This window comes from Hemibagrus wyckioides, linkage group LG25 (genome assembly GCF_019097595.1).
Source record: "Hemibagrus wyckioides isolate EC202008001 linkage group LG25, SWU_Hwy_1.0, whole genome shotgun sequence".
Taxonomy (NCBI): Eukaryota; Metazoa; Chordata; class Actinopteri; order Siluriformes; family Bagridae; genus Hemibagrus; species Hemibagrus wyckioides.
In genome coordinates, this window is record NC_080734.1 from 7714420 (window position 1) to 8002777 (window position 288358).

Genomic DNA, 288358 nt, shown 5'->3' on the forward strand with positions numbered 1-288358 from the left:
ACACAGATCAGGCATAACATTATGACCACCTGCCTAATATTGTATTGGTCCCCCTTTTGCTGCCAAAACAGCCCTGACCCATTGAGGCCTTAACTCCACTAGATCCCTGAAGGTGTGCTGTGGTATCTGGAACATCCAAGATGTTAGCAACAGATCTGTTAAGTCCTGTAAGTTGCAAGGTAGAGCCTCCATGGGTCAATCCTCGCAATTTACAGGATATTTTTGACAGATACTGACCACTGCAGTCCGGGAACACCCCACAAGAGCTGCAGTTTTGGAGATGCCCTGATCCAGTCGTCTATACGCCATCACAATTTGGGCATTCATCAAACTTGCTTAAATCCTTATGCTTGCCTATTTTTCCTGCTTCTAACACATCAACTTTGAGGACAAAATGTTCACTTGCTGCCTAATATATCCCACCTACTAACAGGTGCCATGATGAGGAGATCATCAGTGTTATTCACTTCACCTCTCACTGCTCATAATGTTATACCTGATCGGTGTAGATATAGAATGATCTTGAGTAAAGTAAATTGATGGACTAGATTGATAAATATCAATAATTCATAAAATACTTTTGTAGAAACTGAAAAACTGTGAAACAGATTCCATGATTTGTGTAATTTTAAGGGATTTTTTTTAGGTACCAAATAAAACCTTAGTAGAAACAGAAACCGTTTCTAAAGGATCTCTTGAGGGACCACATTGCTGAAAGTGTGCATGCTCTCAAAACAAGTTTCAATTTAAAGTCCTAGAGGCTTCATGGTTTGTTACCTACATGGAATATTTTGTTTTCCTTTCCCAAAAGATTACATGTCATATCTCTGGAGAGATCTAGAACTAAAAACAAAAGGTAAGAATAAAAAAGATAAGAATGATAAAGAACCCGTTTCTTAGTGTATTGTGGTGATTTTAATTCAAAATCATCATCATCAAATCCAGCAGCTGGTGTGTTGATGATCTGCTGGAGTGGAGTGGGTAAAACGTGGTCTGGATGAATCAGGAACGGTTTCTGTCAAGTCGAGATCAGTCGGGTGTGTAAATGGAGTGTATTTGCCGCTCCGTTGCTCCACAGAGGGGGGGAGACGGAGCCTCATAGGGAGCAGCGATGCCCCCGGCTCACTGAGGCGCCTCGTACCATACAGGTCCACAGCTTTAACGATCCGTTTTCTTTCGAAATGTGCATGCTGAATTTTATTTATCTTTAGAAATCTAAATTACTATCATCATGTCCTCAATGACATTCATTCATCAACAGTCAGACAATCCAAAAGAAAGACAAAGACACATGTGTACAGGCTTGCTCTTTAATCGGTACTGAGAAAAAGACAGGTGCTCTTGAACCACAGAAGATATTAATCCACAGAAAATGATTTATTATGCATACCTTTGTTCATATATGCATTCCCTGATCTGTGCCATGAAGGAAAATAAAAACCTTAATAAAACATCGACTGCTATTAACCTATCAGCCTGAAGGATCTCGTTTATGATGAACACGCAGAGGTTCGCCGTTAGGCATCATTTTATTTCGTGCCCACATGCAGAGTGAAGTGAGAGGACAAAGGACACAAAGTCAGTTCAAGTTCTATGAGCAAGATTCTCCTCACTGAGGAGAGGTTTCCCTGCTTTTTTTTGTTGAATTGTTTATTTTCTGTCCAGCAAAGTGAAGGAGGTGTGCTTGCAAAAGTGAACAGTACATTACAAACCAACAGCAGAATGAGAGCAGCGTCATAAATGAAGACCAGCTCGAGAAATTCCATCACCAGATAATATAATATATAAGGAGTAAAACATCTCAAAGCACTTTTTTGACACCAAAACAGTTTGGAAACAAGCTATCCTGTTATCGCTTATGTTCTAGCAGCTATAAACAGCCGTTTCTTACATTGACATTTCTGCCACCCTTATCCAGAGTGACTTACAATCTGTTTCATTTTATACAACTGAACAATTCAAGGTTTAGGGCCTTGCTCAGGGGCCCAGCAGTGGGAGCTTGGTGGAGCTGGGATTCAATCCTTCTTATTAGTAATCTAAATACCTTAACCATGAAGCTACCACATACCCCGTTTCTTCCCCAGCTTCTTTTCACAGCAAATAATCACAACAAAAAATACTGAAAAGCCAAAAGAACTGACACTGGAGATTCCTTCCTTAAAGGCTAACAACCAGAGTGGAGAACTCAAAGCACTGTGGTTTATAATAAAACTTAAAATGGCATCACTGCACTGGTCAGCAGTCCAGTATCTGAGGAAAAGTTTTTTCATAAAGAGCTTACAGGTTAAAACTGAGACGAATTTTAACAGAATGGCTAATAGATCGTTACTTTAGCTAAACAATTTAGCCACAATCGAATTTTCTACAGCTTCCTCCTCACTGGAAGTGTAATGAAATCGATCAGATGAGACGTTTCTGGTGCTGCTTCGTCTTTTCATTGGAGGCTAAGATTGCTGAAACAAAGTCTGGTTGTATCATATAATACTTTCTGTAATACTCAAATATTTTCAAACAACAATCATCAATCTAAATAATCTCTATTAAAATATATTTAATTATTAGCAGGGAGAATCCATCAACTAAAACATTGTTCCATTTTATTGATTCATTTTTTTTTTTATATCTTGATTATAGTATATTTTGTTACCCAAATTATATTTTATTACAAAAAAGTGAATTTTTAAATGTGATCTAATGTCTACACATTAATCAGAAATGTTATCTATATTTTTTGGGCTTAAAACAATATCTGTAAAGATTTTTATGTATTTTTTTTTTTTATTTTTGTAGTGCTTTTAAATCACCAGTAATGTCGATTTGACCCGAACAACACCAAAGGGTCCGAGAAATGAACGTAACACAAGGGTTATGTTTAAGGTGGGACTACATTAACGTTTGATTCGCCTTCAGCTTTTTATGAATAAAGCCATTTTTTTCTAAGATGGCCGCCACATGAAGTTCCTTTAAAAACGTTTACTTACATGTTTCATGCTTATCGATTACAGCAAGTCTGAGCGACATCACTGAGAAACTGGACGAGATTTATTTTTTTTAAAATTCTATGAGATATGATATGACTTCTTTAGCTACCTCAGCCTCCAAAGAAACAAACATCACACACTGACAACAATCGTCTCAAAACATAATAAATCAAGTCTGTAGCTGAAACTCATCTAGTCCTTCTTTAGATTCTGTTCTAAAAATACGTCGTTTCTCTCTGTAAAGCATGACCTGTGGCGAAGAATGTTTTGCCAAACCTATTAAAGGGTTCAGACATGGCTAAAGGGAATCTTTTCTCTACGGTCCATGAGGGACAGAACACGGTACAGCGATGTCAGCGTCCCTCAGAACAGCCTCTGCTGCATTTCCTGCACCAATGACAGGCGGTCACACACGGTAAAAATGATTGGGTGCAAGACCCCATTACCCCTGCAGCAAGAGAGTGTGTGTATATATATGTGTGTGTGTGTGTGGAGGAGGAGGAGGAGAGCTGGATTGTGTGTGTGTATGTGTACACACTCTCGCATCTGTGCGTATGTGCAATAAATGAGCAGCGTGCACCCATCCAGAGCGAAGCTAATGGGAAAGCAAAGAGCATCATTACCTCAAATGATGTGCGCTTCAATATGTTTCACCTCCACCAGACACTTTGGAAAATACAGACAGGACAATGTGCTGTTTCTACGCCGGGGTTTAGACATTGTATTCTGCCATACTGACCATGGTGTTACATGCTTCTGCGTGATGTGTTTTCTCATATCTGCTAAGCGTTCTGCAGTGAAATCAAGCTATAAAACAGCAAGAATGGCTTATTTGAATAAAAGCTTATTTCTTAAAAGCCGCTTTCATCTTGTGAAATGAAATGATTTCAGCCATCAGTCACATGCAGACTTCAAAGTTCAAAGCTTTGGCATGTAGCAGCGTTATCTCTAACAACCCAAACACAGTCAGAACTTTTTCATGCCCGCGTTTTTAACGTTCGTTGCGGCAGTACGTGTTTCACCTGAGGATTTACAGTTCTTGGTATGGTTCTGGAAACACCTCCACTTACGATAATGGTTGCGGTACATGAAAGAACTGACGAACGGGGGTGAAAAGCGTCGCCGGCGTCATCACTCCTCCCTTTTTCCTCCTCTCATCGCTTCTGACAGCCGCGTGTACAACCTGAGCCTCTTTCCCTGAGACCGTTTAGGATTTTTAGACGTAGTCCTGCAGGCTGTAGAGGGCCTTGGTGTCCTGAGGTCGCTTGCGAGATGGGGAGTAGTACTGCTGCTGCTGCTGTTCCAGCTGGAGTTTCTCCTGCATCTCTTTCTCTTTGTGCTCCAGCTCCGGCTCCGGTGGCTCCGTCTGGCTCTGTTGTTCTCTCTGCTCTTTTTTCTGCTGCTCCTGCCTTATTAACTTGTCAGGGTTGGATACCCCGTAATTTGTGGCTCCGTCCCGTTTTCTGGGGCATGAAAGACAAAAAATGACTCCTCCGGCTAAGAAAAACCCAGCCGATACAAACGCCACGTAAACGGCTCCCCCCGGCTCGTACTTTCCACTCTGGGGTACTTTCGAGTCCATAAAGCTGGTGATGACTTCATTGGTGAACCAGGACGCTGGCACGAGGCACAAGAAGCCTGCAAGGACAAAGCATGTTCCGGCAGCAATCGCAGTTTGTACCTTGGAGCTTTGACTACCACCCCAGTGAGTGCATTTAAGCCCCAGGGCTGCCAGCCAGAGCCCGAGAGTCGCCAGCAGGCAGGAGAGGACCATGGTGGTGCGGGCGGTCTGAAGGTAAGCAGGCAGCGCCAGTACGGAGTACTTGAGCGTGCAGCTGAAGATACCCGTGCTGTACCAGGTGCAGTCCATCCACAGGCCCTGCATCTGTGAGATTGCAGTCATGATGTTGGAGCCCATGGCGACACTTACTTTCCAGTTGGGCAGCAACGTGGCCATGGTGGCGCCCAGAACCCCGAGCAGCGCCAGGATGAAGGCGAAGATCTGCATAGTGGACGAGGGCATGATGTCATTGACGTCCTTCCCCTTTTCTTTCTGTCTTACTTCCTTTCACCTTGCGGCGGCGGCGGCCCCCGTCCTCGCTCTGCGCCTCCCTATCTCCACTGCTCAGGCCAGATAATTTCCTCAGCACGGGCTCCAGCGGGCTGCGATAAAGAGCGAAATGAGAATTGAACTGAGCAAGCAAGCGTGACGTCCTGACAGATGAGGCGCATGAGGCTGCTGCCTGGGATGGGAGACTGTATTTTTTCTTTTTTTGCTCTCATTCCCTCCCTCCTTCCTCTTTTTGCTTTTTAGGACATTAACAGCCTGCGTTTTAACTCTGCATTTCAGCATTGTGGAAGTGATGTTGTGCTTTTTGAAAGGCTAATTATTCTTTCTGCTTGTCCGACTGCGAGAGTAGCCCCTCTGGCAATGGGCGCTGAGGTGACTACGACAATCTGCTTGTCAAAAATAAATGGCAGGTAAAATACTAGCTTCGAAAAATCCAGCCTACTATTTGGACAAGCATGCCTATTTTGTGAGAGTTAATTGATTTTGCTCTTATCTCTGCCAGCCAGCATGAAAATGCGAAATCGCCCGTATCCTTTGTTCGTCTTGCTATTGTGGTTGGTGTAATTCTTAGATAAGGGTGTGCAATGCCGATAAAGTGAATCGCACATCAGTCATGTCGTATAAGCTGCGATCGTAATACTTACTTTCTTGATGGGGTCCGTAGTGCGGTATAGGTGCGTCACGGCATCTCGGGAAGATTTAACCTTAAAAAACAAAAGGAATCCAAAGCTTAATACATGCCAGTCAACGTGCCAGCTTACAGTTTTAATGTGTCCTGTTAATATAATAATTTGTTCTGTAAGTAAGTAAGTAAGTAAATAAATAAATCCTTCAGCCCTGTCCTTGGCGTGGGCTCGATGTGGAACTGATGGCAATCTAAGTGCACTAACCCTGAACACTGAATAAATGCATCCTCACCTGAAGGTCATTCAGTCGCTCATGTCAAGACAATGTACCACATTTATTTTCTCACAGCGACAAAGAACATCTGCCAAATCAGCTTCCATTAAAAACATAAAAGAACCCACGTAAAATACACCAGGAACCCTCCAACCTTCTAAAGTTCTTCTTTTGCCCCCTCAAGATGTAAAAGAAATTATAAGCCAGACGAACAGAAAGCACTGTTTAATGAGAAAATTGTCCTGTAAACCTGTGATTAAAATAATCCACAGTAAACATCTATATCGCTAATTACTGCAGTCAGTGTGGACCTCCCACATGACCACCTGCATCGAGACGCATGAGCGGAGGACGTAAATGTACAAAATTACTGTCTCTTTGTCACCCCACCTATTCTCCCAAACCTCCCGCTGGATTAAAGTACCGTTTACCCCCTCCTCCGGTCTGGATAAGGTAGAAAATCTAAGCTGTAACCTTGTGATGTCCTTGTGAATTAAATTATTTTTGTCATTTTGCTTTTACTGAGTTTTGATTCTGCACTCCATCATTTTTCCAATCAAATAAAACAAATACAAATAAGAAGAAGCACTTTCACCGGTGTCAGACCTCTGAGCTCTACTGTAAGGGCTGTGTGATGGGATCATATAATTATATATGATCATATAATTTCATATGAATAAAGTCGCAGTAAAATGTTTAAATACTCAATCCACCCCAAACTCTCCTCAAAAGATTTGTGGGTATATATGGCTATACATAGTTTACATGGATTATATGGATGTCCTTAAGAAAAAAATAATTTCTTGCTCTGTCAAATTTTTTAAATATATAAGAAATATGAAATTAAGTAACAATCGGAAACTTCCGGAGTTCTCATAGCCACAGATATGAACTCATCCATGATCATGTCTATTAAAAGAATGGAAATAAAATGCTGCAAAAGTGTGTGTGTGTGTGCGTGCTGGTCGCACGGTACTGCAGCGGTGGACATAGTAATATTAAATGCTAGTAATACGTAGTAATATTACTGCAGCTTGTTTATTCAACCTGAAAATTAGTTTGAGAAACATTTATAGTCTTATCTCAATTGCTACAGTATTTACTAATAAGCCATGCTCATAAATAGTATTAATTTTCACTTCTGCTATTGAGCAAGCTAACCTAAACTAGCATTACAGGCTATCTGCTAAGATAGCCTCTACAGCTAAATCTCTCCAGCTAGCTTACATTAGCTAAACTGACTCCATTTTTCTTTGTTTTTTGGGGCATTTTCCATTTCTAAAACTGAATCATTTTCCTAGTAAAGTTAATCAGCTAACTACCAGGTTTAAAAACAATGCTTTTTATAATGTTTACTACTAATACTGGCTTACTAACTAGCATGACAGGATTTCCAGGAGGATTTTGAAGTCATGTTCATGAATCTTGAAATGATAGAAAACATATCAGTCATGAAACAGCCTTGAAAAAGGGCCATGTAGACAGCCACATGTAAAAAACCTCTCGAAAACTGTGAAAACAATGTACACCTATTCTGCGCAGGCTTCCTGTTATTACTCATTGTTCCCGCTAGACTTTAGCGCTCTGCTAACTGCATTCTTTACAAGCCACTCCAGCAAAGGTCATCACAATATTTAATGAGTAAATATTCTGTACAGAAGTAGCAGAAATGTCACAGGCAAAAATAACACACTGTGGGAAAAAAACACTGAAACTGTGCCTTCGGTTAGAGTTTTTGTAACTGAAACAAAACCATCTTTAACAGTGTAGATGTTAAATGCCCTTCTCAGGCTGTTTTGCCTTCTCTGTATGAGAAAGGGGCAGGTTTGAGTTGCTATAAAGCCTGGGTCTGTGTGTTTGCCGCACATAAAGCCCTGGATTTTTTTTAAGGGAGCGTGGGAAAAAGAGCTTCTCATAGTTTCCTTTCTCATAGAGCTGTTTCTTCCCCCAACTCTGACTCCAGCTCTTTCTGCCTCTGCATGTCGTTTCTCTAATCCTGCTTTCTTGTCGTGTAATCCCAAAAGTCAAAACGTTTCTTTATTATTTCTCCAGGTTATTCAGTAATGACCAGTATTATTGGAAATGATATATTCTTAAAAGCTGATGAAAATCTGAGCACCTTGAGCACCTGGTTATACGTCTTATACCGAATAAAATCAGAGCTGTTTAATTATGTATTGGCCTTGGTGCCTTCTTTTATTAAAGCTGCTATAGTGCAAAGAAAGTAGGACTCTAATTACAGCCTGTGATGGGACACTGGTTATTAATTCTGCATTGGTTCGAAAAATCCTGAAGCCTGAAGCTGAGGGCATGAAGCCTTTATGATCGCCGCACATACATTACAGCACAGTGGAATTCTTTTCTTCGCATATCCCAGCTGAGGAAGTTGGGGTCAGAGGTCTATGATCCAGCGCCCCTGGAGCAGAGAGGGTTAAGGGCCTTGCTCAATTGCCCAACAGTGGAGCTTGAACCCCAATCCTCCGATCAACAACCCACAGCCTTAACCACTTGAGCCACCACTGCCCTTAATGGAGTGTCCAGTGATTGTATATGCACTGGTAGCACTTCACATTAAGTGTTGATTATTAATCAGTTGTTATACTGTTATTACATCATGGATTACCTATAATTATGAACATCAGCCTCTTTATTATGCCTAAATGACTAATACTGAGTGACAGATTCAACAGGCTGTATAATATTCAGTGCTATTTTATGTATCTGTCTTGTATCAGTATCTGTGTACTGTCTCTTGTCTTGCACTGCTTACACACATGTACTTTATTCGGATAGATTCATTTAGTTTTTAGCCTTAAGTTCTTGTATTATGTAACTCTGTGTCTTTATGTAGCACCAGGGTCCTGGAGGAACGTTGCTTCATTTCACTGTGTACTGCATCAGATAGGGATGCTCATAATGACAATAAAAACGTCTTGGCTTGACTCTTGACTTGACAATAGAGTATGAATGCATTAATTTAACCTCTGCGTAATAATATTAATTTAATATTAATATAATAATTTTGAACTATATTTATCTCAATCTAATCTTTAGTTAAAACTAAGTATTACGGTAATGTAACTATAACACATCAATTAACTGTAATAAATGATTTATTAACAGCATAAGTCATCATTTTTTCTTAAACATTAAAGTATCCTAAAGGTTAAGTCTATAATTATTTGGTTTGTCCCTTTTAGGAAGCTAAGAATAGTAAAAGAAACCTTTTTTTCCCTTTCCTCTCTAGAGTGCAAACACATTAGGAGGGGCGTATTAACAACACTGTTAATTTATTTTTATTCTTTTATAAATATTTATCACGTAATGCATTTGGTAGTTTCTAAGCACTGCTTCAGTTACTGTGAAATACAAAGTCATTAGAAATCAGGAATTCTGAGCGATATCACTGAAGAGATAAACATTTCCAGGACAAAGAACATTTCAAAACATTTGAGATGGCGTTTCATTACTTGTTTATTACATTTCTATTGAGTACAACTGAAGAGGGAATGTCAGACACCTGGTTAGTCGGTACACTGAGTGCTGTGTGTTTTCTTATCAGTGTAGGTTTATAATGTATCTAATGTAGGTTTATAATGGTTTCTTATTAATGTAGGTTCATAATGTACTTAATGTAGGTTTATAATGTATGTAATGTGGATTTATAATGTAATGTTATGTAGGTTTATAATGTTTTCTTAATAATGTAGGTTTATAATGTAAGTAATAATGTTTTCTTAATAATGTAGGTTTATAATGTATGTAATGTGGATTTATAATGTAATGTTATGTAGGTTTATAATGTTTTCTTAATAATGTAGGTTTATAATGTAAGTAATAATGTTTTCTTAATAATGTAGGTTTATAATGTATGTAATGTGGATTTATAATGTAATGTTATGTAGGTTTATAATGTTTTCTTAATAATGTAGGTTTATAATGTAAGTAATAATGTTTTCTTATTAATGTAGGTTTATTATGTAATGTAGGTTTAACATGCATGTAATGCAGGTTTATAATGTTTTCTTATTAATGTAGATTAATAATGTATCTAATGTAGGTTTATAATGGTTTCTTATTAATGTAGGTTCATAATGTACTTAATGTAAGTTTATAATGTATGTAATGTGGATTTATAATGTAGATTCATAATGTTTTTTTAATAATGTAGGTATAATAATGTATGTAATGTACATTTATTATGTAAGTAATAATGTTTTCTTATTAATGTAGACTGATAATATATGTAATGCAGGTTTATAATATTTTCTTATTAATGTAGGTTTATAATGTTTTCTTATTAATATAGGTTTATACAGAGATATGAGCTGGCTTTTACCCGGTTGAAGAATATCACTTAAACCATCAAACAAAAAAAGCCATATAGTTGTCCAGCACAATGAGAAACGACAATCACAGATCAGTTCACTGATTTTGGCTCAACTGGTGCCATTCATGTGAAAATCCACCACCTTCTCCATAAACATTAGACATGAATCTGCACCACAGCAGGACAGGGCGTTGTGTCACCTGCCATCAAAAGAGTACTCTGTGTGTTTATTGTGTTTAATGACTACAGCACTTTCTCATTATGATGGGACACGACTGATTATAAACAGTGTATTACATTCTACAGATAAACACTGTCACAGGGAACATGTTCAATGCTACTGAGAAACCCTTGAACATCAAATGTAAAGATTTCATTCAGAAATCATTTTTAAGGACGGCATCTGTGCCATGCTCATTGATATTCATATTAGAAAAGATTCCGGAGAGATAAATATGAGGACGCCATGTTGTTGTTATTCACATTCTTATCTATGAATATAATAGAATTACAATTGCGTATCTCCAAATACTCTAATACAGATACGATATATAGTGCAGAAATAATGAAAAGGCTGAGGTGAGTCATGACATAAAAACCTAACAGAAGCGATGTGTTAAAATATTTTATGTTGATTTTTATGTCCATATCAAAATTGGATTCTATTACTATTAAGAGTACGGAGAACTGATATTAGTGCATTGTGTATTTGTTCCAGCTAAATTCGCTAGTTAGTTTTCTCAAGAAATTAGCTAGCTATGTTAGCTTTCTACACTAGGCTAGTTTTTTTTTTTTTTTTTAATTCAGTTAAATTCAGTTAAGGGAGTAATCTGATTTTGTCAAAAGAAACATTATTACCTAGCTAGGTTACTTAGTCGGGTGTTTCTACTAACATTAAGTTAGCGTGGCAAATTGACATATTTATTCAGTTATTGTATAAGTTAAGTTCAGGTAAATAAATCGTTCAGCTCTGTGACCAAGTTGTTTAACCAAGTATTAAATTTGTAGTCAGAAAAAAAATATTTTTTTAAGTTAGATTTTTTTAAATGTAATATATATTTTTAAATATTTTATTTTATTTTTTATTTTTAATAAATATTTGTTTATTAAATGCCAGTTTATCATGTAAGCCTTAGTGAAATGACAGTGTAGACTGACCGGATCATGAGGATAGGAAAATGCTATATTGGATTCTGCAGGAAACACTGTAGCATTGGTCCAGATTGTAATAAACCTTTAATATTTATCATTTTAATATCTAAAACTTTCATATAAACCTACTATATAAGGCTTATGATGTGCAATATTACCGTAGTAGATCTGGCTTTTTATTCAGGTTTTAATTTATATTTTTCCAGCCAGGAAATGTTCTCTGTCCCGGGCCAATGAAGTTCTGCTCGTCTCAGCTGCTCAAAAGTTCCCGACAAAGGTGGGGTCAGTTTGGGCAGAAGGTAAAGTTTTATCGCAGTTTTCAGTGCAATTAAAATTCAACTCACAGACAGCAGAGTGTTCCTAACATAACAAAATTTATTAATGAAACTTAATCAGGACTATTTGACTTATCTGTGCTTGGGTGATGTAAAGAAAGCACTCCTGCACTACTGGATTGCATAAATTAGTTTAATTTAGTTAGTAAGCTTAAGTTAGTGCTTTAGTGCTGTTAACTAGAGGTCTGATTTACATATCAGTGTGTGTATTTGAAGTATGAGGGACAGATTTGTTTTTGTTATGTACAGTAACTCAGAAAGTGGATATACTGTGTGTGTGCTGTGTTTCCTGGAAAACCCATTAGCTCAGTGGTCTGATTTGGACGAGGATTTTCTGCCAATCATATATTCTGACACCTCAACTGTAAGGAAACATGAAGAGTAAACAGATTTATTTACTTTGTAAGCTTGCCTTGGCATATTTCTGTGATTTTATGTAAGAAGCAAATAGTAAAACAGTTCATTTGTCTAAATATGACTAAACTATGCTAGATAAGTGTGTTTAATGAAGTTCCAGGATAGCTATGACATAATTAAAAGGAGATAAAATGAATCTAATCCATTCAGTTTGCAATCAGAAAATGTCTTAAAAGTTTCTCTTTTTTCACATCCACTGTAATCAGACTTTAAAATGAAGGAACCGGACTAAAATGGAAAGATATTTCTGTATTTTCCAGAACCATATATAGCCTAAAATGTGAAACTCCCACCATGTGAATTGTTTTCCCAGGAAGCCACACATTCTGTAACTCAAGTCTACTTTTACAGATAAAACATTTAATAATAGCAATAATCTACTTGTAGAAATTCTTCTGTCATTTTATTAGGGAAGAGAAAGAGTAGCATAAGTGTACAAACCTGGACGCATTACCCCAGCTTCCACAGCAAGACCCAGTCCTGACAGTCTGTTCATCAGTGAGGTGTGTGTGAGGTCTTACACATCCAGCCACGTGTGAAGTCAGAAAGACTTGTGTCCAAAGATAGAATAAAAAATGATGCTACAATATCAGTGACTTGAGACTCCAGGTTCCAGCATGTTAAGATGTGTGTGTGTGTGTGTCCATGTGTGAATCCCAAGTACGAGAACAGAGCACAGAGTTGATCTTTATTCCCCCTTTATCCTCACACTCTCATCAGTGTTCAGGGCGCCCCTTCCTGCAATAGAGAGGGAGTGTGTGTCGTGGCTGGAGCCTCACACACTGTTAGTGTGCGAGTGAAGTGGGCCGGACTTGCACTCCTCCACAAAGGTGTTACTGTGGCAACGCTGGCTTCTCATCACACATCACATTCAGTCTTTCATTCCTTCTTGAATTTCTCCACTGAAATCTCGCCCCTCTCTATATTTCAGATGAGCTCAAAAAAAAAAAAAACCAACAACAAAAAAAACATGTCTCAGTGCATTCCTTCGGGAGCCAGGAACAGGAAATAAAGAGAGAGAGTGGGAGAGAGAGAGAGAGATTTAGATTTAGGTAACTTCTAGTTTCTCTGAGAAACATTATTTCAGTTCTATAATGGATAGCAATCACTCCCCCTCTCCTCCAATTGAAAAGGTGACCGCGATCATGTGGCACTCAGAGGTGGTACGAAAGCTCCTCCTCCCACACACTCATGATTATCATCGCCCACTTAAGTCCCGCACAAAGCAAGCACTCGAGAAAAGAGCTGTCATTATGACTCATTTGAGCGCTATTCTTTTTCTCTGTAGGCCACATGAGCAGCGTGAAGCGGAGCGTGTTTCAGTCTCCGTTTTATATAAAAAATAAAACTTACAAAAAAAAACAACTTGAACTTAAAATGGACTGGAGCCTTTTGAAAGAATATGCAAAACATAATGCTTCAAATTGTTCACTTACACAACTGTCATGCTGCAGAAGTAGTATTAAAAACAGTATAACAGGGAGTCAACTGAATAAACACAGATGAACAAAAGAGACTAAAAAGTGCCACGTAGGAAAATGCTGCCAGAGAATAAGATCCATGTGCAGGATAAAAAGTACTTGTTTTTATTAACATCACCTGCTGCAGACCAGTCAGGGTGCCCATGCTGAAACCTGTGCACCACCGAAAGCACCAACACTGGGCATGTGAGCATCAGAACTGGACCACGGAGCAATGGAAGATGGTGGCCTGGTCTGATGAATCACGTTTTCTTTTACATCTCGTGGATGGCCGGGTGCGTGTGCGTTGCTTACCTGGGGAACACATGACACCAGGATGCACTATGGGAAGAAGATAAGCCGGCAGAGACAGTGTCATGCTTTGGGCAATGTTCTGTTGGGAAACCTTGGGTCCTGCAATCCATGTGGATGTTACTTTGACACATACCACCTACCTAAGCATTGTTGCAGACCATGTTCACCTTTTCATGGAAACTGTATTCCCTGATGGCTGTAGCCTCTTTCAGCAGGATAATGTGTTGTGCCACAAAGCAAAAATGGTTCAGGAATGGTTTGATGACCACAACAACGAGTTTGAGGTGTTGACTTGGCCTCCAAATTCCCCAGATCTCAATCCAATCGAGCGTCTGTGGGATGTGCTGGACAAACAAGTCTGATCCATGGAGGCCGCACCTCACAACTTTCCAGATACCACAGCACACCTTCAGGGATCTAGTGGAGTCCATGCCTCGACGATTAGGGCTGTTTTGGCAGCAAAAAGGGGAGCAAGACAATATTAGGCTGGTGGTCATAATGCTATGCCTGATCGGTGTAATTTAGACATGACACGAAAACTAAACATAGATACCTGGAGACATGAAAGCATCACCGAAACAAATGGTATATATGTTAGTGGTGCCAAAACTCGAGACTTGGACAGGGCAACATGGATACATTTAACAGAGAACTTGAAAACCAAACATGACATTAACAATGACTTGACAAAGACAGATATAAAAAGGGCAGGTAAAAAGAGGGCAAAACATTAGGAATAATAGGAAACAGGTGACAAGGTGGAAAACTGACCAATAGAAGGGACGTGGCACAACATATGGAGAAACACATGACATAAAACAAACCCTCTGGTGGTCTGGCAGGGAACTGCCCCAAAATCACATGTATTCAAGAGCCAGGAATAAAGGGTCAAAACCAGAGAGTAACATCACAAACAAAAGGCTAATGTTTGATACAACTGTAAACTGAACCAATGCCATGGGTAGAAAGAATGAGAATGAGAGAGTGAGGCTGATTGAGCTGGGCGACTATGAGAGACGATATGATACCTTTAATGAATCGTGTCTAGAACAATGTCAGAAGGAATATTTTTTAAAAATGTTCTCTGTCTAATGTTCTTTCCTCAAGGAGTGTATTCCTGTATCTTAAAGTTGATGTTAAATCCTCTGTTCTGATTGGTCAGAAGGTGTTAATATAATTTGTTCTTTTGTTTTTGATGTACAGTGTGTAACTGGGTGGATGGTGTGTGTACATATTTGCTTTGTGTGTGTGTCTGTGTGTGTGTGTGTGTGTGTATGTAGTCTTTGGTGTCCATGTTAATATTCTGTAAGGAATAAAAGTTTGTGACTGCAGGAGATGCGACACTGTGACTTGAATTGATGCTAGAAATCCACATGCACATAAAAACATCTTAAGATTATGACAGAGCTTTATGTTCTGTATCGGAGGATTTATCCAAGATTCTCGACCAGTGTCTGCAAACTTGTTAGACGTTACTGGAGAACAATACTGGAGATTTCAAAACTATGAAATAACACACATGGACTTCAGTAATCCATATGTAACGACAACAAAAAACAGTCAGTTGTTATTTTAAGACACGAAGGTCAGGTGTTCTGGAACAGTTCTTGCAAGAACAGTATTGTCAAGTGCATTTACAAAACCCATCAAGCACCATGATGAAACTGGCTCACATGAAGACCATCCCAGTAAAGCAAGACCACAACTTACCTCTGCTGCAGAGGAGAAGTTCATTTAGAGTTACCAGCCTCAGAAATCACCAATTAACAGCACCTCAGATTAGAATGAAGGCTTTACAGAGCATCAGTAGCAGACATATCTCAATATCAACTGATCAAACGAGATTATTGTGTATTTCGGCCGCCTTCAGCATTGAAATAAATAAACATCAGGAAAGACCATGGAATTAGAAGATGTGTCCAAACTTTTGACTGGTAATGTATATATATATATATATATATATATATATATAGTTACTCTTTTATCCCTAGGTCACCAGAGGTTTAAGCGTAAATATATTTTTCATTTCATTATTCATTTTCAAAATCTTTTATTCATTTTATCCATTCATTTTTGAAAGGTGCCAATAATTTTGGAGGATCCCAATCAATAGAAGTTACAAATAAAACAATGAAATAGGACATATGTAAAACGAATAGCAGGAAAACTAGAACTGGTAAATGCATGTGGAACTCGAAAAGGGTCACACAGTATGAGAAGACAGTATGGTAAGCCATTTGGGTCAGAACGAGGTTTGGCTTTGTGAGCTTTCATTATTAGTGTCCATCTGATAAAAAATGCCAGACGATTAACACGAATTTCAAATCAAAGCAGAAGAGCAATTTTATTAAATATTACAACATAAGCTTCATATTTTTTCTTTACAAAAAGAGCTGCTCAGGTAGTGAATATATCATAATTTACAAATAAATTACATCAGACTACAAAAGACATTTCCAGAGGTACTTTAAATACAGTAAATTCATATGAACCACAAAGACATGTATTGCAATCGTTTTAATTTAAGAAAATATTTTAGGATTTTTTTTATTTTATTTACCTTGTTCAAGTTCATTAAAAAAAAACGTCAAGTCAAGCTGTTCTTGTACTGAACTGAGAAAAGCTTTTGTCAAAAAGAGGTACGAATATAAAACAACAATATCCACAAACAGGGGGACACAAACGCAGGTGGTCCGAGTATCAGTCCAGGAGGAGCGTTAATGAGAGAAGGCAACGTGTGACTGCAGTGTTTAGAACCAGAGGCTTCAAGTTCACACACAGTCTGTGTTTCAGGCATTATACAGTCAGCCAAAGGTCTGAGTCCACTAGCAAGAAGACCTTGTTTTAAATTTCATCACTGATCTAAAGCTTATCCAATATGAAAGACACAATGATTTTAAACTGAATGAAATATTAAACTGAATGAAATATTATTATGGATATTTACTCCATCTGAAGACACACCCCCAAACCACACTGGATGTGTTTGCTCTGTATGGTGTTTTAACTTTCAGGAATAATAAGGAAATTAAAGAATTCTTGTACAAAGCCTTTTAACAATACATTTACTAGCAGCTGCTTGTTTCTTTGTACAAGTCAGCTAGCTATATTTAGTAAGTAGCTGTAAATATCTAGGAGTCTTGAAACGACTTCACTGATTAGCTCAAGCGACTTGTGAGCTTCAGAGATACAAACAAGGAACATTCATTGAAGTGCATTCCAAAAAATAATCCAAATGGATGACTTTTAATTCTTTACTTAATAAATAAGTTTTAAATGTTGGCAAAGTGCTACTGTATAAAAGGAATAAAACACTTTGGGACGTCATGTTGTTGTAAAATAAGCAGGATAAAGGCGTCACACCCTTCCATCCTGAACACTACACCAGGTCATGTTTCATTCATTGTTTTATACCGACTTTGCTATGTGCTATCGTTTTTACTGCTTTTTGTCAAAAAGCGCATATGCTACTAGACTTTATCCATTACATGTGCAAATTCTGTTTTAGGGGACGACATCTTTTCCATGTAACTGATGAAATAAGTAAGCTTTAGTACACCCAGACCTTTAAACCCATCCAAGACACAAATTCCTCTAAAGCGTGGGAATAGCAGCCTTCTGGACCCCCATGACTGCGTCAAAGAAACTGCCTTCATTAACAGCAGACTTCAGACTCTGCACACTGTAGTCCCTTACCAGCAGGGAGTTGACATCCATGTTGGAAGTGTTCTCCATCATGGGTATGTGGCTGGAGGTTCTGCCCCTGGGTTCCTGTGGCACTTCCTCCATGAAGCTCAGTCTCTGAAGCTGGGCTTCCAGTGAGCTGGTGAGGGATCCTAGCCGGGCGCCTGAGCCCAGAGACGGACATGTGTTTTTGGGAATGCCAGGTTCTGAATGCGTGTCTCCTCCAAGCAGAGGGCCTTCTTCGGGTTGACGAGTCTTAGTCCAGGATCTACTTCTCGCTGTGGCTTGTTGGCTCCTTCTAGGGAAAGTCAGATTGTCTCTGAAGCCTCTTTCAGCTGGAGCGCTTCTTTTGGCATTTTCTCTCAGCACACAGCGGATGGCCTTCACCACGTCCGTCTTGCTCTCTAGACTACTGTATAGAACACAAATAAACAACAGGTTGAAATGAACAGAACTGAATAAGCTCATTTTTATATTCTTAGCTTGCAAGATGGCTCAATTTGTGACTAAACTGTTCAGTTTTTATTCTCCATCTATGGCACTAGTTATCAGTTTTAGCTTAGCAAAACATTTTCAGATGATATAGTTCTAGTCCTGTTTTCCTAGAGGCCAAAAAATGGAATTTGCGCCTGTTTTGTTGTGTCCATGTTTTTTTTCCACACAAATCTTTCTATCTTCAAAGTACATGGTGATATCAAACCTCTTTCTTCTCTCTGAAATGCCCAGTGTGCTTGTTCATAACCGTCTAAAACTTGAAGGCATTATCTTATCTCTAACATTTGAAGTTGTTAATCAACCACTAAAATTCTATGTAAGTTTATCCCAACAGAGATAAAAATATTTCACACTGACAGCCAACAGTATCCTGACTAATTTTATATCATACCTGCGGCCATATAATAATTCATTTGTTTATACTGATTCAAAATGTCTGATGAGGCAATTTCTATTAAACCAGTCAAATGGAACACCAGTGTACTGGTAAAACGAGTTCATTCGATTTTTTGTTGTCTTATGAGAATGTTTCTAGGCATTTCTACAATGATTCAACAATATTTTAGTTGTACTCTGTGATGGTTATATAATTTCAGCACATGGTCAAAGCTCATCAGCAGCTGAGGTTGAATTGATATTAACATTAATGTAGTTTTATGAACCAGGTAGAAGAACGTCAAGCCTTTTTGTCACGACCAAAATAATCATGGTGGGAATATTTTGTGTTGGATGTTGTGTCATCCTACTTGATATACTGATATATTACTATACAGATATAGGTGTAATACTATACAGGTGTAGCAGTACCACCCACTATAGTGCAGGAACTAAAATGAGTCCAGGTTTCTCTAAATTCCTCGATTTCCTAAAATACTTTCTGTTGTGTTAATGCATCCTACTGTATCGGTTTTCTTCCTTCATCTCAATCACCATCTCACCTGCTGCAGAGCTGAAAAACCGTCTCTGGTCTTCCTTCCACCTCAGACTTAGTGTGAACTAATTCCCAAACACAGGGGTTCTCAGATCCTAGTAGACAGAATGAAAGGCTTAAGCACCGTTCTGCTAATTGCACTTTGGCTTTATATTGTATTGTATGTTGCACCGTTCGAGACATACCTGCTGAGTTTCCAGGTCGCAGATGTAGAGATGTAGCCGGTATGAGCCAGCGGAATTTGAAAGGATCCAGATCTCCAGAGCGGGATGATGTCTATGGGAGCAAACAAAAAGCATTAGCACTGCATTGTTTTTTTTTCCATTTACAGCATGAAGCAATATGTAGTACAACTATTAGATCTAATCATTTTGCAAATTTGTCAAATATAATTTACAGGGATCTGATTGGGTTTAGTGATATTTTACTCTGGTCTGTTTGGTCAAATTAGCGTTTTGGGTGGAAACCTTCAATCTAAATGATTATAGTGGCACTTTGGGGTGGGGTAGGGGGTATGTTGGGTTGGTTGGGGGCTATGTTCTGATCTGATGGGTCATGGGGCGAGTAAATAGGCTCTATGATTTGTTACAACTGAGTCTGAGCAGGAACTGCAGTCTAATTATCGATGTAAGGAATGAATCGCTTGAAGGCATAAACATGAGAAGTAGGGGGCTGCCAAGGCTGCAGCTGGGGACCCTTTAAGTTAACTCTTAAATTAATAGGACAAACAATGCAGTGGGTCATGTTACTAAAGATGCCCCAAGCCCCAAGCCCTCTATCATGAAGTCTCATGGGTCATAAAGTGGGGTCTGATTATTCAGACACAGAAACTGTGGTCTGATCTTTAAAGTAATACCAGGACAGTAGAACTAGTGGCAGGATATGTGGTCTAATTTATAATCTGATTTTATTTAATGGCATTATGGGGAAACTGTGGACCACTTGATTGCAGTGGTGTTTCAGCCATGAACTGTGGTCTGATTAGTCACAGTAGTAGAATCACTAGAATTTAAACAGTACAGAAACAGCATTTGCTAGCTGGAAAAAAACTATTTACAACATAAACATTATAAAAAAATCTATGAAAACCAGACTCACCATCCTTTTCTTCAGCTTGATGCTCTCTCGATACACCAAAATAACCGCTCTTTTGAAGACTGTGGTGAAGAATATCGGTGGTGTTATTACTGTTACGGTTCCATGATCTGTACTTATCTGCTGCTATTAAACAGCAGGGAACGGCACACTCATCTATTGATCCATTAAAATGGTGAAAATGTTGTGTAAAGAAGATATTTAAACATATTTTCATTCTATACATTGATGTGAGTCATACTTACTGAAAATTGTAAGTTCTGGCTCTTTCCTCATACGGCCCAGTGAGGTCATGGGGTTCAGCCAGTGCGCAGAGCCGTGGACGATAAACTCTCCCATGGAGATCTCTGTTACCTGAGACAAACACATTACAGATATTTCAGATACTTCTTCAGTTATGCATGTGTCCTCTACATCTTTTTAATTTTTATTCCAAATTGCCAATTCACTCATACAAACCTCCTTCTTGGTGCTGCACTGTTCTGCCACCAGCTGATCAAACACAGTGCCGTAATCTTCATAGATCTTCTGCATTTCATTGATGTGGCTGGCCACCTTCTCCATGGCCCTCAACGCATCTGCAAGAATTAAGACATTTAGACTTTCCATGTTGCTGTATCAACCAATGAAAGACCACAAAGACCAACATTTATGTAGCTCTGGGAGGAAGAATGTGCATGTGGTACCTGTGAGATGGCAGTGCTCTTCACTCTCAGGGTCTGTGAGTGACACAAGCTCTCTGAGCAGCAGTGGATATTTGAGGACCCTCTGCACAGGCTTGATGAGGTAGGATTCCAGCGTAGATGAGTGCTGTTTGGTGGGGTTCCTCTCCTCCAGGAACTCTTTAAATGCCCTGTCTGTCTTTGCTGCAGACAAACAAGAAGAAAACAAATGAAACTTTTTTTTGTCTCTTAGTGTTCTACTTGTGTAGGTGTAATCAAATCCACAAGATGAAGAGGATGTTCTGAGGTGTTCTGATGCTTACCTCGTTCCAGAACTTTCTGGACTTTGATATGGTTGGCGCAGAAGCCACTGTAGAGCTTAAAGTGGTCGGCGTAGTACAGAAAGGATCCGCCCAGTGAGGAAAGCAGCTTCTGTATTTGCAAAATTGTAGAAAAAAGTATTTAAAAACATGAATAAACCAACATAAAGATTGTATGGGCTTGTTTGCCTGTTCAAGGTTCAGGCACTCAAGGTTACCTTGAGCTCCTCTGTCGTCTGGAGTGTCATGAAGTCTGGAGATGAGCTGGTTTTCTCTTCCAGCGTCTGCAGAAACACCCTCTGGAAGTCCAGCATCTCTGGCAGGCTGCCAAACAGGGACTCCATCTAATAAAAAATGAGAAATGGCCGGTGAAGATAACAAAAAAACAAACCTAAAGCTGTTTGCGTCGTCATGTGAAATAAAAAGTGAAATAAAAGGGCGTTTATTTCACACCATAAAAGACAAGACTTATTATGGCTGTTGTCATAGAAGTCTGGTGAGACTAAGACATGGACATTCATTCATTCTTCCACTGATTGATCGATTGAACGATTGATTAAATGATTCGTTTATTCATTCACTCATCTTCAGTCCTGGTTAAGCTTGTGACTGATCTACAGCCTATGAGCCTATAAAAGCAACCTGCAGTGTTGAAAACACAACACAATCTACATGTGACGGCTTGCCACAGACACTCAACAGCTTGGTCAGTGTGTCAGTGTGTGAAGAGGAGCTCTGCAGGGTGGCTGGCACTCACCTCTCCCCTGCTGAGGAAAGTCTCTCGCTCTAAAGGCTTCAGGTAGATCTCAAACAGACAGCCAAGGTCCTGATTAACACACAGTGCAACAAAGCATTAATGATTTAATAACAACATCCCAATAGGCAAAAGTATTAATGCTCATAAAAAAAATTGTCTATTTTCAAATCTGATTGGTCCAAAGTTGTTAATAAGGTGTTAATCTTCTTGTTCTTACGGTTTTTCCATTCAGGGGTCGCCACAGCGAATCATCTCTCTCCACCTATCCCTTCTGCATCCTCAACACTTGCACCCACTAGCTTCATATCCTTATTTATTACATCCATATACCTCCTCTTTGACCTCCTGCCTGGCAGCTCCATGTCCAACATTCTCCTACCAATATACTCACTAAAAGAATTTATATCTAATCTATAAGATTCCATTCTAATCTTATAGACATTTCATCTATAATTCTTCAAGACTGAATGAACCACATGTCCAACTGCTCTGTCTTTCTACCACTAGACATTTCAAGATAAACATTCACAGGTCTATAAGAAGCTGAGTCAGAAAGACGTACCTTCACGTAGGACTTCTCTGTGTCAACGAGCTCCTGAATGACCTTCCGCAGTCTCTCTGTGATGGTCATGTGGCGTGGGCTGCCCCTTGCAGTGCCGCTCTCAGTGGAGTACGGGTTCCTGTAGCCTTCTGCGGCGAGGTTTTCGTCCTCGGGGTAGGTCTGGTACAGCGGGCACGCTCGCTCTACTTTCTGTAAATGAAATGGAGGACATTCAGACTAACTACAAATTCCTGATGGTTTTGATTAAGCAACAAAGCTGTTCATTATTGCTGAGAAATAGACAGAGATACATATAATATTGCAAATTGTAATAATAAGAATAAGAAGAAGAATGCTATAACAATTTTTTTGAGGTAACATGAATTTGTAGTGTCCTTAAGTGTCCTTTAGTATCCTTTTTCTGTCTCAGTTTGTTTTATAAATGCAGTTTGGCACATAACTGAGAATCCACAGAATGTAAATGTGCCACTGGAGCTTTATCTCACACACACACACACACACACACACACACACACTCCACCTTCAATGCCATATTGAGAATTCCAGCCATTTATCATCATAATCTGTCCTGCCACAGAGTAATAAAGTGCTGACAAACTGATAAATTCCCCTGGGGAGGCCACTGTGCTGTGATTTAAAGCTGTTCTCTATACTAGAGGAAAAAAAACAGACCCAGAAAAGACAAAATGTCCAATCTATAGAAGAGATTTTTATTTATTTTTTTCAGAAAAATGTACAAACCTCTTAGCATAAAGCAGCTTCATTATGTACATGGTGTATTGATAAACTGAACCAAGTAAGGTTAAAGTGTGTGTGTGTGTGTGTGTGTACGTGTTCTGCCTGCAGTGAATCATCCTACAGCACAATCTTTTCTTTTCACTGCTGACAGGATAATTACAGCCATTAGAAAAAAAATAGAAATGGGAAAGTGAACAGTCATTTCTCAAAAGCATCAATTTTATAAATCCAGAGGCTCGCTCAGAGAAAAGGTCATGCTAACATGCTGGCACTTAAACACTCAAGTACACACACACACACATATGCACACAAGGACAGATACACATACATACACGTGTACATATGTGTATTCACATGCATATATACACGCACCTCACAGACACACACACACACACACACGCATGCAAATGTACACACATGCAGACACACACCTACACACACATTTGTATACACAATGTATTAATAAAGTATTCTCTGTGAAACTCTACTCTACTCAGCTAATCCCGCCCACTCCTGCAGTTATTACTGTTTGTACCTGTGATATCTATATAAATATTTATATATTTTCTGCTGTATAAGCATCATGCATGCCAAGTACTGAAAGTCTATCAAATCTTTAATAAATAAATGAAACAAAAAATTTGAATTAATTGAATTAAATATATATATTTTTTCAATAAATGGTCAATAATTAATTATGAATTCTATTATAATCCACTGCAGCAGAGCCTTGAGACCAGAGTGAAGAGGAAAAAACTTTTGCAATACTGTTAAGGATGAAGGCCACGATAATATTACAACTAAACAATAGACAGTGAAGTTTAGCTCTTGTTTACAGATAAAACTAAGCCACACTGTGTCTTAAACCAAAGTCTTGGTGTCATCACTGAACAAATGGATAAGCAGCCATTAAACCCCACTAGAGAAAAAGCTAAATTATGCACACTTGGATTTTCTCCAGAAGATTCCTTTAAAAGCTGAATAAGTCTAAAGCTTCACAGAATGTAAAATAAGACTAATTCTACTGTCTCAAGCTGCCAAACATGCAGTAAGGAGACTGGAATTTCTCTTGGCACGCTTCACCCGGCTTTTACGACTAAAAATAATCCTGACTTCAGCAGGCACGCTTTCAGCCCTCGCTCCTCCTCCCACACCTTCCACTCCTCTATCTTACCTTTCTGCACCGCTCGGCCTTATCGCAGACGTCTCCTGCCAGAGGCACTGCTGCATCCCCGGGAACTTCCAGGAACTGACAGCCATCTGTGAGAAAAAACAGGGAAACATTCGCAATGGTGAGTGAGACAGAGAAACTTCAGGTAGGGCAGACAGAGCAGTTAGCTTGTTAAAGACCGTATTACTCTGAAAATGCCCTAGGGAGGGAGCCTACAGCCAGCTGGAAAGTAAGTGCACTTGAGTGGTATTAACTCGCATTGATCTGATTTCTCTAATGGTCTTGTTTGCAGAAGCAGGTCATTTAAGTCTTTTTCTTTTCCCAGAACTGCTCCAAATGTACAGAGCTACAGAGCTGCTGAGGTAATATGGTGGTTTATTATATTAATAATATTATGTGGCCATAAGTGAATAGAGTTAGGTCAGGTTACATTCATTCATAGCAGTTATTGTATTTTTAAACTGAATGAGACAGCAAGAAATGAATGAAATGAATTGTGGGTACAGGAACCAGCATCACCATGCTGCCACTGTTGGGTCCCTGAGCAAGGCCCTTAATCCTCCCTGCATCATGTCTGACTCTGTGCATTGACCTCAACTTTCATATGCGAAAGAATATCACTGTGCTGTGAAAATAATAAAGGCTTCTTCATCTTCTTTTAAGCATACAGATGACACTTTAGTTCAATAGGGAAACCTGCCCACTCTCCAAGATTCACCTGCCCACTCTCCAAGATTCACCTGCCCACTCTCCAAGATTCACCTGCCCACTCTCCAAGATTCACCTGCCCACTCTCCAAGATTCACCTGCCCACTCTACAAGATTCACCTGCCCACTCTCCAAGATTCACCTGCCCACTCTACAAGATTCACCTGCCCACTCTCCAAGATTCACCTGCCCACTCTACAAGATTCACCTGCCCACTCTACAAGATTCACCTGCCCACTCTCCAAGATTCACCTGCCCACTCTACAAGATTCACCTGCCCACTCTACAAGATTCACCTGCCCACTCTACAAGAACTTTACACATCCAGAATGAGGAAACGTGTAGGTAGAATCACTCTGGACCCCACACACCCGGCCCACCCCCTCTTTGAACTTTTACCCTCTGGATGGTGCTACAGAGCAGTAAACGCTAGGACATCCAGACACAAGAACAGCTTCTTCCCTCAGGCCATTCATTTCCTGAACAATTAATCTGTCTGCTATCTCCCCCGCTGCAATAATAATCTTTATGTACATGTATGTACTGTATATAGGCACAAATGCAATATTGTACATAAGTACCCATAAGTACCCTATTTATATTTCCATCCTACTTATATCTGTACTGCTATATTTTTCAAAATTATAATTTATGTCTGTGTATTCTCCAGCACCAAAAAAATTCCTTATATGTGTGAGCATACTTGGCAATAAAGCACATTCGGATTCGGATTCTGACAATAGGAAAAGAGATACAAAGACATACTGGAGTCACTGGTTTTGTGATACGGTCCCCACCAACATATCATGGGCTCAACTTACATAATTCTTTTCTATAAAGGCAGCAAGAGAACATTTTGTCCTCAAAGTTGATGTGTTAGAAGCAGGAAAAATGGACAAGTGTAAGGATTTGAGCAAGTTTGACAAGGGACAGATTGTGATGGCTAGACAACTGGATCAGAGCATCTCCAAAACTGCAGCTCTTGTGGGGTGTTCCCGGTCTGCAGTGGTCAGTATCTATCAAAAGTGGTCCAAGGGAGGAACAGTGGTGAACCGGTGACAGTGTCATGGGCGGCCAAGGCTCATTGATGCATGTGGGGAGCGAAGGCTGGCCCCTGTGATCCGATCCAACAGACGAGCTACTGTTGCTCAAATTGCTAAAGAAGTTAATGCTGGTTCTGACAGAAAGGTGTCAGAATACACAGGGCATCGCAGTTTGCTGTGTTTTGGACCGACACAATATTAGGCAGGTGGTCATAATGTTATCCCTGATTGGTGTAATTCAAATGGCATCAAAGTATCCCGTGGAACAGCATAAAACCTCAGCAAATGAACACGATTTTTAAACGATAAAGCACTTCCATTAGATGAAGCTTGCGCGGTCGTACCTGATGAGCCGAACTGCATCTGCATGCTGTGTGAAGGTGGAGGGGGGCAGTAAGGAGCGCTGGAGGGTGGAGCAGGTTCGTATGGGTCACTGGGGTTACACCCTGGCCACACACTTCCCTGCTCATCCGACACGTTTTCCTCACGCCGAAGGACGAGACGCAGCGTCTGCTCGCTGAACAAGGTGTGTATGAGGCCCAAGTCCAGAGAGGATACGCTCGCACTGTTCACAGCCAAGATCTCATCACCTGCTTTCAGCCCTACACACACACACAGAGTTAAAAGAGAGATTAATCAGATCCACCTGCACTATAAACCAATGTGCACACAGAATTCATTAGATCATCAAATCCATCAACATATAATTCAAGTGTCTTTGTCTATCTTATGTACAGTAGATGCTAAATGCTTATGCTAAACCGGTAGCTCTAACTCCCATTACTTGTTAGCTACATAATAAACTATAGTCAAACAGAACTTGACTACATTTTTGTTAAGAAGAAAATTGTTTTTGGTTAAACTAGCTCTTTAATTGCTTTAGAACTATATTAGTTTAGAATTTTTCTTCGGCTTGAATTTTGATTTCCTTACATAAACCATGGTGAGATTTTAACCAAAACAAATTCTATTATTGTCTTATAATCATCATTGTAAATGAGTTTTATTATGATGATTTACCCTCAGTAAACGCCAGGCCTTCTGGATTCACCTCACTCACATAGATGTGACTCCTCCTCAAACCATCCACATGGCCTGTCACTGCAAATCCTACACACACACACACATACACACACACACACACACGTTAGAACCTTATGTACCACTCACACTTTGTGATAAGTCATTCTCACAACAGTATCTAAGATCTTGCACATCATATATACTGAAATGAGTAAACACACACACTCCTAAATAACAAATCGAACGCTAACCACTCACCAAAATCGCTGACGGTATCTGGACGTGAAAGGGTTAAAGTGAACACGTTGAGAGGCCAAATGTCAAGTTCGTCATAAACCTGTTTAGACAACAGAAGCAGAGAATAAAGTTACATGTAGGACATACAGGACACACCCATATTTACATGTACACACTAGGAGTGAATATCAATATCAGGCATAACATTATGAGCAGTGAGAGGTGAAGTGAATAACACTGATGATCTCCTCATCATGGCACCTGTTAGTGGGTGGAATATTTGACAGCAAGTCAACATTTTGATTTTCAAAGTTGATGTGTTAGAAGCAGGAAAAATGGGCAAGCGTAAGGATTTGAGCGAGTTTGACAAGGGCCAAATTATGATGGCTAGACCACTGGATCAGAGCATCTCCAAAACTGCAGCTCTTGTGCAGTGGTCAGTATCTATCAAAAGTGATCCAAGGAAGGAACAGTGGTGAACCGGCGACAGGGTCATGGGCAGCCAAGGCTCATTGATGCACATAGGGAATGAAAGCTGGCCCGTGTGATCCGATCCAACAGGCGAGCTACTGTTGATCAGACTGCTGAAGAAGTTAATGCTGGTTCTGAGCATCAGTGCATGACAGGTCAGGGCTGTTTCGGCGGCAATATTTGGCAGGTGGTCATAATGTTATGCTTGATCGGTGTAGACACACAACATAGACAGGTGTGAAGAGACCGAGTCATCATCTGTAAACAGCAGCTGCATCCGAACGTAGCAGCTCATGAATAAAACAGATGTTCCAGATGTGTATTACAGAAAAAATCATGGGTCTGAGTGTGTCGTAAAGCTTACCAGGTCTCTCAGTAAGTCTGAGTTTGAAGGAGTGCTGATCTCAACATCTGGACCTGAACGTCTCTTCACACGCAGATAATACTGCGTCGGGTCCAGCTGCTTCAACTACGCACACACACACGCACAGAAATGTTATTTTTGTATAACCTCTTTCTCTCTCTCCACACCTCACCTCACTTCACCTCACCTCATCAAACCTAACTACACACACCTCACCTCACTTCACTACACCTCAGCACACAGCACCGCACAACACCTCTACACACTATTGTGATAAAGAGTGTAGGCGTGTTGTGAGTCTTGGTATGAGTGTAGTGGTGCTGAGAGGTGTGGTGAAGTGAGTGTCAACACATGCACTCATAAAAATGAAAGACAATGAAAGAAATTAAAATTAAATGATATATAATTAAATAAATGATATATTATCAGTATATACGTATATATTGAAATGACATTAATATTACATTCAGTTGTTTTTCTCATGCAATAAAAATAACATCAATTATCATCTCTTATTTACATTTTCTCTCTCTCTCTCTCTTTCTTTCTGTCTGTCTCTTTCTCTCTCTCTCTCTCTCTCTGTCTTTCTCTCTCTTTCTCTCTCTCTCTCTGTCTTTCTCTCTCTCTCTCTCTCTCTCTCTCTCACACACACACACACACACACACACACCTCCAGTCTATGAAGAGGATCACTAAGCAGAGAAATTTTTTTATAGATCTATTCCTAACAAAATGTATTATATTATTAATTACTGTGACAAGGATAAAATAAATGTTCCAGTCACATTGCTAGAACGTCTGAAGAGACGTCCTGCGGCCTGCTAGCTAACCGACCAGCAAAAAAGATAAGAGGGACGTTATAAAAACAGGACACATAATTAAATATTGAAAGCTCTGGTGTAATTAAAACAGCTTAAGCTAATTTTATTCTTCTCAGCCATCCTCCTCGCAGCCTGGTTCACTTCAGCACAGATTCCGAACACGGCTGATTCGTTCAGAAGCTTTAAACCTTTCTGAAAGTTAATCAGATGATGGAGTACCTTGCAGGCTGAGGCGAGCACATCAGCTACGATGTAATCCTGTCTGACTGGAACACTGAGGACCTGCCTGTCAGGCATGCACACACACTGCAGGCTCTCAACGCTGCAGTCCCACACTCTGCCTTCAGGTGGCGCTGTAGGATGCAGTTTAGGAAAAGCGTCCAGTTGCTGCTGAACATGCAAGATAAGGAAACAAAAAAAAACATTTTTACAACTTTATATACCATTTTAATATTTTGACTTTTGATAAATGTATTTTGTAAAACATGCTGTGGATCAGGTGAGACAGGAAAATAAACAGATATAAAGAAAAAAATTAAAAGTGATGGCACATTTCATGCATTATTATTCTCCATGTATATTTACTGCATGAAAATGTTCCTATGAAACTTGGAATATAACTTATAATAAGAAATGAAGTTAATATATTACACTTATACTACACAAATGCTGTACTATCATATCCCCACTGCCACTGTGATTTCTCTGTATATTCATAATTTATAAAAATTTGTCAACAACAGTTGCCTTAATATTTATGGATTTTTTCCTTTCCATTCTTTATCTACATATACAGGCATGTGTTCAAAATATTCTACACTGAATTAAAATATCTACGAAAATCTGGAGCGTAGTAAAAGGCAATTGAAGAAAAAGAAAATAAAGGTCTTTTATATTTATTTATTTATTCTTTTACGTGACCTTTTTCTAAATGCATATCTAAAGTGAACATGACAGAAATAAAATTCTAGTTGACACAGACGATCAATTAAATAATCAATAATCAATATTATAAATATTATATATTTTTAAAAAGTAGTTAATGATATTGTTAGGCTTTCCGTTAAAAACAAATGCTTATTTTAGCATGTATGGAAAGGGATTTTTATGCATCAGCTTTGTATCTATCAAGTTTAAAGCTATTTTATTTCATTTTATTTTATTTTTTAAAGACTTTTTTGCACTTTATGAATTTGTTAGATTGTTAACAAGCTGCATTGCATCATTTTTGCTCTAAGTCAGAGAAATCAAAGAGAAATGAGGGGCTGGAAAAGGGTTTTTTAATTGTTATAAGCGAAAAGATAAATTTATTGTACTATAACTATAAATGTATAAAAACGAAAAAACCTACAAGCCTTTGTCCTTTAATAAAGAAAACATTGTGATCATTGGCGAATAGCTGTGGTATAAGAGGGAGGAATAAAGCTGTTTGGAATGTGCTGTTATAGGAAAATAATCATCTGGGTAGCAAGAGTAGCTGAGCTTCATGTTGCGCCGTCTCATTACGGCATTTCGGAAATTTCAAAGTATTCATGTGAAGGAGAATTGCCAATCAAAAGCCAATTGTTGCTCAGAGCAGCTTGGATTATATCCCAAATGAGTATGTTAAAATGGCTATATAGATGTAACGTGTCGAGCTGGTATCATGAGAATCCCTGTCTGTGAGCTTCATTATATTCACTAACAATAGGATTGTGATGAAATGAAAGCTAACTCCACCTCTATAGAGGTCTACACACACAGCCTGCAGCTTGTTTGCAAAGTAAAGTGTCAACAGATCAGCAGGCTTTTGGGACAGCTGTGCAAGCTCCGAAAGGGCGAAAAAGTCCTCCCCCACTGTTACCCACCCTCTCGTCTTCCCAGTTTCAGGGGATTAAAGGGGGTGGGAACCTCCCCTCACACATTATGAAGGAGCATTAGCATGTCAGATGGTGTAGGCTGGCACCTGGGCCTGGCACAGCATGGGCCTTCTTTAAAAGAATGTATAAAAAATGAATGAAAGATGAAAAAATTCAACTCCATCTGCTAGAAAGTCTACTGAGGGCAGCTGTAGACTTAGACAATGAATAAAAGTGAAAACACAACATCACTATGGTGCATGTAATACCTCTGAACTGCTCGGTGTTGGTGCACAACCAAGAGTTCCGCTGGAATGCCCTTCAAATACCTACAATATAAAAAGACAAACACATATCAAAATATATCCAAGGTAACATTCAGGCTCAAAAAAGTAACATGGCCTCTAGAGTTGCATTTAATTAAAAACCATAGAGCTGAGCCAGCTGCTTTTGATACTATTTAGATCCTGGATCGGAACAGAAAAGGCCTCTGAGGTTTGCAGAGAAATAATCAAAGGTCTGGGCGATGCTGTAATTACAGCTTAGAGAGGGTAGGCTAATGTGCCAGCCTCTGTCAGCCTACAAGCGAGAGCCACAGTCTCCCCTCGACCCAGACGCCCGCCGGGACGGCTCTGACTCGACCGTCATCTTCCACAAGGCTTCAACCAGAGACACGTTCTAACCACACACTGATCTACCACAGCCAGAATCAGAGCAGCATCAACAACTGATACACAAACTGAAACCTGCTTCTGGAAATACTGAAGAGTGGAACACAGAGCTTTAGATGTCCTGTATTTACACAATAAAGAAAGATGGAAGGATAGGTAGAGTAGATAGATCTTGTAGGCTAATAAATGAATGGGTAAATAAATGAAGATTAGGTCAATAGGGGATGGATAGAGGAGTGATAGAGGATGCATAAATAAATGATGGCTGGGTGGCTGTCTGTCTGGCTGAATGGATGGATAGATGGATGGATGGAGAGATAAATGGATGGATGGATGGACAGACGGATAGATAGATGGATGACTGGATGAATGAATGGATTGTTAGATTAACTAGTGAGATTTTTGGGGCTGATTTATGGATGAACTAATAGATGAATTGATGAATAAATGGAAAAGCTTGGATGGCTGGATGGATGGATGGATAAATAGATAGATAAATGGATGGATAAATAGATGGATTGGATGGATGGATTAACAACTAGAAAAACAATGAATGGTTAGACAGATGGACAGAGAGATAGATTAGATATATATGTGATGGGGGAAGAGGATAAGTGTGTATTGATTAGTGATTGTGTAAAAGGGCATTAGCCATTCAGAGTGATGCAGCATTTCATTTAAAACCATTGCACTGCTGGGAGGTCAGTGACACTGACTCACCTCAGCTCCATCCTCATGGCCTTCTGGAAATAATCAGCCTAACTCCCCCAGCCCCCATTCCTCTGTCTGTTACTGAAGCTGAGTGAAGTAGACTTCAGACGACAGGAGCGTTTTCCAGCTGTCTGATATTTAAGCGGACAGTGCGGTTTTACACAAACCTTTTGTTTCTCTGCTGCTCTCCAGCTTGCAGCAATTAAGCACGTGGTTTATGGTAACTCCGCGCCAGAGGGGTGCATTATTAGGGGTCGTTTGGCCGAGATTATGCAGCTTTGGGTCATTAGACGGCTGGAAGACCTGAGCAGTCTCCTCTGATCACATGTGATTCAGGCAGTGAGAACTGTGTATGTGGATTTAGAGCCACTGATTTGCGTTAAGCTAAAGTAAACAGCAGAGGCTTGCCTGCCATTTGACGTCCATGTGAGTGTTGATGAGAGCAGGAACAGCAGTTTGTTTTGACCGCTGGGATGAACATAATAGCTTTTCCTCACCTGACAGCTCAGCAAAAGTAGCAATTGTTCTGTGCGAAGGATCAGCAAGTGGACAAAACAGCTGTAACGTGATACACAAACACTGTTTTTTCTCTAAAGCTGGGTTTTGGATTTTGGTTTATGTTTGAACCATTTACTTGCATAATCCCTGCAGAAGTCCTGTGTAAAACTGGTTGAAAAAGGAATAGTTTGTCCTGCCCTGGAGGTGCATTGCTTACTCTTTTGAACATAGATCAGTTTTAACTGATCTATTAACCTTAACTGATGAAGGTAATACTTACAAGATTTCACCAAGGTTAGCCCTGTCCAATTTACATTAAAAGACCAAATCAAACGAAAGTCTAAACGAAAAAACAAAAACATTAACAAAAAGAAAAATTTGAAAACATTTAGATTAAATCCCCAGTCACAGTCCCACTGGGAAATGAAGCAGTAGTTTCCCAAAACTCTACTACAGTCCAAAATCTGCAATGCCCCAACACACACATTAGCAATGCCTTAGTAATTATCCAGATGAAATTCTGGAAGCTAAACAGTGAGAGAAAAACTAGTAGGGAGAGAAGTCTGTAGGTCACGCCTTCTAACCAGTGTTAATGTGCATTCCAAGAACCAGCATTTTTGAACAGATTTACTAACCGGTATTAAAACAAAGGGGCTTCAGAAACGTGCCACTGGGGCATGGGCCAAGCAGTCAGTCCTAAAGATCTGTTTATACAGGTGATGAAGAAAAAAAGGCAAATGCCAAATGTTTTTTCCATAGTCGGAATCAGTGGTTGTGTGCATGCGGTGCAAGCAGTGATACTGCACTGGCATCAGAGAAACATCAGGATGCTCTCGCTCTCTGTATATATAGCTTTTCTGTAGATGTGAACGTGTTTAGAAACGAATGGGTGATTTTGCCTTACCTGGGACAGAGACTGTCTCTTTTCATGATTGCGTCTACTCAGGCTGTCCAGGCCTTTCTGAGAGGAAAAGATTCCTCGCTTGCTCCGTGCGGCCCGAGACTGAGAACGTGAACGCCTCTTCAAACTGGCCTCATCACGAGTACACATCTTACACACAAAAACATACTTTTAGACCATGTGAAAACAACTTTCTAAATTGTAGGTTATATCCCATCTAGACTACTCACCAAAGCATGAAAAGATGAGACAGAGAAAATCCCCAGACGTCCGAGTGCTATCTTTGACTGACGTGAAGCTACGGCTAACAGGTTCTTGGGATTGGGCTGCTCTGAACCCTGCAGGCTAGCCAGGTAGCATCTCATGCGGAAAAGCTCCATGTTGAACTTCTCCAGATTTTGCTCCCACTGCTGGATCTGCAAAAAATATCTAGGTTAAATGTGGCTTTTGATGACCACTTAAAGGAAAAAGCATTGACAAACTGACTTCGAGAGCAGTGCCTGGTGTCATTTTGATGGTATAATACACAGTCATTAATTTAGCAAAGATAAATTGCATTTATGAGTCTCAAACACTCAGATCTGCAGCAGATATTTATTCTATCATATATTACCTTTTAATACACTTCTTAGTAATAGTTCAAATGTTAAATGGCTTGCAAGTAAATATAGAAACCATGCCTGTACACCCAATGATTAAACACTTACATTAAGTATTATTAGACACCTAGCTGGACATCATTCCAAGTTCCTGACTTCCTTCTGATTATACTGTATACCTACTAAATCTATAGCAAAGATGCAGGAGCTAAAAAAAATCTTCCAAGATCCTAACCTGTCCCTCCACAGCCTTCCTGTTCTTCTGGTCAGTAATGACGGACAGCTGCAGCTCAGCCATTTTCTTCATTTTGCTATCCATGTCGATCTTCTGCAATAGGGTTCTGCTCTGGTTCCTCAACAGCCGCAAAGTGTCCTCTTTGCCCTGACGCTTGGCCAAGTGTGAGGCGCTTGCTGAGTGGATGGCTGTTACCCAGTTCTCCACATCTGTCTGATTTGAAGCCTGAAGGAGGAGAAACACAGCCGAGCGGGTTATGGACAGCCATGTGGGCTCCGTATATAAACCATTATAGTCAGATCGCTTTCAGAATAAGGGAACAACATCCAACTCTGGCACCCCTTTGACTCTGACTCCAACCCTGTGGTCCAATATTATTTTAACATCTCCCTCTGTTGGAATCCTTAATCCAATCTTTAAGCAGTTTTCTCCTTTACCCCAAAGGAACCTTTCAAGTTTCAATTAGCAAATTCAGGCCACGTAACACTGATTCATCAAGAGAAGGGGGTTGGACACATGGACATGGGGGAATATCTAAATGGATTTGGATTTCTTGATGAAGGTTAGCCTTATCTTCTGTTATGAAATGATCTTTCCATTGTAGAACATCTACGTCAAGCAATTAATTATCTACCAGTGAAGCAAATTTTATGGACTTATGGACTAGCTTCGGGTGTCTTTAAACAGAAAGCTGAAATGGTTAGCACAATAGAGCTTTCTTTTCCACACATGGAAAAAAAACAAAAGTTATTCAGCCAAATGAAAAAAACAAAACAAACAGACGAATATACATAACCCTCCGGTTCAGACATGTGCTGCCAATTTTTCATTACCATGCAGTTTACCAAGATATAGTTATGAAACTGGCAATGAGGGAACATATTATGTAGACCAACATGGTCATTATGAGCTAGAACAGCAACACATAAAATGCATTCCTGGGCATAATGTGGTTTCTGCACACAGCACTGCTACAAGTTAGCACACAATCTGATCTATTATAAGACACGAGAATACTTCATGAGTGTTCTATGGTATGTGCTGACTACAAATACAAACATGTATCATCATATGTGTTGCTTTTGGATATGTGCATCTGCCAAATGCCGTAAATGTAAATGCAAACCTGAAAAAGGTAGACGTCGCCGTAAGCATTGCTCAAACAGAACACATTTTCCTTCTTTGGATGTTCAGGCACGGCCTGCACAATGCTGTCCTCGGCAAGCAGGACATAGCGTGGAGACATTTCCTGCTCTGGGCCGCTTTTCCCATCAGCCTCACTAAGTAGGAGCATGCAGCCTGTTGGAGGACAAAGTGTTACAGGAAATGATGGTACTGTTCTGACTGTAATATAATCAAACGTTTCCACAGTTTTTATCCAGTTTGCCTGTCAAAGCGACTACCTGGCTCTTCCTAACTTATGAGAGCTACCAACTATGGAGAGTAAAGACTAGCATGTTCTTACTCTTCATGGGGAGAGTAAAATGCCTTCCCTTCCACCCTGAGTACTCTTAGACTCCAGGACATGAATAGCTGTAGCAACCTCATGATTTTGCTCATGACCTTACGGTGAACATGTTTCTGTTGTACTAAACTGGAGGTGGTTTAAACCTGTAACAATAACATTCTAGTCAGGGCTGCAGGCTCACCTTTAAGCGTAACCCAATATTGCCTCCACCTGCGGCGTGCCACCAGCTCCAGCTTGCGCTCTTTATGCAGGCTGAGAAGTGGTTTGAAGGCAAGTCGTCCTGCCCTCCGCACCACCCCCTGTTCCTTCTCAAACAGCAGCTCCATCTGCTCCAGAGAGCTCAGAGACCCACTGCTGCTCTCAGCCTGCTCACCCTCGACCTCTTCCCACTCCTGGAAAGCATCACCCATTTCCAGTTCCTGCATGAAGTTCTCGTAGACGTTCTGGTTCTGCTGCGTATATGGCTCTGTTAGAGAGCAGGCTGAGCGTGTCTGGCTGTTCAAGAGATTCCAGCATGGGTCACCAGCCATCAGCTGGACACTGGAATCACCCACCAGGACATCACCACTGCTGAAGGTTTCTGAAGGCTCCTGAGAAGAGGATGATGAAAAACACACTGGATTACATGATGAAGTGCTAAAGAGAAGTGTAAACATCAATACACACTTTTAGGACAAGTTCAGCGCTACACAGGGTTGGCTTTCAAACATTCTGGTCGTGTTTAAAAGGGGTCAGTTACAAAAGTGTTAAATATGTCATGAAAAATATGAATATGAAGGTCAGTCTCATCTGTGAATATCCACTCATGCATCCCATCAGTTAGAAATTACAAAACTAATCTTAAAAGCGCTTTTACCCCCACCCAAGGTAGCCTGAGCTTGTGCCAAAATTGCATGCAGATGTGAAACCTTCATTCATCTTAAGCCATGTATGCACAAACTGTTATTATTGAGCAGATAAAAGCACAAGGGGCAAGCCCGCACTGTGTTTTACCTTTGCCCATATCAGCCTTTTAGAGTCTTTTATTCTCACCTGCAGTCTCCGTTTCTTCCTGCTTAAACTTCCAGTCCAGTCGCTAATTCGGCGGATCCGGCTCTTGAGCGAGTCCTTTCTAGAATTAACATCACCACCACCTGATTTTCTGCATGGCAGTGTAAGGGAGGTAAAGGGTTGGTTTTCTTGGCTCACTTCTTTAGTAGTGGAATTGAGGTGAGGAGGATTCTGGACCTGGTCTTCAGGAAGGATGCCAATCGTTGGAAAAGGTCCGGTCAAGTTTGGGTTAACGTAAACGTTACTGAAAGAGTTTGATGCAATGTCTTTCTGCTCTATGTGAAGTAAAACTGAGTCTCCGATACCACTGTCTTCCTCTGTGCATCCAGGAGAACAGGTGGTATAGCCAGTGGTTCTGTTTCCTGTCACCTGACACAGGATCTCATCGGCATGGCATTCCATAGCAGAAGGTGGGCAGCTTATATCCTCTGTACGGGTGGAGGAGAGTGTAGTGTAGCCACTGCTGTCATCCGAAGGCTGGTTACCGGTGAAAACATTGTCACAGAGCTCTGTGGCAGCACCCCATGGAGAGTCATACCAGGATTCCTCCGAACTTATAGATGAACCTTTACTGTCCCTCAAGGTTGAGTCCATAGGTGCAGCACAGAGCTCATTGTCCACACCTCTCCTTCCATTGGTAAATTCCACCCTCAAGCTACCATCCCCACTTAAGAGCACCTTGGGACTGCTCTTTTTTGGAGGAACTTCAGAGTCTGAGCATCTTATAGAAGTATGAGTGTATCGACAATTCCCACTTGCCATGAGTGGCCCATGGTCCCAGTTGTTGCTCTGCGGAGAACTGGGATGCTGTGCATCAATGTAGTCATAGTGGTAGGAGACATAAGGCTGGCTACCTTTGTGCTGGTTAAGGCAGTTTCTGGAGGATGCACGAGTCTTAGAGGCTGAAGCTCCTCCTGTGTTCCTCCACCAGCTATGGGGGGAGACGACTTCCTCTTTGGACGAGTGCAACTTCAACGAGCACGGCCGTGACTTGCCAGGAATGATGAAGCCGCTGTGCTGACTGTCTGTATTTCCCATTATGATCTGTAAGACTAAACAGAATGGCAATGTTGAGGAACTGGATGTGCTAGGGATGTGATTGTCTTTTTCCAGATTACATAACACACAACAATTAGAGAATTTCTCTTTTCTAGTACTGACACTTAGAATATTGGCCAATATGAACAATACTTTGCTCCCTACTAAGCTTACACTGAATGGGTTTTAATTCAAACACTACACTTAAGATGAACAAACAGTTCAAACACTTGTCTACTCTACAGGAAGAAATGGACAGACATTAACATTTAGTGATGCACACAAAACTGCAGTTTTGTCTTTATTCAAACTCGTACAAATGTGCACAAATGCATGCAAAGTAATATCATTTTAAATACAACACTTCCAGTAATACATAATTATGCCAAGCTGTTCTCAGTTAAAACCAAAAAAACCCACAACTTAGAAAATAGACTAACATATACAATAATTAGCATGTTATGATAGCATCATATCAGATTCAGTCTTTTTTACCTCCAGTATTCCACTTTAGTCTGTTAGTGATACTGGATATAACAGATAGATGTACAAGTAACAAGTTTCTATTACCAGTTGTGATGCTGCTCCTCAGGATAAACAAGAATAATCCTTCATATTCCTTAAATGCTATTTCCTTTTCGTCCTCCTAGCAGTCCTCTTGTCATTACCATTCCCTATAATCCTTTGTGCAATTCTCCGCTCATTCAGTTCTCCGTTCTGGGTCTCTTCTTTCTTCCTCCCTGTTTCTCCCTCCGACGTTCTGTGTCTCTCTACTCCAGCTGTCCTGCGGTCTCGCTTGCTCATCTGTGGGGAAACAGATGAGGGTGGAGCGTGTGTCAGAAACACAGCCAGCCCTTGTGTGTGTGTGTGTGTGTGTGTGTGTGCCGTGCGGTGGGAACCCCCTCCTCCTCCTCCTCATCCCAAATCCAAACAGCCCTCATGCTTTCCTCTGGCTGTGCCGCGTTCCATGACGTACCGCTACAAGGCTTTACAAGAACAGACTTCATTTTGACCCACTGTTTATTTTTGGTCATGGAAATTCCAAACAATTTTCATTCATTTTCTGGCGACTGTAACCATAATGGCTGCAGGGTAATGGGATACTTCCAAACAAGGCTGCATGTGATGCTGTCATGAAAACACTGGATATCCAAGATGTACTTTTGTCCTCTGAATTGAATTGGAATCTATTTAGCTTTTGTCACTTTGGTATTAATAAGTGAAGGACATGTCTGTGGCTGCTGGGGGTTGTTCTTGTATCTTGTAGAGTGCAGCTGCAGCCAAGCACACCAACACCCATCCTTCCTCTGAACACATCCGCGACCTCTGACCCCCAAGTGAGCTTGTGTGAATGGAAGTGTCCTGCGCCATACACACAGACTGCTCAATGAAACAGACGACTGGTTACAACTCAAAGGAGGCGTATTGGTGCTTCGTATTATATTAAAGTAGTGTGATGCAATGGAGCACGGAGACCTTTTCAGATAGCGGCTGCCAGAAAGCGACCAGTGAGATGACCTGGTTTCAGACGTCAGGGATCGCAGAAAGGCGGAACGGGAGCATTGTGGGATGTCTGTTCCTTCCCCTCACAGACCAGATGATCTGAATATTCTGAATGGCTACGTGCCACTTGCTGAATCCTTTGTGTGTGTCTTGGCCTCAGTGGCCATCTGCTGCCTCGATGAGGCACTCAATCACCTCCGACCCCCAACAACCTCAGAGCCCTGAGACTGCATTGGAATGCAGAAAGGCTGACACGATAAGCGACATTTGGACAGATGATGCTGTCTGATGGGTCAAATGCACTTGTTGAGCTTCTATGCAAGAATTCCATCTGCTCTTGACATTGTGAATACAAGAGATGTTACCGAGAGCAGCAAAGGCATAGATGTGTTATGTAAGGAACAGAACGCTTTGAGGGGCATGTGGTAATGTGATGAAGCCCGGTTCATAAACAATTCATAAATAAACTTTCTATAAATTCATTTGGTTTAGATTAAAGTGGAGTTTTATACAAGTCTACTATAGAAACAACAATGCATTAGAGTGAGCCCATTAATATAACCCGTGATTTGCTTTGCAGCCAGAACTATTGTCAGAGCTGCTGTTTTAAAACACTAATCAATACCTTCCAACCAATCAGATTCAAGAATTTAAAAGCTGTTGAATAATACTAAAACTACATATCTGATGAGATTTATCTTGGAAAGTGATTTTCCATATGCTGGTCCCTTTTTATAGAACAAGTTTAGGGGAAAACATGGCCCAAATGGAAAAGGACACGCGCTGGAAAGTTTATGATTTAGTGCACGATCTAAAAGAATGGAAGGAACAATTAAAATCGTGATGCATCTCCTCGAGTGGAACAGGAAGTTGGAAGTTGGAAGTTGGAGTTACGTTGTGGATTGGGGAAAAACAGAAGCACCTCGCTTCCCATGAGACTGTAAATCTTTCAAAGGACGCACACACTCATAAACGTCAATACACACTTTCCGAAACCTATTCCCACTTGCATGGTGTGCGTAACGAGTTCTGCAGTCTGAGCCTCAAAGACAACTCAAAATGAATATATGTATTTTCCTTAAAAAAAAACCCAAAATACTTAGCAGCAACTATTGCTGAAACTTGGATTGTTTTTGGTGGTGGCAGAAGGATGAAAAAGTGGGGGGATCAGCACTGGTGGTTATGGCAGCTGGTCACCTGGGAACCATCATATGACTAGGCCTCTTGTTTGGATCAGCATACCACAGCTAGCAGCTCCACACCGCTGCCTTTATTCAACCATAGCAAGATGGAGAGATGGAGGGAGATGAGAACAATACAGAGCACTTGTTGCTGGCTCTGAGTGTTGAGGTGCGATTACTTGATAAAAGCGCTGGTTTGGATCAAAGTGGAAAAGGAGAATGAAAAGAGCATTCCTGAGAACAGTGCTGCACAATTTGTTTTTTGTATTTGACAATAGTTTCAGTGTCAACCACAGAGCAGTAAAAATTCTGGCTGCAAATCTGTTTAGATGAAAACTAGTGATGAAATGTGACTGGGCTATGTTCTGTCAGAAGCAGCCAAAATACTGAAACTAGCCAGACCATCAGACCTAAAAAACACAACAGCCCTGGAGTCAGTAGGGCACATCAGGTTTCTAACAAACATTGTGGCCTAGCACTGGTATAAGTCTGTGGCGTCAAACATAATGTTGAATGTCACCAAAGATGGAAAGTGAGGCTACTGGTTTTAAATACAAATATACCACATCACTGACTCCAATGTAAAAGAAAGACTCAACTGGTTTAAAGGCAACCTACTGGCAGTTACTTTAGATCTTATTTGGTGTACATCACACTGACATCCCCATGCATCAGTCTGAATGAATTCCGATTGATTTGTTTGTGTATAAATATTTCTTTTCGGCTCTGCACTTGGTTTACGTGTACATTACACGTAATCTTAGCTTAATTGATATGAATGCAAGTATACCCATTAATCAACTGTCAGTGTCAGTGCTACCATAAACAAAAATCCTGTGAATGAGTTCTGTTAAATGTAACAAGCAGCTACTGTTAGAGAGTAGTGTTTTCAATACCTTTGCTTAATTTTTTTTTTCTGTTTCCTTAACTGCTTTATCCAGGTTTGGGGTGTGGTAGATCCAACGCCTATCCCAGGAACCAGGGGTGCAGGAGAACGATTAACACACTACTCACACCTTGAGGAAATTTAGTATAGCCAATACCACTCCCAGTAATTTTAGGTGATGGAGGAAACTGGAGAAACCAGAGGAAGCCAATACAGCTGGATTAATGATGGATTATTGGGTTGCCATTACAACCCTATTGACAGAAGATTAACCAGCACAGAGGTTACACAGCGAGCAAACTACACTATAAAAGCAGAACAAAAAGACATACAAGTCAGCAACATGATACCTGACACCATCCGCTTCTTCAGCAATATCATGACAGGAAAGTGGCCGTATTGTCACAGAACAATCTGGAGAGGAAGGAAAGAGCTGCGCATTGGGGGGAGTCTGGATCAGACTCACAGGAAAGACTGCTTTTTGGGGCAAAGGACTGAGTCTAAATGCACCGCACTGCTTCCAATGGAGATAGAAATGGAATGATAAAGCACAGCTCAAGTAAGGGTAATGGTTTTGGGGCACAGGAAGTCAGACTGTGCCTGTTTCCTCCTGCTGCCTGAGAGGAGCCGTTATAGTCCGTCTATGCGGGTAGACGGGTGGAGCTCTGCTTCGTCCAGGTGGGGAGGAGAACAGGACTGGGTGGGTCCCTACAGCTGCTTCCTTTTAGTCATATAAGCTATTTTTTTTCCTTTTCCTCCATAAACATGAACGCATAGCAAAGTGAGCACCTTGAAAGGTCTTTTGTTTCTCCTTGACCCAGTTCGTCTACACATCAGGTTTGGAGAGCATGAGAAAGCACAACACTCATCTTGTACAGTGTGGTAGTGTTCTAGTAATACGTTTAACCTCTATGAACTCTCTGAGTGTGTTTTAGGCTGCCATTTCCCAGAATGGTAATCTTCATGATTGAAGACCTGCTGATTTTTCAATTAGGTGTGGCATTTAATAAAATATTTGCATGTCTCCTCCCTGATTAAACGGTCCCAACTTACCTCCGTCACTCATTTAACTCCATACCATTCTCACTACGTTATGTCTAATAGATGAAGTATACATACAGAAGATTACACCATATTTTATCTACTATAAAACAAGGACAGAGGTAATACAATACATCTATATTGTACATTTACGATACATAGACATGGAATTGCTTATCCAGTGTGAATCACATAGACGAGACATAGACAAGGTCTGGAATTTCACCTTTTGGTCAAATGACTCCTTTGAAACAAGATAATGTAATGAGTCATTTATCTCCTCTGCCTGCCTCTGGTGTAAGTTAGGTTTATTAAGTTGAACCGTGGGACATTATCAAGTTAGATCATGCGACAGTTTCTAATCTTAGGCCTCTCTGTGAATCAAATTGACCTCTGAATTAAACTCCTGTGTCTGAATGATGTTCACAGTTCATTATGTGCCTCATTACAGATTCACACCTGGTGAGATTTAGACATTAGTGCCTCAGCTCCTATTGCTTTCCCAACTTTCCCTTCACACTGCATGGTGGGAAATCCTCCTTTATTCATTTCTCTTTGTTCTTAAGGAAAGCGGGAAGGGAAAGCGCAATACCGAGGCGAGTGCCTGGCGCAGGTCAAACCATTCAGCCTGCAGATGCAACGGCACCACGCAGACCCCTTGGCACAGCCGCCATCCATCAACGCCAACTAAGATTAAACGCCAATGGAGATCATCATGCACCACCGCTGTGTTCTGGGCATGATAGGTCATGGCGCTGAGCAGACACAGAGCTGTTTATACAGTCTCGCTCTACCACCAACAACCATCCTCATTACTCATCACTAACTCATCACAGGACATTTCTATTAAAAAAATACATTACTATTTAAAACTCAGATGACTAATAAAACCCTCACAACTCTGACACTGATCATGTTTCAGAGAGAGTGTGAAAAAGTAAACGCACCCTGGCATCAGCACTCAGCGAAAAGTGGCACATTGCTCTGAAATTCACTGTGATAAAGTGCAGTGAGGAAGTGAGCGTCTTTTAACTTCCTCACACTTTTTAAAATTAAGTCTGCGCTCATTTACACACACGTGTGCACACATGTACACACACTCTAACACACACGGCTAAACACAAACTACAAGCTAAATTCTACAAGCTAAATACAAGCTAAACACACGGCTAAATACTAAATACAAAAGGCCTTACATGAGGCTTACGTTTCCACTGATTCTGAATGAAAACTGACTTGCACTTGACATAGGATAAGAAAACAGTTATAACGACTTAAAAGACAGCACAAATATAAGCCACGTTTTTTCTTATAACTATGTAATTACACATGCACTACATATGTAATTACAGCTAACGTCAATACTGTCACAGATGGATTACAGCCATACTCATGTATCAATATCAGTGGCTTATAAATAAAGAAATATATGACAGCGGCTGTAATAGTTTTATTTAAATGATCATATTATTTCCTCCCATACAGCTGATGAATTCTTACTCCTGATTACTAAATAATCAGAAGGTATTCATTCGTTTTTTCACAGATTTGGCTGTAATCTATATCGCCTGTTTACATAAATGTGCTCCTTCAAATACTTTATCGGTTCTATAATAAATATGATTAGATGGTTCACATAATCTAAGCCGAATATTAAAACACACTAAAAATGTGTATAGCTGTTACTATGGTGAAGTTTATTTAGCATTTTTGTTTCATGTGGTACTACGTAGCATTGTTTTACATTTACAATTACATTGTTCCTACGTAGCTAAGATAAGGTACAAAGACGATCAAAAATAAAAACCAGCACGTCAAACCGTCATGTAACACCTGCCAATAAACCTTTATGTACTAACACGAGCGGAAGCCGTAACATGGGTGTATTTACAGAAGGTGTGCTCCTGTGATCCTGTGCACACACATATAAAAGATAGCTGTTTGTATATTTCTGCATTTATAACTTTGCAGGCATTAGAATATTATGCATAATATAAATAAAGTGGCTCTGTTTGGTCTGACTGATGATTTATACTCCATAAAGAGTGCAGTGGAATAACACACAATTATTTACACAATATCACACGAGCAGGAGCAGTTACATGAACATCGTCACAGCTGGGATTTGGTATAGAGTCCTATGAACGAAAAAATGAATATTGAGCGACTTTAATATTGAGTAAAAAAAATATAATATAGCCAAATGTTTGTTTATCCTAAATGTTTGGCCGTCCTTTCTTCCTTTAGCAGTATTAAAGGAAGGTGGATGTAAATGCAGGCTATTTATTACATAAGGTTGAAACCTACAACCAAAAACATGAAAACTAGACCCATTAACATGAACTGTGGATGTGAGGCAAAAAAAATTCAGAACAATACTGTGGCACATATGACAACGAACGACAATAAAACAGAAGCTTGAGGACAATAATCTGAAATGCTAGAACTTAGATAGTGATGCTAATAACGTTGGAACAGGAAGCGATAGCGATATGTGACGTGATGAGGATGATGGGTAGTGTAGCTCTGTGGAACTACCACGACATTAGAGACTCCTTTAATAAATGTTCCAAATATACCTCTCCTGACTGAAAACTTTTTCAGTTATATGCCATGTCCCAACAAATCCCTGTCAATGAGCCGTTACTAGAGAAACTAGACTGTATTAAAGCAAGTGCATTAATATATGTTACAGCTAGTTAACCCTAACCCGAGAATTAATCAGCACCTTTGGATTTGAGAATTCAGTTGTACTGGGGTATAAGTAATGCATAAAAGTCAAAGTTTAAAGCTGAGCAATCAATCAACTGTTTATATAACTAAACCTACCCAGTGGAGCCCAGGCCATATCCACCAATTGTGCTGTGTGTATGTGTGTGTGTGTTTTACTCCTTGTGTATATGTCTTCAATTTACTCCCTGTGTCTTTCCGTGTGTGTGTGTGTGTGTGTGTGTGTGATGTACCAGAACCATTTTCCTTTCACTCTAAACTGTGTATTTTTGTACATTTCTCACTTTCATGCCTCTCACACTCTCGTTGTGTGTGTGTGTTTATCGCTATGTTTGTCCCCCTATGTTTCTCACTCTTCTTTTTTCACTTTCTATTTCTCTCTCTTTCTCTGTTTCCGTGTCTCTTTCTGTAACGTCTTCCTCTGTTTCTGGCTGAAATCCTTTCTCTTGCGGATGTCTCTCTCTCCCTTTCTCTCTCTCTCTTTGTGTGTCTTTCTCTTTCTGAGTCCCTCTCTGTCTTCCTCGTATAAAAATTCACATGAAACACACACTTCCTTTGGCACCACTCTGTGCTTTCCTTCCAGGAAACTCGGTGCCTTTCTTTAAGCTTGCAATGCTCCTACAAGCATCAGAAAAGTCTACACAAAGACCTGACAGCATATACACACACATAAAACACAGAGGATGACAGCATTATACCTCAAACATCCACGTCAAACTTTCAGTTGGAAATAGATTCTGCAGACACACCCTGGCCTGCCCCGTCCGCCCGCCCACTTCTAACTTTCAGCTGTTTTGATGTCCAGCCATTCTCCTCCCTGCACTTTCTCCTCCCTGTGCGTTCTTCTGCAAGTCAGAGGAACATGTAAACAGGACAGAAACAGATCAAAACATGGCCCTCGTGCTCTTGCGTAACTGTGAGTGAGGACGGAACTTGAGCTCTTCACCACAAAAACCTGACCTCAGCTTTGGGAATTTAAGAGCCGTGCCTCTTATGTAACAGCTGAGGCGGAGTACTGCAGGAAAACAATGATGGATGAAGCAGAAGCAGTGCGATACTTTATTATAAGTTACATTTTATGAGGCTCTGTATATGACACTGTAAAGGAAATGAACAGAGCATGTCTGAAAACCCGTGCTGGATTTCCTTAGAAGGCAATGACGACTTTCTGGGAAAGGATATGACATGATAACTGTATCATCTTCACACGGATGTGTTTTGTACAGTTCGGATTTATATAATGCCTCTTGGTGCATCTTTATATCTTTTCTCTTGTACAACACTTGCAGCTGACCTGATGCTACGCATTTCCTTTTCCTTTTCTTCCCTATCATCTGACTAGAGACTGAAGCCTAACACATGCTCTGACTTAGCCATGTTCATGCTTTGTAACTGCTGCTCATTCTGCATCACAGGGTAGTGTAACACTCACCCTTCACATGCATGAGCTCACAGACACCCACGACTGTCTACTGTCACTGTGAGTGACTAAGCAGAGAATATGCCATCCTTCTTACACAGGGAATACAGCCAATTTTTGCTCTCCGGAGTCTTGGCAGTGGATGTCTGTGGCACCATCAGGACCCAAACTCTCAGTGCTGTGGCAAACTTTTTTCTGTTTCTAATTAATGTTAAATTAATTGAAAGCTTTGCCAGTTTTTCAAGAGTTCTCTGTTGCTGGACTATCATTTTTCCTCCAACTGAATTGAAAACTTGTGTTATCATTTGGCTGTTTGTTGCCTTTCCTATGCACAAGTTTATTTTGCTCTACAATATGCTCAAACAGTTGCATGTGAATCTGAGGGTGCAGGTCTGAGCTCAAATCTACAAAACTGTACTAGGTTTAGCTTCTTTCACTGTGAACACTGTGAACTATACCTATGTATTAGTAGACAGGTGACAAAAATCTATAGGTTGCTACAAACTAATTTAATTTTCATTATAAAATGATGACATTGTATTTGAATTGCTTTATTTCTTCAAATCTGGAATCAAGATGCATGTAAAGGCATTTTTGTTCCTCATCTCAAATGTTCAGGCGGATTAAATAGTTAAAACAACCAAATCTCTATCCATAATAAAGACTTGGTTTCTGCACTTGGTGCTTTAGGGGGATACTTCATCCAGTATGAGTTGAGGGGTGCCAATAATTTTGCAAACAGTGATTTGCAGAGAGTTACTTAACTTAATAAATATTTCATGTCTCGCTGCACATGTAATTCATTTGTAGTTATTTCTACAAATCATTCTGGAGTTGATGTTAGCACTACATGACTCCTCCATTCATTTTAAAGCTGGTCTTAAAGGTGAAGTTCATGCACAGTCTAGACAAACTCAGATATAACGGTGTAGTTTTAGCCAATACTGTGGTACGCATGGTTGAAATACTTCTACCATGATACTCTACAGCATATAATATCAATTTGAGAATATAAGTCTGTATGCAGATTAACATTAAACTAAAAACTTAGCAAAAAGCAGAATAATAAGCATACGTTTGGCATTTCCCCTCCCTCTAGCCTGCTATGCTTGTAAAGTAAAACATCTGCATTAATACCTGGCTTTACAGCTCTGCTGGTGCAAATCAGAGAAACATTCAGATCCCATTAGCTCCCAGTGGCCAAATACAGCAGTGAAACGCATTATGGGTCAAAGAAGTTCAGACAAAGCCTCAGGGAAGGAGGGTCCTGTGATTTCAGCACGTTAAACCCTTAATCTAGAGGGATTTCGGTGCTAGCAGCTTACCGTTTACCCCGTAAAGCTCCGTCCCCTAAAGACACAGGCTGGGCAATGGTACCTTATTATTGTAGACACGCAAAGCACAAACACTGAGGCACACACTGTGAGATAAATGACTCCCTCCAGGGTAAGCAGAGAATTGTGTTAGTCTGTGTGAAAGTTCCAGTGTGTCACACACTCAACCATGCCAGTCTTGTCTATGTCTTGTGTAAGGTCTGGAGTATGTACTTTAAAGGAGTGTTTCCGGGGTGAAAAATGACACAAATTCTGCAATCATTCGTAGTCAGGAACCCAAAGAGTTAAATAAAAACTGGTACAACTGGCTGTGAGGGAGAAAACATCCTTCTCTCCCCTGTCAATGTCACATAAGAGAGCAGTTTGCATCTCCTCCGCTAACAGTGCATTCAGCTACCCTGAGACGTCTCGAGAGCAGCAGTTTAAAGAGATATGATACCAGATAAAGCACGTGGTCAGCCTCGTCTTTGACTGATTGTGTGCTATTGTGTGTTAAGGGAGAACAAGCTAGTGGGTGGAAACTGGCAATCAACAAAATGAAATGAAATATAGCTGTTGTTCTTTCGGCTGCTCCCTGTTTGGGGTCACCACAGCGGATCATTTGGTAGAGTAAAAATAAAAATAAAACTGGACACAAATTTCCTTCACTCCAAAAAAAGGCCCAAATCTGGTGCTGTGCCACTGTGACACTCGTAATGGAAGTCTTTTTCAACCAAATTCGGAGTCATGTTACACTATTAAACACTGGTGAAGTATAGTTGTGTAAATAGTCACTAGTGTAGATGCATTCGCGACTGAATTTAATATTATTAGACTTTCTGTTGATTATTTGAGTCATATGGAACTTGTTGACCTTCTTACCTGTAGACTATGGTAGCTTACTGTGCATCTGCTGTGAACTGCTACGTTTTCTGAATACGAGCTAACAGAAGAAGTGCTAGCGTGTCAAATTTGACTCTTGTTACTTTATCAGCTATTAAAAAAGTGAAAAAAATTAACATTGCAGGGCACCAAACATGCCTTCGGTGATTGATTACATCTGGGGCGAAAGGGAAACTGTGTAAATGTGATTTTCACCAAACCATTACTTTAAATGCCCAAAGTAACTGATTACAGTGATGAAAGACAGCAACCAAGCCCTCTCTCTCTCTCTGTCTCTCTCTCTCTCTCTCTCTCTCTCTCTCACTCTCTCTCTTTTCTTTGGTAAAATGAGACAGGGAAACAGAGGACTATCTGCAATTAAACCTAGCTGTGGTGTAAAGCCTCTCATTAGTGGAGGGAAATGCCTGGCAAAAACACCATGATGTGTTAAGAGCACTGGATTTCTAACTGTAATAGCCACGCTCAAAGAAACAGGAAGATGTTTTGTTTGTCCCAACAAAGCTTAAGCCACTAAACCAAAAGTGTTGGCACTGTAAGGGTCTCTGACTGTGGCAGACCTCTCACGACATGTGGGCAAAAGCGAGTAATTAAAACAGCATGAACCTTTTGCTCCTGTTATAAAAGATTTGCTGGAACATTGGCATTACATTCTTAGACAAAAAAAAAAATCTTTCATCTAGCATTTTAAAGGTTTTTTGGTTTGTCTCTCTAAGGGAGACAAAAGATTTCATGAAGGATCTCACTATAGAGGGTTCCTCTTTCAGAATAAATACTAGAGGAATCCGGCATGCAAGAAAAGTGACAGGCAATCAGTCAGAAGTTTGCACACGGATTTACAAGTCCAGCAACAGCAACAAGCACCATAGCGCTAATTTATGACACAATGACGTGACAAATCCAAACAAATGGCGCCGAAAGATTCCCACAATCTTATGGTGCTGGTTATTCAATTTTCCTGACACATTTACTCACTTAACTTCCTCAGTGCCTATTTCCTACATGCTTTTCGTCTATATACAACCACAAATGGAAGAAAAGCCACAGTCTGATATTTTCCTGGACTGCATTTACTTCCAATATAAAATATCGATTTAATTTGTTTGTTTTGTCTGTTGAGAATTCAAGCTGTGAAAATGACTAAACTGTATATTTTACCAGGAAGTAAGCGCTCTATTAAAAGGAGGTGACTCAAAAGTTTTAATCACATGTCTAACGTCTGTGTCTTCGGGATTTATTTTGCTTGTATAAACCAAAAATACTTTAAACATCATGAAACAGGAAAACACAAATGTGTCAAGGCTGCTAACTGGAATCATACTGGTACTCTAATGGAGCTACCCTGACCCTGGGGCATTTATTTGTGGTTTTGTACATGTGGAGTGCAGGCCACTGTTGGCGAAACATCTGGTTCAACTCATGACCAGATCCAGTAGGTGTGTCAGGAAAATAATCACCAAACTATGTTGAACTGGATATACAGGACCAGAGCTGGGCTGGACTGGCCTCTTTTTTTGAGGCATACTTAGGTAACTTAACTTCATCCTGAGCATCTCTAATGCCAAAACCATGGTCATTTGTAAATCTTGGATGGGATGACTGGAAAAAAGTGAGTCTTCATTATAACACTGGAAGCAATGTGTTCCTGCTACCAAAGCAGTGAAGTTGTGTGGTGAGGACACATACAGCTGATTCAAGGTTAAACAGAAAAGTGATATGAAATAAGGCTATGTCCAAAACCACACTCCAGTCACTGTATAGCTTAGAGCAAATCATTTTGTAGAAAGTCTAAAAAATACAGTAGCGAATATTCAGAGCACTAATAAACCATTATATATAAAGACAACATGGGATGATAGACCTTTCACACCTTTTGAACTATCCATCCATCCTCTATACCTGCTTTATTCCTAATTAGGGTCACATGGTTCTGCTAGAGCCTATTCCAGCACACATTAGGTGAAAGGCAGGGGTACATCCTGGACGAGTCACCAGTCCATCACAGGGCCACATACAGACAGACAACCACACACTCACTTCTATGGACAATTTAGAATGATCAAACAACCTTATGTGCATGTTTTTGGACTGTGGGAGGAAACCGGAGTAAACCCACACAGGCATGGGGAGAACATGCAAACTCCACACAGAAAGGCCCCTACCTGTTCGAACCCAGGATCTTCTTGCTGTGAGGCAACAGTGCTAACCACTAAGCCACCGTGCTGCACCCTTTTGCACTGAAATAATGTAAAAATAATGTAAAATAGGCCAAGAACTGATAAATACTGTATTCCAGTCAGCTTTCTACTGTTAATAATTAGCATTTATAAGGCACTTACCCATACCCAGATGTAAGTAATTTCATGTTAAATACACTTGCCAGTTAATATGGACAAATTTTATGGTTGCATAGCCTTTAGGTAATTTTCATTCCATGACTGTTTCTCCAAATATTGGGTGAAAATTAAACCACAATTGGAAAGTTTGATTACAAATAAAGGTGTTTGCTTGTCTCGTAGGTAGGAGTCACACTTCTGACCATATTTTTGTCCAGAGGTTGGCAAAAATCATTCTATGGGCTGCATTAGCAAGCTAATACACCATGGACTCAGAGCTTCTAGCTAGCTTATGTGACTAACTTTCAATCCCTTATTGATATCTTACTAGCTAGATATTGTTTCCTGGTTATCTAGTAACTAGTAATTTAGTTGTGTTTAGCACCAGAAAATAGTTTCAGATCAATCCTCAGGTTATATAGTAGAGCAACAGCAAATCAACACATGGTGCTAAAAAAAAGGCATTCTAATGGTCAAGCCTGCCAATTGTGTATCTGATTGAACTGCTTAGCAACAAGCCAGGTAACTTTCAAGTACATTGGCTACATGGCTTTGGTTCCTGTGTATAATTTCATTAAGGTATTTTGAATTTCATCTGTTTGAAGGCTTATGGAGAGAGCAGGGTGTGGTCTAAGGAACATTCACAGCAGCCTGGTAATGGTGACACATTTGTGATGATGCATCATTGCAGAAGGATGAGCGAATCTTGATTCTCCAGAGTTGGGAATAATGAGTGGGGTGGCCTTGGAGCATGTAGAGAATAGGCAGAGTGGGAGTTCTAATGAAGCCGGAGCATTTCCAACATGGCAGCACACACTTTTTCCACACACAACCCCAAATGAACAGTCCAGACCACTCGCCTGGGGCTAAGCCGACGCCACACAGAGCTATGATCTCCAAATTACGGCTGTGGCCACCTTGTAGTCCTTATTCTCATCTGCTGTATGTTTAAGGGTTCCTGTTTCCTGGAACCATGCGTGAGACAGCGATATTCTAACAAGACAGCAGATTATATAGATATGAGTGAGGGGCAGTCGGGTATTAGCTGTTAGTGGGGAAACTTTGTCTTTCATATAACGGCTGGGGGAAGGAGGAACATTCCTGCTGTATCTTATTAAAGACAGAAAGCAAGACTAAGTGCTTTTGAATGCAGTGGTGCCTCAGAGAGGAAAATAAATACATATGTGTTAGGGGGGTTTAGCGTCTTAACCAGTGACAGTAGCACCTTTTGAATTGATGCTTAGCTGCTGCCATAAACCGGGTCTCCATCTCTGCACATTCAGCTGAGTCCACATTTGCTTTTCCTCACGTGTTATAAAATGGAGATGAGGGTGGTGGTGTTGGGTTCGCCAAGGACAGTGCTGGCTCTGTTTACATTGGCTCGATTTCTGCTCTCAGTCAGGAACGCTCCCTTCTTCTCCAGTCTGACTCGCAGCAGCAGGTTCTCGCTGAACCTCAATGACTCTTTGCTTTCCAAACCTGCAGCATTCCAGCTCAGCCAAGGGGCACGTGCCAGGCCGTGCCAAGTTTCACATACTCTCCTAGGTGTAACCAGAGACGGTGGTTTGTTTTTGGGAGTGTGGGGTCCTGAAGTCTCCGTTCATTATTACTGTTTTCATTCACAGTGCCAGTTAGTCCCGTAAGAAAAAAGAGGATAAATCAATATTGCAATAAATTACATACGGTGTACTTTTTCTTTTTGAGCACATTGTGGATAAATTACGGTATCGAAAATTGTACTTAATAGGTGTTCATATAAATTTTCATGTTTTTCTGACATCTTTATTAGCCCATTACTGAAAGATTACCAAATTTTCACCCATCAGTCTTGTAGTAATGTCTTGAATCTTGAAACATTTCCACCATCACATTTTTTTATACAAAGGGTCTCTTTTTTCCTATATAGGAATGTGATATGGCTTTAGCGCTTCTCGGGTTTGGTTATTTTTCTGTAATCTAGGTTCACGCTCTACATTAGCCTGCTTGTTTGGACCCAGTAGAAGCGTGTAATTCCACCAGGACAGCTCCGAGTCTCCAGCACAGCAGCAGTGATAACATCTTCACAGCTTATTTTATTCAAACTCAACTCGATTAGTTGCACCACATGCCTACAGCCCACACCCTCGCTTAAAGTCTCGCTAGCTAAAACAGTAGCGAGTATGTTTTAATATATATATATATATATATATATATATATACACATCCCATTCCTAATCCATAGGGTTCAATATGACGTCGGTCCACCCTTTGCAGCTATAACAGCTTCAACTCTTCTGGGAAGGCTGTCCACAAGGTTTAGGAGTGTGTTTATGGGAATTTTTGACCATTCTTCCAGAAGCGCATTTGTGAGGTCACACACTGATGTTGGACGAGAAGGCCTGGCTCTCAGTCTCCGCTCTAATTCATCCCAAAAGTGTTCTATCGGGTTGAGGTCAGGACTCTGTGCAGGCCAGTCAAGTTCATCCACACCAGACTCTGTCATCCATGTCTTTATGGACCTTGCTTTGGTCACTGGTGCACAGTCATGTTGGAAGAGGAAGGGGCCAGCTCCAAACTGTTCCCACAAAGTTGGGAGCATGGAATTGTCCAAAATGTCTTGGTATGCTGAAGCATTCAGAGTTCCTTTCACTGGAACTAAGGGGCCAAGCCCAGCTCCTGAAAAACAACCCCACACCATAATCCCCCCTCCACCAAACTTTACACTTGGCACAATGCAGTCAGACAAGTACCGTTCTCCTGGCAACCGCCAAACCCAGACTCGTCCATCAGATTGCCAGATGGAGAAGCGCGATTCGTCACTCCAGAGAACGCGTCTCCACTGCTCTAGAGTCCAGTGGCGGCGTGCTTTACACCACTGCATCCGACGCTTTGCATTGCACTTGGTGATGTATGGCTTGGATGCAGCTGCTCGGCCATGGAAACCCATTCCATGAAGCTCTCTGTGCACTGTTCTTGAGCTAATCTGAAGGCCACATGAAGTTTGGAGGTCTGTAGCGATTGACTCTGCAGAAAGTTGGCGACCTCTTCGCACTATGCGCCTCAGCATCCGCTGACCCCGCTCCGTCAGTTTACGTGGCCTACCACTTCGTGGCTGAGTTGCTGTCGTTCCCAAACACTTCCACGTTCTTATAATACAGCTGACAGTTGACTGTGGAATATTTAGGAGCGAGGAAATTTCACGACTGGATTTGTTGCACAGGCGGCATCCTATCACAGTTCCACGCTGGAATTCACTGAGCTCCTGAGAGCGACCCATTCTTTCACAAATGTTTGTAAAAACAGTCTGCATGCCTAGGTGCTTGATTTTATACACCTGTGGCCATGGAAGTGATTGGAACACCTGATTCTGATTATTTGGATGGGTGAGCGAATACTTTTGGCAATATAGTGTATATATATATATATAATTTCTTTTACATTTGTAGAAAAAACTGAGCTTGTCCAGCTGCTTGTTGTGCTCTTTGGTTCATTACTTGGTCTATAGATGAGATTTTGCCTCTTGGATTTTTCAGTGTAATTCAATTCTATTTGTATCACACATTTAACAATGGATAATTACATAGATTATAGAGTATCTTTAATCATAATGTCTTATTTATTCATTCTTCTCCAGTAAGCACCGTCAGGCTTCCCATGGATGCAGAAAACTAGATGTGAGGCAAGAATACACCCACTATTTCTCTAATTCTCAGAGCATCAAACACACTAAGGGCAATTTGCACTCATCAATCTACTGCTATTTAGGAGGAGGAAGGAAACTATCGAGCAAATCGAACCAGGACCCTGGAGCAAAGAGGTGGCAATACAGTGTCTTATTCAGAAGTCTGAAAATATTTCAAGTAAATCAAAGTGTCTTTATGCTGGTCTCAAATATAACAAACGTCAGACTCAGGCACTCTGAATAAGCTTTTATTAACAGGTCAAACTGTTCTATTCACTTCGTAGTACCAAACTTTTTTCAAGCATACGTATATTAAAGCATAACCCATGTTACTGTTCCAGGTAGGGAGACTTTGAGGGTGCAGGCCGTAGGCATGTGGTGCAACTAATTGAGTTGAGTTTGAATAAAATAAGCTGTGAAGATCTTATCTCTGCTGCTGTGCTGGAGACTCGGAGCTGTCCTGGTGGAATTACATGCTTCTGCTGGGCCCAAACAAGCAGGCTAATGTAGAGCGTGAGCCTAGCTTAGAGAAAAATAACCAAACCCGAGGAGCGCTAAAGCCATATCACATTCCTTCATAAGAAAAAAAAGCGTCCCTTTGCAGAAGAAAATGGAGGGTAATTAGGTAGAAAATCCACCACGAATTCCACACGGCAGCAGTTCACACAGCTGGAAACAGAAGACCCTTCTTCTGCCTTTGCCCACAAAAGACCTAAAGGCCCTGTCGAAATGAGATTAGAGGCTGTGGACCAGCAATGGAAAAAATGAAAGCAAAGAGAAGATGCTGAGTCTTCTCTCTCTCTCTCTCTCTCTCTCTCTCTCTCTCTCGCTGGTTTAATGCATGACTGTAAGGATGAGCACCAAAACTTGCAAGAAAGAAGACGGAGATTAAAGACATACACATGAAGCTTAACACCAAAAGAGCATGATTCATGCAGAGGTGGGCAATATGACTCGAGTCCTTCCCTGTCCCAATATTTCATGTTTTCCATTTCGAAGGCCAAATACCAAACCGTATGAGTTTTATAAGAAAGATCTTCATGCCATTATTTAAGCTCTTCACCCAGAAAGTATTAAACAACAAGCTTCCATTTTGGGGTAAAACAGAATTGCATAATCAGAACTAAAGCCAAGAACAGACACGTATTATTCAATTACAGTGTTGAAATCAGATGGTCTTTTATATGTAAGGAATAAAACATAGTTGTGTTGTTATAGGAAAATAATCAACAATGGAGTGATCTGATGCACCTTGAAACAAGCCTGAATTTCTGTTCCCATCCTGAAGGTGATTATTTTTCAATATAAAACTATTTTGATTAGATGCTCCAAGTGTGCTTATATATTTTTTTAACCTCACTGAGATGTTTCACTGTGTGTATCACTGGACCAGGGTTTTTCGGCTTCTTAAATTCAACCTCTCAACCAGCGATTTAGAAACTTCATCAGCAGCAACCATATACTGGTTAGTTGTTTGTACTGTGAATTGTAAAAATATATAATACACGGTCAATCAATGCATCAACAATCAGTGTAACATACCAGCTGATACTCTATTTAAATGTAGTGAAGTGAATAACACTGAATAACACCTGTTAGTGGGTGGGATATATTAGGCAGCAAGTCAACATTTTGTCCTCAAAGTTGATGTGTTAGAAGCAGGAAAAATGGGCAAGCATAAGGATTTGAGCGAGTTTGACAAGGAGCAAATTGTGATGGCTAGACCACTGGATCAGAGAATCTCCAAAACTGCAGCTCTTGTGGAGTGTTCCCGGTCTGCAGTGGTCAGTATCTCACGTGAGCTCACGTGAGGAGCAAAGGCTGGCCCGTGAGATCCGATACAACAGACGAGCTTCTGTTGCTGAAATTTGCTGAAGAGGTTAATGCTGGTTCTGATAGAAAGGTGTCAGAATACACAGTGCATGATGGGTCAGGGCTGTTTTGGCAGCAAAAGTGGGACCAACTCAAAATTAGTAACTTCTGACTTAAAAACAAAAGTTTGTTCGATGATGAAAACAGGAGAAGGGATGCCAATTTTATGGGAAATACCTTTAACAGGAATGTACAAAATAAACAGAAAATTTGGGCATACTATGTCAGAAATGTCAGTTGCTCAATATTAATTCCTCACTGTGTGGGCTCATGCTTACTCCAAATCACAGCTCTGCTGATATTCAGTCTAAAAAATGCAGCTTTCACGTCACTAAGAACCCAGAATGCAGAAATCCCTCCATCCTGAAGAAATATCTGAAGAGATAAAGGATTATCTCTGACTGTTACAACACACAGACACTGGAGACTCCTTAAACTGGCTAATACCTACTGAGGCTTTAACCATGTGTTCTTCACAGATAAGACAGATAAGTCTACCAATTTGCCATTGAAGTAAAAACTAGACCATAGAACATGTCTTTTTTATTAGTCCCTGATTTACTGAGTGTTTTTGGATACAACTATTAAAATGTTAAGCTTTAACACTAAGGGGCCGATGAGGCTTATGATCGCCTGCCTATATGTTGACACCAACTAACCCTTTTTCATCATGAATCCCATATTTGTGATAAACTGATAAACTGAGCTAAATTGGGACAATTAAATTAGATGTAATCTATACCATTCACCCAATTTTGGGTCTCAAATTGACCACATTTAAGAACGTATCGCTGCCGTCCTCCACCCTTAAGGAAAAAGCCCTTTTCAAACAAAGCTTAACGAGGTGTATAGTCTGTAGGCCTAATCAGCTCCAACAATAACCGCGCTGACCACTAGCCATATGGTGACCTTTAGAACGCAGGGAGGCCACCTCATCTAGCGTCTCTGGAGGAAGGGAGTTTCTTGAGGTCAGCTAAGGACAATGAAGCATGTCATTTGGTTTCCAAGGGACCTGCGGTCAACACAAGTAATTGCTATGGTGCTCAACATGCATTATGCAACTACAGCACATAATTAGCTTAAACACTAATATATTATATACTGTGTTAGACCAAAAAAATCAAGTCTAGTTTGTCCATATTTATTGTCAGTATGGAGTGGTATACAGCATTTTAAACCAAGCGACAATCATTTCTTAAAATTAACACACAGAATCATGGACAATTTTATGCACCCAAAACCATTAAAAACAAATAAACTCTCATATGCAGACTGCACGTTTTACCTCCTTAATCATGTATCTAAACAGGACCAGAACCAGATATATATATATATAGTTGGAGAGGGAGATATATAAGATACAGTGACTTGCATAAATATTCACCCCCTTCAAACTCTTTCTATATTTTGTGGTGTTGAACTTAACTTTACCATTTGACAAAATCACTACCATCTGAATGTGCGATTTCCATTGTGACAGAAAGATGAATTAAACAAAAGAATTAAACATATATTTATTTGCATAAGTATTCACCCCCAGGATCTAAACCTGATAGAACCACCTTTCGCTGTAAGTCTTCTGAAATATGTCTCTACCAGCTTTGCACATCTGATATACTGTGCCTATGTTTTTTTCAGCAAAATTGTTTAAGTTCTGTGTCAGGAGACCTTTGGTGAACTAGACTTGCTACAGAGTCTCAATCAGATTAAGATCCGGTCATTCATTGTAGAATTATGCACGCATTGTATATAAACCAAGCTTTTGGTGCTATTACAAATTCTCACTGCACTACACAAATGTCTCAAATAATTTCTTAAATCTACCCAAAAACCCCTTAAAGCTTTCTCTGCTGTAAGGATTGATGGATGTCCAGTCTGCTGAGCGCTTAGAAAGAACACTGTGAGGGCTCTTTGACGTTTGGTTGGTATGGACCACTCAAGCATTTCCTTGAGTTTGGTTTGTTTTCACAAATGTGAACGCTCCATCTCCAACAGCTTAACCCTGGATGACCAGAAAGCAATTGTCTCAGACCTCGTCCAGGTGCTTGCAGTACTTGTAGTGTCACTGAGGAAGTTAACTTCAATTTGGCATCTGTCTTTTTTTTTTTGCATTAATAATGTTTGAACTCTCTGTGTGGTAACCAGCGGAAAAACCTCTAACAGTTCAAAAAAAAAAAAAAAAACTCTCTATAAATGGTCAAACTTTTGGCTGGACAGGTAAACAAAGGCATTTGCATTGTTTTTGTCTTTGTTTTTATTTGGCTGTATAAATACTTTTTCAAATATTTTCATCCCAATGTGTTAAGATATATCCTTCAGCTTGAACAGTGCTAGTGCTAGAACGTTTCCAAACAAATCTGGTGTGAAACCCCAAGAGCTGCTGAGGCCAATACCTCAAAATTCATATTCTTACTGCTCTTAACAATGTTACACAATAATACCATTAATATTTTACATCCATATTGTTAGCTACACAACTGCTTTCTGTTCTCTCAAGCTAGCTAACAACATTTTTCTGTCTTAGGCCTGTTTTTAGGGGCTTATTAGCACTGTTTCTTCATTTATTTTCCAAACCCAGGTACTGCTTGAAGGCTCATGTGTTTGAAATCGGAGGTCTTGATTATGACGTGGTGTGTGTTTAAGTGGTTATGGTTGAGGAAATCATGGATAGTGTGAGAAAACATCTTCGGTTTATATTATTTAGGTGTTGTGTCACTGATGATAAGGAGTTTATTTTGCTAGGTAGTTAGCAAAATAGCTGTTCTTCATGGACATTAGTGCAGATTTGTGCACTAAATGTACAATTAACTTGCAAAATTACCACTTAGATCCTACTGTGTGCTTGAGGCGAAACATTTATATTGGACTTTTTTTTACTAGCTTGGAAAGTCTTATAGCCGAAGCTGTAATTACGACATTGTGGGGCTGATCACCTATGATAATTATGATAATTACAATAATTCAGATTTAAAGTCAGCAGCAGAAACCGGAGGAAGAACACATTAGGCAGGCAGATCCACATTATGGTTTATTTTTGCCCTTTTATATGTACTTCATATATTTGTACTTATTTTGATCAACTCATTTTACTTAAAGTTTGCCCCCTCCCATCCCCTTCAAGCCCTTCCCCCAAAGCCACCTACTGCTTAAACCCTTTAAAATTCATAGCATACTATGAAGATGCCCAAGAGACTCTGATGATGCTGTACAGAAGTCAGATTTAGAGACATCTGCTCCATGTGCTTGCAATCTACCCATTCATTAGATGGAGCGACATTTACCTGCTGTCCAAACCACCCACTTGGCACATTTAAACACCCTGCACTTGCTTGTGTCCCATTAAAACTAAGCAGCAATGCTGATTTATTACAAACACGGAATTCGGTTAATGTGCTTTCCCATTACATCACTACCTGGAGAAAATACACCACTGGTGGTCTTTATTATCACAATGAACATCCCATAGACAAACAAGTACAGTGCTTCTGCTCTGCCCTGAAACCAATTTCCTAAACATAGCACATCAAATGTACGCAGTCATAGGCATGACTCCAAGAACAGCTAAAGAAATCCAGCAACGATGGCATTCCTACACGATGTGGCCATCCGGATCAAAAGGCACAGCACAGTGACAGACCGGTGATTATAGGCTCGTGTTTCCAACAACAGAGCACTCTTTGTGCCATGTGCAGTAGCTCATGGTGAAGTGAAGTCGTGTGCTGGATCTGATCTATGAGCTTTTCCTTCTTAGAACCTAGCCTTCAACTGTTTAGGCGTATCTGAAGCTGATGCCTGCTGTGGACCCTTTTCTTTGAAGTCACACTCCAAGCTTTTGTATTGTTCTCAGCGACCTGTAGCCTCACCCCAACACACACACACAGACATATACACACACACACACACACACACACACGTACACAGAAAAATGACTTGGGGGGAGAAACTACGCTGAGACACAATGGATGGGCATGATGACCCAGTGTGGGCAACATGCAGTGAAATTTTCACGCTTTGTAAATCAAAGAAGTGATTGTGTGTGTGTGTGTGTGTGTGTATGTGTGTAGTGCTGCATCTATAAATCCCTATCGATAGATCAGTGGATGGATGGATAGATGGATGGATGGATGGAGGGATGGATGGAGGGATGGATGGATGGATGGATGGATAGGTAGGTAGGTAGACAGACAGATAGATAGACAGATAGATAGATAGATAGATAGATAGATAGATAGATAGATAGATAGATAGATGTATAGATAGATAGATAGATAGATAGATAGATAGATAGATAGATAGATAGAAGGATGGATTCATGACACAGTGTGTAAATCTACACATACTGCAGATAAGCATGATCAAGTGCCTGAAATCAAGATTTTTTTCAAAAAGTGACATATTTTTCCAAGAAAATCACTGGCACTGGTTGCTTCATTTTCTTCATTTTTAATAGGAGATTAAAAGATTTAGAAACAGGCAAAATACTTTATTTGCATGTAGATTAAAGTTAATAAAAAGATGAGCATAACAGATTCTCTTGAGCCGGGCACCATATGAGACCTTTGCAGAAAACACTGTATAAACGGCGGTGACATTTATACATCATAAATGTGTGTGTGTGTGTGTGTGTGTGTGTGAAACTCCATAAATATCACACTGCTGTGTGGTTAGTTGTATAAAATAGGAACGAATACACAAGAAAAACTAATAATGATAATAATAAAGCCCTTTACTTGAGTGTTAACAGGTTCAGGGTCAAGTCAAACACTAGTATAAGGAATTGTCTGGATCATTCAGTCATTTCCTGACCACTCATGACTCTCAACCATTTCATCCAGCAATAAACCCAAGCTCCAACAAGCAAATTCATAAATAATAACCACATTCCATAGACCTTTTAATCCAATCATTAAAATTACACCATGACAACGTGAGAGTTTGTGTATTTAGCCAGAAGATAGTCTACTACAGGCTACAGGTCCTTGCTGCTGGGTTTAATATTCATACATCAGCATGATGTTTATATATCAGAATGTTAAATAAAACAGTTTAACTTCTATAGAATATCATGGTTTCCGTTATATTCCTTTGTATCTAAGATTTCTTGGGCTTAAACTCCCGACTATAGTGTGTGTACCAGCATTAAAACACCAACATTCAGCATTATTTTATTCCATCTCAAGTCTATAATGAGTTTAGTAACCTGCAAGACCGCAAAGTTGTTGCCATAGCGACCAAACCCTGTCCAAAAGGTAATCGCGACATCTTGGAGATTTTTTTCATGCAGCTAAAAGTTTCAGACTCGTCTGAAACATCTCAACACGGCGACGATGGAAACATACAGATTATGTACTCACCAAACAAAGAAACAGATTAAAAAGCGGAATGATGAAGCCTTTTCTTATTAGTCCATATTGTATTCAACGAGGACTGACTTTCTCCGCCGCTCTTCGCTCTTCTTCGGAAATAGCGATGAGAGATTCGGAAACGATTCGGCTCTTTTTAGAAACGACACGTAAAAGTGACTCGTTCGAGTGAATCGATTCGTAGGCATAGACTGTATTAGTCATGTACACGTACTGGGGAGTTTAGACTTGCTTTTAATTTAGTTTCTGTTTATTTTTATAGGTAGTGTTTTATTTAGATACACCTACCTTGTAAAGAGCATCGTGTGTGTGTGTGTGTGTGTGTTCATTCTTGTTCATTAAATAGCTATAAACAAGGTGACAGTATTAAACTACTATCTGTTATTCCGGGTTTCCATACCAGTACAAATAATATTTCAATTATTTCAATATTATTTCAAAATATTTCAATTTAATCTGTTCCGATTAAACAATCAAATTAGCAAGTTTACTCTAAATAATCGATTCATTAAGAGTGAATGAATGAAATGAAGTCTTCACTGGAATTACAGTATACACACCCCAAACAAAGAACTGACCATTCACGTCCTGAAAAGCGTGTTTTGTTTTGTTTTCATTGTTTTCTGTCTAAAATTAAAAATAAAATAAACATTGCACTGTTCATAGAGATTGTAATTATAATTTCATTGCATGATGTAATGCATCTGTTGCACATTATTCACATATGTTAATTATTATAAACACATAATGCTTATAATTCTCAATATTCTAATTCTTATATTTATTCTAAATATAAGTTTCAATGCTGAACGACTGCTAAACAGTTATTTTCCAGTGACCCTGACCCCTGTGGTGATAAAAAAAAACCTCATACTCTCCTCATTACCCTGCATGCTAAACCTAATCCAGTTCAGTTATCAATGGATGCCACCATCTTCCATGTCCTACACATCTTATCTTATCTCAACAAGGGACAGGAGGGCTATGTTCAGCCTTTAATGTCATATTCCCTGTCAGTCTGTTCTGTAACCTCCGGGATCTCACTCATGCGTCTGAGGTCTGTACTTTTTAACTGGACAACCAAAAGTACACAGCTTCACCTCCAATGCCCTCACTCTCAATACTTAACCTCCCCAAGGCCATGTTTTCAGCCCTCTACTGTATTCTCTGTAAACAACAACTGTGTATTCATACACAAATCCAAAACCATTGTGAGGGTTGTACCAGAGGTGCCAGGCCAGCAACCTGTTCCTAAATATCAGCAAGCCTAAGGAACCACTTGTGGACTTCAGAAGGGAACAATGGATGACAGAGCTCTTCCAAACAAAGAGTCTCCAGGGTAGAAAGTAAACAGCTTCAGGTACTTCAGAGGACCTTTAATGGGTACTTTTCAGCATTTACAGCATCAAGAGTGACTTTAATACAGAATGCAAGACACGTCTAACAAAGAAAGTTTTGCATCTCCTCAGGTATCCAGAAGAACTTTTACACTGCACCTATACTGAGCATCTTCATCACCATCGTGTTTGTGATCTTCATTCTTGAGGACTGTAGATGGTACTGAGGTCTACTGAAAGGATCACCAACTCAGCATCTACACTAGGTGGTGCAGGACCAGAGTAGGAATGGTCAAAGATCAACCCACCCCAATAACGGTCTGTTCTGGTCTGGAAATTGCCTCTGCATCCAGCTTCTTCTTCTAATCCATCAGAAACTTGAACTCCTGAACTCTACTCCAGCTCCTAAGACTACCACACACTCAGTACCCAGTACATGTCACATATGGTATACGTGCACTGGAGATTTTAGTATATATACATTCATACATATATACATGTGTGTTTTTTGTATGCTCTTTCCTGTGTCACCTCACAGGCTGATTGTATATTGTCTATATTGTCTATTTCCCATTTGTTATGCAGTCTTTAGAGTCATCTCATTTCACTACCATACCACCAATGAATGCACATGTGACAAATAAAGGCTTGAAACCAGGAGCTCGACATTCACAACACCAACATTATAGAAATCCAGTGTCATTCGAACCAGCTGTTTCTCAGTAAAGGGCCTTGAGCATGTTTCAGGTTTCAAGCAAACTTTTTCATATGTATAACTTCTTCACCATGTCTGAAATGTCTGCTTTCATGTAGGTGATGTGTTGAACTATGACCTCAAAAGCCACAGGCCATGTCATATGATGTTATACTCTAAGGTAACGTTGTTGATATGTTACATCACGTCATGTCACAATCTATGGAGTCAGTTTTATTTCTGTACCTGATGTGGTGTTAAATAGATTCTGTCTATTTATGATAGGATGATAATGATTCAGCTCATATCTATTAAGGCTCATGCTTAGAGTTGTTCTGTGAGAACCTAAATGGAGGATAGCATACAATAGTTGAGTGTGATCTCAGTATATAGTAATACACCCAAAATAATGGGTAAAAATGAATAATTCAGTGTTGTGAATAATCACTGGAGCACTTACTTACCTTTAACTGGTGTCAACAATCAAAATACCTTGAATGGATTACAGAACTCCAAGAATTTTGCAAGTTTTACCATTAAAATAGATTAGTTTGTCAAAACTGAGCCTATTTAAAGAAAGAAAACTCTGTTTTTCCTTGTAAACCCAAATTATCCTATTCTCTTCTACAACCACATCAGCCTGATCCCAATTTACTCTTAGAGAGCTTGTTTTGTTCCTCCAAAGCAGTTTTTAACAACAGCATTGCTTGGCTGTTTCTAATAAATGCTCGTAGCTCTTTATTAGATCATGCTGTCACGCCTTGAATATTTGGGAATTACGTAAAAGAATATAGTTACACCTAAACAATAGTATTGAGCATTTAATATAATTGAAATTGAATATACTCAAATTTAAATATTGATAAAAAAAATATTATTATGAAAATAATATAAAATATTTGTAGCTGTTAAATGTGATTTTGTGTGTATGTAGAGTTATTAAAATAAGTGGAGCTTTAGTTAGAGGCTATAGACACTGGCATATACAGGGTATAAAATAACATTAAAATAATAAAGAAGGCAGGTAAATATTGTTAAACAAGAATTCATCAGAAAGAGAAATATTACAATGTCATTCACAATTTATTTGCTTTTCTTTTTACTTCAAATAAGGATACCAATATATATTTTATTTTATTTTTATTTTTATTTTTTTAAAGTCCTCAGTCTTTATATTTAGCATCGTTTTGAAAAGATGGTGAATTCTGCCAGAACAGTGCGGCAGAGAGATAAAACAATGTGCTACTAAATACCCTATTCTTTCATATGATGCCGTTTTTATCAGCACAGATTTCATGTGTGTCTCTAAATGGATACCTTTCGCTTTAGCTCCAGGGCCTACTCGCAAACATCACAACCAACACTATTAACATCTCAGTCCCAGAGCACATTACACCCCCTTTACCATCATCATTTCTCTCACAACCTTGTTAATGATGAGCAACGACTCACGCCGGATAATCGTAGCCGAGGGCCATCGGCATTGGAGTTATACACTGGGGGGGAAATCTAATCACCTGACACTTTGTGAAACTGGTAAGTGATTGCTCTGGGAGGCAGATTATAGACAACAATGAACATTATTGTTATTATTCAAGCAGAGAAAATCCATTAGGAGGAAAACGTGAGATGTGAGGATAAAGCCAGACTGAAGTTTGGCACACTGGGAAATGGAGTAGAGTTCAAGGATACTGAAATGAGAGTACATGGCTTTTCGGTTGTTCCCGGAGGTTTAGACCTAGAGACAAAGTACACTGTGAGATTCAGAAGTATCCTGCTGAAGGTTTTGCTGTCAGACAAACAGATGCCTGAAACAAACACACATGTTGGGATAATTACATGTACACAAAGCACGATTTCAGTTTCATTTAGTTCATTTGTCAGGTGTAAGTGTCTAACAAGGTATTTAGACTGGAAAAGATTAAGATCAACATGTTAGTGTTTATCCATTCCAATAAGTCCTTGGAGAAAAGTACAGTTTTTCTTCAAGGTACAGAAGTTAACAGAAAAGAACAGAGTTAGCATACTAGCATGTCTAAGTATACTTGAGGAGAAATTACACTTTTAGCTACACTTGCATTTCTAAGCATGCATGAACATAAGTAACTAATAGATCTATCAGACGAATTAGTCAATAATTCTTTCCCGAATATATAGAATTAAATATATTTCTTGAGAAAAGATTTTAAACCCACTTGACTCATATTCACTGATTTTAATGGGTGCCTGATGCAATGCCAGGCTCTCTGGCCGGATCCTGAGCTCAGGCTACAATGGTGAAGGCTATGGGTTACTGATTGGAAAGTCAGTGTTAAACACCCAGTACTGCCAAGCTGCCACTGTTGGACCCTTGAGCAAGTCCCTTAACCCTCTCTGCTCTAGGAGCACTGCATCATCGCTGACTCTGAGCTCTGGAGCTCTGACTCCCGTATCCTAAGCTGGGGTATTTATTTCACTGTGTTGACAAATAAAGGCTTCTGCTTCTTCTCTTGAACCAGTGTTCCCAGGATAGGCTCTGGATAGTTTCCTCCTGACTCCTAAAAACTACACCAGGAGGTGGATTGGATACCACAGCCATGTAAATATGTTTGTGTGTATGATGGCATGTGATGGGTCTGGATAATCATCTAATCTAAACATGAATAAATGGTTTAGAAACTAACTTAAAAAAATGCAAGTACTAGAATTTTTCAGTTAATACGATGTGACTAACATTCAGGCCAAGTTTACTTGAGGGTTGCATAGTTACAGTTTCTTTGCTTCCATTAGAGGTTCTACATGGATTTAGAATATATTATTATTCGTATTGGCATTTTATTACTAATTATATTCATGAATACATTAATTGTATGTATTAAGTGTTAATATATTAAGTTTATTACAAGTTATGTGTTTTTTATATCTTAATTTAGTCGAAAACTTTCACTTTATTCCATTCTGCGAATTTAACACATTTATAACACAATTAAAAAGTACTTAAGCGCGCTGTAGTGTTGTAAACGTTATCTGCTGGATTTGGTGCACATTGTTTCTGTTTCATTTTTCTATTCCAATGAAGTGCAATTAGAGCGCAGATAATATTCAGATAATGAAGCAGTAGCGCAGTAGATACGCTATCTAATCTTACGCGAGTCAGCTTCTCCACCATATAAATGTCTTTATATAATTACATAGCAAAGCAGAAACAGGTCTTTAGAGCTTCATGACCCAGTTATAACCCCTTTATTTTTAATGGGAGTAAACACAGGGCTGTCTCTTTGTTCTGAAGTTGAGATAAGGCTGAAGAGATGAGATAAGGAGTCCTTCCTTTGTTGATTTCTTTCTTTCTTTCTTTCTTTCTTTCTTTCTTTCTTTCTTTCTTTTTCTTCCTCTGTTTTCTTTTCTTTTCTTTTTTCTTTCCTTTGCAAGCTGTCCTTGCACAGCTCTAAACCACTGTGAGGAATGTGTGTGTGTGTGTGTGTGTGTTTGGGGGCTTGGGTTCAGGCCCAGGCACACATTTCTGCAGGCCCAAAGACTCCACAGCTGAATTATGTGACTGAGGTTAGTCAGAGGAAGGCTACAGGATTTGTCCCAGGCTGGTTATCATTGCTAAAGTGCTAAATTTAGAAAATCCCATGGCTGTCTGAAGCTGGTAATAAACACAAAGTTATATCATTTTGAGTTTGAAGCTTTCTCACTGTAGCACTATTTATAACATAACAGACGGGACACAAATTAAAATGAAAATCAACATAAAATGTCCTAGTAAGGTGCTGGGCCACTTCCAACTGCTAGAATAGCTTCAGTGTGCTTTGGCATTGAGTGTACAAGTCTCTGGAACTGTATTTGAGGGATGAAGACTCAAGATATCCTTTAGGTGGTGTGATGGTGTTGAAGAGAGCAGACTAACACTCCCATCCAAACTCTCATGGGTGTTTAATTGGGTTGAGATGTGGTAAAGGGGGAGGCCATAACATATGATTTATATCATTTCCATCCTCAACAAACCATTCATTAAAGCCCCTAAATAACATCAGAGTGTTTGTAAGTGTGAATCCTGATGATGCCACAGACATCTATGACCAGTAGTCTAGAGCATGACTGGGGCAAGTTGACCATGCTCACTCTGTGGGATGGATGACATCATCTCTCACATGTCAATCACAAAGACACTAATAAATCGTGGGTGTCTGTGAGTGTTACACTTCCCTGTGAAGCAGCATGAGCAACAGCATGAAATAGTGCAGCTGGCTGACTTAAAATATCTCAGAAGAAGCATGTCTTTACCCTCCCTGAGCCCTTACCCTGTCTGAGCCCTTACCCTGCCTGAGCCTTTACCCTGCCTGAGCCCTTACCCTGCCTGAGCCTTTACCCTGCCTGAGCCCTTACCCTGCCTGAGCCTTTACCCTGCCTGAGCCCTTACCCTGCCTGAGCCTTTACCCTGCCTGAGCCCTTACCCTGCCTGAGCCTTTACCCTGCCTGAGCCTTTACCCTGCCTGAGCCTTTACCCTGCCTGAGCCCTCACCCTGTCTGAGCCCTTACCCTGCCTGAGCCCTTACCCTGCCTGAGCCCTTACCCTGTCTGAGCCCTTACCCTGCCTGAGTCTTTACCCTGCCTGAGCCCTTACCCTGTCTGAGCCCTTACCCTGCCTGAGCCCTTACCCTGCCTGAGCCTTTACCCTGCCTGAGCCCTTACCCTGCCTGAGTCCTTACCCTGTCTGAGTCCTTACCCTGCCTGATAATTACCCTGCCAGAGCCCTTACCCTGCCTGAGCCCTTACCCTGTCTGAGTCCTTACCCTGCCTGATAATTACCCTGCCTGAGCCCTTACCCTGCCTGAGCCCTTACCCTGTCTGAGCCCTTACCCTGCCTGAGCCCTTACCCTGTCTGAGCCCTTACCCTGCCTGAGTCCTTACCCTGCCAGAGCCCTTACCCTGCCTGAGCCCTTACCCTATCTGAGCCCTTACCCTGCCAGAGCCCTTACCCTGCCTGAGCCCTTACCCTGCCTGAGTCCTTACCCTGTCTGAGTCCTTACCCTGCCTGATAATTACCCTGCCTGAGTCCTTACCCTGCCAGAGCCCTTACCCTGCCTGATAATTACCCTGCCTGAGCCCTTACCCTGCCTGAGCCCTTACCCTGTCTGAGCCCTTACCCTGCCTGAGCCCTTACCCTGCCTGAGCCCTTACCCTGCCAGAGCCCTTACCCTGTCTGAGCCCTTACCCTGTCTGAGTCCTTACCCTGCCTGATAATTACCCTGCCTGAGCCCTTACCCTGCCTGAGCCCTTACCCTGTCTGAGCCCTTACCCTGCCTGAGCCCTTACCCTGCCAGAGCCCTTACCCTGTCTGAGCCCTTACCCTGTCTGAGTCCTTACCCTGCCTGATAATTACCCTGCCTGAGTCCTTACCCTGCCAGAGCCCTTACCCTGCCTGAGCCCTTACCCTGTCTGAGCCCTTACCCTGCCTGAGCCCTTACCCTGTCTGAGCCCTTACCCTGCCAGAGCCCTTACCCTGTCTGAGTCCTTACCCTATCTGAGCCCTTACCCTGTCTGAGCCCTTACCCTGCCTGAGCCCTTACCCTGCCTGAGTCCTTACCCTGTCTGAGTCCTTACCCTGCCTGATAATTACCCTGCCTGAGTCCTTACCCTGCCAGAGCCCTTACCCTGTCTGAGCCCTTACCCTGCCAGAGCCCTTACCCTGTCTGAGCCCTTACCCTGTCTGAGCCCTTACCCTGCCTGAGTCCTTACCCTGCCAGAGCCCTTACCCTGCCTGAGCCCTTACCCTATCTGAGCCCTTACCCTGTCTGAGCCCTTACCCTGCCTGAGCCCTTACCCTGCCTGAGCCCTTACCCTGCCTGAGTCCTTACCCTGTCTGAGTCCTTACCCTGCCTGATAATTACCCTGCCTGAGTCCTTACCCTGCCAGAGCCCTTACCCTGCCTGAGCCCTTACCCTGTCTGAGCCCTTACCCTGTCTGAGCCCTTACCCTGCCTGAGCCCTTACCCTGTCTGAGCCCTTACCCTGCCAGAGCCCTTACCCTGTCTGAGTCCTTACCCTGCCTGAGCCCTTACCGTGCCATGAAGCAGCCCTTACCCTGCCTGATAATTACTCTGCCATGAAGCAGCCCTTACCCTGCCTAATAGTTGTCAGGGCAGAGCACATGGTTCCGACCCTGATCCTGGAGTACTCCCTGAGCTGCATATTTGTGTGTTTTCCTTCCTGAATTGAAGTGGATGTGTTCGATCTGGGAAAACACTCAAATGTGCAGGACAGCAGGATCTTCACGACCAGGATTGGGAATCTAAAGGGTCAAAATAGCAAAAAGGTGTGAAACTTGGGGAAAACAAATTGTGAAAATGCTTTAAAAAAATAAAATAAAAATAAAAACAGCTTTCAATTATGATAGAAATGTTTCTTCATAGGGTAAAGAAGCTTTTTTGTATTGACTTGCAGTGACACTTGCGGACAAGCTCTTAAAAAAAAACAAACACTGAACAGATGTGTGTGTCTATGGGTCCATCTCAGGGGAGCATCCAAATCCATGAACTAAAGCCAAAACGCAAGCCATGAAAACATACAGTTATGAGTTTGAATCCAAAAACCTTCTAAAAATAGGCTAAAGCATTCCACATTTAAGTCCTCGAGCTTAAAAATGACTGAGTGTTATTGAGAGCAACCATACCCAAAATGCTAAGTACAGCTGAGGAGGATTCACATGATCATCCTTCCTCTGCTATCTGTACGTATATTTAAAGCACACGTGAGGCCAAGTGGAGGAATTGCTTCAGCACAGAGCTCACATTTATCTAGTTGTTCCTAGAGAGGCTAGAAGGTGCTCAAAGAATTATGGATGAGACTGACGTGGATTGCTCAGGGTGGTCTGAAAAAGCCATTAGCTAGAAGTTGCCTAATTCAGTACAGAATGTGAATATACACTCAGTATATATTCACACTCAGTACTGAATTATACACACACACACACAGTTGTTTAATTTGTATCTGATGAATTGAATTAAATATATGGATTTTGGTGATGTACTTTGGGCTGAATTTTTCTTAGATGAGTGACTATGTGGCTCACTCACACACACACACACAGATTTATAGTGTTTATAACATAACCGAGTGAAGCGCCATTATCTGGCTGTAGATATAAAATCAGTCACACACACTTAGACATGCAGACATGCTTCTGTTTACACTGTATAGCTCTCTTGTCTTCTGCCTGACCTTTCCTCTTTCAGATGCCTCAGGTAATTTTACCAGAGCAAATAAAAGCACTATATTTTTCTGCATGCCAGTAAGGTTACAATTCTGCTTTCTGTACTCATATATATGTCAAATCGCACAGCCAGCTGTTTATTAACCTTGACTAGCCTTAACCATTTACAGTCATTTATCTTTTTCATGTGCTCCAGAGTGAATAAATAGTGAGGCAGTCTGTTCTCGGACTAAATCCTGCCTCACTTTCTGAATTTTTCTAAAGGCATGAAGTCCTCGGGGTTGATCTAGTGTCATATCGCTTAATCATAATTTCTGATCCAATAGCACATATTAGTATGAGATGATAATTTTATGATTGGGTGCCATTTATGTCTTAACTGACTTTACACTTACACAAATATATGCAACCTTTGCGTGTGTCATAATAATCTATTTAAAATCTATTTACAGAGCTTAGAAAACAGCATTTTGTCTCTCCCAGCTTGATATAAATGCACTCTGAAATCCAGCCAGAAGCTGAATTGGCTACTTTAGATTACCTCTAGGTGTGAACACTGTATATACACTATGTTGCCAAAAGTATTGGGACATCTGCCTTTCCATGCACATGAATTTAATATGGAGTTGGCCCGCCCTTTGCAGCTAGAACAGGCTTCAACTCTTATGGGAAGGCTTTCCACAATGTTTAGGAGTGTGTTTATGGGAATTTCTGACCATTCCTCTAGAATCGCATTTGTGAGGTCAGGCACTGATCTTGGATGAGAAGGTCCAACTCACAGTCTCCGCTCTAATTCATCCTAAAGGTGTTCTATCTGGTTGAGGTCAGGACTCTGTGAAGTTCCTCCACACCAAACTCCCTCATCCATGTTTTAAGGACCTTGCTTTGTGCACTGGTGTGCAGTCATGTTGGAAGAGGAAGGGCTCATCCCCAAACTGTTCCCACAAAGTTGGGAGCATGAAAACATCTTAGTATGCTGAAGCATTAAGAGTTCCTTTCACTGGAACTAACCCTGAAAAACAACACCTGAATTCAATGATTTGGTGAGGTGTCCCAAAACTTTTGGCAATATAGCGTATATTTTGCACAACATTAACTACCCCAATATGTAATATATAAATAGATATGCACACACATCCATATACTGTATATAATATTACTATTCTTAAATTTTTTTTTACTTTAGGTTTTTGCTGAAATTATTGCTCTAGTTTGCCTGATCCTTATCTAAGCATTCCATTGTACAAACTGTCACTGACATCTGTACATATGACAAATAAACTTGAACTTAAATGTGTGTGCATTGTACACTGTCGACTCATGCTGGGTATATTCCCACCTCACACAAAGCATTATGTGATAGCAGTGGTGGCTCAAGTGGTTAAGCCTCAGGGTTGAGGATCGGGGTTCAGGCCCCAGCACCACCAAGCTCCACTGCTGGGGAATTGAGCAAGGCCCTTAACCCTTTCTGCTCCGGGGGCGCTGTATCATGACTGCCCCTGCGCTCTGACCCCAACTTTCTCAACTGGGATAGCAAAGAAGAAGCAAAGAATTCCACTGTGCTGTAATGTACAGTATGTGTGCCAATAATAAAGGCTTCTTGACCTTAGTTCAGTGGTTACTGAAACTGTGTGCATGGTGCATGTTTCTATTATACAGATCCAGGGTCTGGGTTTGAGCTTTGTGTAGAGTTTGTGTCTTCTCTGGGTTTCCCCCATTTTGGAGAAAACACACCAGTAGGTGGATTGGAAACACTAAATTGCCCCTAGGTGTGATTGAACATGTGACTGTGTGTGTGTTTGTTTGTGGTGCCCTATGTAGTCTCATTCAATAGACAGTAGTCTTGAGATTGACCCTGAAGTTGGATAGTCGGATGGATCGATGAAGCATAACTAATTACACCTTAGATTTCAGGCATTGGAAGTTCAGCAGATAAGGTAGTGCACTTCTGACCAGCATGTTGTCAGACTGCCAACATGCCCAAGAGCCTTAACTCTTCCCTGTTCCATCTCTATGCTCACATTAGTTTCATCTTCACATCCAAAGTCAGATGAATGACTGAATATCACTAATACCCATTTATGGCACTCTTCGGGATGCTCCACAATGACATCTAGTGTCCAGACGGTGCTCGATTCTCATTCAAATCAGTGTCAGAGCCAAGGCCGAGGCATGGCAGTCGGATTAGCTCCCTTTATACTCGGATACAAAGACAGCAACAGATGGCTGCATATGATCTGCATGTCACCACTGTGTTCTTCAGCGGCTCATTGATGAATCTGTCGGGGAGCCGATCGCAGATGGTACACCAGAAGACTAAGCGGCTTTGTGTAAAAGACTGCAAAAGTCTCATTTTCTGTTGGTTGACTTTTTGGAAGTCTACAGATTGCTGGTTTATGGAGACAGATTTCTTACTGGTGCATCGTGTGAGAAGATTATTTCATAATATCTACTGCAATAAGAATTTCCAGACGCAATAAGTGACATACAAGAGATTTATTTACAGTAAATACATACATATTAAAAAAAACTTAAAATAATCAAGAGACATTTTACTAGTGACTTGATGGTGGTTGTGGGTTAAAATCCAGTAGCTTTCATTCTAAACATCCTTCAAAATGTTCTTTGAAAGAATGAGAGCAACAGGTTAGTGTCCAAATACGGTGTTACTGAGACTGATATTTGGCATAAAATACACAATTTTCTATTCAGAAAAGTCAGGATGAGTTTAAAATAATCTGCAAAGTTGTCCATTTTACACTCTAAATCATATCTGTATCATGTCTAACTTCAACAAATACACACATTTTCCTCAGGTGAAACAGAACATACAGTATTCGCTGTGTGATAAAGAGTGATGACTGAACTCTGCATGGGTTTTGCGATCATCTAGTGACAGGACCACTAGTGCAATTCCAAAACAAGTTCATAGCCAGTTAGTACTTTCATTACTAAATCTGCATGGCAAAGGGTAAATGTTTCTAGATGACAGTTTTCAACATTCCTGCTTAACACACATTTAAAAGCCGATTAAATAGACAACAGAACTATGATCGTAGGTGATAAACATCCTAAATTATATATGTTCATGCTCACAGACTGGTCTCTGTAAACACAACCGGTGTGGAGGATGGCCTCTGTTCGGGCTGAGCCCTCGGTTGTGTTTCTACTGTACTCATTTTCTGGTTGATTTCTTCCAGTAGGAGAACATTCGCACTCTTCCACCGTCTGTACTTATTGCCATCTAATGCTGAATCAGCTAGAACCTGCTCAAGAGCCAGGAGGTCAGTCTCTTTAGCCTGTAACACACACACACACACAGGTCAGAATAGTGACACACTACATAAGACTAACAACGTACATACAACGTGTGTATACACCAGTCAGGCATAACATTATAACCACCTGCCTAATATTGTGTTCAGAACTTACAGGACACTTTGATAGAAACTGACCACTGCAGACCGGGAACACTCCACAAGAGCTGCAGTTTTGGAGATGCTCTGATCCAGTGGTCTAGCCATCACAATTTGGCCCTTGTCAAACTCGCTCAAATCCTTACACTTGTCCATTTTTCCTGCTTCTAACATCAACATTTGAGGACAAAATGTTGACTTGCTGCCTAATATATCCCACCCACTAACAGGTGCCATGATGAGGAGATCATCAGTGTTATTCACTTCACCTCTCACTGCTCATAATGTTATGCCTGATCGGTGTATTTGCAGGTCTTGTCTTTTAGTAAATGAAAATTGAGAAACACCGACACCTTCTGGTCGATTTTAGAATTGCAGTTTTAATTAGTGGGTTAATGGTTGATAAATAAATTATGGCAAAAGTTTGCATGGTCCATGTGGTGTGGACTGGAATAAACTTCAAGTAAAAGATTTTTAACACTTTTTTTTAACACCTTTTTATAATTTTGAATAGAAACTGATTCAAAAAGTAAAAACAACCATAGATTATTATTAAGCTCTCATCGAATTCCTTCTGGACCACACCCCATACATGGATGACTGAAAACCTTGAAACATGTCCTACCTTTAAAGTACTGTTGAGAGCTCGGACCAGATGCAGCTTCTCGTTAATGGTGTCGTTTTTGCAGCGTCGGATGAAGGAGGATCTGTAGTCCAGCTTAGACACAGGCTGCAGTTCTCCACATGGGGACAGATTGGCCTGTTTGAGGTGCAGGTACAGCATCTCCAGCTCGTCAGACGGTGGCTCTGGTGGAACAACACTGTGACTGTTAGGAAGATGGTAACTCAGTGGATAAACTACTAATTGAAAGGTTGTGAGATCAAAATCCCAGGACCACCAAGCTAGGGCCCTTAACCTTCAACTGTATAAAAGTGAGATCACATGTAAATCACAGGGGATAAGGGTGACTACCAAATGCCATAAAGGTGTAATCCTGTTACACATGAGCACTGTGTCAGAGTAGTACACAGTATTAGGTTCAGTGATGCTCAAAGGGAGTGGATTACATGTGATCCTTGCCACAAAAAAAAAGTGTGAAATGATTGCTCAACCTGCAGGGGCAACAAAACCTAAAACTGAACAACTGTGTGTACATGTGTATATTTATAGGATGACCTTTATAACACCATTTTGGTTTACAGCACCTCTGCTGCACTCATACTTCAGTACTTCAACGACTTTTTCCCCCTAACGCTACAAAACTCATCCCCTTATCCAAAGGAGTCTGGGTATCTTTTCTATAGACCCAGACTCCGCCCCTTTTTAGGTGATACCAACATAAAGGAAAAAGAAAAGTAAAATTGAAGGATATAAAAGTGTAGGGAACTAAAGATTATAACAGTTAGATGAAAAATGTTTCTGTATAGTAGAAAGTAGAAAAGTAGAGCAAAATGTAATGTACAGAATAAACGATATTCAACAGGTATTAAATAAAAGGGAATAAAGATGCAACATGCAAAATTGTACTAATTACTACAAATATAGGGACCAAAATATATGGCTATTAAATGGAGCAAGGTGTAAAAACATTAAATAATACTAAAATAGAAGATAAACATAGGGAAGATGTAGAATGTAGAAGTGTTTAATAAAGGTATAGCATTAAATCTACAGGGTGTAGGGAAGCATTGAGATTAAAGCTACACATAATTCATTTTGTATGTATTATTTATAACATATGTTCTACATGCCCTCTCCATTATGCTCTCGGGCACTGGTTCCTAGGTTATTAGGTGTATTAAATGTATTAAAAATGAATTGCAGGTGTAGTCCTGTTGCTTTGGTTGAGCTGGGGAAAATGTCATGTTGGTATCAGGTTGCACTGCGACATTAAGGCAGATGTTCACTTACGCTCATCGCCATGGTAATCCTGCAGCCGGCCGATGTCACTGTGGTCACTGACGCACACCGGACCCTGAGAGTCGGAGCTGAGCTCCAGCCACGACTCGCTGTCTGAACTCACACACTCCGAGGTGTTACACACCGGAGACACGAGGGGGAGCATGTCCTGGCATGGGGATGAGCTGGAGCATGGTGGAGCAAGACAACCCTGTATAACACACACACACACACACACAATAAATATGCACTGGCAAAAATGCAAAACCCGAGGACACAAAAAGTCGTTATAACTACTCACATTGATGGAGCTGGCGGTTAGTTGCTCTGTACAGTGGGCTCCGATTTCTTCAACATCATCCTCATCATCACTATCTTCACTGTAACATTCTAGATATACACACACACACACACACAGACAGAATGAAATGAGAAAGAAATGACCAGAAACACCAGTGTGTGGAAACTCTGGCCTTATCTGGGTGGCATATTTAGTGCACATGTGGCCACGTTCTATATAAAGGCACAGAAATAGGTCACAATTATGATTAACTGTGTGTGTGTGTTGGTAAAAATAGGGGGTACCTGCAGTACCAACTTCTAGAAGGTCTTTCTTGTTAGAGGCTGCAGTGAGCTTACTCAACCACCTAGTATCACAGAAAATAAACAAATAAACATCATATTGAATTATATTATACATCTCATTCAATAGCTGCATGTGTGCAATTCTGTGTGTGTGTGTGTGAGAAGGACTCTAGTTATTACTGTACATTAAATAAAATGATCATCTCTAGTCTGTCTATTAGTGGAAAAGAACAAAAAAAAAAAAAACACAAGATGCGCACCACATGCCAACACGTGCTCATTTGGTTTTGCTTTTCTAAAAGATACGGCAAAGTGTCACTTTAGGTGTGAGCCAAACATACACACTTTTTTTGACACTCACTTGTACATATCTTGTGAGTTCTCAGTGGCAAAGAACAGCGTCACGACCTGTGGGTGGCTGGCCTTTATAGCGCTAAAGAAAAGAGAGAAAAGAAAAAAAACAGGAGGCAATGATTGCTTACATGCAGCACACTCATGACCCATGCTGATTTAAAGACATATCTGTGCAGAGGCTGAGACTCTGTGTGTGTGTGTATGTGGTCATGTTAAGACAGCGAATGTGTCACAGATGTAGTATAAAGTCACAGTGCCATCAGCGGAAGTGAGGGAGCAGGCTCTGAGCACTGTAGTTAAGTTGTGTTTAGCAGACTATTTCCTGTTCCTGAGAAGGTGACAGCATGCTATTAGTGCAGACGTTTAACCACTCTGAGATTACTGTAGTGTCTTTGAGAAGGGCTTCAGCTACAATTAGAGGTTGAAGTGCATCAACATGAGTGAAGAAAAACTCGGTCATCATCCAGGATAAAACTATTTTAAGAATGCTTACAAAAATGTACTGATCATGTCAAAATGGAGCTTTATTCTCGTTTTAAAAAAGGATATTTTTATCAGAGAGAGAGAAACTGAAGTGTTAACAAATAATTAGTACTTGTAAAAAAAATGTTTTTAAATGGATTGTATATATGGGTTATGGTTGCTGTGATCTGGCACAGACTGGGCTGAGGTTTGGTTTTTGAGATATATATATATATATATATATATATATATATATATATATATATATATATATATATATATATATATATATATATAAAGAACAAAAAACACTCAAAGGCATGCTGCTACAGTGTAAATAAAGGCATGCTGCTACAGTGTATTATATTATATATTATATTAACAAGCTAATGATATGATAGGAGTTATGGCTACCATCTAAACCTGATTGGTTTGCATAACAGCACATTTTCCACCCATTAATATTAATAATGACACATCATACACTTAATCCTTTTATGGTTACATTTAATAGTGTGAGAAACCTGCAGAGTAAAATAGTTCCTCTTATCACTTACATAATGGTTGCCATACACTGGGTTGTTACCTCACCAGCTTTTTTGTGTTCCTTGTTTAATGCGACAAAGCAGTATAAATAAAGCAGTATGTGATGTTAACTAGAAGCAGCAAAGCCCTTGTTCCGGATCAATATTTTCCTTACAAAATGCACCACTCAATCAATGAATATAATACATTTCTCTCTGTTTAGGTTAACGTTATGTATTTAAAATAAAGGTAAAGTATGTTTAGCTTAGCTATGAAACCTAGAGCCTAGGCTAGTGAGAAAACTGCTACTAAATAGTGTCACTGAGCTGCATACTGACAAACATTCTGTGGTTGCTGTGGAGGTGATATTTTGCTGATTTCATACCCACCAGATGACTACACTAAAAAAAAAAGCACTCACAACTTCCTCTTGCACTCGTTCGCCTGATCCAGAGTGAAGCCCCTCAGGTTGATGTATCCCTCCGCTTTCAGAGCCTGTTAGAAGATGAAGATGTGATCCAAACGATTCATGCAGGATGTCTGAGACTGAGCAGAGTTCTGCAGCTGGCTTTTCAACAGCAGCCTGATTGGATTTCAGCTTTTGAATTGGATTAAAACTCCTAAAATAATGTGGCCATTATGCTCCTCAAATCTAATGTATAGCCAAAGCCTTAATCACCTGTGATCAACAGCACTGAGAGGAGAGGCGGAGACTATCATTCTTGTGCTAATGATCTATTGTTCTTGACCACTTGAAGCAAATTATGGCCTGGGCTGGACATTAGGATGGAAAAACCTTCTGAAAAGCTCTATTTAAAACTACACAAGTTTTTTTTTCTCAGTATAAATGTAGTCAGGTTCAGCTTCTGCATGTCTGATGTCTGAAGTTTGCTTCATTTCTTAAATCATGCAACTACAAGATGAGGGCAATGTAACCAATAAGAGGAACTAAAAGGAAGCATCCCAACTGCATGTCATTTCAAGCTGAGTCAAATTAAATAAACATGCCTGATGATGTGAAGTGTGACCGTGTCTGAGTCAAGTCAAGTCAAAAAGCTTTTATTGTCATTTCAACCACATATAGCTGACGCAGTACACAGTGAAATGAAACAACGTTTCTTCAGGACCCTGAGACACAAATAGCTGCGATCGTGAAGTAGCTGATAACACAAGCCCGGCCCATTCATATGTCACTTAAAGAGCTGCTTTAGTGCTGTGACAAAGCGCTGACACGAGATAAATCTGTATGCAAGTGGCTACTATGGAAATGAGAATAGATTTGAAGCAACACTACGACTTCCTGTCACGATCATCGTCATATTCAGACTACTCAGAATACAGAACTCAACGGAACTGTGATATATAAAATATTTAGAATCTAAAAGATTAGAAATTACTCGGGGATCAAGATGAAAGAAGGATTAAATGAAATGGAAAATTGTAAAAGAAGTGAAAATGATTGCTGTGTACATGAAATGGTCAATCTAGTCACATCTTATATCATAGGGGAAACATTTTGGGCATCTGTCCTGTACTGTTTTGTTTTGCTCTGTCTTTTTTCTCTTGCACTGTTTGCACATGATGCACTTTATGTGGCCAGGACAACTTACTTTTAGTTCTTAGCTCTATGTTGTTTTATGCAGAACCTCTTGGAGGAACTTCGTTTCATTTCACTGTGTACTGAGTCAGATATATATGGTGGAAATGACAATAAAAGCTTCTTGACTTGATCTGCTGTAGCACTTATCCTACACACGGTCATCTGGTGCCTCGGGGGACTCAGTCAAGGTGGAGGACACCCTGAAAGGGGTGTTACACAACCACAGGGAACAATCTCCACACAAACACGTGCGACAATCAATCAAGAGACGGCCATTAGCCGACAGCCTTTTGAGCTGACAAAGTACCTGGAAAAAAACCCCTAAAGACATGCAAATCAAAGGAGAATCAACTGCAGAAGTGCAGAAGAGAAACATCTAACCATTAAACCACTTGCCAACTTCGCCACAGCTCGCCAACCTCAAAAATCCAAGGCGCGACATTTGAGAGGTGAGAGATGAATGGCCAAAGTAGTTCAAGCTACCAGGAAAGCTCAATATAGTAGCTTGATTTACCATTTTTTATAAACACAGTTAGCAAAAAGCGCAGTGGTTTACACATGTGTGAGCCAAGACCTGTGATCTGGAGCTACCACAGGCACAGACTGGGCTGAGGTTTGGTTTTTGATAACATCAAAAAATTTGGTGACATTTCTCAAATAAGTGTGTGTGTGTGTGTGTGTGTGTGTGTGAGAGAGAGAGAGAGAGGCTAATGGTAAGTGATGCTTGACATTCTGATAGGTTGCTGAAGATTAGAAAAACCTTCATCAGCCCAAATACATATATATTAAGACCATTTCGTGCAGATGGTTTAACCGGAACAAAAACACAGTGACATTTAGTAAGCTAGTAAGTGTTTTTTACTCAACAAGAAAAAAAAGATAAGAAGTAAAATTGGCTTGGCTGATGCATTACACGTTTGGCTTAAGTGTTCCTTTAAAGAATCTTTAAATATTGAAATTGCTCTAGCTGTATAAAATGTAAACCCCACACACTTACCGAAATACTTGTGTACCAGTACAGAGAGCATTCCTTCAACACAAACCAGTATTTCTTCCATTTAGCTCTCAGGAAAGCTCGACTCTCTCTCTTTTTGTAAAGCCAGCCGTGACAGTCCACCTCTCCCAGCTCCTTCACCGAGACCCTCCTCCGACTCATCACGGCATTACCTGTAAGCCGTACACACACACACACACACACAATTCTGGTACTTAATACACATACAAACATCATAGTTAAATCACAAGACACCTGAGGTTTTAGACACTATTGAAAGAATTCTGTATGACTGCTTGTCCTTTTTGCGAAGCTGAGCGTCAGGTAAAATTGCTTACCTTGACAAGTTGCAGTTGCAAAGTCTTGTAGTGGAAACTTGAAGCAAGAGCAAAGAAGATCAGAGGTATGAGAGGCTGCTATAATGTGCACAGTGCGACACTGCCATCAGCCCACACAGCTCATACACAGACAGGGTATAGTTTCAAGATCTCTCGATCTCTCTCTCTCTCTCTCTCTCACACCCCACTTCCCCTCCCACAGACCTCACACCCGAATGCACACCAAGAGTGTTCCTGTTTGACCATCTCTGCTCTGCTTTTGCATGCAACTGGCACCTCTATATGAACATTCAGAGACTGTGAACACTTACTGACTCCGGGATGTCACTCACTCCTGCAGGACTAACATTAGTGGACAACAGGCTCTGCAAAGGACCACCACTATTCAAGTCCACTGCAATTAAGTGCATTAAACTCTACACGTTTCAAGCTGTAACTCAAAAAGCTCTGAACAAAACAATCAAAATAATATTTAATTATAGTTTTCTTTGGCAATCTACACATAGAAACCACTAAACTGCTGTATTGATTGATATTATATGATGATATGTCCAATAATAATACTACTAATAATAATTATAATAATAATAGAACTGGTTACTGATTCAGATTACCTGAAGCCAACAGTGGAATATGTGCAGCTTCCAGGCAGTGTATAAAATGGCTTCGAGAAACACGTTATTGCTCATTTTTGGGTAACAAACACATGAAACTGGTCAAACTTTGACGAACCGAGCACCACTTCACCAATAGCGTTTGGTGATTCACTAAAGAGTCGATTCCGCGTAAACGGAAGTTTTAAGCGAGTCGAATCGGTGAACCGACACGTCATCAAGAGTAATGAATCTTTTAACCCCCTCAATATATAGGTTTGTTTTCTGTCAAATATTTTCAGGAAAACCATTTATAGTAGAGAAATGTGTACTCTGAGGGCAATGTAGGGTAGTTTGCAAGGCAATAAATGGTTGCTTGGAACATTTAATATATGATCTGTGTTTTGAAGGTTGCTCTCTGTGTGATGTTTTGCATGTTCTCACCATGATTAAGTGGGTTTCCTGGTCGTACCAAACTAATCGTGGATGTGAATAAGTGTGTGTGTGTGTGTGTGTGTGTGTGGCGCCCTGCAACAGAGTTCAGGGGTGAATTCTCCCTCAAAAGCTTTTTATCAGAATGTACTGATTTATAAGATTTATAAAGCTTATTTTATTTAAAAAAAAAAAGTATTTATAAAAACTATTTTTTATTTCTAAACTAATGTTTTGAGTATCCAAAGTTATAATCTAGCTTCACTATTTTGTATCTATACAATATTTTGCATTTTTTTCTCACATGTATTATAATATTTTGTTACTTCACTAATGCAAACAGTGCTCCTGACCCTGCAATGAATCTTTACATACAAGAAGAAGTTCTAAAGCTCAGTGTATGAACTGTGCATGCTGTAGTTTACTGGCACTGAAGCTCAGTCCACTCAGCCTGTGTACAGTTTAACTATTCACCTGATTGAACACTAGATGTCGCCGCTGAGCTATAAAAAATGCGCATCATCTATTTTACACCAAGTGTGAGAGGAAAATAGCGAGAATCAGGGGGAAGGGCCATGCTGTATGGTTTAGAGGCAGTGTCACTGAGGAAGAGACAGGAGTCTGGAGGTAGCAGAGCTGAAGATGTTGAGGTTCTCTTTGGGAGTGACACGGTTGGACAGGATTAGGAACGAGTACATCAGAGGGACGGCTCATGTTGGACGTTTGGGGGACAAAGTTAGGGAGGCCAGATTAAGATGGTTTGGACATGTTCAGAGGAGGGAGAGTGAGTATATTGGTAGGAGAATGTTGGACATGGAGCTGCCAGGAAGGAGACAAAGAGGAAGGCCAAAGAGGAGGTATATGGATGTAATAAATGAGGATATGAAACTAGTGGGTGTAAGTGTTGAGGATGCAGAAGATAGGGATAGGTGGAGAGAGATGATTCGCTGTGGCGACCCCTGAAGGGAAAAGCCGTAAGAAGAAGAAGATCTATTTTACACCATGTGTCTTTCTCTGAGTTGACAAATACACCAAAAGTCCAGTTTATATAACGTTTTAGTCTTTATTAAATTGTATGGCCATGTAAACTAATGCACCATGTTTTCTCAGTAGTTTACTGGATTAGTCCTTTTTGCATAGAAGAATTGCAGCACTTTTCTGAAAAACAAAAATGGTCAAAGCAAGTTCATATTAAAAGCTTTTAAATTATTACATATCCATCAAAAGGGATGTGGCAAGTGTTGACATTTGACAAACTTTACAATAATTTTACAGGACTGACAGAGTTCAGTTTCTTTCTTTCTTTTTCTTTCTTCCTTCCTTCCTTCCTTCCTTCCTTCCTTCCTTCCTTCCTTCCTTCCTTCCTTCCTTCCTTCCTTCCTTCCTTCCTTCCTTCCTTCCTTCCTTCCTTCCTTCCTTCCTTCCTTCCTTCCTTCCTTCCTTCCTTCCTTCCTTCCTTCCTTCCTTCCTTTCTTTCTTTCTTCTGCTATATATTTTTATGTCATTAATTGTGTTGGCTCAAAGCCCTTAATACATAAATCAATATTTCAGCCAAAAACAAATCAATGTACACAAACTCTCATGTGTAAATGTCAGTCAGTTAAGACATGTTTGGTGCCTGAGGTTATATCTTTAGTTTTGTACTGAAGCTATGAGGATGATGAAGCAAAAAAAAACAAAAAAACAAACAACAACAACAACCTGACCTACTTTGTGTACATCCATTTCATTTTTGTCTGAATTATTGTTTTAACATTAAAAAATGAATTTTCCTAGAGCTAAAACCATTGCATTTCTTGGAGCTGCTTCGTTTGGAAACAGCACAGCAGTCACTTATTAAAAAAAAATCTATAATTAAAACTATTTACATGTTCAGACACCTTCTGGCATGCTGAGTACACTCTCTATAACTTATTATACATGACCAGTGGCAAGACATTTTTAGAAATGAGGTACATGAAGATGCATGAAGGATGCACAAAATATGTTTTTTGAGGGGAACCACGAGCAATACAGGAAACATGCTCAGTGAATACAAACAAAACAATAAAAGTGAAATCATTTATAAATTAAAAGCAACACACTCCACCTACATAGGGTACGAGGAAATGAATTTAACACCTGACTCATGGAAATGACTTTTCTTTTCTTATTAACCAAGGCTCCTGTGCATGTTGATAAGATAATAAAGATCCACATGGCGTTAAAGACAGCAGATAAAACGGTGGAATGATGTTTTTAAAGGAACGGTTCACAGAAAAGTCTGATTCACTCAGTATACCCCCTTCTGTAGCGGATCAGTCTAGACATGTTTATTTTGTCTGAAAGCTAACAAATAATGGACGTCTGTCTCACTCAGAATCTTTCCTGTAAATATCTGATACAATCAAACCACATCCACTTCTTCAGTGACATCACACCCACGGACTTGCTTATGTGGTTAAAGATACAGTGTGACTTCCTGTGACCTAGAAATATCAATAAAACCTGGCTGTCTAGCTGAAGACTGTAACGTATTCGGTGGAGAACCGGAATATGTTTTTCTTTAGTGCAGACTGGTATCACTCTGCCCTCTGGGTTTCACCTGTTAATGTCTGGTGATGAAAAGCTGTATGTGATAAAAATGACTATATGAAGGTTGAAGCATGTGTTTGTGTAAAACTTTTAGGTCCAACTGGCAAAAGTCAACAAAGTTTAAAAGTCAGTCACCAAATAAATCTTAGATCTGTATCTGTGCATCAGATACACTATGTTGCCAAAAGTTTTGGGACGTCTGCCTTTAAATGCACATGAATGGAGTTTACAGAGTTTATGGAGTTTTAACCCTTTACAGTTATAACAGCTTCAACTCTTCTTGGAAGGCTTTCCACAAGGTTTAGGAGTGTGTTTATGGGAATTGTTGACCATTCCTCTAGAAGCACATTTCTGAGGTCAGGCACTGATGTTGGACGAGAAGGTCTGTCTCACCGTCTCCACTCTAATTCATCCCAAAGGTGTTCTATCAGGTTGAGGTCAGGACTCTGTGTGGGCCAGTCCACGACATCATCCATGTCTTTATGGACCTTGCTTTGTGCACTGGTGTGCAGTCATGTTGGAACAGCAAGGGGTCATCCCAATCTAAAAAATTTGCAATTTGTTCAAAATGTCTTGGTATGCTGAAGCATTAAGAGTTCCTTTTACTGGACCTTAGAGGCCAAGCCCAACCCCTGAAAAACAACACCTGAATTCAATGATTTGGAGGGGTGTCCCAAAACTTTTGGCAATATAGTGTATTTTGTAAAATCCCAATGTCCACACAGTATTTTGCTTAATTTAGTTGGGTAAATATTTTCTACTGTAAGCAACCTAGCAAAATTTGACCAGGCAGTTACTAAAAATTTATAAATGAATGAAAGCTTTAAACACATCACTGTAAATGTATCGATCGTCCACACCTGGATGATTCACTGTTCTTGGCTTAGGGTAAACATTGTCCGTCTTTTTTTACCGTTCCTTTAACACTTAACCATAAATATAAAAATATAACATTTCCTTTTTATGAGCTAATAATACTGAGCGTAGACGAATGAATCGAAGTGATGAGGCACAGCAGAGAGACACACTCCTCCACACAGCGTTCATCAGTGTGTGAAGAGCTTCAGTCGAGCGAACCAGGCGCTGAGAGGTGAAGGCTCTGAGGACCTCTTGGACGAGCGCGTGGTCCTGCTCTTGCGGCGTGTGGTGTCTCGGTACAGCACGGTGGCGCTGTTGTGCAAGTCGGCGTTGATGAAGCACTGGCTGCCGCGGATGTGATCGACACCACGTAGGAGCTGCTTCTCGCTCGCCGGCCGGTACGGTACGGGAAAACACGGGGCTTCTTCAGCGATGGGGGGAATTCGCTCATTACTCATGTACATGCGTAACATGTCTTCACCTGAGACAGATATGACAGAACTATTACATAGAGTCAAGTAGGACAGTACAGTACAATAAAATCACAATTATGTCACAGAGCTGTCAAAATCATATATTAATTATCTAAATATGTTCATTCTAATATATATTTTCAGTTAAATAGTAACTTAGACAGGGACTATTTGGTGTAAAAACACCACATAATCTACAGCTAATAATAAACGATTCTGTAAAAACACACAAAATTTATTTCCATTTTATGGAAGGAGTCTCCAGTGACAGCAGCACTATGACAGCACTTTGCACTCTCCAGTTTTTTAGGAATCATGACAAGTGATCTTTTTTGTTTTATTAATGTAAGAGAGAAAAAAAGCACAGCTGTTGACGTGAATACAAACCTTCCCTAGCATTATCTTTCTTGATAGCTAGCTGGTTAGATAGTACAGTACTTAGCTAGTTAGCTTACACAGGATTTTTCTGTGTAGACCAGGGGTGCCCAATCTTATCCACAAAGGTCTGGTGTGGGTTCAGGTTTCCATTCCAACCGAGCAGACCCTTTGTGGATAAGATTGGACATCCCTGGTGTAGACAATCAAGTAAGTAGGGCAGGAGAGCTCTACTTGATCAACTGATAACATGATCAAATAAGATGAATGTTGCTTATGCTTATGATGAGTGCAAGGCTTATGTTAAAAACCAAGATTAGATCAAAACAAACCTTAGACCAAGAGATAAATCGTGATGATCAGGCCACACTGGCAGTGAAAAACATCCAAATAAATGTTCTATACAGTACCATGGGCTTTTCCATTAGAATCATTCCATTCATGTTTTCATTCAAATATAATTCATGTTTTGAGGTGTGTTAAAATAAATAAATAATTTAAAAATGGCTATAATATCCTTTTTAAATAATAATAATAATAATAATAATAATAATAATAATAATAATAATAATAATAATAGTACAAAGTATTATTATTATTATTATTATTATTATTATTATTATTATTATTATCAAGTCTGGGCAATTAAGTCCAATTATGTGGTATTTGCAGTAGAGGAAAGTGTGGGGTACATGTTATATAGCTGCTGAGGTTTATATATTAGTTACAGGACATTAAAGCTGAACAAGATCCCCAACATCGGTCACTGCACATCACTAACAATAACCATATACCAAAAGGTCAAATGTAATCCCATACTACCTACGTTATCCTATGTTGTATTGTATGTTCAGCACTTCTGTTCAGTGCTAACTGATCTGGATTGTTGGACATTGTTAGCTTTAATGGTGCAGTATGGAAAGTGTTTCTAGATCTCAATCAATTATACACAGTAATATTTTCCAAAATGTATAACATCCACCTGCTTAGACTCACGTAGACTGGATTTGACCTGAGTTTCATGTTGCTTCGGGTGAAAGTATTTTTTCCAAATGATTTCATGGAGAAATGGAGGGTAGGTGCTCCGTGTAGAAGAGCGCTGTGTGCTGTTTGCTCTTACCTTTCCTTCCTAAAGCCCAGGGGGAATCAGACAGGCCCACGCACGTGTCTGCAGGCATAGACACGGGTCGCGGCTTCCCTGCAGCACACACATACACACACACATACACACACACACACACACACAGCTCTAATTAGACCCGATTAGTACTTTTGCAAACACATAAATCTCACAATGTTATCACTGTGCTGATATCAGGCCCACTTTTCCAAGCACATTAAGACACAAGCAAACGCTTTCAGCAGTCACGTTATCATGTAAGCTTGATATTTAATGAGAAAATGCGCTAGCACCTGGCATATTTTTTGTGTTTGCCTTCTGTTTGAATACATTAGACTATTAGACCATTAATAAAAGTCAAATTTATTTGTAAAATTGATTTTTAACAGCTTGCTCCGAAAAGGTGTGTGAAAATGAGTAAAATGCAGAAAAAAGAAACAAATAAGCAAAAAAAAATCTTACATATAAATACATTTTTGTACACAATGTAAAGATAATTAATAATAATGTAAAGATAATTAATAAAAAAATATATATTAATAATAATGAGTAAATGAATTAATTAATTCTTTTCAATGAGTATATAAAAACCAAACAAAGCACTTAAATAAATAATTTATATCCCTTTATTATTATTATTATTATTATTATTATTAATTAAGGCATATGGTATTTACAGTAGAGGAAGGTATGGCGTACATGTTATATTGGGCTAAGGTATATGTTAGTTACAGGACATTAAAGCTGAACAGGTGTTCATGTGTTTGTGGCTCTGACCTCTGGAGGGCGTGCGCTGGCGGAGTTGGGCCTGTGGGATGACGGGCTCTGGAGGAGAGATGCAGACGTTGGGTTTGCTGACGTAGTCTATGAGATTAGAGCGTCGTCTAGCAGCTCGGTCCAGAGACGAGTTCGGGGATTCGGGAGCTTTTTGCCTCATTCTGACCTGTGGACATGCGCCGTCCTTCACATCCCTGTTCAGACATGATGTAATATTAGATCTGATCATTTATATCACAGCACTGTTGAAGGTGTTGATTGAAGAACTAACCTTGCTCATGGATGTTCCACAACAATAAATGTAATAGATTAAATGTATCTTGTAATTCTTTAAGAACTAAAAGATATTATTAGAATTGTCAAAGGGCTGTGGTATAAGAGGAATGAAACATTTTGGGATGTGCCGGTAAATACACATCCTAATGTAATGTAAGGTCGTGTCAGGCTGCATCACGCCACCTTGTCATCCTATAACCTATAAGTCAATCAAGCAGACACTCACCGTGGTGTGTAAGGCACAGCTGGAGGTGGAGGTAAGTACAGGTCCAAAATGGCTGGCTTCTCTTTCTTAGCCAAGCTTTCTACATTGGACGAGTGAGCAGTATGACCAGGAGGAGCACTCTACAATTAACACAAAACATAAATTAGACTCATTAAGAGCTCTTTCAGTGCTGTTTCAGCTTAAAAGCTTTCTTCCATTCTACTCTAAATTTAGTCGATCAGTCAGGACATGTTTGCTATCCAAAGTTTCTAATAAAGCTTATAGCTGCAAGGCTTCATGTAATTGAACCATTGTGTAAACCATTACACACTTATTTGCTTTGGCAGTGATGCCAAACAATAGAACAGAATATTCTGAATATTAAAGATATTATTGCTATAAATGGATTAGGAGCACAGTGTGTTGTGGTATAAGAGGAATAAAAATTCTTTTATACTCCAGTGGGATTTGTATCATGGAAATAATGAATTCTGGGATGGTATCAGGAATTCTGCTGACATCAGGCCACATCACACCACCTTGTTGTTTGATTATTTTCCTGTAACACTGAACCCTGCCCTGTGATATTGGTTTACTGGGAGATGACAATAGTGTTTGTCATCCAGTGCCATCCATGTTTGTGTGGAGGCAGCATGGAGAAATTAAGAGTGTGTGTGTGTGTGTTTGGATATTCTGAGAATCTTGTTTCTCAGTACAATTTTATCCCCTCATCAGATGTGTCCTATCCGCACCTCTGATTAACAAATACATCAACAACTCACTCTTTCCAAACCTAAAACAGAAATGCTTGTGATAAAAACCCATATTAAACTTAAATGGGATGTGATGCACAGTGTGACCTTTCAAAAAAAGGCGCGTGAGGAGCGAAGTGCGTATAGAAAGCACTAAAGCCAGCTTAACAAAATCAATAGACTCCTGACATTTAGAGCCGAAACTTAATCAGGGATAAACACACATCCTGAAGTGTAGGAACCCGCCATCACTCCAACACACACTCCCATTGTGCACGCACATCGTGAGTCATGTGTAAAGTGGGTTTGTGTGTGTGTGTGTGAGACAAGGAGACTGTATGAGGGCGAGTTCATGGTGTTAAGGGTCTCATTGTCTTCTGTGTGGCATGTAGAAAGCCCCTAGTTAGCATCTATCCTGGGTGGTAAAGGGGATTTCTGTTCTCGTGCCAAATCAAAACAATGACATGACAGCCACAAAATGTGTGTATCAATACATCACAGGATGAAAGACTTTCAAATATAGTGCAGACTAATTCCCTAAGGCGTGTGTGTGTGTGTGTGTGTATCAAATCACATGGAATACACATGGATATTTGATTCAGCAATTCCTACCCTATGTCATGTAGTGTAAGGATTGGAGCCATCAGAGGCTGCTTGTGGTTTATAATTTTCACACAAAATGTATTTAATGGTTTTTTTTTTTTTCAAATTAGCATTCGTTCCTGTAGAGGTTATCCTGTTGCACCATCAATGACGTGAAGTACCTCACAATGACCTGGCACTTTAGGTTCCTTTTGTTAGGAAAAGGGAACTATTTAAAGCATTTACAGATACTGTTTCTTAGTTAAACTTTAATTCGAAGTCTAATGTGACCAGACTCTTAAACCCGTGTATGACCTCGCAAGCAGTAAAGTGACAAGTTGAGCCTTCACTGTCTTACAAGAATAGAAAAATTCACAATGTAAATGATAAAATTTTAATCTGTACCTAATGAGCAAGCCAGGGGCAACAGTGGCAAGGGAAACTCCCTGAGACGATATGAGGAAGAAACTACTTGAGTTAGATAATGAGTTGTTATAATGCACTCCAGTAAATTTCCCACACAAATCCAACCGCAATGATAACCTGATATTCCGCGCAGGTATTTGCTACTCTCGCGTCTAACTTCCTACTTGGGTTTAGTTCCATTTAGTTGTTTTTTTAAAACCAATGAAAAACATGTCTTGTTTCCTTGTCTTTACTGTAATATTAAAACACAATGAACAACAGCAATGAGGTGAAATGTATAAATTTATACAGTTTAACTGCCGATTGTCAGTTATCGAAACAGCTAAGCAAGACACGCCCACAAGAGACGACAATAACATTCAGTACTCCGGGTACAAGGGTAAAGCAGCAGACACTGTAGACATGCTGTACATTGGAGTGGAATGCTCAGCATCCTGTAAACTAACCTGGCAACCCGGAGGAAACCCACATGGAGTTTAGGATTGAATCAGAGATCCTTATTTAAATAAATAAATAAATAAATAAATAAATAAATAAATAAATAAACAAACCATGCCGAGTATTACATTTCAGGTGCAAGATCTATTTAAAATCAACATCACAAACTCTCTTTAATGTATAACACACCAGTAGACTGGACTGGGAAATATAAAACTCTAACCTATAACTGGTCCAGATATGATTAGTAATACTGACCTGCACAGCCGGAGGTTTCCAGCGCAGGTTCTTCAGTGGAGCGGGAGTGAAGTTTCCCGTTCCCGAAGGCCTCTTCTTCAGCGTAAGCACCACACTATGGGGATTCTCCTTCATTTTAGAAACGAGGTTCTTCAGATGCCAGCCCACCTGAAATACACCACAAAACCTGCTGAGTCTCACAGAATAACAACAAAAACCAGAGCTATTCATTCATCAACTTTTTAACTGAGAAGCTGGACTGGTGCAGACCATCAATATGAAACAGTAGGGGTTTTATTTTTTTTCTCATTCATATCCGGTGTGACAAAATATTAAGTGAACTTAATATTGTTGGATCCAGAAGATTTGTTTTCTTTAGGTTTTTAGAGCTACAAGGCTAACATGGCTTACAAATAAAGGAAGTCGTTCAATATTTCAAGCAGATTTGCTTATTGAGTTTTTGATATAACAGAGCAGAGGACACAATGGATAAATGGTTAGCACAGTTGCTTTGCACCTTTGCCTTGCAGTAAGGGTTCCTGCTTTGACCCTGTGTGTGCAGAGTTTTGTTCTTTCTACAACTAAGCAATTTGTGGCCTTGCTCAAGGGCCCAGTCGTGGCAGCTTGGTGGACCTGGGATTCAAACTCACAACCTTCCAGTCAGTAGGCCAACACCTTAATCACTAAGCTACTACTTCCCCATATGGGAACTTCATGTGGGGAAAACAATATAGTGTACACTAATTTTAAACCAACCGGTTCCTTTAACTGCACTTTGATAAAACAATAGTGATAAAACAGAAATTCACAGAATTATCTTATCAGTTCCAAGCACTACACTTTTTCTTTCTTCCTCTTTTGTTTATCAGCATGAGAACGTCCGAGGGACTGACCACTGTCTGCCGGTTGACCTGCACCACTTCGTCTCCGGCGTGGATGTGCTGAGTTCTGTCTGCTGGAGACTGCATAGAGAGAACCAGGCTTGAGATAAGATTCAGATGCAGATGGATGACAGTAAAAAAGGCTCCAATGTAAAGGATCGACATGTCACTTACATTTTCTGTGGTTCCCGTGATCACATGCAGCCCGTCGTATGTGGACTTGATGTACATTCCCTTATAGAAAAAACCACAATTAATCCATTAAACTGCTGGAGCAATAAGAGCAATGCTCTCTGTAATATCTGTAACATATGGAATATGTGGGTTGTGTTAGCTTACTAGTCCCTCTTCAGGTTTGACATCAGTGATGTGAACCTCCTCCAGACAGGTAGTGCGGCTCTTCAAGGGGTCAAAGGTCGTCCTCCTGGTCGCCTCACAGACTCCGGTTAAAACACGAGCCTGAGAGAAACAGCCTTCTTTATAATCAACCAGAAAATATGGATAAATACAAGCCTGCTCCATAACACAGATTACAGAAGTTACAGAAGTACTCTTAACCATCTTCACCATGATTACAAGAAGATTCTTGTTCTCCACGTTACAAGTAGAAATGTTCTGTTAGTTCAGTGATCAGGATTTATGTCACAATGGTGATGTTTCAAAACCTTGCAGAAGCCATAAAAATTGATGTTACTTCAGTGTAACTTTAGTTATTTTCCAACACATCTAAAATAGATTTGTTTTCAATGTCTTAAGCTTGATAAAGACTTTATAACCGGACTGCTATGTGCTAGCTAGCTATTTAGTTGGCCTCAGTCATTAGCTTGCTTAGTATATTAGTGGAAAAGGGTGAGGAAGGTAATGACAGTAGAGAATGGTGTGATTTGGCCTAACACAAACCAGACTTAGAGTGTTAGATACAGATTACAGAGATTACAGTCCCCCCAGGCTTCCTCATTAGAGATAAATATAAATATTAATTTAAATATAAATCTAATAGTAAACCTTGGAATTTTTGTTCTATTTTTTTTTCATGAGACAATGTCCATTGTTTAAAGTGCTGAATTCAACTGAATTGTGTTGAATTATTTGTTTCTGTTTATTGGTATGAAAACATTAGGCAGTCAAAAATCATCAATCAAGGATGTGACATGTAATTATGTTTTAAATCTAATACAAAAACCTTTACAACGGAGACACATCTGTGGCTTGGCCATGAGAGTAAGAGTGGGGAAAAGTGGGGTGGGAATCACACTGCCCCTTTGTTTGGGGTAGGCGCAGAAAATTTTGGGTTAGTTTAAAATTCCTTGCATAGCAAAATCTTTATTTATAGAAAATAATCTGAATGAAGTCTAATAAATTTCTGCAAACTTGCAGAAATTGCAAACAGTATCTCAGAATGTATCTTTTCCATTGCCTGAATTTATTATAATCTCCATTCAAGAAATTTGTGTGAATTTTGATAAGGCCTGACCTGGCAACCCCGTTTAATGATATCAACTCTTCTGTGTGATTCTTGTTGTGAACAGGAAAAATACCTGAGGTACTGAACACAGCTGAACAAACTTCAAGCACTCAAAACAAGCTGCTAGACTGCATGCTGTACATTATGGACTTCCTCTGTTATGGCTGTTTTTCTCAAATAATTCACTAGACACAAGCCTATAGCATAAACCAAGTGTGATAGGTTCTCAACCTAATTTTGTTTGATGTCATTAGCAATGTTCTCCTGCACAACCCAAATCTCTGGTCACGAGCCACTGCTGAGACGCATTGTTACGGGAAGCTGACATTGCTTTGTTTGACTCCATGGGACACTGCCGCTAGGGTTCGTCCGAACAATGGTCTGCAATTCTCCACCTTTCTGGATCTATTTAAACACGCACAATCAGTCAGACGTGTAAAAATTTTGTGGACCTGGAATCCCTGGAATTTCGGGGTGGGATCAAAGGTTATCTACGGTGGGAACCACAAACTCAATCCGAATCGTGAGTTGGGGACTAAATCTGAATCGAGGACGTGAGGGACTTCAGAGGCTGCGTTATATAACACAGGATACTCAGGCACAAGCCAGAGGAAAACATCCTACTGCTCTGCTGATTAAACAATAGAGCCGGACACACCTTCCTGTTCGGCTTCACCTTTTCAAGAACAGAGGATGATTCTTTTAATATGGATCCGTTATGATTTATTCAGTATACGCTATGGATGTGATGGATACAGATTACTGAAAATCCCTTTAAAAAAAAGAGACTCACCACTTCCAGTATCTTCTCTTCCATTTCATACACAGCACAGTCCTGCAATTAAAGACAGAATACGTAATGAGACTCCACATCGCTGCATCTTTTCCACAGGAAGGAAATGAGGAACGATAAACACAGTCGAATCATCAGAAGCAAACAAACAGATATCAGCATCTTTCATGCGCATTTAAAGGTGGAATAGCTGATTTTTCCTTACTGTTCCTACTATTCATTTTACAGACCACTTAAGATCCTGGTGGTGGAGCTTCATGAACATGAGCAGGAATTATTCAATTGTTGAATCTACCATTAGAAACATAATCTGTAAAAAAAAAAAAAAAAAAAGCTAATCATACCTACTGCACCTTTAAATCTTTATGGCGTGTCTTAATATTGAATCATTAGGTACAATTAGGCGGCATTATAAATGTTACTTATACTAGAGGTCAGCTTGCATTGTTTGGAAAACAGTAGTCCAGGATAGTTGCAGGGAAGACTCAGAGGGAAACTTTTAGAATATTGACTAGTTCATCGAGTGGTTCATGAAGTATTGCTCTTAACTTGCTCTCTAAATTGTGTCTTCTGTGCTCTAATAGGCTGGTAATCCTGTGTTAAAAGATTTGTTAAATATACTGTAAAACTACACGGCAAAAAGTTTGTGGGCACCTGATCATCACACCCCAATATGTGCATTTTGAAAATCCCATTCCATGTTCATCCTCCTGTGCTTTTAATAACCTCCACAGTTCTGGAAAGACTTTTTACTACTGTAGATGTTGTAGTGTGGCTGTGGAGATTCGCTCCAGCATTAGTGAGGTCATGCGCTGCTGTTGGGTGTAGAGGCCTGGGATGCAGTTGATGTTCCATTTCATCCCAAAAGTGTTCAGTGGGGTTGTGGACAAGCCTCTGAACAGGCTACTTGAGTTCTTCCACTCTAACCATGGCAAACTATGTATTTATGGACCTCACTGTGTAAATTGCAGTGAAGGTGCTACAGCAGACTAATAAATCTTATGTAACTGTGCGATTCCAGCATTGTGGAAGGATAACATATGCACGTGATTATCTACAAACCTTTAGCCAAATTGTTGTTACAGAGTGTTTGAGATATCCTCATGTATACAGTATGTATTGAGAGAGTTCAGGCTGCAGACCTTCTGCACAGTGGTGGTGAGCTCCAAGCACAGCTGGATGATCCTGTTCTTGATGGAGTTGAAGTCACTGATGCCTGTCAGAGGTGTCCTGACAGAGGAGAATACATACAAGGTTTAATCAGTACAGAGGAGGAACATTCCTGTTTTAGCTTCAGCTTATGGAATGCGTCGTCTCAAGTCTGAGCAAGCAGCATTAGAGTCTGTATTGGAATAATCTTTATAACAGAATATCAGGATTATGTTAAGGACAGCAAAGGAGGATCTCTCCCTGTCTGTCTTAGTAAAGGAGGGGTGGCCTCTTTTACTGTTTATCTTAGTGGACAAGGTGAGGCCTTTCTGGCTGTCTTTCTTAGTAAAGGAGGTGTGGCCTCTGTTCCTGTCTGTCTTAGTAAAGGAGGCGTGGCCTCTGTTCTGTTAGTTTTAGTAAAGGAGGCGTGGCCTCTGTTTCTGTCTGTCTTAGTAAAAGAGGGGTGGCCTCTCTCCCTGTCTGTCTTAGTAAAGGAGGTGTGGCCTCTCTCCCTGTCTGTCTTAGTAAAGGAGGTGTGGCCTCTCTCCTTGTCTGTCTTAGTAAAGGAAGCGTGGCCTCTTTTACTGTTTATCTTAGTGGACGAGGTGAGGCCTCTGTTCCTGTGAAAATCATAAAAATCAACATGTATTTCTCATGTACCTGTCCAGCCAGGCCAGCATACACTTGGCTGCTCCTATAAGCTCCACCACTGCTGTCAGGAACTCGTTGGGTGGTTTGTTTGAAGTACTGCTGTCATGTGACGGGCTTCTCCTCCTCTCTGAAGCGCAGTTCTGCAGGTTATTAGAAGCAGCTCTCATCCGGCCAACTAAGGTCTTCAGATTTTCAGTCTCAATGCCATAGTTCTATAAAGAGTGCATCCATTCTTACAATAAGATCAAACAAATTATGACTAATAATTACATAATCTCCTCACTATCACATACCGGACTTATCAGTGTCTGAAACCTTTGAAATGAAATTCCTTTGGGCACTCAAGTGCACATTAGCAGACTAAAGCAAACACGGTGGCTGGTTAATAATGCTCTGAGACAGAGTCAAGAACGGGTCATTCACATGACCTTCAACCTAAAAACTCAACCAGCTCAAATCACATGATTTAAAATATGTCTCTACTTGAACTATGTGATGGACTTTGAAACTGTAGCAAGAATGCATTATGTTTGCTCACTGTGTTTTATTACTATATCAAGCAGCAATAATGAAAGAAATAACACTTTAGAGAGTTTAGGAATGTTATGAAAAGCTAATTTACAATATTTTGGTTCAAGTCATGATCAGAAGCAAAAATGGAACATGGAACAGCTGTTCAGTACAATACCACTGATATAATCTGAGCCCGGCTTCTTGCGTGTGAATTTCCAGTCAGCATTTTCATGATAAGCAATTTCAAATGAAATCTACTGTATCTCAATTGTTCAGTCATGAACAGGCAACAAACATGGATCTATTCAGAGTAATTCATGCTGACTGATTCATGCCTCACACTAATGAATGTATAACCAACAAAAAAGGACCATTTTAAATATCAGTGTGTCCTCAGCATGCCAGGAATTTCAGTGTTGATAAACAGCAGCAACCAAATCAGCATCTGGCAGAAAACAGCAAAACAACAACCTTGGCTGTAATACTGAAGGAATTCAGAGTAAAGTAAACAAGGACTGAATACGGTCAGCACAGAAGGTATGCCCGAGATTTAATCCATGGAACCATGGAATTTCCTTCAGGATCGATCTATCTATCTATCTATCTATCTATCTATCTATCTATCTATCTATCTATCTATCTATCTATCTATCTATCTATCTATCTATCTATCTATCTATCTATCTATCTATCTATCTAATGAAATGAGAGTCTATGTATGTTAAGTAGAAAGAGATTTGCGGACATTTAATTATGTACAGTGATTTCTTTTTAAAGATGGCTTTCGTCTCTTTTAACTGTTCCATCGTGAAGCTTGTTATTACTGTAAATATTCAAGTGTGTAATTAGGAAGCCGAGCAAAGAGTATAATAAACTTCTTCACTACTGGACTACTTGTCTTCAGGTGAAACTGGATATTAGTTTCTAAACACAAACAATAATTTATTACATTTGATATTCTTTGACACTTTATCACATCAGTGTCATCAGTAGACATCGGTTTGTTCATCCTTTAGCGCTCACATCTCCTTCCCTATTAATCTGAATCAGCTCTTTTTCACCAGTCACATTTTGCTTGCGTTATTCTGACCGCTGCTTTACGTCGCTGCAAAAATAGAGATGATTATTGACTTCAGAAGGACCTTGTTTCTTGGTGCACACAATGCAAAGGATGTCACCTGGACCTTCAAGACTATCTTCTTTTCCAAGAAGTAGCAGCAGCATCATTTCCTGCAGAGAGGCAAGAGATCAAATGTGTCCTCTAAGTTATAGTAGCACTATATTTTACAGACAATGTCTGGGAGGGAAACGGCAATATATCAGGAACATAAGACCCATCCAGTGTAGAATATAACTGAGGTCACTCTTTCCTCCATCCAGGACTGCACAATGTTTCTGCTGAACTTTTGCACATTATGAAACCAAGTTTATCCTAATGATGCTCTTGTCCCATTCACTATGTGCTGTATTATAAAGCATCTTAGCTCCATGTAATCCTATCTATTGTGAGTTGTTTTTTTTGCACCATGCTCCTTCCAGAACAATATCTGATGCACACAGTATAATAACGTCCTGAAAGCGTACATACATCATGGAGGGAATATGATGAGTGAGCTGTTTGTTCAAGATTTATAGACAGTCCTTTATTCCGACGTTTATTTCATCGAGCTGCTCTTGAAACGTTATCTGCAATAAAATTCGATCTGTATGCCGTAATTGACGGTGTAATGCTTTAAAGCTGAATTCATTTCGAAGCTCAACATTTATTATTCATCATTTGATTTTTACATTAATACAAAGCTGTGTCCTGATACATGGGAAAGACAAACATGCACAGGTTAAACTGCTGTATTTTAATTAAGCAGTAGTTGATAAATAATAGAAATCAATTTAAAAATGTATAGAAAACTGAAATTTATTTCCTAGTTGCACAAACATGAATTTACATGATTTGATCATGATTATTGTTTATATGCGGGTTACATTTCTGGTTAACTCATCAGTTCAGCTTTAGCGAAACTTTTATACAGAACAAAAGAATAATATCTCTGCACAGAAAGGTTTATCAGCGTCTGAGTGAATGAACTGACAGATGTGTAGATCTGAGAATGAGTCTCTCAACACACTGTCAGAAGACAGAAAAGAGATTTCTGCTCCGTCTGGCTGCTGTAATCACTGTTTGGGGAAAGGCACACACACACACACACAAACAAACATTTACATTTATGGCATTTGACATCCTTATCCAGAGCGAGTGCTTTGAAGTGTCACGAAGAGGACTCATGAGGATGAACAAGAGAGTCTGTGTGTCAGATGAGGACTAATTAGACTGATCTAGAGGCATGGAGCTCCTCAGTTATGGCCACAAGTTTCTATACTTTCACGTTTCTTGCAGTTTCTATAGAATGGGCCACTTTGAAGCCAGAGATTTTAGGATCCTAAGGTTGTTTGGGGTGAGATAGTGAGACAGCTGATTGTCGACAGTGCAGTCAATTGATGTCTGAAGTATCTAGTCTGGGTTTCCTCATAATGGGAATAACACATACACACACACACTGCAAGCCAAAGTGATGGTCGAAGTTAGAAGACAAAGTAAGTGGTTGGCAGTTTAACATTTATGTACAGTAGGTAATAAATAACATTCTTTTTGTTTACTTCCTGTTGTCCTTACTCTGTTTACTGGCTAATACTCTCTGCTGGCTGCCGTTACCTGTGTAGAGTTTCACATGTTTTCCCTATGTCAGGTTCCCCACACAAAGATGCTGGTAGATGGAGTGGCTAACAAGTGACAAACATGCCTCTGGGATTAAAAGAGCGTGAGTTGGGTGTCCTGCAATAGAGTGACGTTCTATCCTAGGTGTTTTCCAGCCTAGTGCCCAAGATTAAGTGATTACTGAAGAAGAATGAATGTAGAAATGACCGAATAAATTTAGTAACTGATTCTCATTTACAGGACATAGCTCAAAACTAGGACATAGCATGGATTTACCCCTAAAATATCCTATAGATGCCAAGTCTGAGCACAAAGACAAAGCTGACTTAATTGCTTTGTTTCCCTGCTTCTCAAGAACTGCCTAAATAAAAAGAAACAAACAAAAAAAAAAAAGAAAAGGCAAAGAGGTATAGGTCCTAATGATTCTGAAGTGCAAATGCAGCTATATTTAGGCAGTAGTTGTATAGAAACGGTGCAGTTTTCCCACTTGCACATGAGCAACAAGCAGAAAAAGTCATCTGACGCCAGCAGAAGGAAACTGCCGAAACAATGGCATGACACGCTTTCCTGCCTATGCACAGTGTGTTTGTGCCTATATATATGTGTTTGTGTGAGAGCAGGGTGGAGGTCTGCCTGACAGGTGGGTGGGTCACATCTGTTTCCTGCTCTCCAACAGTTATCTTTCAGAACGTTCCTCCACCTCGTTCCCGTCCCTGTTCTAGCCGGAGTGTGCAATCTCTATTTCAGCTCCATATGTAGTGCTATCAGCTCATTTCCTTCAGTCTCATGGACACTTACTGACCTATTGGAAATGGTTATTCATGTGATGAACACTGCTGTCAAGGCAACTGATGACTTCACTACACTGGTACAACAATGTCAGTTTAATTGTTAGAGTCCACACTAGAATACGCACATTACTCCATCGCCATGTTCAAAAGTCTGATGTCTCACGTTCTGCGCTGTTCTTTTTTACACACTATACACAACACAACATGATACAGGTCAGTCTGGCAAACAAAATTTAATCAGCACAAATGCCAAGGAATTATGACAATCATTGAATTGTGGTCCTTGGTGCAGCGGGAGTCCCCTAGTTATCTTCAAAATCAGACCAATGGGGATATATTCTGTCCAACATTAGGAAATGTGGTCAGTAAGCCATAACTACTGGAAATAATCAGTAACAACTACTGATTTAAAGTCATAAGCTTTGATGAAGTTTTGAAGTCAAAACTACTAATGACAGAAAGGCATAACCACTGGTTTGACATCATAACTATTTGTTTTAAGTCAACACTACGTACTTAAAGACACAGCCTCTGATTTAGAGTCAAAACTACTGGTTTAAAGTCATAGCTGTTGGTTTAAAGTCATAACCAGAGATGACAGAAACACATAACTAATGATTTATCGTCATAACTTTTGGTTTAAAGTCATAATTATTGGTTTAATGTCATATCTACTGGTTTAAAGTTATTACAATTGGTTTAAAATCACAACTACTGATTACTGAGTTAAAACTACTGATTTAAAGTCATAACTACAATAGAGGAACATTAGCCATCTAGTCTAACCTCATTAATCTGCCTAGACACTGAGAGCAAAATGGGCTTTATTCCCAGTTTAAGTAACTGCTCCCAGAAATTCCTACCCACAAGCCAGTTCTACCTCATCACAGCACAACTACCAACCTGGAGCCAACCTGAGAAGACGAATATTTTTTTGTGAACCATCACCGACATGCTGGACCTGCCCAGAGGATATTCTGTCATATACTGTACACATGAGTTAACAGAAATCCTTACATTATTCTGATTGAGAAGAGAGAGATGAGCACTGTCCTTCCCACATAATTGACAAATTTTTTGATATTTATTTAAAATTGTCCGCCAGTAATAGAGGCCAGCCTACAATTTTATCCTGAATAATAAAACCAATGAAATACTAGAGCACCTGGGGATTTTTTTTTATAGATCCTGGGTTAATATAGTCTGGACAAAAGGCATGTGGTCACTCTAATCCTGTCTATTTGCTTAAATATTATTATTATAAATAATAATATTTTATTATTATTATTTATTATTATTTATTATTTATTATTTAATTATTGTAAATATTTGAATTAGTAACCGGTTTATAATTATGATCTGATATTGATTTCAGTATACAGTGGAAACACTGTATGGCATATGGATTTAATTCGTTCTGGAAGTGAGTTTTTAAGGCAAAATGCGAAATTAATTTTCTCATAAGAAATAATGTAAATGCAGATAATCCGTTCCAGCCACCCAAAAATATTACCAATATTACCAATACGAAGCGTATATAAACTGTATGACTGCTTACAAAGAACTGACCCAAGCCAAGCATCCCATGAACGGCTCCCGGACGTATGCACAACTTAGCCAGCGTTTGGTTCATTCGTATTACAAAAATGCTTCGTATACTGATGCAAATTTCTTGCAAAATTTCAATTCTTAATTCGTAATGAAAGGGCATTCATATGCCGAGGTTCCACTGTAATTCAAATACTGCACTTTTTCCATTATAGCAAGTCTTGTGTCAAACCTACACTTACTACACATATAAAGCAATGTCAATATCAATTCATATCAATTACAAGAATATCAACTACACAGAGTGCACATGGTTTAAATAAAGCAGTAAAAAAAAACTTCACATGGTCGATGTGAGTCATTTTCCATAAATCCTGAACCTCTAGAAAGCAACAGAGCTCCAGTAAACTAGAGAGAACGAGTGTGCTGAGTGGAAGATGTGTCAGGGAAATCCCTTCTTTCCTGTCAACCTTCTCCACCTACCAATTAGACCCCACAGCTGGCACAGAGCTCACTTTAACAGTCAGAAAACAGTGTTTGTGTTTATGTTTCAGGCTGCCGTGCTTCTAATTCAGCCACAGTGCCGCACATTAGTCTATATTTTAGTCGCTAATGCTGTAAAAGTACCTTAATTACGAGGTGTTCAACTCCACAAAGCTTTCCTTCTCCTACAAATATACTGGAGACTGTATAGTATAAAGACCTGATGTGAACACGGCGTGTTACAGGCACCACTAGATAGACTCACTCTGGTTTTATCTCTCGACAGGTGTCCCTGGGTCAATAAGGGTGGAGCTGACATTACATTTGGTCAGCCATGTGTAAACTTGATCACATGGCACCATCACAAGTCTTTCATTTGGCTCCTCTGTTTTGATGAGAATACTGCTTGTTAGCTAAGCTAGCTAGTAAAATAGCTTAGATTAAACAGTTTGCTAGCAAGCTCAGCTCCTGGTTTTAATTACAAAAGACAATATAGTTTATCTTAAGATACTTAGCTTGCTAGTGGACTTGGCTCATGGATTTATTTATGCAATAAAAGAATTTAGTTAGTTTGCTAGCAAAATATTAGTTTTATTTATGCAGCCTATTTAATGTTAGTTACAACTTGCAAGTTAATCAGGATACTGCTTTTAATTACACATTAAGTTAGTTTATCTAACATTAGCAATAGCCTACTATTTAACTTCGATGTTTTTATTGCACAGTATATTACTTCACCTAACATTAGCGATTATCTAGTTTTTAACTGCACAATAAATTAGTTTACCTAATATTAGTCAGCTAAGTTGTTTGGTTATCTAACACTGATTAAGTGTATCTAACATTAGATATCGCTTGCTAATCACCCTGGCTAAAATGTTTAATTACACAGTAAATTAGTTCATTTAACATTAGCAATCAGTTCATAAACAGAGCTAGTTTTTTAGACAAAAATGTGTACCTCATTTCTCTCTCATAAGAAGTTTGGATAACTAATGATAACTAGGATAACTGGTGTTAACCTTCTAACAATAGCTAGCCAAATTTGTTTAGAAGCTAGTTAATGTTAGATAAACAATGGATACTTTTGTGTAATTAAAAATAGTATTTACTTAATTGCTTAATGGCTTAAATTTAACATAATTTGCATAAACTGTTTTAAGCTAGTTAATGAGTGATGCTAACAATTCAACTCTCAGCACTCAACCTTTATGTCCTTTACACAGCCAGTGTAAAGACGGCATAATGGTGGAAGCGAGAATAAAATGATCAAGCTCTCAATAGACGAGAAAAGACAAATGGTGAGTCTCTGAAATTTTGACGGCTAAAGTCATACCACAAGAGTTTGGGCTTTCATGTGGAATTCGCCCCTAAATGCAGTACAAACACATGACCCTGTTTAAACACTTCATCTGACAGGACAGGGGGCCCTAGCAGCATGACTGATTGACCGCACAGATCAGATTTTCCTGAGTTAAAACATGTGGTTATGATACGAACCAAAGCACAGAGAAGATCCACCGCTTCTAGGATGAGCTCCTGGTGCCCAACACGGCTAACAGAAAGCTCCTCCAGGTCCTGGTGGGAGATCTTCAACAGCTGCTGGCCATCAATCTTCTCCTTTTCAAAGCTGGTGATGTACTGCTGGAGACTGTCATCCAGTCCTGAGAGAGACAGAGAGGGAGACGTTACACAAAGAGTATCTTTCAGCGACGGCGCTAAAGGACTTGCCTATTTCGACAGCGTAAGAGTGTTAAAGCAAACACAGAGGCGATGAGTCAATAGAAGATATTTGCTTTGGAACGTTGAGCTCCTCGCTGAAATATTTTTTACCCTACTGAGAACAGCGTTGGGCTAAAATCCTTCAAAATGCAGCGGTTGACAGTTATGAGGTCATTCACTTACATAGAGAGACAGACGGAGAAGTGCAGATAAACATGAGGGTGCTAGAACTACTGCTATACACACAATATACAAGTGCTGAGAACTACAAATAAAAAATTTATCATGGAAGAAGGTTAGCTTCTTAAGAGGGTTATAATTAACACTTCTTACCAAAGAATGTCTCTGTTTTGTTGTGTCCATGTTCACCACTGGATTTCACTCCACAGTGGTGGTTAATATGAAGCTCATATGAAAGTAGACACTCTGCTTTAAGAATTTGTAGTTTTTCTGTTTTTACCCAGCCTACAAGGGCCAATACTTTCATAAAAAATTTACAAAACAATTTTTTTCACACAAATGCTTCTGTCTTTGAAGTAAATGGTGGATATCAAACCCATTTCTGCTTTCTGAGATTGCTTGTTCATAAGCATGTAATGGTGTCACACTGAAAGCCAACATCATCCTGAATAATTTTATATCAGACTTGTGACTTGTGTGATAAACAACCCTGCCAACATTTGTCTACCTAATCCTGGCTCAAAACTGCCAAGGTGCATTAAATGATGGTTAAAATCTTTCAGTCCTGGAGGTCCAGCATTGACCCAATGGACAAAATTAAATCGGGCCAACAATGGCACCAAAGATTGTCCCAACAGAATGTCTGATTTTAGCCCAATTTCAGTTTGCTATCTTGGATCAATATAAATTTTACCCAACAGGTTTACATTCACATTCCTCACAGAACTGCCTCTAATAAAGATTTGTTAATGCTACTAGGAATTATTGGTTTCTTTCCATTTATTTGTAATTCCTTTATTCGGCTTTTTACTCTACTGTTTTTAAGTGCCATCTAAATACCAAGCAGATCAGGTGAACAACAGCTTGACCGTCGCAATCTCTGGAAAAACAGGTACCACACTGTACCAAGCAGGGTACAAATGATGTTACATATTTCTTTCATATGAAGAATTACTTTTTAACTTTGTATGAAAGTATGAAATTAATTTTAATATATTTGTAAAACAACTTAAGCAGGCAGTGTAACCTCACGCTTTTGAGTGAAAAAAAAAAAAACACACTTCAGACTTTCCTTTTTGTTAACAGGGGAGGGGAGGTTTCACTACTCGTCATGCCTCACCAGCTCTGACCTAAAACAAAGCTTTACTAATTGCCTCATGGCTGAACAAAGGTTCATAAAAACGTTAAAGAAAAGGTCAGAGAATTCCAGTTTAGTCATAATCCACCTTAGCAGAAAAGTAACCACTTTGTAGAAAATAAATGAAAATTTCCCCTGGTGGAAAAGAGAAATTTCTAGAAATTTCACGTTCTCCAGAAAAAGTTTCTTGAGTTAAAAGTTCCTGATGATGTAAATTCTCTCTCTCTCTCTCTCGCTCTTTTCCAGGGAATCTTCCTTAATACGTCTTTATTCTGTCTCCTTCTCTTTCTTCTCAGCTTGTGAAAAAAAGATTGATGTGATGCTCACAGTGAGACACTTTAAATGCCCTTTTTATCGACTCTCACATCTGTTCACCGCTCTTGTTTTTGTGTGTTGGGGGAGGGGGACGGAGTAAATATTCGCTCCGTTGACCCTGAAGCTTGCGGCCAAACTCCACTTATTGGCTCCATTTATTCGGTCTAGACAGCGGCATGCACGTGGCCTGTGGTGATGCACTGAGCGAGATCTCCTCTCAGCTACTGACTGAAATAACGGTGAATGGTGGTGCAAAGTTTCACACAATGACCACAATGAACGATTAAGAGTAACAGTGTCTCTCTGCCATAATCAGGACACGTAGTTAAAGTGATCTTCCAGTTACGGGTTTTAATTCCCTCTCTTATATACTACACTGGTGAACATTCAAGCATGAACTCAAGCAGCATTTTTATACATTAAAGAAATGTTTTTATTAAAAGTCCCAAAGAATTTCGATTTGTAGCTTCTTTAATTTTGGAGCTATGAGTATAAAAGGGTTGAATATCAGCATAGCAAAAAAATTAAAAGATTCAAGAATTGTACAATTCGGCTTTATTACACACCACTAAAAATGAATGTCTAGCTTTCATTGTTATTATAAAAATCTCGCCATTAAATAGAACGGCTACTGATTTGTGATTGGATGTAGAATTTAAATGCATCAAGGAAAATACAGCATGTTTTGCTTTTTTAAATTAAAGGGGCAAAACCTCTTTACTAAAACTCATACACTGTATTGGCAAAAGTTTTGGGACATGCACATGAATGTAATATGGAGTTTGCCTGCCCTTTGCAGCTATAACAGCTTCAACTCTTCTGGAAAGGATTTCCACAAGGTTTAGGAGTGTGTTTATGGGAATTTTTGACCATTCCTCTAGAAGCACATTTGTAAGGTCAGGCACTGATGTTGGACGAGAAGGTCACAGTCTCTGCTCTAATTTATCCTAAAGGTGTTCTATCAGGTTGAGGTCAGGACTCTGTGCAGGCCAGTCAAGTCCCTCCACACCAAACTCACTCATCCATGTCTTTATGGACCTTGCATTGTGCACTGGTGTGCAGTCATGTTGGAACAGGAAGGGGCCATACCCTTGTAAACACATGCGATCTGCTCTACCCTCATGCCTGTCTTTTGCAGAGACAGTAATCCAGGGGAGAGAGATGTGGTAGCTCAGTGGTTAAGATGTTATACTACTGATTGATATGTTGTGAGTTCAAATCCCAGGATTGCCACTGCTGGACCATTGAGCAAGGCCCTTATCCCTTAAATAGTCAGTTGTATAAAATGAGATAAATATAAGTCAGTCTGGATTAACAGTGTCTTTTAAATGCCATGAATGTAAATGATCCAGCCAGTGGGATGAAACTGGAAAACCCAGAGGAAACCCATGTGAACACGACCTGCTCTAACACTGTCATGTTATGTTCAGCATTACTCCAGTTTTGCTTTGGAATTGATTCAAAGCACCTAGAACCACATGTAACTAGTGACGAATCCTGACTAAATTTATATCAGACTTGTGGCAATAAACAACCCTGCCAACGCTGACCTAATTCTGGCCCAACAATGGCAAGGCGCTTCGAATGATGGCTGAAATATGTCTGGCCCTTTGGACAAAATTAAATCAGGCCAACAATGGCACCAAACGTTGTCCCAAAAGAATGGCTGTATAAATTTTAACCAACAGGTTTACATTTACATTTTTTGCAGAACTGCCAATCCATACAAAGGGAAAATCAGTAAAAAATTGACAGATTTTCTGAATAATAAAAAGGTATTGTTGAACTGGATTATTTGTCACTTTTGTCACAATGTAATTCCTTTATTCAGCTTTTTTACCCTACTGTTTTTATGCGCCATCTAAATACCAAGCAGGCCAGGTGAATAACAGCCTGAATGTTGCAATCTCTGGAAAAACAGGTACCACATTTACAAAGTACAAAAGTACTGTCACTGGCTTTGATACAAATTTCTTTCACATGAAGACTTATATACTGTATGTTACATATGAAGATTAAAAAACCATGTGACTAGTGTCAGTGTATCATTTATCCTTGTGCATATTGTATGTGAACTAAAAATATACTAAAACACCATAAATAGCACTGTAGCACATTTTTAATCATTTCAAATATATGGGAATATAAATTATGTTTTATTAATACTAAATACAGCAGTTGGATAGTGTACATGTTGGTTTTCTCCTCTTCGTAAATGATTAACATGATGTTTTTCATGGCAGTATTAAGGTAGCTATTAAAGATATTGTTTCTTTCAAGAATGGGATACTTTACTCCTTTATAATCCCGTCTATCTATAAGACACAAATGATGTCATGCACCCAAATATTAGATTTAGCTAAACTTTAACTAATCTCATGAAAGTCTGTGTGTGTGTGTGTGTGTGTTCAGGACTACCCTGAAATCTTGGAACCTTTTCAATCCTTTGAAAGGAACAATAAACATTCTCCAGGACCGGAAAAGCTCTAGAGAGACAGAGCTAGTGCTCTTTTGTACTCACTGATTTTCCCATTGACTGACTAAGAGACAAACTACGCTCATCTCGAAAATCCAGTGCCAGTAACAAAGATCCATGTGCAATATTATTCTAATGCACGTTTTCAATTCATTCTCTTTATTTGTACAGAGCTTTTAACAATAAACATTGTCACAAAGCAGCTTTAGAGAAATCCGGATGTATATTCTAATCCATAATGAGCATGCCGGAGGCGGTAGATGTCATGTCAGTAGATGTCATTGTGAGGACACGAAGAAGAAGAAACCTTGAGAGGAACCAATCCAAACAAATAGTCTCCAGTGTGAGAGCTTTATAGGAGTATGAGGGAAAGCTGTTCCTTTACGTTTTCTGCCACAGGAGAGCCTGCAGGCTGTATTTTTTTGTTTGATTAATTTTAAGTGAGAGAAAATAAAAATGTGGGTAAGGAAATGACTTTTTATACTTACTGTAACGTGAGACATAGTAGGAGCATACTTGTTTCCTGAATGTTGTACAATACTGAAGTAGTTAAAAGGTTCAATAGTCATTCTTTAATTAAATAATAAGAATTAATCATTGGTTAATTGCTGCAAAAACAGGAATATATCACTTTGGGCCATGCTGTTAAAGGAAATTAATCAACAGTAAGTGATTCTGAAAGACTTATTTTTTGTCCATTATTATCAGAACTGCATGCAAGTCATCTTTTATTAACGTTTATTTATTCCTGACTGATGCTGACACGCAACTAAAAGCCCCATATTAAACAGTTTATGTGCTGATACTATAACGGTCAGACCTCGTGTCACTGCCTGAACTCTGCCACCATATTTGAAGGAATGTTCCCAAGCGAGCAGGATCAACGGCATGACATAGCTGTGCATATTTTCTCATGCTCTGACAGGCTTTGATGTCTAATCCAAGCTCGAGAGACCAATCCAAACTGAGCGGCGCAGAGAATCCAGAGACGGACAAACACGTTGTGATTGTGCTCTGGCCCTGATCTCTTGGGAAAGTATGAAGCACAAGTCAAGCACACTTTGTTGAACCCATGAATCTGGATACAGGTACAGTGGAACTACAGCATACAAAGTTCTTAAGGTGAAAATTTGTGTTGCGAAATGAATTTTCCCATAAGAAATAATGTAAATGCAGATGATCCGTTCCAGCCACCTAAAAATATGACCAATATGACCAATATGAAGCGTATGTAAACTGTACGGCTGCTTACAAAGAACTGACCCAAGTCAAGTGTTCCATGTCAAGGGAATGGGCTTGGGTTAAAAATTCAACAGACCACCCACACCACCAATCTGTCAATCAAAATCACCTAGCTTTTAATCACATTCCAAAGGCAACATCAGTGTCATGGATTGACTCTTTCAAAACAGCTTTCACCGACCTAAAAATTGTAAAATCGCTTCAGTTGGCTTTCCACTGACGCAATCATGTTTTGAACGGATTAGCCGACATCCGGTTTGCTCGTATGACGAAAATGCTTTGTATGCTGATGCGAATTTCTTGCAAAAATTCAATTCTTAAGGCAAAAATTCGTAAGGGAGGGCATTCGTATACAGAGGTTCCACTGTACAGGTGATGGCACCAAATTTAAAGCTAACACCAGAAAAAACGCTTCAAATCCTGCTTCAGAGCAGGGTTTCCTAGCCCCAGGTAAAAAGCAGTGTTCACCCTGCTTCTAAATTGCAAGTGTGAAACATTCCTGCAGCCATCTTAGCTTTATATTAGCTTAGCTGAGCTTTATGAATCTATAAATTTATAAATCGATGTGATGTGATTCAACCAGAGGTGGAAAGTACAAAATACAATTACTATAATACTAAAATTAAGCTTTATATCCAACTCATACTATTGACTCACTACACTTTCAGCCATCACTTCATCTCTCTATAATCACACATTGGTTAAATCATATCGTAACACGTTAGCATCAGACTTTAGCTTTAAATAACAATTAAATTGCTAGAAATTTAACTTTAACATATATGATAGTGAGAACAAAGTATAATATTTATCACTGTAATCTGTTTTTTGCTAGGTTTACTTTGTATTTATGAAAGCAAGTTGTATTGGCGATAGCTAGCTATTAGCTAGTTTGTATGATCAGACTCATGAAGCTGTTGTTGTTAGCCTTAGCTTATGTTTCCTGGCATTCTTCGGTTCCCTTGTGAAAGGAATTTACCATCAGGAATCAGTGTGTGACTGAGGCAGGTCTCTTTTGTGAAAATTTCTTCTTCATTTAGTTTTACTTGCTTGAATGTACTAATGGTAATGCGAGCCACACACGATATCTGTTATTGAAACTAAACTCGCTCAAATTCATTTGTTTTGGCTAATTATACTGCTAAAATGAAGGTATTTAAAGCGCACTAAGACAGTTGTGAAGCAGTTCTAATGGTTCCACAGCTCGTGTCTTTCCCTTTCATAGAATGGAGAATTCAGCTGTTGTACCATGGGCTGAAAAGAGGGGCTGACATTGCCCTTTGCCCTCTCTTTCGCCCCCATCTCTTTCTGTCCCTTTGATTTGGAGAAAGCGAATCCACCCCACACATAGAGGCTCTATTCACTCGGCCGTCTCTGCAGCAGAGGACAGAATTTAACAGCGAACAATGTTAAGAATCCTGTCCCCGTATGACCACATTACTCACAGTCAATAGTTTATAGGCTCAAGTTTATTTCCAGCATGAAAATAGCATCGTTAATATTTTAGCTAGTGCTGATTAGCATTTTAAAGTGATGAGAACACAGAATGAGACAAAAGACACCTCCACTTAGGAAACACAAAAGCCATCTGTCACCCTGCACCGCAAACAAACACAATTCATGCATATTAGTGTGGACGTGTGTTTAGTTGTAACATGGCATGCTAGTTTCCAGAGGGATGACTGAAATAATCTCAGTGTCAACTGTTACAGCAACTAAAGCTTGGATAAATTACAATCAGCAAATTTCTGATCTGATAAATGGTTTATTTATTCACCATTTTTTTGTCCCATAAATGGAAATCCTGCTCTGCCTCTAAACTTAAATGATTTTTCAGATTTCTGCTGATTGTTGAAAAAAAAATCTGTTAAGCAGATTGTTAACAATCTGCTGATTGTTAAAAAAAAAATCAGCAAAATTTCTGCTGATTGTTATAAAAATGATCATAAAAGCCAAAAAAATACTTTTCAGGAATGAAAATGACGAAAAATGATGAATGGACGACACAATTGTTCAATTCAATTCAATTTTATTTGTATAGCACCTTTAACAATGAACACTGTCACTGTTCAGCTGTGCAGAAAAATAAAAATTTAGAATATAAATTACAAAATTTACATTTGTATTTATCCCTAATGGGAGAGCCAGTGGTGAGGAAAAACTTCCTAAGAGGATATTAGGGAAGGAACCTCGAGAGGAGCCAGACTCAGGAGGAAGCCTATCCTCACCTGGGCGACAGAAATCATTTCCTTTTCCATAACTCTACACTATATAAAGTGCTAGAATGCAGACTAGTCTGTATATTTAAAAAAGATTTAGTGTATATGGTGTTGTATGTGAAGCTGAATGAGAACGAATGAAAAAATAAAAAACACAATACAGGTTTAGTGTAAAAATTAACTGTACTACAGATTAAAAAACAAAGTTCCTTCTTGTGATTATCTGACTGCTCACCTTGGGCAAAAACTCTGAGCTGTGACGAAACAAATACAATATTTAATAATAACATCATTATGACATCACTATGACATGATCAGGTATTGTTGAAAAAGCAAAGGTATGTACGTAGATGTCGAATCTTCCTAAGCTGCAGTGGGTCAAATAATGCTGTCAGCTTGGAAATGATGTGAAATTTGTACATGTAAAAGTCTAATATCTTACATAAAGCAGCTTCAGATATTGCATATAATAACTGTAATGGATGCATTATGTTTTCATGATGTCTGTGCATCTGTCTGAAATTCTTGTTTAGAGAAATATCAGAAGAATGAGATTAGATCTAATCAGGGTGAAGGTCATAGCAAGATCAAATGTCTGACTTGTTGGCTGTGATTTCTACTTGTTTTTATTCTACGTCACATACGGGGTATACCGATGCTCCTAGCCGTACCCCTGTGTACCATTTATTAGTACATGTTGCCAGGTAGCAAAAACAGCTGAAGCCTAAGCAGTCCCTTCAGGATTTCACAACTTTGCAATCACAGAGATGAACGCAAAAACAAGCAGACCTCAATATCTGTAGAACGTGCAGTTTTTACAAATTACTGCCAAGAGTTGGGCCAAGAAGTGTCTTGTGACATCATATATCTTGGTATGCTGAAGCATTAAGAGGTCCTTTCACTGGAACTAAGGGATCAAGCCCAACCCCTGAAAAACAACACATGAGTTCAATGATTTGGAGGGGCGTCCCAAAACTTTTGGCAATATAGTGTATGTGTAGGAGTTTAAAAGAAGATTCCTGTGCAGGCAATTTCATCAGAAATTTTGAAAAAAAAAAAAGTCAAAGAATTTTTGGCTGCAAAATTCACAAAAAAAACGCAGTTTGTTTGGTGCCAACCATTCCGGCAAATTCTGCAGTGGATAAAATCATCTACCAAATGAGAACATTTAATAGAAAAGATGTGATAAGAAAATGATAAGTAAATGTAATCTCTATCATTTAATCAGCATTTATCCGGAATAAGGCAAATCCCTTCAAACAATCTGGGGAACAAATGCGAGTTTAAATGAAGGGAAAATAAAGGAGCACCTCCATGGTTTAAAAATAGCAGCCAGGACTCCTGTAACACATTAGCAGCAGACAAGCGGAGTTGTTCTTCCTTTTCTAATGGCTGGTGACATGAACAGGACTCAGAAATCCCAAACATGAGCTTAGCATTTATTACTACACGACCTTCTGACCTCATTTAAGGCCACGAGGGAGGAAAGCACTGTAGCTAACAAATCATCCAGCACCTGCTGTAAAAACTACTGCAGTCTGAGCTTCAGACAGGCTAAGCTTTCTGAAGAAATGTAAACAACTTAAGACAAAGCTATGAACGGCTAGCTTTAGCAACCTGCAAGTAAAGACGTTGAGTTGCACGCTAAAGAGAAAAATAGCATACCCAGAAAACAGTTTACACAGGCCTCAGGTTAAACCCTAATGAGAAAAACTTTGGTCCAGGTACATCCTTTTCAATACGGTTTAGAAAGTTGGGAAGGTTTTATAACAAAGTCTGGGATCAACACATCACCAAGCAGTTTTATTGGTTTCTGTTTGCATTAGTGCTAGGATGGAGCGTGTGTTTTGGCTCCAGGCCCTTTTTTTACTGAGCCAAACGAAACTGACAGTTTTCACTGTTGGTCCTTCAACCCAACATGATGTTTGGAATGTCGGCATACTTGAATCTACAACAGTTGTTTGTTTTAGGCGTGCAGGATTCGTTGCTGTAGTGCTATCGTATTTATACGTCTAATTATGGGACGAGACGTATAATGAAATAAAGCAATAAAGTGCAAAGGATTACGATTAAGCTCATTAAAAATCCATATAAAAACAAAGCTTTAGTTTTTTTCCTTGTGCTCTTTGGAACACTATTCCAGAGATTAGTGCAATATAAGGAAAATCTCTTTCGTCGGCTAAGCTGAGTCTGATCATCAGCATTAACAGTAAAGAGATTTAAAAACAAGAGATTTAAGAATTCACAGCTCACACAAAGCCACTTCCCCAAAATACAGTGACTGAGATGAAGCTCCAAAACTGCATAATAAATGACATATAACACACTATTTATTTACATGTACTGTACCATCTAGTGTATGAATTTGTGTCATTTCACACAACATGCGATAAATTAAAAAAGAACACTTGTAAGATGCCTGGTGCAACGAAGTGTCTTTGGCCATCTTGAATATTTGAGTCAACTTGAGTCAGTGCTTGATAGCTCCGGCCCTTTTTAGCTACATAAGCAAAGCTGTGAGTGTTGAGTGTCCAACATTCCTAAGTGCACCATCCGGATACTTGAAGTGTACTTGTTGGTAATTTCAGTGTGAACGTTACTCGCATTATTGATACTACACAATGGAATAGAATAGTGAATAGGTCTAGATGGAAAGGAAGAGATGGAGCTTTGTAAATTGACAGATAACAGGAAGCGTCTGATTGATTACACTGATCGGTTTGATGCGGGTGATCTTTTGTGTCTTCTCCAAATGTACAGTCTGAGGTCCCACAGAGACCAGATTTTCTCCAAGCAGACATTTTATTAAAGCTTCTAGAAAATGATGAACACTTACAAAATGTCTGACTAAAATTACTGACCCCACCTTTAATGCCTTCCAATGCTAATGGAATCAGACTATGGTAATTTGCTTTGACTTAAAATCACCGATACCACCATTATTGGCCACCAATGTTAACAGAATCAGACTGTGCTAATAAGCCATAATTTAAAATCACTGACCCCACCTTTACTGGCCACCAATGCCAATGGAATCAGACTATGGTAATAAGCTATGACTTAAAATCACTGACGGCACCTTTAATGGCCACCAATGCCAATGGAATCTGACTGGTAATAATCTATTACTTAAAGTCACTGACCTCACCTTTAATGGCCACCAATGCCAACAGAATCAGACTTTGGTAATAATCTATGACTTAAAATCACTGACCTCACCTTTAATGGCCACCAATGCCAACAGAATCAGACTATGGTAATAAGCTATGACTTAAAATCACTGACCTCACCTTTGATGGCCACCAATGCTAACGGAATCAGACTATGGTAATAATCTATGACTTAAAATCACTGACCTCACTTTTGATGGCCACCAATGCTAACGGAATCAGACTATGGTAATAATCTATGACTTAAAATCACTGACCTCACCTTTACTGGCCACCAATGCCAATGGAATCAGACTTTGGTAATAATCTATGACTTAAAATCACTGACGGCACCTTTAATGGCCACCAATGCTAACGGAATCAGACTATGGTAATAATCTATGACTTAAAATCACTGACCTCACCTTTAATGGCCACCAATGCTAACGGAATCAGACTATGGTAATAATCTATGACTTAAAATCACTGATCCCACCCACTGATCTCACTATGGTAATAATCTGTGTTTATTTATTTTTCTGGTAAAGATGCTAGATTTTTTTTATGATTGCTTTTTTAAGAAATCCTAGGTATCAAAGCACTTCTTGTCTGCGGTTTGAAACAGACCACTCACTTAGTTCAAACACCTGCAGAGAGGCCTTTTTTCAGCACGTTGGTTACTCGCTTCCTACAATTCCACACCATGACAATGCGTTTGATGTGTTGCGGTGAACTTGAGGTCTCTTCAACTTTGAAGTCACAGTTGCAGGCAAAACTTTGAACTCAACTACTCATTGAACATCCTCCAGAAGTGCTCTAACGTGCTGAGAGTGTACTTAGTAATCGTTAGGATGGCAGATCAGACATGTGAAAGGCTCCTGAAAGAGTGGAGTAGCAGGGGAAAAAGAACAAAATCACACAATTGTGCACAGGATCAGATAAAAGCATTAGTTATAGTAATCTTGTAACCAACCAGAACTTTCCAGCCAGTAATAACAACCAGTATGAGGATGAGCCGTGTCTATATAGCTCCCTTAGCGTTTCTTCTTGAGTGCAAGCTACTAATACTTACATTTAAAGTATAGGGGTGATTTCTGTATACTGCAGATGAGACACAATTTCACACAGTTTCTGTTCTTCTCTCTAAAGTTCAAGTCAATGCCTAATAATCAAATATACATACGTACACCCTGTGGGTTTTTATTGTCGTTTCTCGATCAGTTCCTCCAGGATTTTGTGAGTTAGAAACTAACTCAAAATGAAGCAAACCCCACAACGTTGCTTGCAGCTTTTCAAAATTATCGCAGATTTTCAGTAGATTCGGACCAAAATGCATCATCTTCACGACACACACTCAGCCAAAGCTCTCTTCAGTTCATGTGCATCAAACATTACAGCGAAAGTAATTACATATGTGTCTTCATCAGTAGGAGTTTAAAAGAAGAGTCATGTGCTTGCAGTTTCAGTAAACTGAGCACAAAAATCAAGTTGCATTACAAATGATCAAGCATTTTGGGCTGCAACTCTAGACAGACTGCTGTCTGTGGTTTATATACATTGGAACACATGTTGCAACACAACAGTCAGTACACAAGACTACATGAAGTGCAAATACACAATGGTGTAAAACAAGTGCAGGACAACGAATACACAGAACAACAGAACAGTGTTGTGCAGGAAAGTTAGCACACAATGGAGTGTGAATTATGTGTAGATGATCAGCAACACTGGCAGATAAAAATGATTCAGAATGCAGTCCTACTGTTTCTGCCACCAATCTGTATATATATACATATATATATATATATATTATTATTATAGAATATAATTAACCCATTATACGTACCCCTACAGGTAAAAAAAAAAATTTTTATTGTAAATTCTAGTTTCATTTTATTTTTGTCAAAAATAGTGTTTTGCTGCATGTCGTATGTTTGTGAATATGAGAGGTAACATTTGCATCTGAATTTAAGAAAAGACTCATGACCGAAAAGTATCTGAAGCAGTTGTGTGAAATGATTTCTAAATCAAAATGGCCTCTATGTGTTACAGTGCCATTGTGTTGGTCTTCGACTTGTTGTCAGTTGTCAGTTTTCAACCTCATTTTCGTATCTTCTTTTGTTAACCCTTTTTGCCAGCACACTGGCTTTCCATTCTGCCAGGAGAACAGTAACAGAAATCGAACGACTTTATCAGAAATCTTCTATCACTATATGAATACACTGAACAAAGTCTAGGTTAAAAATCACTGGAATATTCCTTTAAGGTTGCTCAGCTGTTTTAACTCTTTCTCCTAGAGGCCAAAAATGGAATTTGTGCCTGTTTTGATTGTGTCCATATTCAGCATTGAATTTCTTTATCATGTCACACTCCACAGTGATGATTAATGGCAAAGTAGACGGGGTTTTAAGAATTTGTAGTTTTCAGAAGTATTTCTGTTTTATCTAGCACACTAGGGCTAGCTTACTAGGGCTAGCTTACAAGCTTACAAAAAATGCAAATCTTCAAGGAAAAACCCATTCCTACTCTCTGAGGTGCTTCTTGTTCATAAGTGTCTAAAATTTAAAAAGTGTTATCTTCAACAGAGATAAAAATGTCTCCCACTGACAGAAACATTGAGACGATAAAATAATTCATTTGTTTACACTTATTGAAAATAACCTATAAGACAACAGCATACTGTTGAATTCAATAACTGCCCTTAGACTTGACATGATTTTTGTTCTCTTTTACTACAGTGAAGTTGAAATTCCTGTTTATGAAAATCAAGACGTTCACGTCGGACGCAGACCGGAATTTAAAAAACCCTGGAGTACTTCTTTAATTGTATAAACAGGAATATAAATGAAAAATAGAATAAAACAAATGTAAATAAATAAAGTTATAATGATGATGATGATGATGATGATGATTATTATTATTATTATTATAGAGAATAATAATAGAACAGCCGCCTTAGGCTATTCAGCAGCTTTGATTTGAACCTTAATGGGTAATTTTCTTAACTGCACCTGTCAGGTGAAACGTGTAGACATGCCTGCACATGATCAGTGTGACCTGTACTGCAGGATAACACACTCCACTGCAGTCTTTTCCCATCAGGCTGTAGAACATCCTTGTGTGAAACTAGCATTCGTGACTAACTGCATACCATAGACAAATCACTAAAAGACTTGTGGTTAAAGATCACCAAGCCTATAGTGCACCACATTAAAGGAGACTCCCCATAAAATCTTCATTTCTCTCAAGACATTTCTCAGACATTTTTTCACTCGTGTTGCCCTCTGGCTTATATGTTAGGAGTCTAGACTTGGATTTCTGTAAACCTGCTTCATTACAATGTTATTAAAAGCACCTTAAAGATAAACAGAAATTAAAATCAAATGACCAAACTTGTTGGCCCCTGACTGCAACCCCTGCACCTCTAACAAACCAGACCAAAGTTCGGTGAAACTGCTGATTATCTGATGATTACCCAAAGCTTCAGCTCATGGGCAAACAACCCGTTTTGAAAGATAACACAGCGGAAATGTCTAAAAAATCAAACAAAAAAACTGCTGTAAATCATCATGTACTGGCTAACCATAGAGTTTATGAAAGCATTAAAAAAAGAAGAGAAAATTTTAACAGCAAAAGATGATATTACACTGTCATAATAACATCATATAATAATATAATAAGCTGAGTTCATGTGTACATAAGGAGGCTATGTAATTATCTTGATGGCTTGCTAATGTTTGCTGTCACTATTTACAATTACTGAGTCATTTATAATCTAGAATGCGTTCTTCCACCTTCTAAATGCAAGTGTTGAATTTTATGATATTTCTTTTTAATGACTGTTGGCTTGGAGTTGTTGGAGAAACTATATGTTGCATGTTGCATCTTGTTAATGTTACAGACCTGAGGGTGCAGCTAGCTTTTAAACCTTTTCACAGTTAGCGTGATGTCAAGTGGTTAGATGTCTTGCAAAATAATAATAAAGAGTCTTACTTCTCATATATGCCTTTGTGTTTTTTTATGTTGGGATAAAATGTGGTGTTTTTTTTTGTCCTAGAGAGCCAGAGATACACTAGCTTGCTATCTAGGTTTCTAGCTACTGCAATGGTGGCTTCTACACCAGCATATTCATTACCTTATTTAATAAAGTGGCCAAATTACCTAGCTATATATATATATGATTAGCTAAGTGACAGTTCCTCACTACAAAGTAGTTTAGGTAACTGTATGCTAATACTAGTTTGTTAGTTTTATCAACTCCCTATTTCTGATAGAAAATCTGCATGTTGGGGAAGACCAACACAGTAATATAAATTAGCTCTGACTGTAAACGTCTCACATCAGAATATACACTATATGGCCAAATGTTTGTGGACACCACACCAATATGTTCTTGTTGAACATCCCAGTCGAGATTTATTCCCGCTTTGCCTTTATAATAACCTCCATCTTCAAGGAAACTCTGTGGATAAGAACCACCTACATGAGGGTATGATGGACACATGTCCAAATAGTGCATAAACAGTTTTATCTGCTCCGTCTGTTAAACTTTGCAGTGGATCAGACTCATTGTTGGTTGCCTTTGCTAAACAATGCACAGTGTTGACTGTGAAGGCGGTGGATATATCAGATATACCAGATGACTCTGTTCATCACATCAGAGAGACAGTAAGGATGAGTAGTGTTTATGGTTGAATAAAAATCTATACACAGTATACCACATCATAATAAAGCACTAAAACACTTTAAGGGATAATAATGTGTTTTTTCCACAGACAGAAAGCTACACAGACTGAATTTAATCGACATTGGGACTAAAACAAAGAGTATATGGCATCCACACAGTGGTACATTCACTAATTAGAGGGTGTTTCTTATTAATGCTGTATTGTTTTTGCAGAAACTGAATATTGTACTGGCAGCAACAGGTCATGCTTATGCCATACTCTTATTGTTATAATTATTACGAGTATGCCCATGACAGAATATGAGTTTGGTAGAAAAGTCTAACAGCCAAAGAGATTACACCAAATATATACTGAATTCTTTACAGCTAAGTAAATAAATAAATAAAAACACTGAGCACCTGCTGACATTAAAGGACAGATCTAGTCAAAAATGCTAATGTTGCTAACAGTGACTGAAAACTCCTACCTAATGTCAACCTTATGACATTTCCATCCTGCCAAGAGCCAACTATTCGCTCTAAGTTTTTCCAAAACTGTTTTTATTGAACTGAAGCATTCATTTAACTAACTTTCCCACATAATAGGTCACTCATTAAAAATATTTTATTTATAAAGTCCAGGAAAATGATTTTGAATGCATAAAATATATATTTTAAATTATTTTAGCAAGACAGAACCCCAATTTACTTAAACTATAACTTTGCTATTCCTTTGTTTTTTCTTTTTTATATAGAAAGTTTCCTTACTTTATAATGTATTATTTATTGTTTATCATGATTAGTTTTTCTTATGTAAAGCATACTGATATTATTATTATTATTATTATTACTATTATTATTATTATTATTGGAAACTTGTATATATATATATATATATATATATATATATATATATATATATGTTGAGTTTTGGAAACGTAAAAGTAACGTGCTGAGAAAGTTTCCTTACTTTATAATTTATTATTTATTGTTTCGCTATTATTTTAGCGTGATTAGTTTTTCTTTTGTAAACCATACTGATATTATTATAATTATTATTATTGGAAACTGACTGACTGAACACTGCGCATGCGCACTGTTCTCATGCTTGTGCGGAGCGGGTTTGTAAAACAGCCTGTTGCGCTCGCGCACAGTTTCTTCCGAAAATAAACATCTGTTGAGTTTTAGAAACGTAGAAGTAACGCACCAAGTAAGCAACCTAGTTCATAAAACCAGACTTGTGTTTTTTTTAGCTTATTTTTAAAGAGTAATATTTCAGATCTCAGTAGTCGGAAAAGTAACTCTTACCTCTCATCCAATCGACAACCTGAGTTGGAGTCCACTTTGTTATCGGTTCCATCGTTTGCTTGGGTTGTTATTTTCGTTCTCAGGCAAAAAAAGGTGATCACTTAAAAGTGTATTCCTTAAGCAAGTTTTCTAATGTCATTGTAAAAATGAAGAAGAGATTGGTGTGTGTGTGTGTGTGTGAGCTGCAGAAGTGTGTGAGAGCGCGTGCTGTGCAGTGCAGCCTGCGGGGTCTGACTCTGAGGCTCAGGAGCAGTGAAACAGCAGGAGTGATGGGCGGAGGATCGCTTTACACTCTCAAATGCGCCCAAAACCGCTATTTGGGACACGACCCAGAAGTCATACTGAAACCTGCTTACTCCAGATATGAGTGGACACCATCAGACTTGCAGTTTTCATACTGTACCTTGTTTGATTCTTAACCATAATGATTACATTTGTTCTATTTTAAATACTAGTTCAAACATTTCCACACAGTTTCACTAGAAAGCAATTTGGACTTAACCCAGATAAAAAAAGAGCAGTGAAATTTTGCATGCATGTGAAATCCCCTAAACACTCACAATACAGATAATTCAGGCATTAGAGCCACACAAAACTTTTTTTTCTCTTAAATCTTGATTGAAGTTGGCGTTTGTATTTGTATATACACCGATCAGGCGTAACATTATGAGCACTGAGAGGTGAAGTGAATAACACTGATTATCTCTTCATCATGGCACCTGTTAGTGGGTGGGATAAATTATGCAGCAAGTACACATTTTGTCCTCAAAGTTGATGTGTTAGAAGCAGGAAAAATGGACAAGCGTAAGGATTTGAGCGAGTTTGACCAGGGACAAATTGTGATGGCTAGACCACTGGATCAGAGCATCTCCAAAACTGCAGCTCTTGTGGGGTGTTCCCAGTCTGCAGTGGTCAGTATCTACCAAAAGTGGTCCAAAGAAGGGACAGTGGTGAACCGGTGACAGGGTCATGGGCGGCCAAGGCTCATTGATGCACGTAGGGAATGAAGGCTGGCCCGTGTGATCCGATCCAACAAACAAGCTACTGTTGCTCAAATTGCTGAAAAGGTTATTGCTGGTTCTGATAGAAAGGTGTCAGAATACACAGTGCATGGTGGGTCTGTTTTGGCAGCAAAAGGGGGACCAACACAATATTAGACAGGTGGTCATAATGTTATGACTGATTAGTGGTGACACACAATATAGCCAAAAGTATGTGGACATGTGACCGTCATACTCATACCTGGTTCTTTCCCAAACTCTTGCCACAAAGTTGAAGCACATAATGGTACAGAATGTCTCTGTATGCTGCAGCATTACAATTAAGCGGTGCAAAAAGTGAGCCTTATGAAGGCATGGTTTGCCAATAATACTTTTTTCTGTCCCCAGATCTCTTTATTTGACAAGTAATCTATGTATCCACTTAAAAAACTAGTAGAAAGGGGGTTAGATGCCCACATACTTTTGGCTAATTATAACGCAGAACAAGCACAACAAACAGTCAGTTAGCTAATATGAAGTGAAAAGAGAAATGCTCACAATCTGCAGAACGAAAAAGGTTTACACTGAAGCACATACGCCCCTGAAGAACTACATTTTAAAGTGTCTCTAAAATGTAATAAATAAAACACAAATGTTTCCAGAAAACGTTTATCCTACACGTTTATCCCAGAGGACTTGGGACACAAGACGAGGGACACTGGAGACAGGGTGCCAACCTATTGCAGGGAACAACACAAACACTCTCTCACACACTATGGACAATTTAGAGATTCAAATCAGCCTACGATGCATGTCTCTGGACTAGGAGAGGAAGCCAGAGTACCCAGAGGAAATCCCCAAGGCCTGAAGCGAACCACCAACCCTGGTGGTGCAAGACAAACATGAGACATACCCACAAAGTCACTGGCCACCTCCTATCACCCAAAAAAACTTTCCAGTCAATTAATAACTTATAAAATATTTTTTATTCAATTAGAAAATGTTCACAGACATAGTGATATTCACATTATTCAAGAAATAACAGTCCTGTTTTAACCCATTATTACTTTATCTATTAATAGCCTACATTCCTAATGCTGCTAGCTATAATTTTTTCCTAGTCATGCTGTATTGTATATTTTTACTAAGATTTCTTGATTATGCATGCAAACCGAAGAAAAGTAAAGCGACAGAGAAGAAGTTGAGCAAAAACTTTGAAGCAGATTGTCACGTTTTATTAAACACTGCCCTCTGTGGGTGTGTAATGGAAATTAAATCTTAAAGTCTATAATCATTGCAAACTGTGTAGGTGGATAAATTGCACAAAAAGCTATAAATATTACGCAATCTCTATGGTTTTACTTTTAGAATTGTATTTTCCCATATCCATATGTATGTTCAGTGTGTGATACTGATCAGGTGATGTTGATTAGTTTTCTGACAGTAGTTTTAGATTCAATTCACAAATCAGTTTTTATATTAAAACACTCAGTCTAATATGTTATTGTTTCTGTAGAAATGACTTATAGAATATATATAGAATTTATAGGGCTGATGCTCCCAAAATTATGAAGAATAAGCTGATTTTCACAAACAAAAAATCCACAATAAAAAGGACAGGGGTTATAACACAGGTGTAAATTTTAAATTGTGGTTCAATTAAAATTTTTGGTGTATACACTGATCAGCCATAACATTATGACCACCTGCCTAATATTGTGTTGGTCCCCCTTTTGCTGCCAAAACAGCCCTGACCCGTCGAGGCATGGACTCCACTAGATCCCTGAAGGGGTGCTGTGGTATCTGGCACCAAAATGCTAGCAGCAGATCCATTAGGTACTGTAAGTTGCGAGGTGGGGCCTTCATGTGCTCCAACAGGACTTAAAGGATAGTTTTCATAGATGCTGACCACTGTTGACCGGTAACACCCCACAAGAGCTGCAGTTTTGGAGATGCACTGGTCCAGTCGTCTAGCCATCACAATTTGGCCCTTCGTCAAACTCGCTCTAATCCTTAAGCATGTCCATTTTTCCTGCTTCTAACACATCAACTTTGAGGACAAAATGTTCACTTCCTGCCTAATATATCCAACCCACTAACAGGTGCCATGATGAGGAGATCATCAGTGTTATTCACTTCACCTCTTACTGCTCATAATGTTATGTCTTATCGGTGCAACAGCAAAACAATATTAATAATGTTAATAATGTCAGTTGTTTTAATAAACCTGTAATAATGCAAAGGTATGATTTAGGTAAATCAGTCTATTTACATATTAGCTGTCTGAGAGTTCTTTATGATAGAGGGGTTTCTCGTTAACCAATCAGCTTCAAGAAAGACAGAAAAATGAGAGTCTGATGAGGGGACTGTTATAACTGTTATTACATAAGTGATTACAGAAACTAACTTACTGAAAGGGTGTTCCACAACATGAAATGCCATTAAATAGATAAAAAAAAAAAGTATGTCATTCTTTAATTTATACAAAATTATTATGATGGCACATTTCCCTGGTATGTGTGGAGTAAATCCCTTCTGGATGTGCCATTACTGGTACTGGTAACAGTCTGACACCATGCTAGTCTGATTAGAGTTTAATTCTTTATGTATAAAATTCACAATACAAATAACCCACTGCTTTGGTTTGCTTATGGCTTCAGTAGTGATGTAATAAAATGTGAAAATATGTTGTTATGACAATATTATTACACACAAGACCTACTACTGCACCACACAGGCATTTGAAGCATGCTCTCCAGAGTTCATCTGCGCTTCACAAATAGCAACCATCCACTGCTGCTGCTCCTCAGCTGATCCAGCACGAAGGAAAAAGGTCCTTTTACTTCCCTGTGGCCTTATAGTCCAGTCAAAACATCCGTCCTGCTCCAGGGCCTCAATGTCTGCCCCAATCAGACTGATGGACTTACCAGGCTTCTGCAAGATAAAAACTTCTTAGTGAGTTCACCTTCACTATGCCATAATCTATGCTGTTTTAATGCACAGCTGAAAGATGTTTCAAGATGAGTGAAAACAGGCCCTCCTAGAGTAAATAACTGTAATATTTCCCATATAAAGAAGGCATTGTTATGACCACGCCATGTAAAGCAACAGCGTCTGGTTGCCATAGTAACCCATGACTACAGCGTCTGAGAAATCGGTCCTAGTGTACGTTTGTAAGCTCAAAAGTTAATTTTATCAATACTTTATTTCATAATATGTCTACCTGGTCATGTAATGGTGTGTCCAAATGTTAATTAATCTGTTAATCCTTCTTAAGATCCTTAAAAGCCAGGAGTAAGCTCGAGCACAAGCAACACCGATCTCCACTAATGTACCTTATCGTCTCCGCCGTAGTAAAGTTTGGAATCTTTTATCTGAAACCACGCTGGCTTCCAGCGACGTGTGAAATGAGTTTTTTTGGACAGCCATCCCTTTTTAGCCTCTTCTGCGTCCTCTGAGCGCTTTTCGCTCGCACCGTTAGAGGTCGCAGACGTTCCGGCCATCACTGTAGCCCGTTAGAACTTTATCCGAACTGCGCATGCGCCCGAGAGATCGTTTACATTTCTTTGAAATAAAGTTTCACAGTATTTTTTTTTTCTCGGTATTAAACTTGTCGTCTTAATATATTTTCCTTGTTGAATATCTCTGTCTTGACCGTCATGCGCGTTCACATGAAAACATCTGAATTTTAAGTCTATAATATTTCACTATATATAGGAAGCGCAAATTAGAACTGCGCATGCGCAGAAAACATTTACATTGTAGGGGAAATACATTTACACTCGTCTGTTCCCTTCGCGTTTATCTGAATTTAGTGCACAGCTTAATTTTTTTTATTACAAACACTGCAGGGTGTTTGTTTAATATTTATTTGCTTTTTAATTTTTACGTTAAACGATATTTCTATACTAGGGGAAAACATAAAACTCGTAGTGCGTGTGTATTGAAAAGGCGCATGCGCAGAAGACATCCGCTTTCCTCGCTTGACGGAAAATGTAGTTTTACCAGCATTACGCCTTGAGACAAAAAAACGGGCGGACTCATAATCCCAGAAGCGTTTAGTTGTGCGTCGTTTAGCCGTATTATCCACACTGGTCTGGAGAGAGAGAGAGAGAGAGAGAGAGAGAGAGAGAGATAGAGAGAGAGACTCTGGTATAATGGGATACGCATGAACGGGATGGAAAAGTTTTCGGGCTGAGAAGTTGGAAAACCTGAGTGCATAGACTTGAAAGAAAAACTTTTGAAGACAACCTTGCAGAAGAGCTTCAAGACCCTGAGAGCGTGCTGCTGGTAGGAGCTTTACATGGCACGCTGGGGGGAATGGACATAGATAAAAGTGGCCCATGGTGGAATTTTGCATCTCAAGGAAGGAAACCCGCCCTTTGGAGAAGAAAGGTAACGGAGAACTTTCCTTTACCCCTTGGTCTTTATAAATCCATTACTGAGTCTAATAAGAGCCTACCGTGCTCAATTATAATTACACATGATATTTTATTAGGCTACAGTACAGCGTTAATAGGGTGCAGATGTTTGCCCAGATGTGCATTAACCTCGGATGTTTCTTTTGTAAATACAGCATGGTATTAGGAGGATGGCTGGACTAGTTTGGGTAACGAATATAACACATGTACATAAATGTCAGTTTCTGTTTCCAGTGTTCAGGTTACTCGACTGTGTTTGTGTAACTGCCTTTGTTTCATAATGTTTACAGTTCTTAATTCATCACCAGCACACGCATTTGTTGGAGAATTCTGTTTGGTTGTAACATTTTCGTGCACTTGTTTTGCAGTGATCCTGGATGTTGTCGGAGCTCGCGCGCTGGATTTACATTTCCACTCAAAGTGCTCCAAAAAATCCTTTCTAAATCAAAGAACAATGTGGATGTATAAAAAAATAATAAAGTAAGTGGGGGGCATTAAAATGAGTTGTTATCAACTCTGAAAGCAGGACCTGAGACATGCTGGACGTTATCCGTGGTGATAAGTGTTGAAAAAAACAAGGCGAAAGAGTGCAAATGTCCTCGTTGGGCAGTTCGTCCCCTCCGTCCTTCCCGAGACCGTTTCCCGTCCCCGCGCATCCCGCCGCCCCGCTCGCGCCCTCGCCTTCCGCGAGCCCCCCTGCCACACTATATGGCCGACTGTCTAACGGCAGCACGAGCGCCCCGAGCCCGACCCACTCCCGCGAGTCCTTCCACGGCGTGTCCTTCCTGCTCCAGATCGGCCTCACCAGAGAAACGGTGAATCTGGACCCCGCTGATGTGTCCCTATCGGCGGTCAAAGAGCTCGTGTGCTCCATCGTGGATCAGAAGGTAAACACACAAGTCTGCTGGTGTTAAATTACCCACACACCCTCAGTGTTACACCAACACCTCCACTGTTATGACCCAGAGTGTCGCGTTACAGTCATTCATCGGGCAGATATTCTGTATTATAACTGAGGCGCATAGAAATGAGAAGGAGAGGGGATCTGACCTCACAGTCTTTGTGACACTAGAAGTTCAGAACCTTTAAGGAAGTGCAATGGAGACCTGATTTCACCAGAGAATGATTTCAATCACAGAATTCATTCTTCACACACACACATGATGATGAAAGCTTGTTTATCAAAATTAAGTTTCACAAAATCCTCAGTGAGTTGCGCTGCACTTGTACAATTGTCAATGGATCTATTGTAACACAACTCAAATCCTTGACTCAAAATAAAAGGATCAACTTACTTATTTAGGAATGATCAAATAAAGCGTTTATACATTCATAGCCTGTGTGAGATCCCTTTGAGGGAGGCTTTACACTCCTTATGAAGTAATTCCAGCAGATCATCAGAGGTCATTTATGCACACATGGAACAATCACAGATTTAAAGATTGCTCAGAGCTTCATATTGCAGAGCTCAGAAAGAAGTTTTTGTTATTTATATGCTATAGTTACATGCATGTTTGTTGTTTATGACATACTGTTTCTATGGTCTAACAAGTCATGGATAGCATATTTTTTGAGAGCTTTTTTTAGATGTACTCAATTTCTGCTGCTCTTTTCTGTAAATCTCATGCTGCTGGTTGCACTTGTGATTTCTCGCAATCTTGCAAAAGTATTAGCATGCACAAGCTCTGAAAGCAATGCTAGCAGCGAAGGTAGAGGTAAGTTCACACAACTAACTGCATGGATTTAAAGGAAAAAAACAATATGAGAAAAATACTTTTTGGAGGTATCTCTGGAAAAAAATGAATCTGTCCTGCTGTTTTTGTTTTTATTTTTCTTTTCAGATGGACACAGTCAAGTGACCATGTAATGAAGTCCCAGTTGCACGGTGCACTTAGAGAAAACAAACGGTTTTTGTACAGGGTTACAATAATGCCAGCTCTCCCCTACAGCCAAAAAAATACACAGTTTTCCATTTAGCTTAAACCAAGTCGTTCAGCCACATTGGGTTTTCAAGTTTGTACAGTCAAGTGCAAAAGTTTGTACCCCCCCTTCCCTCCCCTAATGTTTGGGACTTTCATTTCAGACGGAATTCTATTGAGCAGATTACGGTTGTTATTCCTCAGGATCTAGACAGCTTGGTATGTGTGGGATTTGAACTTGTAATTCCTCTGATCGGAAGCTCCAAACCTTTAACCTCTCAGCCATAACTTGTGCCATGAATTATTTTTTTAGCGCCACACAACGTTGGTGAAAGAACCATTCGGTAATAACCAATAAACGATGAAGCGCAGGAGAAGACGACTAGACACTAGAGAGACTGCGTATAGTGTATTTGAGAAAATTGCAAGCATTACAAGTTAAATGTAACAAAAAAATAGCAATAATGAGTCAGAGAGTGCAACTTCAGCAGAGGAGTTTGTGCAAAAGTTGCAAGCTGTAGCTGCAGAACTGATTGAATAGACATGTAACAGTAATGACTGTACGTTACTACTATCAGAATTATCACTCCGTTTTTTCCCCCCTTTTAGAAAGGATACGGAAAAACTCATTTCTAAAAAATTCTTTTACATGTAATTACTTTGTAATTATATACATCATTTCTGCATCAGTTCTGCTGCTTGGGACAAAGTAGAAAAAACCCCATCATGCTAAATATTATATTGCTGATATTGTTTCCTTTATTTTGTCCTGAAGGCACGCAAATGTTATGGCACTCTTTTCCAAAATCTTTTCCATCCTTCAACCCGCATCCAGTTACTCAGTAATGTCACACAACTGGGGATGTGTGTGTGTGTGTGTGTGTGTGCTGGGAAGCAAAGCTTCGCTAACTTCGGTTTATGTCATTGCACAATACAAATATCGGCTGCATATAATATATGTAAATTGTGGTGATAGCTCATACTGATGATGTAATACGATTGTATAATAGAGAAATGCTTTCTTTAACTAAACACGAAAACATTTCCATCAGCTGCTAGGTTTATATATTTCCTATGGCACAATGGGGAAAGAATCGAAAAAGGTTTTAGCCACTTTCTCATGATGTCAGTGTTGAGACATTTAAAAAAGACCATGCTATGATTTCCGTTCACTGTAGAGGCTTGATGTCTTATTGTCTCATAATTTCGACATATTATCTTGTCGTTGCAATATATTATCATACTAACCCAATATATTATCTTATTATTTTTTACTTTTAATTTTGATTCATTGTCTTGTTATCATGACAAATGATCTGGTAGACTTGTTTGACTTTAACACTTTAACAACCTGCAATCTATCAGTAACCAGTAACACTAATATATTTCATTTTAGCTTGGATTTTTCTGGAAATTATTCTGTATGCAGTTTCCCAAGCTAAGTGTGTTTGCCAGACATTGCTTAAGTTGATATTTACTGTATGTATAATCATGGTTATTCACCATCATCCACCAAATTTAAATGTGTTAAGGTTTGGTCAATGGTTTGAGCATAAATTGCTAATATAACTAACGTAATACCACAAAATAAAATGATAATATTCTATGAATATATATTTACATAATGGTGGTTAGTGGTTAGCACGGTTGTCTTGCACCTCTGTGGTCTGAAGCTCAATTCCCACGTCCAATGTGTGTGTGTGGAGTTTGCATGAACTTCCCATTCTACGGGGGTTTACCCCGGGTATTCCGGTTTTCTCCCCCAGTACAAAGACATGCGTGGCAGGCTGATTGATGTCTCTTAATTGTCCGTAGTGTGAATGGGTGATTAAGTGTGTGCATGATTGTGGCCTGCGATAGACCACCACCCATTAAATAGGATAAAAGACTAGCTAGCTAGCATTTAAATAAAGAGCTGACCGTGCTACCTAGTTCCTATCACTCTATAAAATAGTGTATTATATGAAATCCCATTTAAGCAGTTAGTACTGAGAGAGCCTGTCATTTCAGTACCTATATAAACCGAGGCAGCTAGGAGGTAATAAGGATGATTTTTATGTAAAACAGTGTGGGTAAGCTGGTTTAGTTTCAGCTTGGAGGTTCAGTTTTGAGCAGCTAAGGCTTTACTGAAAATCTCCTTAGCGACAGGACAGGAAAACATGGAGACTATTGGAATGATGTCATTCGTGGGTCGGCACATGACCTGCATCCTGTGTTGTTGTGACTGAAAGTGTGCTTCTGAGCTCCTTCTGACGTTTGTGTTGGCAGTTAACATTTTAAGACCTTTCAGAAGAGCATCCATAGAAACACAGGTTCTTAATGACCACATTGTTATGGGTTCAACTCTCAGGACTGCCAGAGAGCCAGTGCTGGTGCACTTTTGTTCAGCTCTATGGTTACGTGCATCGCTTTTGTAAATTCAAGCTGGTGTAATGTAAAGAGGTAGACATGCTTCAGTTGGACGAGCCAGTGTGTTAGCCTCCCCATCCCAGTGCATGTGAGACTGAGAGTGTGTTTGTGAAGGGGAGGGAGGGGGCAGCCCCTCAGGTCGACAGGAAGTCAGTGGGTGGGGGGACGAGGGGGAGTTTCCCTCCCCTGCCGGTCGCCATTCTGTCCCGCTGGGTATCCGAGTGTGTGTGGAGGAGGAAGAGTGGAGGATTGTGTGTGGTGAGGAGGAAGAGGAGGAGGTGGTTTGTTCGCAACTCATGCTTATTTGGTGTGGGACATCACGAGGCTTGCTTAATCAGCGCCGTGCTTCAGGAGCGGAGAAAATATCACATGAGCTTTTTCAGAATGGACACTCTAGAAATCTTTACAAATAAATAAGCAGATGAACACAATGAGCTGAAACACTTAAACGTTAGACATTCAGACATTAGAATGATCCAAAATCCTAAAATGCTATGTATGTGCTCTGCTTCTTAGGTTTTATAAGAGGCGCTTGAATCCTCCAATCTAACTTGATGCGAAAGTATTCAATACCAAATAATAAATAAATATCCTGCTTGACATTTGAATTTCTTCTCATATACAATTCAGCTATCACTTCCTGTCACATACTGTTTCCTTCACAGAGCGACATCATACGCTGTTCTAATCTACGACTGTTTTTCTCTCTGCAAAGTTGTTGTCATTAGTTTCAATAAATTATGTCAGAAATCAGCGTAAGAAACCACAGAAGCGTGTTTGAGACACAGATATGCAGTTTGAGTTTCAGATACGTATCAATATGGTCTGAGGTGAGCGTGAGATGGTTTAGACATGCTAAACACCAGTTTAGATACCATCAGAGGATGTACGTTCCAGTGTAGTTCCACTGAAGAACTAGGGAAGCAGACTTTACACACCAGACATGTCATAGCTGATTGCCTACTTTTGAGGTAAGAGGCATGTTGTGTACATTTCATTTATGACTGAAATATTGATTTAACGTTCTATGACTTTATGGCTGCTGAGCCGGATGATAGTGAATGATCATGAATCTGAGTCAGCATGTGATCCCTGACATGTCTGTAAACACTTTTGCACTAACACTGCTCTTATAAAAGGCACAAGCCATGGATGGATTTATAATTCCAGGGATGTGAAGAATCTATTCCCGACATGCTTTTACATCATTTACTGGCTATGCAAGAATGCAGGGATTTCACTGTTTACTTTAAAGAGGGCTTTGAATCCTAATTTGTCTTGGTCAAGCGAGTGTGTGAGGCCCTGTTTCCCTCATTGTAATGTACAAGTGCTTTCAGGCTGGCAGTAAAACTGTCTGTTGTTGTGCTGCTGATGTGAGCGGATGAGCATCATTATTTCTCATTTATTTTTTAAAGCTCTTTCACAAGATATTCCAAAATATGTAAATGTATTCAACTAATTGTTACACTTTTTGTAGCTGGCACATTGTGCTGTGATCTAACACAGGAAGGAAATGATCAGTTATCAATAAGCTCCTCTAATTTGGTGGAAAACCTGAGAGAAGTAGTCAAGCTCAACTTACAATAAAAAGAAATTAGTGTGTGTCACTGGCACCAAATGCCATCCAACAGGACAGCATGTAGTCTTGGAATATTTTAAAAACTTTTGTCACACATTTCCTCAGAGCACCTTAAAGCATCCTCAGTCCTTTCCCATTTACTGCATGCCTTGTACGTGGTAATTTACCAGCTGTAATAATGTCTTTTCCCACCTCGGAATGTTCAAGGTGCGAATTAGAAAAAAACATGGCCGCCTCCATGAAAGCATGTCGTTTGATTGCTCTGTCAGAGAATGTAACACTCATAATATCCTACTATAGCTTCACCTTTACAGTTACAGGCCTGAGTGGCTTATGGTTCTGGTCTGTAATAGTGATCTTGAAACATTTATGCAGGACACAACAGCAGACACTAACGAGTAGCCAGCAGACAATAGCAACAAGCTAATTGGGAAATGCTAATGATAACTCTAATGTTGATTTGTCAGAGCATCAATTAGGATGGTCATTGTTATAGATTTAGTCAACTACTGTGTCTGTATATGAACTGATCTAAAGCCAATGCTGTTATAAACTCACTTAAAAGTTGAGAGAAGGGACTTTACGCCATTCAGAGTATGAGCGGATGTTGATTTGACTTCACTCTGTAAATTGTGAAGGAACCGGTAGTTGAAAAGACTGATGAAATTTCAGTGAGTTAAAATTTCAAGTTAAGGGGGTGTTTTCAGGGGATTTTGCTGATGCTAGACTCCCAATTACAAGTTGCCTTAAACACAGAAGAAGAAGAAGCCTTTATTATCGCCACACATACATTATAGCACAGTGGAATTCTTTTCTTCACATATTTCAGCTGAGGAAGTTGGGATCAGAGTGCAGGGGCAGTTATGATCCAGCGCTCCTGGAGCAGAGAGGGTTAATGATCAATTGTCCGACAGTGGAGCTTGGTAATGCTGGGGCTTGAACCCAGACCTTCTGATCAACAAACCTTAACAACTTGAAGCATTATTATTATAAACACATTATTATTGTGACATTTGTTTGTTTTCACTTCTTGGTCCTGTCTCCGCCCCTGTTCTACCATTGGTTGATTTCTCCATTGTGTTCATCCTTTGATAAGTTTGCCTCTTTAGCCTTTGATTAGGTTGCCTGTTTATATCTCCAGGTGTCTTTGTTTCATTGTGACATCTCATTCATATTTACTTGAGTGTACCTATTTTCCTTTTGCCATTATGGATTTGCTTAAGGCTTTTTTGATGTTGCCCAACTGTGTTTCGAACTGCTATAATGATGATTTAATTGCACCTGTTAAAACACACCCTGAGGTTATGTACTTCTGTGCTGCTTTTTAACATATGTTACCGTATGAGCGTGTGTGATGCTCCAAAAATGCACCAAGAAACCAGAAACGCAATGTCCTTTATCGTGAAGTCTGTCCTGAGGCAGAAATCTTAAAAGGAACAACTCTATTGCGATTGGTATGAAGCACTGACACTGGAGACTCCTTCCAAAAATAAAGGTCCTCTCACAGAAAACATTACCATATAAGCTGTTCAGGCTGAACTCGCTAAGCCAATCAGATCAGAGAATTCGTCAGCGCAGCACTATAGGCACAGGTCAGACTTTATGTTGTGTGGGTTGCAATAAGGAAGGATGGGTAAAGTCACTGTTTCTAAAAACAAACTATATGTCAAGCAAAGTTGATGATCTGAAAGCAGAACAGAAAGGAATTCCCCTTTAAATACATCAATGTGTGTGATTAAGCAGTGCAGTCCAGCAGAGCAGTCATCCTTAAACTAAGTGCCTGACATCAGGCTGTGTGTATGTGAGCTTAGTGTACACAGTTCAGGGTCATTACCTGTTTAATGCATAAACCACTCTGCTGGAGTTTGAATTCCATTAAGAGGGTGTCACAGGAAGTGTGTTTTCACAGCTAAACAAGGCTGTCCAGTATGACGTTAATCGTTACTGCTATACTGGCTCTAACGATACACACCAAAATTTTGTAGCAATTATATTTCCGGTATTTGGCAGACACCCTTAACTAGAGCGACTTACAACTTATCTCATTTTGTACAACTGAGAGTGAAGGGTCTTGCTCAGGGGCCCAGCAGTAGCAACTTGGTGGACTTGGGATTCTAACTCACAACCTTCTGATCAGTAGGCCAACACTGTAACCACTAAGCTACCACATCCCCAAGTAGGAGACTACAGTATTTTTCTCACCAGATACAGAACTGTGTTGCTCAATTCAAGTTTGTTCCTAAAAATAAGCAGTAATTTTGCCCAGAAAATTGTCACACATTATGAATGAATGAACTTCTTTATTGTCATTGGGTGTATACAGTGCCACAAAACAATGAAATGGGGTTATCAGCTCTAAGACGCCTAATATTAAAAACAATGTGGAATTAAATAGCCAAAATAACGGAAGTAAAGGCAGAATAAACAGTGGGGTAGTGACAGCATAGTGTTATAAGTGATATAGTGCAAGAGGCAGTACCTTGTAGCTGCCTCAGTATTGCACGTATGTGATGTGTGTTGAAATGTCTACAATTTTAACAGTGTAAACATTATTGATTAACGTAATATGATTGCCGTAACTAAATAAACTGTAAGTACAGCATGTTATACTATTATAAAGTCCAAAAGACAGTACCTTATAGACAACAGTATTGCACATGTGTTCTTGATGTGGTAGCTTAGGAGTTAAGGTGTTGGACTCCTTAGCAGAAGGTTGTGAGTTTGAATCCCTGGTCTACCAAGCTGCCACTGCTGGGCCTCTGAGCAATGCCCTCAACCCTCATTTGTATAAAAAATGAAATAAAATGTAAGCCGCTCTGGATAAGGGTGTCTGCTAAATGCCAGAAATGTAAGTGAATTGAGCAGTGTTCACTGTTATGTATAATAGACTGTATGTAAATAGTACACACTGGCAGATAGCGTGTATGGATAAATGGGTTCAAATGGGGAGATCACTTGAAAATGACCTGTTTTCCAGTCTATTTTCTCCCAGTCCCTTTTCTGTTCTGGTTAGAGCCAGTTTGTGATGTTCTATGAAGGGAGCAGTTCACAGCATGGTGAGATAAATTCTTACCATGAAAAATAAAGATTTTTCTTTCTGGCCATTTTGAGCCTGTAAACAACCCCAAAACTCCTGATACTCCAGATATTACACTAACCTAAAGAAGGCCACTTTAATAAGTACAACAGTTTTAATTAGCGAAAATGGATTGGTTTAGCAAAAAAATAAAATAAAATGAGATTGAACCAGAGGATCGATGGTTGCTGATAATGGGCCTCGGTTTTTTGTATTTGAAATGGATAAAAGTGTTTTTCTTTGAAAAACGTCTGAATGGTAGTGTATAGTGTGAGGTTTTCGGGTTGATTCAGAGCAGTCAGAGCTCTGGGGAAGAATCTGTTCTTAAATCTGATGGCGCTAGATTAGATGGTTTTATAACACCTGCCTGACTGTCACATGTTAGTGTGAATGACTAGCAAGTGCATCAGTATAATCACAATATTCTATTTTCATCCATTACACTCATACAGTGGAATCCCGAGTTGTGTTGCGCTGAAGGTAAACACACGTCTCAGAGAAGGTCATCGTCGCCTTTCATTTAAGATGCCGCTCGCCAAGTTAATTAAAACGGTGTACAGAAACAGAAGGTGTTATCTGGAGTTTAGACTTTTCACGAGTCACTTCATGAATCACAGATGTTACACAATCTCTTCATGCAAACCGAGGCTCTGAAATTCCTTTCGAAGTTAAAACCTTTTAAATATTTACTGCTTCAGTGTGATCTACTGAGTCTGTAATAGTATCCTTCCACATTAGCAGTAACACAGCATGTTTTTATCACGCAACCCATGGAATGTGGAAATATTATGTATCTTCAGTGTTGTTTTCTTATCACTGGTATTTGCAGTGCATTCAGAAATATTCACACACACACGTACACACACACACACACACACCCCTTCAGTTTTTCCTCATGTTTTGCATCAGCTTTTTAAAAAAAAAAAATTGATTCTGTTTGTTACCTATTTTAATTGCAGAGACATTGATTTATTTATTAGGCTCTTTCTATGGTTTCTTTGCACATATTCTTGTGTAACTTTGCACATTTGAGTTTGTAGATCATCTCCCTTTCGTCTCTCAGGTTCTGTCAAGGTGGATGAAGAGTGGCACAATATTTTCAGGTCTCTTTCGTTTAATGACAGTCGAGTCCGGACTCTACCTGGGTCACTCAAGGACATTCACACAAGGAGTAGCTCTCATCACAATTTTCTGACTGTTTTGCAATCCACTTTCCTGTTGTGTCAGAGGTGGAGGTCATGAGCAATTTTGAAACAGATGTTTCTGTTCAACTTTCCCATAGTCCAGTAAAACATTTGCAAAGCATCGTGCTACCACCATCATGGGGTGGATTTGTATTCCTCCAGATATAACAATGCGGTTACTATCTTAGTTTCATCCGAACTTACAATTTTGTTTGTCATATATTGAGGAGTTGCTTCTATCTTGGCAATTCATCACAAAAATCGAAATGGTCAAGGGCTACAGAGGTGGTCGTACCTGCAGAACTGTTTCTGTGTCTATCCCTAAATTTTCTGCCTTTATTTGGGGTCAATTCCTCAATTACCTCAACTAAACTGTCTGTGTAAATGTGTAAGGCTTTATGCTGTCCAAGGTATGCCTATATCCAGTTTACCTCAGGTGAACATCAATCAAGGTGAAGTAATCAGCAGAAACCACATGTACCTGAGCTCAGTTTCAAGTGTTGAAATGTCTGAATAGTTCTGTTCATAGGTGTAACTTACACTGTGTCTCTGTGATTCACAAAGAGGGCGGCAACCTCTAGGTCACGCAAATCATAACATCTTGCAGTATTTCCTGTATTTTTCATTCCTTTTTTCCTTTTCGATAGGAGCCGGTTAAAATGGAAGCGTTATATTACGAAACACCTCATGCTAACAAATAAACTCTTTGTTCAAATCTGCTAACTTTAACTTGTCTTCAGAAAAGAATCAAAAAAGATAAAACTGGTTCTGAGTAGCAGTGTTTGTACACGGATTGATTTCATCCAGAATTAAGCACTGAGCTGCCAATAGTCTAATCTTCAGATTGAATTAGAGGTGACATTTTATTGTTAAGTAATCTTTATTTGTCACATATACATTACTGCAGAGTGAAATTCTTTCCTTACATATCCCCTTCCTTGGGGGTTGCGGTCAGAGCACAGGGTCAGCCATGATGCAGTGCCCTTGAAGCAGGGGGCCTTACTCAAGGGCCCAACAGTGGCAGCTTGAACCCCGATCTTCCTGTCAAGGACCCCAGCACCTTAACCACTTGAGCTACCGCCACCCATACCATTTCACGATGACATGCTCTATGAGCTTATTTTGTTGCTCTATAATGAGATAGTTTCCTGTAATTAAACCTTGTCTGAATTTCTAGAGACTGGTTGTAGACTACATGGAGACTCCAGGAGTTGGAGGTGGCGTCTGTACTGAATGGACGTAAGACGGTAGACGGGTGGACTGTCCATTTCAGCCTGTGTGTTATGATCAGACTGTCTGGACTTTGTGTTTTTGTCTTGCTTTGGCTCTTTCCAGCCTGGTTAAAGTTTGCCGTGTGGGGGCCACCACCTTCACAAGCATCAATATTGACTACAGAGGAGTTTGTTTAACTTGGGTTATTTTAATGAGTCAACACATCCGGAGATCACTGCTATGGCATGCAGGCATTTAGTCCAGAGTTGAACAACAACTAGCTGTACTAAAAGTGTAATTATTAAGTCATATTATTGATCTAATTTAAATGTAGTATAAGCTTGCTATACATTATGTACATTTTTAATAATCTAATAATAATTGCACATTTTCACAAATGTATCTAGTTTACATTTGCCTTGCCTAATGGAAATAATTGGTAGCTGGGACCAAGCAAATCCAATAAACCAAGCTAGACCAGTACAAATTAAAATATTACCTGGTCTTGAAATAAATAAATATTGACATCTAAATACTTGAATTTGAATACTGTCACGACTGGGTTTGTACATACAGCTGGACAGTTGAAGGTCAGAGATCTGTGGCTTTATGGCAGTCCAGTGATTTGAACTCAGGACCTTCTCGTCACTAGCGTAGAACATTCAACAGGATTCAGGATTGTTGCAATTCCTGTGCCGTCGAAATGCTCATACATCTGAATAAACGCTTAAGAGCTTGTGGTAGACCAAAAGGTCCAATAAGAAAACAAGACTAAAGGAGAACGAGTGAATGGAAGGACATTGTGGAGGGTGTGTCAGAAAGAAATATCATGTTTCTGTGTATTTCAAACCCAGCAACACGCACCGACAAAAATATATACATCTGAAAGACGAGGTACCAAAAGGCATGTGGAGCAGACAGTAAGAACAAACAGATCTGTATGTTGCTAAAAACCAATCAATGCCTTAGATGAATATCTTAACAAGAGACACTTCTTTTAATATGAACAGAGAAGACTATTTCATAAAAGGAAAATGAAGAAGCCTTTCTGCGTCACACTGACACCATCTCCCAACCTCACTGGTATTTTAGTCTTGTGATGTCACAGATCACGCAATCATGCTGTATGTGTAAATAATAGCGTTTTCCTCACCATTCATTAGAACTCATGAGGCAAAACATTTCCTGGACTGATGTCCAGTGAGCATGCTGGGCCTGCTGGAAGGATCATTTGTTTTGCAGAAGTGTAAAGGAATCTTTTATTTAATAGAGAATATACACAATTTTATCCTTACACAACATGTCGTTGATCAGCGAAGACGTGCTGGATGTTATATGAATATTAGACATGAGAGTGAATATTAGAAAAGTCTGTCCTGAAGACTTTCTCATGGTGGAAAGCATACTGACTGTAACAAAGAGCTGAGATGCCTTCCAGAAATGTTAATTTCTCTGTATCCTGAACCATTGTCAGAGTTGTCCTTATAGAAAATGTCAACACTGATAGATTTTGAGTCACAACAGTACTGTGGTATAAGTAGCTCTTATATAATTATACCATATATTTCAGGCTGAATTTGTGCTGTCAGTGAAAAATCATTCATTTAGAAATGCATCTGCGTAATTAAATAATGAAATCTGGAAGTATATATCACAGAAAGAGTATATAGGAGAAGATAAACTTCTATCTCTATTGACATTAACCTCACATATTGTCTATGTGTGGGGTGAAACGGCGGCATGGATTTCCTGCGAAACCGAGTATGTTGCAGCTCATGACATTCAACCTAAACATCGCGCTGCTTTTATAGTCCCTTCAAAATATCACTCCATTCCATGTTGAAACCAGAACAAGGACAGAAAGTTATGGTTGCTTATTTTGGCTAGATTTTAAAAGTGTATAAAGCAATCCCATAATCCTATTCACCTCTGCGATGGAAATGACACTTAGACAATTAGGCAATTATCCTGAATACTGGCTCATACCCAGAGGAAAGGACTGTTAAAGAGCATGAATGCACAATGGCTATTGCATTAGAACTATTTTGCATGTTATCTAGATCTGATAAATGGCAGCAACATGTAGATTTCTTCATCTTTCCATAGATAAGCAGCTGTGTGTATCAAAGTAAAACAATTATTCCTCACAGGCATGTTTCCGATTGTCGCTGCCTCAGACACGATGCTTTTGTCCTTCTGGATGGCCACGAGGCATGGAAACAGCAGCAGGAAACACCCTCTGCCTGCTTGTGTTAATCCCATCATGCACTGCTTTCCTGTTCACAGCAGGCTGTACGAAACGTTTAAATAAACACAAGCTTGTGCAGATATCAGACACATCTTTATTAACAGTCCTGGGTGATCACAGGTCGATCCTCCTGAGTCGAACAAGGTGAACTGGAAACGTAATGGTTACATTTATCAGGAGGTTTTATAGAAAGAGATGTTTCATGAGTCATGATGTTAACTAGAAATTTTCCGACACTGATACTGAAACCGTGTTGACTGATACCAATAAAATACTTGTATCCATAAACTAGAAAGCTTTAAAGCTTTAATTTTTAACTGGCGCACCGCTCTTAAGATGGCCACGTAAAATGTTTATTTTGTTTTTTAGATAAACAAACCATTTTGTGCAAAATAATTAGAAAATTTCTAAATAAAACCCAAATTACAGTACAATATTAATTCATGCCAAATATATATGAAGATGGTGCTATTTAAAAAAAGCAATAAAAAAAGTAAAAATAATCTCTGTATAATGAAGTTTATCATATCGTCATAGCATTCTTCTAATCTAATCATTCTTTATTTCCTTTAAAAAAAGGGATAAAAAAGCCTTTTAACAGCCGTTAAGATCAGTCAAATATTTGCTGGTGACCCAGTTGTCTCATTGGTTTGATTGTACAAACCAAACTGAGTAATCCAGTGATACTGCCGCAGCACACAAGGTGGACTTGCTAGGAAATTTTCCAGAAGCTTGGCTGGAGTGTAATTCACTGAGGTCAGTTGTTTTGATGGAAATTTATACAAAAGGGGTCATGCTGACTCTCTTATAGTGGCACATTTACTTAGGACCGGTTTTGGTTCAGTAGCTTTAACCCTTCCGAGTCCTTCGGCTTCTACAAGTTAATATTAACTTAAGTTAATGACAGAATGATTGTCATGTACGTGACTCACACCGGGGGGACATTGCAAGGACAAAGTGGGTGTGCAGAAAGTAGATTTGGAACACATGGTGTGTGAGAGACAACATGCAAAGTGGAAATGTTTTGGGTTTTATATAGTAATGCTAGAATCTTTGAATTAATTGCACTGGTGAAGATCTTAAACCATACTTCAAGGCTTAAAAACTAAGGCTGGAAGATGATCATGTTGATGTTCATTTATTTCATATTACAATTTTTTTGTAATAATAATGTAATGTAATTTTTTCTATAAAGATTATAGAAATTGTTATATCATTTGACTACATTAAAAAATTTTTTTTAAGAAATTACAAACTGACTAAGCAGATGTATGATGTTAAAATTTGCCTTTAAAACTGCAAAATATTTTTAAAAATTTAACTTTCATTTCAGTTTTATTTTTTTATTATTTTGTATTTTTATATATTTTTAAAAAATAATTTTAAATGTTATTTTTAAACATAAAAACTAAACACATTTTTGTAGATAAATAGATAATAAAAAATATTGAATATTTTGTTGATTTGGATGGATGTTTTGGGTCAGAGGTGAAATTCCTAGCGGTTGTATGATATAATGTGAAATACAGTGTCTGCAACATCAATAATTTATATATTTTAAAATCTTAATTCAAAGCCAGAGCTTCTAAAGAAGGTAGCAAAAAGGAAAACTGGCTGAATGTGTTGTTTTAATGTGTGACGTAGGCCAGTTTCCTTCTTTGTCTTATTTAATTACTTCATTTATTTACATGTTTGGGGATCCACAGCATGATCCACACGTCCGGCTTTCTGTTCACTGTGAACTTCTGTACGAGATTCTGTACAGCATTCCTACTCATTAATGCTCATTACATCAACATAACAGAAAAGAAATAAACTGTTTCACATGAACTATGCTGTAAATACAGCTGCTTTAAATTCGACTGGCCAAACGTCAGGTTTATTCGACCCTCTGGTACATGTGAGAATTCGATAACTTGATATAAACTGAAGCCCGTCGTCACGCCGGTTTGTGTGGATTGGACAGATGGTTGCTTACTCTTCACAGACGTGTTGCTTACGTGTCGCGTCCATTGTGCACCGATGATGATGTAATACGATAATCTAAGCACACAATAACAGGATATATTTTGTTAAGTAGTATGTTTCAGGACTCTGGTGTTTTTCCCTGTACATTTACATTCACATTTACATTTCTGGCATTTGGCGGATGTTCTTATCCAAAGCAGACTGCTTTGAAGTCTCTATCACAGGGGTGTCCAATCTTATCCAGAAAGGGCCGGTGTGAGTGCAGGTTTTCATTCCAACCAAGCACAAGCTACACTTGATTCCAACTGGCTAATCAACTGATCTTGGCTTTCAGTAGACTCAAGTGTGGCTTCTGCTCGGTTGGAATGAAAGCCTGCACCCACACCGGCCCTTTGCGGATAAGATTGGACACCCCTGATCTATCACATCAACACTTGTTCAATAGGTCACAGATACCATCAGCCCAACTCTGGTGGATAAAACAAACAGGGAAATAAGAGGTAGTTTAAGTGTTTCAGGAAAAGGTTCACCTGTTGTTTGAAGAGAGCCAGTGACTCAGCTGCTCGGATGTCTAGGGGAAGTTTATTCCACCACCTCGATGCCAGAACAGAGAAGAGTCTTGATGTGTAACTACCTCTTACCCTGAGAGATGGTGGGACCAGTCGAGCAGTTCTAAAAAAAAAAGTAACTGATTGGACATTGGTCCAATCTGATTGGATATTAGATCAAAACTATGGGTGTGTCTGAATGAGTCTCAATCTCATGAGTCAGTATATCGTTTACCCAAGCGCTGGTAAAGACCCTGGCTCACTCCATGTTTGGGTACTGACTTAATTTCCAGTGACATTTCAATTTCTTGTAAAAACCCAATCATATGAAACATTTACGTTTTATATCTTATATAAATTTGTTAGCTAGTGGATTAATCACTTAAAAGTCATTAGACTCAAACAAACCCTGCATACTGTAGAACAAGATAGTTAAGTAAGTTAAATATCACTAAACTGTCTTTTGAGCGCTATAAATATATATATATATATATATATATATATATATATATATATATATATATATATATATATATAATGTACTATTATATATTTATAAGATTGAATTAGGAAACATAGTGAGCATTGATGTGCTGGTCAGTAGTCCAACCACTTCCTGTCTACTCTATTAGTTCAGCACCTGACCCACGCCTATATTTTGTCCTTATGACATTTTGGATTCTGTGAATTTCCCTTTACTAAAAGTGTTGAACCGCATTTGCACCTGACTCCACTCTGTGTTTGTGACATCAGAAATAGATAAAATAGAGAAAATAGAGCTTTATAAATGTTAAAGGTTTTTGTGGTGCACTGGTGGATTTTATTATTGACGGAGCAATTGTTTCAGTGCTTGAGATTGAGAGAGAGAGAGCCAGAGAGACAGAGAATGAGCGACAGCCCGTAAAATGGCCGACTCTCTGATCAGTGCCCTCACTACTGAACTCGTGAGCTGATTGAGACACACCTTTTGTACCAGCTGCTTTATCTTCTTTTTTTTTTCTTTTTTTTTTTGTAAAATACTTACATTTCCTGAATACATAACATGTCTCTTGTATCTATAAAAATCATTTATTGCTGTTTTGTTAGCAGCAAAATTATGGATCTTGTCTATAATTTATCTATAGAGCCATATCTTCAAGTTTCACCTCAAAAATTTCTTTTTTATTCTGTGTTTTTTCTTCTTTTTTGTTTGAGGAAGCAACTGCACACTGTGGCACAAGAATGCAAACGACATGCTCTACATAAACAGCTCATAAAGCACACATCCTCTTTACCGTTTGTTTCTCCATCATGTGCACTGTCGAATATTTTCTCAGGTCAGTGATGGTATTCACAGGCTGGTTGCTTGCTTTGATGGACACACTCATCCCTTGTTCACTTTGTACACACTTAAGCTTTAAATATCTACGGCCCAGCATAGAACCTTGCGTAAACCCGCAGCGGATTATTCAGCATCAGCAGTGCAAGAAAACTGTTGCCGTAAATGAAATACCAGCGAAACACCATGACAGGGAGTCTATTTTAAGCCGGTGTGTGAATGACGACAGTTCCTCACTGTACCACATGCAAGTTCTCTGAGCTGAGGTCTGAGCTATCCTGCCGAGATGTTAACATATGGACGTTATCAGTAACTGGTTCTTTCCTTCGTTTTGTTTTGTTTTGTTATCTGGAGACAAAAGTACAGCTTTGATTTGGAATAAAATTTAATTTTTCCAGCATTTATTGACTGATGAACATGAACCGTCACTACAACTATTAATAAAGCACAAAAGGTATGTTGACAAAAAAAGTACAGTCTCTGGAGACAACATTCTACTGCACTACCCAGAGAACTACACAACCGCTACAGACTTCAACGCCCAGTCCCTGATTACACACACCTTTTAACAATTACACACCACAGCACTCTCAATTCACACTCAGTGTTCCTGTGTCTAACTTGTCCAACTGATTATTGTTGTTCTGGTTTACGGATTATTGCCCGTTTCTTAAATCACAACATTTTTTTCTACCTTACCATTCATGGCATTCAGCAGACATATATTATATATAAACTTATATTTATTTCATATATACAACTGAGCAATTAAGGGTAAAGGGCCTTGCTCAAGGGCCAAGCAGTGGCTGCATGGTGATCTTCTGGTCAGCAGTCCAACAGCTTAACCACTTCCTGTGTTTGCTCAGCACCTGACCCATGCCTGTATTTTGACTTTTTGGAATTCTGTGAATTACCCTTTATTAAAAGTGTTGAACTGCATTTGCACCTGTCACCGCTCTCCGTTTGTGACATCATTCATCATAAATTGAGAAAATATGGATTTATAATCGTGATGATATTGATGTAGCTGTCCATGTTCACATATGTGTGTACATACACTGATCAGGCATAACATTATGACCAGCTGACTAATATTGTGTTGGTCCCCATTTTGCTTCCAAAACAGCCCTGACCCGTCATGCACTGTGTATTCTGACACCTTTCTATCAGGGAAATCGACCACATGGGCCAGTTTTCACTCCCCAAGTGCATCAGTGAGCCTTGGCCATCCCTGACCCTGTCACCGGTTCACCATTATTCCTTCCTTGGAGCACTTGTGATAGATACTGACCACTGCAGACCGGGAACACCCCACAAGAGCTGCAGTTTTGGAGATGCTCTGATCCAGTCGTCTAGCCATCACAATCTGGCCCTTGTCAAACTCGCTCAAATCCTTACGCTTGTCCATTTTTCCTGCTTCTAACACATCAACTTTGACGACAAATTGTTCACTTGCTGCCTAATATATCCCACCCACTAACAGGTGCCATGATGAGGAGATAATCAGTGTTATCCACATCACCTGTCAGTGCTCATAAAGTTATGCCTGATCAGTGTATATATTTATTTCAAGGAAATACAAAAAAAACTACCAAACTATTGAATTACTTTTAAAACATTAGTCATTGTCATTAAATTACTTTTCTTAGGAATTGTCAATGACTCTGTATTTATATATTTGATGCCAGTCCTGTCAGGCTCAGCTTCCCTTTTTTTCTGATTGTATTGTATTTCACAATTTTCAGTCTACATTCAAGCTTTGAAATGAGATTCCTCACGCAGATCTACAGTGGGAAATCATATCCCGTCAACACACTATTTAAATCTACAGTATCACCGTGTTCCAGCAGTAACATGTTAGCTGACAACATTTGCTTTTTCCTTAATCCTTTATTTGGTAATCATATTACAGGAAGCTGAGGATGGTTGAGTGTTATTGGATGTTATGATCAGGTGTCTGTGCTGTTGACTTGATGTGATGTGTTGCTCCTGTCTCGGTTGTGCGATATGACGGTGTTCGTACATTCACTGTAACCATGAGAGATGAGTTGGGAAACTGAGCTGTGACCTGTCGGGGATCCTGCTGCTCTTTTAAAAGCCAGTAGGCGTGTATTTGTTTTGTGATATCAGTACTATTATTACACTATATTGGCAAAAGTTTTGGGACACCCATCCAAAGCATTGAATTCAGGTGTTGTTTTTCAGGGATTATACTTGGCTCCTTAGTTCCAGTGAAAGGAACTCTTCAGCATACCAAGACATTGTGGACAATTTCATGCTCCCAACTTTGTGGGAACAGTTTGGGGATGCCCCCTTCCTCTACCTCTAATTCATCCCAAAGGAGTTCTGTGGGGTTGAGGTCAGGACTCTGTGGGTCAGTTCCTCCAAACCAAACTCACTCATCCATGTCTTTATGGACCTTGCTTTGTGCACTGGTGTGCAGTCATGTTGGAACAGGAAGGGGTCATCCCCAAACTGTTCCCACCAAGTTGGGAGCATGAAATTGTCCAAAATGTCTTGGTATGCTGAAGCATTAAGAGTTCACTGGAACTGAGGGGCCAAGTCCAACCCCTGAAAAACAACACCTGAATTCAATGATTTGGAGGGGTGTCCCAAAACTTTTGGCAATACAGTGTATCTAATTGATGTGAATGCATCAGGAGCTCTTTATTTTGACACATTCTAAGCAAGAAGACTAACTAGGAAACTAGCTAATCAAAGTTGTATGAAATTATTTTCAGTATCTAATGGATTTTATTGTATAATATACTGCTTTAATTATTTTATTGTTTCTGTAACAGCTCATTTTTTTAGGGTGTATATTTTTGTCACTCCATGTAATCTAAGCCCTAATGTTCTTGTTATCATCTTGTTATTGAATCCTTCCACAATTTTGCAGAGGTTTTTTTTTTTTTTTGTGGTTGTTGTGGGCAAAAAATGCTTGATCTTGCATTTCTTGATCGAAATTGGCGATGCAACTTGCAGAGATTGTTGTGTGTTTTTTCCGGAAGATTGCTTCAGTTGGCGAAATTGCAAGCACAGGATTCTTCCTTGTTAACTCATTTGAAGACCCATATGTAATTACTTTCTATGAGAGCTGTACTAATGTTTGACTCGCATAAATTTGACTTGGGCTTAGGCTGAATGCTTGTTGTAATGATGTTACATGATGCCCAAATCTTTTAACAATTGCAAACTTGTCTGAATATTTTTAAAAATTGCAAAATCCTGAAGGATATTTAACAAGTAAATGTGACCTACAAGACTTACCAGATATACAAATTTTCGACGTGGAGAAAAATGACTACTTCGGCTGTTTCAGTGCTTTGTTACCGTCAGGGATAAAACAGTACATAGAAGTTTTCCACCATGGGAAAGTCCCCAGGGCTGAATATGTGATGCTTATCAGTCTTTCTGTAACAGCTGTTTTGTCTTATTAATTCAGGAGATAGATAGAAAGAAAAAAAACATCTGGTGAGGGAATGACTGTTCATAGCTGTTAATGAGCGATACAGAACATTAAATGTAAGTAAAAAGCATACAGGAACAAGTAGCTAGTAAAATCTTGCCATTTTTTTTATGGAGAAAAATTGTTAGTGTTAGCAATTTGATGTCGTATGACAGGAAGTAACACTTCAAGATGTTCTATAATACTCCAGCACGTGTCTCGCCACATTATTTTCTTATAACGACACACCTCGAACTCTCGCTCGTTTATTCCGGTACTTGCGCTATGATTCAGTAAATACTCAATAACAGTTGTTACTTAATTCGTTTTTTTGCTTCCCCAGCAGCAGTGATTTGATCCCACAGTCCTTCTTTAATATTCATCCATTCATGACCTCAAGACATGTTAGGTAATACAATTCCAGACTCCGCCTCTCGCCTAGCGTTCCCGGGATAGGCTCTGCTCCTGCTTACTGAAGAGGAATACTTGATTGAATGACAGAATACATGTTTATTTCTTCTGCTTTGTATCTGTGATTTATGTTCAACATGATTTGCTAGCACATGTTTTCTGTCTTATGGGAATCTCTTGTAAGGAAGAGAAAACTAGCATTGCTAGTAGGGATGTGCTTTCAGAAGCTCGAGTACTTTGTAGAGAAAACAAAGGAGCACTCATGCGCTCGTATTGTCGAGGGTCGGTGATGTGAGGTGATCTGGAAACGACTCATTATAGCGTTTTGTAGCTTTCTGAGTCACTCGTCTAGAGCGATTAGAAATAATGGACATCTTGACGATCTGAGCTACTGATTTGTCCACCATTGTTTTAGTATTTTACATAAGGACTACTCTTTTTTTTTTACTCATATTCATTCCTTATGATAACATTTGCATAGAAGTCTAATAAGTCTTTCCTGTGTTTTTTAATTTTTAATTAATTACTATATCATTTCACACTCCTGTTGCCAAAAAAATACCGGACCTGTACTGCAAATCCCAAAACAAGATGCATGGTCAGGTTTTTTCTGCATGATAGCGGGCACACACACACACAAGCGTCTTGTCAGGCCTGCTTGCGCACACACACGCATATGCACGACTTTGTGCCCTTTATCCATTAGCCAGGTTTAATGCTTTGAGCACCCTCATGTCTAAGCAGTGGAGTTTTAGTCAGCTGTTAATGGATTTAATGACCCCGTTATTTTCAAACCCTGGCTCAAAAGCTTGATGATTATTATCAAGAGTGGAAAAAGCTGGCCTGTTCTCTGCAGCAATATGTAACTCCTTTTGGCTGTGTGTGTGTGTGTGTGTGTGTGTGCATGCTGCAACACTACCATGGTTACACAGGCCAAAGATCAGGTAAAGCTCTCCCGGGTATCCAAGGAGATGCTTCTGCAGCTGTGTGCACGAGTTTGGGTAACGATGGACACACATCAGCTTCCAGGGCTTTTGGCCTTCAGAATTGGAGCAGATTGAGCACTGACTTTATTTTTCAATGTTTCACTGTGAAACTGGCACTTAATGTGAGTAAAAGGTTAATGTGAATTTTGACCTTTACCTAAATTAGTCCCAGGCTTTTAGATTAATAATATTTTTGATGCAGTAGAGTTCAGGCAATTGTGAAAGAAAACAAAACTAAAAGGTATTAATGAGTTCTAAAGAGTGGGTCATTACCACATGTGGGGTCATTGACAGTGTTTTGCAAATGGGGTCATGAGAGAAACTCGCATCTCTTATTTTGTTTCATTTATTCATGTTACAAATGAATATTAGACTTTCTGTAATAATATTTTGAATATTATACGAATATATACAGGTTATATACTAATATACACAGATTTTTGTTAAAACAGTTCATTATTACTCTATTATAGTTGCTGTTATCACAATATTTGACTATTGTATATAGTTATAGAAAAGAAATTATGTAGTCACACTATCATAATAAAATTGAATTAAACACTAACCAGTTGTCCTATTGCACTTAGTGTTTGAGTTGTAAAAACCTTAAAGCTAGCCAAAATGTCTGATCTGTGCACAAGCCTTCTGGATATTCTAGATTACTAAATACGTTTGAATTTTATAATTCATGTATATAATTCAATGCTGGAAGATTTTTATTGGAACTGACAGGTAGAGAGGCCACTCCTCCATTGTAGGGACTGAAAGATACACAGAGAACTCGACCCTTATCTAGAACCACTTGCATTTTTATCTCATTTTACACAACTGAGCAATTTAGGGTTAAGGGCCTTGCTCAGGGGTCCAGCAGTGGCAGCTTGGTGGACCTGGGAATCAGCTTAAATCAGTAGCTTCTGATCAGTAGCTAAAAGCAGTTGAAAAAGTGTTTCCTTTAGGTGTTAGATGTTATGTCTGTTGTTAGGTTTGTACAATATGTTTCCACAAATCTATTACGTTTTAAACCGACACTCAAACTGCTGAAAACGCAAGTTTAAAGAGTTTCCCTGGAGAACAGAACCACTACTGACCCCTTGTTAGCAGGAAAAGGCGTAACAAAGTACTGTTCTAGGATTCGCCTCAAGAAAACAAAATGGTGAAGCCGAACCGATTTTTTCCCATGTTACTCAGGACATGCTAGCTAAACACACACACACAATCGTCTTTGTAGTGTAGGTGCTAGATTAACTCAAGGGAAAAGCCCTAATCCCTGAAGGACATTAGTGTATTTGACAATGAGAGGGTGGGAGTCATTGTATCTCACGCTGGGCCTCCTCCTTCCTGGTGACGGTGCTCGGCGTCACGGTGGCTCACATCCAGTCAGCCGTGCTTCCTGTTGTGTTTTCCTGATTACTGGAGCGAGGTGAAAGATTTGTGAGCTGCCACAGCATTAGCTGAATCACTTTCTAAACCTTTGTTTCCTCTTTTGCCTTTGTGACAAATACCACTTGAGGTGTGTGTGTGTATGTGTGTGTGTGTGTTTGTATGCAAGCAGACACTTGCTTAATTTAGAGAAGTGAAAATATAATGATTCAGCTGGAGGATTTTTTTAAAAATCGATTTGTATATTGGTTATCTTAATATGTGCAACATCCTCAGAACATGTATCCAAATGTGACAGACCGAATCTCTGGGGAAGAAGGTATTTTGCAAGCGCTTGTTTCTCGTCCGTCCTGGCTGATGTGGCAGACCAGTTCCTCAGTATTCAACTCCCTACAACAAATTGAAACTGGAAGAGTTACACAACAGATGCTCTGACTCCCACTGTGTCTAGTTTTATAGCCGCTTTTTTAGAATGGGGGAAAAAAATGATTTTCTAACCTGACTTTTTATTTAAACCTGATTTATACCTCATCACACATGTCACTGACTTCTGAAAACCTGGAACGTTAGTGGTTTTTTCTGAACAGTGGAAGGTTTTAGCAATCTCCATGCTGTCCATCAAACCAGGGGAGCAAGACAACAATAGAGAAATGAGATGAGATTGAAACTGAGACATGAGAACATGATGATACAGAATTACACTCGTCTAAAAATATAATGCAATAACTCAAAAGATACACATAAAAACGTTAAACGTTATTGACACCATAGGAAGCAGCTATAAGAGTTGTTGAACATACTGTAGGTGGTAACTTAAATGCTGTTTCATTCCTCATTCTAGAAAACTGTTTACAAGCCTAAAAGAGAAACAAATCCACAAGGAAATTAAGCTAAGGACAATTAAATTAAGGACACTGCTCTCTGAATTGTGTTCTTCTGTGCTCATCATTCAGCAGCTGAAGAGATGAAGCACCTGCCAATCATCAGCTCTTCATACATCGGTACTGAAGAGCTGCTGCACAGTTTAGTATACGTTGATTAGTATTAGTTTGTGTGTTGCTCACACCCTTTTTATGGGTGTTAACCAGTTGTGGTGGGGTGGGGAGGGCTTTGAGGTGGGAATGGTGTGAAATGGGCGGTGCAGACATGGGCAGAGACTCAGAAGGGGTGAACGCCATGAGCTAACAGTTAACTTGCTAGTTATGTTGTACATATCTTCACCTGCAGAATAGTTAACTGGCTGATTTAGGGTTCTTTTGTTGACGATTACACCTTAATCCTTTAATACAGCCGATGCTGTTAATGTAACCTGTGTTGGTTTATTTGTAAAGCTGCTTTGAGACAATGTTCATTGTAAAAGGCGCTATACAAAATAAATTGAATTGAATTGAAGTTTACTGACTAGGCTGATAAGCTCAAGTTAACCCGGTTTCCACTGCCATTTTTACTGACCAAAGGTGGTGACTATGGGTAGCCCATGTCTCCAGCAGTCTTTTAACTGCCTATGTCTGTTACCACACCGTTACAGTTGTCTTAAGGTTATCTTAACATTTATAAAAAAAACATTTTCAATATTAAACTTCATGGGCTTGTTCTAACTTAAGGAACTTTTGGTTGCTTTGAGATGGTTTGCGAATAATACACCGTCCATTTAGGATCAGGTTTTGTTCATTTGGACATCTTATAAATCAAGAAGAAATTGTAAGAAATTTCAAGACACAGTTGTATGTCCACATTTTTAATTTAAATCAATTTTTATTTTATTATTTTATTTCAAGTAATTTATTTTATTTTAGTTATTTTATTAGTATATTTTAAGTTATTTATTTATTTATTTGTTAGTAATTTTTAAACAAATTTAATAAATATTTCAGGAAACTAAGAAATCCATAACAATTCAAAACAGCACCCAGTGGCACTAACACTGGAAAAGGCATGCTAGTGGAAATTTATTTTTAAATATATAGCATTTAAAGGTGACCGGACAAACCGCAAGGCTGTGAGGTTTTTTTTTGTAAGGATCAACATTTTGTAGAGATATTTTCCAAACCTGGCAGAGGGCTTTAGATCAGGACTGTAGCAAAGACTTGCAGCAGTACAGCGCTAGACCATGACAGCACAAATAGGACAAAACAAATAAACCAGACTAGACAATAAAATCAGTGACGTGCTGTTTTGGGGCAGTGCTTTTTAGATGAGTGACAACTGCACAACTGACTTATTGTCCAGACAATATGATCAGATGTGTACACTGAGTCACTCTCTTGATGCTTTACCTTCTTTTTGAATGCGACACCTGAGACACCGTTCATTTGTTTTCAGCTGAGTAAATTGCGTTATTTTATTTTGTCTAAGCTGCTACCTGCACTTCTGCCTTTCATTATCTAAAGCCAGGGGCATCAACACGGCAGGCTGGTCAGGAGAGGCAGAGTGTGACCTGGATTGAGGCACTGATAACATATTCAGACAGCGTGAGAAAAATCAATGGTTTGTCCTGTACTATTTGTGACAGCTTTATGAGTCAGTAGGCGGTTTGGTGCAAAGAAGCCACATGCGTGTTTGCAATCAGTGGTAGATGAAGATAATGTACATTTACAGCATTTGGCAGATGCCCTTATCCAGGGTGACTTACATTTTATCACATCTTTTTTTATACAGTTTCTTTTCTTAAACATTCAGAATGTTTTTCAGTGTCCGATAAGATAATCAATTCCATATGTCAATGCTAATACATTTACCTGTTTAGCTTTCATAGTTTTCTTAACATTTCCAAACAAATTGCTCAGTTAACAGCCTCCATTTTGGCTAATTAGCAACAGTACGAAGCACATACTACTGTCCTAAATATTAGCAGTAATGCTCCGTATATTTTGGCTGTGGGGGAGCATAAAATATTTACGTTGCTCTCTGGAGCGCGACGTATAGCATGTCTGCTAACAGTCCGGCTGCATCCTGAGAGAGCGCCGTTCATTGTCCTGTCAGCCGGTAGCCTTTGTTCTTTTATTCAAATTCACGGGATCATATGGTTAACATTGTTTCAGCTTCATATCATTCCATCGTTCTCCAACATAATGCAGTATTGTTGAGGCTGTGCTCCACTGGAGGGATTACCCCGGGTTTCCGAGATGGTTGTGTCAATGCCTCATGCTGATTGTAGGGTGTCATTTGCTGAGCCTCAGGCATTATTGATGATGATGGGCAGATGAATGAATGACTGGGCTGCTCTGTGAGGTTCGGGTTTCCAACTCACCCTATTTCAGTTGCTCATGAAAAGAATACAAAGTACAAAATACACAATACACACACACAACAGGCATGACACTGACCTACTTCACATGAACACAGACATTTATGCGTATTGTGCCTTGTATTTAATTCCAGGAACAACATAGAGGATGTCAATTATTTATTTATTATGCAGACATTTGTAATGTACTTGTGGAAAATTTGAAGTGAGATAAACATTACTTGGCTATAATAGCAGACACCAGTTATTTGGCTGTATTTTTGGATAAACTGTGTAATGCTTTTTCCTGTAAAGCATTAAAACCTGTGTTGGTTGCAGATACAGTGAGCAGTGTGCCAGGCAGCAGCACAAACTATCCATTATCCACAAATTTACTCTGTAGTTTCCAGTCACGGTCAACCAAGCTAAAGAACTGTTTTTATGGCTGTCCTTTTCCTAAATAGCCTCAAGTCCAGTTCATTCCTTATTCCTACTGAGGCACTGAGTCACTTTATAGTGCACTCTAGCACAATGCAATACTTTGTCTTGTTTGTATTTGTTCATATTGTTTTTCCACCTGCAATATTGTGTATATTACATTCATAATGCGCTAATTTCATTATTAATCATTTGTTGAAATGTCGTCTAGCATCATTGGTGTTTGAACTACATGGCTGTCTGCTAACTATGCAATGGACCATTGTAAGCAATTGAAAAAAACTTGTCACAGAGACTTCTTGTTGTGTTTAGCGCATAGCTATCAGAGGTATCGTGGATATAATTGCACCCATTTTTTCCCCTGTTTTTCTGCTGTTCCCTCAGGCCAACTAGCCAACAAACTCACCAAAGAAAATCAAAACAGAAAGGCTAGCAAAGTAGTCCAACACTGGCTAAGGTAGCTAGAGCCTAAACAGACGTTTGTGCTGTAGTTGCTTACTTCCGGCAGCTTTAACACTGAGGGGACAAGCTAGTCAATGATAGCTAACTTGCTAAAAGACACACACACTTTTGCTTCTTCTGAGTGGATTTTTATTATTATTATTATTATTATTATTATTATTATTATTATTATTATTATTATTTGCATTTTCTGTGTTTTATCATCCAGTTCAGTTAGTGTTTTAAGCTAATTTGCTTCTTTAGCTTTAACACTCTATCCTGCTATCATCTGGCCTGTGTGAATTTTTTTTTTTGTACATAAGTTGCTATTTTACTATATATTTTCCTTTTAAATTAAGATTACTGAGCTTCGAAATCGGAATGTATTCATGAGACTATTTGGATGAGGTAGATATCACTTCTATCATCTTCAGTGCAAAACTTCAAAAACAACAAAAAGAAGCTAAACCCCCAACACGAACTAGCTGACAGCCTGCACTTGGGGTAACTTGGGGTAACAGGAAAAGGTATCTTCCGTTCCTGTAAAGCAAGTTGCAGATAGACTGAGGCATGTGCCACGCAGCAGGAAAAATCCACTCTGTAGCTTCCTGATATAAGGAATAGCTTATATTAACATCCAGGGTTTGCTAGTTAGCCCGAAATCTCTAATTTAACAGGAAACTCTTATTTAAGAAATAGACAATTCCATAAGAATTCCATAAGTTCAACTCGTGCAATACTGTTGAGCTGGAAGGACTAGTCTAGTTAACATGTACACACTGTTTTATAGACTCGGCGTAGTCTTGCAGACTGTAAACCTTTATTAAATAACATTTTGTTCCAATGTATACAGACTGTAAAGAGGAGTGATAATAAAGCCCACATGCCTTGACCTGACTTGACAGACTGCCTGCTTGCCTTTCAATGGATGTTGTTTATATCTTATAATTTCATATAGAAGCAGTTTTATGATTTGTTTTACAGGCAGTCTGATGAGGTAAACTAACCAAGCCTCTCTGTATTGTCCTTATCTGGTTACAGTTTCCAGAATGTGGCTTTTTCGGCATGTACGACAAGATCATGCTCTTCCGCCATGACCTGAACTCGGAGAACATCCTGCAGCGGCTCACCTCTGCCGACGACATCCATGAGGGAGATCTGATCGAGGTGGTGCTTTCAGGTGAGCGGCCGATTGGAGCAGCGGTTATTCTCAGGCGTTTCTGATTGGCTTCTTGAGCTGTCATTCTCTCTTCACAGCATGCATGTGTATTACATTATTATATATATAATAATTTTAGATTAATTAATCACAAAATCCACAAAAAAAACAGAGAGCCATGTGTTATTGCAGCTATGATTTATTATATATAGTAATTTATATAAATCTCCATATTCAAGTTATTTTTAAGTCTATTCATTTGGTCATAACCAGACGAATAAATAAGCTTAGATTTAATAGGATAAGTTTTGTATATTCAGAGAAAACATATTATAACAGTATATATATAGTATAGAACAGTATTACTCTGTGAGGTAGGATGCGTGTGCAAGAAAACAGATTCCAGGATACAGGTCAAAGGTCAAAAGCCCATACAAACAGGATGCTGTAGACTCGAATTAGACCGGGATCAGGAAACCACATAAACAATCAGTGGTGGATACACAGGCTACTACAGGCTCAGCACACGATATAAACAAGAGAATGGCGATACCAAGATAAACATGTCATGACTGTGAAGAATTATCTCAGGCTCAGGACTTCAGTCAGTGATAGAGATAAGTGATTATAAAGAAACGTGTTTAAGTAAGATAAGGTAGAAGAAGGACTAATAAAGAAGCACGTGGGCAGTGAATATACAATTACAGATTTATTTCATTATTATTTTTTCTAAATACCATTTTGTTTTATTTACTATGTCAGAAATCAGAAATCAGAAGTGTTAATGAACAGATATTCTTGGAAACACAATCTATCACATCTAAATACAATAGAAAGTATGAGGAAAGATGTGCATGTCAGCTCAATATTTCAATCTTTAGATAAAATTCAATTTTTAAAGGCTAGTTTAAAGTTTTATGTTAAAAGGCTACAACTATATTGATATTTCTATCTATCTATCTATCTATCTATCTATCTATCTATCTATCTATCTATATATATATATATATATATATATATATATATATATATATATATATACATTTCATTAGAGCAGCAAACATTAAGGGAATATGTATGTAAAGATATTTAAATGTTGTATAGGTTGCTAGTTTATAGGCTAATTAGTGGTTAATGAGATTATCAGCAAATAAAAGAGACTAACGGATAGGACAAGATCAAGGGTACATAATGGAAAATGTATCTGAAAAATTGTCAATTCAAAGAATCATAATTTTTAAGACATTGCGCTAAAAAAGGTGACATCTGCACCAGTTTAGTTTAAGACACATTGCTTATTTTGGTCTAGAAATGTTATGGTTAGAGCAATTTTATGTTATATGTTATATTTCTCCACTCAGAGGTATAATCATGGTGCCATTACACCTCGAACGGATATATTTGACAACAATTCCTTGGACTCACTCTATATTTAATATACCTCCGACCTCTAGTACAGTATAATCCATCTTTTTAGATGTAGAGTTCCCCTAGACCTCATGTGTGTGTGTGTGTGTGTGTGTGTGTGTGTGTGTGTGTGTGTTGCACCTGAGGCTGCTGGTTAGATGCTTGTTTCCTCCTGCTGTGCGCGCTGTGGTTGCATGTTGACAGAGTTTTATGAAACTCAGCATAACACCTGAGCAGCTGTGGCTTTCGTTCGTATCCTTCTCGTACAATGTTCTTATGGCTGAGAACTGACAACACACACACACACACACACACACACATAACACCACTTCCTCTCCCTGCAGGCTTCTGGTGCACAGCTCTGTTGCCGTGCTTGGTTTGTGCATGCACCACATCAAACTTTTGTTTTTAAATTTCTCTCTCTCTCTTTCAATTTTTTTTCCTCAACTTTTTTAAAAGTATGTGTGCGCCTGGATGTGTCTCCTGCTATGAAATGTTTTGGCAATTCTGAGTAAACCAGTGTCTCGCAACAGAGCGATTCTGTTTAAACCAGACACACATACACACACACACACACACAGAGAGAGAGAGAGAGACTGACATTGAGACCACACCTCCTTCACTGGTAAAGACAGAGATAGAGGCCATGCCTCCTTCACTGAGACTCACAGATACAGAGGCCACACCTTCTTCACTGAGACTCACAGATACAGAGGCCACACCTCCTTCACTGAGTCTAACAGATACAGAGGCCACACCTCCTTCACTGAGACTGACAGATACAGAGGCCACACCTCCTTCACTGAGTCTAACAGATACAGAGGCCACACCTCCTTCACTGAGACTGACAGATACAGAAGCCACATCTCCTTTATTGAGACTCACAGATACAGAGGCCGCACCTCTTTCACTGAGACTTACAGATACAGAAGCCACACCTCCTTCACTGAGACTCACAGATACAGAGGCCACACCTCCTTCACTGAGACTGACAGATACAGAAGCCACATCTCCATTATTGAGACTCACAGATACAGAGGCCGCACCTCTTTCACTGAGACTTACAGATACAGAAGCCACACCTCCTTCACTGAGACTCACAGATACAGAGGCCACACCTCCTTCACTGAGACTGACAGATATAGAGAACACACCTCTTCCATGAGACTCACAGATACAGAGGCCACATCTCCTTTCACTGAGACTTACAGATACAGAGGCCACGCCTCCTTCACTGAGACTGACAGACACAGAGGCCACACCTCCTTCACTGAGATTAAAGATACAGAGACCACACCTCCTTTACTGAGACTGGCAGACACAGAGGCCACACCTCCTTCACTGAGATTAAAGATACAGAGGCTAGTTGACAGATTAGAATTAATATCCTTGAGACACTCATTGACCTCCTCACAACCCAGAAGGTCTTCAGAAGTTATGCTAGTGATGAAATTTCCTGTCACAATGCTTTCTTTTCACATAACAACAAACTGACTTTCTGACACTGTTTCCAAATGCGTGATGTGAAAGCTCACAGCTCTTTACCTCCTCAGTCCTGCGTGCTTGAGCTCGTGACATGGAGCTCGATCAAGGATACACAGGTGTTTCCTTTGTGGAAATCTTTTGTTGTGCACGACGTAAGGCGAATGACGTAATGATACTTTAGAACCACAAATTCAAATTAATCATCTTCATTAAGGAAATTAAGAAACAATGCGGAAAATATATAAACGTTAAAGAAGCTAAAAGATGACCGTTGTAAGTGTGTAGACAAAACTGACAGGCGATAGAATCGTGTAACAAGCCAACAATTAGTGACGCTGCTTTAAAGTGAAACTTGAGTGAGCAAAAATGACTTGCCCTTACATTTGCCCTCAGTTCCTCTTGTCCTTGTTTATGTTCCTTGCATCACTTCCTTTGATCCTCTGCGGGAGGAGCTAAGACACAAGGAAAGGAAACAAGCAAGAGGCACAATGGAAGCAAAAAGCATTTCTCACTGGGTTACAACAATCCAAAGATTCGGGAAGTTGATTTAGCAAAAACAAAAGTTAATAGTAACTATAACATTAAACAAAAGAACACTGAGATAAGATTATGCTAAACTAATATATTTATGAAAGATTTTTTTGTCACATACACAGTTAAACACAGTAAAGTAAAAATCTGACCCAGTCTTCCTAGACTGTGCATGTAAATAAACTACATTTAAGAATTAGATTAAAAAATAATGAATAGAAATAAGAAGAAATAAGACAGAGGTAGTAGAATGAGGTAAGGAGAGGTAATAGAGGTAAAATATAAGAAGAGGTAAAAGAATGAAGGAAGTATAGGTCATATAGGTAAAATATGAACTGGTAATAGTATGAGGTGAGAAGAGGTGATAGAAGTAAAATAAGAAGAGATAATAGAATGAGGTAAGGTGGTGTGATAGATGCAGAATAGAAGTGGTAATAGATTGGGGTAAGAATAGCACATCATGGTAAAATTAAGTGGTAAATACATTGAGGTAAAAAGAGGTCATATAGGTAAAATAGGAAGAGGTAATAGAGTGCGGTAAGGAGAGATAATAGAGGTAAAATAAGAAGAGGTAATAATGAGGTAAGAAGAGTTCATTTAGGTAAAATAAGAAGAGGTGAGAATGAGGTAAGAAGAGGTCATATAGGTAAAATAAGAAGCGGTAATAGAATGAGGTGCAATAGAGGTAAAATCGAAGAGCTAATAGAATGAGGTAAGAAGGAATAATAGTGGTAAAATAAGAAGAGGTCATAGAGTGAGTTAAGAAGAGGTCATATAGATAAAATAAGATAGAGGTAATAGAATGAGGCAAGAAGGTGTAATAGAGGTAGAATAGAAGAGGTCATAGAGTGAGGTAAGAAGAGGTAATAAAGGGTAAAATTAGAAGAGGTAACAATGAGGTAAGTAGAGGTTAGATAGGTCAAATAAGAAGAGGTAATAGAATGAAGTAAGAAGGGATAATAGAGGTAAAATAGAAGAGATCATAGAGTGAGGTAAGAAGAGGTAATAGAGGTAAAATTAGAAGAGGTAATAGAATTGAGGTAAGATGGTGTAATAGATGTAAAATAGAAAAGGTAATAGAATGAGGTAAGGAGAGGTAATAGAAGTAATATAAGAAGAGGTAATAGAATGAATTAAGAAGGGATAATAGATGTAAAATAATAAAATGTAACAAAAAATAGGTACGAATAGCACATAACGGTAAAATTAAGAGGTAAGAAGAGGTCATATAGGTAAAATAAGAAGAGGTAATAGAATGAGGTAAGAAAGAACAAGAGAGGTAAACTAAGAGGTAATAGAATGAGGAAAGAAGAGTTTATATAAGTAAAATAAGAGGTAATAGAGTGAGGAAGGAAAAGGTAATAAAAGGTAAAATAAGAAGCGGTAAAGAGTGAGGTAAGAAGGTGTAATAGAGGTAAAATAGAAGAGTTAATAGAATTAGGTAAGAAAAGGTAATAGAGGTAAAAATAGTAGATGCAATAGAGCTAATCGATATGTTAATAACATTTGGTACAGTCTTAGGATGGTTACAGAATTTTATTTTTAAGTTCTTATGATCTAAAAATGAGTATGAATCTGAAAATAAAATAAAAATAAATATAATCTCTCAGAAAGATTTTAATGTAAAAGACAGGTAGTAAACAAAATACCAGATAAAAATATTATATAAATAAATATTGTATAAATGACCAGTTTTACCACTTTTACTGTTACACTGGGAGCTAGGATCCTGTCGATGTGTGTGTGTGTGTGTGTGTGTGTGTGCGTTTCTTCACATCTTTTGATACTCCTCTGAATAGTTTCCCTCCTCCAAGCGTGTTCCTCTCTGTCGATGCGTCAGGAATGTTGTTACCATGGAGGTGTTTTGCTGTGTGGATGTGAAGACGTTCTTTGTGTGTTGATCTGCTGATTGCATGGAAATGACTGTTGTGATTTGAATCGTTCACGGCTCCTTACAAAGCAGAAAGGAATTTGGATAAACGAAGTAGACAGTGTTTCAATCCTGGTCTGCTGGAAGCAAACTTTGAAGTCATTATTTCTGACCCACATTTATGATAAGAACCTGGTAGCATAATAATCAAACCAACAAACAAGCAAACAAATATCCTATAGATTTGTAGCATGTGTTTATCATGCATTTATTCAATCAGCCAATCATATGACAGCAGCGGCGGAGTACAGATACAGAAAGTAACAAAATCTTCTGTTAAAGTTAATATCAAACTTCCAAATCAGGATAAATGTGCAGTGGCTTGGTTGTTTTTTGGTTTTTTTTTGTATTTTCACACACAACAGCTTCTAGATGCAATGTTGTGAGAAAAAACACTCAGTAAGCAGCAGTTCTGTAGATAAACCCAGCTTGCTCATGAGAGAGGTCAGAGGAGAAAGACCTTGAGGTTCAGACTTTAACTCAAATAATCACTCTTAACAAACATGCTGAGCAGAAAAGCATGTCAAAATGAGCGTCATCACAAGCCTTGAGGCAGATGGAAGACCACATCAGGTTCCACTCATTCAGCCGAAAGCAGGAATCTGTGGCTGCAGTGGACAGCTGAAAAAAAACCAAGCGATGTTTTTCCCGTCTGTCCAAATTTCATTTCCTGGTTATTTTTTTTTTTGTTACAGTGAATTTCCTTGTGTTTGTCTTGCAGCTCTTGCCACCGTTGAAGACTTCCAGATCCGTCCTCATGCTCTGTATGTGCACTCCTACAAAGCCCCGGCGTTCTGCGACGACTGCGGCGAGATGCTGTGGGGTCTCGTGCGTCAGGGTCTCAAGTGTGAAGGTGAGCACTGGCACCTCGAACATCATCAGACCTCTGATGTCATCTAACCAGATTCACAGGTTGTTCATGTACATTTCTGGCATTTGGCAGACGCGCTTATCAAGAGCGACTTACATCTCTCTCATTTTTTATACAACTGAGCAATTGAGGTTAAGGGCCTTGCGTAAGGACCCAACAGCAGCAGTGTGGTGGACCTCAGATTAACACTCAAATTTCCGATCATTAGTCCAACACCATAACCACTGAGCTACCACTTCCCAAAAGTGGCCTTGTGCATCTAAAGCACACAGCAATGTCACAGAAAACATTTCAGATTTGTTGTTTCATGCATTTCTGCCCTCACCTTTTATCTGATATTTTTTAAAATCACTTTTTTTCCACCATGTACATCTTTAAGATATCATATCACCCTCCCACTCTTCAAATCTGATCAGTGATGAGAAGAATTTTAGCTTTCTAACTCTGATACATAAAGTATCTGCAGTCGGAATAAACTACTAGTTCCTCTAGTATATCCTTTCAAGTCCCCCATAAAGCTTCTATCCTCAACCTTAAAATTTGTATTCTTGTATATCATGTTTAAGAATCTCACAGAAAAATAAATACTTGTAGATGCTCATAGACATAAATGGGACTGAATCTGTATTTTGTAGTCAGTGGTAAATGCAGTTGTTTTAATTTTTTCCTGCAGCTTCTAAAAACAAAAGTTAATAGCAACTATATTATTAAACATGTTTTGATAAATGACATAAATAATATTTCTATTACATCTTTAATCAGTTCAGAAGAAGACTGAGATAGGATTATGGCAAACCAGTATATTTATACAAGATTCTTTTAGTTGTCACATACGCAGTTATATACAGTAAACTTGCCGTAAAATGAAAATCTGACCCAGTCTTCCTAAACTACATTTAAGAATGAAGTTAAAAAAGAATTACTAGAAATAGGAAGAAATATGAGGAGGTAATATAATGAGGTAAGAAGAGGTAACAGATGTAAAATAGAAGAGGTAATATAGTGAGGTAAGAAGAGGTAACAGAGGTAAAATAAGAGGAGGTAATATAATGAGGTAAGAAGAGGTAACAGAGGTAAAATAAGAGGAGGTAATATAATGAGGTAAGAAGAGGTAACAGATGTAAAATAGAAGAGGTAATAGAGTGAGGTAAGGAGAGGTAACAGGTGAAATAAGAGGTGGTAATATGAGATAAGAAGAGGCAACAGAGGTAAAATAGAAGATGTAATATAATGAAGTAAGAAGAGGTAACAGATGTAAAATAAGAGGAGGTAATATAATGAGGTAAGAAGACAACAGGTAAAATAAGAGGAGGTAATATAATGAGGTAAGAAGAGGCAACAGAGGTAAAATAGAAGAGGTAATATAATGAGGAAAGAAGAGGTAACAGGTAAAATATGAGGAGGTAATATAATGAGGTAAGAAGAGGTAACAGATGTAAAATAGAAGAGGTAATATAATGAGGTAAGAAGAGGTAACAGATGTAAAATAGAAGAGGTAATATAATGAGGTAAGAAGAGGTAACAGATGTAAAATAGAAGAGGTAATATAGTGAGGTAAGAAGAGGTAACAGATGTAAAATAGACAAGGTAATATAATGAGGTAAGAAGACAACAGGCAAAATAAGAGGAGGTAATATAATGAGGTAAGAAGAGGCAACAGATGTAAAATAAGAGGAGATAATATAATGAGGTAAGAGGAGGCAACAGATATAAAATAAGAGGAGGTAGTAGAATGAGGTCAGAAGAGGTAACAGATGTAGAATAAGAAGTGCTAATATGAGGTAAGAAGAGACAACAGAGGTAAAATAAGAGGAGATAATATAATGAGGTAAGAAGAGGTAACAGGTAAAATAAGAGGAGGTCATTTAATGAAGTAAGAAGAGGCAACAGATGTAGAATAAGAGGTTCTAATATGAGGTAAGAAGAGGCAACAGAGGTAAAATAGAAAAGGTAATATAAAGAGGTAAGAAGAGGTAACAGACATCAAATAAAAGCTGGTAATATAATGAGGTAAGAAGAGGCAAAAGAGGTAAAATCAGAGGAGGTAATATAATGAGGTAAGAAGAGGTAACAGAGGTAAAATAGGAATCTCATAGAATGAGGTAAGAAGAGAACAATGTCAGAGGAAAGATTCCAGATTTGTTGTTTCATGCGTTTCTGCCTGTCTGTGATGACAGACGACACGTCTCGGCCCAAATCTTTGGATATTCAGCAGAGTTTGCTTGAATTTTGCGTTAATTTCTGTGATCACAAAATCCTGGAGGGACTGAAATACCTCACACAGACATGCACCAGAAGCTTTATCCTCTTTGGTTGCCCTTTATTGGAAAGTTTCCTAATCAGAACCCTTAGCTATACAAAGAACTAAATGAATATCCCTTAAAGCACGTCTGTTTTCTGAGAATCTCCAGAGAGATTTATTAAGAGTCAGTAATGCATGTTGTTGTATTGTCTGTTCATAAAAAAAAAATTCTAAAAATTACCCATCAGGAAAAGATCATGGATTCTGAGAAGTTATTCAGTAATGTGTTCATGACTGAAAAACAACAGAAACAGAAAAAACAAAGAACTTGCAGAAGCAACAGAACTTGAAAGCAAAGACTGATGCTTTGCTGCATTGGGAAGGAGCAGACAATGCACACACACACACACACACACTCTGCAGCATTATCATGATTGCACAGCCCTGATGAACTAACCAAAGTAGGACATGAAATACGATGGAATGTAACAGCGAAAAGCTTTTGTCGGAACACGGGTGGAACAAAAAACAACATTCAGTGCTTCACACGTTCCACTGTTTTGCTGCAGTTGCTATGGAGGGTTGAATGACATTTCGAATGGCCAGTCTGCTTGTGAATATAAACAAGCTATCTAGCCAATCAAAGCCCGGGAGGTGGAACGTGCCACTCTGGCACTGGGGTGAGTCCTGCAATAAGGACATCTTCGATATTTATTTCTCTCACTTCATAGTACCTTAAAGTACTCATCTGATCTGTTAATGTCACACTGCTGTACTGAGTACAGTACATACAAATTCTCCAAGTACATGAGATATACCATTAAGGTGAAATGCATATATTGAAAATCTATCATTTTCAATAAGTTTTTAAATAAAAAAATAAATACTATGTGAGCTTTACATTGAGATGTTTCTAAAGTACCACTGAAAACGATTTGATCCGGAGTGTGTGAGGAAGCGTAAAAACCTGGCTGTGTGAAAAGGTCGCATTGCAGTGATGCCGTTCCTGTGCTGGGATCAAAGCGAGAGCACTCTGGGACGCTTTCCCCGTGTAGGCGGCTTCCTGCCTGTGTTGCTTTGGAATGGACAAAGCTTTCATGTCCTGCAGATGTCACACTCATTTAGAGCTCGGTGCAAATTCGACTGAGGGGATATTGCATATGGCTGGTCGCTGTGCTTTTTTTAAATGTGTGTTCTGTTATGAGGTCATGGATTATTTTAGAATGGAGGTAATTACCATACGGGAAGTGTATGAAATTAATGCTTCACATTCACAGGGTGCTTGACCTGATTATGTATGAAAGTTGACTGAAGGCCACTAGTGGGCGCTGAGGAGTTTCTGCATTGCTCTGTGGAAATAGTAACACTCTTACATGAATACTACATATGAGTTATATATTTATACTGTTTATGAATAGAGAACTAACAGAGAATAAGGACATGCATATTGAATGTTTTAACTGTATGTGTTTGTGTGTGTGTGTGTGTGTGTATGTGTGTGTGTGTGTGTGTGTGAAGGATGTGGGCTTAATTACCACAAGCGCTGCGCTTTTAAGATCCCCAACAACTGCACCGGAGTGCGAAAGAGACGCCTGTCCAATGTGTCCCTGCCTGGACCCTCTCTATCTGTCCCTCGTCCTGTGGCCATTGAGAGTGTTGTCACGTCACCCGAGGAGGTACTTTCTCTTCTCTCTCTCTCTCTCTCTCTCTCTCTCTCTCTCTCTCTCTCTCTCGCTCTTACTGTCTCTCTTGCTTTAATTTTCAGTTCCTTAGTAGCATGAACATTACACACCACATTACCAAACGTTTGGTCTACCTAAAAAAATGTATCCTGAGTCCAAATGCATGTTTAAGTATTTCTTAGCACATACCCAATGCAAAAACACCTCTTGTTAAAATAGCTGGTTTTTGTGATGTAAAAAAATTAAATCAAGATAAATAATCTCAGAACTTTTTTCACTCTTATTTTGAAATAAACGCCTACATCAGAAATTTTTATATATATATATATATATATATATATATATATATATATATATATATATATATAATATTTATATAATAATATAATATATAAAATACCCCTATAATATGCACCTTTTTTTATTTTTAATGATATTTTTAAAATGTCTTCTAAAATGTTTCTGATTGTTTTTCACTTCATTTTTAAATCAAAGTTGAATTTTACCAAAAAGTTTTAGATTTTTTTTAAATTCTTTAAAATTAAACATATCCTAAAATTTTTGATGTTTTTTAATCTATTTTTTTTAAATAAATTTTTAGAAGCTTCCTAAAATGTTTCTGATTGTTTTTCACTTCGTGTTCATTTTTTTCATTATACACTTCCTAAAATGTTTGATTGTTTTTCACTTCATTTTTTTTAATCAAGTTTCCAAAAAAATGTTTTTAATTGTTTTTCATTTTGTTTCTAAAATGTAAACAAAAATGTTTATGTTTCCAAAATTATTTTCAATTGTTTTATTTCATTTTTATATGTTTAACTTTATAATTTCACATTGAAGGTGGAAATGATTTATCTTGGTTTCATTTGCTAAAATCCTGCCATTTTAACATGGGTGTGGCTTTAAATATCCAATATACATGAACACTGCACACAACCGAACAGATATACATTTGTACATTAGTACACAAACAGTTCGTTTCAGCATTACCATCACAAAATGAGGAGCTACGGTAGCCCTGTCTGAGTGTGAGATTTAGATTAAATAAAAAAATGAATCAATAACTGTGACTGCATGTATAATTAAGTCTTAAATGATATCTCTCAAGTTTTCATGAACAAACAGGGATTCAGTAAGCCACAGTAAAGGTAGTTCAACGTCTGCACCAGTTTAAGTACCCAGCTCTTTTTCTCTCTCTTTTTCTTTCTCTGATGGTGTTTTGAGAACGGTGATCACTTAGATTTTTTTGAAGTCAGGAGGTCTATTGCTTTCTTCAGTCGAGTGTAAATAGTTTTATCTCTTGCTCAAGGACTGTCTGTGACTCCTCATGTTTTTCTCTGCTAGACTTTTTTCCACTTACCTGCATAGAAAAGAAGAAAGAGGGCCAACGAGGCAAGGCTTTTAGCAAGAAATAATCGAAAACGGGAATAAGGGTGAAGACGTTTAGCCTTCAAGTGGAGATTGAATACAGATTCTTAGAAATACATTCATTTCTTTTGCAATAGGTTTTTTTTTATTATTATTATTAATTTCAGTATTATTGTATAGATTGTAGATTTTGTCACCAAAAGGCAACCTGACAATACATTCATTACTTTCACTTTTATCAGGAACTAGTCGTGGAGGTGGATTCAAGTGTATATAATTTATTGTGGACGAAACTGTGAAAACAAGAACCGTAAACATGAACTATGGGTACAAGGCAAGAAATATGCAGACTATAAGCAACAAGGTGGCACACTGCAACAAACAACAGCAACAATAGAAGCATGACAGAAAGACTGAGACACAGAAGAACTAGATATTAAATAGTGACACTAGCAAGGCTAAATGAGACACAGGGGATCGTGTGCACAAGATGTGTCGTGTGAAATCATCACAACACACATTCAGCCAAAGCCCTCTTCAATTCACATGCGTCAAACGACTACGACTCTCATAGAATGTAATTATATATCTGTGTGTTCACTGCTAGGAGTTTAAAAGAAGAATCCTGTGCTCATAATTTCACCAATTCAAGTAGTTTTCTGCAAAAAAACGCCTCACAACTGCAAAGTTGCATTACAATTTTGAAAAAAATGATGCATTTTTACATTTAGGGCAGATGCCCTTATCCACAGCAACGTACAATTTATCTCATTTTACACAACTGACCAATTGAGGGGTATGAGTACAAGCAGTGGCAGCTTGGTGGACTTGGGATTTGAACTCACAACCTTCTGGTTAGTAGGCCAACACTTTAACCAATAAGCTATCACATCCATTTTTGGGCCCAAGAACCACAAAAAAGGAAAGAAAGAAGAAATCCTGGACAGTCTGCGTAAAGAAAGAATACGAAAACAAGACAAATGTCCAAAATATCAACATTTCCCTCATATATGTTAATGGATTCCATAAGAAATGATTTCATAGTCCTAAAATGATCCTGAAATTGCACTAAGCATGGACTGCTGATAAACTGCCATATTGACAAACGTGTGTCAAACGTGATTATTGTGTAAACTTTGCGTTCACTGATGTCAAAAAACTTCGGCTTCGGAAGTAGTTAATAACCAGATCTTGTAGTTGGCAGATGTAACAGGGGGTTACATGGCAGCTCATTATCTATTAACTTTATTAACTCTTTATTATGTGTGTGTGTGTGTGTGTAGCAGAGACCACTGTTGGAAGCAGGAAAACGGATCCCGTCCTGGAGCGGCCGGCCCATCTGGATGGAAAAGATGGTTTTGGGCCGAGTCAAAGTGCCACACACCTTCAACGTGCACACGTACACACGACCCACCATCTGCCAATACTGCAAACGGCTGCTCAAGGGCTTGTTCCGCCAGGGGATGCAGTGCAAGGGTACGACAACCGTGCCATACATATTCTATACCATACCTCACTATAGATGCACAGTGCTGTTAAATTCTCAATTCTGATTGGTCAGGAGCTAAGACAATAGTTCCAGCTGCAAGGAAAATCACAGGTTTATATGATTATGAATAAAACATGCTGATAGTGGACAAGAATCAAGTTTGTTTTTATCAGTGTTTATTAGCAAGTCTGTTGATTTATTGGTACTTACTGATTCCTGTAATAACACATCCCATTATGTTTTATTTCTTACATTAGCTACACACTAAAATCCCCATTACACTGCAATTATATATAAGAGTGGTCTTGATATAAGGAAATAATTCAACCTGAGAATTTCTCATGGTGATCGTATACTGCGTAATGATGTTAAATCTGTTAGAGCTTTGACATGTTTTTATCACTCTTGCCCTTTTCAGATTGCAAATTCAACTGTCATAAAAGATGTGCATCGAAAGTGCCGAGAGACTGCCTGGGCGAGGTCGTGTTTAACGGAGGTGAGCAGCTTGTTAGCACATTCGCACATTTTTCTCACACATCTTTCAGCCAGAAATGGACAACATTTTTTCACACACTGTCAGTGGTTTTACAGAGGAGTGTATGAAGTTAATTGGTGTGTGTGTGTGTGTGTGCACGCAGAGCCAGCCAGCCCAGGAATCGACTCTGAGGTCACGATGGAGGTGGACAGCAGTGATGTGAACAGCGAGAGCAGTCGAGGTATGGACGACCCAGAGGAGGCGAACACTCCGGAGGACATGGACGCTCACTTCATGGATGGAGAAAAGGACGAGGAAACTGTGAAAGCGATCAGGTGATTATGGTTCCTGTCCAGATACTTCCTCCTTCTTCCTCCTTTACATTTTTTATTCAGCTTTTATAAAAATAAAAAATAAATAACTTATTAATTAATAATTAATATCTGTTAATAAATAAATTAGAGGCAAGTAGAGCAACAGCACACTTTGTTGTTATAAAAAAAAAAATAATAATAATAATAAAATACAACAGTATCAGTGGAACATGGGGGTTGGCAACAGAAAAGCAAATAAAAGTTAAAATAAAAATACTTGCACTGTTGAATTCTTTGAAGGTTATGAGTTCAAATCCCAGGGCCACTCCTGGGCCCCTGAGCATGGCCCTTACCCCTCAACTGCTCAGTAGTATAAATGAGATAAATGTAAGTTGCTCTGGATAACGGTGTCCGCCAAATGCTATAAATGTAAACTCATAACATTGAGCTGAAAGGAAATTCTGGTTAAAACATGTCTAAAAATACTTCAGAGTCTATTTCAGAAGAATTGGTTGTTCTGTGTTGCCATGTGTGTCATCTTGTTGGCTTTCTCTGAAATGTCCATGTGTCCTCTGTGTAGTCCCTCCACCAGCAGTAACATCCCTCTGATGCGTGTGGTTCAGTCCATCAAACACACCAAGAGACGCAGCTCCACCTTGGTCAAGGAGGGATGGATGGTGCACTACACCAGCCGAGACAACCTGGTGAGATACGTAACATAGTGGTGACAGATTAAAGAGAAAAATAACAATGTAAATCACTTAAACATCATTCTTCTAAAGAAATATTCATTTGGTTAGAGTTTTGATGAAGGGGGCTCAGTCTAAAGCATCTGAGCTCCAAAATCTCATATTAAATATTCAAAAGAAAGAGAGCAGCATAACAAAGCCTGCAGTTTTCCTTTAATTTGACATCTATCTGTAAAACGGACGCTATATTTAAGTACAGCGTCCCGATTGTGTGTACAGGAACACGAATTTGAAGTTGCTGTGCCAATGATAATAGCATTATGAAGTGCTTGTTGCTGATTGTTGCCTGCTGATTACTGTTTTTTTAGAGAAAGAGACATTACTGGAGGCTGGACAGCAAAAGTTTGACCCTTTTCCAGAACGACTCTGGAGCCAAATACTACAAGGTAAAGCTCTCCTCTGCTGACTGCCACAGCAGATGAATTCTCTTGGCAGTATTTTAAACATTTGGATTAACATTTGGATTCGTGTGTGTGTGTGTGTGTGTGTGTGTGTGTGTAACCATGTTATTACTCATAGCCATCATTTTGCTGTAATTAGAATTTGTAAATATCTATCATTTGTTGTGTTCAGGCTTTTCCATACACACACCACTGCGCTATAGATATGCATAATCCTCAGACATCTAATGACTTTTGCATTAGAAATTTTTAAAGGATTTGCTGAAAATAAAAGAAAGTTTTTTTTGGTTTTATTTTTCAACTTTTTAATTTATAATAACCTCCTGTAGCTATTCACATGCCCCCCCCCCCCCCCCCCGTCTCTCTTGCACTATACATTTAGCCACACCTCCTTTAGCTATACACTTGCTCTCACCCCCACAACTGTCTGGAGCTATATACCAGACCCACCCTTCTTGGTCCTGCTATCTCAGCTCTCTGGCATTCTATTCAATTCGATTCAATTCAGTTTCATTTGTCTAGCGTTTTTAACAAGGGACATTGTCTCAAAGCGGCTTTTAATAGTTTCAAATCTTAAGATCTATTTATTACTGATAAGGCAAGTGTTGCAAGGAAAAACTCCCTGAGACGATATGAGTAAGAAACCTTGAGAGGAACCAGACTCAAAAGGGAACCCTTGAGAATGTGATTATAAATAATGTGCTTTCTGCGACTGTATAGTCAGGTCAGTATATAGGTGCAACCAAGAGCTTTTGAGCAAAGTATGAGCTGCAGCGTAATTTCTGGATTCATTTTAGATTATCTTCATGTCAATGATGGAGACCCGAGAGCAAGACCTACACGTAGTTATTCATCTCTCCTCAGCACTCTGGTCCTTTATACACCTGGCCCCGCCTCCTGTTGCTAAACACTTTGCCTCACTCTCTCAGCTGTCTAGAGATATACACTGGTCCCATCCCTCAAAACATTTCAATGGTAAGACGTCTCAGTCAAAAGCCTCGTATTGTAAAATTGTGTTATGGAACAGAATAAACAGAGATTCATACATCTATTAATAAATGTCTATTAATGTCGGTTGTACTCTCGTATTTACAACATAAACATATAATATGGCATAAAAGTTTTGTAAATTTGTGATTCTAGATTTCATGGAAATTATTCTGACAGGGGGAAAGAATCTCTTTTTTTAAAAAAAGAAAAACAAAAGTTGGAGTTAACAGAGCATGATAATGACATGGTGTTATTACAAAGAGCAAGCAGGACCAATAAAAACTACATTAAAAATACTCCACGCATCAACATCATAGCAAAAGAGCGCATTTAAATAGCAGGAGTTCAGCATGAAACCTTCATCAAAGTATTTTAATGTTTTTCTAGAGTGAAACTGTGAGGTGAAAATGATGGTGAGGTGAAACTTCCATTTATATAGTGTGCCTACTATTTCTGTTAAAATACCCAGACTGCTGTCTGTGTGTGTGACAGTCTTTACGCCTCTCTCACAGACAGGCAGGGCTATGGGTGGACTTGTGTCTCTCCCTCTCTCTCTCCCTCTCTCTCTCTCTTTCTCTATCTGTCTAACTCTACACCTCCCAGAGATCTCTTTCTCCACTTACCTTTTTTCATTTATCTTAACTGACCCTATGACCTCTTATAGCTTTTTAGATTATTACCCCTTCCTTTGAAGTGTGATTAGGAAACGTGCGTGTGTGTGTGTGTGTGTGTGAGAGAGAGAGAGAGAGAGAGCGAGAGAAAGAGAAGTTATAAGGAGTCAGGGTGGGGGTCTTCCCGCTCTCCACAAACTCAGGCGGGGTGTTGCTCAGACTGGCAGGCCGCCAGCGTGGCTCGTGCCCGTCCTGCCCTGTAATCCGGCGCCCTCTCATGTGGCGCTCGGCTCTGACCACAGGCAGCTTGGCTCCTATTGGCTGGATCCGCGCTCCTTCCCTCTTAAACGGGCTTCTCTTCATGGGCGGGTTGGCCTCAAGGAAGGAAGGTGGGATTTTTTTGGTGTAGGACTGAAAGAAAAGCCTTCTCAGTTTATTTCTGAGTAGAGTGGTGGAGGCAGAGAGAGAGAGTGAGTGTGTGTAGGGAGTTATAGACAAGCTTTCCAGACAAGCTAAACTGGAATAGAATTCAACCTCTGTTGTCTGTGTGTATGTGTGTGATCCAGGAGATCCCGCTGTCAGAGATCCTGCAGGTGGAGCTGGCACAGGACTTCAGTAGCCTGGCACAGGGAGGAAATCCGCACTGCTTCGAGATCATCACAGACAACATGGTGTATTACGTAGGGGAGAACACGGGCATGCAGCACACCAGCGCCACGCTTGCAGCATCTGGAGTCGGTCTGGAGGTGGCACACGCCTGGGAGAAGGCCATCCGCCAGGCCCTGATGCCCGTCACCCCTCAACCCAGTGTGTGTAGCAGCCACGGCCAGGGAAAAGACCATAGTGAGTAAAACACACACACACACACACACACACACACATGATGCCTCTAAATCAGTGTCTGTCTATGATACAATGTGACTCATATGTTTCTAGTAATTCCTGCATCTGGGTTTTTAGAATTATTCCCTAGTTGTGACCTGCTTCTCTGTGACCTGTAATGCTTTGGAATAATAATGCTGTCAGTTCAATTATTTAATAATGAGTGAAGCCTTTAATCATTAAGAAACTATTAATATTTAATTGTTTTTTCTTATTAAGCACTAGCTATAAATCTAACAATTACTATGTAAATCTAAAATATTTTGTTATCTAGATCCTTTAACATGTTTTGTGCAAATACTATTGGCATAGCATTTTGGTATTCTTTGTTCAAATGAAAGAAAAACAGAAAAGTGAAAGAAGGAATGAAAAGTACAGAAGTGTGAGTCTGGCAATGTAATGAAAACAGCAGAAGTCAAGAAAAAAATTAAAGGGATGAGGGCATAAGCTGCACAATTTACAGAGAACAGAAGGATGGAAAAATAGAAGATATGATGAATATTTCAGACTGGAAACTGGAAGTTTAAATAATTAAGAAAAAAGTAACTAAAAATCCCATTTAAGACATTAAGACATTTAAGAAAATCCCATTTAAGACATTCTCAAGAATGTAGTACAAATATAGTCACAATATTGATATTGTCTTTGCTGAAGGTAAGTGGTTTAGTGTATAACTGTGTGATTATTAGCACATGCCGGCACTGTACTAATGGCTAGAATCTTTTGTGTTTATGACGCAGCTACTCTTCAGTTAACTACACTCACCCTGATAGTGGAGCAGAATTATAATCACAAACTGCCTCTGACTCGTCTCTAACCTTGACCCGCATAGCAGTCTGGCGAAATCAATAGTTCCCAAACTCGATATTACAGTGACCCAGGCTGACCTACGGGGTGTAGAGTACTGGTAGGGCCCTACCCCCACACTGCCCTGCCCTGCCCTTGCCCCTGTCCCGTCCCCAACAGTGTGTTCTGACAAACACAGTGCAAGAGTGCAAGTCACAGTGATCCTCTACATCACTTCGAAATGAAATAACAAGAAAATAAAAAAGGTCAGGGTAATTTAAGATCGCAAATGATTTAATGAAAACCATGATTTCTCAAATTACATGTTGTAGGACCATTGGGAGCGTTGAACTCTTTTGGTCCAGGTTTGACCTATACACTCTTATATCTGCATACCATTACTGTTAGTTTCACAGTAAAATTATTGACTAATTCAAAACAATGTCTGTATAATATGGTTTAGGGTAAGTAATTGACTAATAAACTCCAGGATTAAGATTTTTGGGCTAGGGTTCTGCAGGGGTCTGACTCCGACTGCCATAAAGGCTTGCAGTTTTCTATAGTGGCATATTTGAAATGATTTAATTATGAAGAAAAAAACATATGTTGGCTATTTACACACCAGAGTAGAGGCATGCATCGAGACTGTGGGTAACCCAAGAGAATAAGTTGTGGGAGTGGGTGGATTTTACTCATGCAGGCAGGAGGAGGCAGGAGCATGAGCAAGTTAGGGGGACAAATTAAGTTAACTCGCATGGGTGCATGTTGTATTCACTGGGCTACTGCACAGGCCTCCAGGGTTTATCATGGTCCAGATTTGAAAAGGAAAAAAATGCTCATTATTAAAGATCAAAATCAGAATTCTTCCAGGTAGGATTGGTCAGAATTTCTTTAGAATCAGGAAGAATTGGTCAGAATTCCTTTAGGAGTGGACAGGCTTGGTCAGAAATCCTTTAGGATGAGGAAGGATTGGTCAGAATTCCTTTAGGAGTGGGCAGGATTGATTAGAGTTCCTTCAGGACTTGGAAGGATTGGTCAGAATTTTTTCAGGAGAGAGCAGGATTGGTCAGAATTCCTTCGATACTGGACAGGATTGGTCAGATTTTTTTAAGAGTGGGCAGGATTGGTCAGAATTCCTTTGAAACTGGACAGGATTGGTCAGAATTCCTCCAGGAGGGCAGAATTGGTCAGACTTGGACATAATTCTTCAGAATTCACTGAGAAGTAGACATGACAAGTCTCATTTCCTTCAGACCATTTATGAGAAGGAGGGATTAGTCAGAACTTCTTCAGGAGACAAAATGATGTCAGAGTGTCTTTAGGATCAGTCTGGACTGGTTAAAATTCCTTCAAGCATTGTTAGAATTGGTTTAAATCCCTTCAGGAGTGGACAGGACTGCTGAAAATGAATGAGCATTTAAAATTCAATAAGATGTTTTATCTCAGGTTTAGTTCAGATGTATGTTGAAGTCCAGGATCTTAGTATTATATCTCTGCTATCAGAATAATATTTGTGTTGTTAGATTCTGAGCATGTGAAGGCTAATTGCGAAGAAATTTTCACTTAAGGCTTAAATAGGGTACACTGTGCGTGTCTTTAACACAGCAGCTCTGTAAATGTACCATATAGGGTTTCATGGGCTGCTTTGTGGGCAGATTAACTTCCATCCTCACATGTTGTAGCTTTGTGTATGTTTGCACAGTTATCAAACTGAACCTGGGAGCACATTGAAATCTTGCTATTGAGACCAGTGATGCCTTTTTTTAATCTTTGTTCTGGAGATCTTACTAGACTAACTTAATTATTGCCCATGACTTCTATGTGATACTGTGTGTTTAAAATTGGACAAAGGCTCGATGTGGTGTTCTGCTTCAGCAAATACGCCTGGTTTAGCTGGCAGGCCTTGTGGCTCTGTACTTGTGTTTAAACACAAAATTAAACACAGCCATGCTCTGTAAAGGTCAGAGAGGCGTGCGGCTGTGCACATAAGCTTCAGTGGAGTCAAACTTCTGAGTCGTGTGCTTATGGGAAACAAAGCTTAACTGTACATTGTCTTGTTATTGGGGTTAAAAAAAATAAGAAAATAAGAATTTTGCTTAGTGTGACATATTTCTGGGTGAAGCATGGTCAGCATTTTTCACTCAGCGATAGCTGGGGTTGCGTGGAGCGTGGAGTAAACATGACATGAGAGATTCCATGTGCCTGGTGATGTGGTCAAAAATAATTAATGGCAGCTAAAAGTCATTGCAACTGGAAAGAAGATGAAAGAAGAGCCGTTGCTACAGTGGCAGTCCTCAGTGCTTTAAACTAATGATGCATGGTTTTGCATTCACATACAAGATTTTTCTAATATGTGTGAACACTTTTTAATGCTTTTTTTTTTTTTTAATTTTTTTAGAAGAGCTATCCATCAGCATCTCCGTATCCAACTCGCAGATTACAGAAAATGTGGTGAGTGTTTGCACAATTTCTGCTTTTCATTTCTATTCCATTTTATTTGAAACAAATCATCATTGCAGCGATTAAAATTTATGCTGCTTAAGGTCGGTCTGAAATTATAGCAAATTTCTTGAGCAGCAAATTTCTGTGCCAAGAGCAACTGAATGAATGAGGCACTGCATTGTTCCTGGGCCATCACAAGCATTTACCTTCACGTACAACTAGCAACAGTCTCGCAAAAGTTCATTAGAGTGCATGTAATAATCAGCTTTACGAACCGTTGTGCTGAGGTGGGTTTAGTTTATAGGTTTATTTCACCGGATCAGCACACATTAAACAAACCTGAGGTTTTAATAACACCAGGCTTCTGCTATTTCAGTGTTTAAAGGACATTGTTTTATTTGATGCTATAACATTGAGCGTTACTGACAGTGCCATCTCTTTTTAAGGATATCAGCTCCGTCTACCAGATCTTCGCTGACGAGGTCCTGGGATCGGGACAGTTTGGGATTGTATATGGAGGTAAGTGGATTTTTGGGGGATCCTAGCTACACTGTATGAATACAGCATGGTGTAATAGGGAACCTTTGGGATTACAGTGCTGAGTACAAGCTAATACAAAGTCTGTAAAGGAGTATAGAAAGTTTAATTAACAACAGGATCAGTGTATCAGTGAAAGGCTATATTGTATGGTAGAAAAGGATAGGGAGTGTATGTAATTATATATTACAGAGAATACAGAGTGTATATAAATACTGTATATGTATTTCAAGTGTGTTTAAATTGTCTAGAGTGAATGCACTATAAGTATAGAGAATGGATATAGATTATCTAGAGAGCATACAAGAGTATAGAGTGTATATAATATACTTATAAGAGAAGAAAAGTTGTATCAGTATATGAGATAAAATAGACTGAACAAAGAAAAGAATATGAAGTATAAAGGAGAGATTGAGGAGGTTAGACTGTATCTACGTTATGTATTTAAAGGTGCACAAGTCTGTGTTTTTCATTTCCTACTAGTACAAATATTTTGGAAAACAATGTAGAAATAGTTTAAGAAACAATAGTTTAAGTCATTGTATCCAAACATGTCTATTATGCAGCTGAAAAGTTTTGGGGGCGGAGCTTTGTGTATATGGTTGGAAATGTGGGTGGGCACCTGCATGTAATGTCTGTAGAAGTATACGGTATTATGAGGGTGGAGATTTTATAGTGTATAAGTGAATAGATAATATGTGCATATATATTTCTATAAAGGAAATATAAGTGTATGGAGTGTATATGAAAGTATATATGGATATAGGAGTGTATAATGCATATAAATAATTAAATAGAGCATGTATATGAGTATTTAATGTGTACAGTATATAAGTACAGTATATACTATATAAGCACAGAGATTACATTAGTGTATAAGTGAATAGAGTGTATATGAGAGTATGGACATTATATATACTGGATATTGATATATTGTTATAGAATATGGATATATAGAGAGTGTATAGAGTTTATGAGTATAAGTATATCATGTATTTTTAGACAGAATAAGTATCTAGGTGTCTAGAATGTAACTATGTGTAAAGAGTGTATAAATGTATTTAAGAGTATGTACAACTGTTTGAGGTATAGAGTGTATAGAGATTGTAGTAGTACATGGCAGGCTGTGTGTAGAGTTATACTCTATATAAATATAGTATAGTATAGTATAGTATAGTATAGTATAGTATAGTATAGTATAGTATTCATGATTGGCTAGCCAGTGTGTGTTTTTCTTACAACATGCTATTCACACTGTAACCATGGCAACACACATAAAGGCTTATGCTGCACCTCAGTCATTTATTTATTTTAATTACAAAGAAAGGAAGTATTGATGGACTACAGAGATTATCAGTGTTATAAGTCAAAGCAACAAGAACAGTGGGAGATAACACCGCCTGAGACGTCAGCATAACAACAATCAGATATAGCGAGCTGGCCGGGGCTAGAAAGTTAAATACACAAAATGAAAAGGAGTTCAGGATTTTTGTAACACTGAGTAAATTCTAGAGATTTAAATGTATATAAAGTCTGTGCTTTTCCAGTCCAGGGGAGTAGGCATGGTATATCTCAAGATTTTTGCCTCTGCATTGTCTATTTTTTCATTTTGGGACGCTTTAACAGGCTCCATCTCTTAGCATAAGTATATATGTACAGTATATAAGAGTATAAGAATAAATAAATATATGTAGAAATTGTATTATAGATGTCAGTTTTATGGCTTCTGCTTTATTGGTAGTACATTTATAAATTTATAGTATTTGGTATGTTTTGTTATATTTTATTCTATTATATTTTATTTGTTATATTTTTGTTATCCTTAAATTCTAGTATTTAGTATTTTTTGTTATATTTTAATTTAATTTTTTTTTTTTTGGCTGTATTATTATTATTATTTTTTTTTTTTATTACCTTATTACCTATGCTTGTGGATACTGCTGGAACTTGTAATTTTCACATTGGGATGAATAAAGTATCTATCTATCTATCTATCTATCTATCTATCTATCTATCTATCTATCTATCTATCTATCTATCTATCTATCTATCTATCTATCTATCTATCTATCTATCTCTCTGTCTGTCTGTCTGTCTGTCTGTCTGTCTGTCAGTCTGTCTTTCTTTATTATATAAACATTTTATATTTCCAAATGTATTGCTTTTCTGACAAAAAATTGTTATAGAAAATATTTGGATGTCAGTAAAGAAAGCAGCATATTATGTAACAGACATACTTTTCAGACAAAAAAACCATAATGAAGGCTGCTGGGTTTTGTATGGAAAAAAGAGCAATGCTCCAGAGGAACTGTGGCAGATTCCTCGAGATGTTGTCAGTAAAACTTGCCAGGCAATTTCCTTATAAAACTGCACAATATCTACTACTGACGTTTTATTCAGTCATGCCAAATACTGACTTTTATTACTGTTTACTGCTCTTTATCGTATTTTGTGTTCATGTAGAAATGTTTGACGTCATTATTTTTGAAGGCATCTGTACAACGTTTCTTCTACGTCCCTTACTCTGTAATGTATATAACTAGAGAGTGTGACACTGTAAATGTAAATAATAGCGATAAGCCGATGCTTTTAGAGAGGCAAGAAGGCTTTGCTTTTTTTTTGTCTGTGCCATACAAATAAACTTTTATTAGTGGAACTCTCTTGTGTTTTCTCCCAGCGAGTGTATTCACTCGCAACTAATATAGAACGCTGATGGAGACAGACAGACTTCGCCACCAGACTGTTTTGTTTGAAACACACTTTGTTAATGTCAGTCTCCCCAACATTTTATGTCGTTTCTCATTTACAGGCAAGCACAGAAAAACAAAGAGAGACGTCGCTATTAAGGTCATAGACAAGATGCGTTTCCCCACCAAGCAGGAGAGCCAGCTACGGAATGAAGTGGCCATTTTACAGGTAAGAACAAATTTCATTTTTTTTATATTCTATAGTGTTGGATGTACATTTACTTTGGGGTCCATTTATATTGAAATTCTTAACATTTAAAAATAGCTCTCTGCCCACAGTCATGCTTTTTTGCTCTGTCTGTGTCCTTCAGAATCTGCACCACCCAGGCATCGTAAACCTTGAGTGCATGTTTGAGACGCCTGAGCGGGTGTTTGTTGTCATGGAGAAGCTCCATGGAGATATGCTGGAAATGATCTTGTCCAGTGAAAAGAGTCGGCTTCCAGAGCGGCTCACTAAATTCCTAGTGACTCAGGTGAGGTCTATCATGCTGCAGAACTTTACCAAGATGCTCAAAACAGTCTGTAAATATTTACTACATAAAATACAGCTTACGAGGCAAAGTTCACGCTAATCACACCATGTATGTGTTGATTTCTTGCAGATTTTGGTGGCTCTGAGGCACCTCCATTTTAAGAACATTGTACATTGTGATTTGAAGCCTGAGAATGTCCTTCTGGCATCGGCTGAACCTTTTCCACAGGTGAGCACGGGTTGTTTTTGACATCAATACTAAAACCGTCACTTTAAAATGCACAGCTCCTTTTTAATATATCTGTTATCATACTAAATCTAGGTGAAGCTGTGTGACTTCGGCTTCGCCCGCATCATCGGAGAGAAGTCATTTAGACGCTCTGTAGTGGGCACACCAGCGTACCTGGCTCCTGAGGTGCTGCGTAGTAAAGGCTACAACCGCTCTCTGGACATGTGGTCAGTAGGCGTCATCGTCTACGTGAGTTTGAGTGGCACCTTCCCCTTTAACGAGGACGAGGACATTAACGACCAGATCCAGAACGCTGCCTTCATGTACCCGCCCAACCCCTGGAAGGAAATCTCTGGAGAAGGTAGGAGGCTGAAGAGACACACAGAAAGGGTGTAGCTATCATTTTAGTTAAGGTGGAGGAGGAAGACTTTTCCTGCATGCCAAAAGTATACTTAAGTGTAATCAAGTGCCACGATCTATAGTTAGAAGCATTTATATGGGATGTGCAGTACACTATCTAGTACTGGTAAGGCTAAATATGTATTAAAGCCCAAAGATATTGTAGATCAGATGTCTAAAGATTCTTTTTTTTTTTTCTTTTTTCATTTCTTTACCCCAGCAATTGACTTAATCAACAACCTGCTTCAAGTGAAGATGAGGAAGCGCTTCAGTGTAGACAAGTCTCTCAGCCATCCCTGGCTTCAGGTATGGTATACACACATGCAGAAATATCTTAATATGTTTGTGTTGGTCTGGGAAAACACATGAGGTGTCACTGTGGCTGAATTTAAAAAAACGATAAACAAAATTGGGATTATGTACGTGTATAACATTCATATGTCACATACAACATGCTTTATTAACCTTTTTTAGCCTGGCCTAGGTTATGTTCAATTTAATAAACTCCATAGTTTGCTTAAAGATGTCTAAAACGTGAATTTAGGGAATCTCTGTAGAAAATATCAAAACTTCACCATGTGAAGGCTTTTCCCATATATTTGTTTGCAATTTATTTTTTTGGCAAAGAAAGCCCAAGGCAAAGGAAAGACATACAGTTAATAATTCTACTACCTGCTAAATGAGTGTTCTACTTTAACAGCTTCATTGTCTTTTGTTATTCAGTATAATGTCAGTTTCACAAAGTAAATTCACTCACTGTTCTCTTTAAAAGGAACATTAAATGCCCATTTAATGCAATTATCATATCAGCCGCACAATATTATCGTGTCAGCAGCACAATGCATACAATCATGCAGGTAAAGGTCAAGAGTTTCAGTTAATGTTAACAACAAATATTAGAATGGGGAAAAATGTGATCGGTGTGACAAGTGGCATGGACGTTAGTACCACATTTCAGAAACTGTTGATCTCATGGGATCTTCTGTGTGTGAATCACTCACACAGACTCATGGGTCAGGATAGTAATATATTGTGTTTATATTATACACAACTTATTGAAACAGCACTCAGTTAATCAGCCTGTGTCAAATGTCACATTTGGGGATTTGCAATATAGAATTTGACTGAAATGTACCACTTTACTGCATTCTGACAGGATTATCAGACATGGTTGGATCTGCGGGAGTTTGAGACGAGACGAGGGGAGCGCTACATCACCCACGAGAGCGACGACGCACGCTGGGAGGAATACGCCGATGAAAGAAGCCTTCCTTATCCCAAGCACTTCATCATGGCTCCTAATTTGGAGGATATGGACGAGGACCCCTAGAGGCCAGGACGACTTATTTCTGAACATTACAGGGGCTCTTTAAGACCTTTTCTATTGATGATCTGCTCACTCAGCCAAGTGTAGGGACTGGCAGCGTTAAATAGATGGAGTGTTTATGATCTGCCTGATGAAGCACACTTAGAGTGGACAAGCAGTGATTAGGAACGTAGCATCTGTGAAGATTAACTCTGGATCTGCGCACAGGGACTCGGCGCACGCTTTCAGGTTGTTTCTCTTTTCATAACATTCCAGAGATGTGACTTGACGTTTGCAGCCCACTCTGTCCTTTCACTCACTGCTTTTTCAGAAAATTTTCCAGCATTTTGGAATGAACTGTAACAACCAATTGCACTGCCATTCCACCCACCTTAGGCACAATGAAGATGGGATGGGAACGAAAAACATAACTGGTGGATGTGGGAACTCTGGAGCCTCCCAAGCGATATTTTTCTACTTTTATTGAGTCACACACTTTGGAGCATTTATGCATTTTACACCAGAATATTTTAATATGTTAGGTCTTTTTTTTTTTTTTTGCAGATGAAGTGATTCTAAACTGGAAGACAAAAGCTTGTTTATGAAGTTGGACCATTTGGTGAATGCGAAAAAATGAACACACTCATTTGTGATAACTTCCAGAGATTAATAACGTGTCTAAGATGGAGCTAAGATGGACTTGACTTCATAAGTATCTTTATTTCCATCTCAAATCTTTTCAACTGAAATCCCCGGGTTCAGTGTTTCATGGTGATGTAAATGTGAACGTTTTTGTGGCTTATTAAGTTAGCTGATGTCTCCTGGAAAAGCAAGTAGTAAAATCTCAGTCTGTGGCTGGCATTTCAGAAATAAAAGCTATGAAGGAATAAGGTAGTGAAGATGATGAGAGCCTGAGAATCAGCCACTTTAAACACTATTGGTTTAGAATGATATCAGATGGTGTGGGAACCGAAAAGTCGTAAATACTGAGAACTCGCGGGACAAAGATTGTGGCTGTTTTAATGCGCTGTCGTAAGACTTTCATCTTTATTTTTATTTTCATTATGTAATTTTGAAAATGTTGCTAACTCTCACAGACTGAACCTTTTGCCTAACACTGTTCCTCACATCAGCCTCACAATGAACTGAGATGCTCTGAAATGCTTGTGATTTTTAGTTTTTTTGTTTTGAACAATTCATTCCAGAATTTGAAACCTACAATAGTTATCTATGACAGAAAGACACACCAGCTCTCCTAGCAAGCCGTGTTTGGCTGTGTTTTATTTTTTTAATTTCTAACTCAAGCATGGACGCAGGTTAAGCAGGACTTTCCTCCAGCTTTTGCATTCGGCTTTCCCAGTTCCCAAAATCGAAAGAAAAACTTTTGTTTAAAGTCTCCATAAGCTTGGGAAAAAAAAAAAAAAAATATATATATATATATATATATATATATATATATATATATATATATATATATATATATATATGTATATATATTTTTTTTTAATTCATTCCTGTCAAACATCAACTTCTAATGTACTGAAACCATGAAAGTCTTGTTCTTGCATCATAAAACGCAAGAGCCAATCAGGTTCCGGTATGCAAATACAGGCAATATAACACTGGTACATGATTCATGTTAATAAAATCTGGATATTTATGAGGGAGTAACTGCCGGTTCTGTACATGTGACTGGTATTTTTTTTGTTGTTGTTGTTGTTGTTGAAGATGTCAAGCAGTTTATTATTCCGTATACAAAATGTTATGTTCATAAGCAGATTTGGGTTTCTTTACCAATGTTTTTTATTTTTTAAGCAACACTGGTGTTTGGAGTTTGGTCACATACGCAAATGTCAATCATGAGAAATAGCCTGATGTGTTATGTGGCTCTTAAGAAGCGTTTTGGACATAAATTAAAATAAAGTGTTTACGCTAGCACATGTCTGGTGTCTTAAAACACATAGTTTGGCTCAGTGATAGTGATTTTTTTTGCACAAAATTAACTCAAAATATTAGAATGCCCACCCCTTCCAAGTATATGTATATATACAAAATAAATTGGAACTATATCACCAGCCGATTTTTACTTGAAACCTTCAAACTGAGCCAGTCGTCCTCACCGATGTTTATCTGCTGTGACACCATGTGCTATGTGATAAGAAAGAAATTTGAATGCTGCTACTGTTTTAGCTCTGCAACATCATTCATTTTGATAGATAACAGTGTGTCATACTGTGTGAGAAACAACAAAAGCAAATCTGTTGTAACAACTCAACATGGTTTGAGGTGAATTAAGGGTTTGGACAGTGCTAAACTTATAACCTTTATCTTAAAAACAAATAAAATATGTTTGTTAGCAACCTTAACATTAAGATTAACATTGGGAATGTTTGTTTATATTTGAATATACTAAGCCTATTTCTTAACCCATATGATTGGATTTGTACTGACATGGGGATATTGCATCAGTGAGTCTCTGAATGCTTGAATGGACATGCAAAGTGGTTTAGAAACAAACAAAAGATTGCTGAGGTTGTCTTTCTGTACTGATAACGGTTTAATTCAGTGTCCTTCTGTGTAGCCAATTCACTTTTCATGCTGTTGATACATATTTCTGTTGTTTGTGATTGAAATGGGAGCCATTGCTGATAAAGCAAAATTCTGAGGGATTGCAGTATTCACTGGGGGAAAATAAGAAGGTTTGGGAGAATGCTATATTTTCGTATATCAAGCCTATGTGATATGCTGGAGAGAGATGAAGTGTGGACTTAAAGAAGGCCGCCATATTTTTACAGCATGTAACGTTAATGACGTGATCCTGAGAATCTCTGTTAGTCCATGTTGCCACTGGACTGGCAGCAATTGTTGTTTTGTATATTTTTAATATTCACATATCTAATAAAATCTTTCTTCTGTATGACTGTGTCATGACCAAGTGTGAACTTTTACTATTAACAGGAGCATACACTCACTGTCCACTTTAATAGGAACACCTGAACACCTCACCTGCTAGGTTTTGCCGTAATCTGATCAGCCAATCATGTGACAGGAACAATGCGTAAACTCATACACATGCAGGTCAAAAGCTTCAGTTAATGTTCACATCAAACATGATGAGAATGAGGTAAGAGTGTGATATCTGTCACTTTAACTGTGGTATGGATATTATAACCAGATGTTTGATGTGAACATTAACTGAAGCTCTTGATCTGGGACAGGTATTCCTAATAAGGTGGATAGTGAGTGTATACTGAAAGAAGAAAGACATCACTACACTAGAAGTATGGAAGGAAAATACATTGCATCAAACACTACTAGAAAATATACTAGTATTAGAAAATCATGGCAACGACAATATGGCATGATGTTTTTTAGGATAATAATATAGCTAATAAGTGTTAGGGTGATACTTTAACCAAGTATTTTATCATTAATGTATCCAATATTTATTAAGTATACATTTATTAAGCTGTTAGCTAGGAGGAACTTGGGAATCAAACAGCATGTATATAATATTTACAGTACTTCTGTTTTCATGCAGATGAATAGAAGATTAACTTCTGTTTTTTCTAATATTAGAATGTTTCATAGTATGTTATCATTATCATATCATGTGTTTTTTGTTCTGAATGAAATGATGCTATATAAATAGCAAATGAGTTGCATTTAGCTAAGAGTATTTGGGGCAGCGGTGGATCGTCAGGGCCAGCAAGGTCTTCTCTGCTGGCCTAAACAGCAGTGATCTGAATCATTGACTTGCATTTTAATATATTTAATATATTTTCCATGAATGTGTATTAAATTATTCCCAATAGTCTATCTTCTACATTTCATAGCTTTTCTCTTGGTTCCAGTAGAGTATATTTATGATAAGAATATTTATCCAATCATATTTCAGCCAGTGGCTGACATTATGTGTCGCCAGAGTGAAAGAAATCTGCCTTAAGGCCTTCAGCATCAGTAGTGCAGGCACCTGTAGCTTAAAATAAGTGGCAATTAAATTGTTACCTTAACCAGTCAGATTTCAAGTTGGCGTCACTGGGGCCATCTAGCAGGGGCCATCCTTTGATTGTATTTTTTATATATATATATATATATATATATATATATATATATATATATATATATATATATATATATATATATATATATAAATCACAATGGCTGACAGAGGAGAAGAAATCGATTTGGTGGCAGACATCCTTACAAATGCATTTTCAAGGCAGACTTTAATAAAAATAGACTATTCCTTGTGAGGTGTGAAATACTGTAGACTAATTTCTTTTTTACTTTGTTATTTAACAGTTGATTAGTATCTATTGCCATGGTGTCATAATGATGGAATAGAGGTGGATTAATTCAGGAAGGACACCAGTGGAGGCCTAGGTGTGCATGGCCCGCCACGTTTCTCCTCATCCTCCACGGTTGCACGGTATGTGCACCACTGATATATGAAAAAAAATTTCAAAAATTGGAGAAAGTCTTTTTATATTGTGGTATATCTTTTAAAAAAATCTGATACCATTATAATACTAAAACTAAAACTGATAAACGGCATAGAAAAGCCTAGATGATGGTATCTTGATGCACAGGTTCTTTGTCTCAAGACATACTCACTGTTGAGACTTTAAAAGCAATGAGGTGCTAATAGAGTGTAAATCAGACTAAAATGGTCCAATATGACTGCGGCTGAGCTCTATTAAAGTGAACTCGACTGAGCAGCAGACGGCAGCTCGGCTCTGTGGTTACTTCATGCTGCTCCCAGTGGGCTTCACGGTAAATGAACAAAGAGGACAGTGGGTAAGGAATCGACCCATGTATCAGTGTATAAGCATGTGTGTCAGGTAAATTCTAATTTTGTTTAAGGTCACCAGAGTCATTCATCAGTCTCAATTGAAAGAAATACTATTGCTTTAGTGCTAGCTTTAGAGTTTCTACTAGACGATTTATGTAGAACTGCATGTATTTATTATGGGATGGATATTGTTTTCTGTATTGACCTCATTTGTAACCATATCTTTTAATTGCTACTGTTGCTGGAGGCACATGTGCGTGTGAGTGAGTGTGTGTGTGCTTGCTGCTCCTGTCAGAACCTAATCCAACATGTAGCATGTGTGTGTGTGAGTCTGTGAGTCTCCCCTTCACCACTTCGGCTAAATGACTACCAGATGTGGCGGCTCCACGTGGCCTCTTTAAGGCAGAGGGAGCTGGGGACTCCTCCATCCAGAGAGAGACTTTTTATCTGATCAGGTAACCTGACAAAAACTTACATCATGGCTGATTTACTATAAACAAGAATTTCAGGACTGGGTGAAGATTTACGCTATGATGATTTAGTAGTGAATTTTTAATAGTATAGTATAGTATACACCAACCAGGCATAACATTATGACCACCTGCCCAATATTGTCTCGGTCTCCCTTTTGCTGCCAAAACAGCCCTGACCCCTCATGCACCCTGTATTTTGACACCTTTCTATAAGAACCAGCATTAACTTCTTCAGCATTTTGAGCAACAGTAGCTCGTCTGTTGGATCGGACCACACGGGTTAGCCGTCACTCCCCACGTGCATCAATGAGCCTTGACCGCCCATGACCCTGTCTCCGGTTCACCACTGTTCCTTCCTTGGAGCACTTTTGATAGATACTGACCACTGCAGACCGGGAACACCCCACAAGAACTGTAGTTTTAGAGATGCTCTGATCCAGTGGTCTAGCCATCACAATTTGTCCCTTGTGAAACTCACACAAATCCTTATGCTTGGCCATTTTTCCTGATTCTAACACATCAACTTTGAGGACTAAATGTTCACTTGCTGCCTAATATATCCCACCCACTAACAGGTGCCATGATGAGGAGATAATCAGTCTTATTCACTTCACCTCTCACTGCTCATAATGTTATGCCTGATAATTATAATATAATTAATGTTATTGTTTTGTTAATTAATGTTATTTTAACATTATTTTTCCATTTAAAATCATACAGAAAACATCCTAATGAGTAGTATAACACCATGAAATGACCATTTGATTATAAATGTCAGGTTAAACACCACTAATTTCAGTTTTTTAAAAGATACTCTTTCAAGCATAACCTGATCTTTCTGTTATCGAGCCCCACCAGTGGTTTGCATCTTGTGGTAAAGCATTTGGGGCTGTTATTGGTGTAGTTTTCTCTTTAGGGTACTTTTCCGACATATGGAATGTTTTTGATCTTGTTTTTCTGCTATTTTTTTTATCAGCTACTGCTGTGTTTACTCATTCTCTGCCAGGCCTTTTTTTCTTTTGCTAACCTCACCAGCTCATTTTGAATATTTCACTTTGACACAGCAATATATTCTGACCATGATTATTTTCTCTCTCTTTTTTTAAAGATTTACAGAGTTGCAAAAAAACAGTGAACAAATAAAGCGAGCAAACAGTTTTAGAAAACAAAAACACAGCACTGTGCTAATTTTACCAACTAGGTAGTTAGCCTGGCTAACATAATCTCTACAGCAGTAGCTTTTTAACTTAAGGGATAGTTGAGTTAGCTAACAAGCTAGCCGAGTATTTAGCTAGGCTAATAATACAGCAAATAAGAATTAGTATTAGGGTAATACTTGGACAAGTAATAGGGCAACTATGTTATTATCTGGCAAGCTTTAGCAAGCAATAGCAAGCTAGTTAACCTTTGCATAACTATTATAATGCTGTTAGCTAGGAGGAAATCAAACTGTGGAAGTAGAAAACTTCTGCCTTTTCTAATATTATTATCTAATATCATGTTTTTCTTTCTGTTAATAAAAGTATGCTAAATAAATAGAAAATGAGTTGTTCTTGTTAAGCATGAAATGACTACAACCAAGCAAGTCATGTCATTATATTGAAAAACCAGGCTAGATGTAATGTAAATTTACAAAAGTGCATCTTCACTTGGACAACAGTGGACCGTTAAAAAGTAAGGAAAATTCGCCTGGTCAGATGAATCTATGAGCTTTATTTTTTGCATCATACTGCTGGACAGATCAGAAGATGAAGTTCATTCCCTCATGGCTATAGTATATAATGTAGCTTGACATTGTCACATTTATATACTATATATAAACAGCAGAAATATTCAAACAGTGGAAAATCCTTGCATTTGCTTCACAGCATCTCTGACACATTAGTGTGATGCTCTCAGAACCCCAACTGAGTTGCAGAGTTTGCCCAAAGCTTTCAGTGATTCGGTGTTTAGAGGATTCTATAAAACGTGATTTAATTTAGGAAAATTGCTCAGCAGCAAAATTAGATTCTATCATGAAGGCATAGTCTGATGAGCAACACGAACCTAGACATAACACTCTCTTCAACATAAACTCCATGCAGCAAACAAATAAAGACCAAATTACACATTGAGAAATGTAATATAACCATAATCTACTTTAAAATCCAATAGAGCCAATTAAGCATCAGTCCTCCCTGTGCCGTGTATTTTTATTTGTACAGTTCATTTACATTTAGACTTTCCATACAGAAACATAATCGGCGTTACAGAAAAACTCACTGCTAGCCTGTGTGGCACTCTGTTATCTGTACGAGCTTCTTCACTTCTCGTCCAGGGTGGATAATTGGATATTTTAGTAGAAAACAATGTGCTTCACAATACTTCTTTTGCTCAGCAAACATAATCCATTTCCTGACACTTTATCTTACTGTACTGCTTGTGTTTGTTTTTCTCAGTATAAACACACAGCACAAGAGAAGTACATAAATGTAAGTATACACTGTAGGACAGTTTCTGCATTACTGTAAAGAAGCAACGGGATTAGAGTCTGCTCTCAGTTTAGTCCGAGTTCAGTGAATCCAGCGACAGGAAGGGGTGTCGTGTCCTTCCTCTTCTTCATCACCATTCCTTTCTCCTCCTCCGGCTGAACCAAGCGACTGGGATGTAGCAACGACAAGAACTGGAACCTGTGGCCCATTTTATCCGGATCAGTCAGCATGCTGTAGCCGTGAAACAGCTGAGCTCGGGTGGAGGGGTCGTTACAGCTTCTCAACAGGACCTGAGTGAAACCACCAGAGAGGTCAGAGGTCAGACTGGATTTTATACTAGACCACAACACATAGGGGTCTACATTAAAATAGGAATGAATGAATTTTACTGTTTAATACTGTTTGCATTTTGTGTGTGTGAGTTTTCCTTTAATTACATAACACACACACACACACACAAAAAACCCAAAAACTGGAATCTACTGGAGTTCTACTTTTGGTCACAGACACTGTCAATCAAGCTCTGAAAGAAATTTATGAGATGCTTTATCCTAAACTCTATATTGAAAATCTGAAGGGAGGAAGGGAGGGATGGAAAGTGGGGAGGAAGGAAGGAATGAAGGAAGGAGGTCAGAGGACAGAAGAAAGAAAGAAAGAAAGAAAGAAAGAAAGAAAAGAGGGAGGGAGGGAGTGAGGGAGAAGGAAGGACGAGGAAAAAATAAATAAATAAAGGAAAGAAAGAAAGAAAGAAAGAAAGAAAGAAAGAAAGAAAGAAAGAAAGAAAGAAAGAAAGAAAGAAAGAAAGAAAGAAAGAGAAAGAAAAGAGGGAAGGAGGGAGAAGGAAGGGTAAAAATAAAGAAAGAAAGAAAGAAAGAAAGAAAGAAAGAGGGAGGGAGGGAGGGAAGGAGAGAGAGAGACAGAGAGAGAGAGGGAGGGAGGAAGGAAGGAAGGAAGAAAGGAAGGATGGAATAAAGTGTGCCATAAATAATGAAAGTACATGTAATTTACAAGACTTTTGGCAGCTATGAAGTTGTATAAGTTTATGATGGTATTCAAGTCATGCAGTAGTGAGTTAAAGTGACTGGTCCAGATAGAGAGATAGAGAGATTACACTTACAGTAAGTGTTTGACAAAATTCATGTATAATACATTATGGCCTGTGTGATGTTTTGTCCTGACCTGCAGGCGTGTGTCGATGCCCATGTTCTTAAGAAACGCTCTCTGTGTGATGGGTCCAAAGCAGACCACCGCTTCTCCAGCCATCTTCCTCAGATAATTAAAGTCAACATCTGCAGTCAGGTCTGCGGTGCCTGGAGCCTCCAGCACATCATGCAGTTTGTGTCCTTTAAAACCCTTCAATTGTAAAAGTCTTATGTTTAGAAGGAATATTTGGCATCCGTACGAAAATGCATATGCATCATATGTGTCGCTGGTACACAGTAGGAGTGTTTGTGTGTCATAGGAGTATAGTATAAGGGGAAATATGTGCATTTTGTTCAGTCTAGACACACAGTAACAGTGTGCAGAGCTGAGGCTTCCCATAAACTGGAGCGTACAGCTGTGAATGCGCACTGACAACAGTAATTAGTTTCTGTGTACCAAGAAAAGTTTTGAGAAGAAACAACTGTGTAAAGTTGCTCTAAATGACTCCTACAGAAACCTACACAGGCTTTGTTGCTGCTGGTTTGAAAAACAGATGGACTGAATTAGGCTCATCAATTACACCCAAAGACATATGACCTCCAGGTTTCTAATGTCACAGGGCAAAGAGTAATCAACAGACTAAACCACAGGCTGAAAGTGAATGAGCTATTCATTAGCAGGAAGCTCACTCTGAACGTGTCCGTCTTCGTTCCATTGTGACCGTAGTCTGCGATCAGCACTGCACCCCCGTCCTCCAAGATCCGATCGGCCAGCTTCTGAACAATGACTCCGCCTTCGGCGCAAACCTCCACGTGCTGCCGCTGTTCATCCTCCTGTGCAATGATATAGTTATACAGTTATGAAATGAAGAAAGCATAATGGACCAATATGGAAAAAATTAAGAGAAATGACTTGCAAGGTTATTAAAGACAGGATCATTGGTATTGTACATAGCCTTAATCAAGTGCGAATAAAATAAAATGAGATTAAAACAACAATCAGTGAAATTACAACACAAAGACTGATTTATTTAGCTTGCTTTTTATTCATTATCACAAGTTGGTGCCTGAGAGAGCAGCAATGTGGAACTGATATGTGTTCATAAATTGGTAACTTATTGTGAAAAATGTCTAAATCTTTATTTATCTTTATCTTATAGTTCTGTTGCCTAGCAACACTTTTCTCCCACCCCCTGAATGAGAAGCATGTTGAACGCACCCAAATTGTATTAAAACAGTATGAGTTTAGTGCTTACGGATTCTTTTCTTAGTCATTTAACAACATATCTATGAGCAATGTGAAGATTCCTGACAGTTGTGTCTTGTCTCTGTGGTTACTCTGCCTTTCTAATATTATAGTGCAAGCTAGCTAAATCCTCCTGTATAAGCTAGCTCTAATCTATCTTTCTGTTGACCTTTAATTCAATCTAATTGTATTTGTATAGCGGATGTCTCAAAGCATTTACAAAGTTTAAAATTAATTTGAATGAGGCAAGAGTGACAAGGAAAAACTCCCTGAGACGATACGAGGAAGAAACCTTGAGAGGAACCAGACTTGAAAGGGAATTATCATCATCTGTGTTACACAGGACAATGTGATTATAAATAATGTCCTTTCCACAACTGTGAGCTTTTGAACAACTGTTAAATCCGTCATGACATAAGAAAATACCACGTTTACCTGCCAGCAAATCAGAACGTTCCATTCACACTGAATATTTTCGACATGTCCAACCCAAATTAAAGCTTAGAATTAAAAGAGCTGAGAGCGAATTCCACATTCAAAGAGCACCGGTGTGGCATGAGGTCAGATTTGGCATGCAAACTCCTGTGTTAAACCACCAGGCATGACTTTAAAGCAGGCATGCACACATGATGTAAGCCTCTGGCAGCCTACACCAACACTGCACTACACTTCTGATGTATCAATCAAATGAGTGGCTGAAATGTAAACCAGATGTCCCACAGTCTGATTCCATCAGAAAATATCAAATCTTTTTGTATAACTGACAGGCTGATGCTCTACCCTGCCTTTTACCCAGACACTACTGGTAATCGTGCAACACCAAGTGTGGAATATGTGGAAAATTTGGTGCCAAACCAAAATAAGGATTGTCAAGTGAGGTACATAAAGCACGACTGAGCTCGAGTACTCTTAAAGATCGAGTACTTACTTGTATGAGTGTAGTAGATGCGAGAGTAGGAGCAGGAAACACCACAAATCTGAGCTTATCGGGTTTGTCGGGGTCGATATCAACCATCACCTCTCTCCAACCCTTGTCTGTTCTCTTTATTAATAAAAACAAAAACACACTTCTATAATCATAATCATATAGACATAATTACTTAACACAAGTCTCAGTATAAACAAAGGATTCATTTCCTTCTATGAAACTCTGTCCATTTATTGATAGACTCCTGGGATCTTCAATAACCATAGGATCACAACATCTGCATAAATAAGGATGGCTGTCCATCCAGCCATCCATTTTCTGTGCCGCTTATCCTACACAGTGTCACAAGGAACCCTGGAGCTGATCCCAGGGGATTTGGGGACACATTGGATGGGGTGTCCACACACTCACTCACCCACAAGGAACCCTGGAGCTGATCCCAGGGGATTTGGGGACACATTGGATGGGGTGTCCACACACTCACTCACCCATGTTTTTGCCCTGGGGGAGAAAACCCTGAAACTTGGGGACAACATGCAATCTCAACACATACAGGGAACACAGGACAGAAGTGTAAATCAAACCCTTGACCACAGAGGTGTGAGGTAACCACTCTGCCAACTTGCCTCCATAAATAAGGATGTCTTTGAACATAAATTTGATGTAGATTGGAGTAAATTATGAAGTGGTGTATGTACATGATATGTAGTCTCACATAGTCAGAGCTTTAGACTGATGGCTGAAGGTCTGGACATCATAGCAGCTTTTATTGGACACGGACTGCCCAATAGGGCATCTGACTGACATGTAAAACAACCAATCACAGTTCCTTCTGTTCAGAGTCATGTTTAGGGTTGTGAAAATATAAAGTCAACAGACCAGTGTGCAACCACAGATCGTTCAATTAAGAAATTAATGAATATTAATGAGTCCATACTGTGAACATCACATCATCTGGAAAATCCAGCATTTAGCTGATCCACAGAACCGCTCATTGTCATAGCTGCAAACACAACGGCTTCCTTCCTTTAATGGAAGACCAGTAAAAAAAAAATGCAACACACGTCTTCTGGAAATCCTGTAGAATCCATCATCCAATCAGATAACGTCTTCGGAACTCCTGAAGCATTTCCACTTTTGTGTGCTGTATGCATCAGATATTCAGCCAACCACTTGTGTGCTTGATGTCTGAGGCTGAGACTATGTGAAAATCTTTCTTCACATATCTGCATATCCCATCCTTGGGGGTTGGTATCAGAGGGCAGGGTCAGCCATGATGCAGCGCCCCTGGACCAGTGTGGGTTAAGGGCCTTGCTCAAGAGCCCAATGGTGGCAGCTTGGCAGTGCTGGGGTTTGAACCCCCCGATCTTCCGGTAAACAGCCCAGAGCCATAACCACTTGAACCACCACCGCCCTGGGCAGAGCTTGTGTCCACACGACTTATAAAGATTCTTCATTTCACTCAAACCACTCATCATTTAGGACAGTTTTAGGAATCAGATGAAAATTCAATCATACGTCATTTGACAAGCTCGAGACTGTGCTTATTTTACACAACGATTGCTGCTACACCAGTTCTGTGAAATATAATTTAACACATATGAGCTGAGATACACACTCTGATGTTTACCTGAAACTTGTGAATGGGCAGAGCATCAAAAAACTCATGAGCCAAGAATATACTGAAGCCTGTTGGAAATAATAACAATAAAGAACACATTTTATTAGTTTCAGAACCAAGAACTGTTTCAGTCAGACCTTTAAATGAACTTCTTAGCTTACCTGTTATGCTATGCTTTTTATGTTTTCATTTCTAGATTTCAGACAGTATTAACCAAAAGATCTTTGTATTACAAAATGCTTCACCTCCTTCCTATTCACCAGAACTACAACTAATGTGTGATTACCCCTCAAAACATTTCTCTGGATTGAGAAAAGATAAAAAAAAACACCCTTTTTAGATAAGTAAAAGTCTAAGGGCAGTTGTTGAATTTTGTTATTAATTACAAAACATAGAATTACAACCATTACATAAGAATTTTTTTTTTTAAAGCACCGGAAACACCGGAGCAATACAATAAGAAGTTCTTTGTGTGTCTTAGATTGTCAGGATGTCTTTTTATGGAGTTTATATGCCAACACAACCGACTCTTAACCGCAAATGCTTAAAAATGTAGACCCTTTTTTAAAAGGCAACCCTATACACATTACACACTACATGGTGCCCTTCGAAATACATTACATACACTATATTGCCAAAAGTATTCGCTCACCCATCCAAATAATCAGAATCAGGTGTTCCAATCACTTCCATGGCCACAGGTGTATAAAATCAAGCACCTAGGCATGCAGACTGTTTTTACAAACATTTGTGAAAGAATGGGTCGCTCTCAGGAGCTCAGTGAATTCCAGCGTGGAACTGTGATAGGATGCCACCTGTGCAACAAATCCAGTCGTGAAATTTCCTCGCTCCTAAATATTCCACAGTCAACTGTCAGCTGTATTATAAGAACGTGGAAGTGTTTGGGAACGACAGCAACTCAGCCACCAAGTGGTAGGCCACGTAAACTGACGGAGCGGGGTCAGCGGATGCTGAGGCGCATAGTGCAAAGAGGTCACCAACTTTCTGCAGAGTCAATCACTACAGACCTCCAAACTTCATGTGGCCTTCAGATTAGCTCAAGAACAGTGCGCAGAGAGCTTCATGGAATGGGTTTCCATGGCCGAGCAGCTGCATCCAAGCCATACATCACCAAGTGCAATGCAAAGCGTTGGATGCAGTGGTGTAAAGCACGCCGCCACTGGACTCTAGAGCAGTGGAGACGCGTTCTCTGGAGTGACCAATCGCGCTTCTCCATCTGGCAATGATGGACGAGTCTGGGTTTGGCGGTTGCCAGGAGAACGGTACTTGTCTGACTGCGTTGTGCCAAGTGTAAAGTTTGGTGGAGGGGGGATTATGGTGTGGGGTTGTTTTTCAGGAGCTGGGCTTGGCCCCTTAGTTCCAGTGAAAGGAACTCTGAATGCTTCAGCATACCAAGACATTTTGGACAATTCCATGCTCCCAACTTTGTGGGAACAGTTTGGAGCTGGCCCCTTCCTCTTCCAACATGACTGTGCACCAGTGCACAAAGCAAGGTCCATAAAGACATGGATGACAGAGTCTGGTGTGGATGAACTTGACTGGCCTGCACAGAGTCCTGACCTCAACCCGATAGAACACCTTTGGGATGAATTAGAGCGGAGACTGAGAGCCAGGCCTTCTCGTCCAACATCAGTGTGTGACCTCACAAATGCGCTTCTGGAAGAATGGTCAAAAATTCCCATAAACACACTCCTAAACCTTGTGGACAGCCTTCCCAGAAGAGTTGAAGCTGTTATAGCTGCAAAGGGTGGACCGACGTCATATTGAACCCTATGGATTAGGAATGGGATGTCACTTAAGTTCATATGCGTGTCAAGGCAGGTGAGCGAATACTTTTGGCAATATAGTGCACTTCCATTTTCAGTTCCCTTCTCAGTCCTGGGGAAATTTTTTAAACTCCTGACCATCTCACTCACTCATACACCACACACACACATCAAATGTAGAGAATAAAAATCAGGTTAAATAAAAACATTTTAATGTTAATACATGAAGCTATTTCATACCTCTGGGAATGTCTTCTATAATGCGGTACCACGACACAGGAATGCCGGTGTGTGTTGTGCCAGTGCGATACACAGATTCTTCATCACTCACACACACCTGAGCGGTTTCTCCAACCAGACAGTGAGCCTGGACTTCACTTAGCTTTGGGCTCACCTCCACCAGGTGAACAGACACTGACGCTCCACACAGAACTGACTGCAACTGACTGAAGACCTGCACCACACACACACACACACAGTTTAATGATGGAAAGGTTAATAAGTTTAATTATAAAAAATCTGAAGAATCATGAGAGTCACAAAGAAAAAGAATCGTACGTAAAGGAACCGACAAATTGTTCACCAGCGCCCTCTACTGTTTAGTAAACCCTGACCTTTAAACAAATATAAATTGTGAAGGTTTCTAGGCATCGTAATTAGATTTTACAGCGAATACTAAAAAGGAAAAACTCTCTTATAAGGTTTTACATTATAAGAGCTCGACTGAAACTTCTCTTTACTTTATAAGATTTGATTAGCGATAAGTGAATCGTAAGTGAGTCATTCTCTGAAAATTATTCATTTAGATGAATCAAACAAATCGACTCACAGCAAAATGCATTAATGCATCCAAGATGTAGTTCTATCCATATGTCAGTAAGATAAACACGGCATCTAGCACAACCTGAGCAGTTTAAACCCTTTCCTTAAGATGCAGGAATGATTGTTACTGAAGAATGATTCATTTCAACATTTTCTGTGGATAACAGACACAACCTTGAAGGAACTTACACTCGTTGACTCAGTGTTTAATAAAATCTTTGGTAAATGTCAATGCAGATATAGATGGAGATGTGATGCTTCTGGAATTTCTATCATTTTCCAACCTTCATGTTATTAGCATGGCACATACAGTGTACAAGTCCAATAGTAGTCAAGTTTATTGTCATGTACATATCATAGGCTTTAAGAATCTATATACAATTATGTTTTTTGTGCTATAGTTGCACGCTCCTACCCAGATGTTTAAAATGAGAATAGAATACAGATAACTAAAGAGATGCAGTTTTTTACCCTCAGAATGTCACTGGTCAAGGAGCCTCGTCCGGGTCCGAGTTCTACAAGCTGAAATGTTTTGGGTTTTCCTGCAGCCATCCACTCACTTACACACCAGATCCCAAGCAACTACAAGGAGAGAGAAAGAGACAGTGAGAGAGAGAGAGAGAGAGAGAGAGAGAGAGAATGAATGTTTGTTTCCATTTCCCTAAATACAGTCAATAGCCAAGTCTTGTTTGGTGTTGGATCTTTGGTTTTGCGCCATGATTTATTAATTTTTTTAAAATAATAACTGAAGTCGCACCCAGATTTTCCCCCCAAATACACCAATCAGCCATAACATTAAAACCATCCACCTAATATTGTGTAGGTCCCTCTTATGTCGCCATGAAGGTACTCCACCAGATGTTTAAATGTGTGCTGTGCCATCTGTGGTTCTCTAACCACCTCCCACAGATGCTTGATAAAATTGAGATCTGGGAAATTTCAAGGTGGAGTCAACACCTTTCTCAAACCATTCTTTAACAGTTTTTGAGGTGTGTGAAGAAACATTATCCTGCTGAAAGAGGCCAATGCCATTAGGGAATATTGTTAACACAAAGGGGTGTATTTGGTCCATAACAATGTTTACGTAGGTGGTACACATCAAAGTAACATCCACATGAATGCCAGGGCCCAAGGAACATTACCCAGAACAGCACAGAGCCTCTGCCGGTTTGCCTGTTTTCCATAGCGCATCCTGGTGCTGTCTCTTCCACAGGTAAGCATGCCTTTATTTCCTGCTTCCAACACATCAACTTCGAGAACTGACTCTTCACCTGCTGCCTAATATATCTCATCCCTGTCAGGTGCCAGTAAATCACAAAAGAAGTAAATCACAAACCTCTCCGAAAATCTGGCTTATTTCTGGTGATGTGATAAAATCTCCATCAGCTCCCAGCATGTCGTTCTTCACGTAATATCCCTATTGAGGAGGTACACAAACATTAGTGGTGTAAGGAATAAAACCTGACATGGCATAGTGTTACAGACAAATAACCAACAACAGGTGGAGTGATGCTTCTGCTTCGACCCCACAGTTGATTAACTATCAATAACAGCACACACCACCATGTTTTATGTCTTCTTTATTTTTCTCTTTCTCTTAAAGTTAAGACTAAAAATGCAACTTGGAAAAACTTCAAATTACAAAGTGCTCGATAGCAAAAACATGTTTCTTTATTTTTTTTTATTAAGTAACGTTTTTAATCTGTTTATTATGAGCCATTGAAGTTGACTGTCCACTAAACAAGTCCCTGTGAAAGAGTTTGTATTACAGAAACAAAACCATAGTGGAATACGTGCAGAAATATAAACCTGAGATAGACATAATAACTGCATAGGGAATCATTTAATACTTTCTGACCAATCAAGAAGTGCTGTAGTATAAATTGCAGCAGAATTCTGTGTTTTACAGTAAACATGATGATGATGTGATTCGCAGACACCTACCGAGACTGGGTTAGTGAGGACTTCACGCATGTACTCAGCCACCGTGATGGGACCTGTGGCTGTGATTTTGGACACCAGATGCCTCAGTATGGAGGGACTAGGAACCTGTTTCTCTGACGAGGAACTGGAACAACTTCGTCTCAACATCCCGGTCCAGTGTGCTGAAACATGTTATGTTTAATGTGAATGGTGAAGGATAACTCACACTCACTAACTCTAATGTAACAGATCAAGACTATCTATAGTTACTGCTGTTCTTAGTGATGTTAAGGCAGCTCACTGTACACTCTTTACATGCTGTAAATGCAAAATAAATTGAATAATGGGTCTGAAAACCCTCTTACCATTCAGTGATGGGGAAAGAATGCGCACTGATGTCCTGCTAATGTTGATCAGCTTCTGAATTGTCCTCATTTCTTTAGTGAATAGATTTTGCAGGACCCAGGATCACTGATGAATGAACACTAACATTAAAGCAGCTCTCGTCTTTATAGTGGTTTTTAATACAGCTGATTTATTAAAAGTCGTTTTTTCAAACTAATGTTGCTGCTATCATTGTTTGTCGGGATAATAACAATATATTAAAAAATAATGCACACAAAAATCTCTTATTTTTATTGTTTATATCTCATGGCAAAGTTAAAAGCATGTAACCGGAATGTCAGACTACTACTACACGCATGCGCACTTCTGTGAGGCGTAGGTTACACAAACCCTTGCGTTTCCACTGTGACCTTCGCAGTAAAAAATCCTATTACACCATAAAACACAACAATCCTTATATAACTTAATTGGCATTTGTTAACCATAAAATTTTAAATAAAACGTTATATAATAATAAAATATGATTAATAATAATATAATATGTACATTTGCTTTTTAATAAGCTTACTTCACAATACGGTGAAGTTTGTGATCTTCCAGGACCTGCGCCTCTACAAACGCCTGTCTCCAAAGACTCCTTGTCGTCTTGATATCTTCCCTATATAGGGTGCGAAGTAATGTAGATCGCACCCTATGGTAGTGCACTTTATGACCAACAAGGTGTCGTTTGGAATAGAGCCGGTGCGTGTTGATTTTTTTTCCAGCATGGCTCCGAAAGGCAAACGGCGGCCAGAGAAAACTGAAATATTTGAGCAAAATGGAGAAGACACGATTGAAAACGACGACAACGACGACGCCGCGAGTGATGGAGAGAAAGGCGAGGATGAACTCACCCTGGATGATGTGCTGCGTTTGGGAGGCACTAAGGTAAAGCTCTGGGGTTCATCCCCACGCTCTGACCCCACGTGGGAACCTGCATAGTGCGCAGCTGGAGCTGGAGTTTAATGTTAAACACAACAGGGTCTTTAATCAACTCGGACAATAATGTCTATAATCATAAGTATATCATTACAGCCTTTAAAAGTTGATATTTATTTAACAAAGAGAGCTTTTGTATAAATTTTATATAGGACTGCATGTAAAATATGAACAGTGGGGTTAGGATCCAGGAAGTAACTGTTTATTTACTATTTACTATTTTATTAATTACTATAAATATAGTGAAAATGAAGTGTAGTACTTAATGCTTCCAGACAAACAGGAAATTTCCTTTTCCTAAAAGTCCCCCATCAACTGCCCAGGCACTTGTAAAGCACCAGTCAGTAATAATATAACATGTTGGTTTGTTTTTACATAATAACGTAAAATTAATACCTCAAATAAGTCCCTGCTTTCTTCACTAACAATAGTTAGTGTTAAATAGCAGCTTCTTCCCCATTTTTCTAGTGCACTACATGTCCAATAAGACAAATATACACTGATCAGGCATAACATTATGACCACCTGCCTGATATTGTGTTGGTCCCGCGACCCTGACCCGTCATGCACTGTGTATTCTGACACCTTTCTATCAGAACCAGCATTAATGTCTTCAGCAGTTTGAGCAACAGTAGCTTGTCTGTTGGATCGGATCACACGGGCCAGCCTTCGCTCCCAATGTGCATCATTGAGCCTTGGCCGCCCTTGTCCCTGTCGCCGGTTCACCACTGTTCCTTCCTTAAACCACTTTTGATAGATTCTGACCACTGCAGACCGGGAACACCCCACAAGAGCTGCAGTTTTGGAGATGCTCTGATCCAGTCGTCTAGCCATCACAATTTGTCCCTTGTCACATTTATACACTTGTCCATTTTTCCTGCTTCTAATACATCAACTCTTAGGACAAAATGTTCAGTTGTTGTCTAAAATATCCCACCCACTAACAGGTGCCATGATGAGATCAGTGTTATTTACTTCACCTCTCACTGCTCATAATCTTATGGCTGATTAAAACATCTTTGTGTTTTGATTTATTTACAGGCAGACTACGTCATGCTTTCTGCAGTTGAGGACAGTACCGAGCTGGTAAACGGTGGAAAGAAAGGTGCAATCGATGATTTGGAGGAAGGTGAACTAGAAGAGTTTATCACCAAACTGGGAATCCGCTCCTACTCGGGACAGCTAGTTATTGAAGATGAGGATGAGCCTGAAGCAGAAAACAAAGAGAAACCCAAACCCAGCGTGGAAAAGAAGAGCAAGAAAGAAGCCTCTAAAGCAGAGTCCATTAAGAAACCTGAAGCCGAGCCGAAGAAGAACCAAGAGTCCAAAAAAACAAGCAAAAAAGCCAAGCAAAAAGAAGCTGACCTTTTTGAATTTTACCCTCGGCAGGTGCTTCTGGTTAAGCCTGGAGGAAAATGGTACGACATAGAGTACACTTCTGAGTCTAGCACTTCTCCTCAGGATGATTCGCTGGTTTCTCAGTACAAGGCTTTGGCTCAGAAGCTGCTAGAGGCTGAAACAAATCTTTACAAAAACAAGAAAAACCTACAGAAAGGAGCGAACACAGTCTGGATGAAGAGCGTCGTCTCGACCGGGACGCTGGCGGACAGGATGGCAGCCATGACTGTGCTCATCCAGGATGCTCCTCTACACTGTCTGGAGCACATCGAGAGCCTGATCATTATGATGAAGAAGAAAGGAAGTCGTAGACAAGGCCTCATGGCTTTGGACACACTTAAAGAGCTGCTGCTGTCCGATGTGCTCCCAGAGAATCGTAAACTGCGAGCCTTCTCCCAACGCCCTTTCGACCAGTTGGAAGAGCGTGCAAGTGGAAACCGAGATGTCCGAGACCGCCGTCTTGTCCTCTGGTACTTCGAGCACCTTCTCAAGCTCCAGCTGGCTGAGTTTGTAATAGCTCTTGACACTTTGGCTCACGATACAGTCCTGGCCACCAAAATGAAAGCTCTGACCACAGCTCACGAGCTGCTCTGCAACCGGCCCGAGCAGGAGAAAGCCCTGCTGATGCAAGTCGTCAACAAACTAGGAGATCCCGAGTACAAAATCGCCTCGAAGGCCTCGTATCTGCTGGAGACGCTCCTCCATAAACACCCCTTGATGAAATCGGTGGTGTGCGTTGAAGTAGAGCGTCTGATGTTCAGACCCAACATAAGTGCCAAGGCTCAGTATTACGCCGCCTGCTTCCTCAACCAGGTGATGCTGAGCCACGATGAGGCTGAGCTCGCCACCAAACTCATCACTATCTACTTCAGCTTCTTCCGTCTCTGTGTCAAGAAGAAGGATGTGGAGTCTAAGATGCTGGGTGCTCTGCTGAGCGGCGTGAACAGGGCATATCCATACACCAAGACCGGAGATGAGACGGTCCGGGAGCAGCTGGACACGCTGTTTAAAGTGGTGCACATAGTGAAGTTCAGCACAGCTGTGCAAGCTCTCATGCTGCTCTTCCAGGTTATGGATTCTCAGCAGAGCGTGTCTGATCGATACTTCGTCGCTCTTTACAAGTAAGTGCTGATTTGCTTCTAATTATTTGACCCTTTTTAGGTAATCGCTGGAGGATGACTACTTTTGAAACGTTTCTGGAGCAGTAGTGACAAAAGGAAATTTGACTACACTATAAACTTCATAGATACAAAATAATGTCTGTTTACTTTTCTTGTTATATTTCCCCCAAAAGAGTTTTAGGCTTATGGTATTCTTAGTCTGTGAACTATCAGGATGTATTCAGTGATAGAGACTTTAAAGAACTTCTATAAGTTGCTCTGGATATTGGTGTTTGTCAAATGCTATGATTCTAAATATAAATGTAGATATATTCCCAAATAATGTTTGATCAGCACTGGGGGATAAATCAGTAGCCCAGGTGTAAAGATTACATATCTTGACTGTTAGTTTTGACCTGGAGGCTCAGGGGACCTGTAGTCAACTGTGTTGTCATCTTCTCTTATTCAACAATAAGAGAGAGAATATCCCAACCTGATTAGAAGTTTTCTACTTGGTTATTGGGATGTGGTAGCTTAGTGGTTAAAGTGTTGGACTACTGATTGGAAGGTTGTGACTTTGAATCCCAGGTCCAAACAGCTGCCACTGCTGTTCCCCTTGATTGTAATCCTCAGTTAATTATAGATAAATTGTAAGTCGCTCTGGATAAGGGCATCTGCCAAATGCTGGAAATGGAAATAGTTATTTTTAAATGAAATGTTCATCACGGTGTGAGCACCACTGTGATGTAGCATATTTTGCTTGTTCTGAATCCCACCTGAATTTGACTTTTAGATATATTATTCATGTATAGTTAACTCTACTATCCTGTACTATAGTAAAAAGCTTACTACCACATACATTTTTCACAAACAGGAACACACAGGTATGTGGAAACAGTGACAAACCGAGCACAATAAAGTTCAGCACAACCCTGTCATGCATTTTGTCAGTGGGGGGAAAAAAACACAAGTCAATATCAAATAAAGCACCACAGTAAAACATAGTGTCCTGGTTTTGTATAATAGGCATCTCTTTTACACGTTTCTACAGGAAACTGTTGGATCCTGGTCTGTCAGTAAGCTCGAGGCAGAGCATGTTCCTCAACCTGCTGTACAAATCTCTGAAAGCCGACATCGTCCTGCGCCGCGTTAAGGCCTTCGTGAAGAGGCTGCTGCAGGTCAGCTGTGAGCAGAGTCCAACGTTCGCCTGCGGAGCGCTCTTCCTCGTGTCCGAGGTTATGAAAGCCAAACCTGGCCTTAAGCTCCTCCTACAAGAAGGGGTAAGACCTTGTTTAGGGTGGTATTAGTATTACTCTATACCTCAGCCTGTGTACTCAATAACATGGATATTGTCTCATTAGGATGATGATGATGAGGAGAAGTTTCTGGACCTTAAAGGGGAAGAGGAGGAGGATGATGACAAGAAAACCAACAACGATGATGATGATGATGAAGAAGAAAGGTTTGTGGATGCGGATAAAATTGAAGAGGACCAAAGTAAAAAGCCTCAGCAGAACAAACCAGCTGCATCATGGGTACATCACCAAAACTTGGAGGGTAACTACGAAATGATTCTTCAGTTTAATGTTTCTTAGTCTTCGATTCTCAGGCTTTCGTAAAATGCTTTGTTAAAATATGAGGGTTAAGAAGGTTTTATAGGTTGTGAAACAAATTGGCCTAACCAGATGTCCCACATGATTCATCGTCATTTAGTGTATCACATTGATTCGGAGTCGCTCTGCAAATGATTCAGAGTTGCTGGACACATGAATCGGAGTCGCTTGCCTTATCAGTTTCTTACTGTATGATTCTGTGCCACCCGCCCTGTTGCCTCCTGTATAATTCAGTATCACTTGCTGTCTGTGACTCTCATGTCATTTAATACATGATTCAGTGCATCACTGTATTTTTTTCAAGACCTAATTTCCCCAATACAAGCTATTTTTTTGAGTCAGCATTAATGCGCCAACTGTGTTTCTTTATGCAGGTGGTAAGGATTTGGAGGTTTATGCCCCCATGCACAGAAACCCTTTATACTGTGGAGCGAATCACAGCACACTCTGGGAGCTGCAGAAGGTAAGAAATAAAAGTTTTTTTGTCTTGGGGACTGGATGAGGTGTGTCTTGCAAGTCACAGTTGTCAATAAGACTAGTCACTAATTGGCTAATTTGTGGTTTATACGAGCTTGCCAAGAAAGCACAAGTGATGCTAAATTTGTATATTGCATTAAGCTTCTTACTAACTCTGTACGTTTGCCTCTGGTAGCTCGCTGATCATTTCCACCCCTCTGTAGCTCTCTTCGCAAAAACCATCTTGCAGGTGAGAATTTCAGTGAAGTGACGACATAATGAGTGATGATTATATAGCAAGATATTGTTTTTATAATACACATGAATCTTTTAAATCAGGGAGGGCACATCCAGTACTCAGGGGATCCTCTACAGGACTTCACGCTTATCAGATTCTTGGATCGATTCGTGTTCAGAAACCCCAAACAAACAAAGGGAAAACGTAAGTAAAATATTTGACCATTCTCTCTGACTGCTGACATTGTAACACACTGTGTCTGAAATCCCTGCTTTGTCTTCTGTCTCAGAAAACACAGACGCGACTGTAATGCAGCCGAAACACAAAAAGACCATGAATAACATCCGCACGTTACCTGGTGAGTGTCTCGGGTCAGCTGAAAATACTGAAATCTGAAATATGTGTGAGTATTAATACAGATGTGTATGGATTTTCTGCTTTACAGTAAACTCTGAGGAATATCTAGCTAAAGAGGAAAGTCAGATCCCTGTGGATGAGGTGTTCTTCTACAGGTAGGTGTATGTGTGTGTGGAAAAAAGTCAAATAATTGATGTATGCTTTTATTTTAATTTTGCATCTTGGAGGCAAAGATTTTGCATGCGTATATGTAGTTTGTGAACCTTTTAGAATTTTCTATATTTCCGCAAGACTCAGAGCTTTATCAGATTTTCACACAAGTTCTAAAAGAAGACCCAACAAGTGAACCCAGTCAAACAAATAAGACAAAAATATTATACTTGGTCATTTATTTATTGGCAAAAAAATAAGAGTATCCAGTATTGCATATCTGTGAGTGCCAAAAGTAACTGAATTTCTGCTTTCAGTATCTGGTGTAACCCTAGGTTAGCTAGCAATAAACATTTCCAGTAACTGTCCTGCACAAGGGCTTGGAAATAGTTTAATAAGATAATAGAGATAATATTTTAGATAATATTTTTGCCACAGCGGGGAAAGTTAGCATAGTTACAGCACCAAAGGAATAGCAGTTAAAGAAAAAGATAATATCAAGGCAAGGTGACATATATTATAGAGAGAACATAAGATAAACAACTATAAATAAAAAATACACAAAGTATGTGTGTGTGTGTGTGTGTATATATATATATATATATATTAATAACTTAAAAATGTACAAAATTACAATGATAATAATAATAATTAAAATAATAATAATAAAAGTAGAGAAATATAAGAGAAATATGTGTCATATATATATATATATATATATATATATATATATATATATATGTATATATATATATATATATGTATATATATATGTATATATATATATATATATGTATATATATATATATATATATATGTATATATGTGTCTTTGCATTAGTGCACAATATTACACCATATTTTAGCCTATTCCTCTCTATATAATCACACCATCAGCATTTTGCACCAAAGCTTCCACACTTCTTTGCTCCAACTCTCAGGTTCTTTAAAAAGAGGGAAGGAGTGAAGCGATTAAGGAAGCCTGGAGAGGACACCGAGAGCGTGGAGGACGTGGATGATGACGAGTTTGAACAACTGCTCGGTGAGTCAACGGGACGAAATAAAGCCTTCTTACTGTGATCTTATGATCAGATTTAAAACGTGTGCACACTTTGATATTTCGGTTTATTGTATGCTCTCTTGTAATATAATTTAATACTAATATCATATAAATATAGACAAAAGCTCTTCAAACTAAGTATAAGCTTCATATTGGAAGGGTCTTCTTAACCCACATGACTGCAGCTGTATCTTGGATCATTCTGTATTCTGTTTTTGCATATAAAAGTGTTGCATATATAAAAAACATCACAGGGCAGAGAACATAGTTGTTTGCTTAAACATTCTAACATCAGCAGTGTATTAATTAGTTAAATGTTTTCTGTATGCTATGCAATTTATTCCCCCAGACACGTTTGAGAGCGATGGCTGCTTCACAGAATTTAAAGATGGAGACCTGGACTTTGCTGGGTAAGAGACCTCTAGATGTGATTTTTTTTTTTATTTTACCTACTATTCCTCAGTCTGCTATGGGCCATTAGCATGCTCTGTGTTTCATGCTTAAGAGTAGCTCATTTTGGTTGAACTTTCTGGGAGTAAACATGTGTACATTTGGTTTAGGGGACAGATTCAAAGGATGAGAATAATTCTTCTCTAATTGGAGCACATGATACATTGTGTCAAATGGGACAATTTAAAAAATGTGGCAGGAAATGATTTTATTTTGTGAAATTTATTATTTTGTGGCCATCAAGAAATTGACACGACTATCATGTACACGTTCTTTTACAGCAACGTGAAGAGCAACAGCAAAAAAGGCAAGAAGTCCGAGGAGGTCTCTGATTCAGACCTGGATTCGGAAGGTGACCTGGATGACGAGGAGCTCTCTCTGGGAAGCATGGCTGAGGAAGACTTCGGAGACGAGCTGGAGGATGACGGCGGTGCTTTTATGGAGCCGGGTGGAGATGATGACGACGATGAAGGTGTGTGTGTGTGTGAGAGAGGTGCTCACTGTCAGTTCAATTATTCTGTTTATTACACTGAAACTAAAGATGTGTTATATTTTACAGTACCAGAGCTTGAGGATGATGATGATGGTGCTTTTGAGGGTGAGTTTGTTGGTTCTGTTTTCAGTGCCTTTCATACGTCTTCACCCCCTTGTAGTAAATATATCTTAACATTTGAAAGTGCATTTGTTGGTTGTATAAGTACTTGGTAGAACCACCTTTTAAAGTCTCCTAAAATACATCTCTGTTGACTTTACACATCTGGAGCTTGATATTTCTGAACATTAATTCTTAGAAATATATCTCAGGCTCTGTCAGGATTGATGGAGAATACAGATTTCTCTCAGTTAGATTGAGGTTGAGGCTTTGACTGGGACATTAGGGACCACCTTCTCTTGCAAACTAATCCTCTGGACCAGTCTCAAGTCTGTTGTGAGTTTCTTGGTCCTTGCTGATGAAAAACACAATGTGATGTTACCTTCACCATGCTTCACTGCAGGGTTTGTGTTCTCAGGTTGATGAGCAGTATTGCATTTCTGCCACATGTATCATATATGTACTTGATTTTCATATTTACTCCCAAAAAGGATGGTGGTGCACTGACAAAAAAAAAAGCTCACGGGTGTGAATACTTATGCAAGATATTGTGTTATTGTTATTATTAGCAGTTATTCATTAAAAAGTTGTGTAATTGATGATTAGTTACTTCTGTGTTTAGATTTTGATGAAGACATGGACGAGCCCGCAGAGGACAGCACAGGAGGCAAAAAAGGCAAGAGGAAGTCATCCGGACATCTCGGATCTTTTGGTAAGCTGAGTGTGTTCTTTCTTTCGCTCGCACTTTCTTTCGCTCGCACTTTCTTTCGCTCGCACTTTCTTTCTTTCGCTCGCACTTTCTTTCTTTCGCTCGCACTTTCTTTCTTTCGCTCGCACTTTCTTTCTTTCTTTCGCTCGCACTTTCTTTCTTTCGCTTGCACTTTCTTTCGCTCGCACTTTTTCTTTCTTTCGCTCGCACTTTCTTTCTTTCGCTTGCACTTTCTTTCTTTCGCTCGCACTTTCTTTCGCTCGCACCTTTTGCGCTTTCTTTCACACTTTCACTTTCTTTCTTTCGCTCTTTCGTTCACTCTTTCTTTCTTTCTTTCTTTCGCTTGCACTTTCTTTCGCTCGCACCTTTTGTGCTTTCTTTTGCGCTTTTTCTTTCGCACTTTCACTTTCTTTCTTTCTTCCGCTCTTTTTCTTTCGCTCTTTCTTGCATTCTCTCTTTCTTGCATTCTCTTTCTTTAGTTCTTCTTTCTTTCGTTCTTTCTCTTTCTTTTCTCTTTCTCTCTTTTTTCTTTATTTTACTCTCTTTTTCTTTAGATTTTTCTTTTTATTATGCTCTTTCTTTTTTTTCTTTCGCTCTTTTTTTCGTGCTTTCTTTCTTCTCTCTCTCGATCGCTTGCCCTCCCTCCTTCCCTCCCTCCTTTCCCTTAGTTTACACTTCCCTTAGTCTTCATGTGAACAGTAAAAAAAAAAAAAAAAACAGCATGTAATGGCTGCTGTAGTAATATAAAGAAACAGGATGTTGTCAGGTGAATGTTGGCAGTGTTATATAAAGGCTGTGTATTTGAAATGAGATGCATTTAGGATAGAAACCACTACAGCTACATTCACACATTACACTACATTCACACAAAGGCAATCGCTGTACCTGAAAATCACCAGTAGGTTTTCCTCTTGCTAGTTGCCATAGTAATAATGATTATCAGAGGGTAGCATGACTAGCATTACGCTTCACAACAAATTGGGTTTCTGGAGGGACATTTGGCAGTGGTGTATAAAATTCTGCAGTGCATCATATCGTATGAGATGAAGAAACAGTGTACAGTCACATGTTCTACAGTCTTCACTCCCACCAGGAGTCACAGCACCGAGTCTCTATATTTGCATAAAGAGAAACTTTTCTCAACTATTTCTTCTCCCTGGACAAACATGTCGTCATCTCTCATTATAAAATGAACAGTCTCCGGCTGTGAGACGCTGTATGTGTGAATGTAGCATGTATCATGTTTCACAACAAAAATAAACAACGTTCAGTTTTGTTTAAACAAAAAGTTGAGATTTTAACATCAGAGAGAGTACCAGAAACCTCAAACGTGAACGCAGCATTCTGTCTTAATGATGAACGTGTGCTTCCTCAGATTCCAAACCAAGCAAGAAAAAGAGAGGAAAGATGGAGGATACAGCCATGTTTGCAGCGGCTGAGGAGGTAACTTCTGAGCTGGTTCATTCCTAAAATGCATTCTTAGCCATTTTCTTCATTTTAACTCATTACTAGCATGACCTGTGTAGGCAATATTGTTTTAAATTCCTGTGAATTATATTTGAAGATGAATATTATATCACAGGACTGTCTCAATTCTGATTGGTGGATTATTACAACGTTTAAAATATGATGAATTACTGCTGTAGAACTTCCATGGAAGCGAGTAGTCGAAAGTGGATGTAATTTGTTAAATAAATGTCTGTTGAAAAATCTAAAGCCATTCATCGTTATTAATTGTATGATTAATGTGTTTCCTCATTTTCAGTTTGGTGATCTGCTGGATGAAAACTCCGATCTCAAGTTCGACAACATCGGCATGAACGCTATGGCTAACAAGGACAAAGCCAGTGAGTATTGAACATTTTTGTGTACTTTACACAAAAAAGGACCAAAACAGACAGCAAATAGACTGAAAATGACTTTAATCAACAATTATTCAATTCTTTTTTTAATTAATTTGGCTAGATGCCAGCCAGATCCCTTCACGAGGGTGAAGCCACACACTGTTGCATATAACACTCATGACAACATTCATTCATATGTTCTGGAAAAGGCTCCTCATGCAGTCTGTTCTTCTGCTTCTCATCATCAGGTGTCAAACAGCTGAAATGGGAGGTGCAGCGTGACGACTGGATCAAGGGACGTGACGTCAAGACGCTCAGGAGGAAGAAGGCCATGTTTAACAAGAGGAAACAGTTTGGAAAACCAGGCAAAAAGACTGCAGGGAGGAAGAAGTGATGGCTTTCGTCCTCTTGAGTATCTCCGTCTGTCTGTCTTTCTATTCCTGGCTAGTAGACCACACGTCCTGATCGGCTTCCCGGATGCCGTAGTTCCCGGCCCATTCGTTGGACTTGTAATAAACTGAGTGAGAGAAAGAAAGCTGTTGAATTATGGTTCGGTTTGTAGTCATTAATTGCTACGTCGGTGGCAAATATTTCTGAAGACAAAAATTGTCAACATGTAAAAAATGCATTTTGTAATAAATGTAATTTTACCGTTTGTTTATTGTATTGTCTTTTTCTTAATGCACAATAATTATACTCTTTATCGGACATAATCAGGGTGTATTCCTGCGTCACGCCTAATTTTACAGAGCTAGGCTTTGGATCCACCTCGACTCTGACCAAGACAAAGTACATGAGGATGAAATCTACATGACACAAAAGCCAATAAATCTTCCAAATTTCTACCATAATCCAGGATGTGGAGTATTCTCTACTCCAAGTCTTGTGAATTAATCTTGTTACAATCAGATCCCAAACACACAAGCATCACAGACCTAGCCTCCACTAAACAGAAGTGTATCAGTATGACCAGTGAGTTGAACTAAACACTTTAGACTTGTCAAGACAGAGAGCAGAAATTATGTGAATAATAAGCCTGGACTCACTGCTATGTACAGTGTCAATATGATAGCTGGGTTACAGTGAGATTATATATATATATATAATATAATATTAATCCTGTTGTCATTGACCTGTTTTCAAATGTTTTTATCTCATAAATATGATTTTATTTCATGTTAATTTGGTCTATTGACCATAAATGACAAACAGTTGTACATTTTGTGATAAGGGTAAACGAAGTTGATTAAAAGGAGTAACACAGCATTGGGTGAACATTTTACATTTCATTCCTTAAAAACAGTTAAACTAGCCAAGTCAGTACTGATCTGGGAGGACAACAGTTACATGGTCAACAGGAAGACAATATGAAGCTTAAAGAGGACAATTCAATTCTTTCATCATGCTTTAATTAAAGGAACTTAAAGTGTATTTATAAATACTCACTATATGGAGACCAGACCATCACACCCATCACCATTTGTGCTTCTTCCACGATTTTAGAAGTATATAATTGTACAGAATGTCTTTGTATGCTGAAAAATGACAATTTCCCTTCACTGCAAACCTGCTCTAGCATGGCAATGCCCCTGTGCACAAAGCGAGCTCCATGAAGACATGGTATATGTACATATAGCCTCCTATTAAAATGTTGGAGCAGCAAGGACAAGCCTTTTGTTTTTGCTATTCAGTGAATGCATTAAAGTTTCAAATTAAAAGTTAAATAAGACAACAGATCAGAAATTCAGCTTTCAATTCCTAATAATCTCAGAGAAATTAATCCAATCTAATTGGGAGGAACGTCATCATACAGCAAAACACACTGTACTGAAACACAACATGGGGAAAAGCAGAAGATTATAAACTTGCCAAGCCAATCACCAAACCTTAACCCGACTGACTGGAGACTGAAAGGAGAATCATCCCAAAACAAATACTGAAAGAAGATGAAAAAAGCATCACAAATGCCAGTGGCTCACCAGCCTGAAACAGTTACTGCAAGCAATATTAATATTACGTTTTATTTACTTTAGAGACTATCTGTTCCAGTACTTTTGCTCAACCAAAGGTGCCACAGGTCCTGTTTAACACATCTAGATGTAAATATCAGGAAATGAAACAGGGAAATCTGATCTGCCTCATCTTCATCTTTTGATCCCAAGTGCAAGTATTGGCCTTGCTGTGTGGCACTAGAAGGGACTATCTATCTATATCTGTTACAAAATACTAAATATAATAACCATTTACACCTCTGACACAAAGTCTAGTTCTTTCACACATTTGACCTTGCTGTGACCATGTCCCTATCTGGATCAGTTCATCTCCTGGTTACAATGAAAAATAAGTCAAAATTGGATGGATTTTCCATTTACCTTCCAGAACTGAGGGGAAGCGTTTGCTCATCGTGCATCTGAAATCTGTGGGGTGACAAAAAAAAGACGATTGTGATCATTTGATGTCACCTGAGTCCTATCATGATGTACCGAAAAGTGTTTATGCAGGACGAGGACGTCACCTCGGCTCGTGTTCATTCTGTAATAGAGCCCGTAAGCTGCAAACACACCAAGCACCTCCAGGAAGAGCACTCCTTTAAAAATCTTCCTGGCCACTGGCTCCATAGTTTTGGGGGCCATCTGAAATGGAGAGAGGATGATTTAATACATCACAGTATATAACAATGAGCAGCTAAAACTGGTAGACTCTGCCATCTCTGACAGCTGCCAATTGAACACAGTTTCTGCATTCTACATTGAAACTTTTTAAGACAATAACACGAAATCTGACCAATTTAGACAAGTGATAAGGAAGCTGGAAAGGAACTGACAAGCTCAGTAAAGATGACCAGTTTGAGCAGGAAAAGAGAGTCACAGCGTTTATTGCCACCTAGTGGCCATTCTGTGTAATATCACCATATTGAAACTTAAATAAATGCATTAAAATAATACGGTTGCCTTGCCAGGAGTTACAGCTTTGATTGTTTTTCTTGTTTAAACACACACAGTAAAGATTTGTTTTAATTATTATTATTATTATTTTATATACGATGTATCAGAAGTGCAAACACAATACAGGACAGACCGAAACATACAAGGATTAATACAAACAAGACATTATTATCTTCTCTTACTTGTTTCTTGGCCACAGGAACCTATTATTTGCATTTCTGGAACAAATATTTTTTTATAATAATGTCTTCGCTATTTGTAAACAAATGTCTTTGACATTATAAAGACTCACCTTCGTAGACTTGCCCGAAACCACACGTGTTAGTTGTCCCCCACTTGTATTCCGACAAATCCCGCCTCCTACTTTATGATTGGATAATCGTATCGGGACATCTTTTCTCGGATTGGCTAGACTGTTCCGATAACACGATTCTGATTTGACCTTTAAACTGTTACCCAATTGGGTTAGGCTGTGCTTTTCAGAATACGGGTGTGGAAAAAAAATAAAGCTCAATATAAAATATGCTTCCGGATTACGGAAGCCTCATTAAGACAGAAATCCTGATACAGTAACAGCTATAGATACACTATATCGCTAAAGGTTTTGGGACACCCCTCCAAATCATTGAATTCAGGTGTTGTTTTTCAGGGGGTGGTCTCGGGCCCTTAGTTCCAGTGAAAGGAACTCTTAATGCTTCAGCATACCAAGACATTTTGGACAGTTTCATAACTGCACACCAGTGCACAAAGCAAGGTCCATAAAGACAGGATGAGGAGTCTGGTGTGGAGGAACTTGACTGGCCTGCAAAGAGTCCTGACCTCAACCTGATAGAACACCTTTGGGATGAATTAGAGCAGAGACTGCGAGTCAGACCTTCTCGTCCAACATCAGTGCCTGACCTCACAAATTCACTTCTAGTGGAATGGTCAAAAATTCCCATAAACACACTCCTAAACCTACTTGAAAGCCTTCCCAGAAGAGTTGAAGCTGTTATAGCTGTAAAGGGCATGTAAAGGCAGACGTCTCAAAACTTTTGGTAATAAAGTGTATCTTTGGAAGGTGATTTTCATCTTTCAGTTAAGGAATAAAACTGGACTAGGCCTGCTGTTAGAGGTAAATACCCCTTAATTCAATTCCATGTGATAAAAGTGGGAAAGATGCTTCAGGGTTGATTTAGGACCATTATGTTATTAGGAATCACGATGAGTTGTGCTCACTACAATAACCATCTATCTATCTATCTATCTATCTATCTATCTATCTATCTATCTATCTATCTATCTATCTATCTATCTATACACACACACAATTTTTTTTACTTTCAAAGTGGATGTGTAGAAACAAAATAGACCTTACATTACACATTAATACATTGCGAAAAAGATTATTATATAGTTATTCTTTCTATTTTAAATTCAGTTGAAACGTCTGTTACTGTTTAGTGGTTCATGAAATGGTTTTTTGATACTGTAAGAAAACGACATGGCCAGCAGAGGGCGCTTCAATACAGTGATTTAGTTTGCTGTGCCGGGTCAATATGAAAAAAAGTACAGGAAATTGTTTAGCTAATTACAAGGTTTTCATTACACGTTCTGACAAGAAAAAACACCTTAACATTTTATCATATTAGTATCAATCCTAGCTGGGATTTATTCAGGTGTGAAATCTTGCAGCATTGGGCTCGAGAGAAAGCACAAGTGTATACAGGCCTGATGTGATTAGCCTACAGGTAAACTAAATCACAGGTATAAAAATTCATCAAGTATATCCTCTGAACACCTTCAGATAACATGCAGCTGGAATTCATACACTAAATTGCAATTTGAGGGGCAAAGATTCACCTTAAATCCTTAAATCATGCATAGGAAACTGAGGATGGAGATTATAGTTTATGTGGGTTTTACCATCTCTTGAATGTCCAGTGCTTCTGATAATGTTAGCATGTATGACAAAATGTGATAGCCATTAATCTTATACTTTCTCCAGAATAATGAGCGAATAATTCTGCCGCTTATCTATCTATCTATCTATCTATCTATCTATCTATCTATCTATCTATCTATCTATCTATCTACAGAAGCATTTCATTTTCATTTTCATGGATTCCTCTGATTATGATTCTGAACACGTTAAGTGTGATTAAATTTCTTTGAGGTGTGATCCAGTTGAAATCTCCTGATGCTAACTAACATTAGTTTAAATTCAATTCCATTCTATTCAATTTTACTTGTGTATTGTTTTAACAATTGACATTATCTCAAAGCATCTTTACAGAAATATAAAAAATATAGAATAAAAAAGACCAAATTTAAAATAAAATTGAAATTCATCCATAATGAACAAGCCTGGGGGCAATAGTAGCAATGAAAAACTCCCTGAGACGATATGAAGAAGAAATCTTGAGAGGAACCAGACTCAAAAGGGAACTCAATGTCATCTGGGTGACACTGGAGAGAGAGATTATAAATAATTTCCTTTCCTCAGCTGAATATAGTCAAGTGAAATTGTGCACCCAAGAGCTCCAAAGCAACTTACAGGTCAGAGTATTTTTTAAGTCCATTACAGATTTAACACTAACTCTTTTCTGCTTTCAAATGTTCACTGATGAAGACCCGAGCACAAAACCCGACCGCCACAACAGCAGTTCAAAGTCAGCACTGTCTCCAAGTGGCACTATCCACAGCAGTCCCGTGGGTCTCAAGGCTGTCCACACGGAGCCATCCACAGTAGCAATGAGCACCACTAAGCTACCAGAATTCACCCAGAGGAAAAACAGGCAGGTCCAGAGAGAAGATCCGGTCATACTGGGATTTTTCTGATTGGCTTCTGAAATCCTAATCAGTTTTGCAGTCTGTCCAAAATGTAGCAATTCCTCTATTTTTTCCAAAAATGTTGGCAGCTGGATTTTATCTTCTGAACACTGTAGTGATGAGCTACTTTTTGCTCAGTGAAGTGTGTTAGGTAAAATGTTTATTATTATGATGATTAACCAGGACTAGTGTTTAAGCCATGCTCTAGACTTATTTATGGTCTTATTAAACTATTTTATGTACCAGTCCCAGAACACCTTAGAAAAACCAAGGTTACCAATAACTGCTGGAAAAAAAATAATGAAATCATTTGACCTGGTATATTTACTCTGGTTTGTTTGACCTGTCAATGCCCATCCATCTGATACATATCTTATATACCCTCTCAATTCAAATGATTTTTCTGCTGATTTTTCCTTATGTTTTGTTACCCACTTTTAATTTTTTTTTATTAGAATTGTTTGTGTCCTTAATTGTACCTGCACATGCAGTATATAGCTGTGCACTTAAAGGAGAAAATGTTTTATATAGAACCTTTTAAGGGTTCATTCGTTCATAATTTGTTGAGTAATCTCTTGTTATAATAATAGTAATAATAATCATGCAAAAATTATTGAATGCAATATACTGAATGCAAAAATTACACCGATCAGGCATAACATTATGAGCAGTGACAGGTGAAATGAATAAGACTGATCATCTCCTCATCATGGCACCTGTTAGTGGGTGGGATACATTAGACAGCAACTAAACAATTTTTCCTCAAAGTTGATGTGTTAGAAGTAGGAAAAATGGGCAAGCGTAAGGATTTGAGTGAGTTTGACAAAGGGCCAAATTGTGATGACTGTATGACTGGATCAGAGCATCTCCAAAACTGCAGCTCTTGTGGAGTGTTCCCGGTCTGCAGTGGTCAGTATCTATCAAAAGTGGTCCAAAGAAGGAACAGTGGTGAACCGGTGACAAGGCTCACTGATACTGTTGCTCAAATTGCTGAAGAAGTTAATGCTGGTTCTGATAGAAAGTTGTCAGAATACACAGTGCAGGACGGGTCAGGGCTGTTTTGGCATCAAAATGTTACCAACACAATATTAGGCAGGTGGTCATAATGTTATGCTTGGTCAGTTTATTTTACAACACAGCTAAACATAAAGCAAAAGTTAACCCAAAACTTTTTGGCATTAAGTGTTTATTGGAGCTAAGAACCCTTAACCCTTAAGACCCTTAAGAACCCTGGGGTTCTATATAGAACCCCAGTGCACCTTTTTTTCAAAGTGTGTGTAACTGGTCGTGTGAAATTTCAGAAACAACCCTGTTTTCTAACCTGAAGTATAGAACAGATCCTGTGTGCATGTCTGTATGTATGTCTGTGTGTGGCTGAGGGTTAAATGCCCCCCTGCCAGGCCACTGTTTCTTCTCAGCCTACCCATTGTGTTTTGCATGAGGGAGGCTGTGAAGGTGTGTTTGTCTGTAGCTGCAGGAGGCTGATGGGACACTAATCTGAAGGGCGGTCATGCCGAGCTCCCTAGAGCGGCTGTGCTGTTATCTGTCAGCTTGTAAAAGCCAGATTTATAGGGATCTTGTAGGGGTGTGCTTGGGTAAATAAACACAGACTGGCTTTGTCACCGATCTGCTGTCTGGCTTCAGCGTTTCAGCTCAGGACCTCACACTGTTTCTCTTTAAGCCGAGAGACGTCCATAAGAATAGACACGGATGCAATGGAATACACATCGTCTGTTTGGCTGATCCTTTAAAAGTCACTCGCTTTCAGTTTTCAACCGCTTTATCCTGAACAGGGTCACAGTGGATCTGGAGACTTTCCCAGGAGCACTGGGTGCGAGAAGGGAATATACCACTGGTGGGACGCCGATCGATCTCAAGGCACCATGCACACACATTCATGCCTTCATCTTAGGCAATCCACTTACTGGCATGTTTTAGCAAATTAAAAAAGTTAAACAGTTAACAGTTTTTATTTACAGACATGGGAACAACATGCACAATACCCCCACACAGACCCAAATCTCTCAGGATCGTACTTTTCCTTGCTAACCATTGTGCACTTTTATTCATTCTTTCAACAAAGATAATAAGATCAAGTTCTATTTGTGTCAGAAATAGGATTTACAGTTCTAAAGATCAGAAACCAGCACACATCTGATTGACCATTAAGGACAAAAAAAAGGATAAATAAATAAGAGCATACCATTTCGTGTCGTCAATCAGTTTATCCATTAAGGTCAATTACTAAAAAAGTCAGTTGAAAGCTCCTGAGCGGCACAACAGAAGGGTTCTCACCCTATTGTTTGAGGTTGAATCCTGATGATGCCATAGTGATCTGTGTCCATGACTCTTTCCTGTGCTCTCTAGATGGGACGAATGGCAAACCCTTTCCCCAGTCATACACAGCGCCACTAACCAATCATGGGAATCTGAAGGCACACACATGTGGAAGAGGGCAGATATTGCTTTTCCTTTGAGTGTGTTACGCTGCCTTGGGATGCAGCCTGAGCAGCAGCTCAAAAATAAGTGGTTGGCTGACTTTATGTGTCTTAGAGGAAGTACAGTATGTGTTAGAATTTAATCCAGACGGTAGCTGTCATATGGTTTGTGAGGATTAGCAGATTGGGAGAAAAAAAATTAAGAATTTTTAACAAATCTATACTTATGCAAGACTATGCAAAAAAAATCATTAGAAGGCAAAGTACTGCAGTTTAAATGTGATGATCTTTCCCACTAATGTCTACCTATTCATTACTTATTATTATTATTATTATTATTATTATTATTATTATTATTAGTAGTAGTAGTAGTAGTAGTAGTATTGTTGTTTTAAACTTTTCCTCTATGTATTATATTATGCATAATTAAAAACTATCCATTTGTTTTAAATGGTTTAGATAATAATATGGATAAGATTTTAATTAAGCTCTTATTCTGTCATGTTGATACAGCGATGAGTTTCAAACATCTGTGAGCTGCCATCACTGCTGATTCATGCAGTAGTCATTATTAATCATCTATCACACATCTCATGCAGGATTACTGTGATTTAATCCCTATATATTTTAATGTGTGATCATCCTCAACAAACTCAGAAACTCACATAATATCCTGGGAATTATTATTATTTTTTTCCAAAAAAATGCAGGCCTTATTCATGTATATGTAGTAACAAGCATAATATGGAGCAATACATAAAAAAAAATTCTTCAAAACGATCTCCAATCCATATTTTTATCACCTTCAACTTCCCAAAACACCAGAGTCAGCTAATCAGCTGTTTTATAACAATTTCCCAATCCGGGTCATGGAATTTCCCAGCTCTATAAATCTTGAATCTATGAATCTTTTTCTATGCTTAAACAGACTCTATAAATGGCATGTGAGTTTAATAATGTGTTTTGGGAACAGGATAAACACTGAAATGTAAAGGGCTGATATAATCTCTGATTTCACAGACACATTATTCAAATATAATGCTTAGACCCAAGACAAAATCAATGTTTATTTATTATTTTTACCCAAATAATTTGAACAAAATGACATGTCAACAGCTTCCATAAGCTCCTATCTAGACAACCTTTCTAGATATTCTACTGAAAACTAGTTCTGATAATAATAATAATAATAATAATAATAATAAAAAAACAAAATTTTTGGAAAACTTTGGGGTTCTCATATAGACATAATTGTTATCTTTTAATAAACATTAAGCTCTAATACACTGGTTTGATTACAAGCACCATTCAACATGTCAATATCCTAGATTATATATTTAATATGCTTTTGCCTTATTACATTATTTTCATGATTCATGAATTGGATACGGTGTTATTTAACTATAAAATAGAAATAAAATTTGGCAACCCAGTGCTCGAGAAAAGCACAACCCCGTCTGAGATGACCAAGCTGATTTTTTTTAAGGATTAGATGGCAGGATATTGTTTTGAGCTGGGATTTTCAGAGGCTCATTCACTGAGCCCTTTCCCATCCCCTACAGCTCCTTTTAGTTAAAAGAATGTGGATTGGAGTTCCTCAATGAGTGTGGTCTATTTATACATTTACATATGATTTACATTGATTCATTGTAATAAAAAAAAAAATCTGGGGCTAGAAATATTGTTAGAAAGGAACGACATACAGTACACTACTGTAGCATTTTAATTATTGTTAAATAATACTGTATTTCTGATTTAGGAAAGAATTTGCGTGTTCATTTTTGTTGAGGTGAATTGATGCCTTTTCTCACACTGGGTTCATGTATTTTGAAAGAAACAGACATTATTATTACGTTAAAATGTTGTTATACTTGCAGCATGCATAATAATTTATTTGATTCACAGCCTTATTTGATTCTTAACCCATAAACTAATACTAATCATTATTTCCTTTTTATTATCCTCTAAAAGATAAAAACAATACTGAGGATGGAACCTACTCTTAAATCTACAGCTACATAGAATCTATGCTTAGAAACTGAATTTTCCATAAAAGTGAAGGAATAATTCCTGTTAATCTGTACTGAAAGGCATATAATTAATATTGTATGCCATTCTGTGTGAACTCTAGGCTTAAACCAGCCTGAAACACAACCATTCCATGGTCAAAGTCAGTGAGATGGCATTTTCCCCATCCTGATATTTGAAATGAATATAAAGCTCTACACTGTACATGCATGATTTTTTATACACTCTGCTGCTGCCACAAGACTGACTGATTGGATAATTACATGACTGAGCAGATGTACTATTACTGTAACCGGGGAAATACATATAGGTGCTGTGGTGTAAAGTTTCCCCTACTGACTCAGACAACGAAATCTCATGCGTAAACGTAACGTACACTCAAAGGTCCTTAAGTCTGCATTTTATAATATTCTGATTCAAACAAACCTTCTCTTTCGAACCCGGTACCTTACAAAATCCCACTTTAACACATTTTTGAGTGTTGTTCAACATTTTTTTGTGCGTGTTTCCCCGACATAACTTTCAGGAAGACTGAAAACCTCATTCAGGTGTCTTAGTTAGGACCGGGTTTCGCGTGAGGAACTTAGAGTTATAAATCCCACAGAAAATGAGTAATATTTCAAATATGAATGAAATCAAAAGAGAATTCACGGACGCTTACACCGTCTCACCCTTTCACTAGTCTAATTCCCAACCCACCTGAGCCAAAGAAGGGCTAAGGGGCTCATTGTAGGAGATGAGTGGGATTGGGAAACACTGACGTAGAGCTCAGCGGTGTGTATCAGCACTTCACTTCCACTCAGTCTCAGTGCTCACAGTCCTGCGCTAGAGACACACGCTACACACGAGCTGCTCCTTCCGTTGCGCGCTCAGCGGTCATAGCGGACACTGCTGACAGAGTCAGTCCCCGTCGGGTGTTTCGTGCAGTTTCTTCTCCGGCTTGAGCAGTTTAAAAAGTCCGTGTTTTGGACTTTACGGTATGTTGGGAGCCGTGAAGATGGAAGGACACGAACACTCGGAATGGAGCGCTTATTACGCAGAGCCCGAGGTAGGTACTTTTATGTACATTTTCCTCTTGTCTAACAGTTCAGTATTGGGCTTGAGATAATATTAACTTTGCGATCAAATATTGACTTGAGGCACCTCTGAATCCGCACCTAAACACACACACTCACACACACACACACACACACAGGACGCGACGCGACGCGCCTTTTCTCCTTTTCTCACCTTTCCTCAAGATGACGAGCAGCTTCCCGCACGCACTAAAAACTGTAAGCATATTTGCAAGCCAAAAGACTCATTCAACCAAGCGTTAAGTGTTCATATACTTTTAATCTTACTTGAGCAAGCGGTATTTCGATTGACAGGAAACTTTTCTACACTTTTATGCAAAACATTAGGTTCTAAGCACTGTTATTACTATATGCAGACCTAAGTGTAAGCTTACTACATCGTCAAATAACACGACACAGACAATTAAGTATTAACCTTGTGGTTTTTGACATAGTAATAAGCTATATTTCATTCTTTTGTAAAATCAACTGTATTAATGTAAACCTTGAAACATGTATTTCATTTCTGTCTAATATAAACAGAAATTCTCATGCACTGCAATATAAACCAAATTCTTGAATCTTAATAAAAATGAATTTTAAAAAAGTCTGTTTAACCTCAGAGTATTTTTGTTGACAGTCCTGGATTTTTTTTTTAATTTAAATAAATAAATAAATAAATAAATAACTAAATAAATAAATTCATGTGTTTATTGTTTATTATGTATTTTTCCCGTCTATTCAGTTATTTATTGACTAATTTCTCATTCACCTTTAGTAACTCTTGAACTCCTAATTGATCCTTAATGTGATTGCAGAAACCTTTCTGCTAAAGAACATGAATGGTTCCTAAAATAAACTCAATTTCATCAAAGGTTCCTATTGTGTGAAGCAATACATAGGAGTAATTTTTTTAGAATTAAATTTACAAATGTACGAAAATGTAAATACAATTGTCTGAAAAGGTGAACATGTGCTTTATTAAACAGGTTATTTACCTGTTTTCTCTCTTTTTTCAGTGCTACACTCCAGTTGGAAACATGAGCGGTGGACTGAATTCAATGAGCGCCTACATGAGCTGCGCAGGCGGCGTGAACGTGCCGTACATGCACGCGGGACTCGGCCACCCGGCTAGCGGCACGTGTACGGGGATGACCCCTAGCGGGAGCCCGACCTCCGCTCACGCCCTGGCCGCTTCCTACCCGAACCTGAACTCGAGCGCGTGCGGCCAGGTTAGCGGCAGGCCCCGCGATCCCAAAGCATACAGGCGGAGCTACACGCACGCCAAACCGCCCTACTCGTACATCTCACTGATCACCATGGCCATCCAGCAGTCCTCATCCAAGATGCTGACGCTGAACGAAATCTACCAGTGGATCATGGACCTGTTCCCGTTCTACCGACAGAATCAACAGCGCTGGCAGAACTCGGTCCGCCACTCTCTCTCCTTCAACGACTGTTTCCTCAAGGTGCCCAGATCACCCGACAAACCGGGTAAAGGCTCCTTCTGGACTCTACATCCCGAGTCGGGCAACATGTTTGAAAACGGATGCTACCTGCGGAGACAGAAACGCTTCAAATGCGAAAAGACTGAGGACAAGACCACAGAATCGGATAAGAAACCGCACAGCGACAAAGAATCGTCTCGTCTTGATGACTCTCCGACCAAAGACATGAAAAGTTCCGATCTGAAAGATGTTATAAAAGCGACGCAGTCTTTGAGTCCAGAACATCAGACTCATCATCAGGACCATCATCTGGATGAACAACATCATCATCATCATCATCATCATCCTCATCCACATCTTCTCGCTCAGCATCACCCGGTACTCGGTCACGACTCGCACCTGAAACCGGGACACCATTCCTACTCCTTTGACCACCCGTTCTCTATCCACAACCTGATGTCCTCTGAGCAGCAGCACCACCACAAAATGGACATGCTGAAGCCCTATGAGCACGCCATGCACTGTTCTGGCGGATACGGATCACCAATGACTGGGTCACCCATGCCACCGATGATGTCAGCGCGAGCGAGTGTAGAGCCCTCTGCGCTTCCTTCCGAGTATTCTTACTATCCGGGATCCGCGTGCGTAAACAGGGCGTAAATACGATTTAAAATAATTTCAAAGTGGATGTGAACTCAGACGCCCAAATAATAATAATAATAATAATAATAATAATAATAATAATAATCGTTCAATTCATGCTCGCGTTTTTTAAAAGTGGTAAATACTTGTTAAATAATATTTTCAACAAGGCGCACAAAAACAAACAAACAAACAAACAAACAAAACAAACAACTTAGACTAAAAACGGACGACATTTCTTTTAGAGCTGCATGAACGCATCTTATCTTCTTGCTCCAATGGACTTCTACTTTTTCCCGGAAGTACAATTTTTTCTTCTATCCTGTTGTCAAACTATTGTACAGGATTTTATGATGGATTAAAACTTCCATGAGCCTTTGAGACAAGAAAAAAAAAAAACGAATGGAAGAGAGTGTAGTCATTTACTTTATGTTCTTTATGTTTATACTGTAATTTATAATTCTGAAATTTGATTGTGTATATGAATGTATCGTAGTTAAGATGTCATTATTAAATTTCGCACTGAAGTATGATCCTTATGTTTAATCACTGTCTTTTTTATTTAAAAAAAAAATTATAATAACATCATTTTAGATTATACACATTTTAAAATTGAATATGGATGCTGGTGAAAAGGTTCATTTAGCATAATACTGAATGATCAAAATGAATACTAGGTCATTTTCATCTTTTTTTTTATTATTTAATAATACCCTTTAGAATTATTTTCAAAATGTTAAGCAAAATTCCTAGACCATTATATTTGAATTAAATCAATTTTAGAAATATCAATCCCTTTGAAGAAACTCTTAAGGGTTACTGAAACTGTTTTTCACTGAAACGATGAAGGACCACTGCTTTTATTTTTTTTGCTAAGAGTGTGCTTTTTTGACAATATTGTCAATAGTCTAGAGGTCTGTACCTAGGTTTTGTTACCTTGCTATTTTGGTATTATTCTTGTAAAATGATCAATATTTAGAGATAGCTTGTTAGGATTTATTATGGCTCTAGTTAAAATAAATGAAAGCCTGTTAGAGAGACACTTATCAGTGATGCTCTCGAATCCAGCGTCAGGCCTGGCAAGTGTAAATCCTAAAACTGAGATCATAAGTGAGATTTAATTAGAATTTATAGTGGCCTTGTGCCTTCAATCAAATCCATAGAGACATGTCATAATACCCAATATATCTTACAAGAGAATACCTGGATAATACCTCTTTTAGACCCCTTTTAGATTTTTAACAGTTTATAATAATAATAATAACAACAACAATAATAATAATAATAATACTTTATAAGTAGCCTATTTGATCAGCCAGTGCAAAAATCTGCATTAAATCTCAAATATGGGGATTAACAGAGTGATTTGCGGATTCAGAGTCTCTCTCAGACTCATCATGGTCATACTGTTTACTGGCAATTTAATCACAGCAACCCAAAGCAAAAGATATAAATAGAATAGAGATTGAAAAAATTAAAACCAAATTAAATAAAATCAAAAGATCAGTCTTGAATTTGACCAGTGTGGTCTTTCAGTGTGACTATTGGACACAAATAGAATTTGATTGTGTGACAATGGTCATAACTTTTAACATACTCAAATAAGATTCTTATTTAATAGGTATAATTCTTCTACTAACTTTAAAAAAGGGAAGCATACATGGAATGTAATTGAATTACAAGGTTACAATCTGTCCTGCTATTTTAGCTGTGTGAAGGTTCATAAATCATAAGAAAGGCATAAATCACAGGAAAATGTTTTTTTTTTTTTGCTGGAAAAAAAGTTTTTGCAAAAAGCAGTTATCAATAAAACAAAGCAGAGTACAAATGAATATCTCTAGTAAAGGTAGGCAGTGGGAGTTCTGCTTCTTTTTTTGAGAAGTGAGCACACTGAGTTTCTTTTAATAAAAATTTCTAAAATTGCTGTCAGGACAACCGTCTATTCTACTGTTTAAAATTTCTATTCATTTTCTAGAAGATTAATCAACACCATCAGACCAATCAGATTTGAGAATTCAATAGAACTTTGGTATAAACATATATATCAATGACAAGTTTTCGCATTGTATGTTCTCCAGTGCATAATCTAAAAATGGTGTATGGTTCTACATGGAACCTTTAAAATTTCCTCCAGAGGAAACAAAAAAGGAAAAAAAAAAGAAAAAGAAAGCAATCATTATGTTGTTTAATTGTTTTTAAAAATCTATGTCAGCTTAATCCCTACTCTGAATAGGCTACAGTGGCTACAATTATATGAAAAATATTTATATATTAATAATGGGTTTATATAGGACTAAAAAAGTTACGAAAAGCAGGACACATTAGTGAATATTTTTTTTGTTTGCCACATTTAGTAACTAATAGAATACAGATTTTCACATTAAGACCATTTTAGCAGCATCTGTAAAACATATTAAATGTCTTCTTTATTTTATCCCATAATCAGTACATTTATATGCAACCAAATAATCAGTTAATAATCAAATTATTAGCTTACTTGAATTGTAAAGCTTAAATGTAAACACCTCTGTGAGGAAGACTGAATTAGACAGAAGTGAAATTTTGAACATATTGAAAAGGGTGGTGCAGATCTCAAATCTATATGTTTAAAAAATATATACCTTGTGCACAATGACAGATGAACTAAGCATGTGCAAAAAGTTTTGATTGAAATATATATAATGGACATGTAAATTAATTTTTGAAACAGACTGCCATGTTTAGCGTACATATAAACATCACTTTTGGAATCTGAATCCATTCGGATTGACAAAAATGGGCGCATGCAAACATATCTAATGATGCGGCACAATGGCTTAGTGGTTAGCATGTTTGCTTCACACCTCCATCGTTGGTGGACTGATTCCTGTCTCCGCTATGTGTGCATGGTCTCCCTATGCTTCAAGGGTACCCTGTGCAAAGAAATGCACTGTAGGCTGATTGACATCTGTAAGGTGTCCAGCCTGTGAGTGTCACTGAGCCCTGTGATGGCTTAACACCCTGTCTAGGTGTCCACTGCCTTTTGCACTGAGTTCCCTGGAATACACTCCAGGTTCCCCATGACCGTTTGTAGGATAAATGGCACAAAAAACAAATGGATGCAGCCCAATTAATTTTATATGAGCTATGTATATTATTTGAATATATATATGAAATATGAGGTTTATAATGGCTTATTTTATATAAATTAGTGAAGATCAAAATGCTTTGGGATATGTTAAACATGCTTTTTTAAAATATGTTAAACTTTATTGATCACAAACCCAGATGGAGCCTTACTGTTTGCTTTGGGGGTTTTGCTTTTCTTTTCTTTCTTTTTAAGGGGGGAAAAAGGATTGGTCGAAGCAGGACATTTAGAAGATCAAGATAATCTAAATAATGGGGACAAGAATGATTAAGGATTGAAGCTATCATTTGCAGAGGTATTTCAACCATTAACATAATATAATTTACAAATAATTCACAATAAAAACCTACTTAACTGCTCAATGTTCTTATAAGAAATATTAGGAAATTGATCCCTGATAAAATTTTCATGGACTAGTTATGGCATGTTGAAATGGATAGCACTTTGCCCTGTCTTCTATTTGTTCTCTAAATGATCACTTCATCAGACATGCCAGTAGGTCCTGATGAATGCCAGGGTGGACTGTTTGTTCTTTTGGCATGTGAGTGGAGATGCTTTGGAAGTTCTCGCTCTCTCTTTACACAGAAGGTCAGCTCTAGTTGAGGCTTTGAGTCTCTCAGGCTGTGCAGTGGCGGCTGTTGACACAGACCCTTGTGTGAGACGAACATTCAGCTGTAAACGGCAGCCATGAAAGACCTTAGCAGAATCAGGAATGTCACACCAGTGTGGCAGAAAAAAATTCGTCACACCTCGTCACTTCTGTCCACTTCAGAGCTCATAAATTTGGCAGCTTTTCTCTCCACACCAAGGACGTTGTAGACATCATTGGTTTATGAGAAGAATAATTATAGCTTAACATATGGGCATGCCAATCTTAAAGGTAATTATAAAGAGTTAAACTGTTATTGTTATACTATACGGGTGCGTTGATGTGTCATGATGTGTTATTAAAGGTTTAGACATATAACTGCAGTGCTGTAATGCAAATTATGTAAAAATGTTCGTTTACATACAAAAACCCATGCTCATTCATTCAAGGGAACATTTAGAATTTATGGTCAGTTTGCAGTGAATTACACTTGTTTTGCACTTTCTCTGTAAGCTGCACTTGCACTTTTTTTGTCTTGTTAACTTCAATAGAAAGAATGATTGTTTGCAGCAGCTATAATGTAAGTGATAACAGGAAATTCTTTTGCAACATGCAACGACAGACCAGAACGATCTTTACTCAAATATAATTGTTAGCAAATCATTGTGGTTCAAGATGTGCCACTACAGGAAAATATCCTCACTCCACCCCATTATTGATTTTTCCCCCCACTGACAGCATGCTCCATTTGTTTTATTACTTACTTAATAAACTGTTGGCCTCCCATCTTTTAAGGTGATAGTGATTTGACTTTTAATCCATGAGAGCTAGTTTCACAGAATAGCTGTGATTAAAGTGACCAGGCTTCCCAGCTTAAAGTGATTAATTCAGCATCCTGACATAAACTCTGCAGTCTCTTTGACAGCCTGGAACCCTGATTCCAAATGCCAGCTCTCTTGGGAATGCAGCAGGAAGGCAGCCTTCTTCTCTGGACTGTTTGCTCAGCGGCTCTCTGAGCGGCCTTCTCCAGGCCGAATGAAATGCAGGGACACAAACAATGTGCTGAGGGAAGAATGGAAGAGCGGGAATGAACAGTTTGGACTATTTGCTCAGCAGAAGGCCAGCCACAATGGCATGCCAGCGGCTTTCCCATGAATCGAGAGTAGAGTCTTACCATTGCCTTTCTTTTGTTGGCTGCTGTAAGGTCACAGCTGCTGCTGGCTGTTAATACCCACCTTTCATGATAGCATGTGGCCGTGATATCACATATAGATTAAGTGCAATGGTGAATCCACAAAATGGTGGGCTTTTTGAAGGGTTCTGATGGTGTCTGTAACACTGGCATACTGGTATAAAATAATAATAAAGATTGAAGTGTTTGTCCTAGTTGTATGACTGCTACTTATATACTTAAATAAACCACTAAATTATCTTATTTTGCGATATAAACAGACTCATACTGAACAACAGGCTATGTGGAACTAAGCGTGGCTAAAAAGCAAACAGATAAGTTTAATCAGCAGTAAAACTGGCACTAGTATTGATGTGCAAGTTGCATATTCATATGATTCGATCATCATTCTCCTTATTCCCTCTTAACAGCTTGTTTGCAGGAAAAAGGGGCCCATAAAAACAATTGTTGCATTTTTGCAAGTATTATTTCAGACAAGAATGTTAATTTATGAAGTAGTCTTTCTATACTAGGATGCTAATTGAGCTAATAACTGGTGTAATTCGAATTGTAGGTCAATATTGTACTGATTGCAGGTTTTGAGCCCTTTAATGATGTTTTTAGTTTTAGTGTTTGGAGTAATGAGGTTAAGCGCCCTGAGGTTTGAGATTGATGTAGTAAGGTTAGAGGTTAGTGTTACTGAGGTTAGAGATACAGTAGATGTACTGTAGTTATGGTTACTGTGGTTAGGCTAGTGTTAGGGAGGTTACTAAGATTACTGTGGTGAGGATTTCTGAGGATTGGTTGCACTGTGTTTAGAGTTACACTGTGTTTAGGGTTACACTGTGTTTAGGTTTATTCTGTATTTAGAGTTATACTGTGTGTAGGGTTATAATGTATTTAGAGTTACACTTTGTTTAGGGTTACACTATATTTAGAGTTACTCTGTGATTAGAGTTACTCTGTATTTAGGGTTGCACTGTGATTAGGTTTATAATATGTTTAGGGTTATAATGTGTTTAGGGTTATAATGTGATTAGGGTTACACTGTGATTAAAGTAACACTGTGTTCAAGGTTACGATGTGATTAGGGTTACACTGTGATTAGGGTTATACTGTGATTAGGGTTACACTGTGTTTAGGGTTTCACTGTGATTAAAGTAACACTGTGTTCAAGGTTACAATGTGATTAGGGTTACACTGTGTTTAGGGTTTCACTGTGATTAAAGTAACACTGTGTTCAAGGTTACAATGTGATTAGGGTTACACTGTGTTTAGGGTTTCACTGTGATTAAAGTAACACTGTGTTCAAGGTTACAATGTGATTAGGGTTACACTGTGTTTAGGGTTACACTGTGATTAGGGTTATACTGTGATTAGGGTTACACTGTGTTTAAAGTAACACTGTGTATAGGGTTATACTGTGATTAGGGTTATACTATGTTAAGGGTTACACTATGTTCAGGGTTATACTGTGATTAGGGTTACACTGTGTTTAGGGTTTCACTGTGATTAAAGTAACACTGTGTTCAAGGTTACAATGTGATTAGGGTTACACTGTGTTTAGGGTTACACTGTGATTAGGGTTATACTGTGATTAGGGTTACACTGTGTTTAGGGTTACACTGTGATTAGGGTTATACTGTGATTAGGGTTACACTGTGTTTAGGGTTACACTGTGATTAGGGTTATACTGTGATTAGGGTTACACTGTGTTTAAAGTAACACTGTGTATAGGGTTATACTGTGATTAGGGTTATACTATGTTAAGGGTTACACTATGTTCAGGGTTATACTGTGATTAGGGTTACACTGTGTTTAGGGTTTCACTGTGATTAAAGTAACACTGTGTTCAAGGTTACAATGTGATTAGGGTTACACTGTGATTAGGGTTATACTGTGATTAGGGTTACACAGTGTTTAAAGTAACACTGTATTCAAGGTTACAATGTGATTAGGGTTACACTGTGATTAAAGTAACACTGTGTATAGGGTTATACTGTGATTAGGGTTACACTGTGATTAAAGTAACACTGTGTTCAAGGTTACAATGTGATTAGGGTTACACTGTGATTAGGGTTACACTGTGTTTAGGGTTACACTGTGTTTAAAGTAACACTGTATTCAAGGTTACAATGTGATTAGGGTTACACTGTGATTAAAGTAACACTGCGTATAGGGTTATACTGTGATTAGGGTTATACTGTGTTAAGGGTTACACTATGTTCAGGGTTATACTGTGATTAGGATTACACTGTGTTTAAGATTACACTGTGTTTAAGATTACACTGTGTTTAGGGTTTCACTGTGTTTAAGATTACACTGTGTTTATGGTTACACTGTGTTTAGGGTTACACTGTGAATAAGTAACACTGTATTCAAGGTTACACTGTGCTTAGGGTTAAATTGTGTATAGGGTTACACTGTGTTTAGGGTTATACTGTGATTAAAGTAACACTGTGTATAGGGTTATACTATGATTAGGGTTATACTGTGATTAGGATTACACTGTATTCAAGGTTACAATGTGATTAGGGTTTCACTGTGATTAAAGTAACACTGTATTCAAGGTTACAATGTGATTAGGGTTTCACTGTGATTAAAGAAACACTGTATTCAAGGTTACAATGTGATTAGGGTTTCACTGTGATTAAAGTAACACTGTATTCAAGGTTACAATGTGATTAGGGTTACACTGTGATTAGGGTTACACTGTGATTAAAGTAACACTGTATTCAAGGTTACACTGTGATTAGGGTTTCACTGTGATTAGGGTTACACTGTGATTAAAGTAACACTGTGTATAGGGTTATACTATGATTAGGGTTATACTGTGTTAAGGGTTACACTGTGATTAAAGTAACACTGTGTATAGGGTTATACTATGATTAGGGTTATACTGTGATTAGGATTACACTGTATTCAAGGTTACAATGTGATTAGGGTTTCACTGTGATTAAAGTAACACTGTATTCAAGGTCACAATGTGATTAGGGTTTCACTGTGATTAAAGTAACACTGTATTCAAGGTTACAGTGTGATTAGGGTTTCACTGTGATTAAAGAAACACTGTATTCAAGGTTACAATGTGATTAGGGTTTCACTGTGATTAAAGTAACACTGTATTCAAGGTTACAATGTGATTAGGGTTACACTGTGATTAGGGTTACACTGTGATTAAAGTAACACTGTATTCAAGGTTACACTGTGATTAGGGTTACACTGTGATTAGGGTTACACTGTGATTAGGGTTACACTGTGTTTAGGGTTACACTGTGATAAGGGTTTCACTGTGATTAGGGTTCCACTGTGTCTAGGGTTCCACTGTGTCTAGGGTTTCACTGTGATTAGGGTTACACTGTGATTAGGGTTACACTGTGATTAGGGTTACACTGTGTTTAGGGTTACACTGTGATTAGGGTTACAATGTGATTAGGGTTACACTGTGATTAGGGTTTCACTGTGATTAGGGTTACACTGTGATTAAAATAACACTGTGTATAGGGTTATAATGTGATTAGGGTTACACTATGTTCAGGGTTGTACTGTGATTAGGATTACACTGTGTATAGGGTTACACTGTGTATAGGGTTACACTGTGTTTAGGGTTTCACTGTGATTAGGGTTACACTGTGATTAAAATAACACTGTGATTAGGGTTATACTGTGTTAAGGGTTACACTATGTTCAGGGTTGTACTGTGATTAGGATTACACTGTGTTTAGGGTTACACTGTGATTAGGGTTACACTGTGTTTAGGGTTTCACTGTGATTAGGGTTTCACTGTGATTAGGGTTATACTGTGATTAAAGTAACACTGTGTATAGGGTTATACTGTGATTAGGGTTATACTGTGATTAGGGTTACACTGTGTTTAGGGTTTCACTGTGATTAGGGTTCCACTGTGATTAGGGTTATACTGTGATTAGGGTTACACTGTGTTTAGGGTTTCACTGTGATTAGGGTTCCACTGTGATTAGGGTTATACTGTGATTAAAGTAACACTGTGTATAGGGTTATACTGTGATTAGGGTTCCACTGTGATTAGGGTTATACTGTGATTAAAGTAACACTGTGTATAGGGTTACACTGTGATTAGGGTTATACTGTGATTAAAGTAACACTGTGTATAGGGTTATACTGTGATTAGGGTTCCACTGTGATTAGGGTTATACTGTGATTAAAGTAACACTGTGTATAGGGTTACACTGTGATTAGGGTTACACTGTGTTAAGGGTTACACTGTGATTAAAATAACACTGTGTATAGGGTTATACTGTGATTAGGGTTATACTGTGTTAAGGGTTACACTATGTTCAGGGTTGTACTGTGATTAGGATTACACTGTGTTTAGGGTTACACTGTGATTAGGGTTACACTGTGATTAAAATAACACTGTGTATAGGGTTATACTGTGATTAGGGTTATACTGTGTTAAGGGTTACACTATGTTCAGGGTTGTACTGTGATTAGGATTACACTGTGTTTAGGGTTACACTGTGATTAGGGTTATACTGTGATTAGGGTTATACTGTGATTAGGGTTATACTGTGATTAAAGTAACACTGTGTATAGGGTTATACTGTGATTAGGGTTCCACTGTGATTAGGGTTACACTGTGATTAAAGTAACACTGTGTATAGGGTTATACTGTGATTAGGGTTATACTGTGTTAAGGGTTACACTATGTTCAGGGTTGTACTGTGATTAGGATTACACTGTGTTTAGGGTTACACTGTGATTAGGGTTACACTGTGATTAAAATAACACTGTGTATAGGGTTATACTGTGATTAGGGTTATACTGTGTTAAGGGTTACACTATGTTCAGGGTTGTACTGTGATTAGGATTACACTGTGTTTAGGGTTACACTGTGATTAGGGTTACACTGTGTTTAGGGTTATACTGTGATTAGGGTTATACTGTGATTAGGGTTACACTGTGTTTAGGGTTTCACTGTGATTAGGGTTCCACTGTGATTAGGGTTATACTGTGATTAGGGTTACACTGTGTTTAGGGTTTCACTGTGATTAGGGTTCCACTGTGATTAGGGTTATACTGTGATTAAAGTAACACTGTGTATAGGGTTATACTGTGATTAGGGTTCCACTGTGATTAGGGTTATACTGTGATTAAAGTAACACTGTGTATAGGGTTGTACTGTGATTAGGGTTATACTGTGATTAAAGTAACACTGTGTATAGGGTTATACTGTGATTAGGGTTCCACTGTGATTAGGGTTATACTGTGATTAAAGTAACACTGTGTATAGGGTTACACTGTGATTAGGGTTACACTGTGTTAAGGGTTACACTGTGATTAAAATAACACTGTGTATAGGGTTATACTGTGATTAGGGTTATACTGTGTTAAGGGTTACACTATGTTCAGGGTTGTACTGTGATTAGGATTACACTGTGTTTAGGGTTACACTGTGATTAGGGTTACACTGTGATTAAAATAACACTGTGTATAGGGTTATACTGTGATTAGGGTTATACTGTGTTAAGGGTTACACTATGTTCAGGGTTGTACTGTGATTAGGATTACACTGTGTTTAGGGTTACACTGTGATTAGGGTTATACTGTGATTAGGGTTATACTGTGATTAGGGTTATACTGTGATTAAAGTAACACTGTGTATAGGGTTATACTGTGATTAGGGTTCCACTGTGATTAGGGTTACACTGTGATTAAAGTAACACTGTGTATAGGGTTATACTGTGATTAGGGTTATACTGTGTTAAGGGTTACACTGTGATTAAAATAACACTGTGTATAGGGTTATACTGTGATTAGGGTTATACTGTGTTAAGGGTTACACTATGTTCAGGGTTGTACTGTGATTAGGATTACACTGTGTTTAGGTTACACTGTGTTTAAGATTACACTGTGTTTAAGATTACACTGTGTTTAGGGTTACACTGTGATTAGGGTTATACTGTGATTAGGGTTATACTGTGATTAGGGTTACACTGTGATTAAAGTAACACTGTGTATAGGGTTATACTGTGATTAGGGTTATACTGTGTTAAGGGTTACACTATGTTCAGGGTTATACTGTGATTAGGATTACACTGTGTTTAGGTTACACTGTGTTTAGGGCTACTGAGGCTAAGTTTAGGGATACATTGTAGTTAGGGTTACTGAGGTTAAGGTTACTTAGGCAAGGGTTTAGGTTACTGAGGTAAGGACTACTAAGGTTATAGTCAAGGAGGTTATTGATAGAAGTAGGGATATCAATGTCACAGCAAAAAACAATCTAATTTTCTTAGATTGAGTGTGTTGGTGGAGTGAGAACATGCCAGAATCCAGTTTGCCTCATGCACTGGTGCTGCTGTATGACACTTTGCTCACCACCTTTCAGCACTTTTTCACTCTCCTCAGGACTTTGAGCTGAACTGCAAATGACGCCTCGATTTTTTTTTTAAACTTTTGCATCGCTCCCTTTGCTCACTCACATGAAACTGTTAGATATCCCACTGATGATGGATTTCTACCTGCAGCCTTTCATGTTCAATATTATATAATAACCGGGTGGATCATATGGACCTCATGAATGTCCGATATAATAACTGCTCTTTCTGTTATTAATAAGGGCCAGGCTTAGAAAACAGCATCTGTATTTATATATTATTATTATTCTGTATTAATATATTTATTCATTATATACAATTTTTTAACAGCTTTTGCAAACCCATGGTTGAGGAAATAACAAACAGATCAAAAAGTGAACCTGGAGTTTCTCGTTCCTACAGATATTAGTTTACACCTTATTCAGTTATGAATACAGCTAATGAATTAAATCAAGTATGAAATAAAATGATAAACTCTATGGACTTTGGATCTGCTGGACTGAAATCTGCCACCACTGTTATAGAGAAATAGCTCTTTGAAGTATGTTGATTGTCTCCTTCCCGTACAATATTTCTTATATAATTTCCAATAGTTTTAACATCTTGCATACAATCATACTAATGCTTTTCATTCAGTTAAAGGATGTTCTCTGAAAAGTTAAAAAGAGGCCTGTCATTTCTGGTTATGGTCCCTTTGTGTGCCATAATTTTCCACTCTGAAAGCCAGGCTCTGTAGAAACCGGCATGGAGCACAATGGCTTTGGGTGTGGGTAGGATGGATGATTCAGAAATGTCTTGGCTTGTTTTAACGTTCAGGTTTCTATGAACCTATTCGGCTCTGGGATTACACTGGCATTAACAGAGTCTGTGCTTCAGTGAAATAACCATCTTAACTGAAGTTAAACAATTGTGCTCTTGTATTTCAGCAATAGCTTTCTCAATCTGGTTGCTTTTAGCTGCAGAAAGAGTAAACTGTCATGATTCAGGTTGCTGAGTGGTGCAACTGAAAAGTGCCTGCTTAATCATCTGGAAACAGTTTAAATTTTGACAATGCCACAGCCATCCATGGCCAAGAGTCTGTGAGAGAGAAATGGGACGTGCTGTCTGGGTGGGAAAGATGGCATTACTCTCTGCCCTGGTAATGTGTGGCACCAGTCATGGGCATCTGAGAGCTCATAGAGCTTTTCTCTCAGTGTGTCTCCCTTAGACTAGGTATAAAAATAAGATGGTGCTCTGGCAGCTATGCTTTTGCCAGATATAATACAGAAACGCTTTTAGAACCCCAGAAGAGACACTGGATTGCAGTATTAAGTAAGGAACATTAATAGGGGGTGTGGGTGGGGGGGTTCACAAGGAAGAGGTAAATGCCGAGTGACCAACAGGAGAATGTGACAGGGTATGCTGGAACTGAAGTCCATGGCACCTATATCATGACAAATATTTAAGAATTAGTTAATTGTATTCAAATTCTGCAGACATAGAAACTCCGATTTTGATCATAAATGAATAAATGAATTATCTAGTACACTTCTCTCACAGAACGTCTCTTAATACTGTTGTCTCATGATGAGAAGCCCTATTTATTTTTCATCAGCGCAATGACAGATTTAAAGCTTCCTTCTTTTCTCTTATTGTTTATATGTTTGGATTCTCAGGTACATGTTGGTGCTAGCCTTTTTTTAGACAATAGATCTACATAAACAACATTGGGGGATTTGGAGAAAAATGTCTTAGGTTAACACATCCTGATTTTGAAACAAAGGCTAAGATCAAATTAATTCCAAGCTTGTCACATCATATAAGACCAACCTAATAGTTTACATTAAATTCTCTAGCCTCCTAGTGAACTTGGCTATAGCTACAGATGGAGAGGAAACTCAAATGATCTTAGTATATACACAACATGTGAATGTTCTGATGGAGATTCGATATGGATAATACTCTGACCCTCCAATAGAGGAAAACAAGCCATCATTTTTTATTTTTTTTTTATTTTTTACCTACAATCATATTTTACCTGCATGATTTTAAATAGGTATCCCATATAATAAGGATTTATGTCTTAATGTGGTTTGCTGGCAGGTACATTCTATGTATGTGTACATTACATGCATCAGTTTGCACTCATGTGCACCATTAAATTATAAATAAATAACACATTATGTAAAATTGAATTTCTCAAACAGAATCCCCTCATTCATTACTAACATTAGTCCAAAATAGTGTCTGGCACATGATACAATCATTCGTATTGTAGTAAATATTGTAGACTGGTTCTTAGCTCAAATATTAGTCTACAATTAAAGCTGAGTGTACAGTATGTTTATCTGTAATCAAGACTAGTCTTCACTGGCACCCACATGTACCTGAGAAACTCATAAACATTCAGATCAAAGGGGAAGTTCGTAAACCCACCACATATTAAACACTCAAACTGACATGTACTGTATATTTTGTATGGAAGTCCTTTAGCAACATTTATTAGCATGATAGCAGTCCCCAGCACAGCATATGGTAGATGGATGCTCTATAGACGTATGCTCTAGCCTCTTGTTTTCACAGAGTGGTTTCTCATAAATCGCGTCACTGTTCAAACATTGTTTTATGTGATATGACTTTGATATGACTAAATATCACGTAGGTATTTAAAGTGAAGTAGCCATGGGTTTCATCTCTGTAACTCAATTAAGAGCAGATGATGCACTTTTGGTGCAATTTATAGAACTTAGAATCTGCCAAAAAAATATTTGATGATTAATTTTTGTACATTTGGGATAAGGAAACACCATAGTAAATGCATTTTCTGCCTGGAGTGTTTTCAATAAATGTATTTTCCACCTCTTTTTTTATTTGTGTTGAACTTGCTTGGGGTATGATTTTAGGTTTTCAAAAAATCAAAACCTTAAGTTTCTGATTAAAATCCAAAACTCAAAAATACAGACTTTATGTAAATAAGATAAAACAGTGAATCATTCTGGATTTCTGATTCATTGAACCTGTCAGTGTTATCTTGGATGCTTGTGCCATGACTGCAAAGAAAACTGCTGCGAGGTGGAGGAAAGAAAATAAGCAAACAAACAAAAAAAGGAAGATCCCGGATGAGGTAAGACCATCTAAAGCTTTGATTTTCTATCCAAATATTTCATTTTAAAATCGATGCTCATATGTTCAGTGTAAAAATTTAGCCGATGTTCTAGTTAGTTAGGTTATGCTATCATTAGCTTGCTAGCTATTGTTACTGCTAGATAGTTAGGTATCATCTAAACTGAAGCGCAGGTTGCTTTAGTCTTATCTGGTTCATGACAATTCTGTGTAGGGAAATGATATGATGTGATAAGTCATTAAAAATAAAAAACAAACAAAACCTTTCCACAAGCGCAATCTATGAGTGGTTTTAGTTCAAGGCTTCTTAGAGGCAGTTCCTGGAGGCACTTTGTGGAGATGCTATAACACTTAACTAATGCTACAAGGTATTATTAGTGGATTTTTTGAGTAACCACATAAGTGGTTGACAACAGAAAGTCAAACAATACTATTTCCTTAGTTTCCTTAATTCCCCTTTTTGAACTGGGTGTTTGTGACATAACACTGCGGTATCACGGTTACAATTTACTTCATTTACTAAGAAATTTACCCTCGTTGGCTTTGCAGAATTAAAATTTTTAATAGCATTTGGTACAATTAGGATAGTTTCTGGTTAACAACCTTGCAGTTACGCAGCTGTCTATACTTGCTATACAGATCAGTTCTATTCAGGAAAATTATGGACTAAAACACAGCAGTGTTCATTTTACTTCAAACCAATTCAAAACAAATACAACTGCAGTTCATAAACCCATAAACAAAGTGTTTATAGAGTGAACATTGGGCTGCATTATTTCTGCCCCAATGGGCTTCCCTTCACACTTGTTCTTATTGACCACTATGTTCAATAAGTCTGTGGAGTCAAATGGAGTGCTCAGCATACTGCACCATGATTGCGAAACAACTAAAAACGCAAACAAATCAATGGAACGTTTATTTCTGTAGCATTGTTTATTTTAGTAGCACGAAAAGGAGAACTAACATTTGCTCACTCTGTGACTGTATTTCAAGAGAATTTAAAATGTATAGAGTTGCAAATAACTTTGTGAAGAGGAACATTTAAAGGGCTTATACATTATTACCAAATTGCACGCAGGATTTCATTGAGAAATGCCGTATAACCCGAAACATATGTTTTTGTCTGTATAGGACAAGCCTGAGTAAAAAGCATCTATTAATCATTAACAAGGCTAAAAGTCTAAACCTTTTGTATTCCCATGGAGCCTCCACTATCTGCCTGCCATGTGACATGCTGGGGCCTTTTTTCTCGCAGATCATGGAAAGCCAATGAGCAAACACAGGTGTTTTGGAGGCAGCGCATGATGTCAGGGACAACCGCAAACAAGGCCAGCAATGCCTGACCCAGAGAAAGGCACTGTTTGCCGCTGATTCCTCGTTTAAGCCTGACATTTCAAGTCTGACTGCTTTTTTCTCCTCAACAGCCGGTATTCATGCTGCACGTTTGACATTAATAGAAAGAGCGGGAGAAAAGAGAGGAAAAAGGAAATTGGTCCAGAGCAAGCACAGGCATGCTAACTCTTTAAAGAGTGTATCAGTGGATGGTAAAGTGTGAGCGGGAAAGTAAACTAATTAATGTTGTCCAGCCTCTCACTTTCCAAGACAAAACAAATTTATTTATCTCAAGTGGGGCTATTTAACTGACCTCCTGTGACAGAGGAAGTCAACATACAGGTTAAAGCTTCTTGTAAATGTGAAATGGTCATTTGTTAGCACCCGGGTATTGTACAGAGCAAAGAAGTGGCTAATGACAAAGTGCTCAAGTGCTTGATCAGACTTAACCATGCACAGTAATTATTGGTCTGGTTTAAATAAAGAGCCATTGTTTTGTTCTTTCTGAGTTGATTTAACCCTTTAATGAATGGTGTGTATATTGTCCAACAACACAAAAATGAAAATCTTTCACTCTGACTTCAATTTATTTGGAAAGACAACATTAGTAGACATCAGTGAGGTCTTTTAAAATGTTTGTGCTCATTAAAAAGAGTAAAACAAAATAAAATAAAGAGAAAAAGTCCACAAAAATGAGTGAGATTACACCCATTAAGATAAATAAATATGGTTTTATAATCAAATCTGATTTTATAATCAGTCTACGCAGGCAAGGTACTAAGTTAGAAAGTAAGTAAATAAGTGAATTTTTAAAGCACATTAATGTTCCAATGTTGACCAATGTTATGTAGTTCTAGATTTAAACAAATATTCTCAATTACTAAGTAAACGTAAAAAGTAACACCACTACTAATCTTAACCTTAAAACTACAATAAAAAAAAAAAAAAAAAGAATAGCTAACTTGCTATCATTCTTATTGATTATTGATCAATGACCAGGACCAGGTTGTCTGTAATTGCACAAACACTCCTATCTCTACTCCATACATCAATGTTCACACTCATAATACACACAGTTGCTGAATCGAAACTAATTGATCTGTTTAGAAAGGTGATATGTGTCTGGAGAAAACACAAACGGTGTAAAGCTCTAATCAGTAAGGAAAGCGAGGTGATGAATCCAGTCAGCAGCACTTTGACAGGTCTCTGCACGAACACTTGGCCCATGCAACATAGAAATGGCTGAGAACAAAGAGAGTGACTGTATGCAGATTTTGTTATTACCTACTGTTTGAGCCTTAAGCTACACATTGGTGTTATGGTTACTGCTCTCACCTTAATGGCCAAATAACTAAAGCACAATGACACTGAAATATCTGCTGTAAAGTTACTTTATATGTTTCTTTCAGAACTTGGCTTCACAGAAAAGCTCATAATACACAGTATAATTTCCAAAGCCTGCAAATTCCTTGATGGTGGTGTGTCAGCATGAAAATGTTTGTAGGCTGCAGTAACCTGCCTTAACATCCTCTTACACAGATTGGCCTGCAGATAAAGGCTTAGCTATTAACTTGCCATGTCGCCTGCTGTAGGAATCGTTTGCAATGTGGGAGGAAAACACACCTCACTAAGTTCTTTCCTGCTCCTGCCGTGACACCACCTAGTCCACAAAATGACCAGGCTCCAAACCTGTTTCAGACATTAAAGCTCTCGTGAATTTATAGTGCTCTGTTTAGATCAAAGCCAGTTTCGGTTCATTGTATCCAGTGAGTCATCCGTCATAAAGTCTTGTGAAAATTCTTTGATTTGATTTTAATACCACTGTCTGGCTTACATAAGAAGTGTTCATAAAGTTAGCTTTCAAATCTGAATCTGCTGATCTTCAGTCAAAAAAGAAAGAAATCTCAGATGAATCATGCTAGGATTTTGCTAGAATATTCTGACGAGATAAAAGAGAACAAGAGTATTTTTGTTGGATTTAACAGTTGAAAACTATGATGTTTACCTTCATTACCTTCATAGTTACCTACACCCAAAACAATAACAACAACAACAACAACTGAGTTTGACTGAATCATCTCACAGGACGTTGTTGCATCATAACTCCACCTCAACCTCATCAGGCTCAAATAGACAAATCAAGGGCACACAACTCTAGATTAATAGGGATAAGGATCGAGAAAGGTGTAAACTTGGGAATGCATTTCAAATTTTCATATTTATTGAATGTGGAAAATTTTATTCTCTTTCTATGCCTCTTGTAATATTGGTTGTGAAACGGAAATGTCAAGCAATATATTATTCAATATAAGGAAAATGTTATGGTTATGTGAGATTATATTGGCTGTCCCTTACTGCAGAACATCTATGAGGGAAATCCTTGCCTCATGCTAAGCTGTGTGTGGTCCCATGTACTTTTTAGCCTGCATTAACCTTTAACAGGACCTGGTCATGGTTCAAGTGCAGTCATTTCGAGACAGACAAGCTGTCCCCCATTGTGGGTTTTTAGAGACAATTCCCCTTCAGTGAGGAGATGGAGGACTGATAAGAGTAAACTCCATTTTCAGCTTCTGTCAACACTCAACAAGGAGCACTTAGTTAAGCCTGTCTTGGAAGCAAATGTTCCCATTGGGTGTGTCCATAAAACAAGTCGAAGCCACTCTCAGTGAAAAGCAGCTCTTTCTGCTAAAATGTTATCGTCGTATTATGCTGCTTATGCATTCAAGCTTAAGCTGCTAATTTTAATTTCTTAGAACTAGCCAGCTGCTAGCAGTGAGGGGAGCTGAATCACCTGTCAGTCACGAACATTTTTTAAACCAAAGGATTCAGGTCATGAATCCTGGTGACAGAGATGGTGTGAGATTTAACTTTGAGGGACGAAGTTTCCCATTGTTTGCTTGTTTTACAATGGAATTTGCTATGAAATATTGTGTAGTCAGTGTCTTAACTACATAAATGTGTAGTCAAGATTTAAGAGAAGGTTTGAGATTTTGCCAAAACCTTAAATTAGAAACCACCAGATTGGCTTATTAGAGACAGATCAATAGATAAAATAGATTTTCCAGAATGACAACATAGTCAAGTTAGTCAAGTTTATGTTCAGTCTTAAATGAGCCAATTTAAAGCACAGGGAAATGTGCAGATGTGTGAAAACAAGAACTGAACCTGATTGTTTAGAATTATAGGACATCAATGATATGTTTGTTTAAGGTCATCTCACCTTCCTCAAAATCCTTAACATTCTAAAACAGACCACAGCTTGGTAAATCATAATGGAAAAGATCTAATGCACTGCTCTTGAGTCTTAGGTCTGAGTCACAAGCTCTTAGAGATAGTGTAATGGGCTATGAAACCACTGACATGGGCCCCACCATCATCAGTGCATTAACTGACAGGCACTGAACTCCTCTTTCAGACCACTGCCAAATTAATGTGTACCTGCAGCAATCCAAGCAGCCCAAACTCTCCAGCCCAGTGAGATGTACACATCTCATAATATCTCAAGAACACCAATTAATTCCGAACCCTAATAATCAGAAGCTCACTGAGTATAAACCTAATAGGAAACAGTCAAGTCAAAAACATTGAAATCAGTGATTCTATAATAAAAAAAATCAGTCCTGAGATAGAAGCTACTACAAAATCTGGAAAAAATCAATTTACAAAGTCTTTACAAAGAGTCAAATTTTTACAAATCCATAATTTCAATCATGTAGAGAGCAGCCTGAACAATTCGAATATGCTATTAAACAAGAACTAAGCAAAAAAACTGACCTCACGTTTTTCATTCAGGCTGTTTTCCTAATATCTAGAGCAAAAGGCTCTCTAACAGCAATCCAGATAACTATGGACAATTTAGATCTGAATCCTTTCAGAGACATTTGTGTGAGCAGTAACCTGGGGATGATATTTAGTAATATATTAATAGCAAAATTCCTGAGCAAGAATCAGATTAGCTTCCTTCCAAATCCTTCCTATATATATAGGAAAACAAAAAATGTGGTGAGAACTGAAAAAAGAATCTGCAAACTCAGATTGCATTTAATGGAGCAGTTCAGGACTGGGAAGTAAAATTCTGGTTCTAAGAAGATGACTTGTGGCTTTAGTCCCTGCACAGGACTACAGCATCACTTAGACATGGTGGACAATTACCACCTGCACTGGGCTGCTTGCACAATTTAGCAAGAAAATGTTGAAATTAACTAATATGTTGTAATCCCATAACTAATGGTCAGAAAAGACACCATAATTACACCTTCTATACAAGACAAGATTAAATGCCTGCAACTGTAGGATGCTACAGTTCCAGGTACTCCAGGTACATAGTCCAGACCAGCAGTTATTTACAGCCTAGTATTCTGTAAACACAATCAGATCAATTCACAGTGTCAAGCCAAGAACATTACCAATGTGAAACTGTATTTGTTTTCAAGTCATGAACAGAGAGTTTGAGTTAATCAAGTATCTCCTCAATGTCACAGTTAGAAAGCAGAGAATAATCCTGACCAAGTATAGGCTTAGTGCACACAAACAGACATGACAGATAAGTTTGAGTTTGAGATGCACTTCCTTCTGTACTGTGAGAAATGTAAGAAGCACAGCTGAACTTTGATCCCAAACCTGAATGAGATGCCTGTCACAGGGCAAACACAGTTGTGCAGTTTATCCATCCATCCATCCATCTGGTGACTATTCCAGGAGACTCTGGACACAAGGTAAGAGCCAACCCATCACAGGGCATAATCACACACATGCTCATACTCTACAAACAATTTAGAGATGTCAATCAACCTACAGCACATGTCTTGGAGTGGGAGAGGAAACTGAAAACCCAGAGGAAATCAGAACCAAGCACAGGGATAATACACAAGCTTAATGCACACAATGAGGCAGTAATTGCACCTCCAAGCCTGGAGGCTTGAGGCAAATGTGCTAACCACTAAACCACCATGCCCCCCTGCACAGTGTATGCAAATTAACACAGGAAAACATCCTACTGCCATGTTTTTAGAAGGTAGAAAGAAACCAGAAAAATCCATGAAACCCACATGGATATAGAGAAAACATGAAAAGAAACTCTATACAGATCTCATGATCACACCAGAAAGGCACACAAGCAACACTCAAACTACACTGCAAAATACAAACCCACATGTCAGCACCTGAAAGACAGTGAAGGACATGCCCCCTCTCCTACCAATACCCCCCTTTCTCCCAACTCTTACCACAAATGCCTGCAGTTATTATCATTATCATTAATGTTAGCAATGTGACAACTACTTCCTTCCTTGCAATCTTTGCTCATTACAGTATTTCAGTATATTCGTTTCAGTAGTTAGGTATAGAATGAGTAATTTGCCAGAGGAGCAAGTCTCTTCATGAAGCTACAGTTAATAGAAACCAACTTTACACAAAAACAAAGCCAAAGTTTTTTTATGCAGGTTTATAGAAGTGAATTTAATAATAGGTCTTGCATTAGAAACTCACAGCTCTCACAATCAAAGTAGGACAAAGGCCATGATTAATGCACAAAGGGAGAGCCACAGGCAAAAGTAAAAATCTTTTCATTATGGCTCGATGAACATGGCTTTATCTGATAACCTTTCCATGTGAAAAATTCTAGAGAAAAACTAAGCAATCTGAATTTGATAAATAAACAAGGGGTTCTGCAAGTAGCTTTGAAAAGTTCTGTTGTGACAGGACACTTTAATAAGAGTAGAAGACTGAAAAGAGGAGTAAAAAATAGAAAAAATGGAAGAACTCCAGAAGGACTCGGAAAGAAAACAAATTAGCCCAGACAGGTCAAACAGCATCATCACAACTTCCTCACCTCCACTGATTTTTATTTCTATTTGTTATGAGCTGTCAGGTGAAAGTGGTCCGTCATGAACACTGTATATTATGCAACACAAATTTATAATGAAAACAAACTTTTACTCCCAAGGAAGAAATAAATGAAGTACCTCAAGACAAGTGGTGTTCCCACTTAACCCATTAAGGAAACCAACTTGCAATTTGCAGTGTCTGTGTGTGAGTATGTGTATCTGTGTCTATTTACATGAGTGTGTGTTTCTCTAAGGTGAGTAAGAGTCATTCTTTAAGTAAACAATTGTCATAATATTTGCTTCAAGCAAACAGAATTGGCCATCAGCACACACACACACACACACACACACAGTAGTTTTAGTTTAATAAAGTACTCTTCAAATACCTGGTTAAACAAATGTATTATTCTTGTTTACCCGTTCTGTTTACATCAATCATGTGATTTAACTTCATGTGAAATTGTGGTCTGTTTTTAAAGCTCTGGCTTCAATTACACTTGGTGCCAATATGTTTGACGCCTACACTGGAGGTACAAGGCTGAAGTAGCTCTTTCAGCCACACTTATAGCTCTGGGAAAAAAATAAGAGACCACTGCAAAATAATGAGTTTCTTATGTTTTTTTCTTCCAGGTTCATGTATTGGTGAGATGAACAGTTTTGTTTCATTTTTTGTGAACTGTTGACAATATTTCTCCTAAATTCAAAATATAACTATTGTTATTTAGAGTGTATATTTAAAGGAAAATGACAACACATCAAAATAACCCAAGATCATGCAGTATTTGCAGAGCTTTAATAACTCAATAAAACAAAATGCAAATAATTTGTAAACAAATTGTGTTAATGCTTTGGCTAAATAACATTAAGAAATCAGTATTTGGTGGAATAACCCCGATTTGCATGCGTTTTGGCTCCATGCTCTCCACCAGTCTTTCACATTGCTGTTGGATAACTTTATACCACTCTTTTGGAAAAAAGCAAACAGCTCAGCTTTGCTTCAGCTTCCTCTTGATGACATTCCAGAGGTTTTCAATAGGGTTCAAATCTGGAGATTGGGCAGTGGTCTCTTATTTTTTTCCAGAGCTGTATTTCTGAAAATCAAACCCTAAATCTTCATGTACTTACTTTAAACAGTGTTGGGAAGCTATGTTTAATCCTAGACAAACATTACCTGGGATTTTGTTAAATAGAAGTTAAATAAATTTGTAATCCAGTTTGTGAAATCCCCATTTACAGTCCAGTTATCAAGGATATACCAGATTCCTGTCCAAAATGGCTGCCTCTATAATGTTACAGGCATCAGCTATTTTTATGTTCACTTTATTTGAGTTAAGTCACAGTAGAACTAGATATACTTTAAGACTACTTTCATTACCTTTTTACCCTTGTAGATTTAGTGCAAAACTTAAGAAGAAATTTGACACACTAAAAGCATCTAGGTGATTCACTACATTTTGTAAAAATTTCATTAATAAATTTATATTTGATTGAACCTATAGAGCTTAATGAGAAAGTATAAAAGACCTTTAAAAAGTCACCTTAAAGAGCACATTAAAAAACAGGCCCGCACTGAATGAATGTATGTTGGTGTATCTTGGCTTACAACCTGTTCATAATGTTTTCCTTTCCTCAAAGTTTGTCCTGGAAGCCTTTCAGGCTCTGATAAAGCGCACTGCAAATATGAGGAACGCGGCCATCCACATGTCACAGTTTACACAGTTTGAATGAAGGTATATATGCTCTGAAAACAAGGCAAGTGTGAGTTGGTCTTGTGAAGAGATCTACAGAAATAGGGATGCGTATGGAAGCACAACTTCTCCAGGATGTGTGTGTAGTGACTTGACGTGTTACCCAGGGTGTATTCCTACAGCACCTCTCACCCAGTATCCAAAGAGGTTATGCAGCAATGATCTGGGGCTGCTTTTACTGCTTTAACGGGAGAAAACAATGTGAAAACCGGAGAGGATTTTATTTATGTGACATTATATGACATCATTGTGGTGTATGTGATATGTGGCATGTGGTATATCTCCTAAAATATCTCATAACCTTTAAAAATTACCGAAGAGAAGTCTGAAACACTCAATGGCCGAGCAGTGTGTAAAAAAATCTGATCCCTGAAAGAGCATGCAGGCCAGCCTTTACTCTTGTTAAGCAAATGTCATTATTATTCATACATCTGCAATCCCTGTTTACATAAACATTGTAAAATCATCTGTATGTGTGTGTGTGTGTGTGTGTGTGTCTGTGCGTGTCTGTCTGTGTGTGTGACCTCATTCTGATCTGATGTGCTGCTCAGCATAGCTCAAAGAGATAAAACCTTCTCTGCATACAAAGATCTTTTTCGATCACACACACACACACACACACAAAATGCAAAAGACTATGCTTCTTAAAGAACAAATATCCAGAATGGCTTTTTTTTGATGACTTTTTTTCTCTGCAAATAATAATAAAGCTGAAAGCAGATGCAAATGCAAACAACTGATGTGTCTTTCAAGCTGGTTTTACAGCAACCTTTTAAGGATATTACTAAGGATATCACACTGTATGTGAGTATCCCAATGAAATTTTGATCAAATTCTATGATAGGCAGTCAGATATATGAGATTATATGATAAAGATTGCTGAGTGATCTTTAGACCTTTGATTAGAGGAAATAATTATATTCTGTTTATGTCATTATTCAGTGCAATTTAATGCAGAATTTAATGCAGGGGTTGCAAATATAGAAATATTGTTCAAATTGATCCTGTTAAATCTGGCTACATTCTGCCCATAATTCTCTCTCTCTCTCTCTCTCTCTCTCTCTCTCTCTCTCTCTCTCTCTCTCTATCTATCTATCTATCTATCTTTATTTTTTTCCTCTAACCCAATTCATTTATTTATTTCCACCAGTGTTTTGATACGGTTCCTCACTCAAGTTTACAGTTTTTGCGGTGAATTTTAACCCATTATTCTACTAACCACATGCAGTTCAGCTACATATTTTGGGGTCTGTTTCAGAGTTTCATCTGCTTTTTAATATTATCCTTCAAAGTTTCTGTGTGCTTGAGCTCCAGTGACTTTTCAGGGCAGTCAAAGTATCTGTGTCCTATCACACTAGTCAAAGACATCACACACAGATTTGGTCCTGGACTGTTCTCCAGGAGCATGAGAATAGCTGTGTTATGCTCTGACTGGACAAAAATGTAGCACAATAATCCCTGGAGTCTGGCAAATAAAGCTGACCATCAGGTTTTGAGATAAATTACAGGTGCACAAACTATTGACTCTCTTCCCTTATATCCTGATAGAGGTGGAGGTGTGGATGCAATTGATGTTATGCGTAAACATACATTTTCTATCTAGTTTGAGTAAAGTAATAATTATGTAACATATATTCAGTGTTGGGCATCCACAATTTGGACATTTGAACCTGCAACAACAGAATGAACATGATTTTAGACATGTAAAATATTATATACAAATATAATACTTTTGTATTATTTATAAATTTCTATTTTAATTTGAAGACTTTTATTGTATTTTTACACACATTTTGTTAGGTAATAATAATAATAATAATAATAATAATAATAATAACAATAATAATAATAATAGGAGAAGAAGAAGAAAAAGAAGAAGAAAAATAATAATAATAAAACAGTGCACCTAGGCTTAAGGTTATCATAGTAATTAAAAATGTTTAACCTGAAATATAGTCAAATTTCAGGTAATATTCCCATTTTTTTAAACAAATATAAGATTATTAAACCTATTTTACCCATTACATTGAGCTTTATTTGTGTATTTCTAGAAATTAAAAAAAAATGTCCGCCAATCAAAGATTAAGTAGCTTTTATTTGTCACGTATACATTACTGCACAGTGAAATTCTTTCTTCACATATCCCATCCTTGGGGGTTGGGGATCAGAGCACAGGGTCAGCCATGATGTAATGCCCCCCTGGAGCAGTGAGGGTTGAGGGCCTTCCTCAAGGGCCCAACAGTGGTAGCTTGGTGGTGCCGATTAACAACCCAGAGCCTTAACTCCTTGAGCTTCCACCACTCATCAATTTCAAGCTTGGAAAGAGGGAATAAGTCTATCTTTGTTATATTATAATCTCATAATGAGGAATGTTAACCTTTTCCTTATTAAATGTCCCCCGTCCCACCCCGGTTTCCTTGACTACTTTTTGTTTTTTTTATATCGCTGTTTTTATTTCTCACACACTTTGAGCTGTGCATATTAGATATAGCACTAGTTGTATATTAATACACTTAATATTGTTGTTCTTATACTTATTAACTTGTCATCTAAGACCATGTGCCACTCACTGTGTTATGATTGAATTCATCCAGCCAGATTTCTGTTCCTCATTTGCATTGAGCCCTGGAAGCATTTTTTTTCCCACAGATCTGATCCGAGATCAGCTTCCACTGTGCAAATCCTAACACTTACCCTTTTAAGCCAAACCGCTAAACTGGTCTTGTATCAGTGGAATCGAACAGCATTGTGCAATTACATAGCTCCGGGAAAGCCTGGGTGGCCTTAGCTTTTGTAATGCCCCCTCCCTCAATCACCCTTAAGCCTTCATTTAGCGTACTAAGTCTACTATGACAGGGCTCTAGGCTACAGTTAATCCTGACAAAACGGCTCAACTAGGAAAGATATCACAATAAAAGCAACTTGCACACTGGGACACTAAGGCATTGCTGGAGCGGAACTAGTGAAAGCACCATGTATAAAGTCCTGCAATGAGCAGACAGTGGTTTTCATAAAGCCTCTGCCACCTGTGTGTAAAAACAACAAAACATTTTCTTTTATACAGAACTAGGTTTAGCCGGTTCTTGGAAACAAAAATAAAGCAGCGATAGACAGATGCTTTCACATGTGCCTACATGCTCCCTAGCACATCAAGGTCTTCAAAGAACGACATCAGACATCAGAAGCTTAAGTGGTTAGCCAAGCAAAGCTGAAACTTTCATTCTCACTCAATATACAGTATATAACAATGTCACAGTGTTGATACTCTTCTAAAAACACCTTCGCCTAGGGATATCACTTTTCTTAGCCTTCATTTCTATTAGGAATGCGATGATATACTGATCTCTGATAAAGTCAATAGAAACAGAAATTCTATTATGATTATGTTAAATGTGTGGCATAGCTCCTAAATTAGTCTTTAACTTGCACACACTTTGTTCTACATTGTTTTTATTCCATGGAACAGTTAAATCCTTCAAAACTTTTTATTATATTTTCTATAACTGATAGCTCACACAGTTGTGTGCACATATAGATTTCCCAGCATCACATTGCCTCTGGCTTGCCTTCTTCCCATAGTCCATCCAGATGCCGTCTTTTCCACAGGTAAGTGACCTTGCCATCCACATAATGTAAAAGAAAATGTGATTCATCAGGCCAGGCCACCTTCTTTCATTCTGATGCTCATGTATTTATTGTAGGTGCTTTTTGGGGTGTACAGGGGTCAGACTCTGACTGGTCTGCAGCTATGCATCTGCATACAAAGCATCTGTGATACACTTTGTGTTCTGTCACCTTTCTGTCATAGCCAGCTTTAACTTTTTCACCAATTTGTGCTTTAGTAACTCTTCTGTGGAATCAGACCAGATGGGCTAGTCTTCGCTCTCCATTCGCATCAGTGATTCTTGGGTACCCATGACCCTGTCGTTTCCCACAAGACCTGCTGTTTTGGAGGACCAGAGATCTAACCATCACAATTTGACCTTTATCAAATTTGCACATAACCTTACACTTGCCAGTTTTTCCTTCTTCCTACATTCCTACTGAGAACTGACTGTTTACTCGCTGCCTAATATATCCTACTTCTTAATAGGTGCCACTATAAGATCAATGTTATTCAGCATTAAACTTCACCTGTCAGAAGTTTTATGTTATGGCTGGATAGATAGATTGGATTGATCGGATATCTACATCTATGTTCTTTTACAGTCCATATTGAGTTTGATGCCTCATATTTGATTAACAGCAATCATAGTAAAGATGTAGGACTATACAGTACATCTGCTGACATCTAGGTATCATATAAATACACTTATTTATTATAACATATTTATTGCAGTATAAAGTACTTTTTAAAACACAATGATAAATTCAGAAATAAACTTTGAGGAACTATTTAAGAAACCACGATTCCTTCTTGAAGATATTTCACAATCTTTTTCTCTTTCTGGTAACCATGGCAACAGGAGAGCAGCCTGTCCGGTGTGTGTTTGCTTCCCTATGAATTTCAGATAAGGGGGAATTGGAAATGGACTGAGGTGATTTTTTTAATATGCAAACGGAGGGCTAGTCTCCTCATAATTTAATAGAGCAAACAGAGCTGAGCGGTGCAGGTGACAGCTGTAAATGACATGGTCAGGGCAAAAAAATTATCAGCAGCTTTACAATCTGTTTGCTCGCGCAAAGCAAACAGAGTGTGTGACGTCTCCTGTGAAAGAAGGGAAAGGGGAACGAAAAGGAGAAGTATGCAGGGTGATTGAGAGAGAGGCAGAGAGGAAGGTCTACCTCTTCTGCCTGAGTGATTTGTTGGCAGAAGATGTATGAAAGGAAATTGGAAAAGTAGAGAACTCTGGGTGTCAAATTCTCGGGGATCTGTCTGTCGCCTCACCCTCATTATGTTTTGAGGACTTTTTATGGACATTTAAATCAGGCCAAACTTTAAAAAAAATAAGCATTCAGGTTGTTAAGTTTCATTTTTGCAGGAGTCTACTGCATCAATTTAATTAATGTCTCTGGAGTTTACACAGAGTGGTGCAAAAAACAAAAACCATCCAGCAAGCAGCACTTCTGCAGGTGGAAACACCTTGCTGATGAGAAAGGTCAGAGGAGAATGGATAATCTGTTTTAAGCTAACAGGAAGACAAATAAGGAGTTTTAACGACTATAGTGAGCAGAAAAACATCTCAGAACACTCACCACATTAAATATTGAGATGGACGAGCTGCAGCAGCAAAGACTACCGCCCGGGTCCACTCCTGTCAGCTAAGCACAGGAATCTGAGGGTCCACCAAAACTGGACAGTTGAAGACTGGGAAAAGACTAGCAGATGTACTTAGTATGTAGGATTATTTAGCTGATACTTAGCTTCTTACAAAGGTGCTACATGGAATGCCCTTGATAGCACTCTAAACCTTTAAGGATAGCCGCAGAGGGACAAATAACGAACCCATAAACTGACTCTGCACATAGTCCACATAAGACATATGGATAAAATGACAGCTTATTTTCTCAGTGGACTTTGTGTTGTGTCAGTTTATATTATATCACATCATTTAAATAAAATAGATCCAAATCCAATTCCTGCACTTCCAATTCTTGGAAATATTCAAGATACATTTCCAATAAAATTGAAAATGATTAATATTCTACATACTGTAATATAAAATATATTATTATTATTTATAATAAATTTTATTATAAAATTATTTATAATAAATTATATATATATATATATATATATATATATATATATATATATATATATATATATATATATATATATATATATATATATATATAATAAAGATGACTCATTTGAGCTGACTGATCATTCAGGTGTGTGTGTGTGTGTGTGTTTTGAATTGGGGTGTTTGGCTAAAGAAAACGCTGCTTTTTCATATCAGCTTCACACACACAGCCTGTGCAAACAGTGTGTGTTTTTTGTATCTTGAGGGTCAGCAGATGATTAAAGCTGAACAAAGCGGTCCATCAAACACAATGATAAAAAACAAGCTGAAAGGACAGACTTACACAAAACCCGGCAATTACAGTTTGTAAACAAATGTTTTTTTTTCTCTCTCTTTCTGTTGGTCTCAGAAACGGTTATCCTGAACAGGGCTATTTTACCTAGACAGGTGAAGCAAGGAGGCTCAGCAATCAAAATGGAAAGGGCTAAAAGTCCTGAGATAACCTAGTTCATAATATAAGACTATGGTTTCATGATTTTTTATTAAAATAATAATGAAATGATTATTTCCTTTCTAGTTACAATGAATTATTGTTAAATCATGTTTTCTACCCCGAGTTTTCAGTTATTGCATTTAAATTGTATTAAATAAAGAAATAATTATAAAAATAAAATTGTATTTACAAACGTGGTTTATATATAATTTTATAATAATATCAGCATGATGCTTTTGTCTCATTGTTTTCCCTATTATTTTTTCCAGTGGCACGAAGCTATAAAATACTGTAGGTACACACACACACACACAAAAAAATTATAGAATAGAGGATTTATTATTATAAAAAAATTAGTAGAATTAATTAATTACATTGTGTACTCAATTATAAATATAAATTGTAAATATGTTGCTAAAACCCAAACCCAAAAGTGGATAATTTTTTAACTTTACTGGTTCAAATGTAATATTATTTTGCAAATGCTCACAAAATAGAAGCTAAAAAGAACTTGTTTACTTGAACCGATTGCATACTAAAGTGGGGTCATGTTTTCTTTTTTAAAAAAAACTGGATTAGTGCATTTACAGACCTGTAGACTGATTTAATTTTGAGGGTTATGAATGGGTTGTTTTCACTGTTCCTTGACTTGGATTTAGTATTGTGTTATGAAATGTTTTGAAAGATCAAGTGTTTTCGTAAAGTTTTCTAGTTTTGGCTGATTAGAGAGCTACTTCTGAATGTAAATATTTAAGGGTTTAGTGGCCATGAAACAGTTAAATTAGATTTTCTGAAGATGCAGAAGAGATGAAAGTGTTTCATTTAAATGTATGCAGGCACAATCACAATCACCATAACAACAACAACAACAACAACAACAACAACAACAATAATAATAATAATAATAATAATAATAATAAATCAAATACAACGCCATAGACATGAGCACAGATCGGGGATAGGGAACTCATTCCCAGAACTCTGGGATAGATCCTCATTCATCATATTGCACATTCACACTATACATACACGTGCACCAGGCATACACACACTGATCCATCTACATACCTTTTATCACATTGAATAATATTATACAGTCTCTTCATAATATTATTTTGAAATATTAAGCCTGTTGTCAGCTTGATTTTTTAATACTCTGGCTCCACCTGCTGGTCAGATGGTGTAAGTCATTCCTGTTTAACTCGATGCCGAAACTAGTGTAGGAAAGGTGGTCCTAAACAACTTATTTAACAAAGAATGACCATTGTTTGCTTCTTCTTTTATATCTTTGGAATTATCTGAGCAATTAAATGAATATGAAAAGAAATGTAAATATATTAATTAAAGAAAATTAAATATAGGTTATTATTTTACAAATAATAGCAATATTTTCATGCCATGTCTAGAGGAACACGTGCCATTAAAAAAATAACTTTAAATATTTTTAATTAAACTTTTTTTTTCTTTTTAAATTTCATTTCAGCAAGGAATCTTTGCTTTCTAGCACTACTTAGTACAGTACTTCACATTGCTACTAAAACAATGGCAGGCCAGAATTATTCTTGCTATCCATTTGTGCCACCTGCTGGAAGAAATTAGCACAAGGATATACAAATGGAAACGGCTCATAATGGAGGAGTGCTCTAAGAGTATTGCTAGATTTTCTTTTCCATTCTTTAACTATTCTGTATATTTAAGACGTTGAAAATCTCACAAAATACAAATATGAAGTGATGCTCAAGATGGCCAAAACGTCTTCAGATCAACCAGATTGATTCATTCAGAGCTTTAAAACATCATTAGAAGAAGTTGTAGAAATATTAGTTAATTGTGGACTGAATAACCGATGAGGATGTGGATATATTCTATATTTTGTGCTATATTCTAATTTACATTAGTTTATTTAAAAATGTATAACTCTTGACATCTTAATTTGGATTTTTTAAAATGAGGCTTATTTATGTTAATTGTATGGGAATCAAATGATTGACCATTATCAAGGGTCACACCAAATTAATTGATTAATTAATTACTTTTGATTTCGGAAATGGAAAAGAATCTTTCTGTGACTTCAAGCCTTTATGTTCTAGTTTTGCATTTCTCATGTCACTGCTGCTAAATCTGATGTATGTAATCAGTATAGAAGTAAAAGGGGCCTGGAACTGAAACTTGTGGCACACCTCATTTGTTTAATCTCTGAAGAAGATTAGTTGACACTTATCATATTATATTGGCTTACTGGACATGGTGGAAGATTCTGGCTGGTGTTTAATTTGTTTTATACAACCATAATGTTTAGAATTGATTATTCCAAGTAGGCTTGGCTAATCATCTACCCGTTTTTATTTAAATGCTAAAGTTTTTATTCATATTCTCCACAGCGGATCATTTAGTCCACATGTTTTGATCTGGCACAGGTTCTACGCCAGATGCCCTTCCTAATGCAACCCTCCCATTTTATCTGGGCTTGGGACCAGCACTGAGAGTTCACTCTTCAGTGGCTGGGTTAGCTACCTGCCAGGGAATCGAACCCGGGCCACCAGGAGTCTAAAATTCTAAAGAGAATATGAAATGAAAATTTATATCACAGACATTCACTTGATGTGGCTAACACATTATGATAAAGGGATCTTGTTTGATAATGACATGTTGGTCCTCTTTAGAGTATTTTAAACAATAACAGTTAAGTTGGAAATTCATATTTACAATAAATTCATCATTACATATACAACATTTTAAATTAAATAAAATTTCGTGAAACACTCATACTCAAAACATGTATTCTGACTGACTTCCAGTTACTGGGAAGGAAACCTCGTCTGCAGGAGCAGAGCTAAAGAACTCAAAGGAGCACATGGGTGGCCACCAGCGAAGCCGCGTCTACTGCTGAAATGGCTTTCCATGCTGTGGCCTTGTGCACTGGACAGTGTGGGAAAGCGCCAGAGACTGCTGCACATATGTGATGAAAAGCACCACAGTGAACGCTCAGTCAGCACAATGTTTTCAGCCCATTTCAGTGGGATGTTTGGACAGTTTTATCAATCAAGGATAGACATGCACTCTCTCTCTTAACTCTGCATGCTCAGTCATTAGAAATACACACGAGAAAACATCACTCAGCTCAAGCTGTAGATGGTTTACTTTTTATTTTCAGTATGACCAGAGTTGATGTGCCTGCAGTTTTCTGTGCTGGATTTGCTACTGTGCTCTCCGCTTCCACATCACTCATGTCTTCAAGCTCTGGCTTGGTATCTGGTGTCTGGAATCATGAGTATCAGAAATGTTTTTTGAATGAATCTCATCATTATAATATGTATTATTCTTTAAAACTATTCTGTATTTATTTCGGTTTCAGGATGAGCAGAACTTCTTGTCTGACTAAAAAATTCAACTATTCGTCCAGAGCAAGATTTCACAACAATCTCTCAGATTAATGATAAGAAGTTAAGAGAAAAATGAGCAGTCGCTTAAAATGAGCAGGATGTATTGAAAGCAGCAAGAATGACAGCACCACAGAAAACAATACACAAAAGACTGCACCACAATCATCTCTGTTCCTATACTCAACGCAAAAAAAGGCACTGAGATGGACATCTAAATGCATTTAGACAAATCAGTTACATTTTGGAACAACGTAAAAGCTGGGAGTATAACAATATGAAGCTGCCTCTCTGATGCATAGATGAAAGCATGAAAAGAGTGATGAACCGAACATATGAACAAGGGGAATTCAATTTTATCAGCCAAGACACTGAAACTGTGAAGAAAATGAACAAAAATGTCGAACACACAGCCAATATGAGAAGGTCAAGCCAATCTCCTGACTTCTAAATGATTTTTAAATTGCATAACCTCATAACTTTTAGGAATTAAGCAAAGAGAATTATTTGCCATAACTGAACCAAGAAGGCTGCAAAAAAATCTTTTTACTGCATATCTTAGCTGCCCTGTGAACAGCTTTGTAGCTAAAGTGCTAAAGTTGGTCATTTGTGAATTTGTGTAAATACTTTTCCACTTTCAATTTAGTTTTTGGGTATCTGATATTTATAAGTACGAAGTCAAAAGAAATGATGTGTGTACATTTAAAGTAGACATACTCTATGTACTGAAAGTATATTTAAAACAAGAAACACAAATGACTGACTTGGGATTGATTTTTTTGCTAAAGCTAATTTAGCTAATTGCTCAGACTCACATTAGGTCTTGACACATTCACTTGTAGGTTTTTTTTTTAGGTTATTATTATTATTTTTTACTTCATAATGGCTGACATCAATGATGTTCAGTTCAGTGAGTGAGCCAATTGTGTTATTTACTGTTTGACCGGTGTGTATTACTGACTCAGTTAGACTCCTTTTGATTCAGCTAGTCAAGGCTCAACACACAGGGCTGATTTTTGTTTCTTTATCTGGTTTAATTGTAAAATAAGTATTAGAATTCTTAAAGCAGTCATGCAGTAATATATAGATGGCAATTAAATTTAGATAGACTTCTGAACCGGTCCAAATGTTTCATTAAAATGAATCGGTTCAAAAGAACACAACTTTTATTTTGTATCATATACATTACTGCACAATGAAATTCTTTCTTTGCATACCCCTACCTGGGAGTTGGGGTCAGAGCACAGGGTCAGCCATGACACAGTGCCCTTGGAGCTGAGAGGGTTAAGGGCCCTGCTCAGGGGCCCAATAGTGGCATCTTGGCAGTGCTGGTGCTTGAACTCCGATCCTCAACCCAGAAGCTCAACCACTTGAGCCACCGCCACATTATTGTCTATTTTAAGGCCATGCAGGTTGACTGAACAAAGATGCCTGACATTGGATAAGCATGATATTAAATTAGATACATGCGATACATGTATTTATTTATTTATTTTTGCCATATTTCCCCTAAAACACTGAGTATATGTCTTCAAAATAATACTAATAACTTTAATTCTGACTGAAATCAAGATGATCCATCAACGTCCCTCAAAACATACAGTATGTTATTACAACTTTAAATCTCTTCTCTGAAACAGAGCAAGTGCATTAATTAAATTTCATGCTCTTCATGTCTCCAAATGAAAATCTAAGAAATATGATAAACACTAAAAGAAAGTCAAGAAAGTCAAGTTTCTCATAGGGAAAAAAGTCATCGCTGTGAAAAACCCAGGAATCAATTCCTTTTCAATTTCCCATCTGCTAGCTTATGACCCGAGACATTGTTTAGTTTTCTTGGCTTCCTGCATTCACCGTGAGCTTTCTGGAAAAGTGAAAGAGTGCCAGTGTGGTTTAGGCATCCTGTGTCCCTGAGGTCAGACCACCACTGTCCGAGAGATGGGGCGTGACCTCCGACACGTTACAGCCATATGAGCATCTAATCCGTGTGAAAACATCTAATGCAGAGAGGAGGCTGCATTTCCTGCTGTAGCACAACAACATTAAGTCTAGTCTCTTTTAGAGGATGCTGATGCAGACATATAATAAATGTCATTTTTTTACGTCTTTATTTGGACCTATTTTGCAATTGGATATACGGTACTGAGCTAATAATACAAATAAAAGTCGCTCCATGTTTGTGTCTAGACTTAAACAGTTTTCCTGGTAGTTAAGAAAAGGATTCAAAGAAAATGGAAAGGATTATGCAAATGGCTGCCAACTGCTTACCCTCACTGAGGTAATTCCACTGAGCTGGTGTAAATCATTCCTGCAGGCAGGTTGGAGAGGAATATGCTTATATCATTGCTAGAGAGCATGCAGCTTTCATTCTGCTGCCAGCATGCACCAAACTCTCCACAACACACGCAGCTCAAGTCTTGCCTTTTATTATATTCAGATGCCAATTTATATCTGAGTTATTCCAGAAACATGGTACAATGCATAAATAGGACAATATTACGCTAAGCACTCACAGATACAGCTGTATTTTAAAATGAATTGAACAGTAACGTGATAATTAGAGAACACCCCTGAAATTACAATGAAATGTAAAACTATTTATATATGTTTCTCAAATGAAATGTTCTCTAAAATTAAACAGTAAATTAAAATATGCTTGTCAGTCTTTAATACATGTTTCACATCATTAGCATATTTTGTCAGTAGCTAGATTTATGGCCCTGGGTTTATCGCTTGATTTTGCCCCCTAGTGGATAACAGAGGCTAGCTTTCCCCCTCCAGAAATCTTTCAAGTTGGCTACAATCTACAAGGTGATTTTTAGAATTTAGAATAAGTTTTCTTAATCTATTTTCTTTGGCCCGATTAGAAACTTTATCAGGAGGCCAGGATGTTTGATTCTTCTGGTATAGAGTACAGTACAAAGATGCAGAACAGTAATGACTTATCATCTCACTATATGGTGTCACCCACAGTCTGTTTCCTTTCCAAGATTTCTTCTTGACAGGGAGTTTTTTCCTTGTGTCATGATATTTATTACATCCATATCAGGGTTTCTCTAAAGCTGCCACAATACCTATTGTCTAAGCACTATATTAAACTGAAAATCTGATTGTATCTCTCCGCAACGTGTACAGATTTCCAACTTCATGTGCTTTATAGTCATTCATTCATTCATTCATTCATTCATTCATTCATCCATCCATCCATCCATCCATCCATTCGGTCAGTCATTTATTCATCTAGGCAATTCCTGATACATTGTGCCTTAGAATTCTGTGTTTTTGTGTGAGCAAAATCAATTTATGTAAAAACCTATGATGAACCTGCTTGGACTAGTTCAGTTAACTAATTTAGGTCAAATGGACAGTAATTCTTCACAGGAAACAAACACACTTTTTGTCACAGCATGATCCTTAAACCTCTTCTCTTGTAAAATATAAAGTCAGGAAAGACAAAAACTGACAGTTTTTAGTTTGCTGATGTTTTGATAATGTTCTAACTCATGCTAGGCTTTACCCCTGCTGGCTTATCTTTATATGGTCAAATCCTTCCTATTGTACAAACGTTTTTTTTTGTAAGCAGTTGTTTTTATTTAGATTCTCACTATTTCACTACTGTTATTATACTGTATCAGTTGTGGTTCAGTTCCAGATATCACTGAAAGCTGATATCACCGACTGACAAACAAATGTTGCCAGCTGTTTGTGTTTCATGCAAAGAGGTGAACAGAGATGTTTCAGAAACAAGTCCTTCCTCCAGCATGTGGACCCCATTTGTGGTGAGAACATGGAGGACAGAGAAGCCCTGTGGTATCTCTCTATCCATCTGCTTGGGCCAAATGATCATACTCTCCAGACTCCAATGAGCATAAATCAGCACTAGAAACAGGGACACGTTTTCTTTTTCCCCGTCCGTCATAAAACAATGATTTAAGGCCTCAGGCTGTCAAAACACGGCTCTGCGGATTTCATCCAGCAGCTTGAGGAAGGAACACAAGGACTTCATCGCATCTGAGCAATTTATAGCCACTGAGGGAGCTTGGGCCGATTAGGGCTTAGGCCACCAACACACAGAAAAACAGGAGGAAGTGAAGCAAGCTCCAGCTGAAACCCAGGGCCTGGATATACCCATCAATCCAGAGAGCTCCATCACTGCTCCAGGAGAAGCGAGGATATATCACACATTTGGCATATCGGTATGTATTCAGAACATTCCATTTGGTTATACTGCATTTGTGGGTTTTGGAGTCTCTACATTAAATAGTACTAAAAGACACATGGATTTGACTCGAGGCACCGTATGAGGCCAAGCAAAATACACAAATGGAGTCGCCTGGGTTGCAAGCGAGTTATTTGTGTGCACGGCTGCATGTTTTCCCCGTGAGATCTCAAAGCATTTATTTGTAATTAGACACTGAGTGAGGCAAGCCACATTGCTTAGAGTGGAAGTTGTCGGAAACGGTGAATGTTGATGTTGGAAACTTCCTAGCCAACAGATTTGTTGAAGAATTAAGCAAAAAAAAAAAAAAAAATTTCCTTTACTACCACACTAATAATATGATCATAATGTGGTTCATGCTGTTATCTGATTAAAGAGATCATGCAAACATCAGACTATGGAATATAGGATTAAAACTATAATTTGATTCCTAATAGGCTTATAAAGACATCTGGACTTTAATGTACATAATCTAATATAATTATTTGGCTTATGTACACCATCAGCATGAAACAAAACTGTATAGAGTAGAGCATTAAACACTGACTTAATTCAGTATCATATGAGTCAAATGACACAAGACACTATTGCTTTAAACAGACTGCTAAATATGCTGTTTGAGCAAGTAAAGAGTCTTCATGGTTCAAAAACGGGGAAAATGCCTGTAAATTCAGTTAAAATGCAGCTTTCAGATTATTTTGGTCATGCAAACAGACTCCCAGAACACAAGCATTAAATCCAGTTGTTATGAAGATATTTTTATGTACCATCAGCCTTTACATGGTTGTTCTAAATATACAAGGCATTTAAATGAAGCGTGTAAATGAAGGCATAACTGAATCCTGATGCTGGTATGACAGCATTCAGAGAAATGTACTGTACCACCAGCTGTGAAAGTCTGATAAAGGCTATCTACAGCACAGGATATTTCTCTTCACATCATTTAAATTACTTAAATAGTCATCAGTATTTCAGTCCAAAACAGTTTGACAAAGTTTCTCTCACTTTGGAACAAATGATTAATACTTTGGCTTGAACTTCTAAAGATGAATCGCCTCTTTTTATATAAGCTGAACCCATTCATTAAATCCAAAGCACCCGAACCACCTAGGCAGGCCGAAAGGGAAAGGACAATGATCATATGATGTCATTGTTAGGTTTGGCATTTCAGTAATGTAGAACGTGAAGTCATTTGCATTTTATCTCTCAGTATTACTGACTATTCCCAAAGGGAGTGCTAACACACTTTATAATGCTTTGGAGTAGGGTTTTCCTTTTAACATCTGTTTAATACCATGTTCCAGAGTCATGATTAAAGGTGCAGGTTGGGGTTTAGTCACTGCTGAGGCCACAGCGGTGGCATAAAATCAAATGACTGAAACATCAGTAAAAGCAATATTAAGTGAATGAGTCTGGACTGAAGAAAAAAGCTGTGCAAAACAAAGCCCGAAAGCTCCACTGCTTTTTCCTTGCCCTCCATCAAGGGGTATGTCAACTGTTAGCCCTCGACTGAATGATAGATGTGAAATTTTCCCTCCAAACACAAACATCTTTAGTGATTTCAGCTGTAGAATATACACACGGGACAGAGAGCAGACCACCGTCACAGCTGATTCTTTTTTCTCCCATCTATTTTTACAACTTCCATTTAATTCCCTCACCAATCGTTTAGCTCCATGTGAAGAAAGGCTATGCCGGCCTCACAAGATGATCTGCTGCAAAAAAGACACACACTACTGCCATTACTGCAGGTGCTTTCCAACACAGGATGATGGACGGGTTTGAAATTTTATTACAAATTTTTACCATTAAAAAGATGTTTCTTTTTGAGAACCTGTTGAGGATAACATCAGTTATGTGGCAGTTTTCTTACACAGCTGCATTTAATTGCAATACAAAATCAAAAACAGAAGCAATATAAGTAAGTGAATGATAAAATTTAATACATACTGTATGAATGATTAATACAAAAAAAGGCATTGAAATGATAACAAAAATGCACATATACTATATTTGAAAGAAAAAAGATATAAAAGGAAATATACCACTTCAATTGTTAATATTTACTATGTAATATTTTAATGCTGTATATATGAAAGAAGAGATGACAAGAAAAGAAAACACATTTATTTGTGTCTGATTAAATCAGTTCAGTTTAATGAAATGTTATTTGTTTGTCAATTTTAGCCAAAAACTATAGCATTACAGAGATCCGGATATAGACCAAACGAGCAAGCCAGAGACGTTAAGAAGAAACCATGAGAGGAACCAGACTCAAAAGGGAACCCATCCTCTTCTGGACACACTGGACAATGAGAAAATAAATCATTAGAGTATACAGGTGTAGAAGAGTAAAGACAGTCATACAGATTGTTCAGATTGTGTATAAGCATGCTGGGATGAACAAACGACTTTATTATTACATCTGAAATTCTTAGGTATAAATCTACAGACTCAAGGTAAGATTATCTACTGAACCATCACTTCTCAGTCAATATGCCTTAATAATGTACTCATTTTGGAGCAGTTGGAAAAATTGGTGCATTTAGACCAATTTAGTATCTTGGCTTGTTCTTCTGATGGTCATTTCCATATCTTTAAGCTTCCACTGCTTTATTTTTAAAAGCTTAAAACTGCTTAAAAGAACCAGGTGAACTGATGAGATGCACTTTAAAGCAGTAGTAATTATTCCTCTGAGAGGTTTTTGTTTACCTCAGCGGTAAGGCTGGTAAGGAAAGCTCTCCAGAACCTACTGTGTGTCTCTATTATAATGTGAACAATATAGCATATCTCACATACATACACACACTGCAGCTCTACACCTTAGACCTCTCGCTGGGTTTAACATTAACAATGAAGTCTTAGTCAGTAGGTGGCGGTGTTGTTGTAAATGAGCTCTTATGGGACAGTGTGAACTATCCTCCTGGACAGAGGAAGTTGCAGCCTCAATGTAAAGTACCAGTAAGTTACCACGTTTATTAGACATGACTTTCAGACCTCCAGGAATCCCTGCTCAAAGAAAACACTTAGCATTTTTGCAGCATAATTCATAGTATTTAGTAGCAAATTTTTTATCAATGATTTATAAAAAGATTAATTTAGAAGGTACACAACAGCGTGCTGTAACAGGGTGTAGGATCATTTTGAGTTACTTGTATCACCCCATTAAAATACATTTTCCTTTAACAACATTTTTAAACAATTCTGTTATCCTTAAAATATAGAAAATTGCCATATATACATATATTTACATTTGAATGTTGTGTAATGTCTGCAAAACAAGTGTGTTCTTATCATAAGTACACCATAGAATGTCTACACGCTAAAAGTGTACATTATTACTATAGAAATGATCATCAGTTAGAACAAGTGCTTTAATATGAACCCGTGAGGTGTTTTGCTGCTGACTCTAATGGAAAATTATGGAAAAAGTATGGAAAATTAACACCAAAAGAGTGATCAGAGTTGAGGGTTCAGCATTACTGTGGTATAACAGTTCATAAATGAATTATTAGTGTATAAAGTTTAATTTACTATTTTCTTTAATGTATTCCTATTAATTTAGGTGTCAGGCTAAAATATCCTCATGGAATTACTTTGTTTTAATGAATGTATTACACATTTGATTTGATTAATATATTACTTTTTAGACCTCAATTCAAGCCATGAGCAGTTTCAATGCTATTCAGTCTTTGTAAAGTTGTGGACAGCTGACCTTTTAAATATTTGTTTAAAAATGTACAAATGTTAATTAACAATTTTTACAAGGATACACAATCCTTAATTTAGTGAAATGTATATGTATAAATGTATGTGTATATGTAAGTGAATGTACTGCTTGCTTATAAACAATTTAACACAGATATTATGGTGGGATATAAAACAGCAAGTCTCATGTGTTTCTTTTCTCATTTCATGTTTAATTAATGTCAGTTAGGTTCATGTAAATTTTGTTTTTGTTCATTGCGTTAAAGGAAGAAAAAACAGCAAGAGATTGATTGTTGGAGTTGATTTAAAATGATAATGCTTCAAATCATTTTAATCATAAACCACCCTGTACTGATCATTATTCTATAAGATCACATGCTATCATTTTTACATACTCTCTTTTCTGTTGTGATTTCATTAAAGCTTTAGTCTAACTTAGCTTGGTGCACCAAAACATGATAGATAGATAGATAGATAGATAGATAGATAGATAGATAGATAGATAGATAGATAGATAGATAGATAGATAGATAGATAGATAGATAGATAGATAGATAGAAAAAAAAAGTTTCATAGTGCAATTATTTGGTGAATTAGCAGCAATGCAGAAAACAGCTGTAAGCAGATGTCTAATTCAAGGAATAAGATCTATTGCACAATTATGTCTAAGCACAGTGATGAAATGTTGTAGAGGGTGATTGCTGTTGGTCAAGAAGCCCGTCTGTACTGTTCCTTACTACAGCAGAGCTGAATGAGCGTGTTGCTGAATGTCCTCCCCTTTTTGACCAGTAAATTGTGGAGGGAGTAATGAAAGGAGGGGCAGTGTACAAGGTGAAGAAGCAGAGAGACAGTACCGATTCCTGTGGTGCTCTGGTGCTGCTGAGCCGCTCAGACAGGCTGAGAGGTAATCAGTGACCGGAGATAACAGAGGTGTCAAACAGAATTCCACCGATGTTCTCATGTAGCAGCAGAGGTTGAATTGTGCTGAATGTGATTTTCACTGTCATATTGGTCCAATTTGGCCTCCTGCAATAAATAAATCACTTCATGATCCATTCCAGGAAAACTGCAGAAGAAACAAAAATGAGCTCACTTGAGGTCTGAGGTAGGCAAAGACCACCTTCATAACCTGTGTGAAGGCATACCATGCTGTATCAGCAACAGTATCTTTTGGTTTGTCCCTCATCCACCAAACACCACCTGAACAACACACACATACTTCTGTTACTTAGTTTACAGTATGACTGCGGATCATCAACACTGCCATGGTGGTCTTGGTAACACTATGGGATCATTTTTCAAGTTTTGTCTATAAATATTCTATACACATTCTATAGACTTATTCTCTAAAATATATACATACATACATACATACATACATACATATATATATATATATATATATATATATATATATATATATATATATATATATATATATATATATATATATGTGTGTGTGTGTGTGTGTGTGTGTTCGTTATTGCAATATTTACTTTGTTTTTCAAATTTATTTCCTGCTATCTCCCCCTTTCTCATTCCCTCCCCCCACCCTTTAACCAAACTTCCCATAGCTTAAAAAAGGAAACCACTATAGCCTCGGCAACTTTAAAGACTAATGAAGCTGTTGAAATGCCCTATTTGTTCTGAATCACCTGACTGCACAAAACCATCTTTCTCTCTGCCCTTCACACAAGGCCTGCTTCCTTTTCATCCTTGTGCTTCTACTCATACTGCGTGATAGGAAAACAATTCCAGACCTCTCCTCTCATTTAAAACTGCCTTCAAAGTGCAGCCTACTCGTACGATGATCATAAAGAGCAAAGCTTTACTAAAACTTTTTTTTTTGGCTTTGAAAATATGAAGTAGCTCATGAAATCTCATGAAAAACAGCTAACGTACATAACAATAAATCAGGTTCTCATATGAATTTCAAGCCAAAATACTGCCTCTTTAGAATTTAATACTTAACTATAGAACAAATATATATATATATATATATATATATATATATATATATATATATATAAGCCAAGTTAGGTACGTATTAAACAATACACTGCTATCTTTTCAGTGTTTATAAAAAGGTTTTTTCTAAATGTCTGGTAGTATTCCAAAATTGCGTTAAAACATTTTCGTAGGTTCAACCAAACTAAATCCGTCTGTCTGAATTTACTGAGCTTTCTTAATGCCCATGTGTATATGTTGATAAATGCCAATAACCTGTAAATTACCATATGCATTCACAACACAGCTGGTTTAAATTTAGCAATGCCCACGAAACTCCATAAAAGGCAAAGATCACAGAGAGCTGAAAAAGGGAAAAATGACAGCTAAATGGTAAAAGAGCTCCTACTAAGCGTGGTATGTGCTAAATTGTCCAAATAATGCTAATAAAAGCTAGTAAGGCTAACATAGATACATGCTAACATTTCCCTGTTTTAGGGCATTTCTATTTTTCCAACTGAATATGTAATCTTATTTATCTGTTATCTGAGCATCCTTATATGTAAATTTACTCAGAAGCTCTCATTCCATGCAAATATTTTTACAACCTAACTAGATCTCATTTCTTGTGTAAATGCTCCTGCAAAACTATTTGCAAATAAATAGATTCATATTCATCTTGATAACTGAGGCACATTGGTTATATTTATATTATGTGCTGCTTGTTATGTTTGAAATTTTAGCAATAGTTTACTGACAAAAGGTACACGGATTTACACTTTTGTTTCTATATATTTTTTATCAAGTTTTTCAGTAACTGAGACAGAGACAAATGTTTCAAATGGATTCTGAAAAAGCAATATAGTTTTCAAAATGCTTGCACAGCTAGGGGAGAAGGTGATCTGCTTTGGACATAGATCTGAGACATGGTTCTGAATTGGTTTATTTAATTTTATACAGAACTCTTCTGCGATTTTAGCTGATGGTTTCTCTACACATGTTATCATTGCACCAAAGAACGTCTTTTGAGGTGAGTTTTGTAGCTGATCGAACTCACACAACTTTACATTGGATTAAAAGGCAACACTTTATATTCATTGAAGAACCAGAGGTATGTATATAATATGGCAACCATTTTGATGATCAACTATTTATTTTGATTCTGTTATCTTTACTGGTTAGAGTCATGACTAGTAACCAATGTTTTTGAAAGAATTGAATTCATATTTGAACATAAAATATCATATGCGACTCACTGGATGTTATTCCATTAGCTAAAAAATAGCACTACTTCTTCAGAAACATTTTGCAATGGTTTTTGAAATTGTGCCACCCAGGGTTATGAAAACCAGTTCAACCCTTTGGTATTTTTCCTAATTGCTGCAGTTGTTTCAAATCTACATCAGACCATAATTACTCTCAAAGCTTTTGATAAGGTTTTACTTAAAGCAAACAGAACCTTCAAACAGCCTCCCATTAACACGATTAAATTAAAAGGACTACATTGCTAAAGTGCTGTAAGTAACCAACAGGCTGGCTCCTAAACTAATGGTTGCCGAGGTTAAGTAAACAAGGCCAAAACAACTGGAAAGCCCCTGCAGCACTCGGTACAGTAGCTGAAGTAACTCCCAGGAGACCCATGCCTCCAGATTACAGATGTAGACTTTTACACTAATAAACATCAACTGCTTTATTTTTGTAACATCTGATAAAATGAAAAGAAAATTGCTAGATTAACTTAAATATTTAACATGAATTAACATATTTTGGAACCACCAACCATCATGGACTTGTGAAATATTTCCACGAACAAGCACTTTGCATCTTCGGGTTAAAAAAAAAAAAAATCATCTGAGAAATGTTTGGCGTCCAAAACTTCACCTGGTGTGTGTAAGGCTGATGTAGCAACAAGCAAGAGAAGCTTGTAAATGCAGCATTTTTCCACTACATAAACATGTTATTCAGTTTCTCAACAAGACTTGCTGTGATTTGTGCCAATGTATGACACACGGAAATGATCAAAAGCTAAAATCTTTAGCAGTTGAAGTTGAAAGCATGTTCTTCCTCACCATGAAGCTTGGCTTCGCTCCACACCAACAACAGACTCTGGGCTCAAAGTTAGAAGGCAGATTTGCAGGTTAGGAGCACTTCTGATTATAATATAATTCCAGTATTTTAAAGTTTGGAAGTACATTTGGATGTATTTGTGTAAAAAGATGTTAAGTTTCATTAGAAACCTGCCCATTAAATTAATCGTATAACTCCAGCACAAAACTATAAAGTAAACTTTGGTCACCATATATGCCTTGGCTGATTTCAGTTTCTGGCTTAACCATCGCTTTAAGTAGAGAAACAGTAGCAAAGAAGATCAGATCCTTGCAGCCTCCAGGAAACCCATTATTCCCCCTAGTTTGACTCATCCTGTCATTTCCCCATCTGTGTGTGTGAGCTCAAGAGCAAATGATGTATTCTAGCGGTGTGCATCACTGCCTCTCCAACGGTCTATGGCTACTGGGAATTCACGTCCGCTCAGCCAAGCTCAACAACCATACTTGGAGATGGGCCTCAGATGTAAAATTGGGAATTTCCTGGATGGTTTTTGATAAGCCTGTATTTACTGATCTGGACCGCTCTAACATCAGACGGACAAACAAAAGAGAAGCATGGCTTTACTTTGATGGTTGGCGGAAAAAAAGCTTGCAATGTAAACTGGCTTGTTTTTAAGAAATGCAAAGATGTACAGAGAGATCTCTTAGAATTCTCTATATGATTTCTATAAACATACTGAAATAATTTTCCTTCTTGTGTTCCTCTAAAGTACTTCAGGGCTCATGGCATCTTTCATTGTTATGCCTATACGTATATCACAGTATGGCTCTGACAGTGGGCAAATCAAAGTTTTTATATTAATGCACCTATTCTTCTACAGATGCTCAAAGGAATAAGTTTAAAAATGTTGTTTATTCTTTGATATGGTGACCGTTTTTCCTAAAATGTTTATAAAGCAATTATAGAAAGAGCCTTCATTGTCAGCACTTTGCAAGTGTCAGAAATAAAGCTGCTCATATTTTACTCCTTTTAGGAGGGAAAGCTTTGCGGTTTCTCAGTTACATGAAAAGCTGCGATTTTTGTGTAGTTAAATTCAATAGTGTGGCAAAAACAGAGGCTGATGTGTGAACGAACGTTTATAGCTAATGAAATGAAATGAAATGAAAATGAAATGAAAATGAAATGAAACTGATTTAACATAAGTGATAACAGGAACTTAATTGTTTTGCATGTATGTATCTATAAAAATATATGATGTGCCATTCTTTCATAAAAGATTTTGATTGCTCATACATTATTGTATGTACATACTTGTTTTAGGAAACTTTGTCATTGATCATTTTTCTATTGAGCCACGAAGTTAGTAGTAAACCTGAGATCTTTAGGATGACAAGAAACAACAATGCAAAAAAATATTTCAAGTTAAAATATGTTAAATACAGTTGAATGTATCTAAACTGTTTCATTAGGAAATTAAAACAAACAAAATCTAAAATTAGAAATTGATTATTGATCATTTTAGAGTTTGCTTCTTTCAATCAATCAGTCAATCAATCAATCAATAGAACAATAAATCATGCTTGGAATCAAAATGAAAAGGCTTAATATTGAAACCATTATTCATTTAAAAATATTTATTTGTATATTTATTCAATTATTTTTAGCACCTTCTGTGGTCTGTCCTGTAGCATTGTGTATTGTCTGTTTGCACTGGCTTTTTGTCTTGCACTGTTTGCACTTGCTTGCACACGATGCACTAAAGTGCAAACAGTGCAAGACATAAAGGACAACTTACTTTCCTTAGCTCTGTGTTGTTTCATGTAGCACCAGGCTCCTGGAGAATCGTTGTTTCATTTCACTGTGTACTGTACCAGCTATATATGGTGAAAATGACAATAAAAGCTTCTTGAGTTTACTTGAATTGGTCAGGGTTGAACTGGAACCAGAGCTGATCCTGGGAACACTGGGCCTTAAAGTGGGAATTCACACCTAGAGGTAATTCTCCTACCAGCATGTTTTTGGGAAGTGGTAAGAAACTGGAGAACCTAGAGGAAAGAAATGTGGACTCTGCACAATAAAATTAGCTCAAGATCAAACTCTGAATCCTGAAGGCTATGAAGCAATGTTACCATGCTACCAAGAAGTAGAGCTTAGTTTTTGTTTTTATTTTTATCCTAATCTCTTAATAAGATCTATGAGAAAAAAGTTCATGTGGCTTCATTTTGTCATGAAGGATAAAACAACACATGACTCCACATTGGCCTGAATTTCCCTCAGAAATGATAGCAATTCCCTTTAATGCTCTCACTCTCCTGCCCCAGTCTTTTATATCTCATGATGTCGTGTTATATGGCATGCATTCTGCACCCTGTGGGTGAAGGTGATCACATGCAGAATATCTAAACCAACACCAGACCTTGGTGCGCCTTATACAGAGTTTATATGGCACCATAAATTCGTTGATGCCTCAGATTTAAAATGAATGTTAACGGTTCTGCACATTGCAGGCTTGGAGATATTTGCGTGCTTTATAGAAAATAAAACTGCATAAACTCTTAGGAATGTGGCATTTTTATTTAAAAGTATATTCTCTATTTCATCTAATATTGCGCTTTTGTCCTAGCACAAAAAGAAAACGTACAAATTGGAGATTAATATCAGTTGTAATAATGATAATTGCTTAACAGTTGCTCTTATTTATTTATGTCCATAAGGATATACAGCATTGAAGAAACTGCAAATATGATATGTACGATTTAACACCGAAAAAGATTTCATATCACTCACAGGAACCTTTAGGAATTTGGTGTTAAAGCCACAGCACTTTACAAGCTAGAATGGAGCTGAGACATCTCTCTAAACCGACAACATCAGATTTAGACTAGCCTGATCCTGATAGCAGAATTATTTAAAGCCTGATTCTTGTTGTTTTTTTGTTTTTTTTGAGTAAAGAAGAGATACTATCACTCAGTCTACAGCTATTACACTACAGCAGTTAGAAAAATGTGAATAAGCTGTTTTTCCCTCTGTATCAGCAGTGTTTCTAGGGGGCACCATTTTGTTTAAAGATCTTCAATGAGTTAAAAAGAAGATAAAGTACTTTCTGCTTTGGGTGTGTCGAGTCTGGGGTTACTTTTAGGTTTGGATAGTTTTAGGTGCCATTTATCAAGTACTGTACTCGTCTTTACAGCTGTGTATGCTGTAGTAGTAGGAATAGTGATTAATGCAGAATTTTTATTCTACTGGTGGTCCTTTTTTTTCGACTTTTTACAGATCTTTTACAGATTTTCATGCAGTATCTGGGTAGTATCACATACACAAACATGCATGCACATGTCATTTCTTCAATTTCCATACACAAAATGAACAATTAAAAAAATGTCTTTACCTTGAAATCAACCAAATCCTGATCTGTTCTGATAAGCCAGACTTATGTGCCTGAATTTGTTAAACCCAGATGCTGGACTACAGGCAGTTATGACAGACTTTATCACCCTCATGGCTAAATAATGTATGAAAGACCCTCAGCTCTCACGGCCTGATAATCTTTCAGACACGGCAGCAGAATGAGGGCACTGGGTTTTCTCACCATTTCACCAGGAGGAGGAGCAGAGACACCATCATGTCATCACCTTACTATCGGCTGCGGGCTGCGCCTTAAAAAGCACACGTATTTAGAAATGGCTGAACCCTTAGCACTGTTTCCTCAGTTACTGCACAACCCTATTTATGGGTTCTTTTTTTTTTTTGAGTGGTTTCAATTTCAGTTTTAGTGCCAAAATTTATTGTGAACACCTTGCCCAAAAAAAGTCACTTAAAAATATTACATAAAGTGTGTACAATCATGCCTCACCAAAAGATAATGCTCTTAATGAAGCCCTGCTTTCTATATACTCACAATCTATTTAACTAAGAGGATTTAAAGATATGTGGATTCATTCAATTATTCAATCAGCATTCATGTGGCACCAATTTATTCAATCATCAGTGGAAACAGGGAAACAGCTACAGTTAAAAGGGGGACATCAAAATGGGGAGAAATTTCAGATCAGTTGTGGATCAAATCACCAGGGGCTGAAAAAGTAGTGAGAAATTACACTTAAGGTAAGGTGTCAAAAAAATCCCTTCAGGATTTCACAGACTTTTTTTCTGTGATTGTTGTAACCAAAAATGCTTAATTTTTTATTCATTATTATTATTTACATTTTTTTAATCAAATGAAAACAGGACTCTTCTTTAGACTGCTACCAGTGAAGACACATATGTAATTAAAACCTTCTATGATAGCCGTACTCATGTTCGACGCGCATAAATTAGAAGAGGGTGATGATGTCAGATGATCTTTCTTAGCTCAAATGTGCTGAAAATTCGGAAAGGTTACAAGCTCATCTGAATATAACAGAGTTTGCTTGGTTTTGCGTTAACTTCTGTAATTGCAAAATTATGAAATCTTGGAAGGACAGATTAATGAATACAAGAGTGATTAAGTATTCAGCCAAAAATAAAAGTAGATGCTATGTTTAATTGTACTCACATATTTTTAAAGAAGCATTAAGCGTTTTTAAATAAATGAAAGAATGCCACGTTGTTATTAACGTTGCATTAACTATCTGACTACTTTGTTTTACGTGAATACATCATTCAGTCCTAGTCATAAGCCATCGCATTAAAACCAATATTTACCACTGGCTAGAATTGGCATTATCAAACAGGCTAAATTAAATACAGCCAGTTAAAGTTAACAAATTCGCAACTTACCTCAACACACTTTTTCAAATTAGATTCATGTGTTCCAGGAAGACAAAGAAAAACATCTCATTTTACACAAGCCTTTGTTTACTCCAGCATACTGAAACATTTTACTAAGGTAAAGCCAGCGGCATCATCCTTGAGATCCACACTGCAGTCTGGTGTTTTTTTTTCTATATTAAAACATTACATGGATAGACCTAGTGCTAACAACATGCATTGCGTGGCATTACTAGCAGAATTATTTGATATTATTTATTATTTGATAGCTCTTGCTACGTTAAAGAATGCCAAACTGAAGTGACTGTATAATAAATTGAGCCAATTGGACTTATATATTGTAGACACTCATTGAATAGATGAGGGAAGAGACCTTTAAGATTTAAAGGTGCTTTGAAGGCAAATAAGTAAGAAGTACAAAGTAAATCGCTGTAGTGAGACTCAAGCGTGAAAGAAGATTACAGAGAACACATTAGACAACATCACTCCTGTATTAAGAATGATCTCAAGGCTAAAAGATGGTCCACCTTAGAACTGTGAGCTAATAGATAGCTCACAATGATTTCCATTTCCATTTTAGTTAAAGGTGCTTCCATTGAGATTGGCGTGCCATTTTTCATTTTTTCAACTGATGAGCTTTCATATGTTATCATATGTTATATTGATTAAAAATGTATTATTTGCTACGTCCTGTGATGATGTTACTAACACTACTGAAGTAGAACTAAGAAGTTGAACTTTTTTTTAAAACAGACATATAGGCTGATACAAGAGTTGACCTTAAAATAAATATAATCACTCTTGGAACGTTGCTCACCTAATCTAATTAGCAGACAGGAACTAACAGCTGTATAATAGCGTACAATATATTTGTTACGAGCCGCTGTAAACTATTAGACAGTCTGATGTGCAGATCAGTCCACAACTTTCCTTGCACCTTATAAGTGCTGACACTCAACCTGACAGCTCCTACAGTTCAGCAACTAACCCTTTTAACCTTGCCTTGCATTGCTGATGACATGATATGAGCATGTTGTTTAAGCGGAAAGACGGTGTCATTGAGGTTATTACATTTGAACTGTCAGGTTTTGTGTTCCATCAGCATCTAATAATATTCGCCTGCCAAACATCACAGTCAATTTCAAACACACCAGTCACAGAATACGGCTGGAAAATATCTCGCAAGAAATTATATACAATTATGCATCACCAAAAGACGTTTTCATCTGTAAAATCGCTCTGTTTCCCTGTCATAAAGATCGTTTCCAAAACCACCCACGTATTTTTATTCCACTGAACAACTGAGCAATCATGGCCAGAAAAATCTCTAATCCTGAGCATCTGTCTCATTCTCTCTCCACTGAGGAACGATAAGAAATCACTCTTGCGTTTCAGGGAAACTGGTGTGAAAATTAAACAGGATGTGAAAATCTATAACCCTTACTATCTCACTTGATTTCTTGTTAGCCATATTAACTCACAGACAGACGTTGTCATCACCTTCGTTAGCCGTGTAACCTCACAGATTTGATACGCAGTATTTACTCTGACAGTGTTGTCTCTGTCAGTGCTATCTGCAGATATTGTTTATCACACTTAATGTAAAACAACTGTGTACTGAAATCTCCTTTTAGCATCTAATTCTGCTAGAATTGCCTGACCAAAAGTGAGAAAACTGACCAAAAAGCAAATATTGTTATAACAAAAGTTATATGTTTTGTCCGTACAAGTCTGTAGAATTCTTAACCACCATACTCACATAGGAATTGTTCAGTATTCAGAGGAATTAGTAAACCTGAGGATGGATCCTATACCACATAAATGGAGGAAAATGTCTGGACATGCGAGTGTCCGCCAAGTAACCCTATCACTATGTTAAATGCTGCGTAGCCTTTGTTCCATTTGAAGAGATGAACGTTAGTGGCCCATATTATATGAATGAATACTCATTCATTTCTTCCTTCATTCATCTTCAGTAACCATTTTATCCTGGTTAGAACCTCTCCCTGAAACACTGGTGCAAAGCAGAATACACCCTTATGGAACACCAAAAAAAGAAAAAAAAATCTTTAAAACATGTTTTTAGTTGAGTGTATGCAGATGAATATGTGTGAATGTGTACATGTTGGATGGATTGGTAACAGTCTGAATGGCTTTTCACCTTTCAAGGTTGTTAAACACCAAATATGGAAGAAATAATGTAGATAGCTAGATGTAACTAGTTATAAATCTAAATGAAGAAAGGAAAATGCTAGCAGTATTACTACATGCGTATCCTGACACATGAGGTGAAACATTCCACTTAATGTGATAAAAAGACATGTTACAACACCGGGATCTGTGTACGTGTTGGATTTCTGTAAACATTACCCTCAATGGACAATTGGTTCTTTTAGGCATGGCCAAAAACACTCATTCATTTATTTTCCTTTTGCTTTTCCCTGTGGGAGTCAAAGTGGCAGGAAAGGTTGGCCCAGACTTTTTTATCCCCAGCCACAGATTCTATCTCATACTGGGGGATCCCCCATACATTCCCAAACCAAATGTGAGATATAATCTCTCTAGCGGGTCCTGCTTTGGGGTCTCTGCACTGTGGGACGTGCTTGATGCAGAAGAAGCCAATCAGGGAGCACATATGTGCAGTGCCCAAACCATCTCAGCTGGTTCCTCTCGATTTAGAAGAGCAGTGGCTTGACTTTTTCTGTACTGTCCAGCTCCTCAACCTTTCACAGAGAGTAAACCCAGAAATTTAAACTCTCAACCCTCTTTTTGTTGCTACTCATGACTATAGATACGGACGTTATGGGTGTAGACTGATTGTTAAACACACAGCTTCAGACCACTGTCTCCAACTCGATCTATTTACCAACCTCATGCTCTTGAGTTCTATCATTTGTGAATAAGATACAAGATAAAAGCAATGTTTAAAAGCACCAACATGCCCTTTACAAACTTGTTATACTCCACTTCACATCAACAACTACTGTACTGTAAGAAGAGTCACTCATCACTTCATCCCCATGTGTTAAACACACTTTGGCTGCTTGCACTACCCACATATCATGTCCTGTAGATTGTGTGTTGTACAAACACCCTATGTGATGCACACTACTGTTATTTGCACTACTATGCAAATATACTATGTGATCTGTCTGATACTCTGTATATTGTGGTCTTTATTTAATCTGTACAGCATTTTCTGTTAACCAAAATGTAGTGTCATTATTTACGTCTGTTCTTTTTAGGATTACCAACAGCTGGTACCAAAGTCCAGATTCCTTCACCAGGGGCAAGGTTTCTTTGAAAGTTTCAGGTGAAGGGAGCATCATACACTTTTCCAGGAGATAGTCATGGCTTCATGCTGATTTTCTTCACAAACACTTTACACTAGGTGTTTGTCAGAGGTCCACTTCAAATGGTGCCAAGAAAACATGATCTGCAAACAACAGGGATGTTACCTTTAACTCCCCACACTGGACACAGCTAGGCAAAAGGTTTTAATTTACAAATCTTTCTTGTTAACTAGAATCCAATGAATTGGCCTACCTGTAGACATTTGGTTAATAAGCTTTACTTCTTTAGTTTTCCACAGCAGGTCTAGACATAGTGTAGAATACTTTGGAAGCTATGAACTTACTGTCTTATTAGCAACATTACACTCATCAATCAAGGGAAAAAGAATGTAATGCTAAACTTAATATTAAAGTTGATCGACTTTGGAAAAACCCTGTCAGGGTTGGTTCTAACCACTCCAAAGCAATTTTGTAATATAAAGTTGGTGTACCAAGACATCTTTTCTTTGAAAACCTATTACTTATTAAAAAAAATATTGCTTAGCTCCAGTGTGGTTATATTTAAGAAAAGTTGGCAAAAAGAGTTATTGTTTGTGTGTACTACATGTAAAGAAACTTTTAAATAACATCATTTATATTATATTGTATGATGTCAGAACTTTTTCCTACAGAAACCCATAAACACCTCAGAATTCTCTTTTTACGCTACATTTTCATACTCTGTGACTCAATGTTTCTACAACTTATACCACTTTTTATATATAACATATGTAAAAGTATCAGTGCATAACGGCACTGTTTGCCCCTCCAAATCCCATGCTACAATTTTTCAAGTTGCTTATCCGCTATAATGTACCACAAAACCAGAAAAACAGCCAAGGCAGTTCGGAGCTAAATATGAAACATGTAATAAGCATATATGTTTCAAATTCTGGTGTCTATTACCATGAAGGTCTTATTTCTGACACATAGATTCTCATGTGAAACATCCTCTTCGTGCGGCACACGCTCCGACAGACAGATATTTCACACATGAACCCACACACATGGGAGAGCACTGATTAATGAGCTGTAGCCCATTAGTGAATGGCTCTGTGATCTGTGCTGGCTTTGTTTCTCACCAGACATATTATTGGTGCAGAAACTTGGTCAGTATCGAGCTAATGCTTTTGGCTGCATGCCAGCCGGGTAAGACCCCCCCTCACCTTTTTCCCCTGCCTGCATGCGGATTTAACGAGTGAGCCTAGAGTGACCTGGGGAAACAGCTTAATTGCCCTCTATGGACCCTATTCCAACAGTGGAGGGGTGGGTGGTCTGCCTTTGACTCTAATACATTGCAGGGCTGTGTATAGAGTGTGTCCCATAAATGGGCAAAAAGAACAACAAGCCTTATAGCAAAGATTAGTAATGGCAAAAACATATTGCAATCGATGTATTTATGGGTTGGTATGATGGATTCTATTAGAGGTAATGAATGACTTTTAAATAAACAGAAAATATATGGATTACTGGTGTTGCCTGGTATGTGCTATACAGGCTTTCTAACATTCACTGGTCAGTTCTTTGGGGTGTCTAAAGTTTCATCTTAATCAAAAATTAATTCAGAAATTATATTTTACCAAATTTTTACCTTAAAATTTTTACATAAAAAATACTGTGGTGATTCAGTGACTTGGGTGCTAATAAGAAAAATTTGGAAATATGGAGGAAATATTCAACCTTCAACCAAAATCTACAAATTATTTTTGCAAATAGCCTTAAGATTTTTTTTTCGTTGTTTAATTAAAGAAAGCAACAATCTTGTTTCAGCTCACACAACCCAGTGTTCTCTAATAATTATATAAAACTATATATCACAATCTTTTATATTGGAATGCATGCTATATGTCTATTTGTTAAGTCATTGCAATATGATAATAAAACTCCTCAGCTTTCTCAGAAATTCAGGCTTAATACCTTTTTTGAGGTAACAATCTCATGTTCTTTGGCAAGGTTACTTTGCCGACAGTACTGCATGAGACAGTAACAACACTGAGTTTTTTGGCATATAATTAGCAAATACACAAAATATGTTGAACTAGCCTCCATGTTAATGGCACAAGGACATTCTAAAGATTTGCACAATATTGTTGTTTAAAATGAATGATTTTACTATAGTAGAAGTTGAGTAACAGGGTTGTAATTTGAAAGACGTGTACTCAGTTTATATTACAGTATAATAGAAAATAAAGCAGAAGAATGAGAGAATATTCTTTTTCCTATGACCTTTATGAAATTCGGAGCATGAAACTCTCTGTTGAATGTGTGACTTGTGGTTGGGGAACATCCCATATTTTTAAAGGGGTGAATGTATTTATGTGACAGTGTTAAGTGAATGTTGTTGGGCTAAAATGTCAATTTTTCCTATAATGGGAAATTTCCTATAATCTGGATCATGCACTTAGTTGAGAGGAAATCACTTTATATATATAAAGTATTCTCTAATATTGTGTAGGTCCCCTGTGTGCCACCAGAACAGCCCTGATCAGATAAGATATGGACTTCTCAAGACCTCCGTAGTTGTGCTGTGGTCTCTGGTAGCAAAAGACGTTAGCAACAGATCTTTAAAGTCTTGTAAGTTACATGGTGGGGCCTCCATGAATTGGACTTGCCCACTTACATACATGGTAATGACCATAACATGATCCACGACAGCTAGTTTTAGCATCTCTTTCCCATTTATTGGAGTTAGCACTGTGCTAGTGTAAACCCAATACTAGCTTATATAAAGTGGACACAGCCAGTCAATGCCCCACTGTTTTATATGTAGAATGGCGCCATTTCTCAGGCCTGTATAAAGCCGAAGCCACTGTACTGTACATACAGAAAGTGTTATTCCTCTCAGCTGTGATTGATCAGACTCTGTGTTTAAAACCTGACCTGAGGTTTTACTGCCTGCACCTCTGAACAGGTCGACTGCAGTTCATCTGAGAAGCAGTTGAGCTTTGCATGTGCATGATGGAGATCTGCTAATCTCTTAATGTGCTTTACATTAACAAAGAAATTGTGTTGCCTTAACATTTGAGTGTTTTATGAGTGTTGATTTCACTATTATCTGTGTTTTAGCAAGTTGTACTATTTATAAAAAGTTGTGCTAAAAGTCAGGTTAGTCAGGTTTCTATGTCAAGAATAAACATCTAGCCACTGTGAGGTAGTGCAGGACTACATTTAATATGGATTATTAGATTACAAAAAAAAAGTACATGTATGATTAATGTAACTGTGTAATGCATAATTTAAAAAACATTAAATATAAGTAAGTAGAAGAAAATTGAAAATTAAGTATAGTTATATACTTGATTATATATTTTGATAGGATCATAAACATCAGATTACAGTTATGTATTATAAATTACATACATTTTATGCGTTCATTTGTTGTTTATGTGTTTATTTGTCTATAAACCCTATACTAGGCTCTACTATGAAAAAATATTTACAGTGGTTATAAAAAGTCTACACACCTCGGTTAAAATTGCCATGATATAGAAATGAAATCACATCAGATGTTTATCCACCTTTAACGCGATATACCAAGCAACAAATTCAGGTTGAAAACTAATAGGAACATTCAAGGTAGAGAAAACTTGCGTTTTATGTGTGTGCACATCCTTTTATAACAGGGCATGTGATCATACTCATAACGAACCAGTCACATTCAGTTTCATGTTCAACGCCCAAACAAAGGTTTTGTAGAATTTCTATGACTAGGAACAAAAGAATTTCCAAAGCATTATATGTTACCATGAACACCACAAAGACCATCAGCATCAAATGAGGAAAATGGAATATTGGGGTGACATTTCCAGGAACGGGATGTTCTTCCAAAATTGACAAAAGGACCGGAGGGAGACTTTTTAGGGAGCCTGCCAAGAGACCTATATCTACATTAAAGGAGCTGCAGAAATATCTGGCAAGTGCTGGTCGCTCCATGCATGTGACAACAATCTTTTTCTATTTTTTACATGTCTGGACTATGGGTTAATTTGGATAGATGGAAACTGTTTCTCAATAAAAAAAAACCCACCCAAGCTCACCTACATTGTTCCAAACCATATAGCAAAATATTATGGCCTGATTAGACCATGGTGGAGCTTTTAGGGGTTAATTACCCATGGTGAAGCATGGTGATGGCAACATCATGCTGTGGTGCTACTTCTCTTCAGCTAGGTCTGGTGTTCAGTCTGAATATAAATTAAGCGCTATGTTTATGTACGTTGTATGTATACATTCTTTCTCATGTGAAGTTTGTGAGTTTTTGTGAGTTTATTGTCCACTTTAAGTTTAGGGCTGCTCTTGTGTTAAATCCTCTGCCTCCCTGTTGCTCTTGTGTTGTGGCTGTTATGACACCAAATTACACCTTGGGGTTTAATAAAGTACTCTCTTCTCGACTCTACTCTACTCTATTCTAGGAAGAGTGGAATAAATGCCAAATCAAGATGTCCTAATTTGCCAACAAAGTGCTACATGCAAAATGTGCTTAAACAATGTATTTGTTAACATTTTAAAAGCAGTGTAGACTTGTTTTATTCAGTGTTTCTAGTCAGGTCAATATGGTGATAGAATAATTTAAGCTTTCTCAGTGAAAGGTTGGACGGTATCTCTAAAAAAACATAAAGTTATCTAAAAATGTTTTCATCCTTCTATCTCCAGCAAACTTGCATATTTCATATGATGTAATAATATTGTTGTTTTCAAAACAAATAAGAATTAATAGTAATTATAACTCATATAAATGGCTCTCAATTCTTAAACTTTGATTATAACCGCATCAAGTTATGTTATACATATATATGTACATAATCCTGAGCATAGACAAATTACATGAGATATTAAATCTGAACAAAACTGCATTACTGATTACATCATCAGTGATGCACAACATAAACAACTCCATCAAATGCTTCTTTTGTATGTCTTGTGTTTTTCAGATTATACAAGAGTTTCAGAATTTGACAGAACCAATTAAGTGACTGCTGTAGGTAGACCATGAAAGTCCTGAGAGCCCAATGCTGATTAACATGGCATGGAAAGAAAGAAAAGGGATTAAAAGAGTTAAAGGAAAGAAAAGGGATAACTCACCAGGTCACTTTTTCTTCTACGTTCTATTTTGTTTTGCCTAATGAGTGTAACTGTAGCTTTTTACTGTAGCTGAGAAATTTTTACCGCCTCTTCAGACCTTTTGATGGACAACGTTCATGACTGTGTCCAATTTCCAATCGGTTTATTTCAACCCCGTTAAGTCTAAAATGCAGCAATGAAGCAACTCAAAACAGGCAATGAGGATACTAATGTTACTTCTTTCAGCAGAAATCACTGAAGTCATTTTATATTTTTTAGCTATTACAAATAATGTTTTTTTAAAAAAATGAATTAAAAACATTTGTTAACATAAAATAGTACTGTATATGCATTTAGACTCACATAAAAAAAAAAAACCCTGACGTTCTCACTATACATCCTGAAATGCTAAATCCAAAACAGTATTTAGGAAAATAACGATATCTTATTCAAAGAATTTAGCCAATGATAGCTGATATGGGTAAAGATTTGTAACTGTCAGCCACTGTGCTCTTAAAAACCCTCAAAATCCTGTCTCTTGTATCCACGTCTCTTCTTCGTGTCAGTGTATAATTTACTCCCTCTTGAATTTGTGATTTTGCCGTCACAGAAATTAATACATAATTAAGTTACCACAGATTTTCTGCAGATTTGAGCCAAGATGCATCATGTGACCTTATCCCCATCATGTAAACACATATTCAGCCAAAGCCCTCTTTGATTCATGTGCCTTAAACATGAGTACAGCTACAATAGAAAGTTATTAGACATTACATAGGTGTCTTCATGGTAGTAGTTTTAAAGAAGAATCATGTGCTTGCAATTTTACAACACATTTCACACATTTTTGTCCTGCAACAATCACAAAAAATCACGGCGGGACTGATAATCTCTCCTGATTCTTATGATTTGTTATGAAGAACTGCTGTAATCAGAAACACTGTCCTGTGCTCAGCTGAGGACTTCTCCTACTGATTATTGTTTCAACACACTTTACTCTTCTAGTAGTCAATAACTCATAATCCCACCATTCAGCATCACCTAGACAAGGATGGGTTTTACTTTTGCTCTGGTTCCTTTTGAGGTTTCTTCCTCACAGCATATTCTCTCAGGAAGTTTTTCTTTGCCATTGCCTTCAAGCTTTTGCTTGTTATCTGAAAATGTGCCGTACAAATTTGTGACAGATTTTGTGCAAAAGTGCTATATTAATAAAATTGCATCGCTAACTCCCTTGAGTCAACTGTCATGTTTCCAGCAAGCACAGATAAAATGAGATGCGTGATAAAGAAGATAAATGAGTTTGACAGCTTGAGAAGATCCACAAAGAAAAATATGTGCACTCTCACATACTAACAGCTTCAGACACCAGTTTGATATCTCTTTGTGACAGAACTGCAAATGCAGAACCAGCTTGTAATCTAGATGTTAGATTCATCTGCTGAAGCTTCCATCAAGGAGAAAATACTTGTTTAATTACAAAAGTTTAAAAAGTATATAAAAAACAGAAGACAGAATACAATACAATACAATACAATACGTGTATTAATGTACTTCAGATATTTTTTTAATGTAAAATGATTTATTACATACAGTAAGAAAATTATGAAAATTAAGAAAATGTTAACAATTTTGTTAGTTTTGTTGTGCAAAACAAACTTGTGTTCAAAATTTTATTGACCAAAAAAAGGATTTTCTTCAATTCTACTGAGCTAGTTTCCCCCAAAAGCAAAATCCAACAGGGCTATGGAAAGTATTAAATGATTATCGAAAGAATGAAATTTTACTCAATTGTTTACAAAAAAAAAAAATCCTTACAGCACAGACACATACAGATGATATGTATAAGTTGATAATCTACAAATCAAGGGAGAATGGAAACAATAATAATACTGCTCCCAGTTTTGAATTCTAAACCCAAACAGAGGCGCATTCGATGATTTATTTGGGCATTGCCTTTATATATAGCAGTTGTGAAGTGCCCACTCATGCTATATATCACTCAGGGGTTTTATCCCCAGTGTGGCTGAGGCGGGTTTGCCTGTCCCCGCATGCCTGCTGGCACTATCAGAGGCATTGTGGGTCGTAGGGGCATTTACAGCAAACATCTGCAGCTGCTTAAGACTGTTGTAAGCTGCAGCTCAGAGAGCACAAGAGCTTGAGGACCTTGTTCAAAGTCTGCTGAAGAGACGAGTGTGATTACACTGGTGCACTTTGATCCATGCACATGTGCAAGTGAGTCAGTGTATTTCAGTTGTGAACTGTGTTGTGTTGCATGCATGTGTTGTAAGATTAGTTTAGAACAAAGATGGAGGTGACAAAACTTGACTGACAGCGAAACAGCCAGAAATATATAAATATATATATATTCAAAGAACCTGTCATGTCAATGCTGTAGATTTAGGCCAACATTCAGCTAAAGCCCTCTTCACTTCACATGTCAAACATGAGTACAGCTATCGCAGAAAGTAATTACATGTGTGTCTTCACTTGTAGTAGTTTAAAAGAAGAATCTGTCATGTCAGTGCTTGAATAGACCAGAAACTCCGCTTCTCAGAACACACCGCAGCCTACAAAGATGCCCGCTACAAACTACAAACCCCAGCACAGAACTCCACTAACACTTTCACAGTTCTTGTGCTCACCTGATCCCAGTCACACCCGCAACTATATCAACAGACTTTGGACACTCAGCCAGTTGCAAAGTATTGCTCATTCTGCCCTGACCTAGACCTGCTGTTCTGGTTTTTAATCTTGCCTCCTTGCCTAGTTTTTGGATTTTGCATTTGCACACATTGTACTGTTTGCTGATCGTCTGATTTTCTGTCTGCTCTTGTTTATGCTTTCTCTGCTTTAAGTTTTTTGTTTGCCAGTGTCTTTAAAAACCAAAAAAAACAACAAACCTTCCTGAACTTGCAGCTGCTTCTGTCTCTGACACGGCATGACAGAACCATTCTGTACAAATTAAATTGTGCTTAAAAGTGTGACATGCTTTTGTATTTTGGATGGATGCTTGATAGTAATAGAAGTGAGTTGTACAACAGAAAAAAAACATTTGCTCTATCATCTGGACATCACTAACCAACCGCGGGATTATCTATGTGGAAGAGGGCAGATAACGATTTCCTCCGAGTGTGTTACGCTGCTCTCTGAAGCAGCAAGAACAGCAGTTTAAAAATATGTGGTGGCTTGCTTTACGTGTCTTTACATGCTCGTCTTCACACTCCCCAGGAGATAGCTGGAGTACAATAGGGGTGGTTTGACTGGTGGGTGGTAACTGACAAGTGAGCAATTGGGAACTTGACCTTTATAATTTAAGGCACAATCTACTATCAATCAATCTTGGCATGCTAATAATATTAAGAAAATTATAATACATACAAATATAAAGAAAAGAAAATACATTAATGAGAGTTCCCAAAACTAACTTTTCAACAAAAACAGAAAAAAACTCCAAATAACAGCTCATTACAACATTGTAATGAATTTGTTTTATGAATTTGATAGAGCATAAGCTTTTGCCTATTAAACAGGACAAGGTTAAAAAGATGGCTTAAGTTTCACCTCAATCAATCAGTCAGTCAGTCAGTCAGTCAATCAATCAATCAATCAATCAATCAATCAATCAGTCTAATGACATCACTCAGCTGAAAGCATTTCGGTTTTGCTTGAGGGGAACAGTGTTTAGGTTTGCAGTTCAAGTCAGCTGTTAGTCCTTTAGTTTTAAAAGCTTTGTGAATGTATGACATGTAAAGATACCAAACTAATAACCCATCTATTCATCAAAACAAGAAAAAAAAAGTGCAATATAGAGAGTGAGAAAAACTGTGAAAAATGGGCCAACAGATCCTAATTGCCATTTCATGTGAGTACTCCTAAGAGTTCATAAACATTTCTACTAATTTTACTACAATACTGTGAATTTCTATATCTAAAGAGAGCTTGTAATAATGAAAATTATATATACCAATTTCCATCAGAAGTTGTATAAAATGGAGAATTAAATAAACAAATAATATCAATCTGAAATAACAAGCAAATGAATTTAGTTGTTTTTGAGCTTATATTATAAAACATCAGTCTTCATCATTTGATAAAGCTTTCCTATTAATGGCTAATCTGTTTTTTTTGTGTAAAGGACCCAAATTTTAGAGGAATTTCCTTTAGCTTGCATGCAAAAGGAAATTGGAGAGCGCAAAAAAAGCATAAGCAACAAATTCCCATCAGAAAAAAAGAGAAAGCACAAAGAAAAAGAAGGAAAATAACCCCTACAGCTTTCATATGCCAAGAGCAACTTCCTATTTAAAGTGCTCAAATGTTACTAGTCTTAATAAATGAACTTTTAGTAAGTTCAGGACTCATTTTGGTACCTGCCCCTACCAGCCCTCATTCCTCCTAAAAGCCTCCTTCACCCATTTCCTTTTGGCTTTTTAGTAACACACTGTCTGTTCATGAGTACAATGCTATCGTATCAGAGGTTTCTCACTGTGCCACCCAGAAGGGCTGACATGGGGCTGCAAGCGTCCTCCTCCACTGCACGTTATGAATGCACCAACATTAAGATAAATCTTCCTCATGCCAATCTGCACACAAAGCCCATTCAACTTACCTATGTCTTATCTACAGTCACTTCAGTCTCTCCTGGTTATTAACACACACAGTAGGTGGATGAGACTTTACTTTCAATACAAAAAAAAAGCTTTAACCACTTTGTGTTTAAAACACTATAAGGCTTAACTCACATACTAATCTTCCTAGGAAAATGGCCCTGCCTGGGTGAAGCCAGATATTCGAGAGATGATTCAGCAATGTTTGTTGTACCCACATAGATCATTATCTATTCACAGGAGCTAGGATAAATGTATGAACAAATAACTTGACTAATTTCTACTACATACCAGTTTTCAATATCTGCACTTCTCAAACTACTTTCATTGCTTGAAATGTATAGTCTAGTTAGTACAACACTGTGTGCACTACACAAAATGTGTGCGCTACACAAATAAATGTAGACCTAATTCTGCAGAAACACAAATATGTGAGAGATTTTCTAAATATAAATATTAGAGGAGAGACTAGGGACTTGTGGAATTAACAGAAAATAAGCCTTTGTGCTCCTGCCAGCACCAGTTCTGTCAGACTTGCCACCATTTCCTGATTTCTTCACCATAATTGCTGTCGTGGTTTTTCCCACTTTATCTACTGAGCTTTCTCTTAAACTCTGAATGTTTGCTGCTTGACTGCATTTAAAAATATATCACCGATCATGTCAAACACTTTTCATTTCACATGCATGTCTATGATTGCTTGAGGAACTGTGGGACAAGTCGAGAATGATCCTAATCATGAGTGTAAAGGCCACTCTGTGCTCTTTAGAGACCTCAGTGAGGGAACATTTGAATATCATCCAAATTTGACTAACGTTTTGATATACTGTATACTGTATATGTTAGGATTGCAGGTGTTAATTTCTAACAATGAGCACAATTTCGAATTATTGTATGGGACATCAGTTAACCATTTGCCAAGTTAAATCCAAGCGTAAAGACACTTTAGAGTGGTCTAGATGTACAAATACAATTTGTTCCACATCTACAAAGTAACTGAACCTTAAAAGCACAGCATTCATCAAAAAGTGTACTTCAAAGAATGTTGCAAGGAATAAAAGACAATGCGGAGTGCTGTTATAAGAAATGAATAAATAAGAACAAGAAGCGCAGATGTTACCAACCTGCAGACTATTAGTAACATGTTTTATTCATCTTATACTAGGGTTATATTATGTCATTACCTGTATCTCTGCCTTTGGTCGTATCTGTTTGCTTTAAAGATAGTTACATAAACTCTACCACTATAGTGGAAAAACATGGGGAAAACATGAACGTAGAAATGCCAGCACTGTCAGCATGGTCTGAATTCTTTCTTTGGCATTCCTTGTACCTCAGCTATGTTCCTCATACTAATTTCTAATTAATTAAATTAAATTAATTTTTTGTTTATACTTGTTTATTTAAAAAATATTGCAGTTCTGATCAGGCAGTTACTAAGGATGAACAAATGAACATATAAAATATCCATTTAATGATAATTTTCATAATAATATTAATAATTTTCATGTTAATAGATGTAGTATTTTTCATGTAAACTTTAAAAACTAACTAAAAACTAGAAATTAAAAACTGCAGTTGATCCCAGTTCCCACAGACAGACCAATAGATAGATAGACATTATCTGTTATTCTAGTGAATATATTTGTATTCAGCTACACCCTTCTCTTATACCACAGCAGTTTGTCAATGATGACAATTTCTACTATGACAATTTTTCACAGAGGGGAACTGATTGACTTGAACATAACACTGACACTGAAAACTGCTTCCATAAATGTTAAATAAATTAGAGAAAACACATTACATCTTACACATTCATTTCGACGGATTTGAAGAATCAACACTGTGAATGTGCACAGGATATACAGAGCAGGCGTACACATACACATAGTTCAAATCAAATGGAAGGCATGTTTAGATTGGTCTTAATGGTCTTATACCAAGTTGTCTAGAGTTTTAAATTATTAGAACAGCTATAAAAAGCTGTTCAGAGAGTGATGTAATTAAGGAATAAAATGCTCAGGGGTATGCTACTATAGGAAATTCAAAATGACTGAATGTCTAGTGGAGGTAATGTTACCATGTTTGGTCATTTTTAAATAACAACACTTCCCAAAGACTTATTCTTCTTATACCAAA

General features: G+C 38.4%; 9 protein-coding genes and 2 long non-coding RNA genes across 15 annotated transcripts; 5 read left to right on the forward strand and 6 right to left on the reverse strand.

The window, feature by feature from the left end:
* Positions 1–1312: 1312 nt before the first annotated feature.
* LOC131345656 (claudin-20) lies at positions 1313–13260 on the reverse strand. The gene is made up of 3 exons (XM_058378652.1): positions 12628–13260; positions 5697–5756; positions 1313–5144 (listed from the first exon to the last, which is right to left on the reverse strand). Exon 3 carries the CDS (start codon positions 5002–5004, stop codon positions 4198–4200), a length of 807 nt encoding a protein of 268 aa, XP_058234635.1. The 5' UTR covers positions 5005–5144; positions 5697–5756; positions 12628–13260; the 3' UTR covers positions 1313–4197.
* A 3019-nt stretch (positions 13261–16279) lies between these two features.
* On the reverse strand, positions 16280–62390 carry LOC131345923 (rho guanine nucleotide exchange factor TIAM2). Of its 4 annotated transcripts, none has more exons than XM_058379125.1 (26): positions 62250–62363; positions 38623–38856; positions 36997–38066; positions 36146–36554; positions 35623–35795; positions 34497–34721; positions 33893–34078; positions 33666–33812; positions 31151–31210; positions 29263–29430; positions 28223–28327; positions 27409–27487; positions 27148–27237; positions 26472–26729; positions 24380–24465; positions 22468–22656; positions 21906–21974; positions 21367–21492; positions 21152–21260; positions 20853–21032; positions 20626–20744; positions 20412–20520; positions 20170–20228; positions 19257–19347; positions 19079–19166; positions 16280–18057 (listed from the first exon to the last, which is right to left on the reverse strand). In XM_058379125.1, the coding sequence occupies exons 3-26, from the start codon at positions 38050–38052 to the stop codon at positions 17556–17558; spliced, it is 4683 nt and encodes a 1560-aa protein (XP_058235108.1). In that variant the 5' UTR covers positions 38053–38066; positions 38623–38856; positions 62250–62363; the 3' UTR covers positions 16280–17555. The 4 variants fall into 4 exon arrangements, with proteins under 4 accessions (XP_058235108.1, XP_058235109.1, XP_058235106.1 ...); XM_058379126.1 differs by having other exon boundaries at positions 16280–18054; positions 29263–29433; XM_058379123.1 differs by having other exon boundaries at positions 29263–29433.
* On the forward strand, positions 24481–25732 carry LOC131345924 (uncharacterized). The gene is made up of 3 exons (XR_009203549.1): positions 24481–24605; positions 24702–24738; positions 25040–25732. It is a non-coding gene; the product is annotated as an uncharacterized LOC131345924 (long non-coding RNA).
* An 11570-nt stretch (positions 62391–73960) lies between the features above and the next one.
* Positions 73961–121425, reverse strand: LOC131345563 (connector enhancer of kinase suppressor of ras 3-like). Its single transcript, XM_058378502.1, has 24 exons — positions 121178–121425; positions 104263–104426; positions 96724–96926; positions 96057–96144; positions 94915–94956; positions 92996–93115; positions 92831–92890; positions 92669–92737; positions 91797–91943; positions 89362–89480; positions 88860–89053; positions 88083–88160; positions 86308–86595; positions 82272–82369; positions 81969–82022; positions 81658–81694; positions 81323–81492; positions 79147–79220; positions 77746–77817; positions 77385–77446; positions 77101–77189; positions 76812–77010; positions 75525–75706; positions 73961–74782 (listed from the first exon to the last, which is right to left on the reverse strand). The coding sequence occupies exons 1-24, from the start codon at positions 121227–121229 to the stop codon at positions 74576–74578; spliced, it is 2868 nt and encodes a 955-aa protein (XP_058234485.1). The 5' UTR covers positions 121230–121425; the 3' UTR covers positions 73961–74575.
* Positions 108871–119192, forward strand: LOC131345963 (uncharacterized). The gene is made up of 3 exons (XR_009203557.1): positions 108871–109055; positions 109519–109681; positions 117942–119192. It is a non-coding gene; the product is annotated as an uncharacterized LOC131345963 (long non-coding RNA).
* Positions 121426–123219: 1794 nt separating the features above from the next.
* On the reverse strand, positions 123220–125660 carry si:ch73-111k22.3 (pleckstrin homology-like domain-containing protein). Its single transcript, XM_058378503.1, has 2 exons — positions 125493–125660; positions 123220–125091 (listed from the first exon to the last, which is right to left on the reverse strand). The coding sequence occupies exons 1-2, from the start codon at positions 125658–125660 to the stop codon at positions 124879–124881; spliced, it is 381 nt and encodes a 126-aa protein (XP_058234486.1). The 3' UTR covers positions 123220–124878.
* A 569-nt stretch (positions 125661–126229) lies between these two features.
* LOC131345945 (serine/threonine-protein kinase D3-like) lies at positions 126230–183087 on the forward strand. The gene is made up of 19 exons (XM_058379161.1): positions 126230–126552; positions 126947–127465; positions 155411–155549; positions 161603–161734; positions 165513–165670; positions 168328–168520; positions 168952–169029; positions 169172–169343; positions 169903–170026; positions 170380–170457; positions 172640–172916; positions 176140–176192; positions 176630–176702; positions 179530–179636; positions 179779–179940; positions 180070–180168; positions 180262–180529; positions 180788–180873; positions 181724–183087. The coding sequence occupies exons 2-19, from the start codon at positions 127172–127174 to the stop codon at positions 181895–181897; spliced, it is 2667 nt and encodes an 888-aa protein (XP_058235144.1). The 5' UTR covers positions 126230–126552; positions 126947–127171; the 3' UTR covers positions 181898–183087.
* A 5756-nt stretch (positions 183088–188843) lies between these two features.
* Positions 188844–200135, reverse strand: ndufaf7 (NADH:ubiquinone oxidoreductase complex assembly factor 7). Of its 2 annotated transcripts, XM_058379129.1 has the most exons (11): positions 199995–200135; positions 199447–199552; positions 199103–199263; positions 198495–198575; positions 197630–197740; positions 196577–196790; positions 194559–194617; positions 192929–193042; positions 191445–191588; positions 190792–190965; positions 188844–189902 (listed from the first exon to the last, which is right to left on the reverse strand). In XM_058379129.1, exons 2-11 carry the CDS (start codon positions 199514–199516, stop codon positions 189678–189680), a joined length of 1353 nt encoding a protein of 450 aa, XP_058235112.1. In that variant the 5' UTR covers positions 199517–199552; positions 199995–200135; the 3' UTR covers positions 188844–189677. The 2 variants fall into 2 exon arrangements, with proteins under 2 accessions (XP_058235112.1, XP_058235111.1); XM_058379128.1 differs by lacking the exon at positions 199995–200135 and having other exon boundaries at positions 199447–199791.
* Positions 200136–200148: 13 nt separating this feature from the next.
* On the forward strand, positions 200149–211025 carry cebpz (CCAAT enhancer binding protein zeta). The gene is made up of 17 exons (XM_058379127.1): positions 200149–200353; positions 201446–202923; positions 203954–204182; positions 204264–204459; positions 204890–204978; positions 205168–205221; positions 205311–205413; positions 205499–205567; positions 205655–205721; positions 206657–206757; positions 207125–207185; positions 207507–207697; positions 207785–207823; positions 208440–208529; positions 209902–209969; positions 210292–210373; positions 210619–211025. Exons 1-17 carry the CDS (start codon positions 200192–200194, stop codon positions 210762–210764), a joined length of 3225 nt encoding a protein of 1074 aa, XP_058235110.1. The 5' UTR covers positions 200149–200191; the 3' UTR covers positions 210765–211025.
* LOC131345928 (protein CEBPZOS-like) lies at positions 210749–213742 on the reverse strand. Its single transcript, XM_058379130.1, has 4 exons — positions 213608–213742; positions 212886–213003; positions 212743–212787; positions 210749–210887 (listed from the first exon to the last, which is right to left on the reverse strand). The coding sequence occupies exons 2-4, from the start codon at positions 213001–213003 to the stop codon at positions 210805–210807; spliced, it is 246 nt and encodes an 81-aa protein (XP_058235113.1). The 5' UTR covers positions 213608–213742; the 3' UTR covers positions 210749–210804.
* A 7634-nt stretch (positions 213743–221376) lies between these two features.
* LOC131345633 (hepatocyte nuclear factor 3-beta-like) lies at positions 221377–224270 on the forward strand. Its single transcript, XM_058378597.1, has 2 exons — positions 221377–221640; positions 222667–224270. The coding sequence occupies exons 1-2, from the start codon at positions 221572–221574 to the stop codon at positions 223753–223755; spliced, it is 1158 nt and encodes a 385-aa protein (XP_058234580.1). The 5' UTR covers positions 221377–221571; the 3' UTR covers positions 223756–224270.
* The last annotated feature ends 64088 nt before the right edge of the window (positions 224271–288358 follow it).

What these genes read in the sequence shown, in the direction of transcription:
- LOC131345656 (XM_058378652.1), bottom strand. Translation starts at nt 5,004, where the DNA reads ATGCCCTCGTCCACTATGCAGATCTTCGCCTTCATCCTGGCGCTGCTC.
- LOC131345923 (XM_058379124.1), bottom strand. Translation starts at nt 38,052, where the DNA reads ATGGGAAATACAGACAGTCAGCACAGCGGCTTCATCATTCCTGGCAAG. An exon ending in TGCTCGCCTCAGCCTGCAAG is followed by an intron (nt 28,328 to 29,262) that starts GTACTCCATCAT and finishes GTGTGTGCGTAG; the next exon opens with TTGAAGCAGCTGGACCCGAC. An exon ending in GTTTTTCAGCTCTGCAGCAG is followed by an intron (nt 18,058 to 19,078) that starts GTGAGATGGTGA and finishes TGTTCTATACAG; the next exon opens with TAGTCTAGAGAGCAAGACGG.
- LOC131345563 (XM_058378502.1), bottom strand. Translation starts at nt 121,229, where the DNA reads ATGGAACCGATAACAAAGTGGACTCCAACTCAGGTTGTCGATTGGATG. An exon ending in TCACCACCACTGTGCAGAAG is followed by an intron (nt 94,957 to 96,056) that starts GTCTGCAGCCTG and finishes CTTTAATTGCAG; the next exon opens with GACTGTGCTGTGTATGAAAT. An exon ending in TCGACTGAAGCTCTTCACAC is followed by an intron (nt 82,370 to 86,307) that starts ACTGATGAACGC and finishes AAGTTTGACCAG; the next exon opens with TTTCATGTGTTTGTTACCCA.
- si:ch73-111k22.3 (XM_058378503.1), bottom strand. Translation starts at nt 125,660, where the DNA reads ATGGCCGGAACGTCTGCGACCTCTAACGGTGCGAGCGAAAAGCGCTCA. An exon ending in ACTACGGCGGAGACGATAAG is followed by an intron (nt 125,092 to 125,492) that starts GTACATTAGTGG and finishes TTTATCTTGCAG; the next exon opens with AAGCCTGGTAAGTCCATCAG.
- LOC131345945 (XM_058379161.1), top strand. Translation starts at nt 127,172, where the DNA reads ATGTCCTCGTTGGGCAGTTCGTCCCCTCCGTCCTTCCCGAGACCGTTT. An exon ending in CGAGGTCGTGTTTAACGGAG is followed by an intron (nt 169,030 to 169,171) that starts GTGAGCAGCTTG and finishes GTGTGCACGCAG; the next exon opens with AGCCAGCCAGCCCAGGAATC. An exon ending in ATGAAGTGGCCATTTTACAG is followed by an intron (nt 179,637 to 179,778) that starts GTAAGAACAAAT and finishes TGTGTCCTTCAG; the next exon opens with AATCTGCACCACCCAGGCAT.
- ndufaf7 (XM_058379129.1), bottom strand. Translation starts at nt 199,516, where the DNA reads ATGAGGACAATTCAGAAGCTGATCAACATTAGCAGGACATCAGTGCGC. An exon ending in TCCTCACTAACCCAGTCTCG is followed by an intron (nt 198,576 to 199,102) that starts GTAGGTGTCTGC and finishes CCTCCTCAATAG; the next exon opens with GGATATTACGTGAAGAACGA. An exon ending in TGCCCATTCACAAGTTTCAG is followed by an intron (nt 193,043 to 194,558) that starts GTAAACATCAGA and finishes TTATTAATAAAG; the next exon opens with AGAACAGACAAGGGTTGGAG.
- cebpz (XM_058379127.1), top strand. Translation starts at nt 200,192, where the DNA reads ATGGCTCCGAAAGGCAAACGGCGGCCAGAGAAAACTGAAATATTTGAG. An exon ending in GATGAGGTGTTCTTCTACAG is followed by an intron (nt 205,722 to 206,656) that starts GTAGGTGTATGT and finishes TCCAACTCTCAG; the next exon opens with GTTCTTTAAAAAGAGGGAAG. An exon ending in CGGACATCTCGGATCTTTTG is followed by an intron (nt 208,530 to 209,901) that starts GTAAGCTGAGTG and finishes GTGCTTCCTCAG; the next exon opens with ATTCCAAACCAAGCAAGAAA.
- LOC131345928 (XM_058379130.1), bottom strand. Translation starts at nt 213,003, where the DNA reads ATGGCCCCCAAAACTATGGAGCCAGTGGCCAGGAAGATTTTTAAAGGA. An exon ending in CAGAATGAACACGAGCCGAG is followed by an intron (nt 212,788 to 212,885) that starts GTGACGTCCTCG and finishes GTCACCCCACAG; the next exon opens with ATTTCAGATGCACGATGAGC. An exon ending in CTTCCCCTCAGTTCTGGAAG is followed by an intron (nt 210,888 to 212,742) that starts GTAAATGGAAAA and finishes TCTCTCACTCAG; the next exon opens with TTTATTACAAGTCCAACGAA.
- LOC131345633 (XM_058378597.1), top strand. Translation starts at nt 221,572, where the DNA reads ATGTTGGGAGCCGTGAAGATGGAAGGACACGAACACTCGGAATGGAGC. An exon ending in CTTATTACGCAGAGCCCGAG is followed by an intron (nt 221,641 to 222,666) that starts GTAGGTACTTTT and finishes CTCTTTTTTCAG; the next exon opens with TGCTACACTCCAGTTGGAAA.